This window comes from Camelus bactrianus, chromosome 27 (assembly GCF_048773025.1).
Source record: "Camelus bactrianus isolate YW-2024 breed Bactrian camel chromosome 27, ASM4877302v1, whole genome shotgun sequence".
Lineage (NCBI taxonomy): Eukaryota > Metazoa > Chordata > Mammalia > Artiodactyla > Camelidae > Camelus > Camelus bactrianus.
The window spans coordinates 16,578,677-16,867,034 of NC_133565.1; the positions used below are offsets into that span (position 1 = coordinate 16,578,677).

Below are 288,358 nucleotides of genomic sequence, written 5' to 3' on the forward strand. Positions count from 1 at the left end.
CTTAATACATTGCAAAACTTTATATCTACATATGTGTGTTAGGACCCCTCTGACGCCTCTACTGGAGTCTAACTTGGCTGCCATCTCACGCACCACCCCCCAAGGCCCCCAATCCCAACCCCAACCAACACACACACTGCTGCTCAATACTACTGAGCCCATAGGGTTTGCTGAAATTCGTTAAAAACATGGAGGAAAACCTCTGAGGGAAATAATTCTCCGGGGAAAGAATGAGAAAGGAGAAGGTTACAAGTATCATTGAAGGTTCGTGTGTTCAAAAGTTAATTTGGTTGTATCACCAAATTATAGTTCTTCAGGGAACTGAAACCTGTTCTAAATTAGACTTGGGGACGCGCATCAGTCCGCGTGTATAAATCCGCGTAAATACTCTGCGTATGAGACACACTCACATAAAAAGAAAAACACAGAAGACAGACGGTCTTCAATTTGGGGAAGGATATATTCCAACTTGGGGGGAGGGTGAAGGCATTTCAGCTGTGAAGCTCTGTCAGGACATTTCCAGAGCTCTGCAGTCCCCGAGTCTGACAGGACAGGCTGTAGGGAGGGGCCAGTTGGGCCTGGCTGGACTGTCCCCTCTCTCTGCTGCACAAATGGTGTGCGACGTGCAGGCGACTTCGGTGTCAAGCTGGCCACACTCCTGAGGCTCTTGAGTGTTTATCAGCTCAGTAGGTCAAAAGTCTGCAGACACTGGGTGGAGCAGCAGTAAGCCACAAAACTCACAGTCGTCCTCCTGGAAGGGGAAAAAGGGAGACAAGGACACTGTGAGTTCAAGTTAAAGTCTCAGGATTCTTTCCATCAGAGACAGTCTTTTTCTTTGTTAAAATATGAGATGAGGAACGGTCAATGAAGTGCACAACAGAAATGTAAATTCCTTTTAAAATTGAGCACTGGAATCAGTGAGGCATGTGCATGCTTACTTTACTAGACGTTTTCAAATGACATAACATCCCTGTGTTAGCAGTGAAGGAAAAATAAGCTTTTTGCATCTTATGGTTTGAATTGTGCTTAGTAGAACCAATAGTGCAATGAAAGAATTTGAAATACATTATAAAAATCATCTAACAGAAAATGTCACCAATTTAGCTAGAAAACTTACATATACCAAAGAACTTAAACAACATAATTTTCAGGAATGTATCCTACAAATGCATTCCCACAGATTGCTTATAGAGGTAATTTCAGAATCTGAATAGTGGGGTTTGAGGGTCTTTTCCCACAAAGCAGAGAAATTCCATCTTAAACTCCTGTTCGGCACCTTCCTGCAGTGAGTCATGAGCCCTCTGACGCACCCTGGGTGGCTCCCGCTGTTAGACGCCTTGTTTTCCTACCAGAAGTGCTATCCTTTGGTAAGGAGAGAACAATCCACTGGCATTTTCATGGGACGCCCCTGGGCCGACTGTCTTCTATTTTCCCCACCCTAGTTTTTACCTTTCTCTGTAGTCCAAGGAGGTGACCTCGACAGACCCTACCACCAAAACTGCCTGACTGCTGGTTTCTAGCAGAATTAGGCCAGCGGGAGGCATAGCAGGGAAGCTGAAGGGCAGGAAGAGAGAAAAGCTGAATATTTCTTTTCTTCTTCTTTTTTTTTTTTAATAGACTTTCTTCTTTTAGGGCAGTTTTCGGTTCACAGCAGAATTGAGCAGATTTCTTCTTTTCTTTTTTTCAAAGTCTAGTTAGTTGAGGTATAGTTACATACAAGCATACAATAAAATTCACCCATTTTAAGTGTACAGTTGAATGGGCTTTGAGATATATACTATTATTGAACTAATACCACAGTCAAGTAATAAAACATTTCTTGTATCCCCACAAATTCTACTTGTAGCCCCACGCCCCAGCCCCAACTCCCTGCCAAGTCTCCAGCAACCATTTGATCAATTTATTTCTCTTTGGCATTATTTCCCCTGGGCACCAAATCCTCCAAAAGAAGCTTTGTCATTATTCCATCTTGGATAATAAAAACCCTCGAGGTGAGAGCTAGACCTGCTTCTACAGGTTCTCTTGTCTTAGATTTTTGGACTAATCTTGGATTCCCTTTCCAACTGGTTCCAGCTGTTTGGCTGATGTGAGGATAAAGCTTCCCTGGATGGACCCTCCTGCCTGGCTCCAGTTCTCACTTGGCTTCGGTAACACTTTTCAACACGCAACCAGACAGTGGACAGCTCTGCCTTAGCCTTCACGTCCTGCTCACCCAGAGTCTCAATATCAACCAGAGGTGGGAGCTCAGGGCCTTCTTGGGTTTCTTCTGAGCATGCTCACATCCTTATGCATGCACACAGCCTTACATACTCCCAGGAGGACGTTAGCGCTTTCCAAGCCCCAATGGAGACCTCATTCCCCCAATTTTCCTCTTTAGCTTTATGGTTAGCCTACTGTTTGCCCAGCAGTTATCCACTGCCTCAGGCATCTGTGAAGTTAACCAATTGCCTGTAATTGTTTTGACAATTTTTTTTTTCCAGACTATACAAACAGTTCATACAACTCACCACCACCACCACCAACAAACAACAAGTAACCCATTCAAAAAATGGGCAGAAGACCTAAACAGACATTTGTCCAATGAAGACATACAGATGGTCAACAGGCACATGGAAAGATGCTCAACATCGCTAATTATCAGAGAAATGCAAATCACAACTACAATGAGGTTATCACCTCAGACCAGTCAGAGTGGCCATCATTAAAAAGTCCAAGATTCCTTTTAACATTGTTTAACTTAATGGCAATATTTATAGTTTAATAGAATAAAACACAATTTCAGTTATTAGATTTGGGGGGGGGTTGTTTGCTTTCAGTTACACACGAGCAAAACTGTTGACTCTCAATATTTTGATACCCTCAGAGAAGAGGCTTTTTGCACTGGTAAGGTCTAACTGAAGTCAAATAAAGACAGACTGCAGGTGGGGTTTTTCAAGGAATCACCAAACAGTGACGGTGCTCTGGCAATGGGCCTTTGAAGACACTCCCTCTCCCCTCTACCCCTTTCCACTTGCTGCTGGGCTGCTGGTTTTTACTGTGATTGCAGAGTCTTGGTTTTCAAGGTTAAGACTAGAAAATGGGACTGTAAGTTAAAATATCACAAAGCTCTCTATTCTTACTGAGATGCAGCCACTTTTCTTGAATAAAGGCGCTCTGGGTTACTGTAAGCCTTTTGTTAATTTCCAGAGTTCTGAAAAATTCTATTCTCACCATTTTTTTTGCCAGTTTTCTCATTGCTTTTATGGAAAGGTTGACTATTTCTACCCCGGCCCATCTCTACCCTTCTGACCAGAACTCCTATTAAGCAGGTCCTCTCTGATGGCTCTAGTTCTCAACAGCCTCCAGATCTCCCTTTGTCCTTCATGCCTAAAGATTAAGAATGGTAAAGCTTCCCACTGCTGTAAGTTCTCAGGTACTTCATCACCCTTGTGGGTGCTCTGAACCCTGCCTGTACTTCTGTAAATCATCCCTCTCCATTAATTTCACTTCAAAATCCCAGCTTATGTGTGTTTTCCAGCCAGTACCCTGACTGATTTAGTATACGTTAAAGGAAGTGGTCTAAAGAAACAGTCCATTAAAGTGGGATTCTGGGATTGGGTTGGTAAACGCATGAATGGTCTCCTTTCTAGGGGAAAATGGGACACTGCTAATCTTTAGTCAGTTACAGCATCACGATTACTCGAAGCATCACTGAGATTGCCAGTGAGGGTAAGGCACTGGGAGATAGCGTGGCTCTGGCATTTGATAGCTGTGGCATCATGTTGAATTCAAAGATTGGGAGGGTGATGGCTTCTTTTGACTGCTGAAGATACTCCCCCAAATCCCAAACCCCTCCAAAAAAAAAACCAAAAAAAAAAAAACCAAAAAAAAAACCCAAAAAACAAAATTCTCACCTCAAGGCATAGGTAGAGAGAGAATCAGAAAGTTTCTACGGTGGCCTTAAAGGAATTCTTATTTTATGAAGCTGTGGGAGGAACATGCCTGAGGCCTGAATGTACAGGCTGCAGAATCACATGTCAGCTAAAGGTGTGTTTATGCTCAGTCTCTTACGCTAAGGCAAAGAAGATGGTTGGGAAGGGGTGGAGACTTGAGATGGAAACCTTTGTTTGTCCAGACACAAATCTAAGAACCCAGAGCGTCTAATATCTCTAAACGTTTCCTCACATCAGAATCAATCCTTCTTACCTTCGAAGAAAATAAGCATTTGTTTGAATAAAAATATATCACTGGCTTCATCTGGGGGTGGTTATATGAAAAAAGAAACACCTACTCTCTTCAGGACCCACACCAACAATACTTACTGCCTCTAGACCCACAGAGAGTAAAATCTCAGCATGATTCAGAGAGTTAATTGCAAGGCCTGCTCCTGGGAGAGATTATGTACATGAAGGAGTTGTAGAATCTTGCCAAGTTTTATTAGCAGGAATCTGGAAAGCAAGCATGGAAATGGATTCTAAGTATATTAGCCAGTAAGAATAATTCTAAGATTGGATTAAGCCAAGAAGGGTGCTTCACAGAGGCCTTAGGATTCAACGTGTTAGCTTGAGTACCTGTAATGGTTAATAGAAGTCTGGACTCAGTACAGGCTTACAGTCAAGGAAACAGAGATGCTGGAACTCCCACTGCACAGTCTAGAGGGAGGAGATCAAAGGCTTAGCGAAATGTTGAAATGGATCCAGTGTGGCGTAACTTGCTCAGTCACCTCCTGGAAACTTCTGGGAGGGTCAGGAAGACAGTCCCTTCACTAAGACATTAAGATATGTCTTGGTGAGGGGAATACAAACTGGAAGTAGCAAGCGCACTTAATACTTATTACAACACATGCCTACTAGAGGCGAAAGAGAAAGCTTGCAAAAGTTCAGGCATCTGCTACATTGGTAAAGTTTCAAACGAGAAAGAAGAATTGCATCCAGAACTGCCCACTATGAAGAAACAGATCCACACTTGTGGGTGGGTCCCTTTGGATTCTGGAAGCAAAATACATTTTGGTGGGAACTACTGGTTCTCCCAAGATGGAGTAGCCCCAGTCCTCCAAGATCTTTTCTCTTACAACTAAAACACCATGGTCAGAACATAATAAACAAGCACTGGAAGATTCTGAAAGATAGAATGAAGGTAGACAGCCTAGGACCCTGGGATTTGAGAATAAACACAGTAATGGTGAATGCCCTAGGTTTCCTTATTATCTCTCATATATTCAGATAGGATGCTGTAGACACTTACAACCCGAACCACCAGCAAGCAGAGACCAAGAGAAAAAAAAAAAAGCCAAGAAAAGTCTGTTCTCCCTATCCAAAGAATGGGGACAAAGAAATCTACCAAATTCTATGGAAAGTAAATAAGCAGTTGCTTGGGCTGGGTGTGGGGGAACAGAGAAGCAATAGCTGAAGAGTCCAAGGTTTCTTTTAGGGCGAGAAACATGTTCTAGACTTGTGGTGCTGGTTGCACCTATCTGTGAATATAGTAAAAACTAATGAACTGTATACTTTAAATGGGTGAATTGTCATGTAAATTATCTCAATAAAGCTGTTAAAAAACAACAGCACTGAAAGGAGAAGTAGGTAAGTTCACGGTTAGAGTGGGGACTTCAACATCTTCCTCTCAGCAGCTGACAGACCCACTAGACAGAAATCAGCACAGGTATAGAAGCAAAGAACTCAATGAGCCAGAGAATCAAACTGATATATACAAAACGCTCCACTCAACAGCAGCAAATTACACTTTTTTCCCCAAAATGCCCTTGGAACATTCACCAAGATAGACTATATTCTGTGCCATAAAACAAATCTCATAAATTTGAAAGAACTGAAATACAGAGAACATGTCTGGTTTCATTTTTCACATATGAAGAGCCTAGAAGTCCTCACTCTTGTTCTTACAAGAACAAGCTGAATAAATTGAAAATCAGTAACTCCTTCCACTCTAACTAGAGAATTGAGGTTGTAGGGCAAACTGCAACCTCAAACTTTAGTGAGACAAGTGAATCCAGGGAGTCATGGCTAAGAACTGCTTATGTGGACAGAAGATGCTAGAATTGCTGTGGGCTGAGTGTGGACAAGCCTGAGAGTGAGATACTCCTGGGACTGCAAAATTATGGTGACCTGCCCATATTCTTGGGAATTTTCCTGTAGGAACACTATAGGCTGTCATGGTGAAAAGTCAAAAAAGACCTCCTTGCTGCTCAGTCAGGAGGAAGAAAAGAGTAGACACTGTGTAACATGCCCAGAGCACCCTCCACAACAAAGGGCTGCTCCCAGAGGAAGAGAGTTCACCAGAGCCTGATCCCAGCTGGGGAAGGGCACTCTTCCCACTGCGGCCCCCTCTGTGAAGGTCACAGCCCAGAAACACAGGCCCATTAAAATACTGAGACATAATCATAAAATCTCAGAATACTTCCCTCCCTCACTTACCACCAGAGTAAATGGGCTCCAGCATAAGGACAGTGGCTTGCAGATAAAACAGCTGTAAGATGCAGGCTCTCTGAGGAGGAGTATATGTGGAAGCCCAAAGTCAAGCGAAGAGAATTAAAGGACATTAAAAGAATCTGAATTTGAATTCTAAGCTTCTAGTACTTACTATAGCAAACATTAAACACAGCTCATCTCCTAGAGAGATTAAGGTACAATTTCACACTAAATGCCAATTTATTTCAGTTCTTATTACCCAGTAAAATATGTCTGACTTTCAACAAAAAATTACAAGAGATGTCAAAGGGCACAAAAAAGTACATGCTGAAGAGTCAAGGAAAACCTCAGAACCAGACTCAGATGTGACAGAGATGTTAGAATTCTTACAGGGAATTAAAAAAAAAATAGAACAGAAAATCTAGACCTGTGAGACAACTTTTAAAGGTACAACATATACATAATTAGAATGCTAGAAAGAGAAGGAGAGAAAAAGAACAGAAGAAATATTTGAAGTATTAGTGGTTAAGAACTTTACAAAATTAATGACAAATCCAGAAGCTTAACAGTACCAAGCAGGATAAAAATAAAAAACAAAAACAACCCCCCAAAAATTACACATAAGCATATCATATTTAAACTGGAGAAAACCAAAGAAAAGGGAAATCTTAAAAAAAAAAAAAGCCAGAGAGAAAAACCCCTTTATCTATAGAGGAACAATCATAAGAATTACAGTAGACCTCTTATTAGAATCATGCAAGCGAGAAGAGAATGGAGTGAAACACTCGCTGTGCTCAAAGAAAAGAAATCACTAACTCAGAATTCTATAATGCAGTGAAATTATCCTTCAAAAGTACAGGAGTATAAAGAATTTTTCAGAGAAACTGAGAACTGAGGAAGTTCACTGCCACCAGACTTGCCTTCTGAGACAGGTTGAAAGGAGTTCTTCAGGGAGAGGAAAAAGGATAGAGGCCAGAAATTCAGATCTACATAAAAACAGGGATAGGGATGACCCTAAGGTGTCCACCAAAAACTATTAGAACTAATAAATTAATTCAGTAAAGTTAAAAGATGCAAGATTAATATACAGAAGTATATTACTTTTCTACAGTAATAATGAACTATCAGAAGGAGAATTCAACAAAACAATACTTCTTATTATTGCATCAAAAAGAATAAAATACCTGGAAGTAAATTTAACCAAGGAGGTGAAAAACCTGTACTCTGAAAACTGTAAGACACTGACAAAGGAAACTGAACACAATACAAATATATGGAAAGATGTTCAAGGATTGGAAGAATTTATATCATTAAAATGTCCATATTATCTAAGTCTACAGATTTATGTGATCCCTAAGGATCATATTTAACAAGTAATCCTAAAATTTATATGGAACTAAAAGACCCTGAGTTGCCAAAGCAGTCTTGAGAAAAAAGAACAAAGCTGGAAGGATCATGCTCCCTGATGTCAAACTGTACTACAAAGCTACAGTCGTCAAAACAGCATGGTACCGGCACAAAAACAGACATACAGATCAATGGAATAGAATATAGAGCCCAGAAATAAACCATGAAGTTACGGTCAATTAATCTACGCCAAGGGAGGCAAGAATATACAATAGAGAAAAGATGGTCTCTTCAGTAAGTGGTGCTGGGAAAACAGGGCAGCTACCTGTAAAAGAATGAAATTAGAACATTTTCTCACACCACATACAGAAATATACTAAAAACAGATTAAAGACCTAAATGTAAGACTGGAAACCATAAAACTCCTAGAAGTAAACATAGGCAGAACATTTTCTGACGTAAATCACAGCAATATTGTTTTTTGATCTGTCTCCTAAGGCAAAGAAACAAAAGCAAAAATAAACAACTTAAAAACTTCTGCACAGAAAAGGAAACCATCAACATAACAAAAAGACAACCTACTGAATGGGAGAAAATATTTGCAAATGATGTGACTGATAAGGGATTAATATCCAAAATATATAAAAATAGCTCATATAATTCAGTATCAAAAAACACACAACCCAATAAAAAAGTGGGCAGAAATCACAAATAGATATTTTTCCAAAGAAGACATACAGATAGATGTCCAACAAGCATATGAAAAGATGTTCAACAGTGCTATCATCAGAGAAATGCAAATGAAAACCACAATGAGAAGTCACCTCACTGTCAGAATGGCTATCATAAAAAAACCTACAAATAAGAAATGTTGGTAAGGATATGGAGAAAAGGGAACTCTAGCACACGGTTGGTGGGAATGTAAATTGGTGTAGCCACTATGGAAAACAGTATAGAGGTTCCTAAAAAAACAAAAATAGAACTACCATATGATCTAGCAATTCCACTTCTGGATATATATCTGAAGAAAACAAAACACTAATTCAAAAAGATACATACACCCCAATGTTCACAGCAGGCTTATTTACAATGGCCAAGATATGAAGTAACCTAAGTGTACATCAACAGAAGAATGGATGCAGAAGACGTGGCATATATATACACACAATGGAATATTAAACCTGAAAGTAATATGATATTGTAAGTCAACTACACTTCAATAAAAATTTTTAAAATAAAAACATTTTCAGAATAAATAAGTTAATTAAATCAAATAGAAAGGTTGTTGGAGAAGGAATAAAGGTAAATAAAATACTTCATTTTTGTAATTTTCAGTTGATCTAAAAATTACCTTGTTTGAAATAATAAGAGTAACAATGTATTGTATGATTACAGCAGATGAATAGTGAAATGAAAGACAGCAATGTTATAACAATTGGGAGGGAGAAGTTAGGAATACTAGGTACCTGTACTACATGTGGAGAAGTATAGTGTGCCATTTGAAGATGGAGTTAGATTACTTAAAATGTATACTGTAAACTCTAAGGAAACCACTACAAATTTTTAGAAAAGAAGTTTAATTGATATGGTATGAAAGGAGATAAAATGGAATTACATAAAATGCTCAGTTAAAAATCAGAGAAGACAAAAAAGGGGGAAGGGAGAAAGAACAGAGATAAAAAATAGAAAATAGTTAAAATCAGTAGTTATTAATCCAGCTAAATCAATAATCACTTTAAATGTGAATGTCTAAACAGCAAGGAAAAGACAGAGATTGTCTGAATGGATGAAAAACAAGACCTAATTATATATTGTGTACAAGAAACCCACTTTAAACATATAAATGCAGATTGGTTAAAAGTAAAGGGATGGTGAAAGATATACTGTATTAATGCTAAACAAAACAAAGATGGAATAGTTGTTTTGTTACAGATACAGCAGACTTCAGGACAAGCAAAATTATCATAAAGAGGAGCATTACATAGTAATAAAGGGGTCAATTCTCCAAGAAGGCATAACAAGGTGAAAGGTGAACGAACCTAATAACAGAGCATCAAAACACGTGATGCAAAAACTGATAGACCTTCAAGGAGAAAAGACAAACCCGCTATGAGAGTTGGCGATTCCAACACCCTCTTTTGAGTAATTGATAGATCTAGAAAGCAGAACATCAGAGAGAATATAGTTGAACTCAACAACATGATTAATCAACTGATGTTTACAGACATTCTATCCAACAACAGAAAAATACACACTCTTCTCAAATTCCAGAGAAATTTAAATATTTTGGACTGAATGAAAATGAAATACAACTGATCAAAAAATTCTTGGATGCAGCAGCAGAAGTACTAAAGGGGAATTTATAGCACTAAAAACAAATATTAGAAAAGAAGAAATCTCAAAAATCAATAACCTAAGCTTCCACCAGGAAGTCAGAGAAACTAAAGCAATTTAAGTCTAAAGCAGGTAAAAACTATAAGGCATGTTCTATGTCCATTACATTGTCCATTATGGAATCAAACTAGATACCAACAACAGAACAGGAAAATCTCCAAATGTGGAAATCTTCCCCATGGATTAAAGAGATAGTCTCAAAGGATATAAACACTTTCATGAACTTAATGAAAATAAAAATAAACATACACAAATTTGAAAGGTCTCAAATCAATAATCTAAGCTTCTACCCTAAAAAATCTAAAAAAACCAAACCAAACCAAAAAAAAAAAAAGAGAGAGTGAGAGAAATAAACCCAAAGCTAACAGAAAAAAGGAAATAATAAAGAAGAGAAATAAATGAAGTTGAAAACTTTGCTAGGATTAAGGATGTCAATAAAACTTATAAATCTTTAGCATGATTTACACAAACAAAGAAAACACAAACTAATACAAGAAATGAAAGAGGTGACCTTAGTACATATCCTGCAGCCATTAAAAGATATAAGGGAATACTGTAAACAGCTACACACTTATAAATTTGCAAACTGAGAAGAAATAAATGAACTCCTTGGAAACTACAAACTAACAAAACTCAACCAAGAAATAGCCAACCTGAATAGTCCTGTAACTATTAAAGAAATTGAATCTGTAATTAAAAAAAAGAAAGAAAGAAAAGAAATTTCCAGGCCCAGATGGTTTCACTGGAGAATTCTATCAAGCACTTAAAAAAGAACTAAGAAGAATTTTTACATGATCTTTTTCAGAAAAATAGAAGAGGAGGAAAACTTCCCAGCTCATTTTATGTGACTCTAAAGTCAGAAAAAGAGTTCAAAACCAGAAAACTGCAGACCAATATTTCTCATGAACACAGACACAAAAATCCTCAACAGAGTATTAGCAAATCAAATACAGAAATGTATAAAAAGAACTATACACCATAATCAATTGGGAGTTATTTGGGGTATGTAAGACTAGCTGGTTCCATATTTGAAAATCAGTGTCAACCAATGTATATCAATAGGTTAGCAAAGAAAAATTTGCCTATCAATGGATTCAAGAAGTATTTGACAAAATACAACATCCATTCATAATAAAAACTCTCAGCAAACCAGGAATAGAGGATCGTTCTCAATTTGATAAAGATTTGTTAAAACCTGCTGCTATTTTATATTTTACAGTGATGTCCATTTTTACCACCTTAGTCATGACAGTACATACTGGAAGTAATAAACTGCAATAAAGCAAGAAAAAGAAATAAAAGGCATACATATTGGAAAGGAAGAAATAAAAACTATTCCTACTTTCAGATGACATGTCTACGTAGAATATGCCAAGGAATCTGCAAAATCACTCCTACACTCCTAAGAAAGTTCACCATGGTTGCAAGCACATAAAATCAAAATAGACAAATCAATCATACTCCTGTATACTAACAATAAACACATGGAAATTGAAATTTTAAAATATATTATTTATAAACACACAAAGGAAGTGAAATACTTGGGTATAAACTTAAAATATTTAAGGACCTGCATGCTGAAAATTATTAAATGATGATGAAAGAAATAAAAGAATATCCAAATGAATGGAGAGATACACTGTGTTCATACATTGGAAAACTCAGAATAGTACAGATGTCAATACTCTCCAAACTGATCTACAGATTAAATGCAATTCTGATCAAAATCCAGCACAAAGTTTTTTTGGAACCAAGAAAAGCTTATTCTAAATCTTATCTTATATGGAAAAGCAGAGGTCTTAGAATAGTTAAAACAAGCCTGAAAGAAAAGAATAAAATGAAAGCACCACAATACCAGATAGTAGGGCTTACCGTGTAACTATAGTAATCAACATAGTTTGACAGCTGAGAGAGACACAGATCAATGAAATGGAAGAAAACACAGGAAAACAGCTTCATAACCTTGGGAGTAGGTAAAGATTTCTTAGGACATGAACTATAAAATTAAAATGGATAAATTTGACTTGATCAAAATTTAAACCTTCTGCTTTGCAAATCACACTCATAAGAAAATTAAAAGATCTCTTTTGAGATTTTCTTAACTCAGGAAGTTATGTAAATTTTAAGTTATTAGGTACTTTGTATTGCCTTAATTTAAAAAAATAAGTAAAGTTAGTTAGAACCCTAGTTCAGATAATTTGCTACATCAGAATGTACATATTTGTATAAGTAACAACTGGAATGAAACTCAGATACAAAACGATCTTAAATGCCCAAGTGCATTTTTGAGGATCAGCTAACTGAACTCAGTTCTTCCTTTAAAAAAAAAAAAAGATAATTATGTTAAGTGAAAATCACGCATAGACGTGATACACTTCATACCACAACCAACTAATTTTTAAAATAAAGGTTCTAAGCAAAAGAACTCAATTTCATAAAGATATGGGATTGTTATTCACTGAGGCATAATGCCCACTGGACCAACATTAACCCCTTATGATGCTCAGGAGGGTACAGTGGGTAACCTGGAGGTGTCATATTTGTGGTGCAAAGAAATCTCAACTCTGTGTACATATTTATTTTCAAGAGACATTTAACAACATATTGTATCTCACTGTTGCATGAATGATTTAAGTTGTTACAAGTACACCAACAGCCTAAGCCTTAATGGATTTGTGTTGGTTAAGACCTTTACAATTACAGAACTGTAGCACCAGAGACATGATAGGTTTAGAGAGAAACTTTTAGCTAAGCAATAAACTCTATAATTAGGAAGAAGATGCTGATAAATTCTACAAAGAACATCAGACATGACATTTGTTGCTTTAGAATCTCTGAGCATATTTATAGGCAAGGCAGAAGACAGAGCATCTCAGTTTAGTTTTAAGATACAAAATACCACTATTCTTAAGAAAAAAATCACAATGTTGTTGCACATATTGGAGCCCACAAAAATCATAAGAAATGTGGTGTTTTCTTCGCAAACCTGTTTCCCGATTAGAAACAAAAACATATTGTTGACTCATACAGAAATTCAAGCCAGAAGAAAAATAGTATTAGACAGAGTTGATCAGATGAAATCCCAAGTCTGTGTACTTATTACTTACGGGAGAATCATCTAATAACATACTGTGTCTGCTTGTTACATTTATGTTAATAGTGATTATCTCTCATGGGAAAAAGATTCTGTGTGTATAACCGGAGACTTAAATATTTACTTGCTTCTCTCCTAGATCAGTCCATGCCCTAGAACTTTAGGAGTGAGATATGTATGGGAAAAGTAGTATCCGGTGATTTGGTTAGATCTGAACTCCTAGCACCTAGTACAGAGTCTGGCACACAGCAGATGGTCAGCACATAATTGCCGAGTGATACAATGAGGAAGAAACAGTTGAGAACAATTTATTTAAATTTGTTGAAGAATATTTTACCTGTGCAAAATTTCTTCCTAAGTCACCTTAAGAGTGTGCCAACAAGATTAACAGATACAAACACTATACACAAAACAGATAAACAACAAAGTACTACTGTATAGCACAGGGAACTATATTCAATAGCTTGCAATGACCTATAATGAAAAAGAATATAAAAAAGACTATATATATATATATATATATATATATATATATATACACACACACACACACACACATATATATATGAATCCCTATGCTGTATACCAGAAACTAACACAGCATTGTAAATTAACCCAGAGATATGGGAAGAACCATTGGGATTCTAGGCCATTTGCAGTTTTGGTCTCAAAATGCCCTGGTGATTTAAGAGAGACCTTCTGAATGTCTGTGATAGTTAATTTTTTGTGTCAACTTGACTAGACTATGGTACCCAGTTGTCTGGTTAAGTACCAGTCTAGATGTTGCTGTGAAGGTGTTTTTAAGATGTGATTAACATTTAAATCAGTAGGCTCTGAGTAAAGCAGATTATTCGCCATAATGTAGGTGGGCCTCACCCAATCAGCTGAAGGCCTCAAGAGCAAAGAAGTAGAAGGATTTTGCTTAAGACAGCCACATAGAAACCCTACCTGAGTGTCCAGCCTGCTGCCCTGTGAAAGTCAGACCCACAATTATAATGCAACATCAATTCTTTTCTGAATTTCTAGCCTTCCAGTCTGCTCTGTGGTTTTGGACTTCCCAGCTCCCAAACTGTGTGAGCCAATTCCTTAAAATCAATCAATCTCTCTCTTTCTATACTTACTATTTACAGATATAGGTACAGATATATGTTCTGTTTCTCTGGAGATCCATAACTAATACAGATTCAGCTACTGGTCAGTGAGATGCTGCTGTAACAAGTATTAAAAAAAAAACTTACAAGTGGCTTTGAAATTGAGCAGTGGAGGCTGGAAGAGTCCTGCCTTGAGGAGACTGCTGGTAGAAGAAGGATCTAGTGAGGGCTTTCAAAGGAAAGAGGAGAGCTATGGAAAAAGCTTCTATGGCCTTAGAGAATACAGACACTGTCATGAAGAGAATGCTGCTGGAAATACGAGCGTTAAAGGTGTTTCCTGTGAGATCTCAGACAAAAATGAGGACTGTGTTATTGGAAAAGGAAAGAAAGATGATCTTTGTTATAAAGCACAGAGGAGTCGACTGAACTGTGTTCTGTTGGGTGGAAAACAGAAATTGCAACTGGTGAACTTGGATGTAGGCATACCTCGGATAGTGTGGGTTCAGTTCCAGACCGCTGCAATAAAGCAAACATGGCAATAAAGCGAGTCACACAAAGTTTTTGGTTTCCCAGTGCATATAAAAGTTATGTTTACACTATATTATAGCCTTTTAAGTGTGCAATAGCATTATGTCTAGAAAAAAGTACACACCTTAATTAAAAATATTTTATTGCTGAAAAATGTATCACCTGAGCCTTCAGTTAGTCATAGTAGAAACATCAAAGATCACTGATGATGGATCACCATAACAAGTACAATAATAATGAAGAAGTCTGAAATACTGTGAGAATTACCAAAACGTGACAGAGACATGAAGTGAGCCAATGCTGCTGGAAAAGACGGCACCAGACTTGCTTGACGCAGGGTTGCCACAAACCTTCAATTTGTAAAGAAAATGCAATATCTGCAAAGTGCAATTTAAAGTGAAGCACAGTAAGATGAGGTTTTGCCTGGATGTAGCTGGGGCGATGTCTAAGCAAAGCACTGAAGGCATGGCCTGGCTTCTCTTTGCTGCTTACAGTCAAGTGTGAGAGGAGAGAGATCAACTGAGGGAATTGTTTGGCAAAAAGAAACCAGAACTTGAGGATTTGGAAAATTTTCAACCCATTTATGTTGTAAAAAAATGAGAAAGCATGCTCTGGAGAGAACTCCCAGGGTGTGGCTGGATAACCATTTGTGAAGAGATGAGGCATGTTGCTTGTGGAGCCCATTAACCATTTCCACAGAAAGGCTGACAGCCTGCACAGAGATGGGACAGGGTGGAGAAAGGCTGTCAGGCTTCTGGGATTCTACAGGCAGGGAACAGGCAATAGGGCTCTCAGGTAGAGAGTAACAACCCCTGGGATGGGGCCACTTCTTCAATTCCAGAGGGTGGGGCAACTTCCTTGGTGTTAGAGGGCAGGGCCCCACCCAGGGCTGAGGGGGTGGGGTCACCACCCCAGTGGGCCTAAAGGACACAGCATCTGGCCAGAGGATTAATCTCAAGCATTAAAATCTAATTCTAACAGAATTTGCCCTTTTGTAAAGGGAATGCCTATCTTATGCCTGTCCCAGCATTAATACTGAAAACAGAAAACTCATCCAGTTTTACAGGTTCACAGATGGAGAGGAGTTTTGTCCCAGGATGAGTTATACCTGAGTTTTATCCATACCTGACTTAGATATTTAAGATGAGATTTTGAGCTTAAGACTTGATACTGGAATGGGTTAGGATTTTGGGAGTGTTGAGATGGGGTGAATTTATTTTGCATGTGAGAAGGACATGAATTTTTGGAGTCAGAGGACAGACTGTTACGGGTTGAACTGTATCCCCTCCTCCAAATTCATATGTTGACATTCTAATCCCCATTACCCCAGGATGGGACTGTTATGGACTGAACTGTGTCCACACTAATTTATATGTTTAAGTCTGAACCTTCAATGTGATAGTTTCTGGAGATGAGGCCTCTCAGATATACCAGGTTTAGATGAAATCATGAGGGTGGGGTCTTCATCATGGGATTTGTGCCCTTATAAGAAGAGACACCAGTCAGCTTGTGCACAGGTGTGCTCACGTTCTCTCTGCCAAGTGAGGCAGCAAGAAAGCAGCCATCTTCAAACCAGCAAGAGAGCCCTCAGTGCAGCCTGCCCTAGCGCACCCTGATCTTGGATTTCCAGCTTCTAGAACTGTGAGAGATCAAGTTTCTGTTGTTTAAGTCACCCAGCCTATGGTATTTTGTTTTGGTGGCCCTAGTGAAGTAATACAATAATCTTATTTGGAAACAGGATCATTGCAGGTGTAATTAGTGAAGTTAGGATGAGGTCTTAGGGTGTGTCCTAAGGGCAATGTCTCTGGTGTCCTTATTAAAAAGGGAGATTCGGACACTGAGACAGACACACACACACAGATGATATGAAGAGATGAAGGGAGAAGATGGCCATCTACCAGGCAAGGAGAGGGGCTGGAACAGATCCTTCTACCACAGCCCTCTGAAGGAACCAATCCTGCCAGCATCTCGATTTCAGATTTCTAGCCTTCAGAGCTTTGGGACAATAGATTTCTATTGTTTAAACCACCCAGTTTTGTGGCATTTTGCTGCAGCATCCCTAGGAAACTAATAAAACACCCCTGAAAAATCTTGGGAAGCCTGATTTCCTGTTGGGAAATACAGAACTTGTGAGACTCATACCTGCGTGGGAAAAACCAGATGTGTTGCTATACTAATAAATACCCTCGAAGCTGATATTCTCCATTTTAATAAATGAACAGTTATGTTGGAGAATGAACATTTGCTATGCCTATAACTATCAAAAGTCATGAACATTCTAGCCACTCTGCTGTAGATAGTTGAAGGTTTGGGTATTTATTGTTTATGCAAAATACTGTAATTTCTTTTTACCTTACTCTGTATTAAATTCAGGTTGGAACTAACACTTGTATGGGACTTGGTGTTTTAGAAGAATATTCAATATGTTTTTCTAGAATAATGCCACATGTCCACATTAATTTAACTATTGGCTGATACAATGTACTATTTTATGACAAGCAATGTAAACTGAATACCCACCCACACGCAGGGGGAGGTGATTAGGTTTATTTTTTTTAATAAAGGTACTGAGCACTGAACCCAGGACCTAGTGCATGCTGGGCACGTGCTCTACCACTGAGCTATACCTTCCCCCCTAAACTCAATGTATTAGAAAATTTAAAAGTAATATTATTAAGACCTTTTAGAGTTTTTGATTTTAAAATATTGATTTTATTTTCAGCAATAAACTACTGATTCAAGTATTTGGTTTTCAGTTACAAAAGAAAGTACTTTAAAGACTATGGTAGAAACTAAAGTCAAAGCTTATAATGCAGTCTCCACAGCAACACGGGAAGGAGCAGAGCCTGGTGGACCAGATGAAAGCCACAAACTCTCAGTTTCAGACCTTAGCATTAACTCACCACAGAAGGCCGTGTTTACATCTTGGCTTTTCATTTTTGCTATAAACACAGGCACTTCTGGCTTTGCACAACAAAAGGGTGTTGCCTAAGTCCTATGTATCTAATACACTCATTTTATTAAACTAATACTATTATATCAATGTTCTAAAACAATGTAAGATATTCACACTGATTTCTGGGTTGAAGCAGGGGAATAAGTAACGGTAAAGAGAGTATGTAAACAATAAGTTCCTCAAATCTCATTTACCGATAACACAAAAGTGACTTCATTTGAAGGATCTACTTTATTTTCACAAGTTAATAATCACGATAAAAAGAAACTTTATCTTTTTAAACAGGTATTTAGAATTTTATCAGCTACTGGCAGAGCCATGCTGACCATACTGAATTGTTTTCATTTTCGTATTTTCAGTAAGGAAAAGTCTTCTGTAGGAAATTGTGCAACAACAATGCATAAGGATTTTACTATAGTTTGATGAATTAGTTAAGATTTTACTATGACGATATCTTACTAATAAGAAGATTATTTGCTAAAGACACACACATGAAAGGAAGTTTTAAAAGACTCTGAGCTATAAAAATAGATAGTAGTTAACATTTACTTAACCATCCTGGGCTCTTTATGAATGAGCTCACTTAATCCTCACAATGACCTTATTAAATAGATTTTATTACTATGTTCATTTTATTCACAAAAAGATGAAGCTCAGAGATGTGAAGTAATTTGCCCAAGATCTCTCAGGGGAGGAGTCAGGATCAGGGGCTGTGCACTTGATCTCTACTCACTACTGCATCTCATTGGTGTGTCTATTTCATTTGTCACTTTTACTCATGCAGTAACACACTCAAATTCTGATTCAGTCCTTTTAACTCTAATTTAAATGGAATTTCACTAAACTTGGTGATCTGATCACCTATGATCGGAAGTAGCAAATTAGAAAGGTTTGGAGGAGGGCTTCTGTAGGCAGGCATGGTAAAGCAGGAACGTTAAAAAAAAATACATAAAGTTGAAACAGGGAACTGAAAGTATAGCAAAATAGGATTATTCAGGGCAAGAAGAGATAAATGCAGTTTGGGGGGGAATGGGTAGAGAGATGGAAAAGGTAACTACCATTTACTGAACACCCATTATGTGCCAGGCGTTTGCCTTCATCATCTGCTAATCCTCAGATGGCCCTGCCCAGCAGGCTGTTCTATCCCCATTTTCGGGCTCAGAGAGGTTCTGCACCCTGCCCACGCTCGCTCTCATTCTAAAAAAATGATTACAAAGGAAACGCTTCTTGGCAATGAATAGGGGTAACAAGTTATCTGGAAAATGTACTAACCCAAAATACCACATTTGATGGATAAGTGAGGTATAATAGTACTTTTTTTTTCAACTTTGAAAAATGTGAACTTAGAAGATCCTAAATTTAGAAAATCTATAAGCTGAGGTTGTGCTAATAGGAGATTTTTCATTTCATGTCCTATTTTTAATTGTCTGGTATTCTTTTTTTAAACTACCAGTATGGGGGTTTTTACTTAGTGAACATTCTTAGCAAATTCAAGGCACTGTGCCAAGAAACAGAGAGCGGCAAGAGAATGCCATTTGGAAGGGTTAGAAACTCAGAACAGAAACACACGCTTGCGCGCACGCGCACACACACACATGCAATGTTCAGCCACACAGCTTCAGCCAGCAGTGTGAACTAAATGGAAGGGCTGGGCTGGACCTGTTATATAACAAATACTTCGCTCTTACATTCCTTATTGCCTAAAGACTATTGTGAATAGGGGAATAGCAGGAAAATACTCCTAAAAGAGTGAGCTACTCTAAATAATACATACAGTAAAACCGTTCTGTGTGTGACCAAAAATGGAACAAAGGGAAATCCAGCTTTCCTGTGATGCTGAAAATGCATTTGTTTCACTTAGCTGTGCCGCAGGAAGCACTCCATGCCCCTTTGAAACTACTGACCTAATGACACTTCTGTGCGTGTCCTCCACCCCTCCCCACGGCCCCGCCCCTCACCCAGATGTAAGCTGTGGTGCCCACTTAGGCATGATTACCCCTGGTGCAGCCCTGCCATTGGCGTCTCTCTCAGGGGAAAGAGCTTAGGGTAGACGATGGTGAACATGGGCTCACTACACCGGTGACAGTGCCCCAGGGGGCAGTGCAGCAGCTCCAGGAGACTTCTGGGTAATGAGACTGGAGACAGAAAGTTCAAATCTGGAACACAAGAGAAAATCACGCACAAATAAAAAATGAGATTTCCTTGAACTAGGCTTCTTAAAATATTTCTCTTTGTTACCAAGCAAGTCCAGTTAGTTAAAAGTACTGTATGCTGAAGATTCTGTGATCTGACAGGCACTGAATAAAAACATAACATTATTTGGAAATGAAAGAATTTTTTTTAACATTTTTGATACTAAAAGAAAACCTACTTCTACTCTTTGAAGAGCAACCAGAAGCTGTCCTGATGTAGATGCAAGTAAAGAATAAGACCAAATATTCTTTAAGAACAAAGGCTGAAAAGGCATTGTTTACCTCAAGAGGGTCTGTAACCTTCTATAAGAGACAGAGAATAAAAAAAAAAGGACTGGGAATGAAGACTAAAACTGACTTTCATTAAGTTCTTCCTAAATCTACCTGGCATTCAGAATCTATCAAGCTAAATTATATTTACTGAAAAGAATGCAAAAGGGAAACAAAAAAATCAAAGAAAATGAAAAATAATGAAACCAAGCTTTTCCTCATCTCACTCCGATGAGCTGTCATTAATTAAAAACAAAAACAGCGTGCTTCTTTTCAGTTTAGTCTGAGCTGCAAAAAAGAAATGTTTCAAGCAAAACATCCCAGTGGCCCAAGCAATCTTGAGCACAAATGAACACTGAGTTGCTCTGATAGCTAATATCCAGTAGAGAGAGAAATGGTTATAATGAGGTAAAACCTAAAAATCACTGAATCATCTTTGGGAAGGAAATACAAATGATTTTATCATCTTTTATATCTGTCAAGACTTGTCAATAACCATTGAGAAAAATGTGGTTTGCTCATAGGTGAATAATTTCAGTTTTGTGTTCGGTTTTAAAAAAACAACTTAATTTTGTACTGGACATTCCTGGAAGGTTAACGTTAGATGTTTATGTATGGACCTATTTTTTTAAGCAAAACAAAACATTTAGCAGTTTTAAAAACACGTGAAATGTATTTTCTTATTAGTATTGCCTAGTGCTATCTTAAAGCAGCTCAGAGATCCACTCCACCACCTACGACATCTACATACTGCCAAATCCTTCCCAAACCAAGAGCCGGAATGCTGTGGTAATACTGCCTAAGGCTCCTGATTATTCTCCCCTAAGGTAGATAAATTTCTCAGATGTGAGGAGGCTACAAGGCAAAAGCCTGCTCTGTTAGAAGAAGTACCCAACTTTGTTTTAAGGATAAGATCTTTGCAGATTTTTTTCTACTAAAGAAAGTGCTCCTGCCAGCCTTCTCACTTCCACAAATATATGTTCCCAAACACCAATTTCTTTCATTTAAACCACACAGTTTAACGTTTAACCTCTGTCCTTTGTCACTGAAGACCATATTTAGTGAATGCTTCTCTGTCTGTAGGGGATGCTGAAGAGATCAGTGTTGATAAAGTATTAAAAGTTTGCTCTTTTAAAAAAAAGTCCCATTGCACCACAACATTCATGTACTTAACGCCACTGAACTAACTGAATACTTAAAAATGGTTAAAATGGCCAATTTTATGTCAAGTATATTTTTACCACAATTTTAAAAAACGAACACCAGAATAGCATAAAACATCATTTCTGAGCTCACTGAATAAAAGGCAGGAAAAACAAAAAAAGAAAAAAATGAAAAAAGAAAAGAAAGGTCCCCTGTACCTTTCAGAAAGCTGTGGTAGGTGTGATGCAGACTCCGCATGGCCAGCTCTTGCAGAGGCAGGACATGATCGTTCTCCGTCCCGATGGCCTTCACTTCAGCAGGGAGGAAAACGGTGAGTTGCCCTGATGAAAAGGAAAGCAGCTTCACCTCGGAAACTTGAATGGGAGCACCGCAGCTACAGAAACACACATGTTCACAGTAGTATTAGCCAAGAGGAAACAATATGCGTGCCAATAAAAATGTGCTAATCAAAATATACATTTAAAATTTTAAGGCACTGCTGACTTACCAGAATTCTTTTCAAAGTGAACAGATGCTATCCTGGGTTCCTTAATAAAACCTGGCACAGAAATTTAAACTCATCATTTGGAGCTCACCTAAATCATTGCTGAGGTCCAGGCACTTCCAGGAAGGACAAACTTGGAAGGAACTTCCCTTCACAGGAGCTACACAATTTGCTTTGTAAGCTGTATTTATCTTCATTTTCTTAACCTTTCCAAGTTTATGTTATTGAAATTTTCAAAATTAAGAGGAAAAAAGAGTACTCTGTTAAGTTATAGTAACTTGGTTTAATAGAATTTTTGTGTGGGAAAAAAGCCCTGCAAAGCAAATAGATTTTTAATCTTAGCAGATAACTTTACTGGGTCCTTCCATAAACTTGTGGAGAAAATATTCTTGGCAAAGTCTACTGAATAAGCCAAGTCACGTCATATTCCCTGTAGCCACTCTTAACCAGAAGGCAGAGAGGTTCTTGTTACTTTAGCTACAGGGTTATCAAAACTCAGGTGTCCGACCTCATTCTACCTCCTGTCTGACACCACGAAGTTATCTAGGAGTCTCAACACTTTTCTTCTCTAAAGATAAACAGGTGCCAACAAACCTTGGCTCTCCAGACACAACATGAGATAATCTCTCTACCCGCAACTGGAAACAGGACTAGAAGGCAGAAGTCCTTGGCTTACTTGTTTATCAGATGTTCCTTCATTTGCTCACTCCTTTCATCAGAAAATGTTTCTAGAGCAACTACTATACACCAGTCAGTTAAAATACTTAAGTTAAAAAAAAGATGATCCCTTTGAAAAATGTAAAAATTACAATATAATTTTTCTAATATTGGATCAGAAAAAATAGAGGAACTGACTCTGTCCAGGGAACTAGGGAAGATTTTACAGAGAAGACAGTATCTGACCTAGAACTCAATTAATTCTACTCAATCAATTTCTCCACTGGGCTCAAGAAAAAGAACTTCATACGGCCATGCTGGGTCCCCCGAACCTAGGCAAAACCTATATCCCAAAGGGAATCAGTTTTTCCAAGTTCTAACATTAGAGTTTGGTTTGCCTTCTTCAACAGCATGAAGTATTCTGTGTCTGGCTCCTTTCGTTAACATTATATTTCTATGGTGCATCCACGCTGCTGTGTGTTACTGTAGTTTATTCATTTTCATCGCTGTGCAGTAATTGACAAGTGTATGGGCTGTTTCCGGTGTGGGGCTATTATGAACAGTTTTGTATATATTATTGGATACATATGAGCATAAAATTCTGTTAGGTACACACTTAAGATCAGAATCGAGCTTATTATAGTGAGGAAAGACGGACAATTAAAAGATAAATATATGCTAATAGAGTGAGAGGGGAGTGAGAGCTGTATCACCTTAGACAACATAATCAAAGAAAGCCTTTCTGAGAAGGTGACATTTCAGCAGAGACTTAATGGAAGAGAAGAGTGCACTCAGGGAAGCGGAGCTCAGTCACAGCCTGGCAGGCACCTTAAACTGAGGACAAGGAACTAAGAGTTCAGGGAGTCCAAAGCAGCAATTCACAGGACAGAGAACCTCAGAGGAGGGAGATGCAGAGAGAGAGAACTCAGGAGATCTGCACAAGGTCCCCCTTGAGTATTCAGATGAGTACTGATCAGCACAAGCACATGAGGAAACTACCTGAGGCTGGAGAAAGGATGAGCTCAAAGGATTAAAGGTAACAGTGCCCAGCGGTCACACAGGGTAGGAAACAGTGCCTGTTCTTAACAGTCAGACATGAACCTCATAATTAAAGGGACACTGAGTAGAGTGCACAGAAGGGGTCTTATCTCAGTAGTGGTGAATAATGAGCACTAGACTGAACACCATTCCATTCTCACCTAACAAATCTAAAAGCCATATCTGAAAAGATTCAATTATTTCCAATTAACTTAGTTGTGTCTCAAAACATATATCAAGAATAGCTATATGAATATAAAAATATCCAGCACTCAACATCGTAAAATTCACACTGTCTGGCATACAACCCCAAATTACTGGGCTTTCCAATAAGCAAGAAAATATGACCTGTAATAAAGAAAAAAAAAATCATGCAACTGAAACCGACCAGGAACTGACAGGTGTTAAAACTGGCAGAAAAGGTCATTACAACAATGATTATAATTACTGCATAGAAGAAGGTCATGTTACATACATAGCTCTCACCTGAAGACACCAGAAATAAGAGAGTGAATTAAACCCTAAGTAAGTAAAATAAAAGAAATAATAAAGAGATTCAAGAAAATCAATGACACAGAAAACAGGATAGAGAAAAATCAATTAAAATATCAGCTGGATATTTGAGAAGATCAATAAAATTGGTAAGTCTCTAACCAGATTAATCAGAGAGAAGACACAAATTACCAATATCAGAAATGCCCCGTTTCTGCAGATAATAGAAAGGTAAGAAGTAATGTTACGCTAATACAAAGTCCTTGAAGGACAAAAAGCACCAAAGCTCACTCAAGATACAGAGAAGTTCAACAGCCCTACATTTACTAATGAAGTTGAAATTGTAGTTAAAAGGTTGGAATACTTCCCAACTCATTCTATGAAGCCAGCATCATCCTGATATCAAAGCCAGATGAAGACATAACAAGAAAAGAGAGACAAAAAACAGTATCACTCATGAATGTAGATAGAAAATATCTAAACAAAACTTTAGCAAGTTGAATTCAACAATGTATAAAGTCACTATGACCAAATGAAGTTTATCTTATTAATCAAGATTGTATTAACCTTAGAAAATCAATGTAATTCACTATTTTAAAACCTAAAAAACTATATAATCATATCAAAAGATGCAGAAAAAAGGTCTAACAAAATTCAATACCTATCTCTAATTTTTAAAAACTCTCAGTAAACTAGGAATAGAAGGGAATTTATTCATCTGATAAAGGATATGTATGAAAAAACAACAGTCAATATTATACTTAATGTTGAAAGACTGTTTTCCCCATAAGTTCAGCAAAACAAACATGTCTGCTCTCACTACTTCTATTTAACATTGTACTAGAGCTTCTGACCAGTGCAATAAAGAAAGAAAAAGAAATAGAAGGTGACTAGATTTGAAAGGAAGAAGCAAAACTGTCTTTCTTCCCAAAAGATATGACTGTGTATGTAGAAAGTCCAATAAAATCTACAGAAAACCTACTGGAACTAATAAGCGAGTTTGGCAAGTTTGGAGGATACAAGATTAATATACAGAATCATCTGTACTTCTATATGGCAGCAATAATCAATTGGAAATTTTTAAAACTTTAAATACCATACACAATACCACGAAAAATATAAAATACTTAGAGACAAATCTAGCAAAAGATGTCCAAGACCTGTACACTGAACCCTACAAAAAAAAAGCCAAGTAATTAAGACATTTATTGTGATCATGGGTTGGAAGACTCAATATTGTTAAAATGTTAATTCTCCTCAAATTGATCTATAGATTCAATGCAATCAAAATCACAGTTTTTTTAAAAAATATAAATTGAAAATACAATTCTAAAACTTGTACAGAGTCTGATTATAAAATTTATATAGAAATGGAAAACAGCAAGAATAGTCAAAAGTTTTTGAAAAAAATTTAATACTTATTGTAAAATTATGATAATTAAGATATTGTCAAAATAGACAGATCAATGGAACAGATGGAGTATCTAAAAACAGACCCTCATATATATGGACAACTATTTTCAACTAAGGTACAAAGGCAATACAGTGGAGAAAGGATATTATTTTTTAACAAATTGTGCTTGAACAATTGTATATCCATATGCAAAAAAAGGAACTTCAATCATACCTTGTACCATATACAAAAATAAACTCAAAATGAATCATAGATTTAAATGTAAACCTAAACCCTTAAAAATTCTAGAAGAGAACATAGGAGAAAACCTTTGTGATTTGGAACAAATTGATAGACTGGACTTTATCAGAATAAAAAAATGTCTGCTCGTCAAAAGGCCCTGTTAAAAGAGAATGAAATGGTAAGCCATGGTCTAGGAGAAGATATTTGCAAAGAATATACAGGATAAAGGACTTGTATCCAGATCTACAGAGAACTTTCAAAACTCAATAATAAGAACACAAGCAACCAAGGGAAAAATGGGAGAAAGACACTATATCAAAGCAGATATATGGATGGCAAATAAGAAATAAAAAGAGACACACCCTTATTTACAAGAGAAATGAAATTTAAAAACTTAATGGAAATATACACTACATACTTGGGATAAAATTTAAAAGACTGATCATCCCAAGTGTTCACAAAAATATGTAAGAACCAAAAATCTCTCATATTGCAGGTGGGGATGTAAAATGGTACACTGACTATAAGGTATGCACGGATTTTAGACTGAGTGGGAAGTCTGCCCCAAACCCCTGTGCTGTTCAAGGGTCAACTGTATATGGATGGCAAATAAGCACATGAAAAGCTGTTCAACATCAACAGTCATTAGAGAAATGCAAATTAAAACCAAGAGGTATTACCAACTTATTAGAATTTCTGAAAGGGAAAAAAAAAACCTGACAAGAACATTCATGAAATACTAAATAGCACAGCCATGTTGGAAAAGTTTGACAGTTTTTCATAAAGTTAAATACACACTTACCACACAATCCAACAAATGCATTCTTATTTACCCAAGTGAAATAAAATTATGTTCACGTAAAACTCCATACATGAACATTTGCAGCAGCCCATATCGTCTTATTTATATGACACTCTGGAAAAGGTAAATTATAGGGGTACAAAACGGACCACTGTTTCCACGGAGCGAGGGTGTCTCCTGGAGAGGAAAGATTCATTTCAAAGGGAGATGGGGACGTTTTGGGGGTGAATGACCATTCTAAACCATGATTACAATGGTGGCTATATGACTGTATGCATTTGTCAATATTAATGGTGCTAAAGCACAGTCCTGGAGCCCTCTGCCCTTTGAGTTGCTGGGTTATGGGGAGATCTTAAGGGAAAAGCAGACACAGTAGTGGGGGATCTCAGGGGCTTTTAGTTCAACAGCTATCCACTAACTTGTGTAGAAATACTTCAAAACTGCCAATAATTTAACAGCTAGTATGGGTACACTCGGGCAAACCAGCTGCACACTGGCCTATCAACTGGTGCCAAAATTTATACGAAAACTTTCTCAGTATTTTTCTTTGATCTGCTACTTTGCCTTTCTCCCTCTTACTTTCGAAACCTTTCTTGACCCTAAGGAATCACATAAATGTGAGAGTCTGTAGCAGTACGGTTGTGACTTTGAGTATTTCTGTGGGTTAGAAAGGTACCATCCTTGAACCATTTTGTGAAGATGAGGAAATAAATTTAAATTTTACTTTATAATTATTATTTGATTCTTAATATGGAGAAAATTAGGATGAGGGGATCATATCCAAAATGCTATTATGCAGTACGTCCACTAAGTCTGGAAACACCAGCAAACACACAACACATGATTCTTTTGAATGATATACTACAGTATGTGGTGTGATGATTAAATTTTTGTATCAACTTGGCTATGGCACCCAGATATTTGGTCAAACACCAGTCCAGATGTTTCTGTGAAGGTATTTTTAAAGATGAGATTAACATTTAAATCAGTACATTCTGAATAAAGCTGATTACCTTCTACAATGCTGATTGGGCCTTATCCAAGGAGTTGAAGGCCTTTAAGAGAAAAAGACTGAGGTCCCCCAAGGAGAAGCTCTGCTTGCAGACTGCCTTCAGACTCATGCTGCCACATCAGCTCTTCCCTGGGTCTCCAGACTGCTCTGCAGATTTCAGACTTGCCAGCCCCCACAAACATATGAGTCAATTCCTTAAAATAAATCAATCTCCCTCTCCCTCTCAGTGCCCCCCGGCCCCCTACCTACACACACACACACACACGCACCCTGTTGGTTCTGTTGCTATGGAGAAGCCTGATTAATACATGTGGTAAAACAATATTATTTGTTTCCAAATGTTATAGCTATACTTTAGTATGAGAATTCCTGAGCAAAACCATGAAACAATAAAAATACGAGGTAAAAAGCAAGCAAGTCATTCATGAATATTTACTTTATACCGTTACTGCCTTAACAGCTGCTGCTTCTTAACCTTACAATTGTTGATGAACTCTACAAGGACACTGTCCAAAGAAGTTAACAATATTGGGTAATAAATAAAGGTTCAGAAAACTGAAAGTCAGACTTTTCCTAATGCCTTCCTCATCTCCAATAATTAAAAGGATATGTTTATGAGAGAAACCACGGAAAAGACTCACATTAACAAGTAAGTGGATCCTCATTTTATGTAAGGCCTCATTTCCCTTTGATAATTCTTTTAGCAGAAGTTCCACTCTTTTCTACTGGCTATAAACAGCTAATTAAATTCATTTTATGATACTTCTATTAAATGCCTCCTCTACTTAACCCTGGAGAAGAGCTGCAGCTATGCAGAATGCAGGTTGCAAGGGAGGAATTCACACGAGTTAGGAACCTTTCTGCTGGCCATGGCCAACCTTCCTTAACCTTCTCAGAGACTACATATCCACCCCACTATGTGAAATGATGCAGGAGCGAGAAAGGTATTTTCCATCCCTGTTCTCAAGAAGCTAGTAGAGGGGCTCAAACATACAGAGGTGATTCTAGACCAAGGAGAAGAGGGAGGCAGTGTATGCAGTGCAGAGGTTAGCAGTATGGACAATGAAGCAGATAATAACTCTACCCCCACCAAGCTTTGTGACCTGGGACACTTCACTTAATCTCTCTGAGCTTCAATTTCTTCACTTCTAAGACAGAGATATCACAAGGGTTGCTGGGAGGATTATGTGCATTTGCAGATAAGTCAATGAGTACATTGCCTGGCACCACAGTAAAGGTTAAGCAATGTTCACAGCTGTGCTCTCTTTTTATCATTATAATAATTTTTTTTTTGGATAATACACTACAATACATGATGTGATAGTTAAATATTTGTATTAACTTGGCTAGGCCATGGTACCCAGATATTTGCTCAAACACCAGTCTAGATGTTGCTATGAAGGTATCTACTGTTCAAAACTTAAGATTAGCATGATGATATTCCAGGGAAAGGGAACAGGGATTCAATTCTGTGAATGCACGGGGCAGATGGGATTAAACAAACAGTTCCCACTGGCCAGAGTCTCAGTTCATGGAAGAGAATAGCAAATGGGCAAGAAGGCTGGAAAGGTCCGTCTCTTGAAAGCTAGAGTCACTCATCTCAGTAAGACATCATCGTGAAATGAACTGTCAGTAAAGAGAGACGGAAGCTCCATGATATGTTCAGTATGCAATAAAATGAAATGCTTATTAGTTGGCAATTTAAATTTTTAAAAAAATTTTTTTTTTTTATTGAAGTATAGTCAGTCTACATCGTGTCAATTTCTGGTGTACAGCATAATGTTTCAGTCATACATATATATACATATATTCCACTTCGTATTCTTTTTCATTGTAGGTTACTAAAAGATATTGAATATAGTTCCCTGTGCTATACAGTAGAAACTTATTGTTTATCTAGTTGACAATTATTAAGCCTTAGTATCTTTGATTTCTAACTCAATAGTTTTTATTATTTTAGAATAAATGGTGAAATGGTTACAGAAATGATTAAACATTCCAACTCTTAAATGGGTTATTAAAATGAGTTGAAATTTGTTACAAATGTCAGGACCGTCAGCTTAGGTATGCAGATACTTCATAACAATTATCACACAATTCCCTCTCAACTCAACGTTTTCAGAGCTGCCATTCAACATTTAATACTAATCAAACTAAATGTACAGTGACATCATTTTGCCACCGAGATTATGCTCCAAAACATGTATGTGATTTAGCAAATTAATTCTTATGCATTTTCAAACTTACCATTCCACCTACCAAAGTGTTAAAAGTCAAGAATGTTTAAATTCCCTTACCAAAAGAACCCAAATTAATCTCTTTTAAACTTCAGATAATAAACTGTCATCCACATGCTCACTACTGTGGAAACTGCTACCAGATTAACCCTCCTTTTCAGAAAGAAAAAAAAATATTTTTTTTTCAGCTTAAAATAGGAGGAAAAGGAAAGTGGTTCTGGAGAAGGAAAGAAGTTATGCCATGCAGATAGAATAAGCCTTGGTTTAGACAAAGGGTCTTACTGTCATCTTGGCAGGGCCTCCTTTAAGGCTTAGTTTTGTTCCATCTGAGAATGCATTTATTCTATTTTCATTCTTGAAAGGTATTTTTGCTGGTTGCTAGGGTTACTGTTTTCTTCTTTGGCACTTTAAAAATAGAGTTCCACTGTTTTCTGGCCTTCAGAATTTCTGATGAGAAGGCAACGGTCTTTTGAATCATTCCTTTGCATGTAGTTTGTCATTTTTCTCTGGTTGCTTTCAAGATTTTCTATTTATCTTTGGTTTTCAGCAGCTTTCCCTGTGTATGGTTTTCTTTGTAATCTATACTGCTCAGGGTTCACTGAGTTTCTTGAAAATGTAAATTTATGTCTTTTACCATATTTGGGAAATTTTTGGACATTATTTCTTCAAGCAATTTTGTTGTTGCCCCATCTTTTAGTATTCCCGTTTGGGGATGCCAATTATACACACGTCAGGCTTCTTTGTACTGTCTGGCAGGTCCATGATGCTGACGGTTATTCTTGTTTTTGATCTTTTTTTTCCTCTATGTTCTTCAGACTGAATCATTTCTTTTGATCTACCTCCAAGTTCACTGACTTTTCTCTGTTACACCATTCTGTTGTTAAGCCCATTGAGTAAAGTTTTTATTTAGATACTGTATTTTTCAACTTTAGAATTTTCATTTGTTTCTTTTATAGAGTTCCTATTTTTCCAGTCTATTCATTCACTGAAAACTTACTTTTCTTTACTTCATTGAGAGTAGGTGCTTTAAAACCCTTGTCTGTCAATTCTAACATTTTGGGTCATCTCAGGTTGGTCTCTGCTGATTATCTTTTTCCTTGATACTAGGTCATATTTTCTTTATTCTTCAAATGTTATATTATTTGGAGTTGTATCTTGGACATTTTGAAAGGTATATTGTAAACACTCTGGATTCTGTTATATTCCTCTAAAACTTAAAAGGAGTATTAATATTTTTGTTTTAATAAGCAATTAATTACTGCATTGGAATCAAACTACAGACTGTCTCTTGAGTGACAGCTCAAATCACACTTTAGTATTATTTTTTTTTAATCTGTAGCTAGGCTGCTTTATGCTTGCCCCATGGTGGTGATTCAGGTATCCAGTATTGCTTGTTTGAGGTGTGCGGGCAGCCCACACACACAAATGGACTATGATTCAAAGGATATTTTTTGGTATATTTATCTAACTCAGAACTTGGAATGCATTTCTCATTTGTTACCTTGAATGGTTATCTTAACAAACCATTTAACCAGTTTGTACCCAAATCCAGCTATAATTGCTGATTTACATAAGAAAAAGCAAAGCAGTGGCTTGGTTTTCTTTTTCTCATATAATCAGACAACTGAGAAAATAACTCTGCTACAGGACCACTTTTACTACTAAGTTCTCCTGGGTAAGCAAATGTGCCAATTACCACCCTTCAAAATTCTAACATGGGAGGGACTTCTTTATCTGGGTAAAATATAGAAGAACTGAAGACATTTACTCCCATAGTAACAATAAGAAAAATCCAGACAAAACAAAAACCATACTTTTCCAAGAAGTCAGCAAAGAGCATGGATGCAAGGAAACAGTAGCCATCCTCCAAGATGGCTCCCACGATCCTCCCCTCCTGGTATTCACTCCCTTATGCAGTCTCCTCCCACAATGAATAGGGTTAACCTGTGTAATCAATAGGATATAATACAAATGGCAGTGTGTGCCTTCAAGGCCAGGTCATAAAAAGATAATCCCATGCTGTAAATTTTCATTACTCTACTTTTCTCTTAGAGTATTTATTTTTTGTATTACAGTTATTTTTATACATTAGAATAAACATCTAAATTATCTTTTCCACAATTCTTAGCACAGTGCTGACTTGCTAGTTAATGCTCAATAATTATTTGACAAATAAATGAACATATAATAAGGAGGAGCTAACTTCACATTTCTATGAATATCAAAGATAATTTTGTGAGACTTCTGAGATTTTTTGAAACTGCAACATTTGTTATTTGCTATTTTTATATCCATTTATATGTTGTATACCCGATTCTCTATTTTCCTTCTGAGATATGAATCATACACATATCAGACTTTTTAATACTGTGCCACAGGTCCCTAAAGCTGTATTCATTTTGCTCTAATTCTCTTAGGCTTAATCAGAAAAGGGTAATATAAGTGTTTCAGATAGTACAGTATGGCAGAAGCTAGTGTGTTCCTATGATCCAGGCCTACCTCTGGGCTAGAAGGAACCTGTGATGGCAGTGGAGAGCCAAATGTGCTGATCCTTTGGTTCTCAGCTTAATATCATCTCCTTAGAGAGAATTAGCAGCAAGTTTGTTTAATTACTGACTGGATCCCTGGCTAGATTATGAGGCCCATGAAAGCAGGTACTGAACTGGAATTTTGAATACATTTTTGCCATAGAAATATTGTATAAGTAACCATAATTTTGGGGGTGTAAAATGGGTTAAATAACCTTTTAATGAGCTGGCTAGGAGTATAACCACCAGGACTGCATCCATAAGAAAGGCATTCTGAGTTAAACCAACAGATGAAAAATACCTTCGTATCATAGTTCATTTGTATGTGGGATGGCCTATACTCCAAAAACTACTAATATTAGAAAACTGATTGTTTGATAACTGTCCTTTTAATAATTTTATTTATCTTCTTACTACAATTACCAAAGGAAGATGCTAATAATAATAAAAAGTGTACACTATCTGCTAATAATTTGCACATTTTGCCTTACTATTTATTTTCTCAAAGATTCGCAGCTCTCATAAGTCTCACAACTTCTGCTACCAGATACCAAGTCTACGATGAAAATATATCTGTCCCTCTGCCCTGCACAAATAGAACTTTCTGACAGTCAGTAACATCCACATCTAAACATCTAAAGTAGAAGGCTCTTTATCTCAAGTAAAAGCTATTTCTTAGTTGTGGTAGAGACTTAAATCACATTTCAACGCAGCCTCTCAAGGCTCTGGCGTGGGGAGAGGCTGCCTTCAGCCTTGGAGCCTGCTTGCATCATTCCATGTATCTTGGTGATTGAGTGCATTTTACTTACCACTTGGAAAAATGAGGCTATATTATAGATGCTTTAAGAACTCATTAGGATTAATGAGTGAGTAGTATCACAGCTGTCACATAATCAGCCGCAGAAAAGTCACTGAGCTAAAAACTCCACCACATACTCTATTATCTATGCTTCACAGAAGGTTCTGGAATACATCTCTGGGCTTGTATTTCATCAGCCCATACAGGCACTGAATTCATCCAGGGCTCTTCCAAGATAACAACTGCATAATTTTTCCTAGGGGATGGCCACAACTCCTAGGATTACCCTCTCCGGAGCAATCACCGCTCAGTGCCCGTCCCCTGGCACCAGGCCAACAGGGGAATGGCTGCATCTACGTACAAGCTTGCTGTCATCCCTTTTCTTGCCAGAACTACATCTAGTATGAGCCAGGTTGTGTAGGATGTTTGAAATTACAAGGAGAGAGTCAACATGCTGGCTAAGCAGCGTCAAAGGTGTTACAAGTATCCTTTGGCTGCTTAAGTGAGGAAAGTCAGGCCCGTCAAAAGCAGGTTCTGGCAGCTGAGTTGTCCTGTATGAAGCTCACACCACTCTGGGAACCTCTTTCAGGTGGTCCTGTCTCACTGCTGTGGAAGGAGATGCTGAGGCCATCTTTCTAAAAGCCTGACTGAGTCGGAAAGATTATCGCTGCTCTGAAAATAATAGCCTAACATTTCCTATTAACTGAAACATCTGTTTTGGTGGCTAGAATCATGATCTGTATTGAGGGATTATTTCAAATGTTGAGTTCTAAATATTTCCATTGAAGTCCTAGATACTAGGGCTGACAGTGTAGTAAAATTGTCACTGCAATGGAGCACAGAGAAAGAAAAGCTTTGAAATTAATGCTGATTCCTCCAGTTTCTGTGAGTGATACTACTGAGTTTATAACAGTATGCATGGATTAATTTTTCTTTTGACTGGAAAATAATAAACAACTTACTGACTGAACGCACAGCTTACTCACTGAACTCAAGTACGATACTCTCAATTGCTTGCTCAACATTCTTGGCTTCTAAGGGTATTTGGTTTAGCACATTAAGACGAAAGGCAAAGTTGAACAGGATTATTAAAAGTAGTGTATATGAGTTTTACCAGGATCAATAATGGAGCAGAAACAAAACCAGCAAAAGCACTGAGTGATAGATAGTGTGAAATGTGAAAGCAGCCTTACCCACTGCACCCGATGACTTTGTTGTACAGATAGGACGGCAAGCCTTTCAGGTGAATGTTGTTATCCACGTACACATACTGTAGTTCTCGAGATCGACCTAAATCTGGATTAGAAAGAAAAGCGCTGTAACTCCTATAATGCACCAATATAATGTGAAATGTAAACATTAACACACAATATTAGAATAATTCAAAATTTCTGCTCTGGAAGCAAAAAACGTTGTAGATTTAACGCTAGGTGTGAAATTATGTCAGTTGCAATATGAGATTCTACATCAGAAAACATGAGTGCTGCAGAATTACTCAACCCAACTGAACCTTGATTATTTAAACTATAAAATGAACATTGGGAATATTATTAAATTTCCTCACCACATAAATATTCTATGACTTTTAATAAACAATTTTTATTTAAGAATAAAGTTTGTTATAGGTCATTTAGTTTCATATTTTTCCAGGAAAAAGTGTTACACAAACTAAGTTGGCAGCTCAGTCTACAAAAGCCTAGTTCTGCTCTTATATCGAGATTCACTGTGTCTCACCTCCCCTGGGCAGAAAGATGGGAGGAGAGGTGAGGGAGGCCTGGGGATCAGGCCATGGTTAGGCTGGGACCTCAGCAGCCAGGTGGATGTGGGAATGGATGGAACTGCCCATGGCTGCAGTAGGAGGAAGAAGCAAAGGGAACCCCGAGTCCCAGTCCCCAGTGAGGTATGAAGGTACAAGTGGATGGATAAGACCTATAGGACAGGGAGTAGGGCTGGAATGGGTTTGTACTAGGAATGGGAAGAGGTGAGAAAGGGGGACCAAAATGAAGAGTCTGCAAGAGGAGCAAGCTGCTAGCAAGAGGTAGAATCTAGATGTTTCCCAGAACTAACTGGGCAAGTGGTGAGGTGGAGCAAAGACCGGAGGAGGATTCAATAAGGAAACAATGGCACAAAGTACTGGAGGTGATGTCTGACCGACACAGGCAGCAGAGACACTTCCAACTGTCAAGGTCATCCCCTCCCGTCCACTGCGTGCTGCCCAGGATATGTTTGACCAGCTTTCCTTTCCAGTCCTGTCATTCACAGGGTAGGACTATTTGTCTTCATTGTCACGGAGGTGCACAACAGAGTCCTCAGTAGCCCTGCCAACTCTCTGCCCCCTGAAGCAAGAACATAATTTTTGAACAGTTTTCTATAGTTCTGCTTGTGAAAATAGGAAATAGGCAATAGGCTGGAAGATATCTTTTCTCCCCTCCTTCTATGGTTTAGGAAAGACAAAGGCCCAGAGAACTAAATTAGGAGGTTCTGAAGCATATCTACATTTCAAAAGAAAACTCATTTACCCATTAAGAACCTTTTAGGCACTACAGTAGGCCTTGGGGATATAGATGTGAATATGATACTGAGGACAGACATGAAAAATGATAACTGTAATACAATATGATCACTGCTATTAGAGAGGCTTGTATAAAGTTGTATGGTTTCACAAATGGGTTTTTGACAATTGGTTACATTAAGAGGGAGGTGGGTAATACATAGCTGAGGTAAGGAAGGGTTCATCATAGAAGACGGTAGGGAAGGGTTAACATTACCTCCTCTTTTCCACTGCAAGTCCTATCACAATTATCTTGCCCAGGACTAGCACTGGAGCAAGTTACAAAAAGAGGAACCAAAATTGGGAGCACTGGGAACAAGCAACAGAAGGGGAAGTGGCAACTCTTAGGGAGAAAAAAAATTACTGGGCTACTGGCTAGAGATACCCTTTCCTAGTGTGGTGGTTTTAAGGTATCTAATAAGAAACAGAATAGGCAGGAATGCTGTTAGGATTTCAAACAGTAAGTCACACAAGGCATTGTGGCTTCCTCTTTGCTCTCTCCCTTGATTACTCTTTCCAAAGACAACACCTTTGTAATGAGGGCCCTCCAGCAGCTTTACTGGAGGGGAAATGAGGCCTCCAGCCAACAGCCATGTGAAACATTTTGGAAGCAGCTCCTCCAAGCCCCAAGTGAAGTCTTCAGATCCCTACTGGCCCAAGACTGTTCCTCCCGTTAATTTTAGCATGCACCAATGCATCGTTTGCAACAACTATTACATGGTATTTATTCGTTCTGCCTACACTTATTAACTGAAATTGTTACCAGAGAGTGGGTTCTTGTCTCATCACAGAAAAAATTCAGAGACGAGATGCTAAGTGAGAATTTATTATGTGATAGTACACTCTCAAGGGGAGAGCAGGCAGACTCAGATGAGTAGCTGCCCTGAGTTTCTTTGGCATGCTGGTTATATGGGGTATAAAAATGAATGGGCAGAATATTCACTGGGGAGTGAGGGGTTTGGGGTCCTATTTCCTGATTTTTATCCCAGCTCCACCTTCCCCAGGGGAGGAGGGAGTTTTGTCCTTATTTAGTCTGGATCAGAAGTGTCAATGACGTCAGTGCACAATGGGTACTTCTTATCTGCAAAGCTAATTTTATTGTAATGAAGGCATAATGAGCAAAAGATTTTATTTTGGACACGAGAGATTTCCACCTTTTCCTACTTTTGTCTGCCTCCAGGACCCTTATTTATCACCCTAAAATGTGCAGTTTCCTATCAGTTTGGAGGTTCCTGCTTTTTTTCATCTGCCCAAAGCCCCCCACTGTTTATAAGATGTATGGTTTCCTGCCATTTGGCCCATGCCCCTTTCTCTGCTCATATCTAGTTATCTATCTGCCTGCTCCAACAAAATTCTACTGTAAGGAAGAGCCATCCCTTCTTCCCCATTTATTTATTTGATCTTTTTATCAGTATGCATTCATGAATATTTATTTTATTTTAAAGACTAAAACCCAATACCATTATTGTTTACTGTGTTGGTTAAAATCTCCCAGTTCTGGCAATTAGGAGCACTTAAGGTTGGCCCTTATGTTCTTTCAACAAGTTTTTATCCTTTTTAAAGTATCTCTCTACTTTCTGGCACCACAAGATATTCCAAGATCAGCTTGTATTTTTCCCTGCTCTAGCCCTGAAATCAATTACTTCTACAAGGTGCCTTAATTCCTTTTAATGGGATACGGTGTTTGGAAACCAGGATCTGAGCGCTGGATGTGCTCATACTATGGGAGTCCTACTCCCTCACAACTCCTTTGATATACAGACAAATCCTTTCATCACATATAGAAATCTTCAGACTTTAAAAGCATATAGAAAAGTCTGGAATTAAAAAAAAAAAAAGGATACTACATTGATAAAGTACAAATGAGCTCTCGTCCCAGAGTCTGCTTGTCAGAGCCCACAGGGGTCTCGAGGGAAGATTTCTTTACTTGAGTTTATGCAGCAGTAAGGAGTGTAGGATACCAATTAATGGAGCAGGAATACCATCTTAGAGTAAGAAGACTTGGATTTGAATTCTTGTTCTTCTATTTACTAAATGTGTTCCTCAGTTTCCTCATGTGTATAAAGGGGGAACTAATGCTGTCCCTTAATTTTAGTGAGAACTACCTACAAAGTTTATAAATTATCAAGCACAATTCTTGGCACACAGCCTTCTCCAATATATGGCAGTTATTACTATTCTCATTACTAGTGACATTTTTGGAAGTGTGGCCTACAGTAGAAGGCCAATTAAGAGAGAATTCTTTTTGGCATGCAGCAAAAGGTACTCTTTTCTATACTTTAATTGCACAGAAAAGAGTTGGAGGCAATAGCCTCTAGAGACAATGATTCATCTCTTCGAGCCAAGGACACAAAATGGGACATGACAGAGGAAACGCCTCTCTCCTCTAATATACACAGAAGAGCTTGTGCAAAGTCAATGAGGCTACGTGCAAAGATCATAATACAAAGTTAAAGTTGGTTTAGTTTCCTTTCCTATCCGAGTTTTATAGGGAAGAAAATAAAGAGTTGATGATTTTAAAATGCTATTTGTTTTAGATCTCATCTCTGGTTTTCAATATTCCAGGGATTTCTGACTGTACCTCCTGATTACTTTGTATGGGGAATGTAATTTTCTAAAAATTTATTTATTTATTTTTTGTGGGGGGAGGGAGAGAATTAGGTTTGTTTCTTTATTTTTAGAGGAGGTATGGGGACTGAACCCAGGACCTTGTGCATGCTGAGCATGCACTCTACCACTTGAGCTATACTCTCCCCTGGGGAATGTAACTTTTTATATATGCCCATGATGGAATCGACTATTTCCTACGGACGCTGAAAAAAAACATGAATCGGCTATGCTCAAATCTATTATACATTAGCTAGTAAAATACCACACAGACATGAGTATTTAATACAGACCTTTAAACTTTGCAAATAACACAATTTCACATACAGAGTAAAAGCAGTACTGAAATTACATGATGTAGTGGGCTTTGGAGTCAGAAGTGAGTCTGAATCCTGGCTCCCTGAACTAAATGCTCCAAGCCTGTTAACTGCGTCTGTGAAATGAAGGTAACAATGCCAATGTCATAGGCTTGTTATGAAGATTTAACAATGTATATAATGCCAAGCTTGATCTGTTGTATAGTAATTGGTACTCAATACATCTTAGTCTTTTACTTCTCTCTTCTGAATATAAAGAGAAGATCACAAAAGAGAGTGTAGGATTCTAAAGAGCACCAGGAAACTCTTGCTTTAGCTGACACAGCACAACCTGCTGGCCAGGCTGACACACCTAAACACCCACAAGGTCACACACTGTACAGGCAGTGCTGTGACAGCCTCCTGAAGTGTGCTCGTGGCCAAAAAGCCATTGGCTGGGAAACCCCCAGGCACGATGGAATGGCATTTTTAATCACAATGAGGCTGAAATACAAGTACTTTCTGCATGAGAAAAGCTTTGAGATATTTCTTTTACTCTTAAAACAGAAAATCTTCACTCAATAACTAACTTTGGAAGAGACAATTCATCTACTAGCTAATGAGCTGGTTTCTTTTCTTCCTTCTATTAATTTTAACATACTGATACTTTTCAATAAATATATCATGTAGTAATATTTTTTAAAGTTCCTGTGAAAAAAATTGCTCAGTATGTGAACTTTATAAAGTAAGGAAGTTGTCCATCTGCATAGATGCTAAAGCAACAAAAAACTTTTTCATGTGGCTTTTTAAAGTGCTGTACTGTGCCTAAAATGCTTCCCTTTTTTTTTCCTTCCAGACTCCAGATCAAAGTATTGTTACTTAAAAATTAGTGAAAGCTAGCAGCCCTGCACAAACTCCAATTCTTCTTCTTTTTTTTTTTTTTAACTTCAAGGCCCTGGCATATGCAGTGCACACAGTAAGGATGGAACAAAAAGCTCCTGTGTGTCTAGGCTGTTGCTCTTTTACCATACTGTTGAAGCAAGCATAGAATGATAGCATGGGCCGGACCAGATAGGATCTGTTTACTGCACAATGACCAGCACGAAACTCATTTATTTTACCAAAAGGTGAATGATGTATATTCTCTTTAACAAAATGATAGGGCAATGGAACCCACAACATGAAAGCAGCAGACCAAAGTAGGCTGTTTGGAATGCTCTATCAATGTTATACCAATATCATAGTTCAATAAATCTGATATATTATTAATCATAATTATATTTTTAATTACTATAAAGTCTGGGTTTCTTCACACTGAAGTCAGAATAATTTACAATGTATTCCAAAATAATGTTTAAAACTAATTAAATTACTTACATGATGCACTTTATAAAGAAAACTTTTATTTTATTTACATATTTATTTTATTGAAGTATAGTCAGTTTACAATGTTGTATTAATTTCTGGTGTTCAGCATAGTGATTCAATTATGCATACACACACACACACACACACACACACACACATACATCCCTTTCCATATTCTTTTTCATTAGAGGCTATTACAAGGTATTAAATATAGTTTCCTGTGCTATATAGAAGAATCTTATTGTTTATCTATTTTATATATAGTAGTTAATATCTGCAAATCCCAAACTTCCAATTTATCCTTCTACCCCTCCCCTCCCCCGCCCCGGTAACCACAATTTTGTTTTCTATGTCTGTGAGTGTTTCTGTTTTGTAAATAAGTTCACTTGTCTCATTTTTTTTTTTTTTTAAGATTTCACATATAAATGGTACCATATGGTATTTTTCTTTTTCTTTCTGGTTTATTTCACTTAGTATGACAATCTCCAGGTCCATCCATGTTGCTGCAAATGGCATTATTTCATTCTTTTTTATTGCTGAGTAACATTGCACGGTATATATAACCACATCTTTATCCACTCATCTGTTGATGGACATTTTGGTTGCTTCTATGTTTTGGCTATTGTAAACAGTGCTGCTATGAATATTGGGGTGCACATATCTTTTCAAATTAGAGTTTCCTCTGGATATATGCCCAGAAGTGGGATTGCTGGATCATATGGTTAAGTCTATTTTTAGTTTTTTACGCAAACAAAACTTTTAGACTATTTTTTCAGAAAAATAAAATTTTTGAAGTGCTAGCTTCTCTAAATACACACATATACACATTCACACTCCATTAAATATTTTACAGCATATTCTTTCTGATCTATTCAACTTTTACCAAATAAAATTTCACAGTGAACTATAATTTATTAAGATACTTTACACAAAGGAGATCATCAGCAACTATTAAATTAAAATAAACTGATTTTAATGAATTTGAATGGCTGAAGGCTTCCTCCACAGCTGGTTTAAATATTCAAACATCAGCATCTCTATTTGTGTTGCACAATTCAGGTAACAAAGAAATTATTACAAGCAATGGGCTAGACACTGTGCCAGGTGCTTAAGGTACAAAAGTGAAGACAAACTCTGTCCCAACCCTCTTTCACAGTCCAGTGAAACAATAAAAGTAGTTTGTATTGACTGCATACTTATGTAGTATTTATGAGTGATATAAGTATTTTAAACAGCTCTTATTTAATTCTTACAATAGTGCTATGAAGTAGGTATTAATTAGTATTACCCCACTGCTGAGACTTAGGTGAATGTAACAGCCTTTCCAAGCCCAAGATCACCAGCTATTAAATGGCTGAGCTGGAATTAAAAAGCATGCCTGCCTGCTTCACCACCATCTTAGTTAGACAACCTCCCTTAACAGATCACTTCCATATAAGCAGGGCACTCCCACATAATGTAGGAAGTGATCCTACCTAGCAGGTTGCATGGGTGCAGTGGGTACCTGAGGACTGATAATGTGCCCAAACATCCAGGTGTGATGTCAGGAGATGCTGCCAAGGAGACAAACGATGAACAAAATATCCTTTTGCTTCTTTTAAAAGATCAGATAACTGGTGAGGTAGTTCTGACTTACAGATTTAGGGCAGCAATTTCAAAAAATACCAAGAAATCCTTCAGGGAAGATCCTAGAGGAGGAGGCTTCATGCTGACTGTCTGGCACAGACTTGGGGATTACGGCAGCAACCCTTCCAGCACCACAGCAGCCAGCACAATGTCTTCACTCTGCATCTTACCTTCAGCTCTTGCTCAGCTGGACTTGGACCTGTTCTCCCTTCCCCTAAATTTAAGGGCTTTTTAAAAAACTATGACTGACAGAAATTCCAGATTCTTGCTTTAAAGTCAACTGACAACATCTTCCAGACTTCCCTTGCACTGCACATTGTTGTCACATAAATAAATTAAGAAACGAAATTAACAAAAACTTTGCTGGCAAAGATTCTGCTCATGAATCTAGCCCTCACACTACTTATTTTTTTTAGGTTTCACATCTGTACCTTTTTAAGAATGAGCAGCAGTTCTTTTCTAAAATAACTGATATTTGAGGAAAACAGGGTTCACTTTCTCCTATTAATCACTCCCTACCCCTAAATCATACTCCAAAACTTAGAGAAAAATGTATTTCTCCCTTTAAAGCTCACTTTAGGTGAGCTTTTCTCTTCACACATTAGCACGGTACGGTTAATGTTTGCCCACACTGCACAGGCCATATTAAGTAACCCAGTTAACTCAGTCATAATAAATAATCCTGTTAATGCCCTAAGAAAACCTTAAGGCCTGATATGATGAAAAGATTAAAATTCAAGCAGAGGTAGTCATTAAGACAGCGGAAAAAAGTTAGATGGGTAAGCAGCACCAAGTTACAAATACTTGCAAAAAGACAGAGCTCAGAAAGCAGCTCTATTTTTCTTGAAGAAATATGCATTCCGGAGTTATAACTTTGCTCCTGAAACAGGGTCTATATGAACTTTAATAACAGAGTAATTCTCTCCCATTTCTTCCCACTACTAGCTTTTGAACCTTGTTTTCAAGCCTTTCTTTTCTCCTTTTTCATTATGTCTTTGATTAGAGATCTGCCCGACCATCCCTACAGAACACGATATTAGTGGCACATTTGGGTCCCTCCTTGAAAAGCAGTCGAGATACCTTCTGCGGAAACACAGGACTAATTCCAGCCTCTGGGACTTCTGGTCTGTACTAGAACAAACTTTTTAGCACTGAGATGTATTTAAAGCTGTAAACTTTGCAAATTATTCCCATCAAACAATGACCTCAAGGCAGTACTCCTTCCAACTGCAGATCAAACACATTCCATGGTTCAGTAAAATACAGTTTACATTCATCTCTAAGTCAGAGATTAAGGAATTATTAACTGGTTTCCATCTGGTTTTCTTACTGGAGTTGAAGTTCGAATAGTTTCACTGTGTGCACACAAATATTTTCTTAAAAAATAGTAAACAGCAATCCTTCTCCTGACTTTCTAAGCAGATACAGAGAAAGCAGGAACAAGAAGCAATAGAAAAAAAAATGCAGTTAAAGATTTGTGTCTTTTATATGCCATTTGCATCAAGAGAGGGGATTTCAGCATGGGTTTTGAAAATGCCTACTAACTAGTTTCTAAAACTGCACCAATACTTGGCATAAACTTTATTTTTCCTACACAAGGTATCAAATTCCTACTCTAAAAAACTGGAGTGATCTCCTGTTAAGTGACAAAAGGGAAAGTTTTAAATCCTTATCAAAGTTACAGCATATAACCCACAGCAATAAAGGAGCTCTCATTTCACTCACAGTACAAGTCCCTGGCACACAGAATAACTCCTCCTGAGAAAATAAATACTTTACTACTAGAATGTCCAAGGAACAACAACTCTGGGACTGATTTAGAAACAAAATAATTTCCCATTAGTAGGAAGCTATTTTCTCACTAACCCCTGGATTTACTACGTGGTAGTTTACGCACCAGGAGATTCTGTAAATCTCAAAGTCATATGCCAAGAATTCATTCACTGTTTTCTGAATGAACACTCAAAAAATCCCCCTGTTAACGTGGGGACAACTTTTGTTTTCTCATTCTCTTAAACTACAGAAGTTACTGACACTGAGTTTAGCTGACACAGCACTTCCTGGGGGCTAAAGAATGCTTTCATAGTCAACTTGTAGATGGGCAGCCTCATAGGACTTACATCTATTATTTAACATTAAATAAGTTGCAAACAGTAGTGAATAATGGCTTATTAACTAACTATGCAAGGGAAACCAGGAATACCTAGTAAAAAAGCCTTAAAGAAAAACCTTTTCTTTGTATTTTCCAAATTTTCAGAAGCCCAGAGGTGAGTCACAGCTCTATGAGCTATTCAGTCCACAGAGCTATACTGAATCGACAACAAATACTCACATTTTAAGGCCTCTATTAAATCTCACAGCACGAGGCTCAAGCGATTAATTTCCCCTCCTCCTCACTGATAGTCACTGGTGGGAACAAATTTCTGTGTGTAGACTAATCTGTCACTCAGCTGTCATGGTACAGTTGTAAAAGGAGCATCCTCCTTTCTTGATACATCTTTTCATCTTAAAAAGAACACACTTCAAGACTGTTGATGATTTAGATAGCATTACAGGTGATTTAAGTCATCCTTACTATAGCTTCTGCAGTTGATTTCTGAAGAGGCTGTAATCTGACATTCCTTTAAGGAGCCCCATTAAAAGCTGCTTCTCTCCTAAGTCAAACTTCCCTAGCAAGAAACTGAATTCAGTAAGTAGCTCCCTAAAATAAGATTCCTACCTCCCAATCACAGGGAGAGATATTAAAGCATCCATTTCATAAACTTTCAAGTTCCTACATCGTGCGGTAGAATCATGGTTAAACACAGGAACCTTCTATTTGAAAACTTCAGCTGTGTGTATGTGTATATACATCGCATCTCCTAACTGCTGTCAAGAGACATCCCTACTTGCTAAGTTTCCAAGAACAGTTCACTTCTCTGAGGAAAGGCTGTGCCAGCAGCTGCAGGCCTCACTTGACTCTGTCCGGCACAGTTCTTAGCATTAGATGGCTGTGGTGTATCAGAAAGGAGTTCAAGGAAAGGTTTCAAGTACACAAACTCCACGGAAGGAGAGCTATGGATTTAATTATTTTCTTCCTAAAGACTTAACTGAATTCCCTTTCCAAATCCACCTTCGGTGGCATCAAAATCCAAAAATCATAAACCAAAATGAGACTGGGAAGATTGTTGATATTTCTGTCAGCTTCAATTTCTTTGTCTCCACAGAAAATGCTGTCTCTGATCTCCTGAAGCCCTCTTTGGGCAACCTCACACTGCAGCCCTCTGCTTGTCTTATCCATTTCTTTACAAAGCTCAGCTAAGCCACCAGCGCTTGTCTTTGCTCCTGCTCTTCTCAAGGAATCTAGTCCGAGACCAGAGCCAAGCACTGCTTCAGGCAGCCTGTCTCCTTCTCACTGCATGATCGGCCTCGGCATCCTCTTGTTCGTGTGTCTTTCTGTAGTGAAGTAAAACCTGCCCACAGGCCTGCGTCCTGCCAGGGTTGTGAACCTTGTGAGCTGAGGTGGCACCAAGGGGTGTGTGGGAGCTGTTTCCATATCCTGGGCGGCCCATGGCCTCAGGCTTGAGAGCTGTGGTCACCTTGAATGGTGGGAGGGACCCTCCTCAGAGCCCAGCACAGGCCCTCTTGCCTCTCACACCCTTTGATAATATATTAACCAGTTCACAAAGGAAAGCCTCTCCTAACACAGAGGCAAGACTTTGTGGCTGACAAGAGACCTGGAGACAGAAACTAATCTCTAAGGCTCTCCTCACCATTGAACACTGAGTGCTTTAGAAGAGAAGCCCACCTCCCAGGCACACCAGCACTTAGCACAGTGCGCAGAGAAGACTCTCCACTGCGTAAGTGAGGGCCCAAAGAAGAGGGGCAGCCAGGCGAGGTGTGGTGGATCCACCCTCTACCCAACAGCCACTGCTACCACCAGGACCACCACTGCCACTCAGGCCATCTGCTGCTGTAATCATCAGGCGTGACACATGATGTCACTCCTGGACACCCCAAATGTGAACAGTGGTCAGGCTCCTACTGGAACGGCTACCCCTCTTCCCCCAACACTACTGCCACAACAGCACGAGCTTGGCTATGTCACTGGCGAAACAACAGGTAGGGATGAGCGGCAAATGACCAGGGGAGTGAGACGGCCCAAGACTGAAAAAAAAAAAAAGCTATCTTATTCAACTTCAAAATGACTCTAAAGTAAGCAGGATAAATGTTCTTATTTCCAGTTTACAGATAAGGAAAATGAAGCTCAGAGACGTTTTGGTGATTTACTCCAGGTAATGCTCTATAAAGTGGTGGAATCAGTCTAGAACCTGTATCTTCAGACCTGTAACCTGACGCTTGTCCACGCTGATTGTTCTACAACCTGTGGTTAATGCAGCAGGTATATTTATTTTCTAAAATCTATTTTTATTTGATCATTTCCTCACTTGAAAGAAAGCTCTGATTTCTTAGAAATGTAGCTTGCTTCTGAAATGGTTTTACTTTATTTTCTTGATTTTTTAAGTATAGAATTTAATTATATTTATAGAAAAGTAATCTTCTTAAACTGGATAATTATTTATTATTGATCAAATTGATTTTCATGCCTCCCAGGATTTTCAAGTTTTCTTGAAGAGATTTTTAACTGCAAATAATATGTGAACTGTATTATGTTGGAAAATGTTTCCTTTCAGGGACTAGTAAATTATTCACTTCATTGCCCTCAGAGATAAATTATTCATTATAAAAATGCTTTTATGAATAAAAGCATATATGCTTTTTTGGACAGTTTAGAGTTCTGTGGGGCTTCAATTTTATTTTTTTTTAATGGCAGTTTTGTTTCTTATAAGTTAACAAAATAATTCAATCTCAGTGCAAATAAATGCATTGTTTTATCACAGGCCTATGTTCTTTAACATCTTATATTAAAATGGGCCAGCTACAGAAATCTATAGTGCATAGTATGTTATTTATTGTCCAGAGTGACGTTTCTAGCTCAGGAGGCAGTTCAGCCAATTTTAAAGTCTTCAAATTTTCTACTCTGGTTATCTGGCAATACTAATCATTAGGATACCGAATAAAATTGTTCTACACGGAAGTCAACATCTAAGCAGATATGTTTGTACAGTAGCTATTCTTTCATATTGCTCAATACCCACTGTCAATTTTACAGTTATATATATGTTAATATATGCTTATATATTATATATACATATATTTTAATTCCTTTCTCTGAGTAAATCACCTCATATCGCTTATGTATCTCATGTCTCTAAACAAACTTTTAGCACAGATTTCTTTTTTAAAATATGAAATCCCTAACTGAAACAAACTTTGTTAACTGGGAATGATGCTTTGTTGACTGCAAAAATGGATTTAGAGAAGCATCAAGATAAAGAGAATGAAGGAAACTAATCCTTCCTAGTCAAGGAAAGAAAGGCTTCCCATCTTGTTCTCTAGCTGTTTTGCTTTACCATTTACACATGATTACTTACCAAGTGGCAAAAATGCAAGACGGTTTCCAGCCATGGAGAGCTCATTGAGGCTGGGCAGCTGGCAAAGATGGCGGGGCACACACCATAGACGATTTCGGTCCACGGTGAGGTACTGCAGAGAAAGGCACAGGTGAAGCCTCTCGGGTAAAGTTAGCAAACGATTGGTAGAAATGTCTAGTGTCTGCAGCTCCTTCAAATCGCCAACCTCTACAACCAAAATCAAAATTAAGATAAATTGCATCCTGATTAAATGAATTAATTAAATAAATTAAATAAAATTAATCAATACTGTAACAGTTCAACCAAATAAAAATAGTAGCTGCAGCTCTTTCCATAGACATGAATGCTGAAGTGCAAAATTCAAGTCTAATATGCAAATAATGCAATCTAGGTAGGTATCTTTAAATTAGCCTGCCTGAATTTTTTTAAAAGAAGAAAAGTGCTGGCCTGGAAAAAGGAGAAACATCAAGCAGTGACTCTGAGCTAGAGGTCTGTTATTATGGCTTCTGCTGTCTGATGAACTGAAAGTTGTTGCAAAGGTGACAGAAGAACAATTACAGTCACTTCATGGCACCTGGTTCTTGCTACTTTGGTGGTTTTACTTTCTAAGTAGATGGTAGGAGACTTGAAAATATAAATTATAGTATCAAGGTAAGCATACTTTATTCATGTGAACTAAATAGGAAATCTCTGGATGAAGAATTAGGATGTCTTTTGGAATTCTCACCATGGTAAAGATCATAATAATAAAATAAAATTATGGTAAGGTAGTATTTTTAGATGTTGTCCAGCCATGTGGTTCCTTCTTTAAAAACCCACTCAAACTGTACATATCCTGTGAAGATTTACTTTAATTCCACCCAAATGAAATCCTTCCATTTACTCCAATATTCCCCCATTGTTGATGTCCATAGTTGTAAACTGTTCCACGGTGAGTACAATTATGTCCCTGTCTCATACACCAAATCACCAAGTCTGAAGGTGGGGAAGTTCTTTATAAGGTACTCTATTCTTCTAAAGGAAAATCACCATGAAGCCTCTCAGAGCAGAGGAAGTCCTGCTAACCAGTCTCTAGAGGAGGCCATTACTCTGTCCCAGGACAGCACACTGCACTCAAGGCTCTACAGGGAGCACTCTGTAGGACAAGTCGACTTCTCTCATATCACAGACCTTCCGTGTTGAAGCCCACTGTAATGTCATCTCTCAGCCTTCTCTAACCTGACCCTACTCCACAAGCCACTCCTCTTAGATTAGGGTTTTTCATACTCCTGCCACATGAACGCACCCTGCTGGGCACATTCCAGTTTGTTCAGGCTTTGAATTAGAATGAGCATGAGCAATGTCTTCCCTACTGGAGAGAAAATCTGCCCTCTTGGATATCCAATTACACAGATTAGCTTTTCTTAAGAGCAAACGGCTTGGCAAACTATGGCTTACAGGCAAAATCTGGCTGATGGCCCACTTTTGTACTAACCACAAGCTAAGACTAGTTTTTTATTTTGAAAGGGTGGTAAAACCCAACAACAACAATTAGAGCAAAAAGATATATATGTGACAGAGACCATATGTGGCCTGCAAAGCCTAAAAATATTTAGTATCTCACAATTTACAGAAAAAGTTTGCCAGTCTTTGTTATAGACTTACTCTTAACAGAAGCATTTTTAATAACAATTTTCAATAAAAGTAATATAAGTGCAAAAATATATTAATTTTTAGTTATTTGTCTAATATTTAGAAGGGATTTGTGGTAGGAAGCTCACACTGTATTTTCTAATTTCCCCAATACTGAGCAAATATATATTTGAAGACAGTAGGCAGGATTCAGTGAACAGTATGTGACTCTGCAAAGAAGTTTTGTTCTGTGCGCGCCTAGTGATGTACATGGGAGTCGGTCTCTCTCTTGGCTCTATTAGCACAGTATTTCCTCTAGCTAAGACTGCCTGCCTATCTATTTTAGATAAAAAATTGCTTCTGATTTGGAGTGTGTCAGGGTAAGGGAGCTGAGAGAAAAACCATGTTTTAGAATTGAATAAAAAGAAACAAGAAATCTTTCTGATCTCACTCTGTAAAGTTATTATGGGAGTAAAATGGGACAGAAATGCAGCCAATCAGCTTACACACCATGGGGTCAGGTGTTGAGAGAAGAATGTGGCAAGGTCTCTGTCGTTGAGAATTACATATAAGAGACATTGAGTGATAGGAGCTTAGAAAAAGAAGAGTAAGATGAAGAGCTGGAGAAGCTTTCGCAAAATTTATTGAAGGAGATGAGAACTCAAATAGGTCAAAAGGAAAATGGATATAGCATTTCAAGCCAGGCCTGGGGATGCAGTTGAAAGCATGAGGAAAGGTATGTAAGTGAAAAAATAAATACAGCATGCACAATGGACTATTTGAGACCCAACAAGTACCAAAGATACTGATGGGAAAGAGCAGAAAATAAGTTCAATACAGAGGGTCTGGTGGAGACATGGATGTCTGGGTATGAGAACACTGGGTAGAGAAGTCTGGGATCACTACAGTGAGAGTGTAACACTTCCTGAAGATTCTCAAAGAATGAAAGGACTCTTTTTGGAAATATCAGAATGGTAAATGTGCAGAAAGCAATGAAATGGAAAGAGACTGTAGGCTGGAAAAACAAGTAGACATTTGATGAAAACAGAGCCAGTGTGAGGTGTGACAGTTTGACGGTAAATTCCAGAGATATTTTAAGAAAAAAAGAGGGTATGTTTGATTGAAAATGGAAAATGGTGAAAGAGGAAAACAATCAAAGATAACTTAAAAGTTTCTACACCCTTATACTCTAAGTATGGTGACGTCAGTGCTAAGCACGTATCTATTTGTAGAAAAAAATTTAAATTACATCAATACTTCTGAATTATAGTATCTATAAGCCACTTACTTAAAGGAATTTGAAAAATCCATCAAAATCTCATGGGAGTAAGCAAAATAAATTATTTTCATCTTTATTTCAAAAATAATTAAATGTGTAAAGAAGTGTTTTGACTTGGCTGCAAAAATTACTAATGCATTGACCACCATTTTAATTCCGTATTGCATCATTGTATTATGAAATGGGGAAATAACATGTTATGAATTTGAACTTTCTATAACTTGATGATTTACTTTTTAACAGATCGATATTCACACTGTGCTTTGACAGATACATACACATTTTCAGATATTAAAATTAATAACACTTTTGACAAAGAAAAGGAGAACACATATTGTCAGTACCAAAGGCCAAAGTACTAAGGAATGGGAAGAGGAAAGAACAGCTGACATTTCTTATTTCTTATATGTGATGAATAAAAAACCATTTTATTAAATCTGAAACATGTAGGACTGCATATATTAAATGAACAAAAGTAACAAAAGGACATTTTGCCTAAGTAGCTTAATATATAGGCCTTTTCATTTGTTAGAAAAAAATCTGAGCTAATTATTATTCTAGTTACAATACTGAATGGAATACTATATATAATATGGTTGGAAAATTAATGATTTTGTCATCCTATGAAAGTACTTGGGAAAGAGAAATAAAATTAAATAGCTTCTCAGGTGTAGTGAATTAAACATAATTTTCATGACCATTTTATAACAGGCCACAAATATAAGACTATATATGGTATCTTTATTCCAACAAAATTTAAAAATATACTTGTTAAGTTCAGCTGATGGAAAGTACATTTTTAGAAAACAATAGAGTCAAAGATTTATATAAGATCAAATGAAAACAATTGTACAATATATCAAAATTTATTTATGAGAAATAGGTAAGAAAGTATGTAATGAAAAATTTAAAGCTTTAAATATCTATATAAGAAAAGAAAGTTCTCCAATTCCTTACCTAAGCTTCCACCTTAAGAAATGAGAAAAAGTAGCAAAAATTAAATCCAAAGTAAGCACAAGAAAAGAAATAATAAAAAGTATAGTGGAGATCAATGAAACAGAAACCAGAAAAAGAACAGAAAAAAAGGAAAAACAAAACTTGGTTCTTTAAAGAGATCAAGAAAATTTATAAGACTTTGGCTAGACTGACCTAAATATGTACATATATACATACATATACACATTCATTCTTTCATTTACACACAATCAGAGAATGAAGACATAAATTACCAAAATTGGGAATAAAAAGGTGGGACATCACCATCAACTATACAGAAATTTAGAAGACTATAAGGGTGTACTATGAACAAATTTATTCCAACAAATTAGCAACTTAGATGAAATGAACATATTCTTAGAAAGACACAAAATTACCAAACCTAATTCACAGTCATTAAAAATCTGAATAAATGTATTAGAAGTAGAAAAATTTAATTAGAAATTTAAAAGCTTCCCACAAAGAAAAGCCCAGGCCCAAATGGCTTTACTGGTGAATTCCATTATATATTTAAAGAAACAATAATATACCAGTTCTTCATAAGCTCTTTTAGAAAACAGGAGGGGAAACATCCCAACTCATTCTCTGAGGCAATACTACCCTGATACTAAAGTCACACAAAAAAACATCACAATATAAAGAATTCTATAAACCAGTATTCATCATGAACATAAATGTAAAAATTCTTAAAATATTAGCAAACAAAAGGTAGTAACATATAAAAGTAATTATACAACATGAACAAGTGGGATGCATGCTTGTTATTAAGGCTTGTTTAAAATCTGAAAAATCAATGCAGTATACATGGTTGCAGAAGAAGGACGAAAACTACACGATCATCTCAACAGATCAGAAAAACCATTTCACAAAAATCCAAAAACCCACTAATGATAAAAAATTTCAATAAACTAGGAACAAAAGGTAGCTTCCTCAATCCAATAATGAGCATCTACAAAATACCTAGAGCTGAGATCATATTTAATGGTGACTGACTGACTGCTTTCCCTGTTAGATCAGGAACATGACAGGAAGGTCCACTCTCTCTACTCGAGGTTCTAGCAAATGCAGTAAGGCAAAACAAACTAACAAAAAGCATCAAGATTGGAAAAGAAGTAAAGCTTTCTTTATTCACGGATGACATATTCCTTAGTAGAAAATCCTAAGGAATTCACAACAACTGTGACTGAGTAATAAAAAGGAATAAACTATATACGCACATAACAACACAGTTTAATCTCAAATGCATTATGCTAAGTGGAAGAAGCCAGACTCAAATGTATGGTTCCATTTATATGCTATTCTGGAAAAGGCAAAACTATAGAAAGAAAATAGAATAATAGTTTCAGGGCCTGGCAGGGTGTGTACGAAGGCTGGCGTAAGGGCATAAAGGAATTGTGGGGGGTGCTGGAACTCTTCTATATTTGATTGTGATGGAGGTTACGTAACTTGAAAGGATGAACTGTCCTGTGTGTTAAAAAATAAAAGCAGTAGCACAAAAATTATTTCCAAAAAAATTCTTTCTAAAAGCTAAAAATAACATTTCTATTAAATATAACATATAAATTAAACATGTATATTTAAAACCTCCATATACTGATTATCTGAACATTGTAAATCTGAATAATTATTCTTGGTATAAATTCATATAATTTAATCAGTTCTTAATTGTTTTTAATTCTAATAATGTGTTACTTGCATTTTTGAAGTCTTTTTCAAGATGGTATTATGTTTCTTTTTAATAAAATTATTTATAATTAATTTTATTAATTAGCTTACTGACACCTTCAAAAATATTTATTGTTATGCCATCTTAAAATTAATGTAACTGATGTAAAGTTACAATGCATTCTTTTTGGAATACTAGTAGAATCCTACTCTTTTCAGCTGGTCTCTGGGTCACCACACTACTTCCCAGGGAGTAAACATCAGCTGGGATGCTTTATTTCCTTACTGTGCCTAGAATAATCCTAACTTCCAGCTGTTTGCATCGTTTACTTTTATGCTAAATATACAATACCTTAACTTTTCAGCTACTTATAGAATATCCTGAAAATGATTTCATTACTGCCACATAGCAAGTACTTAGACTAAGCATAAAAATAACAGTAGAGTGCCAATTTCAAATGAAAAAACAGTAAGTCCCCTTTAAATCATCATTCTCTGCTGATGCACACTGACCTAACCTAGAATTTAAATGGGAATGGGAAGGAAGCCACCCACTCCATGCCAAGCCAGTGACCACAGAGAGTCAATAACAAGGCTTGATATTTTCAAGTACTGGCTTTTTCCGGTACCGCTAAAAACAGCTCTAATTTGAGCTCCAAAGCACACTGGGTTAGGGAGAGCATATAGAGAAATAAAAGACACTGTTTCAATGCCAGACAAGTCCCATTCTATATACAGTAAGTGTCTCTATATTCATTCTCTTTCTCTTGATTGGGCTGTGGAAGGTACATATTCTGGTATATGTAGAAATAGGTTCAAACCATCAGCTGTGCAACTCTGGGTTATTTACTCAAATATTAAGATCGTTGGTTTGATGTTAATTAAAAAATCATCTGTAAAAAAAACAGAATAACACGTCTCAAGTGATTAAATGAAATACCTCATATCATTCAACAGTACATGGCAGAAAATCAGTAAGTATTTATTTCTAATTTTTCAGCTCATCATACTATATAATATTCTAAACATAAATTCTAAATATAAGTATCTTTTTACTTGATGTAGTTTTTATCACAAACAATTAAGAACACATTACATATATGTCTAACATAGAAAAAGGTGTTCTTACGAGACAGGTATCTTTCAGAAAATAAGGACTACCTTTCTTGGTCAAATAAAAAATTAAAACCAACTCAGATTCAACTGAATCAGTCCATTTTGAAGACGAGACCACAGCAGCACACAGATGTCTCGTACCCTTGAGTTAACTGCAATTATCAAACAATGCAACCTCTAAGGTACTACTTGTGACAACCGGGCTCAAATCCTAGCTAAACTAATAAAAAAACAGCTAAATTAATATCTCCTTAAGAAGCAGTTTATCCTGTTTATCTGATGTGAGAATTAAAATCCTGTAACACTGAATTATTTACTTGTCTTTTTCAATCCAAACTACACTCTGCAAATAAACAGCCTGCCAAGAAATGGTATGGTTTCCACATGTGGGTTGAAACACGCTCACAGAGCAGGTGAGGAAAGTTCACCCCTCAAAACCTTTAAAATAATTTTCTATTAAATTAAAAAAAGTATGTAATAAACCCTCTTATTTTATGAATGATATTTTTTGGACTGGGTAATGATCAAAGCTGACAACACCACTGTAACTTGTCATTTCCTCTACAGGTAGAGACAAACAGAGAACAAAGGCTGTTGAGTGCCCCATGACAGGCCACACTGCAAAATACGTACCAAATCTGTCTTCTCTCTCCTCCACTGTTACCACACTGAGCTAAGCACCACTATCCTCTCCTGCCTGAACTCACTCAATAGCCTCTCTAACAGGTCTTCTTACTTCCATTCTGGCCCCCTCCAGTCCATTTCCTACACACAGGCCAAAGTGATACTAAAACACAGATCGTATTCCTTTCCTGTACCAAACTCTGCACATGAATAAAATCTTAAACATCATCTTACTAGCAGACAAGGTCCCCTGATCAGCCCTGGCCTGCTGATCCACTCACTGCAATCCAGTTACTCCGTCCTCCTTTCTGGCCCAAGAAAGTGTCAAGTAACTCCTTCCTGCAGAGCCTTTGAAGCTGCTGTTGCCTCTGCCAGCAATGTTCTCTGCCTAGTTCCTCAGACTGTGCGCTCGTTCTTGTCTTCCAGAAATTCACTATCACATTTTCACAATTACCTTTTCGGACTTTCTAATTAAACAGGATCCTTCTTTCTCTATGATAGCATCTCCTTTATTTACTTCCCTGCATTTATTGCAATCTTTAATTATTTTTTAAATTTATTGACCTTTGAAGCATAGCCTGTGCCTCCCACTAGAAAATAAATGTCAATAAGAGCAGGGGCTTCAACTGTCTTCCTTACTGCTATACCCCTAGCACCGAGCAGCGTCTGACTCATGGTAGGTGCTCAGTAAATACTCTTTGAATTAATTAATTAACCCCTTAAACTCTTAAATTGTCTCACTTGTTAAGCAACCACAGACCGGACTTGCAGCTGCACAAAAGCCTCACAATTTATGACTCAAATCTGTCGTGGAACATTGAGACAACTCACAAATTGCTGAAAAAGGAAATGTGAAATCCAAGACTGCCAGAAGTTTGTTGCATACTGAAAGTAATTTAAGTTTCCCCGCATCCTTACAATTATCTCTGTAAACCTGATGAGAGTATTCTATGAGATAAAAGAGATTACTGACAGAAGACCAGCTAGTCACACACTTAATAGGCCCCTGTCTGTTACTATTTTCAAACTCTTGTGTATGATTTGCTAGAGTTGATAAAATTTCAGAGAAATATATACAATATACATAACTTACAAAGAATGACTATAAAATAATGTGCCTAAAATTTCAGCAAGAAATTCAGAAGTTAGACAAGCAAATAAATACTGTCCTTCAAGGTTGTCATCCAGCAAAGCAAATCCAGTGATATGTTTTCCTTCATATTATCTGAAATTCCTGTTTTGGAATTGCCTTAAGATCTTGATACAGAAGTACTTCATGGATACTAGAAATTATATCCACCCTAAAAAGGATAAGGATTTGCCACCACCAATTTTATTGAGAACAACATGTCTCAAACTCTGAAGGCAAGTCAAAAAGAGAAAAATTTGTAAAGGTTTAAACAAGATTGGCATCCTCAGAATAACATATGTTGAATATGTTCGATGACAGTTCAGGGGCACTCGTAAAGCAATGATGCTTTCTTGGTTTTGGGACTATTTATAAACTCTATCAGGAGATAAACCACAGAGTACTGTTGGAATAAGTATGCCTTTAAGATATGCTTATAATTTTGAAGAAATTAACAATGATTTGACTTAATGATTTTAGAATCTGGGTATATTTGTTTAGGTATTACAGCCTTTTCATATCTGGGAAGGTATAACCATGTCTATCCAGTTTGGAAAAAACAAATCCTTTCTTTAATTGGTCCAACTGATGGTTCAGAAATAGCTTGAATTTGGTTCACATCATGACACAATAAGGACTGATAATTTGTGGGGCTCAAACAGTGCCAGCATACTTCTCCCACCTTCACTCTTACCATATTCCATTGCAGTTTCATACTTACTTGCACCTGTATCCTGCTATGATAGCAGGACCATAACGTATTTCAAGGGCACCATGAATTAAATGGGTATTAGGAGACTTGCTCTGGAATTTATTCACCAATTATACTGTTTCCAAGGGATAATGGTTTGTGAATGAAACATGGACTCACAAATAAAAATTTTAATACCCTTAGTAATAAACTATGCAGAGTCTTCTAGTATAAGACAAAACTGTTCACAATCATAAGGGGGGCTTGCTATATATTCATAACTGAATGTGTGGCAGGTTATGTTTAATAACAGATAATCACAATGGAGAATAAAACTGACAATACAAGAAAACTCACTGAGAAAATCTATTTATGCATTTGTCTATCATAAGCAACATACAAAAAGAAGTTTTTAAAGAACATCAAACTAGCAATTAAGAGGTCCTCTTAATTATGAAAGATAATTAAATATTATTTGGTAACTTTAAAATAAAATGCTCCAAAACATTTGACATCAAGAAACAACAGAAACTGATTTGACTTAAATATTTATGTCTGGGTTATCAAGCTTGCCAATTGGTTCCCAACAGAGATTTTAAAATGTTAAAGACATTGCTTTAAAGAATAAAATCACATTGTTTTGACATTTTACCTGGTGCTTTGTATATGATTAAATTACGCATTAGACTCTCACCGAAAGTCCTCCAAAATAAGTTATTTACCCGGTGTTTATTACTTATCTAACCAAATAGTCAATATGACATTTGAGGTACCATACCTAGCAAAATGCCACTGAGAATATTGCAGAAAATAAGAAAAAAGTATCTAAGAAAGTATTCTTGCTAAGTGGCAGTTACAATATAACTACTGCCAGAGAGCAATGACATACATCTTGTCTTTAGATATATTCCGTCTTAGAAATGTAAAAGCCTTTATTCTAAAACTCTGTATCTTTATTATTGCTTTGTGTCAGTACATGGATTACTACTTGGAAAAGTCCTTTATCTTCCTCATTCTGTATGATTTATGGAGACAACAAACGCAGATTTTCATTTTATGTTATATTTTAGTGATTGTCTATTTCACAGATTTCCTCTAGGTGGGCTTTTTCCCTCTTTACTAAGGTAGCACAATGGATTTTTTAGCTTTAACCTGAACGAGACCACCAGGTGTCCATTGTTGGATAAAACTATTATAATCACTGCCTCAAGAAATACCATAGCCCAGAATAAAAAATTATTTTTTAAATTTTACGACTTTGCAGAGAATAGCTACAAGCAATCCATATTCACTATCTGAAAAGAATAATATCTTTATAATGATTGCTTTCACCTCACTTTCTAAACTCAAAACAAGGAGAAATTTTAAAGAGATAATTTTTAGTTACACTTTCAGTTATACATTTCAAAGTGATCCATTCTATTTTATTTCTTTGAAATTCCCATAAGAAAATTAATCATCTTGAAAAATAGAAAGTGGATGATAACAGAATGACCTCCCCTAACAGAACAGTCAGAAACCAATGGAGAAACATACCATTCTTAACATATGAACCATAGTTTTTAAAAAACTCTCCATTAATTAAAAGAATTACACATTAAATTAAAAATACAACTATAATTTATAAATATGTACTATTTAAAAGAAACTCACATTACCATTATTAACATAAGAAATTTTACATTATAGAAATTTTAATTTGTACATATTGATTCTCGATATTAATATAAAAGCAATAGGTCTCTGGATTTATTACTTGCTACTGTTTAAAGTTATAGAGTAAAACACCAGCAGAATGAAAGCAAAAAGTACTCAATAGTGATTTATAACAAGGATAGGAATCAAACAGGGGCAACTCAAAAAAAAAAAAAAACTAAAAAAAATCCCATATTTAATTTTTATATTAATTTTATCAAAAACACATGTTTGCAATAACAGCTGTGACAGAGCTTTAGAACACCACCCACCGAGGGCAGTGTTTAGTCCAACTATGTTCACAAGAACACTAGTTTGGAGCCACATTCCTATGGTCAAATATGCTTAGAAAAAAACACTACGCTATACTGATTACCATAATACACATTAGCTAGTTAAAGAACAGTTACCCAGCCAGGAAACTCATTTAATTGTGATTCCCAATCACCTGGCCATGCTATACTTTATTCACAGAGCATATAAAGTTTGGAAAATGCTAATAATCAACATTTAAGGCATGATTGCCCCTATGGACTCCATTAGAAAGGTCCAATAGTCTAAACGGTAGTAGTAAGCTTTTTTTTTTTAACTTTTGTATAGGAAAAGCAAAAAATAATTATGTTGAACTCTGCTCATGAGAAAGAAAATTAAAATGTGATACTAAATTCTGGCTTAGTACTTGTGGTCATTGTAACACGTGTATATATGACATTTGTGAGACCCTGATTACCATAAATTTAGGCTGTCAACTTAAAAAAAGCTTCCCTAAACTGGACAGCAGCATGTAAATCAATGAAGCTAGAACACTCCCTTACACCATATACAAAAATCAACTCAAAATGGATCAAAGACTTAAACATAAGACAAGATACAATAAACCTCCTAGAAGAAAATTTAGGCAAAACATTATCTCACATACATCTCAAAAATGTTCTCCTAGGGCAGTCTACCCAAGCGATAGAAATAAAAGCAAGAATAAACAAATGGGACCTAATTAACTTACAAGCTTCTGCACAGCAAAGGAAACCATAAGTAAAACAAAAAGACAACCTATGGAATGGGAGAAAATTTTTGCAAATGATGAAACCGACAAAGGCTTGATCTCCAGAATATATAAGCAGCTCATATGACATAATAAGAAAAAAACAAACAACTCAATCCAAAAATGGGCAGAAGACCTAAACAAGCAATTCTCCAAGGAAGAAATATAAATGATCAATAGGCACATGAAAAAATGCTCAATATCACTAATTATCAGAGAAATGCAAATCAAAACTACAATGAGGTATCACCTCACACCAGTCAGAATGGCTATCATTCAAAAGTCCACAAATGACAAATGCTGGAGAGGCTGTGGAGAAAAGGGAACCCTCCTACACTGCTGGTGGGAATGCAGTTTGGTGCAGTCACTGTGGAAAACAGTATGGAGATTCCTCAAAAGACTAGGAATAGACTAACCGTATGACCCAGGAATCCCGCTCCTGGGCATATGTCCAGAAGGAATCCTACTTCAAAAAGACATCTGCACCCCAGTGTTCATAGCAGCACTATTTACAATAGCCAAGACATGGAAACAGCCTAAATGTCCATCAACAGATGACTGGATAAAGAAGATGTGGTATATTTATACAATAGAATACTATTCAGCCATAAAAATGACAACATGACGCCATTTGCAGCAACATGGATGTCCCTGGAGAATGTCATTCTAAGTGAAGTAAGCCAAAAAGAGAAAGAAAAATACCATATGAGATTGCTCATATGTGGAATCTAAAAAAAAAAAAGAACATAAATACAAAACAGAAACAGAAACAAACTTGTGGTTGCCAAGGGGGCAGGGGGTGGGAAGGGGCAGACTGGGATTTCAAAATGTGTAGATACTGACAGGCATATGCAGAATAGATAAACAAGATTATACTGTGTAGCACAGGAAAATATACACAAGATCTTGTGGTAGCTCACAGCGAAAAAAAATGTGACAATGAATGTATGTATGTTCATGTGTAAATGAAAAATTGTGCTCTACACTGGAATTTGACACAACATTGTAAACTGACTATAACTCAATAAAAAAAGTTAAAACAAAAAAACAAAATGAAATGAAAAGCTTCCCTGAGGTCCAAGCTTGTATCAGCCATGGTCTTTTCAACATAATTTTGTAGATATTTTAATTTTATTCTTGCAGCCCTTCTGAAGAATGCTCAGGGAATTTTTAAATTAAATCTTGCCTGATCTATCTTTATGACCTTGTCCCATCACCTATCAACTTCACACTTTCTTTCTTCCAGGTAAACAGGCATTCAGCCCCTTAAGTCCCATGCTGCCAATTCAGCACTAGTATTTTTTAAGTTTCTTATAATATATGGAACAAGCCATATCCATAATCCCTTCAAATCCTTCCAAAAGATATGACTTTCATTATTGCCAGACAAATGGTGTCTACCATGGAAATTTTTCAGAGAAAGGTACCAAACAGAAAACTCAGAAATGATACTAAATAGGAAAAAAGGCCACTCTGGTTTGAAATGACTCAACAAAAATATGGGTACAATTACTGTTCAATTATTGATATTTCTTTGTATTCACTTTCATTAACAGACAACAACACTGTTTATGACATAAATTATATTTTATGAGTGACTAAACACAGTCACCACAAACTTTATAAAAGGCTTACAGGTTGAGCAAATATGGCATTAGAACTGATTACATTTATATGGTGTTAAAATTTGCAGAACGCATGAGCTTATTGCTTTAATGGCACAGGAAAGTTGAAAATTTGACGATGTTCTACTTAATTTTTCCAAATGAAATACTTTTTGTTACAAATTTATATTTTAAAATAAATGTTTCATGAGTGAGAGACAGGTTACTAGCAGACTAGTAACTACTTGTGTTTCTAAAACTTTATCTTAATCATGATCACTGTCATAGTTGGTACTTAGCCAAATTAGTGTCACAGAGTTTCAGAAAACTTCAAGCCTTTCTACATGGCTCCTTTCATTATCCACAAAGTAGCAATAGCTAATTTTTGTAAAACTAGGTAATGGTTGGAAAAGATTAAAAAGAAAAAAAAAACTATGATTGGGTCAAATTATATGGACACATAACTGCATGGGAATCTATAATTACCTCAAAATTAAAAGTTTAATAAACAAACACATGGACTGCCAATGGCACTGCTGGCATGTGATCCTGGAATTCTATTTCCCACTATAAAAATTTTAGGGTAGTAGCAACTTTCCACTGGAAGTTCATTTTAAGTCTATAATTAAGACAGTAAGAAAGTTATTAAGATTACTGATTCAAAACACCAAGACATCCTTGACATCACAAAAAAAATTAATACAGAAACAGTAGCACCTAAAAGAGTAAAATGAACAAATTTACTTTTCTGTTGTCAGGATATTATTGTCTGTTGATCTGCTCTTGTTCTTGATAACTCAATAATGTTTAATATTTTAAATAAATAGTCAATATTGAAATCATACTGTGCTCTTCTGAGAATTATCACATGAATTGCATACTTATTGTTTAAATCCATCTTATGATAAAATCTCAATTTTTCATTGTCTGAGGAGTTGAAAATCTATAAAAACCATTTTCTAGCTTTTGTTATTTTATTCCTTTAGAGTAAAGAAAATAAAAACATGTTAAACAATGCTTTCAGTAAATAAAATCCAAGGTCTGATTTACATATACATATTATTGCTTTCTGAGAAAACTATAATAAAAGATTTACATTTGGTTTTGATTAAAGTTTTAGAAATGAATCTGCAAGAATGGAGGTAACTCTGCTGTCCTGAATGAGCCATCTTCAGAAAAATGCTAAGGATACCAAAAAGATTTCTCAAGCTATGCTTAAAGCAAGATTAATTAGCTAACAAAAGACAAACAAAACGCTTCCAATTTCTCTGTCAAAGAAAATGATTTTCAAACATCTTAGATAGGAACTTAAAGCCCAGATTAGGTGAAATGACTAAAAAGACTTTCACACACTTTAAAGTACTTTACAAACCCAGAGAAATAGCATCCCAAGATACTGAAATAACCTAACAAGCATATTCTCAGTGCTTTTAATCAAAAACTATGGACACAGGACCTTGTCCAAAAACTTTAGAAGTGCCTGAGAACCAGGAATAGGAAAATACTGTTCAAAAAAATTATGATAAAAATAGGGATTCTGAAGCTCTATGAGTCCCTTCAACATTTTAAATAGTTAATTAAATAAATGGCTTGAGAATATTTTAAGAGTGGGGGCCTGAGGTGGTGTGAAGAGCTTGGTGAAGTTTCTCCACCAAAAGTAAGCATAACATTGGACAAAACTGAAAAAACACAACTCAGAGCTGTAGAAATCAATCAAGGGAAGACAGTAAGTTCAGAAATGTATATTCTTGAAAACCTGTTAAAGTTTCACTCACAAACAGTGGGAGTCTACAACCTTTTCTGGCTTGGGGTGGTCCCTTTTCCATCTTATCTCCAAGTTCAAACTCAAGAATGTTAAGTTTACCAAGGCAGGCGTGGCATTCAGAGAGGGCATCCTTGATTTGTGACGGGACAAAACCCCACATCTTTTTCAGCTAAAAGTGGCAAACTCTGTAGGAAAAGAATGAAAAAAATACACGGCATCTGCTTGCTAGCCTGGGACTGCAGATCCAGTTGGAATGAGAAGTTGAATAGTCAGAAAGTAACTGGGAGATTACGGGAATGAGAGAGCCAAATAAGTGCTAGATATGCTCTCCACAAATCCTCAGACAACTGGGAAACCATGTGGATGTGCAGGGGAGACCCAAGGGAGTCCATGGAAAAAGCCAAGGCAGACGTAGTAACTGACTGATGTTGAACGCACTACTCAATGCAAACACATTTCAAACAGCAGACGACAGAAGCCTTACAGGCTTGACGTGTTTGAGCAAATCTCTTTTCAAATCAATGGCTACCCAAGCTATACAGACACAGTGACAACCACTAGGAAGCCAGGTAAAAAAACAAAAATAAGAATAAAATCTGAGCAGAGCCATCAGAGGCTACACACCACAGCCAGGGAAGATTCTCCATTTTAAGCCCAGAAAAGTAACAAAAAACAAATAAAAATAATTCTCATAAAAATAAATCAAAATCCAAAGTTGCCACAATATATTACCTAAATTTACAGTTTTCAAAAATGACAAAAAACACAAGACATGCAAAGAAACAGAAAAGTGTGACCCACAGCCAGGAGAGGTGGAGCGAAAAAGCAGTCAACAGAAACTGACTCTGAATAGGTCCAGATGTTGAACTTGGCAAAGATTTCAAAGAAGCTGTCATAAATGTGTTTAAAGAAGCTAAGGAAACTATGTTAAAAAATTAAACAAAAATATGATGACAACGACTCAACAAATAGAGAATCTAAACAGAAAAATACAAGCCATAAAAAGAACCAAAGAATAATTCTAAAGCAGAGAATACAATAATTGAAATGAAATATTTATTAGATGGACTCAGGAACAGATTTGAGGTGGTAAAGAAAAGAATCAGTAAACTCAAAGACATATCAACAGAAATCATCAAATTTGAAGAGTAAAAGAAAAAAAAAAATCAAGGGAAAATGAACAGCGCCTGAGAGCACGTGGGATACCATCATATGCATAATAGGAGTACTAGAAGAGGAAAGAAAGTGGCAGGAAAAATACGAGAAAAAACAATGACCAAAGATGTCTCATATTTGATGAGAAACATTAATCTACAGATCTAAGAAGTTAAATAAATTCCAAGTAGGATAAACACAGAGATCAGCACCTAGACATACCACAGGCAAACTGCTGAAAGATATATACAAACAAAAAATCTTGAAAGCCATCAGAGAAAAATGACTCATTCACAGAGGAGAATAACAATACATTGAAAACCTAACTTCTCATCAGCAATCACAGAAGTCAGAAGACACTGAAATGACATGTTTAAAATGCTAAAAGAAAAAAAATGTTAATCAAGAATTATATGTGGGGCAAAACTACCCTTCAGAAATAAAGTCACAGTAAAGACATTCCCAGGTGAACAAGAAATGAGAAAATAAGTTGCTAGTAGACCTACCGTGTAATAAATATTAAAGGAATTTTGTAGGGCTGAAAGGAAATGATACCAGATGGTTAACTCAGATCAATAGGAAGGAAAGCTCTTTTAAATGGATTGAGACTCCTTTTATGGGACATCATATGATCTGTACTGGAGGATGATCTATGTGTGCTAGAAAAGAGTGTATATTCTGCTCTTGTTGAGTAGAGAGATAAATATATTTAGTTAGCTCAAGTTGGTCATCAGTGTTACAAGTTTTCTATATCCTTATTTCTTCTAATCAGAGGTAGAGAGGAGTACTAAAATCCTCAACTATAATTGGTGTCTATCTCCCCTTTTAATTGTTTCATTTTCCGCTTCATGTATTTTGGGCCTCAGCAATTAAGGAGATATACACTTATATGTTACATCTTCTTGATGTATTGATCTTTTTATCATTATGAATTTTCCCTCTTTAACTCCAATAACACTTTTTGTCTTAAAGTCTATTTTGTATATTCTCTAAATAGCTAATGCAGCTAATACTGTTAGCAAGATACATCTTTTTCTTTTTTATTTTCAACTTATTTGAACCTATTCAACCTCTTTCAACCTCTTTGGCTCTAAAGTGTGTCTTTTTTGACAGGATATAGTTGGATCTTACTTTTTTATCAAGTTGGAAAATTTCTGTCTTTTGATTATGCTGTTTAGACCATTCACATTTAATGCAATTATTGATAAGGTTACTTTTATATCTGTGATTTTACTATTTTTATTATGTCTCATACCTTATTTTTTTCTTTTGTTAATATCGCTGTCTTATATAAAGTTATTTTTATATACTATTTTAATTTCGTTTGTTAATTTTTTAACTGTACTTCTTGAGTTATTTTCTTAGTGGTTGTTCTACAATATATATCACTAATAACAATATATTTCAGGTTATACTTAATTTTGGTAAAATACAGCAATTTTGTTCCAATACAGCTCCATTCCCACCTTTCTCCCTGTTATGATTACTGCTTTAAGTAAACTTCATGTTTTCCTAAAGAAATTAAGAAATATACATCAAGCTTTTCATATTTCCCATGCAATTAACATGTCTATTAGGGAAGGGTTTGGAAAACCATTTTGGTAAAGGGTCAGAGAGTAAATATTTTAGGCTCTACAGATCACATACAGTCTCTGTTGCATATTCTTGTTTCTTTTTCCCCCTAGTTTCACTGAAAAATAATTGACATACATTATTGTATGCGTTTAAGGCATACACCATGATGGTTTGACTTACATATATTGTAAAATGATTACCACAGTAAGTTCAACTAACATCCATCATCTCACACAGATACAATAAAGAGAAAAGAAAGAAGAAAAAGGGGGAAATATCCCTTGTGTGATTTACTCTCTTAATAATTTTCCCATATATTGTATAGCAATGTTAGCTATAGTCATCATGTTGTACATTCCATCCTTAGTACTTATTTAACTTATAAAAAGAATTTTGTACCTTTTGGCCACCTTTCTTTATTTCCCTCTCCTACCACACTCTGCCTCTGTTAAACACAAGTCTGATCTCTGCTTCTATGAGTTTACTCTTTTTTTTCTCCTATATTCCACGTATAATTGAAATCATACAGTATTTGTCTTTCTCTGTTTGACTTAATATCACATAGCATAATGCCTCAGTTCCATCCATGTTGTTTAAAATATTACTAATTCCTCATTTTCTATGGCTGAATTTATATACATTACAACTTCTTTATCCATTCATCCATCAATGTACACTTAGGCTATTTCCACGTTTTGGCTATTGTAAATAATGCCAATATAAACATGGGGGTGCAGATATCTTTTTAAGTTACTGTTGACCTTTCCTTTGGATATATTGTCAGAAGTGAAACTGCTGGATCATACCGTAGTTCTAATTTCAATTTTTTGAGGATCTTTCATACTGCTTTCCATAGTGACTGTACCAATTTATAACTACACCAAGAGTGCAGAGGGATTCCCTTTTCTCCACATCCCTGCCAGCATTTGTTATCCCTTGTCTTTTTCATGATGGCCATTTTGACAAGTTTGAGGTATCTCACTGTGTTTTAATTTTCATTTCCCCATTTAACATCTTTTAACGTACTTGTTGACTTTTCACATTATCTTCTTTGGAGAAATGCCTATTCAGATTGTTCGCCCATTTGTAAAAATTAAGATATTTGTTTTTTGGGTTTTTTTTTTTTTTTTTTTTTTTGCTATTGAGTTATATGAGTTCTTCATGTATTTTGGATATAACCCTTTATCAGTATATGGTTTGCAAATATTTTTTCCCATTCCATAGGTTGTCTTTTCACTTTGTTAATGGTTTCTTTGACCGTGCAGAAGCTTCTTAGTTTAATGTAGTTTCACTTGGTGATTTTTTATTATGTTGCTTGTGCTTTTGTTGTTATCTTAAAAAATCATTACCAGGACCCATCTCAAAAAGTTTTATTCCTATGTTTTCATCTAGGAGTTTCACAGTTTCTGGTTTACATTTAAGGCTTTAACCCACTTCAAGTTAACATATGAGTTCAGTTTCATTCTTTTACATGTGAATATCCAATTACCCCAGCACCATTTATTGAAGAGACTATCTTCAATATCTATTGAGTGTTCTTGGCTTCCTTGTCAAATATTAGTTGACCATGTAAGCTTGAGTTTATTTCTGGGCTTGGTCTATTTCTCTGACTTTATACTGTTCTGATGGCTATAGCTTTTTAGTATAGCTTGAAATCAGGAAGGGTGGTGACCTTTGTTTTGTTGTTCCTCAGGATTACTTCAGCTGTTCAGGGTCTTCTGTGGTTTCATATAAATTTTAGGAGTGTTTTTGTTTTCTACTTCTGTAAAAGAATGCCACTGGAATCTTAACAAAGATTGCACTGAATCTATAGATGGCTTTTGGTAGTACTGACATTTTAACAATATTAAATCTCCAATCTATGAATTCAGGATACCTTTCCATTTATATGTGTCTTCTTAGATTATTTTAATCAAAGGCTTCTAGTTTTCAGTGTAGAAATCTTTCACCTCCTTAGTTTAACTTATTCTTAGGTATTTTTCTGATGCTATTGTAAATAAGATCAATTTATTTTTCTCCCAGAAATTTTGTTGTTGGTGTATATGAAGGCATCGATTTTTTATATGTTAATTTGGTATCCTGCAACATTACTGAATTCATTGATTATATCTAACAGTTTCTTAGTTGAGTGTTTAGGATTTTTCACATATAAATTCATGTCATCTGCAAATACAATTTTACTTTTCTTTTTCCAATTCTGATTTTCTTTTTCTTGCCTGGTTGCTCTAACTAGGACTTCTCATACAATGTGAATATGAGTGGTGAGAGTGAGCAACCTTGGCTTGTTCCTAATCTTAGAGGAAAAGTTTTTCAATCTTTCACCACTGGATATGATTTTAGCTGTGGGCTTGCAAAGCCCTTATTATGTTAAAATGTTTCTTTTATGCCTAATATGTTAAGAGTTGTTTTTTTTTTTTTATCATGAATGGATTTTGAATTTTCTCAAATGCTTTTTCTGTGTCTGTTGAGATGATCATACGATTTTTCTTTTCTTTCATTTTAGTAAAGTGATGTATCACATTGATTGATTTGGGTATGTTGAAACATCCTTGCATCCCAGGGATAAATCCCACTTGATCATAGTGAATGATCCTTTCAATGTGCTGCTGAACTTGGTTTGCTAGTATTTTGCTGAGAATTTTTGCATCTATATTCATCAAGGATAGTTTTCTTCTCTAATAGTGTCCTTTTCTGGTTTTGGCATCAAGGATGATGCTAGCCCCATAAAATAAGTTTGAGAGTCCTCCCACCTCTTTGATATTTTGGGAGAGTTTGAGAAGGATTGGTGTTAATTCTTCTTCACACATTTGGTAAAATTCACCAGGGAAGCCATCTAGTCCTGGGCTTTTCTTTATTGGGAGATTTTTGATTACTGATTTAGTCTCCTTACTAGTAATTGGTCCATTCACATTTTCTATTTCTTCCTGACTCAGTCTTGGAAAGTTGAATGTGTCTAAGAATTTTTCCATTTCTTCTAGGTTGCCCAGTTTGTTGGCATATGGTTCAGTTGTAGAGTATGTTATTCTGTAAATTTCATCAGGTTAACTACATTTGAAAAACAGGTTATACAGATAATTTGAGACCTAGAATAATGTTATCTTCTGCTTGAGAACATTTCTATTTGCTTCTTCCAGGCACCTGGGACATAAGCAACCTAAAACGCAATGTCAGAAATTTTCATGGTTTTGGCTGCCCACATGACTGAAAGCCTGTAATTTATGCAAGGGTGGCTTTATTTCACATTCACCTTATGAAGTATTTTACATGCCAAAATACTTCAGTATACATACCCTTACAGATAAGGACTTTTAAAACAAATCCACCATACCATTATTATACCTAATAAAATCAAGAACTTAATACTATCTAAAACCCTATCCATGTTCAATTTTCCCAGATATTCATAAAAATTGTGTTTTTATAACCAGTTTACCTGAGTTAAAATCTAAAGGTCCAACAACTACATTTGCCTGATAGGATTCTTATGTCTTTAAAAATTGTAACGGTTCCCCCTCCCTTTTTTCACATTTTCATTTATTTTAAAAAGTGGATATTTGTTGCAGAATTTCCAGCATTCTAAATTTGACTTATTGTATCTTCATGGTCATTTAAAATGTTTATTTATCCCTTGTATTCCTTATAAACTGGGTTAGAAAAGCTTAAATAGTTTCAGGTTCAATTCTCTTTGGTAAGATTATATCTTATGGGTAGGGCTTCTGATTGCATCACACTGGGAAGGATACAATGTCTGCTTGACCCACTTTTAGTAATGTTAAGATAAATCAGTGGATTCAGTGTCATCAGGCTGACCCATCCAGTGCAAAGTTCCCTATCAATTTTTTACCTAATTGTTCAAGAACCTATTAATAAACTTTGCTGCAATCCATTATTTCATTAGATACTAAAAAGTGTTGATTTTTCTAATTGCATCATTCCTTCTATATTTATTAGCTATAATAATTCCATATAGAAAAACTGCCCTTCATCCATTATTTAGTTACCCTGAAATATAACTGGTTTAGAAAAGGCATAATAATATTTTCATTATAATTTTCACAATAATTTTTTCAAAGAACAAGTTGTTACCCTATCAACCTCCAGAATTTACCAATACTTTTTTTTTAAAGAGTATCACTATGATCTCATAGAAGTTTATATATCTGATATATTTTTAATCCATCTCAATCATTATTCTTTTTGAGGGTCAAATCATCCACACTGACTCTTCTATTATTCTCACATGACCACAGTAGTCTTTGGTTTTCTGTCCTCTGGCACAAGATGCCCCAGGTGCATCTCTTACATGCTGTACCTCAACCAAGCAACTCAGATTTGTTTTAGTGGAAAATGGTGTGTAATGACTGTATTCTCTTTGGCCTGGGAATTCTTCACTACCTTGTTAGCTCACCCGTGCCTACAAAACAGATTTTTTTTTTCCCTTCAGTTTTTCTAACTGTCCTTAAGGGAATTATCCAGTCTGCCAATTTAAGCAGAAGTCCTAAATAAGTAAAGCAGAAAGCACAAGGAAACAGACTAACAGAAAAGTAGTGCAAGAGAGTACCAAAAACAGCATTTTAAAGACAGCTTCCCTCGGCTGTCTATTATAAAATGGAAGACCAGTTCAGAATAATCAACTAAATTGTGGTAGAATTCAGAAAGCTACAGGGCTGGAGATTCAGATCATGGTTCAGAGGGGTTCTGTTCCTGAACTCAGAGGTTGGTTCCAAAACTAATTCTCTTAATTCAGCAGCCAAAGAACCTGCAAAATATCACACTGGCACTAGACTAAGAGTAAAAGTAAAAGTTAAATGGAAACTAACCATTAACAGGCTTAATTATCATGTTTACCAGTGGCAGATGAGAAGCCAGATAACACCCACCAACACACAGTCTGGATATCAAGATTCTTATAGAATGGAATGAACATGTTTTTAACACTCCAAATGCTAAGCATATATATCCAAAGTTGAGGTTAAAAGGGAGAGATCCTAAAGGGAAAAAAAAGACAAGGGCACCATTCTTTAATAGAATTCTTTCCTTTGGGCAGCAAACATAGTCAAAAATTCCTTTTGTTAGATGGCCAACATACTAAAACATACTAAGTTTCATTACAGGACTTTAACTATTTTTGTCTCAAGGTCCTATTGTATAAAACAGGGAACTATATTCAATACCTTGTAATAGCCTATAATGAAAAAGAATATGAAAAGGAATATATATGTATATATGTGCTGTATACCAGAAACTAACACAACATTGTAAATCAACTATACTTCAATAACACAAAGAAAAAGATACATGCACCCCAATGTTCATAGCAGCACTATTTAAAAAACAAAAACAAAACAAAACAAAACAGAAAGATCTTGACAGTAACAATGAGTCAGGCCTCAGATGAGACCACAGCCCTGGGCCAACCCAACCCTGGCTGCAACCTTGTGCGACCCTATGCAGATGATCTAGCTAAGCTGTGCCTAGACTCCTGATCCATAGACATTGAGATATGTTTTTGAAAGCTGCTATGTTTGTGGTAATTTGTTATCCAGCAAGAGGTAATTAATAGAGAATCAAAAGCTAGTATATGATTTTAATTTCCTCAATCATATAAAATATTTGAATTAGATCTTTTTCAAAAAGACTATGTATTTCTGGTAACTGTTTAGCAAAAGCAATGGACTGAGACTCAAAAGACATGTGAAGTCATGATTCCACCTTACTAAGTAACCTTGGGTAAGGTTCATAACCTCTCAGAGCCTCAAGATTCCTTATTTATAATCAGGGACAAAACTGGCTCTGAGGATAAAAGAAGATGAGTGCAACATTGTGAGAGTTACAAAGCACTAAATAAAACAAAATCCAACTGCTTCTCATCAAGAGTTCTGCTACCACTCTAGTGTAAGCCCGCATCGGCTCTTGCCTGGGTTATTTCAGTAGATTCCTGACTCATCTCCTGGTTGTTGTCCTTGGCTCCTTCTTTCCCCTGCTGCCTGGGTGATCCATTTAAACCTAAGCCAGACTGTATCACTCTTCTGCTCAAAATGCTCCATCACATCTGGAATAAAGTCCATAATGACCAAGTCTTTAACCAGTACAGTCATGTTTTGGTTTACCGGAGGGACTGCTTCCAGGACCCCCACAGACAACAAAATCTTTGGATGCTTAAGTCCCTTATGTAAAATGGACTAGAATTGGCAGATAACCTATACATAACCTCCCACATACTTTAATAGACCGACCTCCAGATGACTTACAATACCCAATACAATGTAAATGCAATGTAAATAGTTGCCAGTGCTTCAAATTCAAGTTTTGCTTTCTGGAACTTTCTGAAATTTTTTTTTTCCCAAGTAGTTTCAACCCACGGTTAGTTGAGGAGCCCATGGATACAGAGGGCCAACTGTACAGTATAGATATCTGGTCCCCAATTTATGACAATTCAACTTACAATATTTCAACTTTACATGCTCAAAAGCAAGATTCATTTAGTAGAAACTATACCTCAAATTTTGAATTTTGATCTTTTCCGGAACAGCCTCTTGTCATGCTGGGCAGTGGCAGAGAGCTGCAGCTCTCAGTCAGCCACGCAATCTTGAGGGTAGATAACTGGTATACTTACAACCATTCTGTACCTCTACAAACATTCTGCTTCTCACTTTTAGTACAGTATTCAACACATCACGTGAGATATTCAACTCTTTCTTATAAAACAGGCTTTATGTCTGCCCAACTACAGGCCAGCATAAGTGTTCTGAGCATGTCTGACATGGGAGGCTAAGTTCTGATGTTCAGTAGGTTAGGTGTATTAAATGCATTTTCGACTTAGGATATTTTCAACTTACAATGGGTTTATTAGGGTTAACCCCATTGAGAAAAATCTGCATAATGTACCTTAGCAAAAATCTCAATTGTAGTATCTTTACTTTTAAAACTGAATGGGTGATGGAGGTTAGGATAGTGGTTACCCTTAGAAGAGGGGTGAGAGTGACGAGAAAGAAGAACAAGGAGGCTTCTAGGGTTCTGGTTACAGAGTGTATTTATTTTGTGAGAGTTCATTAAGTACTACTTTAAATCTGTGTACTTTCCTACATGTAACAACTTTTATATTTTAAAAACATGAATGAACAGGATTAAAATCTTTGATCCCCCATTTAATAGGTACATAACCCCTGGCAAGACAGTTACTCTTCCCAAGCTTTAAGTTCCTCATCTTTAAAAAAAAAAAAAGTGAAAAACAATAATACCTATTCCATCTCATTATTGTGACAATTATTAGAGGAAAAAAGAGTTAAGCATTTAGCATGCTTGGCCTACTTCAAACAATAAATGTACTAACAAAAATAATAATTATCTGGAGAGTTACCACTTTTTAGAGTAACTGTTAAGATACGATTATTATTGCTAGCAATAAAAACAGCATGAATATAATACACTTAAGAAATTAAAGTTTTAAGACACAGCAAAAATATCTAAATACTAGATTCTTCACTAATGCTCAGAATTACACAGTAACCAAGAGATGTCACTTTAAGTCTCTGATAACAGAGACCTCCCCTCTGCCCATCCCTTAGTCAGGGAAACCTTGTTAGAACAGTGCCTTCTCTCTCTCAGGATAGCAAAGGAAAGGCCAACGGCAGAGGAACTATGAGCCTGTTTCCCTTGGGTGTGAATTCTAAGAGCACAGGAAGGGAGAGGAATGAGGTAAGGAAGGGAGTCAAGAGGGAGGAATCCTGATGCTAGGAACAGGCGCCTATCAGCCTTACTCAGATGCTCATGAGTTAAGGAATATCATTTTAAAAACTGACTATTTTTACAGGTAAGTAACCTTCTGACAACTACTGGTCAAGAATTTTGGGTTTGGTATTCTTTCTTACATTTTTTTTTAAATTAAAAAAAATGTTTTTTATTGAGTTATAATCATTTTACAATGTTGTGTCAATTTCCAGTGTAGAGCACAATTTTTCAGTTATACATGAACATACATATATTCATTGCCACATTCTTTTTCACTGTGAGCTACCACAAGATCTTGTATATATTTCCCTGTGCTATACAGTATAATCTTGTTTATCTATTCTACATATGCCTGTCAGTATCTACAAATTCGAACTCCCAGTTTTGGATTGCATTTGTACAATGGGAAATCATATTAATCCTAAGGTCAATATAATTTGACTATTTAAGTTTATATTAAATCCATTTTGTTTTAATTGTGAAGTAATACTGCTCTAAGTATGATTACAACACACCTTGTATTCTCCTCTATACGGCACCTATACTAGCCAAAGTATTGGAATTAACTGTTTCCATTTGTCAAAATCTTGTAAGAAATGAGAGAATCTCATTCATTCATATTCTCTCTCAATGAAATTACACTTCAGAATATGCCTCCAGTGTTTACATACAGTCTAAAAAGCAATTAAAAAAAAAAAAAGATCACCAGGGTGGCAGCTGGCCCTCATCTGATAATGAAAAGCAGAGCCCAGAAGAAATACATATAGAATTGAAGGAGAAAAGAAGTGGACTTAATCCTTGGGCCTCAAGGCTCTTCCCCAAATTTAGAGGCGATAGATCTTAACAAGACTAAGGAGGGAGAAAAAGGAAAGAAGACCAGGAATATGCCAGACAAGAAGCAGCAACAAAAAGGAACAGCATCAGCAGACAGGAAGGCAGCCTGTGCTCAGACATTCCAGGGAAGCAACCACTGCAAACCCACGAGCCCAGTGGGTGCTGCACGATGTAGGGCACTAACAATGCTCGCGGTGGAGGAAGAGACAGTAGGACTCAACACTCCCCAGTCAGGCAGGTGCCAGAGGCAGTGTGTAAAACCAGGCTTTTTATTTTTCTTTATCTCTGTCAGAACTCTCTTTCATTTCCAAACACAGAAACACACGTTATATATGTATATTATCGACTCTTTTATGCTATTTTGAAAGGTATTACAAATGCACAAAATAATTGAATAGACTTAACAACTAATTTTGATGCATTATTTATTAAAAGAGAAAGTGCTTTTTAAAAGTTTACAAAAATATGAAATTAAATGCACAAAGATGAAGGGTAATTTTGGAAAAGGAAACAGTACATCATTTCGTGCATCTGCGTATTTAAACAAAAGTGACTTTTATTTAGGTGGCAGTGGGTTAGCCAAGTTCCTTTAAATAGTTAGGGATTTGCTAAGTGCAAAGCTCATGTAACTTAATCTGTGTTTTCTGCAAATCCCCACTGGTCCATTTACTTAAGAAACCCATGCTTCCTGGCTGCTGGCCAGCATACCAAACCTGCCCAGTCGTGCATAGTTTTATTTCTGTTACTAAATTAGGAAACCAAAACGGGCAATGTCTGGGCCAACAGCAAAGAGAAGAGGCTCAGCATCATTAGTCTGCATGTCTTCTTAAAAGCCAGCTCATTATAAGATATTAAATTTCTAATTAGAGATACTAAAGTAACTTAGCCTAATAAGGAGCAATACTAAGAAATAATTAAATGAAGACAAAGGGAGAAATACAAACATTTAACAAAAGCATTCTTCTGAATAGCCTTAATCATGATGTTGAAAATAAATTAACTACTACCACTCAAAGCTTTATGTCTCAATGACTGATACTAAAATACTGCTATCTTTTTCTAAGCAGTGAGGAAGAAATGGGAAGTTATTTATCACAATTTTTTACAAAGATTTTACTAACATACTTCATTAGAGCACTGTTTAGTGAAAAGCATTCAGAGACTTAAATGGAGAATCAAAAAGAAGGATTTGAAGAGAACAAAGCCACTGTGTTTATTTGCAAAGTAATTTTTAAATGGCATAAAAATATAAAAGGAAAAATACATAATTTTCCACTTTCCAAATCCTAATTTGCTTCTAATTGGCATATCAAAGGGGTTTAAAAAGGAGTCGTTAATTAATATTATATAAAGTATTTTAAATATACCTACTACTTTACCAAGAGCTAAAGCTTGAAACCTAAAGGTGTTGGGAGAATTTCAGTTCTAAAAACAGCTGAGCTTTTCTTCTAAACATTTTGTTAACTACTGATAAATTTCAAAGTAGTATTTATTTTGCTTTATTTCTATGAAAGAATTTTAAAATGTATTTCTTTGCTGCAAAATCTGTATTTTTATATGGATGAAAGCTATTTAAATACCACACTTTAGAAATTATAGAAAAATTAAATAACAAAGTTTGAGTGTTATGATAGGCCCAGAATGGTTTCTCAGATATGGCATTAAAAAAAAGATTTCACAATTATTTACTTCTCAACCTGTAGCAATACAGAAATTCATTCATATTTATAAAGAAGCCACAGAGAGAAGAACTCTTCTAGTAACCATCCTAATCATCTGGTGTCCTTTCATCTAATCTCTTTATATATATTTACACAATCTCTATAGGATGACAAAATGCATTTTGGTGATCAAGTGTGAGTCAAAACCCAGAGCCTTTGTCTTCTCTTGCCCAACTCCCATCACCAAGATTCGGTCATCAGTGAAGAGCAGAAGCAGGTCTACAGGGGGTGAGGGGACAAGGAGAAACAGTTTCCCTTAGTCTCAAGACTGTCTGTCCTTCAACTATCCATCCTACTGGAGTCACAATGCAGACCACATCATCTGGCCCACCTGTCTGGCCCTGTGCTGTCCCTATGCTATTAATAAGAGGCATACTGTTGTTAGAGGCACTATCAAATTAGGGAAGCAAGCTGAAAGTCACAAGTTGCATAAATAAAAATGAAAGCAAGAAATAGACTGGTGATTAGAAATTATACTGAATAGTACAATGACCCCCATAGATCACTTGGATAAAACATCCTCCAGAGCCCCATCTTTATCTTTGTATTGCTATCTGTATATACATAAAAAAATAAGTATACAGATGAAATGCCCAAAAAAGAGGAAAAATGAATTTTCTTTGGTTTAAAATAAATCATTAAAATTTAATTTTTTTGAAAGGAATTTGAAAAAGAAGAAAAAAGCTAGAGAACTTGAATGGCCTAATTTCAAAGCTTCCTATAAAGCTACAGTAATCAAGACAATGTGGCATTGCCATAAGGACAAACATAAAGAAGAACAGAACTGAGTCTCCAGAAATAAACCCATAATTCTATGGTCAATTGATTTTTAACAAAGATACCAAGGTAACTTCAACAAAGAAAGGATAGTCTTTTCAACAAATTGTGCTCAAACAAGTGAGTATCTCACATGTAAAAATATCTCAACCCTTACCTCACATCATACACAATAATTACCTTGAATTAGACATACACATAAATGTAACAGAAAATTTTGTATACAATTTATACAAGAAAGTATAACCCTAGGTTTGGAAAAATAGTTCTTAAATATGACATTGACAGCACAATCCATAAAATATAAAACTGATTAATTGGGCTTCATCAAAATGTAAAACTTTTGCTCCTCAAGAGATAACTTTAAGAAATGAAAAGACAAGTTACAGACTAGGGGAACATATTTATAAATAACATATCTGATAAAGAACTTGTATCCAGGCAAGAGCAGGGGTCAGCAACCTTGCTGTAAAAGGTCATTTAGTAAATAGGTCTTGCAAGCCATACAGTCTCTGTCACAACTACTCAGCTCTGCCACTGTGGCACAAAAGCAGCCACAGGCAATCTGTAAATGAACGGGGTGGCTGTCTTCCAATAAAACTTTATTTATAAAATCAGGTGGAGGGCCAGATTTGACCCACAGGTCAGTTTGCTGAGTCCTGCTGGTGATCTGATTCTCACCTATGAGAGCTATTTCACAACTCTGTAAGTTCCAGATTACAATCTGATAGCAGTGTAAAATAATCATTATTTACAAATACATATTTCTACTTCTAAGTCAGAAACACATGTTAAGTTATGATATATAAATGGTAAAACAAGGAACAGAACTTTGATTTCCTAATCGCCAGGGCATTATCTATAACAGATTTACAAAGTGTGATGTATACGTAATTTGTTTCCCTCCGTATCACTTTTTAAAGTCTTCTAAACAATATCTTTTGAAACTTTATGACAGTGTCAGTAATTTTGTTCCTGGCAGGCATGAGTTAATAATTTATTTTAACTACTTTCCACTGATTTTTTAAAAAATAGCTTTATTGAGGTACAATTTACATAGCATAAAATTTATTATTTTACATGTACAGTTTGATGAATTTTATTAAATGTACACAGTAGAGGAACTCTTATTACAATCTAGTGTTAGAATATGTCCATCATCCTAGAAAATTCTCTAGTGTCTGCTTGTTGCCAGCCCGTTCTCACCCTCATCCAACCATTAATCTTGTTTCTATTTCTATAACTAGTTTTCCCTTTTCTAGAAGTTTCATATAAATGGAATCATGTACTATGCAGCCTTTTCTGACTGGCTTATTTTATACTGAGCATTTTTTTTTGCATGTATGTTGTTTTATGTTTTAGTAAGTTGTTTCTTTTTATTGTTGAGTAATATTTTATAGTATGGGTATGCCATATTTTGTCTATTCACTAGTTAATTGGCCATTTAGATTGTTTTGTAACAGCTTGGGCTATTATGAATAATATTGCTATGGTTTGCATACAAGCTTTTTGTGGGCTTATGTTTTCCTTTCTCTTAGGTAAATAACTACAAGTAGAATTGCTGGACTGCATGGTAACTATATTTTTAACTTTGAGAGAAACTGCTAAACTGTTTTCCAAAGTGGCTGAACCGTTTATGTTACCACTGGCAATGTATGAGAGTTCCAGTTCCTCCATGTCCTTGCCAACACTTGGTATACTCACTCTTTTTATTGTGGCTTCTCTAGACAGCTCATTGTGGTTTTATTTTGATTTTCCCTCATATCTAAAGATTAAGCATCTGTTTGTTTCCTAACAAAATTCGTATATTAAAATCCTGACTCCCAAAGTGATGGTATTAGGATAGGAAATAAACAGACTTAGTATATAAATCCTTATACCCTATTATGCTGTGTCTTTTAGCAGTAGGAACAAATTTTCAAGACTGTCATTCTACATCTTTTATAAAATCAAACCTGTCAGAGTCAGTGTAAATTAAGAATGTTGGGTGTTAGTGAGAGAAGGAATATCAGAACCCATCAAGTTAAAACCTATCTACTAAATTGGATAAGAAAATGGAGAAATAGGGATCAAATAACATTAACTTTACAGGCTTTTGTTTTATTGAAAGTCATAGTTCTTAAAGTTCCATAGAATTCTAGGTGTGGAAGACTTAAATAGCTTCATCTATTAAGTTCAAAAGCAATTTCACAGGATACCACAGGCAAAACAAGAACATTCAAATAAAATATATACAGTGATTGGCACTTTAGAAAAAAATTATTAAAAAGTACAGAATAGGTAAATTTATTACTAATTGCTGATTTATGGATCTATCTGATTTGATCTACTGTATTAAGAATCTCAAAAGACAAACAGATTAAAACTTTCATTTTTCTATTTAAAATTAACAGTATTCTATAGCCTATATTTAATATATCACTCAATAAATAAAAAAATAAATTATTTGTTTCTTAAATTGCTAAATAATTTAGGGATTTGATATGTGTGAAATATACATTCAATTATGCCACTGGATCAGTTCACTTTAAGTGAATAAGTCATGGAAATTTATCTCTGTAGACCCTTCTTGTGGATAATATAAAGACTGCTAGACAGCACTCCATGAACACAAGCTAATGTTAATGATTACTCCTTCATTGGTTATTCACTGGTACAGAAAAATTGTCCCGCATTTTCAAGTGTATGCAGCCTCCTAGTGACATTAGGTAACAGAAGAACTGTACCACAAAAATCACAATTTGGGTTTGGGATATATACAACATGCATGATTGTGCGTATTTTTAAAAATGTTTTTCAGTATCTATTTGCTTTGCTTTAGATATTTGAAAAATATCTTTTTCAAAGCATATGAAGAGAAATTTTTAAGATTATTTCTTTGGTTACTTGACTAAAGATTTAATAGTTAGAATTTTAATCTTATTTTTCTTACGAGTAATAAATTTATATTTTCCTTCATAAAAATGTTTATTTATATTTCAAAAAGACAAAAATGGACAAAGAAAAGAAAAATTCTGAGATCTATTACTCTAAACATCTACATATCTTTCAGCTATTTTTCCCAACAAACTTTTGATAGTGACTATAAAACTACAGTAAAAGCTAACTCATTTAAGGAAAATGGATTTGTGTTAAGACCTACATGTATAAGTAAATAATATGACTTCTACAAAACCTGCTGCTATTCCTAAAAAAAATCAATAAGACACTAACATTTGTACTTGGTGTAAGTTCACACTAAAGTGATGAATACCAAACTTTAAAAATTAAAAAGAAACAAATCATCAAAACAGACGTGCCAAACTTTGTCAGGAGCAGGAATGTCAGCAGAACCAGCCAAGAAGTAGAGGAGACACACAACCAACTAATGACATAGGTTATAAGCATATAAGGACATTCATTTTTCTCAACCCTTCATCACTTCCACAGCCATATTTTTACTTCAAGTTTTCTCAACACCTTATAAATAAATACCCAATGAAAACTAAAAGGAACTGCTTAAAAATATCAATGTATGTGCTCAAAATGTTGATTTTTTTTAAAAAAAGAAACAGTAAAAAGGATTAAACAAAGAACTGTGATGCCAATTGTGGAAGGGCAGGGGGAGTCTGGCAACAAACTAAATTTCATTCAATTACGTCTCATTACACCAAATCTTGGCAAATCATAAAGCTTTTCATTCATTAAAACAATCATTAACTTATAATCTGATTTAATCAAAATCTTTAACAAGATAAAACATAATTTACAGATGAAGTAAGCAATAAGCATGTTCAAATAATACATGAAAAAATAAAACAAAATATTTAACATATTGAAGACATTACTGTTTAAGAAGTACCTATTTCAGCAGATCACTTATATTCTGCCAGTAAATTTCCTCCACAATTACACTGACATGAAACAATTTTCTGATTATGTCACAAAATAATATACTTAAATCAAGGTAGAAAAATCAACTAAAGCCATAAAATAACTATGAAAATATAATTTTTGTTTCTGTATCTATTTAATACTTGCCTTTCCTAAAGACTGCTTAATAAATGCAATATACCAGATCATTCTATTAATACAAGGAAAAAATGCTTAATACTTGAAAGCTCTTTAGTAAAAATGAACTATGAGCCCAATTTTGCCAAGATATCAAAAAGTATAATAGAAATTACTCCATGCCACCTTAAAAGTACTGCAAGTTGATATAAATTTTAAAAAATAACAATTAAGTCTCTGAATTCCCATTAATACTTTGTATCTAAGAAAATACATTTTATAAGTTCTAAAGAAAGTTTATTCCAAAAGATTAAGAAGACTTCTATATTCATATTTTTTTCTTTTAATATTCTTAATTCCTGGTATTCATAATAAACAAATGATTATGAATCCAACATGGGATTCTATCCCGGCAACCACACACTTTTGACAAATTATTTCAATAAAAGATTTTAATTGGGGAAGTAGCTTATTTTATTTATTTTATTTTATTTCATTTCAGAAAGATAATCCTGGAAGCAGTGTGTATGGTAGACTATGAGACAGACACATTTCAAAGATAAAATAATGGAAAATATCCAACTCCAAATCATTTGCTCCTGCACACCACTTAAATATCAGCTCAGTCCCTCACATCATGCATTACTTCTCTAAATTCTCTTCACTGACCTGAGTACCATCTTCAAGGTTCCCACACAGCACCAAGCTTGTAAAAGACTATGGTGTACAAAATTATGTACAAAAAGGGAAGAGAAGCAACATTACATGTGAAGAGAACTTTGAAGTATGCCTCTTAAGATTTCAAGTTAGATGACTGCTGTTATGATGTTAGCTGCTTTGAAATCTTTTCACAAAGAAATAGTCCATGGAGAGGAATTCAACATGCCGTAGCCAGTAATATGATTGATGGGAGAGACTTCCCAAGTCTGAGGGACCACCTTTTCTCCTTTTGCTTTTTTTAAAAATTATAATCACAATGAACTGTTGTTTTTCAGATATTTAGCCAGTTTTCCACCAGTTTCCCTCACATCTTTCCTAAAAAGGAGAATCTTCTGTATTTATTTGCACTGAGAAGGATGCATAGCCCAGAAAACAAATTTTTTTCCTTTAGAAGAATTTTAATGGTCTTTCTTATTCTAAGGCTTTTGCCCAATTTTCAAAACTTGTAGAAGTTTTTAAGTACAATTTTAAAGTTTTAGCTCTATTTGTAACCAGATTTTACAATATGTAATAGTACTGACAGAAAAGTTTTTTCTGAGAAATGTTTTATCTAATCTAGCATACCAAGATAATTTTATATAGAAATACGACTTAAAAATCTGTTACTATAAAATTACTAATATGTTTTTAACTATATAATGTAAAGTTACTTTAAAAATGAAGTACTAAATGTGCTACAAAGAGACTAAAAAAGTGGCTTTTAGGTCTATGAGAGACACTGAAAGGACAGGTTCTGTGCATTAGTTTAGGATTCTGGTCAGCAGTTTATTCACTTATTCAGTGGTCACCTAGCAAGCTGAGGGCAGGCGGACTGTCAGATTTTATATTTCTATCCATTAGTTGTCAACTGACTATCTTAACCACTTGGCACTATACCAAGATAATGACTAAGACACCCAATTCTCCTTTCTCTCTTCTCTGCCTAGTCTCTTCTTTGGAAGTTCACAGTTTAAACTATTAGACAATAAAATATCAGAAGCTCCTTTGAAGCCTGGATTTAGATTTTGTTCACCATCATTGTCCCTACTTTCTCTAGTACATAGCATGGTATTTTGAACCAACAAACACTTTTTTGTTAAGCAAATGAAATACTAAGTGGCCCGGGTCATGTAGATAACCCCCCAAAATAAAGAAAGTCTATCTACGTATATTGTTGACTATACATACATAGCCTGGTGACACCAGAGGGGACTCTGGCAGAAATTACTTATATTTTTTAGTGAGAAAAGAGCTAGCTAGCTATTTTACCAGTACTGACGTGGAATCAGTGAAAAGCTGTCCCCCTAGGAGGGTAAATCACCTGAATTACTATGGTATCCACCCAAGGAAGGTACTACGGGGATGAACAGCCTTGATTATTTGGTGGCAGGTGGCACAGTAAGACCCACTGTGCTTTGAGGATTCAAAAGGAGAGCTGCTGTAGCCTCCCTTTGAGTTGATCACTAGGAAGGAAGGGATAACACAGGCACAGTAGAAGAGAGAACAATGAAGCCAGGGCTGACCCAGTGTTGCTGGGGCCACTTACCATCCTAGAAACTGAAACCCACAAAATGCAAATGTGGAGCACTTCATACCAGGCTTGAACCTACAGGAGCAGGGTCAGCACCTCTGAAGAGTCACAGCAGCTTCCAATACTGTCAGATTACGCCAATGACGTCTCAACAGATGGGACAGTAAGCAACAGCAGAAGCTCCAGAGTGATCAGGCCCCAGAGGAAGCCCGTCCTCTGTAGACAGAGCGCTGACCTGCACCTCCCTACCTCCACATTAGACCCATGAGCACAGAGATTTCAGAATAATTCAGAGGGCAAAAGGACAGCTCGAAGGAGAGATATTAGATTTCATTTCAATAAAGCAACAGAGGCTCAAACGGAAGAAAAATAAATTTTAAGAAAAAAACAATAGACTTGGCCATACTTGAAGCTTGAGTTTTAGAAACAGTTCATGCTAGTTACATACATATGTATTTCTATTTTGGTTTGTGCATGCTTTTATCCATTAAAGTACAACATGGAGTGCTTTAATGCTGTCAGTTTGGGCTAAAAACCTTTCCTTTTTTGGTACGCAAAACAACTTTTTAAGGATAAAAGCATTTCCAAAAAACAGGCTGATTTATATGCCAGATGTAAGCAACACTGCTTCTCTCCTAGTTACATTTTGTTGTTTGTTACCATAAACCTTCTCTCATTGGAGTTCATAGAGAGTTTATAGTGAATCACAAAAGTATCAGGATTCTAAACTATCAGGGTTAGCTGGTTTTTCTGATTGTTCTAATATCCATTGGTGCTTTTGGTCTTCACTAAGGGTGAATCACAAAGTGTTTGGCAAGTAGCTCTGTGCTGAGGGAAATCTTTCTTCAGTAATCCTTTATTTGTACGTGCCTGGCATTTCTCACCATAATAGATCACGTAATACTACTTAATCAAGTTAGAAAAAGCCTTTGGAAGAAAATGAGTTTAAATTTATTCTGTAACAAATAATGCTATAGTTTTGATACTGGACACAGAAGGCAACATACAAATGTTTAAGCGGTATGTAAGTTATGTATATAAAAGAATGCAGGTAAGCAATCAGATGATAAATCAAAGCACTTTCAGTTATGACAGGCTTACTGACACCAGACTTGCCTCCCACCAAAATACAGCAATAAAACTAGTTAAAAATGTATGAGGCAACTGTTTTCAAGCAATGGACAGGAAACAAAGAACTTTTATCACTGAAATAAGGGAAACACCCATTGTATCCCGAGTTGGACAAAGCTTTCTGGGCCACAGCACAGGGAAGTGGAACCTAAGCAGAACCCTGCAGTCTCACAGTGCTGAAGAGCCAGTGATCACAGTGTGGGTGGCTGAAACAGCTGGAAAATGCAGGACAAGGTACCAAAGAGGAAAAAGCTGAGAGTTGTAAAGAGCGGCTAAATAAACAACATACTGGAGAGCACACAGGAGTACAAAAGCTGTTACTGGAGCAGAAGACAGATGGATATCATTCAAGCTTCAGATGAGGAGGAAATAAAGATTTAAAAAAAAAAAAAGAACAAAGCCTCAGTGATCTGCGAAACTTTATCAAATGATCTAATGTGTGTAACCAGAGTGGAAAAATATATAAAGAAATAATGGCAGAAAACTTCCCAATTTGGGAATCAGGAAAAGCCCACACAGGATAAACATAAAAATCTGACACTGTGGCACATCATAGACAAATGCTAACACCCAAGACAAAGAGACCACTTTTAATGTATCCACTTCACAGACATACTGCTGATCACACTGTTGCTTACCCCAGACTTCTTACTATTAATAAGAGCTTTTGCAATTTCAAAGAGTAACAGTTAAATAGATAGGAGATTCAATATAAATTAATCCTGTACCCTAGACAGCTGTTTTAAGCCTTTGGAGCAGCTATGTTACATGGATATCTTTCAGTGACAGTTCGTAGAAGCCAACTAGAGCTGGCTTAAGCAGAGTCTAAGGGCCTTCGGAACAGAATCAGTGATTGGGAAATGACAGAAAACTTAGAAAGTCTCTGCTTCCATCTTCTTTCTATGTATCTGCTTCACCTTTTTCTCTTTGTTTCCCAGTCCATATGGTTACTACCAGACCTCACAAGATTACATAGTACTGTGCAGAAGCCTCGAGAGAAAGAGAGCCTGATTTTGTGTTTCGGCCTCCTCTGCTCTCTCTCCTTCTCCCCTACCAGCGTCCTTCAAAATTCCCAGGAAGAGGACTGGTCCTGCTTGGGTCAGGTACCAACACTTGGACCAATCAATGGAGAGAGAAAGAAAAAGCAATGTCACAAGGTAGGAAGATGGCAGTACTCCGCAACCCAACAGAATGAGGGAAGGGACATTCCCAAACAATGGGTATTGACAAACAACCCAAGAGAATCAACCATGAGTCATGGATCTGTTTAAGAAATGGACAAAAACACTGGACCTTCTTCACAGCCATATGTACATACTCACAAACAACAGACTGTTGGTACAATTTGAGGGTGTTCAGGAAACCCCTGAAATCCATTCTTAGATCCTAATTTTTAAACTCTCTATTATCCATCTAGGTATTTTAAGTGCTTCAAAATTTTCAAATATTGCTCTTAAATTTTCAAATTTTAAATATTGAATGTGAAATTACATTCAAAGGTTTTTAATGCACATAAAATGTTACATCTTTCACAGGAATATAACACGTAAGAAGTCTATACTGATAGCATCGACTACTTAGAAGATGCTAACAGTCAGATATCAGCTGGTGTCCACAGTCATCAAATGGAGACAAAATGACAGTCCTTCACATTTTTTACTACAGTTAGAATATTTTTCCATAGTATGTCCCCAAACACAGTCAAACATTTGGGGGATGTGTAGCTAGCCCTCTCCCATTCAAATCATAACACTTGAAATAACCTCAAAAAGAGAGATATAAAGTAAATCAAAAAATTAATAAGATCTATTCATTGCTACTCATGATGGCCTAGAAAAAAAATCAATACTCAGCTTAATCAAAAGTTTCTACTTAAAATATATAATCACTATTACTGTATGTAATTTTACTCAAAACAAGTAAAACCAAACACAGACAACAGAAACAAGCTAGGGGAATAAAATCGGATGTAAATGCCTCAAATCTATTATGAAACAGGTGATAAATAAATTAAAAATTATATGAAAGTAGTCAGGAAACCTGTGCCCTTCACTGGTTATTCAGAAGCAGTCAATGACATTAGTAGTACATCCCTTAAACATTCGAGAGTATTTAATGGAAGGAAATGGCCACATTTTACCACAAAATATTCTTACATTACAGGCAAAGACAGAATAACAGAACACAAAGAACAATGTTTTAATAGAAAGTTGTATTACTCATATGTTTTTTAACTGTATAGATAAAGGGGCTTATGAATACAGTATTATAGCCAAGCATTTTGATTCTACAATATCTCATGTATAAGTTTCATATATGCAAATACTATGGAACTGTAAAGTATTATGTTTGCTGATACATTTTTAGACAATCTCTGAAAGAGAATCTAATTTCCTGAGTATGTAAATATATAAACTTGATGAAAGCTAGGATGATAAAATACCATTGAGCCTGATTACATCCAATAAAATTTAAAAGAAAGATCATGTTCCTAGCCATATTGAAAATTTTTGTATTAAGAATAGTCAGAAAAAGTAATACACTTATTATATGAGACTGAAAAATATTTTTAAGCTGAGCCAACTGCTATACTAGTACCATTTTTGTAAATAATATTGAACCTATATGTTAAAGTTAGCACATAAAGTCTAAAAATTAACCAGCTACTATGCTTCATTTAGAAATTTCTGTACTTGAAAAACTTTGGAGAAAGTTTTTTTTAAAGCATAAATTCATTCATGGATTTAACATGAATAGTTTTTTAACATTTTCATGTGACTCTGAAGTTCTAGGACAGGTAGTAATTTGTAATTTTGGTTGAGTCACATATTTCACTTAGATACACTGAAAGACTAGTTGGTTTTCCTGAGTTACTAGGTAGAAATAACCCAACCAATGTGAGTGACATTTTTTCCTGCTCATTTTTGAATGCAGAGTAACTTTTATGGAATACGTGAAGCACAAGTTGTTGTGCTTTTTAAAAATCATTCTCCACTTTTTTTTTTAATATGGGAAATGACACAGGGCAGTGGAATCTGTAATCTGCAAATGTGTGGGTCACAAAGGAACATCTCTGAATAACCCTGGTAAGAAAGTCAAAGGGTTTGATGCCAGCTCAGGAGAATGCAGGGTTTTGGTACTGTCTATAGGTACATTATAATCTAATAGGATCATCAGTAGGCAAAACTGACAATTCTAGGACTCAAACTTAAATTCTGCTACTAAATTCTAGTATGATTTCACATTAAATCAAAGTTAATGTACATCAGTTACCTTACTAAAGAATGAGAGAAAACACTGTATGTATCTGCTTTTTGGATACTAAAATGATTACATCATGCAAAGTTCATATAAATTTTCTTATGTGAAATTCAGAACAGAAGTAGATTTTTGTACAAATATTTCACCAGAGCAGTGATTTGAAGGGGCACTGACTGCAAAGCACAACTGCAGTAATTGTAGCTCAAAAACATAAATGCCACCTTCTTATGTTTGCATCAGGGAAAAGACTCTTCTTAGTCATGTTTTATCCACATTCCTTAGTGTCATCTTCAAACAAATAGACAAAAACTTAGAAATGTATCCAAAGCCCACTGCCTAGACACAAAGTGAAAATATTAATAAAAGCAGATTTGCAGTAGACTAGAAACTTGTGTGCTACAGACTTTGATTACCTGGAGGTAGGAATTGCAGTTGGTTATTAGCTAATCGAAGATGACGTAAAGCTCTCAGACGACCGATTTCTGGGCAAACAATTTCTAAGGCATTGTCACTAAGATCCAAACACTGCAGTTTTACAAGGGACCCAATGGCTTCAAAGAGAAAAGAAGGATGAAGGCAAAATTAATTCGATGCAAGTGTTAAGACAAATCTTTAATTTAAGTATTCAAAGTTTAAATATTTTAATACTTAATATCCCTATTAAGTGCTCACACAATAGTAAAAACATATACCAAACTAAATTTTGTAAAGTGATAACACTTCTACTTCGATATAATATATAGCAACTCTAAAAGAGCACAAATAAAAATGTTAAAACAATGTAAAAAAATTTGCTTGAATAAATAATTCATGAAATGATACACAAGGTCTTTTTTATCTAACCAAAATGCTTAACTGAACTTATGAAACTTAAGTTGTTATCATTATTTACCTAATGACAATTTATCTGATAATAATTTATCAGGTAAGTATTATAACCATTTTAGACTTATTATTTAATCGTAATTGTTAACTGAATTTACTAATTAGAGGGGAAAAAGCTTTGAAACTAATAAAGATGCTTTATAATTAAAATTCGCTAATACACCAAACAAAAAAAGGTTTAAAGAGACAATTTGTCCTACTATTATTAAACTATAGCAACTCCTAACTAAAAACTGGAAGTACACTTACCTTCTGGAACAACAACTATGTTATTTGAGTGAAGATACCTAGAGGAAAAGAAGGGAAAAAATAGCTATTTTCATTCAATACTTCTGCTACATAATCACTTTGTAAAATGCTTACTTAGTGATTGATCAAATATACGGGGACCAGAATTTCTTTCATACCCTACTCTTAATGCATAACACAAAATATATGGTCGTCACAGATAATTAATAATACTTTGAGAATAATACTGTGTGATGGAATTGCAAATACTAAAACTATTTGCGGATTTAGTTGCCATTTTAAAATAAAAGCATGTACAGTAAATAAATTATTAGATATTTTTTCAACCTTGTAAAACAAATTACTAGTTTCTCTAGTTAATTTTTAGTTATTTTGGGTTTTCCAAAAAATAAATATTGTGTAAAGGAAAGTGTAACTTTTCGTTTCTAAAGGATAACTTTAAAAAATAATCAAATCGAAGATATTTCAAGCCAGCATGGAGAACCAAGAATGGAGAGATTAAATACTCATCATTTATAGAATTTGTAGAAATACTCAACTGTCAAGGAACAGAATTTATTTCACAGGAAAAGGAATTCTGTAAATAAAAAAACAAATTCTTTCGGGGTTGGGGGAAGGGGAAGTCTACCCGGCTGACAAGTCCAGGCAAGCCTAAGTAAATAACACTTTTTCCACTGAAGCGTCTTTAGCACTCTCTGGTGGAGACTTCATGCAATCAGCAGCAACTCTTTCAGAGTAAAATTGCGACCAATGAAAATCATATAGTAAAAAGTTTAAAAATTAAATTTGTATCATTTATTTTGAGACCAAAGAACTAGATTTTGATAAACTATTTTCAAACCTATTGTCTTATTTACTATATCTTATAATCAATATAGTACTTTTTAAATAGAATTTGTCCTTCTATATTTCTAAGCCTAATGTCAAGTGTTAAAATAACAATGACATAGAATAAAAAAGGTACAAAGTTAATAAATTTAAGATTTTCCTATGCTGGATTAAATCAATTTGGTGTAGGTATTAACGCTGGGCCTGATGAAATTTAAATAATCATACCATTCTATGATATATTTTATTCCTTGCTTTGTGTACATGAAATGGTTCCATATTTTAAAATCAATATTCTTTAAACATTACTTTTAGGAAGGAATGCCTACTTTACCAAATTCTTTATGTCAAACACTATACACAAATATATATATATATATATATATATACACACACACACACACACACACATAAATAAGTATACACACATAGACATAGACATATGCACACATTTGCACCTGTTAAACAAAAGGCAGTGTCTAGATACCAAAATAAAGATAACTGATTTTTCAGTAATCCACAAAATAATTGCCTCAACTCAAATTCTACCCATAAAAAAGGATCTTAAAATGTCCAAGTCAAAATACAAACTAAAGTACTCATTAAAATTATCATTAAAATCAAAAGGTATATTTCAACACATTAAATGTATCTACACTATAGTAAAGAAGCAGTAATAGACAGTAGTATACAATGTTCTCAATCCTGACTAAACGTTAGAATCACCAGTTGTCTTCAAAATGTAGGTGTCCACAGCCATCCCACACCAAGTGAAACATCAACTCAAGTTATTCTGACACGCGGCTGATGGAGAATCATCACTGCTAGAGCATATCAGAAAGCGTGCTCTGGAGCCAGGCCGCCTGTACTTTAACAGCCACGTGACTCAGGGAAAATGACTAAACTTCTCACTTTCTTATTCTACAGAAGTGGAGGATAACAGCACCAACAACACAGGGATGTTGTGAGGATTAAGTGAATCAGTAAGTGTAAAGCCCTTTGAACAGTCAGAGCTCCGTGAATGCCACTGTTATTGTTATAACCATTACTGTTATCATGAGTCATTTGTAATCAAAGGCTCAGCAATTTTAAGCCACTTCTCTTTACTTAATTTTTATAATATCAGAGTAGTTACAATGTTGGTGTTCAGTGTAACTGGTTTTCGTCACGTTGTACTTCTACTCAAAGAATGCAGGAATTCTCATTCATTGCTGGTGGGAACACAAGGTAGTACATTCACTTTGGAAAATAGTTTGGCAGTTTATCATCAAAATGAAATATAGAATTTACTTAAAAGTAATGTGCCCATGTCATTTCCTCTGTATCACATCCTATGCAAAAATTAACTCAGAATGGATCAAAGACCTAAATGTAAGAGGTAAAACTATACAACTCAAATAAGAAAACGGGTAAATCTTCATGACATTGGATTAGAAACAGTTTCTCAGATATGATAATGAAACACAAGCAACCAAAGAAAAAATTATCAAGAAAGTGAAAGATAAATCACAGAATGGGGGAAACTATCTGCAAATCACCTATATGATAAGGGTCTATTACCCCAAATATAGAAAACACTCTTAGAACTAAACAATAAAAGACAAATAATTTTAAAATGGACAACAGATTTGAACAGACATTTCTCCAAAGAATATAAACAAATGACCAATAAGCAAATGAAAAGACATCATTAGTCATTAAAAAAATACAAAAGAAAACTACACAAGATACCAATTCACATCTACTAGGATAGCTATAACCGAAAGGACAGAAAACAACAAGTGCTGATGACAATGTGGAGAAATCTGAATCCTCCCACATTGTTGGTGGAATTGTAAAGTGGTGCAGCCTCTGTGGAAAACAGGTTGGCAGTTCATCAAAAGGTTAAACATAGGGTTACCACTGCAATATTCCATTCCTGGGTATAAACTCCAGAGAACTGAGAACATATGTTCATACACAAACTCCTACATAAACATTAACAGTTGCATTATTCAGCATAGCCAAAATGTGGAAATAACCCAAATGTCCATCGACTGAAGAATGGATAAACAAAATGTGGTGTATATACACGGTGGAGTATTATTCAGTCATAAAAAGGAGTGAATTTGGAAACATTCTACAACATAGATGTCACATGCTGTGTTAAAGCAGCCAGGCATAAATGTTCACATATTGTAGGATTCCATTTATATCAAATGTCCAGAATAGGTACATTCATAGAAATAGAAAGTAGATTGTTGGTCACCAGGGAGTTACTAGGGATTGGGGAAGGGGGAATGACTGCTAATGGGTTTCTTTTGGAGTGTTGAAAATGTTCTGGATTAGACAGCAGTAATGGTTGTTCCACCTTATGAATATTTCAAAATCATTGAATCATACACTTTAAAAGGGTGAATTTTATGGTAGGTAAGTTATATCTCAATTTAAAAAATGAAACATGCAATTACCATATGACTCAGCAATTGCACTCTTAGGCATTTATCTCAGAAAAATGAAAACTTATTCACATACACAAAAACCCAACAAAACCATGTACACGAATGTTCATAGCAGCTTTATTCATAATAGCTAAAAATTGGAAATAACCAATATGTCCTTCAACGGTTGAATGGACAAACAAACTCTATTACATCCATATCATGAAATATAACTCAGCAACAAAAAGGAACTATTGGTACATGCAACAACTTAAATAGATTTCAAGGGATTTATGCTGAATGAAGAAAAAGCCAGTCCTGAAAGGTTACATACTATATGATTTATATAACACAAGTTAAAACAACAAAATTACAGAGATGGAGAACAGAGTAGTAGTTGCCAGGATTTGGGAGACAAGGGGACTGTGATTGTAAAAGGGGGAGTGTGATTATAAAAGGGTAGACTATGATGAAAACTGAGTAAGATCAATGGATCGTAGCAACATCAATTTCCTGGTGGTGATCTTATACTATAGTTAAGCAAGACATGAACACTGATGGACTCTCGAAGAGTACACAGGGATGCTTCTGTATTATTCCTTACAATTACATGTGAATCTACCATTATCTCAAGTAAAAAGCTTAATCTTTAAAAAACGAGAAATAAAGACTTTATTCAGGGAAATCTGAGAGAATAATAGAGGAACTAATATAAAAGACATTTTCTAGCCTTTAAATTAACAATTTAAATGCAAAATTGTAATAGTGCATTTTGCCAGTTATCAATTTTGTCTCTCAGCTCCAAACCTACCAGCTATGCCATACTGGAAATGGACCCTATGAAAACTTCTCCTTTGCCAACTGTTCTAATGTTAGGCCTAATGTTATCAAAAGAGGGTACTGGAGTGACTGTGCAAGATGATAGTAGGAGGACGGCACTCCCCTTCTGCATCCAGTCCCCTTTCAAATCTTTATTCAGCAAAGAGCCAAAGTCCAGTGGCACTCATCTCAGCAGCCCTTTTGAACAACCTTAAGCCACATGCTTAAAACTATGAACTCCCCGCGCAGAAGGCACTTTTGAAGCAGCTCTGTCTGCTACCCTCAGGCCACACTCTACCCATCCAACAATGTACTTCTATAAACAACTTCAACTGACCTCAAGCAACTGTCTTCCCACCCTGTGGCCATAGGTCTGCCTACATGAACAGCATGATCATGATAATAAAAAATAATTAACACATTAAAATTATATTTCCTATTATTTCAAATAACTTAAAATTATCTCATTCTTGTTTAAAAAAAATGAATAAACAGACTCACAGTTCCACAAGGTTTGGGAGCTTCTGAGCAAGGTTTTCTGGCTGAAAATTAAAAACTCAGAATTAAATTTTATTTTTGAAAAATGTATAAACATTTCTAAATAGCTTAAACACAAAAAAAAACTACCTTTTTGAAGGGTGTAAAGTTTGGGAAAATACGAAAATACTATGTGAGAAAATGTGAAAATACTATGTCAGTAGGTCTGGGTTAATGTTTACACAGACCATACTACAATTTAAATTTATGTATTTGAACACTTAAAATCTATGTCCCTTGGAGAAACCAGACCTCATATTCCACGGTGACAGAAGAAATGAAACTGTTTCTAACAGACAGAGGGAATAACACCGTGTGATGCCAGAGCCAGAGATTGGAGTCATGCAATTGCAGAGCCAAAAAATACCACTGGCAACCCACAGAAGCTCAGGGAAAGGGACAGCTTCTTCTTCAGAGCCACGAGAAGGAACCAGCCCTGCCAACACGCTGATTTTGAGCATCTTGCCTTCAGAACTGTGAGAGAATAAACTTCTGTTGTCTTAAGGCCACCTAGCCCATGTAATTTATTACAGCAGCCCTAGGAAACTAATACCTACCCCCTACCTCACCAAAATCCCAAACTGTGCTCCTCAGAAGAAAGTAGTGGAAAACCTGAGGGGCCAGAAACCAAGACCTCACCTAGCTCAGGACAAACAGATTAGGCTGGAGCTCAGGTGGTCTAAGGGGGTGGGTGTCACATCAGGCCCAGGTTCCAAGTTCACAGGAGGGGTGCAGTGCGGCAGGGACAGGAAACTGGCTATTGGGAGGAGAGGAAGCTCCCTTACGGATCTAAGTCCCTTGCAGAGTCACAGCCCTGAAAGACTTGGCTATTCCATGAGAAGAATCCTAGAAAAATTCCATTCACAGATTGAAAGCAGACTGCTTTCTGCTGGAGGCACTGGGTAGGAGGAAAAGCCGGTTAATAACTGAAAGCCAGCCTGCATAGCTCACACAGACATATGCACACACACACACACACACACACAGGGTTCAAATTTATACAAACACAAAGACAGGAGTTGTTAAAACTGAAGAAGCACACTGAATCAGGAGTAATTTTTTTTTTTATTCTACATTAAAAACATACTGCAGAGTAGGCTAGGTATCAGTTACAAAGAATCAAGAATGGCTTTTTAAAAGAAGTTAGGTTTGACTTGAGTCCTGAAAGACAAATATAAACTAGCAGAGGTTGCCATGGAGCGGGGAGGAGGACATCCCTGGTTAGCTTTCTAGGCACAAGAAGCAACATGTGAAAACGCAAAAGAGAAACAGGGATGCTTGGGAAACTGCAAATAGAACCTGTTCTGCTCTAACTCCCCAACAGTACTCATGATGAAATGTTGTAGTTTCAAAAATCCGTTATAAAAACAATTGTGTAAGTAGAAAAAAGTTTGGGGGAGTATAAAGTTTTGGGTTTGTAATAAGTAATTTTTTACACAGAAACTTAGAAACAGCGATTATCATTAAGAAAAGGACTAATGTTGTGATTTGCCATCAACAGTTGTATCATTTGAATTTTTAACAATGAGCATGTTATGTCCTCTATAATTAAAAAAAAATTAAGTTTTAAAATGTAATATACAATGCACAGGATAAATTGCTACATAATTGAGTAATCAATTACATGCAATTGGGGTTCTAAACGCTGAATAAGAAAAATGCCATTAGTTTGGTATTCCTGAGCCATAGGATATGAAAGTACATGATTTTGCAGAGAGTAGCAAGGAACAGATCACTGAGGGCTTATATAATATGCTAAGGAAAAACTTTTTTAAAAAATCTTGAACACAATGGAAATCCACTGGTTTATTTCAAACAAGGAAATGAAATTTTATTGGCATATTGATGTATTTAAATACTTAGCAACAGTATCCAAAGCTACTGACATATATAATATCCTTGCCCTTTTATAATAACCAACTAGCATTGAATATGAATATTGTTACAAAGTCACTGAAGCATTTATTGAGATGCCACTTTTGATAAAACCATTTTTAGTTTTCAAATGCTGAAAGCTGTGATTCCTTTTCCTCCATGTTTTCACATCAGTATCTGCAATGAGGTCCTTCATGACAAGTCTTTCCTCAAATATTGCTCTTGTATCTGTCCAAATCCCCAAAATGTTTCTTTTAGTAGCAGTATCTTCCTGAGTAAGAGGAATAAACACTCCCACTTACGGGCATACTTACAAAGCATCCCAGGCAAACTAAAGCACTCTGGTGGGGTGGGGGGAGGAGAGGTAAGAGGCTTAATAGCTTTTCTTCTAAAAAAGGAAAGACTTGTCCAGAAAAGAAATGATTTTAGACTCTCTTTAGTTTTATCTGTTACAGTATCAATATATCTGGCCAGCTAAAGGTCCCATGGTCACTCTTTCCAGATGCCCACTTGGCTCTCTCAGAAAGTATTATAATTTTTCCATGACAAACTAGTTAGCTCTTTTGAGCTATTTAGCTATACACACTATTAAGCACTAAATAATGTTTCGGCTGCCAATAGTGTGCCAATACTTCCTTATTAATGAGTAAGTACACTGTGTTTTAATTTAAAAATAAGCACACCAACCTTGAGAAGATTGCAGTTCATTTCAACACTGGGTTTTTTTTAAAAAACACACGCTTGTTGGCACCTGCCCCCAAAGCCTGGCAAATCATCAGCTTGCTGCACAGGCTGTGGCTGACACCTACTGGTGTTCTATAGTATCACGCTCTGCTTTCCGGCATCATATTTTAGCAATGTAACTAAATAATGTAAGAGAAACTTCATACATTTTAATTTTTTTACTTCCATAGTTTATGTGAAGTGAGTACAAGACTGGACAACGATATGTTAACACCAACATTTTTGTTATTCTGTGCGTAACTAAGCCCTAATGCGGGATTACAGATGCCACACAAACTAGTTTATCTTGATCCACAGAATTTAGTCCACTAAGTTTTCAAATGTTTTTAAATTTTAAAATCCTGATAGATGAAAGCAATAATATTAAAATGCCTTGCAAAACTGCTCTTTTTATTTCCTTCTTTTTCACAACTTTGACTTACAAAAATTTTAGTAAACAACCTGTACCTAAACTCCTTGAGTATGAATACTTCCTAGTAAACTACTTGAAAATTGTTTTATGAATTAAGCCAAAATTCTCTTCATTAAATTTCACACTATCACTTAAACAATTTTTCTTTACAAATAATGTAAAAGTAAACTTAAGCAAGCACAGTTAGTATAAAACTTGCCTCAAATCTTGAATCAATCATGGTCTCCTGTATCCTTTTACAGAAACTTTCAATTCCCTTAAATGGGGATATTTTAGAATTATGTATCTTGAAAGAAATATTTCAAATACTTTGCAAACAAATGTTCAATTGTGTTCTCTTGTAGTCACTCTGCACCACTTACTTTCTTTCCTTCTCCTCTGGGCACCTGGTAGGATTACATTTCTCTCTTCAAGCTGGACATAGCTATGCAACTTGCTTTGGCCAGTGGAAATATGTCAAAGTGGAGGCCTTAGAGAAACTGAGCACAAGAGGTCCGCAGTGACCTTTGTCAGTCTTTATCCCTGAGTAAAGATACTATGAACTGAAGTCCCCAAGAGATCTAACAGAGTAGTGCAGTGTGAGCTAGAAATCATTGTACTGTTACAAACCACTAGGATGCAGGGTTCAGCAAACCCTGCTGCATCCTACCTCTAACAACACATTTCAAAGAAGTCACAAATTAAATGCAGAGTTCTTATAGCAATTATAAAAAGCAGAATGAAGTCAGACCTCTACCTCACACCATATACAAAAGTTAACTAAAAATTAACTAAAAATGGATCAATGACTTATACCTAAGAGCTAAAACCATAAAATTCATAGAAGAAAACATATGGGTAAATCTTCATGATCATAGATTTGGCAATGGATTCATAGATATGAAACCAAAAGCAGGAGCAACAATAGAAAAAAAATGGTAAATTAGACTCCTTCAAAATTAAAATTTTTTATGCATAAAAGGATATTTCAACAAAGACACTCAACTTCACTAGCATTAGGGAAATGTAAATCAAAAGCATAATGAGATACCACTTCAAAACCACCAGGATGGCCATAGTTTTTGCAAAATGTAAAGTAACAAGTGTTGACCAGGATGTGGAGAAATTGGAACCCTTGTACAATGAGAGTGAAGAGAGAAATATGCAGAGAAATATGTACAGGATGATTCTCTTCTGTTGTTTAAAAAGGGAAAAAATATACAGTATATAATTACATAAATACAGCAAAGGAATGAAAAAGGACACAACCAAACTGCTAACACTGTTATTCCAAAGTACAGAACTGAATAAACAGAAATGAGACTCCTATTTTCCATATATTCTTCTATGTTGTTTGATATAAGGGCATCATTCTTGTATGTATCATTTTTACACGTATATATCATTGTAAAATTTTATATCACTTTTGTATGTAAAATATGAAAAGTTTATTCCTATTAGTATTTAAAAAAGGTTTTTCCCTCTGCTTTAGTTTTGATACGGGCTTTCCCCAAGTTCTGAGCATCTGACATACAATCATCCTACAAATACAAACCACCGTGCAACACCAAGCAACTTGAAAGGAAAAAGGAAGGACAGAGGTCAGGCATTAGTGACTTCTCTTCTCGCCAAGAGGCTTCATATGATGAGGGGCAGGAAAGAAAGAAGAGGAATGTTAAGAGAGGGCATTTAAACAAATAAAACAATGTTAATAAGAAATAATTAAACAATGTGGAAATGGAAATGGTTGGCAGGTTCCCAAGCTTCTTTTCGAAAAAAAAAAAAAAAAGGTCAATTAACCTATAATATGTTTGAGTTTGAGGTACTATATGCTTCCAATAATGTATTTTTTCCCTTTGGACAGTATTGCAGTTTCTTAAAATACAAACTTCACATACTAAATCTCTATATTGCTATAGGAAATGTACTTTATCAGTAACACCAGCAACATTTAAAAGCCTGAAGTCACTGGTTTACAGCACTCTAGGGCAAGTACTACTTCATCTGCTTTCAAAACCTGTGCAGTAAGCCATTCCCTGAATATACTCATTAAAAGTAAGCTGTCTTATACTCGGTATAGTCAGAGAATGGGATGACTGCTACCATTCCCACCATCCCAATATCTGTATGGCATTTTACAGTTTATAAAGCTCCTTGATACACATGCATCAAATGTTCCAGCTAAAAGAAAGCATTAAAATAAAATACATACACCTATCATTATAAACATATGCAACAATTTAATCTTCAGTGAAAAAGATGGCAAACTATGAACTTAAAAAGTATACCATTATAGCAGTTAAAATTGTGTAGTAGATACTTAAATATTTTCATAAAGAGAAAACTGCAGCTGAGAAACTGCCACAAAACCAAAAGTTTATTATAACTTTTAAAAGCAAAGGTCAATTTCTCTGAGCAAAGTCTACACAGTGGACTATGACTGATAGTTAAGAAGTAATTCATTCACAGCTTTTTCTTTGTATGTCAAAAACAAGCACGAGAAAACCTGGGCAATAGTCCTAGATAAATTATTTCTTACACCACTTCTTCTCCAAAGGTGGGGAAAACACTAGATAAATACGGTTTCACCTCATGCAATGATGATTTTGCAAAAAGATTAATATAACTGTATACAGACTATTAAAGTTTGAAAAGTGAAAAATCTAATTTAAAAATCTAACTAGGCTTGCAAAATAACATATATACCAATATGCCAAACAGTAAAAATGAAAGATATACTTCCGCTTACTTTCAGACACAGCAAAGATAAACAAATTTTATAATGCCTTCTACCGATTGCAGGTATTTTACACAGATTAAATAAAATTTTCCAGGAAAATACTCCATATATAAAATGAAGCCAGAAAGGTATATATTCAGATATTTAGCAAGTCCATTATAGAGAAGGGAGAGAAGAATGGGTCCATTCACAAAGAAACAAGATATTATAAATCATCTAAATGAGTAAAAACTAGAATTCAGTGTAAGACTCAAATGAAACTAAGTGATAACCAAAAAAGGCCACATAAAGCAAATCCATTTAAAACAGAGACCAAATTTCACAGTAAATAGTGGGAATAAAAAGTTTTATAGGGACAGTCTCTTGAAAAATATTTGTTTTTTTAATCTATATGTAATAAAATTTAGGTTACAATGGTAACTATGTGCTTATTCTTAGAATATTAAAAAGTGAATCAAATGTTGGCTTTTTTTGGCAAAAACTTTTCCAACAAATTGGATGACAGCTCAATTCAAAGTCATTTGATTTTCAAAGTACAACTATAAAGAAGGTTTTCTGGTTTTTGGTTTGGGGTTTTTTTCAAAACACTCAAAAGCTACATCAAGCATCCTAATGCCTGTCTTAATATTTTAATCTTTAAATCATCCTCTTTTTAAATACCTCTAAATCATCCTTATTGGTCTTTCTCTTCTTTACTTTTTAACTGGTTTACTGGGTATTGTTAACATCCATAAACCATCTAGGAATCCAACATACAAAGAAAGCACAGGCCCAGACAGATGCACAGGCTAAGTGAAGAGAGGTTTCTGAATGGGAACAAATTTTGTAAGTGGCACACTACTGAGTATTTTGCTTTCCTACACAACTCCTGCAAGCTCATAACTGCAGGAACTTGGGTAGTGAATTCTCACCTAATGAGAATGCCCTTTATGTGTATTTTTATTACCTGTTTACACACAACAAGAGGTAATATATATCTTGATCTGAATACCTTAGCATATGTAAAATGTATCTTGGTCAGGATCACATTATAAATGGCTTTTTAAAAAAATGCAATATAATACTGTACCAAGGTTGTAAGGGAGTTCCTTTTCATATAGAGTCTCTCCAAGTACTGTAGTCCCTCATCTTTCAGTAACTCCAATGGGAAATGCTGCAGATTCCTATAATTTAAGAACAAATTCTTGTGCTTTTCCAGCCTTGCCACAGAGATCGTCTTACAAAGTTCGGATGCCATGACTGAAAATATCCCATCAGGCAAGCTGCGGCACTACATCTTCTTAAAATCCACTTGATTAATTTCTAAACAAAACAAAAGAACTTAAAATTATAATATTGCTAACAAATGCTGCCAAAGAAACCAGTTAGCATATACAGCTATCTGCAGACATTCGAAAGAGAGAGTTATACATCAATTTCTGTATTTTTCTCTCATAACAACTATATTTTCACACATATTGAGGAGATTAAAATGAGTAATTATTTAATAAAAATACTCTCGCTATTTAAGCAATATTTACTACTTAGTAGGAATAGTCCTATTTGAAAAAACAGTTCTTGAACTTGAGATATGAATTCCTATCTAAGAGAAGAGACCAGTTTCATAACATGCAACCAAAGGAAGAGCTTAAAAATCAGACACAATAAACCCATTTCCTTCTTGAACTACTTCATCTTGTCTTTCGCTTAAGATATTTCAAAAATATTTAAATATACATAAAATATAACTAGATCACTTACAACTTCATTTCCTTCACTTCTTACTTTCTAAATATTGTCCTATATTCTAATATTTTCTTTCTTTCTCCTTAGCTCTGCAGATGATCAGAAGTAGCAATGAAACAGGCCTGGGAACATACAGTTTTACTTTATTCTTTCAGAGAAATACTATACCAGGAAATTAGAATCCTGTTCTTTTCTACTACAATCTCCCTTGGCCTTAGTTGCCTAACATACAAAATGGAGACAGAAGGGCCAGAACCCAGAACAGATTAACTTCCCTTCTAGCTCTGAATTGACAAGGATATGAAGAGAAATAACGCTGGTCATCTTATCCACTAGGCACAGAGCAGAAACTAACTTCACAATCACTTGCTGTAAGAAGAAACAAACCCTGAGCTTCCATAATTTGTCCAAGGTCAAACAGCTCAAAAGGGAACAAGGATTTTTTTCTTGGGCTGGGGAAGGGTGCCCAGTGGATTTCAAAGCCTGAAGTCTTTACATACAGTCTCACAAGGTCCCACAGGATACTAAGGAAATGCTGAAACACTAAAAAGAAGTTGAGCTTTGTTTAAAGATTCTACTCTGTTTTTCCTGGGCACCCTTTCTCAAACTCTCCAAAGGAACGTACCTTTCAAAGAAAACTGTTTTTCTTAAGAAAAACTATTTTCCCTGGCAATTAACACCAACTTAGTGCAAAATGTAGCAACATAAGCTTTCAATAACCAGTTTTGTAACTTTTTGGTTATTTTCTGTTATTTCCAAACTCTAATTCCTAATAAGAAAGCACCTGCCATTTTATACAAAAGGGCAGAGAGTATGGAATATTCAATAATATTCCAATGCATCATGAGTCCAATACCTCCCCATATTTATTCTACCTACTTACCTATTTTTATGAGACATTATTATGTGGCTCTGAACAAGATATTCAATCTTTCCACAACTTAATTCTCTCTCTGTAAAGCAAGGTGAACTAGACTAGAAATATTGATGATGCTATGTGGAAAGGGAGGCTTTCTGGGTAATTTGATTATTCACTTAAGTGGTAAACTGGAAGCAGTTTAGATGTCTCACAAGTATCTCAAACTTCACACATTCAAAAGAGAGCTTTTGATTTTCATTACCAATTCAAATCTTCCGCACCCTTTCCAGCCACCCAGAAAGCCGGAAGTCATGAATTATTCCATCCAGTCATTCATCCACCCCTCTAACAATCTATCACAAGGACTATGGTTGCCGTCTCCAAAATATACCTCAAATCTATCCATATCTCTCCATCTGCCAAGACGAAAGCCACTGTCATCTCCTGCCTGGCCATCTGTATTACTGCTCTCCCTATGTCATTCTAGTCACTTTGCAATACATTAATCACTTAGCGGGGAATCTTTATAAAAAGTGAATCCAATTATGTCTCCCCCTCTTTCTCAGGTAAACTGGCTCCCTAGTCACATGCATTCCAAATAAACCCCTCAAAACTTTATTTAGAAAAGCAGACCTACAAGTCTTGAAGGCTCTGGTCCCATCCACCTCTCCAGCCTGGCAGCACCATCTCTGGCTTCTCATCAAACTCCTGGACTTTTCGAGTGCTTGAAAGTACCAAAATCTTCACACCCCTTGCTGCTCTTGTCTTAGCCTTAAAAGCACTGTCCCAACACTCTTCAGGTTTCAATGGAAAAAATCTCTTCCTTGTCCCAAACTAAAGTATTATCTCTTACTCTTTCTTCGTAGGACTCTCTCAATTTGTAATCTACATATTTATTGGTGTATGTGTTTATTGTCAATCTGGCCAAGAGACTGCACTGTAAGCTCCTGAGGGCAGAGAGCTTTGCTGTTTTCTTCACTGTTGTATACCTGTCTCTAGATCAGTATCTAGCACAAAGCAGGCCCTCAAATAGCTGATGAAAGGGTGAAAGTAGGGCATGTCAGTAATATTGTAAGGTATTTTTTTTTATTCTCTGATCTAAGGTTGACTTGTAGATACTATATGCTGAGTGCTTGCTATGTGCCACAAAGATTTCTAATCCTTAAAACTCTGCATTGCAACAGACATTATTTAGTCCATTTTATAGATGAGGAAGCTGAGTTTCTCAGGGGATAACTTGCCAGAATTCCAACCCAGGTGGACTGGCTCCAAAGCCTGTACACTGCTCTACAATGTGGCCTTTCTTGAACGTCAATTTCCTATTAAGTGGTAGGCAAAGCTTATATAAATCTAAGACTACAAAGCAAAACCCACACTCACTGATGGAAGATCCAATAAGAAAATACAGTGTAACCTGGTAAGTTTCCTTCTAATCCCGCTGAATCCTGATGTGTGGGACTGGCTGCCTTTAAAACGTCATTACACCCTGTTAAAATGCATCTTGCTAGGAAGGCAGTTCGGGAGATAAAACCTACACAAATGAAAACTAAAAGCTGCCAATAATAAATAATGGCAATGGTTTTCTAATATGCATTCTTAAGCAACACACAGCCTTTACCAGGATCATCTTCTTACATATATTCCCTTCACTGCCTCTTAACTGTAGTTAAGAGCAAATAGGACACTTAATATTAGCTGTATACAACTGCACCTCCACAATAGTTTTCTCACAGGTAAACACCAACCCACTTTATTATTATTTAAAGCAAATAAACCTTTCCATCTTAAGAAAATTCCACACATTTTTAAGCAGATGTGTTTTAAAGGAAAGGAGTCCCTTAGGTTGACTTCCGTACTTAATTCAGTAGAATACCCACTCCAATTTCCTAATATTGGCGATTAGGGAATTAAAAACTGTACATTAAAAGCGTTTGTAAAGATTATTTTCTCAGTACTAAAAAGGTTGGCAGCAGTCTTAGGCAAAACACAGCCCGAGTTAACCAAACACTAAGGTCGTTAGAGTCTGGAAGCAGCGAGCCCAATGGCAAGGATTTCACAGACCCCGTATTGGGATTCTCCGGGCGAGGAGGGCGAGGAGGGGGAGGAGGGCGAGGAGGGCGAGGTGGTCCCTGCCGCTGTGGCGACCCGAGGCCCGGACGGGCCCGCTCGGGCCGGGGTCCACTCGCCGCAGGCCGGACGCTTTTGCCAGATCCGGTCTGGGGCCCGGGCCCGGGCCCGGGCCCGGGCCAGAGCGCCCTGCTAAGTGAGCCACCCGACGAGGCGAAGTGCCACACTCACCTCGGCGCCGGCAGAGCCAGCGCTCCCGAGTGCAGGGGCGCTGGACGGCAAGCCGAGGCTCGGCGAATGGGGCGGGGCGCCGGGCGGGGGACGGGGAGGGGCGCGGGCGACGCGGGGCGGAGCGGGGCGGAACCCTCACTTGAGGGAGTTGGGGGAGGACGAAGCCGAGGAGAGGAAGATCGAACCTCGCGATAATGTGCCTCTGTTCTCGCGGTTATACGATAGGTCGGATGAGATGCTCGTTTTCCAAGCGACGTGCCTATTGGCCGAGAATGAGGCTTCGCCGCGACTGGCCCCGCCTTATGCTCAGCTCTTGCTTCCGGCTCCGACTTCGGAGTTTGTTGTCCAGAGTGGCTTTTTGCTTAAGAGTTTTGAGGCGGAAATTTAGCAGGCTCCAGCCTCAGAGACCTCCAGTAATTGATCTGTTCTTTCATTCATATGTTCGCCGTTGCACTCGTCCGCTCATTCAGTGCATACGCTGAGGAGTTACAACAATAGCACCCAGCCACTTACTGTGTACCATGCAGCGTTCTAAGAGCTGTGCATAGATTATCTCGCTTAACCCTCACAGAAATCCTATGACACAGGTACTACTACTATTATACTCGTTTGACGGATGAAAAACTGAGGTCCGGTGGGTTTATATAGTATGCCAAGGTTAGTTATCTGGTAGGTTAGTTATTAAGCACGATGTAAAAGCGGTCGCTGTGCGCTGGCAGGTTAGGTCCAAACGTAAGGCGGTACCCTCGTCTGTTCTTGACATTCGGGAAGGTCTGCTGTGAGAAACGAGCGTTAAAAGGACAATAACAACTTAATAAATTAAATATTCTGTCAGTTCCTGGCATGACTGAGTAAGCCGTCAATAAATCTTTCTTCAAGACCAAAATTCCTACGTCAGCAGAAAGAGTCATCAAAGAAAAACATCTTTATGTTAAAAAAAAAAGCCAAGTATTGCTAGGGAACAGCATAAATAATACATAATACATATATAATGCTTTGTTAATGTGACAACTTTTCTTCTGAAGTGAAGTTTAAAAAAAATTCCTCGTGAAACTAATGTTTATTGCTCTTTGAAAAACTTGATGTTGATTAATCCAGGGGTTCATTGTCACGCAACCTTTATAGATCTATGTTGGTTATTTAATTACTGTTAGAGATAAATAACCTAGAAAGCAGAGTTACATTAAATAAAAATAATACCCCAAAACAAGGTATGAATTGTAATAGAATACTTACCAATTATCCAGTAAACCTGGTCTTCAGAAGTTACTGAAGTATATGGCATGATGTATGTCATGTACTTCTAAGACCTTTTATACAGGTTTCTAAATACTTAAAATTTTGTGGTACTCAGAACTTTTTTGCTAGACTTAAAACGAGGAAACCTACAGTTTGTGTAAAAACAAAAATCACTACGGTATTATAGATCAACCCAAACAATACGATTCGCTCCTAATGTTGAATAGTCACACAAAAAAAGAATTAACTATAGACAGGACAATTTCTTAAAAAGTAATCAACGTTAGCCTCTTAGTTTTCATTTCTTAAAAAAGGAAATACTTTAATGTATTAATTTAACGTCCGATATTTGATCATGAAAAATAAATCATCTTAAAATAACTTCTGCCTTCTAAAATTGACACAAAAGTAGCCATGTGATTCTTTGTATTAGTGTATTATCTTACGACCACTCTTCTCTCAATTTGTCTAGCATCACTTTCAGATTTTTCCTCACTCGGAGCAAAGGGGGAAAGTCCTCTGGTTTAAATTAGCGATTGGCAATCTTTGGCAAACTTTAACATCAACAGTCAGCGATACCACTTTAAGAAAATTCCAAGGAAAGGACAACCCCATTTTAAAATTCCCGCCTCTGGCTCCCAAGGATTGGGTTGCAAACTTCGACAAAATCCTCTTCTCCACTCCTTATTGGTGCATGCTCTATCATTCTTTCTCCCTGGAATTCTGTGAGGTACCAGGTTGCTTTACGGGAAAAGGCTGATCCAATTTAGTCTGGAACTGCTCCGCTTTCGACTTTTTCATGGTCATCAGTCGGTACAAAGAATCACCAAACCGATACAGCGTGGACCAAACTGGCAAATCAGGCTGCGGAGACAACTGTGTAATTCGATGGAAAAAGAAACGGACCACCTCTCAAGCACGCAGGGTAACTGACAAAAAGATTTTACGACACAGTGAGAGATGTGAGAGTTAGACTTTTCTGATTTTTTTTGCTAGTTTTAAAGGAGTAAGTGTCAAAGGAAAAGCAGACAAAATTCAAGCATAACATAAGAGTGGCAGAAAGAGAGATTTTCAGAGGGTGTTTTTCTCTTTAGGAAGAACATTATTCCCAGATTAGCAGTGGATTTTTGAATGGTAAAGAGAGCACACTTACAAGATTAATTATAGATTATTTTATACTCCAAGAAGCTGTGGTTTGTTGTTGCTTTAATATGGTTTTAAAGGAACACTTACTATGTTATTGTAATTATCAAGTGAAAAGGATTTTTTATGTGTATTATCATACCTAGCATAATTGACAAGCCATCTATTAAAAGATATAATGGAAAATTATTATCACCTTTAGCCCCATGTTTTGTGTGTATCTATAAATTTGGAGATCCAGGGACAGATCTGCTAATGACCAAGGGCAACATAATATTGGTATATGAAACAATCAGTAAGTAATGAATGTAAGGATAAATTCTCAAAAAATGAATTCCAGCATTTATATTTTCAAAAATGATATTTTCACTAAAACTAAAATATAAGTTTAGGAAAATACTGACAAATGAGAATAATGTATTTTAAAACTTATATTTGAAATAGCAACATTGATTAAGGATCAAAGTCCAATATGTAATTCCAAAATATAGCATCTTAAAGATTCTTCAAATGTTAATTCAACTAATAAATATAATACTTAATGGCACGTCTGTACCTCTACAAGGCCTAAGAGTAGGTATGCAATAAATATTTCTTGAGGATTCTCTGTTGATCCATATATGGGGATATAAAAAAATAAAACAGTCTCTGAAGAAGTTCATACTCTAGCTAGAAGAATGAGACTCAAAAGATTTAAATGAAAACCTCTGGATGGTTTTTGGTGAATAGATGACTGTTAATAGACCATAGGTGCTTCAGATACTCAGATCAGTATGGCAGGAACATTCAAGGAGAGTTTCATAAGGTTAAGATCCATTCTGGGCTTGAGCAATGGGCAGAATTTCTGCAGGTGGAAAATAAGGAAACCGCATCCCAGGGTAGTGGGTGAGTTGTTAGCAAATATGTGCGACTAAAGAATAATTAGCTCTCACATAGCAAAGGTTCATTTGGTGACCTTGGTTTAAAAAAAAAAAAAGCATGAAAAGTTAGAGAAGAGTCAGAATTCCCAGAATTATGGAGTTTGTTCCTAGGTTTTAAAAGTAATATTTGAAAAGGATAAAGCTGACATTGCAACTTAAGATAACTCCAAGGAAAAGACTGGAAGCTAAGGGTCTAAATACTGTAAGTAATGGAGTGCATGTTGGTAGCAGCCTCTTAAGACATTTTATCCAAATACCTTCACATGGTTGAATAGCATAAATCTTGATGCATTTCTTTCTATTCTTCTAAAGCATTGAGCTTATTTTTTTTGTGCAGCACTACAGATATAAATTTTATTAGATGTGACAATAGTGCAATAAAATAGTAAAAGTGATTGTTGTTTACATTGCATCGGTTCTTGCTTCTTTTCCCTCAGAATTTAAGTGTGTTTCTTAGTTGTATTTAACTGAACTGAAGAAATTTCAACAACAACAACAAAAAAGCTGTGACTGAAGAACACCATGGGGGGAAAGGGTATAGCTCAGTGGTTGAGCACATGCTTAGCACATGTGAGGTCCTGGGTTCAATCCTCAGTACCTCCATTTTAAAAAATATAAATATAAATCAACCTAATTACCTCCCCCCGAAAAATTTTAAAAAATGAAAGAACAGCATGTGGAGACGAGAGATATTCTTTCTGAGACTATAGGCTTTCATCTGACTTGTTTATCTCAAACAAAACTCAATTCCATACACTCAGTGATCTGCTACCATGTATCAGGTACTATCCTCAGTATTGGGCAAACAGAGCTGAATCAAGAACCATCTCTTCCCAAAAAAGCAAGTGTTTCAGGGATACAAGCAGAGTGTTTGTTTGCCCTGCTTCAAAACTTGCTTCAAAGAATCTGAAGGTCATCTATCCTAAATTCTTGTTAAGTGATTTTTAATCAGATAGATGGAGAAGGAGGCTATCTCTAGCTGTGGAAAAGAATCCAGAGACCAGGGCCCCTGATGACAAACATGGCAGCCTGCAGCGCTCACCAGATATTCCATTTACTGCCCTGGATACCCAGCTAATTTTGCAGTTAGGGAGCAGATGAAATGTTAGCGGACGTGAGGTGTGTCACCCATGGGCGGTGTTAGTGAAAAGTCCATCCACAGTTGTTCAGTCTCTGTTAGTCAACTGTGACTCCTGTTGATGTACAGTTAAACCTTGGTCCACCTGAGTCTCTGAAAGACTGTGAATCAGACATTCCCACTCCCCACCCCCATCTCCAGCCCCTACTCCTAAACCAGGTGGGCGTAAAGCATCTAAGAGTTAGTTTTTTACCTCATCATAGCCTATCTGATCCCAACTATCTCATCTGTTAACTGCTTTTCTCCTGGGGATATTGGCATTTCATTTAAGTTTTTTTAATTTAAAAAAAATGCCCTAATCAACTGAGTTTCATATATCAGGTAGATGAGATATTTGGGGGGAAATCACACTATGAAGATGGTTTAGTTGTTCAACCAGTAACATTTATTGAGGCCTATTAGTGCCGGACACTAATGACATGTGACCTATCTATTTGTAGGGCCAGAATATTAACTTAAGATTGGTTTTCAAAATTTTGGGGGCCTCTGCCACATTGTTCTTGGGAATCAGAGCTGTCTTATCTTATAAAAGTCCTGTAGTTATAAGATGTATAAAAGCCAGAATTACATATCAAACTGCATTGTGGTTTCATAGCTATTTTTCGACAGCTTTAGAGAGGTATAATTTATATGCTATAAAATTCACTCATTTTAAGCATACAACTCATTGATTTTTTAAGAAAGTGTACAGAGTTGTATAACTGTCACCACATTCCAATTTTAGAAAATGTCCATCACTGTAAAAGGATACCATGTGCCATTTATAAGCACTCTCAGCCTGGGAAATAAATAATAAATTTTCTGTCTCTGTAGATTTGCCTTTTCTGGACATTTAATATAAGTGGAAACATACAATGTATGGTATTTTGCATCTGGCTTTCACTTAGCATAATGTTTTTCAGGTTTATCCATGTTATAGTGTGTGTTAGTACTTCATTCCTCTTTTTTGAAGTACAGTTGATTTAGAATATTATTAATTTCAGGCATACAACATAATGATTCAATATTTTGATAAATTGTTCTACACTTAAAGTTATTATAAAGTAATAGCTATATTTCTCTGTGCTTATTTTATACATAGTAGTTTGTATCTCTTAATTTCCTACCCCTATCTCACCCCTCCCCACTTCCCCCTCTCCACTGGTAACCACTAGTTTGTTTTCCATATCTGTGAGTCTGTTTCCGTTTTGTTATAGTCATTTGATTCTTTTAATTTTTAGATTCCACGTGTAAGTGATGACATACAGTATTTGTCTTTCTCTGTCTGACTTATTACACTAAGCATAGTACCCTCTAGGTCCATCCATGTTGTTGCAAATGGCAGAATTTCATTATTTTTTATGGCCGAGTAATACTCCACTGTGTATATATACCACATATTCTTCATCTGTTCATCTGCTGATGGTTGCTTCTAAATCTTGGCTATTGTAAATATTGCTGCTATGAACAACAGGTGCATATATCTTTTGCTTTATTTTCTTTCAATATGTAAGAGTGGGATTGCTAGATCATATGGTAGTTATATTTTTAGTGTTTTAATTAGAGGATCTCCATACCATTCTTCATAATTGCTGCACAAATTTATATTCTCACCAACATTGTGCAAGGGTTCCTTTTTCTCTGCATCCTTGCCAACATTTATTATTTGTGGTCTTTTTTGATGATAGCCATTCTGACATGTGAGGTAATATCTCATTGTGGATTTGATTTGCATTTCTCTGATAACCAATTACCAATAACATTTTATTACCAATAACATTACCAATGTTGAGCATCTTTTCTTGTGTCTGTTGGCCATCTGGTATCTTCTTTGGAAAAATATCTATTCAGGTCTTCTGCCTATTTCTTAGTTCAGTTGTTTGGGGTTTTTTGATACTGAGTATGAGCTAATTATATATTTTGGGTATTAACCAGTTATTGATCATATAATTTGCAAATATTTTCTCCCATTCGGTAGGTTGTTTTCATTTTGTCAGTGGTTTTCTTTGCTGTACAAAAGCTTTTAAGTTTAATCAGGCCCCATTTATTTATTTTTATTTTTATTTTTATTTCTTTTACCTGGGGAGACAGATCCAAAAAATATTGCTATGATTTATGTCAAAGAGTGTTCTGCCTATGTTCTCTTTTAGGAGTTATATGGTTTCTGGTCTTATATTTAGGTCTTCAATCCATTATAAGTTTAGTTTTGTATATGGTGTGAGGAAATGTTCTAATCTCATTTGTTTACATGTAACTGTCCAGTTTTCCCAGTACCACTTATTGAAGAGACTGTCTTTTCTCCACTGTATATTCTTGTCTCCTTTGTTGTAGATTAATTGACCATAAGAGTGTGGGTTTATTTCTGGGCTCCCTATTTTATTCTGTTAATCTATGTCTCTGTTTTTGTGCCAGTGCCGTGCTATTTTGATTACTGTAGTTTTGTAGTAGTCTGAAGTGTGATACCTCCACCTTCATTCTTCTTTTTTCTCAAGATTGCTTTGACAGTTCAGGGTATTTTGTGGTTCCATGTGAAGTTTAAGTTTATTTGTTCTAGTTCTGTGAAAAATTTCATGGCTATTTTGTTAGGGATTACATTAAATATGGAGATTGGTTTGGGTAGTATGGACATTTTAACAATATTAATCCTTGGAATCCAGGAGCACAAGATATCTTTCCATTTCATTGTATCATGTTTAAATTCTTTCATCAATGTTTTATAGTTTTCAGGATTTAAATTTTTCACCTCTTTGGTTAAGTTTATTCCTAGGTATTTTGTTCTTTTTGATGTGACTGTAAATGGGATTTTTTTTTTTTTGCTTTCTCTTTCTGATATTTCATTATTAGCATATAGTAAAGCAACATATTTCATTTATTAATTATGTATCTGCAACTCTGCTGAATTCCTTTATTAGTTCTAAAAGTTTTTTGGTGGAGACTTTAGAGTTTTCTGTATATAGTATCATATCATCTGCAAATAGTGACAGTTTTACTTCTTCCCTTCCAAGTTAGAGGCCTTTTATTTCTTTTTCCTCTCTGACTACTGTGCCTAGGACTTCCAATACTATGTTAAGTAGAAGAGGTATGAGTGGGCATCTTTGTCTTGTTCCTGATTTTAGAGGAAAGGCTTTTAGCTCTTCACCAGTGAGTACAATGTTAGCTATGAGTTTGTCATATATATGACCTTTATTTTGTTGAGATCATGTTCCCCCATAACAGCCTTTTTTTTTTTCCGGTGGTGGGGGGAGGTTATTTATCTTTAGAGGAGGTACTGGGGATTGAACCCAGGACTTCCTGCATGCTAAGCATGCGCTCTTCCACTTGAGCTACACCCTCCCCTTTGCTGTAACAACCTTGATGAGAGTTTTTACCATGAATGGATATTGAATTTTCACATGCTTTTTTCTATGTCTGTTGAGATGATTGTGTGATTTTTATCCTTTCTTTTATTAATGTGGTGTATCAGACTGATTGATATGTAAATACTGAACCATCCTTATGCCCCTGGAATAAATCCCACATGATCATGGTGTATGATCCTTTTTATGTGCTGTTGGATTCTATTTGCTAATATTCTGGTAAGGATTTTTGCATCTATGTTCATCAGTGATATTGGTCTGTAATTCTCTTTTTTGGTAGTATCTTTGCCTGGTTTTGGTATCAGGGTGATGGTGGCTTCATAGAATGAGTTTGAGAGTATTCCCTCCTTTTCAATCTTCTGGAAGAGTTTGAGAAGGACTGGTATGAGTTCTTCTTTGTATGTTTGGTAGAATTCCCTGGTGAAGCCACCCGGTCCTGGACTTTCATTTTTAGGGAGGTTTTTTTTTTTTTAATTGTTAATTTGATTTCATTTCTGAAGTGAGTCTCTTGTGAGCAGTGTATAGGTGGATCTTATTTTATTATCCAGTCAGCCACCCTATGTATTTTGATTGGAGCATTTAGTCCATTGACATTTTAAAGTAATCATTGTACTTATTCCCCTTTTATTACTTGTTTTCCAGTTGCTTTTGTAGTTCTTCTCTGTTCATTTCTTCTTCTTTTTTGTTTCTTTCCTTGTGGTGTGATGATTTTCCTTAAAGGTATGCTTGTGTTCCTTTCTCTCTAGTTTTTGTGTATCTATCATAGGTTTTTAATTTGTGGTTACCATGGTGTTCATATATGTTGTCCTATAACTATGTCTACTTGTTTTAAATAGTTAGTCCTCGAAGTTCAAATTCATTCTACAAGATTTACATTTTTTACTTCACCCCCCCCCAAATTTGGGGGTTTTGGTGTCATATTTTACATCTTTATTTTTATCCCTTTACTGATTATTGTAGTTATAATTGATTTTATAATTTTTTTTGTTTTTGATCTTCAAAACTAACTTATTTAAGTGATTTCAGATTTTCTATTTCCTTTTTGTTCAGTTTTGGTGTTTTGTGTCTTTCTAGGATGTTTTTCCATTTCACAGCTTTTTGATGCCTCAGCTTACCGATGGGCAAAGTTGGTTTTTAACTAGTACACTCTCATACAGTCATAATGGTTGTGATTTCCTAGGATCCAGTATTCTGAGGGTTCCTGCCCCTCCTCAAGCCTCACTACAGCTCCCCACACGTCAGCACCCAAAAGCTAACACCTGGAACAGCAGGGGACCTTCAGAATCCAACCCCAGCATAGTTGCCATCCATACAGATTGGTTGACCCTCCTGCTATACCAGTTATTACATTTTTGAACATCAACTCTTGAATATGGAAGACTGAGACCCCACTTCAAACCTCAACTTCCTCCCGCTTTAATCTGGTGCTGATCATGTGCTTCAGCATTCTACTGGGCAGGTCTGGCAGAAGGAATAGCATCAATTGATTGGTATGTCTGACTGGCAGTTGTGGGCACTGACTGAGAGGCTGGGAAGCTGAAACCAAGAGGATAGTGTGTAGGGCCTGGGCTGATTCCAGCTATGGCTATTACAAAGAAAAATAAAGTGTCTGATGACAAGCATGTAGCTCAAAGTAAGTGAACTGAAGAATGTGTCTTTGTGCTGAAGGTATTACTATATGGTGCCACACACATTGAAACAGGCACATATTTAAAGCAAGGTCACTGATTCAAATGCTTCCAAAGGTCAGGCAAGTAACAGTCCTCATTTCATTGATTCAGAGATACACATTTCTTTTGGCATTTAAACATCTCTGAAATTGAAATGCATGTTACAACCGATGATAAGTAATTGTTTAATGGCAGTGTTGTGTCTTAGTGGTTGTCTTATAATCAGATGTTTTAGATTAATTTAAATTCAGGAAATGAGTGGCAAGTGGCATGGGCCAGGAAAATCACATCCTTTTATGTCAGCCTTGCACTTTGTGATATTAGCTGGAACACAAACTCTTTAAATATTAGCACATATGTTTTTATTTTAATGTGTATTAGGAGACAATATAACATCAAACTTATGCTGTCATTTATTGTTTATTAGGATGAAGCTGAAGTAAGTAAGTAGGTTTTTAAAAAGTGTGTGGATTTAAAGACAAAGTTAACAATATTGCAGGCAGAATACAGGTGTGATAAAAGTCAAGATGGTACTAGAATACCTGAAGTTTGAAAATCACTTTGTCTCATGTGGTTTCCGTTATAATAATATTTGTCTACTAATTACAGATCATCTCATAGGAGCATTTTCATTTTCTTTTTCCCTAATGAAAACCTTCAGGGACTCACCACTACCTGCCAAATAGTCAATCAGACTCTTAGCCTGAAATCAATGTCTTCTTCTCAATGTAGCTTCAGCCTTCGACTTTTTCTCTACCTCAAAGGTCTCCCAAGCGATACTCAAAAATGTAGTCACATAAGATTTAATAGATGCTCAAGAGAAAGAGGATTTCATGGTCATAAAGTTTGGGAGACTATTGCATACCATGTCCCTCTGTGGTATATTCTCAAGGAATTATACCACGTTAAAGCCTTTGAGAAAATGTAAAGAAATCTGGTCATGGTTATCTGTTTACTTGATCCTAGAATCCTCCTTTTGTGGAACCAGTATTTGTGTTTCCCAGTTTATTTGATCATCTTTGTCAGTAACCTTCCCTCACAGATTATGCACTAATGTGTTGTGACTCTAGTGAACCACAGAGGTTGGTTTGGAAAAACACTCTTCTACGTCCATGTCCTCTAAGCCCCGAACATACCAGCCAAACTGAACCACCAGCAGTGAGTCGTATACCCATTCACGTAACACTTCTGAGCCTTCACTAATTATTCACTCTACTTGGTATGCTTTCCCTTCTCTGTCCTTGCTCTCTGAAATCTTTTCAATCAAACAGGCTCAGTTGCCACAACAGAAAAGGTTCATGTTTCTGGAGTCTTACCACTTCCCACTTTCCCAGCATTTGTACCACCCAGTACTGTGGTAATTGCATACTTGATCTTTTCTCCTGCTAGCTTTTCTGTTTCTTGGAGTAACTGTTTTCCTCATAGCAGTCTCATGCGTTGCTTAGAATAGGAGTGCAATAGATAATTTGTTGAATGAATAAATAAATGAATGACAACAGGGTGAAATGTAAAATAAGTTGTCTATAGTAAATAATAGAATTGGAGTTTGAAAGATCCATATGGGGAGTGGAATGGATGGAGAGGGATCTCTGAAAGCCTGATACATATACATTTTTTTTTAAAAAACATCTTTATTAATTGACATACAAGTGTACAATCTGATAAACACGCATGAATTTATACTGACATGAAACTACTGCCACAGTCAAGATAATGAAACATACCCATCACCCCCCAAAATATCCTCATGTACCTTGGTAATCTCTTCACCCCACCCCTCCCACATCTCCTCCTTGGCCCACAGCTCCCCCATCCCACCCCCTCCAGGTTGAGACAACCACTGATCTGGTCACTAAGTATTGATTTTCATTTCCTAGAATTTATATAAATAGACTCATACAGTGTGTACTCTTTTTGAACTGGCTTCTTGCAATTAGCATAACTATTTTGAGATACTTTCATGTTGTAGCATATCCATTCCTTTGTATTGCTAAGTAGTATTTCATTATATAGCTGTACCACAGTTTGTTTATCCACTTAACTATATTGATGGGAATTTGGGATGTTTCCAGTTTTGGGCTATTAGAATAAATTTCCTATGAACATTTGTACACATGTCTTTGTATGGATATATGCTTGCTTCTTTTGTGTAAATTCCTAGGAGTGAAATTGGCAGATCATATGTTAGGTGTATGTTTAACTTATAAAGAAACTGCCAAGCTGTTTACCAAAGTGGTTGTACCATTTTATATTCCTACCAACAGTGTCCAGTTGCTCCACCTTCACATCAATACTTAGTATAGTCAGTCTTTTACATTTTAGTTATTCTAATTGTTATGAGTGACATCTCATTGGGGTTCTAACTAGCATTTCCCTAGTGACTAATGATGTTGAGCATTTTTTCATGTGCCTATTTGTCATCGATATAGCTTCTTTGATATGTCTGTTAAAATATTTTGCCTATTTTTATAGTGAGCTGTTTGCTTTCGTATTGTTGAGTTTTGAGAATTCTTTATATATTCAAGGTACAAGTTCTGTATTAGATACATATTTTGCAAGTATTTTCTCCTAACATGTGGCTTGTCTTTTCATACTCTTCACTATTTCTTATGAAGAGCAGACATTTTTAATTTTGATGAAGTCCAATTTGTCATTTTATTCTTTCTATGAATCTTTTTTTATGCCATAGCTATGAAATAATTTCCTAATCCAAGGTCACAAAGTTATTCTTATAGAGGTCTATGTTCCATTTTGAGTTAGTTCTTGTACATGCTGTGAGGTATGGATCAAAGATTTTTATTTTGTTTTGGTTTGGTTTTACATGTAGAACATCCAGTTGTTATAGTACCATTCATTGAACAGATTATTCTTTCTCCAATGAATTGCCTTTGCAGCTTTGTCAACAATCAGTTGTTTTTACATGTCAGTGTCCATTTCTGGGCTCTCCATTCTGTTGCATTCATCCATTTGTCTATCTTGACAGCAATACCAAATTGCCGTGGTTACTGTAGCTTTATAATAAATCTTGATTAAAAAGTTGGGTTTGTCCTGTTTTTCTTTTACAAAGTTGTTTTGGATGTTCTAGGTCCTTTGCATCTTTATATGAACACTAAAAACAGTTTGTTGATTCCTATTTAAAAAGAAAAACATGCAAGGATTTGAATTGGTAAGGCTTTGACTCTATAAATCAATTTGTGGAGAATTATCTTAACAATGTTGAGTCTTCCAACTTATGAACAAGGTGAATGTTTAGGTCTTCTTTAATTTCTGTCATCTATGTTTTGCTGTTTTAATTAGATAAGTCATGTTCATCTTGAAATAAATAATGCAGATTTATTCTTTATTTCATATTTTGATGCTACTGAACATAATATTGTATTTTAATTTCAATTTGATTGTCGGCTAATGTATAGAAGTATAATTTTTGTATGGTGCTTTTATATTCTACAACCATGTTCAACTCACTTATTCTAGGAGATTTTCCTGCATGTTGCATCAGATTTTCAGCATAGATGATGCTAGAGATATACTTCCTGTGACTAAAGGCAGTTTTACTTCTTCCTTTCTGATCTGATTGCCTTTTATTTCTTTTTCTTAGTTGATTGCACTGACTAGAACCTCCAGTACAATGTTAAATAGAAATTGAGAGTAAACCTCTTTTGTCTTGTCTCTGATCTTAGAGGAAGAGCATTCAGTCTTTTACTAATTTGGCTGTGAGTTTTTCCTAGATGCCCTTTCAGACTGAGGAAGTACAATTCTATTCCTACTTTGTTAAGATTTTTAAAAGTCAGAAATTATATTAGATTTTGGCAAATTCTTCTTGTATATTGATCAAGATGATCGTACAGCTTTTCTTTTTTAATTTATTGATGTTATGAATTATATTCACTGCTTTGTGAATGTTAAACCAGTCTTGCATTCCTCAGGTAAACTCTACTTGGTCATGATATGGTTTCCCTTTTATGGATTACTGTATTTAATTTGCTAAAATTCTGTTTTAAATTTTTGCATCTATGTTCCTGAGGCGTATTGATCTGAAATTTTCTTTTCTTATAATGTATTTATCTTGTTTTGGTATCAAGATCTCATTGAATGAGTTTAAGAAATGTTCTCTTTTTGAATTTTTTGGATGAAGTGGTATTATATCTTCTTTAAATATGTGGTAGAATTCATTATTGAAGCCATCTAGGCCTGGAGGTTTTGTTTGTTTGCTTGCTTGTTTGGGGGTTTTCTTGGTAAGGTTTTAAAAATACAAATTCAGTTTCTTTCATAGGTATAGGGCTATTCAGGTATCTTTCTTCTTGAGTGAATTTTTCCATTTATCTAAGTTTTCAAATTTATTGGCACAGGTGTTCATAACATTCTCATACTTATCTTTTAGTATTTGTAAAATCTATAGTGATGTCATCTCTCTCATTGCTGATACCGGTGATTTGTGTCTTCTCTCCTTTTTTACTGATTAGTCAAGTTAGAGGTTATTGGTCTCAAAGAACCAAATTTTAACTTCATTGATTTCTCTCTACTGTTTTTCTATTTTTATTTAATTGATTTGTGAATTTAGCTTTATTATTTATTTTATTAATTATTTTCTTCTGCTTACTTTGAGTTTAATTTGCCCTTCCTTTTCTAGTTGCTGAAGGTAAAGGTTAACCATGATTTTGAGACCTTTTTACTTTTCTGATACAGGCATTTAATGCCGTGTATTTCCCCATAAGGACTGCTTTAGTGACATTCTCAGTTTCTTGTATGTTACGTTTTTATATTCACTCAGTTAAAACTACTTTCAAATATCCTTTTTGATTTCTGTTTTGACCTGTGGTTTGTTGTTTTATGGGTTTTTTTGTTTTGTTTTGTTTTGTTTTGTTTTGTTTTGTTTTGTTTTAGAAATATGTTATTTAGTTTCCAAATATTTGGACATTTTCCATTTTCTTTCTGTTGTTGATTTATAACTTAATCCCTTTGTGATCAGAGAATATACTTTGTATGACTTGAATCCTTATAAATTTATTGAAACTTGTTTTATAACCCAGGATAGACTCTGTCTTAATGTATACGTGCACTTGAAAAGAATGAATATTCTGTGCTTTTTGGGTAGAGTGTCCTGGTATATGCCAAATCAAGTTGGTTGATGATTTAATTCAAGTCTTCTACATCCTTTACCGATTTTCTGCCTACTTGGTGTATCAATTATTGACAACAAGATATTTAAATCTCTGACTATATATAATTGAGGATCTGTTTATTTCTCCTTGATATTTCATCAGTTTGGGTTCTTATATTTGAACCTGTTATTAGATATATAAACACTAAGATGGTTATGTCTTCTTGAATAGTTGATCCTTTATCATTATGAAATGACATTCCTTATGTTAATATTCTTTGCTGTACAATCTACTTTGATACTAATATGGATATTCCATGTTTGTTTTTGACTAATTTTAGGATATTATTTTCCATCTTTTCACTTTTGATCTGATTGCCTTTGAATTTCTTATAGGCAACATATGATTGGGTTTTGCACTTTCACCTAGTCTGAATATCTGTCTCTTACCTGGGGTGTTGAGATCATTTACATTTAATGTTATTATTGATATAGTTATATTTAAGTTTATCACCTTGTTATTTATTTCCTATTTGTCCCAGCTGTTCTTTGTTCCCTTTTCCCTCTTTTTTTCTGTTGGATTATTTTTATCTCCTTTATTGGCTTGTTTCCTGTAACACTTTATTTGTTTTTTTTTTTTTTCATTTTAATAGTTGCTGTAGGGTTTATACTATACATTTTTAACTTATCTCAGTCTACCCTCGAGTAATATATTATACCGCTCCCCCTACAGTATAAGAACTTCACAATTCCATTCTCACCTCCTAGTCTTTATGCAACTATTGCCATATATTTTACTTACACATATGTTATAACCCTCACAGTCCATTATTTTTTGTTAATGGTTTATTATCTTTGAAAGAGATTCAGATAATATAAAAATAGTTCCCCGTGTATCATTTCCATTGCTCTTACTTCCTTTGTGTGGATCTAGATTTCCATTTGTTATTTTTTTTTTCCTTTTGAAAGATTTCCCTTAATCGTTCTTTGAGGTCGCTGGAATGCAAATCTGTTGGTGATGAATTCTTTCAGATTTTGTTTTTGAAAGATAATTTCCACTGGTACAGGATTTTATCTTGACCACTTTTTCTTTCCATACTTTAAATATGTTGCTTCACTCTCTTCTCATGTGCTTTTTTCCCTTCCATATTAATACGCATGGGTATTATTCTGAGTGTTTTTATGTGTTTTCTGAACTCATCACCTCTATAAAGATCACTCCCATGAGAAGAGAGTCAGTCTGCCACCCCCACCACTGCTTGTATTTGTCAGAGATTCCAATCCAAGGCAGGCAGAGGAGGGGGAGAGCTTTCTATGGCTATGTCTGCAAGTTCATTCATCTTTTTATCTGTAATATCTAATCTGCCATTAATCCCATCCAGTGTATTTTTCATCTCACACATAATTTTCATATCTAGAAGTTCAACTTGGGTCTTTTTCTATTCCATGTCTTTGCTTAACTTTTTAAACACATGGAATACAATTAAAATAACTTTAAATATTATTCTCTGCTATTTTAATATTTGGGTCAGTTCTGGATCAGTTTTGATTGATTATTTTTCTCTTTATGGGCCATGTTTTCTTGCCCATTTGCATGCCTGGTGATCTTCGATTGGATGTCAAACTTTGTGAATTTCACCCTGTTGGGTGCTGGCTATTTTTGTATTCCTATGAATATCCTTGAGTTTTACAATTTACTTGGAAACAGTTTTAACATTTTAGGTCTTACTTTTATGATTTATTAAGTGGAGCTGAGCAGTGCTCACTCTGGAGCTAATTATTCCCAACTCCTGAGACAAAACTCTTCTGAGTACTTCACCCTGTGCCTCATGAATTGTGAGTTTTTCCAGTCTGGTCAGTGGGAACAGGCACTGCCAGCTTTGGTGAGCACTAGACACGGTTCCTTTCAGTCTTATTAGAGGAGTCTTTCTCCAGACTCAAGTGGTTTTCTTATGCATATACTGATCAGTGTTCTCTCCCCATGCTTGAGGGGTGCTAATCTCTGGGGTCCTGTCTGCAGCTCCATCCTCTCTAGTAATCTGTCCTGTGAACTCCAGGCACCTTGGTCTCCCCAAGCCCTCAATTCTGTATCCTCAGCTCAGATAGTCCACAGGGTAACTTCTAGGTGCCCCCTCCCTTCATGTTCTGCATGTTCTAGGAACTTTCTCAAAGCAGTAAGCTGAGACAATCGGGGATCTTGCTTTGTATCTTTTTTCCATCTCTCAAGTCTGAAGTCCTGTCTCTGAAAACCTTTTTTGCCTGTGAGGCTTTCTTGTTTGTTTCTTTTGTTGATTTGTTGGTTATTTCAGGCAAGAGGGTAAATCTCATCCCTATTTACTCCATCTTGACTGGAAGTGAAAGTTTAACATGTCATTTTTTTCTTGCTTGAAGGTCATTTGGGGGTACATGTGACCTAATCTGGGCTTTTTGAGAGTCGTTTGGGCTTAACTGATTTCTTCTGATATATACGTATATATGTTATATATATCATATATAAAATGTGTCAGTGTGTGTATGTGTGTATGTGTGTGTATATACACACACACATACACACATATATATATTAAATAAAGAATGTCTGATTTGCTTAAAACTCGAAATCAGCCTGAAAGAGGTCAGTACTAGCCACTAGAATCTTTTTGGATAGAATGTAACTCATTTCAAAGAAGTCATAGGGAGTGTTGAAATTTTCTTAGTGTCTAGCTTCAATTTCTAGGAAAAATGTGTATTTCTAAAAGTAACTATGGAAATTGTCACTTAATGCCTTTGTTTTCTTATTTAAAAATTAGAGGATAATATATATAAGAATATGCAAGAATCACAGGAAACCCACATACCCAACCACCTGGATGAGATTGTTGCTGCTGTCAGCGTGACACCTGGAAAGAAGATCCAAAACAAGCTGCCTCAGACAGCGCTCTTCCAGCCTCCTCGAGAGAAACTGCACCTCTGCGAAGAGAAAGCAAGGTCCTATTCCAGCAGTCACGAGGTAAGGAACCTTTCTTTTTATACATGTGCTCTGGCAATTGAGAAGTAGGCTATTTTAGGTTACGTTCCTACTCTCAGAAGCTTGGTACAAGAGAGTATATAAGAGAGTGCCTTTATCATAGCATGAGTGGGTGTAGTGCCTCAGGGGTCCAAGCCCAGTGCTGGGCACGGTCAGCATTGTGCTTGCTGAGTGAATGCACAAAGGAACAGACAGGCCTGCCCTGACCTCTGACAAGTGTGTACTAGACTGACTGGTTGTTGCTTTGACCTACTACAGTCACTTTCCATCAATCAGTGACTATTTACCGAGCTCCTCCTCGTGCCAGGTCTGGGCCCTGGGATACAACACAAAGCAGATGGAGCTCTCAGGGAGCTTACATGTCTTAGGTTCTTAATCTTCTTGTTCTCCGTGTACTTCTTTCCCATCTCTCTTCAAACTTTTATATATTACTCATTCATTCCTTATGCATTTCTCTACCACCTCCTATGTGTCAGGCCCCATTTGTCTATTTATTTCACAAAGATTTCCTGGACACCTAGTAGTGCCAGGTGCCTGTGCAGGAGCTGGGAAAGCTCCAGCCTCAGCCTCAGAGGGACTCAGGGTCAGGCTGGGAGGACAGACAGGGGGACAAAGAATGGTAGCCAGCATAATAAGTTCCATGACAGACACACGCTCCGGGGATATAGATGCAAAACGTAGAGAGTGAGGGGAGCCTGGAGCTGGTGTAGCGACAGCAATTAAGGCCTGCTTCTTGGGTGGGAGTTCCTTGGACGCCACTGATAACAGTGCTTAGGAGTTTGCGGGGTGAGAGAGAGGACAGCGGTGTTCCGGGACGGCTTAGCAGTTGGGCAAGAGCTGAGGGTCTGAGGGCATGAAGCCGATTTGGGGAACTATGGCGAGCTATCTGGGATGTAGGCTTTAGTTACTGCCAACTAAAAATTGACACTTGCCGCCTGCCTCTACAAGGGTTGAATCACGTTGGCACTTGCCATCTAATTCTGCTTGGATTAAATCACGAGCCGCTGTAGCCACTGACTTCCAACCCTCCCTGATAGGAGTTCAGGGTGGAGATCAGGAATGAGGCGCTCTGTGTCCTGGGAAAACTGGCAGAACAGGCCTCCAGATAGTTAGATGTTTTCAGAGGAAGATTTTATGACCCAAATTCTTGTGTCTCCTCACATCTAAAGAAGCACTGAAATCATTAATGGTGACATCTGCTCCTCATGACTCGCAGCAGCCTCTGCCTAAATGTGTGCTTGACTGCATGTCCCCCCCACTTTGCTAAAATCATATATAATACTGAGTTTCCCCTGCCTTTTTGGAGCAGTTCCTCAGAGCTTTCTGGGATGCTGTCTCCTGGGCTATAGTCCTCATTTTGCCCCCAAATAAAACCTAAACTACAACTCTCACGTTGTGTGATTTTATTTCAGTCATTACATAGGGCAGGAATTGAGACTGGTTTATGGACAGGAGCTGGGGCCCAGAGGGGGTTCAACACCCAGGAAAAGTTTAGATTTTCTCCGTAGGGTGCTGGTGATTATCATAGGATTATAAGCAGGAGAGTGCCATGAGCATGTCTGAGTTTCTGGAATCATCACTCAGACGTCACATAGCTGGTAGAGGAGGAAAAGAAGGGAGGGGAACTGGAGGAGGGGGCCCAGTTCAGAAGATATTTGCAATAATCCTGGTGAGAGATTATGAGAGCCTGCATTATGACGGAGTCAGTAGAAATGCTGAGATCTTTTGATAAGAATTTGGATATATAAGTCAGTGAAACCTGGTAACTGAGAGGGCTCGGGGGATGGAGAGGCACAAGTGAACTACCAGGGGGTGTGGAACAGTGATTATTAGGCCACTAGGGCTGACGTGGCAGAATGCCTCAGACTGAGTGGCTTAAACAACAGAAGTTTATTTTCTCACGGTTCTGTAGCCCAGAAGTCTAAGGTCAAGTGGTGCTGGCCTTGAGAGGCCTCTCTCCCTGGCTTGCAGATGCCTGCCCTCTTGCGATGCCCTCACAAGGTGTTTCTCTGTGTGTGCCCACTCCCAGTGTCCCTTCCTCTTCCTATAAGAACATCAGTCTTGTTCAATTAGGGCCCCATTCTGACAGCCTCATTTTAACTTATTCATCTCTTTAAAGACCGTCTCTCCAAACACAGTTTTACTCCGAGGTACTCAGGACTTCAACTTATGAATGTGGGGGTGGGGGACAATTCATCCCATAACAAGTTCAGAGAGTGAGTACCTAAGAAGAGACAGAAAGTGGAAGCGGCTCATTCTTTAAGACCTGGGCCCGAAAAATGGCACTGCATCACTTCCTCCGTATTCTTTTGGCCAAACAGTTACAAAACCCAGATTCAAAGAGAAGGACCCATAGACCCCCATCTCTGGTTGGAAGGAGTGTCAAAGAATTGTGGAGCTGTGTTTTAAAACTACCAGCCTCGCTTTGAGTGTATTGCTGCTCCAAGCTGTCCTGGAGCTGGAACCCACAGTTCGCTTTTCTCTTTGTCTTGGCATTGAATGAAAATGTGTTTCTTAGTCTTTTAATGAAATCTATGTGTAAATGCTGCCCTCACTTGTTATGCTAGTATCCTAGGCTGCTGACGAAGGTGTTTGAACTGAGAACTAGAGAGTGTTGTTTGAAAACTACCACCACTTGCCCTGGACTATGTCGTAGCTGTTTATTGATGGGCAACCTCTTTATTCTATGACATTTTCCACGACATACTATAAATTTCAATGTGCTATCACTGTTACTTGTTTGTTTTTTTTTTTTATGTATATTGTCCATCTCACCCTACCAGATGAATACCCTGCCACCCAAAACAGATCTTTGTTTTGTTCTCTGATACATCACAAGTGCTTAAGACCATGCCTGGCACATAGTAGGCACTCAATAAATATATATTGACTGGGTAAAAGTGCAAGTTGATTTTGTCCTTTGTGACTTGAAGTTTTCCGTTGCCTACCTGTTAAGCCCATTTCCCCTTCCTCCAGTATAAGCAGGCGATCCATGAGCTTGTGCGCTGTGTGGCCCTGACAAGGATCTGCTACGGTGACTCACACTGGAAACTAGCCGAGGCACACGTTAACCTGGCTCAGGGCTACCTCCAGCTGAAGGGTGAGTTCATCTCAGAATGAGGAGCACCGGTCGGGCGGTCCCTGCTCTTTCCCCCTAAATCTGACTCAACTTAACTAGAAGGAGTGAGTTTCCTTGGGTATTGTCCTCTCCACACATTGAAAGCCATTTCCTTTCACAAAGAGTCAATAAGATTTTTTATATAATACATAGAAAAGAGAAGGAAGATTTTTAGCCCTTTCAGAGCCTTGTCTTTATGATCTTAAAAGAAGGATTCTTAGGAGATAATTAGTTAGCTTTGAAGGAAGGCATCGTAGAAGCAGCCCATAGAGTAGGGGCCTAAAAGAGGATCCATTCACATTTGTTTTAATGGAAAGTCTCTTGCCTGTAAAGTGACACCCCCACTCCCAAAAAATAAATCGAAGGCTAAATCAAGCTGACAATAAATAAGAGGTAATTTATCTGCTCATACTATTTAAAAATCCAAGGGTAAAACTTACTGTAGGCTTAGCCAGATCCACGTGTTCAAACAACATGATCAGATTTCCATTCCTCTCTTCTCCCACCTCTTGGCTCTGTTTTTCTCTGTATTGGCTCCATTCTTAGCCAAACATCGCACACATGGTGGCAGCAAGGTTGCCAGCAGCATTAAGTTTGCCTCCTCAGCATTCCCAGGAAAAGAAGAATGTCCCTATATCAAAATCTCAGGACTTGGGGATTCTTACTGGGCTGACTTGGGTTGTGTGCCAAAGACAAGAAATAGTCTGACTAGACCTGCCTTCTGGCTCCAGTGGATGCTGGGGGAGAGGCTGGCCTTGGCTAAATCACATGGACTGGGTGTGCAGTGGCCCTGTGTCCTCAAGAAAACAAACACACACCCAAAAACAAACAAACAATAAAGAACAGAGAAAGGGAGAATGGATGCAGAGAAGGCAAAAACATGGACTGGTAACCCAGGACAAGATGTACAAGAACAGCACATCTCTGTACTCTGTTTCTTCAACTGAATAATGATGATGATGATAGTTCTGACTTCCCAGGATTGGTCCAGTGGAATAAATGCATAGAAGTGGAAAACACCACATGCTAGGTGTGTAATAGCTACCCAATAAATTTAGCCAAATCTGGTTGCAGACTGGCCCTGCCTGTTAGATTGCAGACTGTTAGAGCCAGAGGGGCCTTGGAGGTCATCTAGTTCAAACCCTCACCCCTGCAACCCCCCATTTTCTGGATTCAGAGGAAACAACTAGTTTGAGTTGAAACAGCTTGCCCCAGGTAACACAGTTAATAGATTGCTGATCTGAGACTAAGACCCAGGATTTTGGATGCCAGTACCAGGGTCCTGGCATCTGGGATTTCAAATGATGCTTTGCTTCCACAGTCTACCTTGCTACCTTTCTGCATGACAGTCTTTCTCAATTTAAAGTAAAAGCAACACCTACTATTTATTAAAGCCTTATTGAGTGCCAGGCACCATGCTGTTTTTCCATGAATAATTTCATTCAGTCTTCAGTATAATACTAGGAGGTGCATAATGTCATTACCCCTATTTACAGTGGAGGAAGCTGAAGCTAACATTTCAGGGTAAGTGGTGGTGCACAGAATTCATTCTGGGCAGCCTGATTTCAGAGCTGGTGTTCGTGAACCTCAACCCATGCTGCCTCCAGTAGATTGTGTTCAGGCTCCTTGAGGAAATGGGCCAGCGTTCATCATGCCTTTTATAATATTGCATACATTGTTGGCACTAACAAATTTCTAGTAGGTCGATTGTATGCTTTAAAAAAATAAGACAGGATTCTGTAAGGGTTCCTAAAAGAATAGCTTACCTTGGATTTTCTCCATCAGAAAATATATTCTTTCTGTCTTAATAGACAGAGGAACAGAATGAATTTTGTATTTTGACAGCTTTTTTTTTTTTTAGAGATTTGAGATACAATTCCACATAATGAACAACATAAGACCAGGAGTCTATGGATATGTGTGGAAGAGGGGTGTCATTCTGGGGAAATGAAAAGCCCTGAGGCCTGAATAGTGATCCCCAGTTGCACCCTTACCACAAATGAACACACCACTGGAAGAACACCGGAATGCACTGGGAATTAGTTCCTGGTAGTAACTTTTCTTTTAGCTCCATTTGTTTCATATTCATCTATTACCACGTAGAAATAAGAGATTATAGCACACTAGCTCCTTACCTCTTTGGAATTGTGATTGTCAGCTTTTGTAGATACCATCATATTTGTATTATGTTAAAATAACCCTTTAGAGTTATGACTACGGGTGGTTGAGCACAAGATTCAGAATTTTTAGTATTTCATTAAGATTGCTGTCACAAAGCCAGGATTACAATTCATGAATATTTCATTTCCTGCCCAGAATGCTATAGTCCTTGTATTCCATTTGTATTTCATAATTATTTATAACATGTTTTACGTCTGATATTGGTGAGATTTCAAAGCTGTTCAATTCCTGCTCATTCTGTGTATTTTATCCCTAAAAAGACCATTTGGGGATAAAATTTATCTTGAGTACTAGGTGCAAAACACTTCTTTGTTTCTTACAGTCATGACAGTATCTCACACTGCCCCACTGTATCTCCCTGTGCCACTTAACAATAGACGAAGGAGACCTCAGATCTCCTGGCCATAGATAACTATATTCTTGTCCAGCTGAAATGAAAGAGAAACTGAGGCTCCTTTTTCCTCGTCCACAGGACTGTCACTGCAAGCAAAACAACATGCAGAAAAAGCCAAAGAAATCCTCACCAGCTCCATCGTGCTCCCTTACAATGACAACACAGACGTTTTCAAGTGTTCGGTGGAGCTGTTCCACACCATGGGGAGAGCCTTACTCTCCCTTCAAAAGTATCCTTTTGCCTCTAATCTTTACAAATAGAAATACGATTCATAATACTTATATTTAATTTTCAAGGCCAAATCGAAAGCCGAAAGGTGACTCCCAAGCCAAGGGTGGGGGGAAGTATGACAGCCAAGGCTGTCCAGGAACTGGAGCCCCAGAATGTAGCACCAAGTGTCAAGTTTCCTGAATGCAACTCAGATTTAAGGAAGCATCAGAGAACCTGACAAAAGCAGAGAGGCTCTCAAAGGAGCTGCTGCAATGTGGAAGGATTATAAAGGAAGAATGGATGGAAATTCAATCGCGGATCAAATTGTCATTTGCACAGTAAGTTTCCAGTTTAGGACTTTTTGTGTATGTGATGGCTGGAGGTTCTTTCCTACAAGAATCTGTCTTTGGGCAGGAAGAACTTCTCCATGATGCTGCGTCCAGGGCTTCTCCATGGCCATTGTCCCAAAGGAAAAGAGGGAGGATCGTGGTCATGTCAGAGCAGCCACAACCGAGACACGTACATCAGTGACACTTCGCTAAATGTGTAGCGGGCTCATGTCCACCCCTGGGCCCTAGAGTTCTGATGACATTCTCTTGGCTTTCTATCCCTTGTCTGCTCTCTCTGCCCCATTCCTCCTGCCTCTGTTCCCTTCCCTTCCTGGCTCTCTTCCTCCTCTGCACCAACCCCTAAATGCTCTAGTCTGTAATATTTCAATACATTGCTCTCATGAGTGGGTCCTCAAAGGAGAAAGATCTTAAAGATACCTGAATCCACCATGTGAAGTTCTTAGTAAGTTCATAACTTAGTTTGTAAATTACTCTTTAATCCATAGATTATTCAGGTGATACATGTTCTAGTTCACACACGTAGGGATTTTTTTCAATGTATTCTGATGTTATTGATTTCTAATTTTGCTGCATTATGGGCTGAAACATATTTATATAGTATCAACTCTTTGGGATTGACTGAAGCTCCCTTCGTGACTTAGTCCATGGTCAGTTTTTTGTGAGTGTTCCAAGTATGCTCCAAAAGGAAATTGTGTTCTTTACTTGTTGTGCTTAAGGTTCTAATAAATCTGTATTAGGGTGACTTTATTGTGTTATTCAACTTTATATATATATATACTTTTTTGCCAATTTGATATATTAATTTTTTAAATGAGTGTGCTTAAACTTTAAACTACAATTATTGATCCATCTATAGCCTCCCATTGTTCTGCCAGTCATTGTTTCATACATTCTGGTGAGTCCTGTTGGGTCAAAGGAGAGTTAAACAGTGTATCTTTTTGCTGTCTAATTCTCCTTGTCAGTATATATTGTTCTTTGTCCCCTGCATCTATTTTACCTGATATTTAAATTGATGCTTTAGCTCTCTTGGTATCAATTTTCCTATAATATGTTTTTATGTCTCTTGAATTTCAATCTTTTTTTTTGGTATTAATTACTGGTATATTTGAGTTTAAATTTCCTCTTATTCTACCAGTTTTATGTTCTTTTCTTTCTCCTTTCTTGCCTTCCTTTAGTCAGATATTTTAATCACTCCATTTTCTCATCTATTAACTGGTAAGTTATGCGTTATTTTATTTTTCTTCTGGTGATTACCATAGAGTTTGTCACTCATATCTCTGACTTATTATGCTCTAGTGTAACTAGTCAGTTAATCACTTCCCAGACGATGAAAGGACCTTTGAGTATGTTGATTCTCTTTATCCCCTTCTGCTTGGTGCTATGTTGTTCTGTATTTAAATCACCATATGTTTCATGCCACAGACAAGCGAAGAGGAGAGGAAGATATTTATAATATATATAGCTGACAAAGGGTTCATGTCTAGAATCTGTAAAGAACCTTTAATGAAAAAAAATGAAAACGAATATATGAATGTATATGCATAAATCGGTCTTTGTGCTGCACACCAGAAATTGACACATTGTAACTGACTGCACATCAGTAAAAAAATTTTTTCTAATAAATAAATAGAATCTGTAAAGAACTCCTATATATCAACAAAACAAATACAAACAACTGAATAGAAAAGTGGGTAAGAGACTTTTCACAAAAAAGGAGACCCACATAGCTAATAAACATATCAAATGGTGTTCCACTCGTCAGTCATCAGGGAAATGAAAATTAAAATCGTGAGATACTACTGAATTTCCACTAATATTGCTAAAAGGTTTTAAAAGACTGATAATATCAAGTTGGCAAGGATATAGTACTCTCGTATGTGGTTGTTTAGAATATATTTGGTATAACTACTTTAGAAAATTGTTTGGCTTAATTACTAAGTTTGAATGTTTGAGTACTCTGTGACCTAGCAGTATGGCTCCCAAATATACACTCAACAGAAATGCATACATATATTCACCAAAAGACACAGCCAAGAGTGTCTAAAGCTACATTATTTCTGATAGCCAAGGAATGGAAACAATCCAACTGTTCAGAGGTAGAGTAGATAAAATTGTGATCTGTTCACACAAACAAAATGATCAGACTACTCCTATGCTTAACATGGTGGATGACTCCTACAAATATAATGTTTGTGAAAGAAGCCAGGCTGAAAAGAATTCATACTGTATAATCCCATTTATGTAACAGAGGAGGAAGAGAGTAGTGACTGGCAGGGCCTACCAAGTCCAGAATTTCTTCCTGCCCAGAAGTAGGTATTCTATCTTATATTGTAAAACAGAAAATATACAAAGATGAAGTCCAGGATCTAATATTTGTTGCATATGTTGAGACCTGACTAATGTTACTAGTTCTTAATGTTGAGCACTTGCTGCAAAATTGAGTAAATTATCCTCTGCCAAAATCCAGCACCTCCTCTGAGTGCTTTCCAAATTAGCAGTACCAAGCCTTGCCAGCAGATGGCGGGCCTTGTACACGTATGCGCTGACTATCTAAGAAGCCTTTAAGTTAAATGTTCCAAGCTGTCCTACAAAGTTACTTTTGTGTTTAAGGGAGTTGCTTTAAACTTTACTGCTTCTTTCCATCCTGATTCTTCACTGTCACATAGTCATTGGAACGTTCATGTTTAAACTGCATGGTTTTCATTCGGTCACTTTGTTTCCTCGTTGAAGTGTGACTGTGTTGCCCAAACCAACCTGCTTTAGAAAGCAACAAGGCTCTGGTTTTGTACCTTTCTTCAGTTATGCTCACAACCACAAGGGCTTTTTCTTTTGCCAAGTCTTGGAAGTGGAAGGCCAGAATAATTTCTCAGGCAGCTCTCGCGGGGCTTATGTTTCTCTTAAAAGGGTATCTTTCACTGCATCCTCTTCCTCCTCCTGCCTCGCCTTTTATGGTGCCCATCAGGCCAGGCCAGTTCTTTTCTCCTTCGGCTGCAGGGTGACTCATGCTCTGTGCCTTCCATCCCTGACTGTGGCCTGAAGTTTCATTCCTTCTACCTGCCCTTCTTTGTTCCAGCACTACTTCATTCAGTAATTATTTATTAACTTTGGAGAGTGAGTCCAAATCATGTGTTCCTATGTGCGCAGTTGTTTTTTTTTAATAATGTAGCCAAGAAAGTCACTGTGAATTTTTTCTAGTATTAAGGATTATTTTCTAGCTTGGTTACTAATAGATTACCAGAGCCAGGTGGTGTCTTTTTCCTTATATGCAGGTGTACACCATTGTATACATACACACACACACACACACACACGTGAACACACACATTTTAAAAAATAATCTTTCTATGGGGCATGTGATGTTGGCTTATGGAGACTGCAGCTTTGGAACATGTGACCGGGCCCCTGCTTTCTCTGTAACTGCTTGATTTGTCATCTTTGGAGTCCTCCACAGCTTGTCCAGAGAGCTCTTTGCCTGGCCTTACTTGCTCTGCTGAACTAACTCTAGAGTGCACCTGTGACATGGAAAATCTCCTCGGAGCAGCAACAGGACACCTTTCAGGTATCTCTAAGGAATATGACAATATGGCCTTAGAGTTAGGTAGCCCCGGGTTCACGTCAGCAGCCAGTCTTCCCAGCTGCAGGACCTGGGGCCTGGCCCACACTCTCCTCTCCTGTTAAGGTCGGGACAGTCAGCCCCCAGAGGGCTATTGTGATGATGCAGTGGACCCTACATTAAAGCATCTGGGTACGTGGTAGGCCTATAAAAAAGTGACTGTTAGTACTGTTACTATCTAATTGAGCATTTTCCTTTCTGCCATTTCATGCTGGAAATGGTTTGATTTTTCAAGCATGTAATACCTACATCACAGATTAAGATTCTCTACTTCAAGGCTGTCCCTGGCTTGCAATATTCTTTCCTATCCTTTTTTTTCCTATGACCTGAGAAGGCTGTTTTGTTTTGTCTTGTTTTCTGTCTTTGCTCTTATGAGCCACCTAAGCTAAAAATCAGATATATGTGTATCTGTATGTAGATATGTGTGTATCCCTATCTGCATGTGAATATATGTGTATATGAATACATATACATGTATGTTTTAAACTTGAGTTTGTTTCTTTGTCTTGCTTTCTCTAGATTCATTATACTCACAAGACTTGGAAAGTGATTCTAATGCAAGATTTCTAAAGAGGAAAGAACACGGGGGAGGTTTGTCTCTTAGCCCATATTTCGTGGATGAGGCTAGAGACAGTGGAGAAAGCTGTGGCAAGTGGGACAGTGTCTGTATCCATCTGCCATCCCCACATCAGGGTGGTGGAATTCTACGTAGTTGGTATGCTCCCCCATACAGCATTCCCAGTGGCTTTTACTATGAATTTCTGATACTTCAGTAATAGCCTTTGCTTTTACCCCAGTTCTTCCTAAATTGGTCCAGTCGGTAATCTATAAATCTAACTTTTGCTTGCCCTACTCAGATTTTATTTGTCTAGTTCATGCCATCACCTGGAGGTCCTTGGTGTCTTAGTCGCACCTCTGTGGACGTGTTTCTTTAAAGAATCCCTTTCTCTGCCTTTCTTCTTTGGGTGTAAAGGCTCTGACAGATGCTCCTGTGCTCAAAGCCCAGCTTCTTCCTTTCCTGTTCCCAGGAAAGGCCCCCCTGCTCTCCAGAGGAGATGTCAGCTCCTCCCATGGGGTGCCTGCAGGGCTTTATGCTTATTAAAAGAAGAAGGAGATCATGTGGTTTCTTCCTGACACTCTTCCTCATCTCAGCCTCCTGTGATTGAAGAGCTTCCCTTAACTTATACAAAGTTGGATTTTTTAAATCATTTTTTTTAATGCAGGGAAGCAGAAAACCACATGGCACAGATAACTTCCATATACTTTGCTTTCTATTGCTTGAATCCTCTAAAGCTTTACTATTTTTGTTTTATTTTTATTGAAATATAGTTGATTTACAACATTATATTAGTTTCAAGTGTACAATGTAGTGATTCAATATTTTTGTAGATTGTACTCCATTTAAAGTTATTGCAAAATAATGGCTATCTTTCCCTGTGCTGTACAATATGTCTTTGTTGCTTATTTATTTTATACACATGTAGCTCTTAATCCCATACCCCTATCTTTCTCCTCCCCACTTCCCTCTCTCCACTGGTAATCACTAGTCTGATCTCTGTATCTGTGACTCTTTTCTGTTTTATTATAGTCATTCGATTATTTTATTTTTTTAGATTCCACATGTAAGTGATAACACAGAGCATTCGTCTTGCTCTGTCTGACTTATTTCACTAAGTGCAATAATCTCTAGGTACATCCACGTTCTTACAAATGGCAGAATTTCATTCTTTTTATGGCTGAGTAATATCCCATCATATACGTACACCACATCTTCTTTATCCGTTTATCTGTTCATGGGCCCTTAGGTTGTTTCCATGTCTTGGCTGTTGTAAATAGTGCTGCTAAGAACGTTGGGGTGCATGTGTCATTCTGAATTAGTGTTTTCATTTTCTTCATAGAGATTTACTATTTTAGAACACTGCGTTTTTGTCTTTCCCTTTTTTAGCGCTCTATCCTTATAATACACATTTCCCTTGAACAGCTGTCCATAATAATAGTGATTTTAAACAACCGCACTAGCTAGCAATCCTTGACCCCTTCTGTGTCAGGCTCTTGCTACGTGTTTTTCAGACCTCATCTCACCATTTAATCTGCAGTCCTCCCTGTGAGGTGGGGAGGACTTTGTATTCCCGTTTTCAAACAAAGCAACTGAGGCTGAGAGAAGTGAGGTCGTTTCCCAGGGTCGCACAGCTGGGAAGTGACAGAGCAGAGCCAGGTCTGTCACCCTCTGGTGCCCACGCTCCTCAGCGTGGCACGGATCGCACTGGCTAGGGCGGAATCGAGCGCTCACTCTGCAGAGCGCAGCCTTTACCTGTCTGTGCTGCGTGGTGGAGACACGCCCAGATGTAAACCTTTTCTCACTTTGACTCTAGACAATCCTACTTGTCACCTTTTAGGTTTTGATGTCTCACCAGCAACATTCCCACAAAGCCTCTGCTTTTTTTTACTGGTTCTCAATATTCATGCCAAATTCTAGAGCTTTCAAAAGGAAGCCCTCTACTGCCTTAGTGATGCCGGGGGAGACTGCATTTGTTTGTTGCAGGTTAGAATGAGTCTCCATCCCTGCGGGATCTTCTGAAGCTCATCTGAAATGAGATAGTTTCTTGTCTTGTGCTCTGTAGAATTACTGTGGATGTATTTTCATTCAATAAAATATGCTGTGGTTTAAGCTGTGGACCTGCCAAATCAACGTACTGCCACATTGTGTTGTTCAAAATTCTCTTATCTTTTCATCTGTCTAGTGTGTTTCCTAGAGCTACGCGAACACATTATGGGCACACTAGATAATCAATCCTCAGAGCGTCCCCGGCAGGTGGGTGGGAGGGGAACAGAGAAAACGCTGCTCTCCCACATATTACTTACGAGCAAATGGAGACAGACAAGATTGCCTGAAATTGAGTGATGCTCGAAATGAGTTGGAAATGGAGGTAAGGCTGTAATTGAGTTATTTCCTGATGTAGTTCTCCCTCGGTTCCCTTTTTATTAAATATATTGTGAAGCTAAAGTAATCGTATTTTCTGTTTTGGCTCTTCTTTTATGTGAACCGTGTACCCTCATTGAGCTCTGGGAGTCTCACTGTAGATTGTGTTAGCTTCACCGTCTCCATTTCTGGCTGGTTAGTGCCAGGACCCTGGAATAGCACGCAACAGCAGCTTCAAAGGATGAGGGGGGAAGCTCCCCATTCTCTGCCCACACTAAACAATAGGGTGGTGTGTTTGTTCATCTCTTTAACCAACTATCTCACATGAAACTGTAGATACTGTTATGCAGACACACTACCAGGCTTCAAAACAGAGCATTTCAGACCAATGGAAGCCTGTTAATGCATTCTTCCCAATCCTGTTTTCTTCTCCGCATGTTACAAGCAATTGTTGTCTTGAGTTTAACGGTTTTCATTCCTCTGAATGTATACATATGTAGCCGTTTAAAAATACACAGTATTATTTTTCATTTTTTAATTCCATATGTATGTTTCCTTAGCTTGCTTTTTCCCCCATTGCCTTTCTATTTTTGAGATGTATCCACGTCAGCTGATACATGTAGCTCTAGTCTCTGCATTTTAAACCTCCAAATTATGTTTAATCTGCCTGACTTTAATTTTATTTAATTATATTCTCATGAGGGTGAACTTGTAAATCGCTTCCAATTTTTCACTATTATAAACACTGCATGATCATTTTGGTACTGTCTCTTCAGGCACATGTGCAAGATTATCTCTGAGGCATATGCCCAGGAGCGGAATTGCTTGATTGACAAGTATCCACATCGTCAGCTTTACTGGGCTGGCCAAATGCTTTCCACCAGTTTATACTCTCACCAGCAGGATATGTAAATTCCCATTACTCCACTCCCTTGTCAATACCCAATGTTGTCAAATTTTTTATCTTTGCCAATCGTATAGTTTCTATAATTGCATTTCCTTGATACTGAAGTTTGACATCTTTTCATCCATCTGCTGGACATTCGGAAATCCTGTTCTGTGAAATGTCTATTCATATCTTTTACTTATTTTTTAACTGGGCTGTTTGTATTTCTCTTACTAACTTATAGACATTTTTGGTATTTCTGGCAACAGGTTATGTCTGGTTACATATATCATATGTATCCCCAATGTGTAGTTTGCCTTTTCACTTTCTTTATGATGAATTTTGATGCACAGGAGTTTTTATTTCTAATGTGACCCAAATTAACCTGCCTCTTTCATTCTGATTTGTACTTTTTATATCTTATTTAAGAAGTTCCTCCCTATCCCAACAGTTATTTTTCCTTACATTTTCTCTCAAACATATCAAAGTTTTGCTTTTTAAATTTAGGTCTCTGAGTCACTTGCAAATTTTGTGTACAGAGTGTAAGAGATCTAATTTTTTTTTTCCTTTGGATAACTTAAATGAAGAAGTAAATAGTTTCAGCCACAGGGGAAAGACTCAGTCTGAAGAATTCAGTAGGGTTTGAAAGGTGAGGCCAATAATAGGCTGACAAAAATTTTTTAAATTTAGAGAGTTCAGAACGGTACCAGGTCACCATCATGTATGGATGCTTTCCGTGTGACTGCCTCCCTTCGGGGCTGGGCTTCCTGCCGACAGCTTGTTGGGTATCACTGGTTTCATGAGGTCTATGCCCTCAAGCAGCCATTTTTGTAGCAAGGGCAAAACTATGGTCCGTGAAAGCCACGTGTTTGTTCCTGCTAAACTTGTCTGCTTCCAGGGCTCCGTCTTAGCAGATACTCCAATTAAATTTCCAGGCAGGGAAGTAATGGACAGCTACCAAGTGTGATTTAAAAAAGAAAAATCGGTGCTTCCATATCTGAATAGCTGTCCTGGGTGAATACAGCCAGTGTTCCTCTGGTAGGGTGCTGATGGATGGAAAATCTCTGAGCCCAGAGTCAGCGAGCAGGAGTTGTGCCCTAGTTTTTTAGGGCTGCCCTAACAAAGTACTACCAATTGGGCAGCTTAAACAACAGAGTTATTCTCTCACAGTTCTGGAGGCTGGATGTCTGAGGTGAATGTGCAGGCGGTGTTGGTCCCTTCTGGGGGCAATGAGGGGACAATGTCCCACAGCCTCTCTCCTAGCTTCCGGTGGTGTACTGGCAACCTTGGGTGTTCCTTGTCCTATAGCTGCATCACCCCAACCTCTGCCTTGATGTTCATGTGACATTCTCCCCATGTGTGTCTCTGTGTCCAAATTTCTCCTAAGGATACCAGTCATATTGTCCAGTATGACATTTTCTTAATATTACTAATTACATCTGTAATGCTATTTCCAAATAAAGTCACTTGTTGAGGTACTGAGTGGGAGGACTTATGAATTTGGGATGGGGGGTGGACACAATTCAACCTCTAAAAGATTCTAACAAGGTTTCTTTTATTCCACCTTTTATAAAATTTCAATAATTTCTCCAACCCTTAGAGCAGTAGTCTGTAATTTCTTTGCTACCAAATCAATGTGAAAATATGTTCCTCTCTTAAAGAATTTCTTTCCCTAAAATTTATTCTGGAATCTATGAAAATTAAGGTATAAACCATAGCTTCAAAGTCTTAAGGCCGATGGATCTGCAGGTCGTCCCTTCCTTCCTCCCTCCTCACCTCCCCCACCTCCCTCCTTCCATAAGACACCAAGCTCCCACTATGTGTCGGACACTGCACGGCGCTGGAGATGCCACAGTGAATGCAGTAGCCTTGGACCCTGCCTTCCCTGAGCCCCATACTGGAGGGATTGTTGCCAAGTCCCCAGACAGTTATAGTCAATATGAGAGATGCTTCCTGAGCAGGGAGGTTCACAGTTCTGTGGGAGCATAGTCAGGTGTTCATCCCAGCCTGGGATGTCAGGGAACAGAGCCAGCATTAGGATGAAGACACCAGGTGCCCAGGCCACCCCATTTAAGGAGGTGCTTCCTCTTGGGTGCCAACCCTGCACTTGCCTGAGAGTGAGTGCCTCCTTAAATGGTGTGTCCTGGATGTCTCACTGGTCCCACTCTAGTCCCAGCCCTCTTAGGGAAGGCTCCATAAAGGAGGAGCTGGCTAAGTTAAAACTAGAAGAGGAATGCTAGAACGATAAATGGCAGTTTGCCAGGCAGAGATGGAAGAGAGAAAGAACATTCCTGATCGAAGGACCAGAGGAAAGGTAGACGTGACACAATTGGGCTGAAGGGGAATTGGTATCAGAGGAGCCAAATGGGAAGGTTTCCATCTGAAATCATCAAGTCCAGGGAAACTAGGGTCCCAGCAGGGCCACTGCCACCTCTCACCTTGCACACAGCTGGGTGAGTGGACGGATCCTTTGTGAGAATTAGAAAGATGGCTCCCTTCCTCCAGGTGGACACAGCCTTGTATCCAGTCAGAGTTCGATCAGCAGAGCATGGGCTGGACTGAAACTTCCACTTGCCCCTTGGGCAGGTGTCCACCAGGATTTAGGCACCGAGGAAGGAGCAGACGTCTGGTACAGAGTCAGGTCCTGCAGGCAAGAGTTTGAGGTGTTTAGTGTTGGACCAGGACTCCGAAACCATCCCCCAGATGGCCTCGTGTGTGTCACTCAGCTCTGGGCTGGAGGGTTGGCCCTTCTGTTCCAGCCCCTCTTTGTCACACTGTTAATTCTGTCAGTCTGGGTAAAATTGGGAACTGCACTGAATTTACCTTTCTTCTGTAACTCACTAGTCCTCGGGCTAATTTCCTTAACCACAGTTTATTGACTTGAATTAATCAGCTGAAGGGAAAAGACTGGGTTTATTGCCCATTTCTAGGTGCTTCCACATCTGTGTTCTCCAGGGGTCATGATACGAGATATATCAACATTTAAATTTATAGTGTAGATGATTTGCCTGAATATTCCATTGAAAGTATCTTTGGATGGCTTTTCGCGCTATGAATTTCCTGCTTTCTCATTCAGATTACACTTTTCATAGACCTAGGCATTCCCTGGGAGAGTTGCAGGCCTCAGAGCTCATCAGGAGACATCCCCACAGCTCTGGGAGGTGAGAGACCAGTGGCTCAGTGTCCCAGCCTGATTTATGACACCCTGTTGGGAATGCCCACTGTGTTGAGTGTCAGATGCAGGAGGACCCACAACGTTTTCTGCTCTCCTAAGCTCCTTCCCTAAAACAGATGAGTGGGATCATCCAATGATGCAGGACCAATTTAGAGCCAAAGCACACGTCTTTTTCTGACCTGCTTTAAATGAGTAAGTTAGGAAGTATAATTGGCTCGCAGATGATATTGACATTAAAAATATTTTGATTTTTGTTTAATAATTATTATTGCAGTTATGTGTTTAAACAAAAACGATTAAGTTAATGGCTATTACTTAGTCTCATCTATATTTACTTTTGCTTCTAAATGTTTACAGAGTTAAATATATATATATAAAAGTCTGTAAATATGTATATATTTGTATATATATATAAATAACAGATTTATTTAGGTATATAATTCACATACCATACGGTTCACCCATTAAATTATACAGTTTGATGGGTTTTAGTATGCAACTATCACCACAATAGATTTTACACCATTTTCATTCCATTAACAATCTCTCCCCACTCTCAAGTTCTCCCAGCCCCTAACAACTACTAGTCTACTTTCTGTCTGTGTGGATTTGCCTGTTAGAGACACTTCGTGTAAATGGAACCATAGAATGTGTGGTTTTTTGTGGCTGGCCTCTTTCACTTAACATACCTTTTTCAAGATTCATCCATGTTGCAACATTTATCAATCCTTCCTTCTTTTTTATGACTGAATAGCATTGTATTGTGCGGGTATACCACATTTTATTCGTTCACTTTTCGGTTGGTGGACATTTGGATTCTTTCCACTTTTTGGCTCTTATGAATAGTGCTGTTATGAACATGCACAAGGCTTTATGTGGATGTACGTTGTCATTTCTTTCAGGTATACACCTAAGAGTGGAATTGCTAGGTCACTTAGTAATTCTATGTTTAAAATTCTGAGAAACTGACACTGTTTTCCAAAGTAGCTGCAACATTTTACATTCCCACCAGCAGTGTATAAGGGTTCCAGTTTCTCCACATCCTTGCCAACCCTTTCATTATCTTTTTAAAAATCATTATTGTTTTAGCCACCATCCTAGTGGCTGTGAAGTAGTATCTCACTGCAGTTTTGATTTGCGTTTCCTCGATGACTAAGCTGATGAATGTCTCTACGTCCTTATCAACCACTTGTGCGTCCTCTTCAGAGAAATGACTGATCAGATCCTTTGCTCATTTTTAAATTGTGTTATTTATCTTTTTATTATTGTTGTAGTTCTTTATGTATTCTGGATACAAGTCCCTCATCAGAAATGGTTTGTCAAAATTTTCCACAAACCATTTTTTATGCATCCTAAATAATATTTTTGAAGACGAGTGGTCAATCAAACCTTATATGACACCACTCAGTCACTAAAAGTGATATTATAGCATTCACTGCCACATTTGAACATATGATTAACTGGAAGTAGCAGGTTCTAAAACATTATTTAAAAAAAAAAACAACATTATGATCATTTTAAAACCTGCACAGAAAATCATCTGGAAGGGTACATATCAAGGTGTATAGCAGTCATCTTTGGATATTGTAATTATATATTTTAACTTTTTTATATCTATCTTTTCTTACTTTTAATGATGAATATGTATTGATCTTATAATAAATTATTCTCAGTTCTTTAAAAAGCCCAGTAGTATAAGAAAATGCCTACCTCAACTGCACATGAGTTTGACTGATTCTGCCTATTATTTGGATTTGCCAAAATCTTATGTGGGTGGGTGGGAAGAAGCTGAAACCACAGCTGAGCCCATTTCAACATGAGAACAGCCTGAAACGGTGCTGCTCAGTTCCAGAGAGACTACAGGCTGGGAGGGGAAGGAGTAAAAGTTATGACTGTATAGGCATTTAACATCAATCTGTGTGGCTCACTTCAGTTTGCAAAGCACTTTCAGACATCTTACTTGGTTCTCACAGCAACCCTATTGGACACCAGTTTTCAGATGAGGAAACCAAGGTTCAGAGACATTTTGTTCTTGCCCAAGGTTGTGTGGCCTAATAAGTAAGGATGCTCAAGCCACAGTTTGGGTTTTCTACTTCTGTTGTAGTTCTTGTAACTGAGTGCCTTGCCTCTCATACTGTCGTCTTTCCTATAAAATTTTCTCTGAGAGTCAGGTATTTGAAGGATGACTTTTTGACACCTAAAAAGATGCTGTGGTCTTAGCTTGGAGAGAGATGCTGTGCTTCTGGCTAAGATGGTTGGTAGATGGTTACAGGTTAGCCCTCGTATCCATCATCACAACCCACCCCCCACCCCCAAATTCTTTCCTTTAGTGTCCTGTCTCAGGAAAGGAAGCACTGTTGATAGATGAATTCACTTATGCCTGTTGTTGTTTACTTTTCTATTTTTTCTCATTTATGAACTTGATTACTAAGCTTTGAATATTGCTTTCTTTTAAAGTTATTGCCCAAATGAAATCATCTTGGCATTTGTATTGGCTTTATTACTCTTCTATGACTTTTTCAAGCAGCCTGGGAAACAAAGGACCTTTTCTTTAGCTTCCTTGGCACACTCTTCATCATTATGAACATGAGAAAGGAAGAAGATGAATTCTTTTTTCCTTTGCTCAAATGTCTATGGTACTATCTGTGTTCTCTAGGCTAAATTAGGTAGAAAAAAATCTGAAGTCATTTTGAAAGTATGTGACTGCCTCTAGATCCTAGACAAGACGTTGGTTTACAAACTTTTTCTGTAAACATCCAGACAGTAAATATTTCAGGCTCTGTAGGATCTGTTGCAGGTCTGCCATTGTAGTGCAAAAGCAGCCAGAGACAATGTGTAAACAAGTGGCCCTGCCTGGGTCAATAAAACTTTATTTACAAAAACAGACAGTGAGTAGATTTGGCCCACAGGCCATAGGCCTTTGTTCAATTATGTAATCTTTGTCTACCAGGAATCTAATTCTTTGTCAAAGTGATTTGCTACTAACCAGACGTTTCAAACCTTCTTTCTATCACTAAAGATGCTAGTGGGTTTTCTCTTCAAAAAAAACATATTATCATACAAAGCTGACCATTGCCCACTGCATTCTAAGTTCATTAAGAGTTAGAAGGCAAGTTTGGTATTACTAGGTCACCTAATAATTCTCTTCCTTTCTAAGATTAGAGTTGCTGTAAGTTACAGCCTGGATCCTGCTTGATCCAGGAACATATCCCTGACCTCTTCTTGTGTTTTTAAACCTCTTTACAATTATAGAAGATGTCCCAGTTCATAACCTATTCATCTAAGTGAGCATTTTATTTCATTATGACCATCTGAACCACAGTTCTGAAAAGTATGTCTACTTCTATCAGTCAATTCCTTTGAAATTTATTAGAGAGCAAAGATGGTTGTGAAAAATATCCAATGATTATGTTGACCTAAAACAAATAGGCTGCCAGTTATTTCTCCAGACGAGTAAATAAATAGGTTCATTTCAGGTCAGCAGAAAATTTCAGCTTGGGGTCTGCAACCAAGGTGAGCCACGTGCAAGTGCCCACACAGCAAGGGAAAGAGAATGCTTTTATAGAGGGGAAAAGGATTTGGGAGAGCAATAGTACACAGAGTCCCTGGCTTTTCATTGGCTGAGTTCTTGACAGGAAAGAAGAGGAGTCTTTCTTCTTCCTGTTGGGCTCTGTTGTCATCGCAGGGCAGGAGAGTGCCCCCTTCTGGTCTTCCGACTCTACCTAATTGAAGTGTCTGCTTATTCGTTTTTTACAATTGAGTTGAAAACAAGACCTATTTTTGTGGTGTCCCAGTTATTGGGTAATTTGTGTCTCAGCTTTTGGGTAATTTGGGGATTGTAAGGGCTTTTTGTAGTAAAGATTCTGAGGTGGAGGGCAACTTAGGAAGGGTTGATATCTTCCATCATGAATTTTGTACATAAAAATTTTCCATGCAAAAAAAGTTTCTAATAGTCTTCACAAGTATTTTGGAGAAAATTGTTTTTACATGTCTGCTTTGTGTTTGCTGAATAATATATAGAGATACTTTTTTTATATGAGAGAGTCTTATTCCAAGAAGATACAAGAATATTTTCCCATGGCCACCTTCACTTATAATTTTTAAATTAACATTTTTCTAAGGTAAAAGTAGTATATTTTTATAGAAGAAAGTTTGGGCAATTTATAAAGCATGAACAAGAAGAGTAAAATCATTCAGAACCAACTCCTTAACTATTGCTGTTGTTAACTATTGCTAACATTTTAGTGACATTTAGATATCTCAGTATGCATATGTGTACATATAGATTAGGTTATAAAATTTTCATATACATAAGATTATACAAAGTATTTTTGTAGTCTGCCTTTTTTTGCTGAAGAAAATATAGTGGATATGCTTCTATGTTGATAAATACAAATCAACATTCACCTTAATGGCTACACGGCCTTCCACAAGTGTAGACATACTTACTGTAACCGGCTTGGATGATCACATATTGGTGCTTTATATTCTCCACTAATACAAAGCATGCTAAGGTAAACATTCTTATATATATATTTTATCTTATTTCCTTGCCAGAGTATTTCTTCAAGATAAACTACTAAAATTACAATTAGCAGAAATATGTGTGTACATATATACATATAATTTTGATATAGAAAAGTTTGTGCCCAAATTATACTTTTCCCAACAGTTAAGGAGAGTGCGTCACACCCTCACCAAACTGGGAAATTTCTATAATTTCTCAACAGATCAGTTATCAGCATCTTGGCCTCTTTTCTTATTACTGTTGTTTCAGTATTTTATATTTTTTGAACCAACACCTATGCAGCACTTACTATGAATCAGAGACGGTTCTAGGTGCTTTTTATGAATATTAACGAATTTAAATCTTTATAATAACCCAGTGAACTAGGCACTGTTATTACTTTTAACTTACAAGTGGAAAAGCTGTCAAGCGACTTGAAGATCATACATCTAGTAAGTGGTGGAGCCAGGATTTGAACCTTCTTGATTATCCCAAAATCTATCCTCTTGACCACTGTGCCCTGCTGCTCCTTGGAGGAAAGAAAGGCTTAGCTGACTAGGAAACGAAACTGCACAACTGGCCTAACTACCAGACCATCTATATTTTGAGTATTTTCTATTTTAATTATTTTTAAAATAATCCCCTTGGTTTTTTTAGGGTATATCAAGGTCAGAAGAAATCCAAAGAAGCTCTGCCCCACTACCAAGAAGCTTTAGAATATACTGAGATCAGTAAAGGCAAAAAAAGTCTTGAGTGTGTACCAGTATTGAGGGAACTGGCAGGCGTAGAACAAGCCCTGGGATTTCACGAAGCAGCCATCAACCACTTTGTACAGGTAAGCTGGCAACGTACTGGCCACCAAAGCTGTTGTGAGCCACTGCTTTTCACAGATACAAGTGGAATAGCAGCTCTGAGAATACCTGGCTTTGTTATTTGCTTTAGGTAAGTGGGACCCTTGGCCTGGAGTAGAAGGTCAGCAGATATCTCCATATAGCTGGCCAAGGTGGGTGAGTGCGGGATACTGGTCCCTGTTACTGGTGCATGTTCCACAGACAGCTAAGATTCCCTGAGGGTAGCTTTTCTCATAGGAGGTTCATAATTTAAGTCTTGTTTCCCAGACAATATTTCTTTATTCTTTAATGTTTATCTGTTTAGAGTTTATGTTATCAAATTGATTAGGGTTCTTTTCTATCACACTCGACAATCTTTTTTTTAAAACTAGTTTTTGGTTTTGTTTTATTGTTTTTTTAAAACTGGAGTATAGTTGACTTACAACATTCTGTTAGTTTTAAGTGTACAGCAAAGTGTTTCAATTATACATATACATATATATAAATATTCTTTTTCAGATTCTTTTCCATTATAGGTTATTACAAGATATTGAAAATAGTTCCCTGTTCTATACAGTTAGGTCCTTGTTGTTTATCTATTTTATATATAATAGTGTGTATATGTTAATCCCAAACTCCTCTAATTTATCCCTCCCCCCTCTTTCCCTCTGCTAACTATAGGTTTGTTTTCTATGTCTGTGAGTCTATTTCTGTTTGCAAATAAGTTCATTTGTATCATTTTTTGAGATCCCACATATAAATGATATCATATGATATATGTCTTTCTCTGTCTGACTTACTTCACTTCATATGATGACCTCTAAGCACATCCATGTTGCTGCAAATGCCATTATTTCATTCTTCTTTATAGTTGAGTAATATTCCATTGGGTATATATACCATATCTTATTTATCCATTCATCTTTTGATGGACATTTAGGTTGCTTCCATGTCTTGGCTATTGTAAATTGGCTGCTATGAACATTGGGGTTCATGTATCTTTTCAACTTATAGTTGTATGGATATATACCAGAAGTGGGATTGTTGGATCATAGGGTAACTCTATTTTTAGTTTTTTTAAAGAACCTCCCTACTGTTCTCCATAGTGGCTGCACCAATTTACACTCCCACAAACAGTGTAGAAGGGTTCCCTTTTCTCCATACCCTCTCCAGCATTTGTTATTTGTAGACTTTTTAATGATGGCCATTCTGACTGGTGTGAGGTGATACCTCATTGTAGTTTTGATTTGCATTTCTCTAATAACTAGCAATGCTGAGCATCTTTCAACGTGCCAGTTGGCTATCTGTGTCTTCTTTGGAGAAATGAAATTTTAGGTCTTCTTCCCATTTTTAAATTGTTTGTTTGTTTGTTTAAATTGAGCTATATGAACTGTTTATATATTTTGGAAATTAATCCCTTGTTGGTCTTTTCATTTGCAAATATTTTCTCCCATCCTGTAGGTTGTCTTTTCATTTTGTTTATGGTTTCCTTTTCTGTGCAAAAGCTTTAAAAGTCTAATCAGGTCCCATTTGCTTATTTTTGCTTTTATTTCCTTTACTCTAGGAGATGGAGCCAAAAAATATTGCTGTGATTCATGTCAAAGAGTGTTCTGCCTATGTTTTCCTCTAGGAATTTTATAATATCTGGTCTTATATTTAGGTCTTTAATCCATTTTAAGTTTATTTTTGTATATGGTTAGAGAATGTTCTAATTTCATTCTTTTACATGTAACTGTCTAGTTTTTCTAGCACCACTTATTGCAGCAACTATCTTTTCTCCATTATATAGCTTTACTGTCTTTGTTGTAGATTAATTGACCTTAAGTGCATGGGTTTATTTCTGGGCTTTCAATCCTGTCCCAATGATCTGTGTGTCTCTTTTTGTGCCAGTACCATACTGTTTTGATTACTGTAGCTTTGTGGTATAATCTGAAGTCAGGGAGCATGATTGCTCCAGCTTCGTTATTCTTTCTCCAGATTGTTTTGGCTATTCAGGGTCTTTTGCGTTTCCACACAGATTAAAAGGTTTTTTTGTTCCTGTTCTGTGAAAAATGCCATTGGTAACTTGATAAGAATTGCATAGAATCTGTATATTGCCTCGGATAGTATGGCCATTTTAATGATACTAATTTGTCCAGTTCAGGAACATAATATATCTTTCCGTCTATTTATGTCATCTTCAATTTCTTTCATCAGTGTCTTGTAGTTTTTGGAGTACAGGTCTTTTGCCTCCCTAGGTAGATTTGTTCCTAGGAACTTTATTCTCTCTGATGCGATGGTAAATGGGATTGTTTCCTTAATTTCTCTTTATGATATTTCTTTGTTAGTGAATAGAAATGTAAGATTTCTGTATATTAATATTGTATCTTACAACTTTACCAATTCATCGATGAGCTCTAGTAGTTTTCTGGTGGCGTCCTTAGGATTTTCTATGTATAGTATCATATCATCTGCAAATAGTGACACTTTTAGTTCTTCGTTTCCAGTTTGGATTCCTTTTATTTCTTTTTCTTCTCTGATTGCTGTGGCTAGGACTTCTGAAACTATGTTGAATAAAAGTGGCATTTTTGTCTCCTTCCTGATCTTGGAGGAGATGCTTTCAGCTTTTCACCATTGCACACTCTACCGTCTTTACCTGAAGTCACCTAGAGTTGGCATCCATTAGCTGCTGTTCTACTTTATCATTAAAAGATTCCTCTGTGAATGTGTCAGTCAGTGTTCTCCAGAGAAGCAGAAACAATAGGATATATACATACGTAGAAAGAGATCAACTGGCTCACACAATTGTGGGGCCTGACAAATCCAAAATCCATTGGGTAAGCAGGCCAGCTAAAAACAGGTAAGATCTCTATTTTCCAGTCTTGAAACAGAACTCCTTCTCCAGAAACCTCAGGCATTTGCTCTTTTGACCTTCAGCTGATTAATGAATTTGGTTTCAAGTGTTCAGTCTTTTATTATACTTACATTTTATGTCTAGGGAGGATTTCTCTATATCCAGGTTATGGAGGAATTCACTCATTTTTGTAATACTCCCGAAGTTTGATAAGTGACTTTTATTGTTATGTACTTGACGTTAATAAAGATTAGACAGTGTTTAAATAAATATTCAACTAAGATTATTAAAGAGAAAGCTTTGTAACATCAAAATAGCATTGGATTTGAAATCAGAAGACCTGAGTTAGAGTCCAGACTGGTCTGATTACCAGTTGTTTGATTATACAGGTCATTTAACTTCTCAAAAAAAAAAAAGAAGGAAGGAAGGAAGGAAGGAAGGAAGGAAGGAAGGAAGGAAGGAAGGAAAGAAAGAAAGAAAGAAAGAAAGAAAGAAAGAAAGAAAGAAAGAAAGAAAGAAAGAAAGAAAGAAAGGAAGGAAGGAAGGAAGGAAGGAAGGAAGGAAGGAAGGAAGGAAGGAAGAAAGGAAGGAAGAAAGGGAGAAAGAAAGGGAGAAAGAAAGAGAGAAAGAAAGGAAAAGAAACACAACTACAAAAGCCCTTATCCACTTCACAGAACTTCTCAAAGATTCAAAATGGAAAATGCTTTGTTGAACTATTTGGCATGTTGCCAGTATAAGCTACTTTTATTTATTAACAGTAGTTGAATAAATAAAACAGTTAAACATTTATCAAGGCTCCCCTTTTCTTTAGCAACTTTACCTAAAATACAGAAAGGTACCTTGTGGCCACAGCTCTCCAAGGGAGACCATGTCTAAAAGCCATTTATTAATTACACACAAAGAAAAGGGATTTTGTTATTTCCCCTTTTGTGTTTTCACTCTTCATTCCTTTGGAGTGAGAGAAACACCCAGGGAGAAAGACCCTTTATTTTCTGTAGAATGTAGAGAAGTTCCAACGTGCTTTAGGAACAAACCCATTAAAATGGAGAAAAATAGAGCAAGCCTCACGGAGCCACCACCCAGGGAAGGCAGCAGTCCCAGGGACGGCCCCGTGGCTCCTCTGCAGCGGGGTTCTGGGGGAAAACCACGAAAACGTGGTTGTTTCTGAAATTCCTCGTGGCAGATTTTGGCAGTAGAACCCTATTTTCCTTTCCAGAAGAAAAATCACAGGATTTCATTTATGTGAGCAAGAGAGTGTTTGGTGGGTGTGTGTTTTCCAGATGTATAAATTAACACGGCCCAGCAAGACTGGGACATTGTTCTATATGCCAGAATTGACACATTGTAACTGACTGTACTTCAGTCATAATTAATTAATTAATTACAGACCTTTCAGTTCCAAAAAAAAATTAACACGGCCCTGGCTTGAATTGCTTTTTCACATCGCCTGACCCTTGAACTGCATCTGTCTCTTCAGTTTGCAAGGCAGCTCTGCCGCTCATAGTCCCCATGTTTAGAGAAGTTGGGTTTTCAAAGTAGAATGAAAAAATTTATCGGTTACTCTACCAAAGACTTTGAGATCAGAAAATCTGGGTCCGGGGTCCTGCTCTGGGCCCGTTATTGGCCTCAGTCTGGCCTGGGTGATGTCTGGTAGGAACTCACACGTGGCTCCTGGCAGGTGCAGACTTCTCAGCAAATGGCAGGGCTTCTTACAGGCTCTTGTTACTTGCTTCGTATTTGCTATGAAGTGCAATTCATTTATTATAAACAGTCAGACGAGGGCTATTTTTCATTTTAAAAACCTCTGACAACACTAGCCTATTTTGTTTAAAATCAGAAAAGATGTGCAGAATTTAATTATAATTTTATACATTATAAATCTTTTCTAAGAATGACATAAATCCAGGTACCATACTGCTTCTTTTTAAATAAGAACTGTTTTTTATAAAAACGATAATGCTTTTTATTTTTTAAAAAAATCCGGCCATACAGAAAAATACAGAGGAATGGGCTACAAGTTATCCCACCCACTCCCCAAAAAAGTACCCAGTGTTGATACTTGCTGAGTGTTTTTTCCTCTGTATATACATAGATAGGTGAGTGTAGCTTGAGAAACAGAGGGACAAGGGGAAAAAAGAGAAGGAAAGATTGATAAACTTAACAGCATAAAGATGAAAAACCTCTCTGTGACAACATATCATAAAGTCAAGAAATAAGGAAGGGACAGTATAGAAAGAGTTCTTATAAAATCTAGATGAAAAAGACAACTGAACAGACATGTAGACAAAAGACAGGAACAAAGCAGTTACAAAAGAGGGAATACCAATGGCCAATAACCATCCAAAAATAATCCCCAGCCTCACCTATTATTTTTAAGATGCAGTTTAACCAAGAAGATGCCAAAAAAGTTCGGTGACAGTCCCCGTTGGCAAGGGTGCAGGGAGGCAGGCACCCTCGTGCACTGCCAGTTGGAGTGGGAATTGGCACCACGTTTGGGGAAAGCAACTGGCCTTCCCTCTTTTTATAACATACGACCCTTTGACCCAGAAATTTCACTTCTAGACACTTACCTAACAGATTGATGTGCACCAGTGTGCAAAGAAACAATGTTGTTGGCAATAGAAAAAATTTAGAAATATCCTTAGAAATCTGTTAGTAGGGGACTATGGTATAGATCTATGATCATAAAGCTGTGATCTATCCATGTGATAGAGTGTTGTAGAGCCGCTAAAGAGAATGAGATGGATTTATAAGTTCTGACATGAAGGGTGTCCAAAGTGTAATAAAAAGCCAGCAAGTTCTTTCAGTCAGTGACTAATTAAATGTGATGATGGAGGGTTCAGATGCCAAAGGTCCTCAAGCTGCATCCTAACAAGTGAGGTAGTCCTCAGGGAAGAATCACACAGTTGAATGTGAAACTACATTAGGCGCAGGAGAAGCTGAGCTGAGACCGGGGCAGGGCCAGGCTATGATCTCGTGTGTGTATCTGTGTGTGTGTGTGTGTGTGTGTGTGTGTGTGTGTGTGTACGTGCTGTGTGTTTAAGAACATGTGCCTAAGTGTGTATGTATAGCATATCAGTGTTTCTGAGACGATACACAGGAAACTGTTGATTGTGGTAATCATAAGAATTCAGCCTGGAAATTGGGGAAAGAGGGCTTATAGACACAAAGGAGGGGGCGTTAACATTTTTAATTGTTTAATCTTTCCTACCACTTAGGATTTTTGAAAAATTGTATGCAAGTACTGCTCTTATAATCTAAAAATCTAATTAAGCTTTAAGAAAACACACACAGCCAAAAGACAAAAATATACCCTGACACGTCTATTTTGGTACTAACTCTTACAGAGAGCAGGGCCTTCTCCCCCCAGCCCTTTGGAGGAGCTAAAATTGACAACTGGAAAGCTGCCACTGAGACTTTCTCTGACTATTTAAAGAAACTGGCTTAGTCTGGGGCCCTCAGAACTCATTTTTTGCATGCCCTCCGCCCTCAGTTACTTCCCTACCATCTACTCTCCCCAGGGATTCCCAGCTCCATCTTTTTCTTAGCCACAGCCCTCCGGCCGCCCCAGTCCCCTGTGGTGTGCGTGGCCATGGGAGACTTCCCTACCGGGCAGAGATGGAAGTGGAAAGGAAGTGGCAGCCTTGGGCTGCAACATGAGACCCTGTTTGGCACAGGGATGTTTGCTCAAAACTGCAGGGTGGAATGGCCAGCTCTGGCAGAGCTGGGAGAGAAAGCCATGCAGCTTCACAGCTGGTCAGTTATAAAAGGAACCCAGCAAGCCCAGCAAACTCGCACCTCCCAGTGACAAGTGGACTTGAGCTGCTGTGGAATTAAGGCACAACGTTGAATCAAAGCGAAACAGAGACCCTGGGTAGAAGGCACTTCAGTGTTGGCTCCATCCACCGTCCGCTGCCTGACCCCCTCTGTGGTGTCCCTCGACAGTTAGTTCTCGGGATTCCTTATACTGGCAGCTCACTCTTCCCCTGGCCAATCTATGCAGTCTGGGCTGAGTTTACCACTTAGCAACTGCTTCTCTGACTCTTAAATAGTTCTCCATTCCATTGACTTGAAAATCACCTCTCTGTCACTTCTACCCTCTTGATAACTAGGTGTTAGACGAGAAAAGCATGCGATTTAGAATCACAGGCTTTAGTTGGAATCCCTGTTCTACCATGTGACCTTCAGACAGTCCCCTAATCTCAAGGCTCATCTCCCCATATGTAAATTAGGCAGTTAACATCGCCCTCACTGGTCATTTTGAGAGTAAGCAAGCTGATACATATCACTGTTAGCACCCTCATTCCCTCGGTCCCTCCCCGTCCTAGCCCTCGGCTTCACAAAGAGATCCCAGCAATCGCTATTGCCTTCTCTGTGAGTGTTCTCATCTCCAGGGTAAATAGATCCAGTTTAAGTCCACAAATGTACCTTGATGCACTTGCGTACTCTTCACTTTGCTATGGGAGCAGTTGCCGTCTGAGTCAGTGATCCCCCTAAATCATTACCAAACGGGGAAAAAAACTCTCTCTCCCTTCCCCTCCAGGAGCTGGGTTCCACACTCAAAACTCACCCCCTGGTTTTAAGTTGAATGATCATAGGATGAGGTCTGCCTGCATAAATAGAAACATCCTTTTTACTAGTCATCAAGTTTTCTCTTCAGGAACTATTACACATTTTACAAATCCAAGGGGACAGGCTCAGTTAGATAAGAGTCTGCCAGCCCTGGCTCTGACCTTGTCTACTGACAGCTGGATTGGCGCTGAGGAATCCGTGGTTTCCCTCAGAAACACACACGAGGACCAGACTGCAGCAGCTGCTCTGTGCCTTGCCAGGGCTTGAGGTGATTGGTCTTATGAATGAGTTTTTGCAATTAATGCCCTTGCTCAATGTGGGATATTAAAGGTGTTTCTGTTTTTGTTTTAAATCCAGTGCAGCATGCTAGCAGCTGAAGAGATTTAGGAATACTGAACGTTCCTCCTCAGCTTCAAGATGACAGTTGATAAACATGTAACCATGAAATAGGAAACACATCAAAGGGTGGGAGGAGAAATGCAAGCCCTGGGGAGATGAATAAATAAGGAGGAGTGAGTGCAGTCAAGCCATGAATCCCCAGCAGGGCCCATTACTTGGGGTTGCTGCCTGAAACCAAAGAGGCCAGCTCGACTCCTGTAACTCTCTTAACTCTAACGAGCCCTTAAATGCTCTCAGATGTATGCAACAGGGATATTTATATTATCTTAGCAAACAAAGTGTTGTTCCAGAATTATGAACGGTGGTTTCGTTTGGAAAGATTGGGCAATCTCATCGCTGGCTTTGCCAACTTCCTTTGTACTCAGTCCCTAAGGAGGCCTCCTGCACAGTGTGGTGCTGTGGTTATCACACCATGTCACTCTGAACACTCATGTTCCGAGGAGGGTCTTTTGAGGGGCAGCTGGGTGGGCTTCCAGGCCCTCTCCACCTGCTTCAGTGAGAGCAGCTCCACTCTTACATGCTTTGTATAGGAGAGAACCAGAGAAGATTCTGTTTGGAATAAAAGGGCTTCTGTTGACTTAAAAATAGAAGCTCTAAAATCATGATGTTCGCATCCTTTTGTAAGTTGCTTTTCCACTCAGCGATATGTGTTTGAAATGTAACTATGATAATGTACATAGATAGTGTTCAATCCTTGTTTGAATAAACCACAATATATCCATTCCCCTGCTACTGGGTGTTTAGATGGTTCCCCATTTTTCATCATCTCAAATAATGCTTCAGAGGGGTTCAGGTCATTTTTGATATAGACACTGATGGACAGTGCCATCTAAGCTGGACAAGAAGGGAAGGGACATCAGGAGGGGTGGATGGAGGGTGAGATGTGGAGAGTGGACAGAGGACTGGAAGCTGCATGGACATTAAAGAGCCAGGACACCCGACCAGCCAAACAGGGTCTGAGAGCTGCAGGATCCAGAGGTGGCACAGACAAGCCATGATAAAGCCCAGAACGTGATGGGGACTGGGTAGCTGAAGGTGGGGAGGAACATGAGCCTGTCCAAACCCGAGAGCCCAAGGGGCTGGGCCATTTGCTAGATATTTTTGTTTGTTCTTTCAACTCCACTCTGCATCCCTCTCTGATTGGCTTAAGTACAATGTCAGTGGGCCGCCTTGCCCTCTGGCTGGCAGGCACACAGCCTTGTCCTTGGAAAGAGAGAGAGGACAGCTTATTTATCCCCTCTGCACTTCCCTGCAGGGTCACCGCAGGGCGTCTGCATCCCTCTACTGAAAGCCACAGCTTCCTCCCCTATAATTCATCTTTCCAATTCCAGCGAGTACTGCCACTCTCACTCTGCCTCTGATGGTAAAGCACCCTGTTTGGGGGTCCTGCACGCTCCTCCTTGGGTTTCCTCCATGCAAAGGATCATTTTTATTGACTTCTTTTCCTCTATTATTCTGTTAAACTGTGCCATCTCTTTCTTGCCCACGAGGTGTAGACCAATCCTAGGGATACTGAAATCACTGAAAATGGACAGGAGGTGGAGTGGAGAGGAACGTGGTGAGCAGGGGTGCTAAAACCCAGTGACAGGCAGTGTCTGTGAGCTTAGATAGAGTCAGACTACCCCACATTTTTGTAGTTCGTCTGTGAGCTCCTTTAAAAACAAAAGCCCTGCCTAATTTTGCTGTGCATTCCTAGTGTTTTAATAATATCTGGCATGCAGAAAGCATTTAAAAATTAAGATAAATTGAATAGGACTGAATTAAATTATACTGAATTGAATTTTTCTGAATAAATGAGATGCTAATCTTGCACATTTTAAACATCCTAGGTTCCCTTCTCCACCACCCTCACCACTACCCCTCCTCCAGCGTATGGCTTTTAGAAGCTTCATGAACATCAAATAACAAATTAGATCAGAGACTGAGTTTCTGAAGTGAATAATGAATAATAAATGTTTGCTTCTGGTAGCATCTTACACAGAAAAATGTTGAGGTTATGAAGATTTTGTGATAAATTCAGATTCCCTTAAGATTTCAGGATCCACTTTCCTGATATTGTGAGCATTTCTGCTCATGGAAAACTTTGCTTCCTGTCTCCAAGACAAGAGGCAACTTAAAGAACTCTCAGAACACGTAATTATTCATTTGAAAGTAATTTTGGTAGACATGTAGCTTTTTACATTGCCTTGAATTACATTGCCTTTATTGAGGGGAACCAAATATGAAATCTTTTTCAATTTGAATTTGAGTTTTAATCAATCTAAATTAATACTGCATGTAAAAAAATCTTTGTAACAATATGAGTTAAATCTCTTCTGGCATCAGAGGGTGCTCACCTCAATAGTGCATTGTGGAGACAATTAACCCCGGGGAGCTGGGGGCGGGGGGGGGGGGGAAGGGGGCACAAAGCAAACATGATTCATTTGCACTTGGGGTGGGGCAGGCCTTTTCCCTTCTCTCTTTTCTCTTTCCCCAAGCACTGATCCACTCTGTCCCGGTGGCTCCTTGTTGAAAAGCATTTCAAGCCAGAACTTCAGGCCAAATTGAGGATAATGACTCACTTGGGGGTTGCCAAAATCACTTACCCCATTTATGTATATCCTGTAATAAGAAAAATAGTTTTAAAACAAAGGAAATTGTTAGCATTTACAAATATGAAATCCCGATTGTTCTGACAACAGCAATCAAAATTATTACCAGCAGTCTTGATTTGGAATAGCCCCTATCATGAAAAGTCTAGAGCTAGTAATTCAGTGGATTTTAACATATGACAAATGAGGCGATGGTCTAGAGTCTACCCTGATTATCATCTCAGAAACACATTTAGCTGGTCATCAAGAGGAGCAAGCCTCTGTCCTTGCCGTCTCTCTGCTTGGGCTGGACTAGAGGGTTCTAGTGGTATGGATTTATCTAGGCCAGTTCCCGTGGATTAGTCATAGCTCCTGGAGGCTGAATGCATCAGGGTGCTCTGGGCAGTGTGCGGGCATCAATTAGTGATGTCTGCCGCCGCCACAGGCCAGGGCGTGAGGAGGGTCAGCATTCAGGACAGGGTAGAAGCAGCAAATTTGAAGACAGAGCATCGAGCTCAGAGGCCTATCTCCACCCCTATTAGCTGTGAGAGATCTCAGGCAAATCACCTATTCAAGCAACCTCAGTTTTCCCATCTGTAAAATGAGGGTAATGAAACTTGTCCAAAAATATTAAGACTGGTGTCACAAATGAAGAAGAATTAAAATGCAGCTTAAATCTTAGGAGTGTTTTGTTTTGGTTTGGTTTTTTGGCCTATATCCCAACCTAGTGCTTCTCTCCTTGAAACTCCCCATATTTTAGTATTTTTGTCACTCTTCTGGCAATTAATTGCAAGCTACCTACCACCTCACATCATTGCATTGTGTGACTTCCTGTTGCTTTCTGTGCTGCCCACACCTTCCAGCCCATGCCCCTCCAGTAGTAGGTGCTGTGACAGTACCTGTTAATTGGGCGACTGTAAACATAATACTAAAGCAGTTTTAAATTCCAAATGGTGACAGGCGGCTGAGTCGTAACTTTATCTTTTTATTTATTTATTTACTTGTTTGTTTGTTTAATATCTTTTTATTTGAAGGTATGTATTTTGTATTTTATTTGAAAGGATTATTATTATTTTATTTTCATAGGGTCATGGTGGGTGTTTGTTTTTTTCCCTTAAGGAATTTTTAAAATTTTCAAGGCTATATTTTCAAGAAACTGAGCTGTTATCGTGCTCAGGCAGCTCTCAGGGGTCAGTTCGCTGAGGATGTAGGCAGATGGGCTTGGTGGACCAGGCATGGGGGAGGGGTCTGGGTTTCTGTGGGTGAGGCTGTGACACTGGGGGGTGGGTCCCCTTCTCTGGGCTGACTGGTGGGGAGGGGGTTGTGCTTGTCCACTTGCCCGGCACAGCACTGGCACTTTTAACCCATCTCCTGCCTTCTGGAAACCCTCCTCGCCTCTTCCACTGACACTGCACTCATGGGAGTGGAGGCTTTTAAATGATTCACTTAGCGATAGGCCCTGGCCACAGCATCAGGCCATCTGGACTCAACGTCCGGTGCTTGGTGCTCTCTCTCCACTACACAATGCTTTTAAAATCCAGCCCTCCCAAGAGTTGATTTGCTTCTGCATAAATCATATTGTCCAGCTTGCTAGAAATTTCCTTGGCTTTCTGCTTATTGCTGCAAGAACAGTTAGTTCTCCATGGCCGCTGCCAAGCATGTAAACAAACGTGTTTCTTCTTTCCATGGTGACAGGCGCATCTCATCATCCTGAGCAGAAACCCCTCTCAAGAGGAGGCAGCCGTCTCTGCACACTTTGTCGCCCGCGCTGCCGTGGCTTCCGGGAAGCCAGAGCACCATGGTGAGAGCGAGCCTTCCATGGGGGACAGGCCCTGCCTGCTCCCTGCCTGTCCCATACGCATCCGGGTCTGTGGGCTGACTGCCTCTGGAATGGGGAACAGGTGGACGGAGCCTTCTCTGTTAGTTTCACCAGAGTCCTTTGGTTTCTATCCCTGTTCAGCCTTCCTCTAATCTTCTCCTTTCAAATACAGCAAAACTTCGTCCAAACATAGCTATAAGAGTGCCAGAGAACTCGTGCTGGGCTTACAGGGAAATCTGTTCTGCTTTCAAAGGCGATCTATTTTTAAAGAATGTTGTGGAGCTACTGTGGCAACAGATCTGACCTGCTGGAACTCCAGCCTCCAGACTCTCACAGCACTGAGCTTTCAATCAGGATGAACTTACACGGCGTCAGGATTCCAAAAGGAAGTTGCCATTTATGAGTCAGATAGTTTTTCTTAGCCCCACGTAATAGGTAGAGCAGTGAGCTTGGGAGTTCTGTAATCCTCCATCTGGGGCTCAGAGCATACAGAGCTGCCTCTGTTGATGGAGAACATACATCCTCATGACTTTTTTGTTGCTGTTGTTGGTCAGAATATTAGAAACAGAGCATAACTCAGAAAGAAGACCTAGAGGTATACTGCAAGCTGTCAGGTAAAAATAGTTATGCATTATAGTAAAATAAGGACCAAGGTGCCATCAAGCTGAAAATCAATGTCTGGAAGGTGTGGGGTCAGTGTTCAGGGAGCAGGAGTTGGGCTAAGATGAGGAGGCCAGTGGCGGAGAAGAGGAAGGGGATATGCCAGTGAGCAGCCTGGTCTGCAGAGGTCCCTGGGCCAGGCAGGGGCTCCAGTCTAGGGAGGAGCTGGGGAACGAGATACCAGTGTTTATCCATCTGTCCATCCCATCTTGCGGATCCTTCATTCTGCTTTACTGTAGCTTTGAGCACCTTTCCAGAACTGGAGGAGAGAGAAGACAGGCGACCTTTCTTACCCTCACTCCCTAGAACACTCCATACACAATAGTCCACTTCAAAACCTTCAGAGAGCCAACATTTTAACCAACTTATCGGTGGCTAAAATTCCCTTGGTAGGGGAAAAGAACTTTTATGCCGCAGCTATTAATAGGATACTTAAAATGCAAATATGACGGAAACCCCTAACTGGCAGGAGTCACAAATCTGAATGTCTATAGGAACCAAGTAAGCAATGTGAGTAAAGCGGGTGGTCATTGGGAAACTGCCACAGCAGGAGGCGTGGATGCATGTGTTGGCTGTGATACGAGAGGTACAACATGGGGCGGTGCGCACGGGCAAACTGGAGGAGACCATCCCCCGGCGGAAGTGACCAGTGTTCCTCCACTCCAGCCCATGACTGCCACGTCAAAGCAGGCTTACACTGGCAGAACTGCCTTTTCAAGAGAAGGCGGAAATGTAGATTTTTATGTGAAATCAATGTATAATTGCTGGTAACTCAGTCAGATATGTTTCAGGCTCTGAGTGAGGCAAAACAAGTTGGGGGCCAGACCCCTAACTTCTGAGCTGGGGAGCAGGAGAAGAACGAGTGGTTGTCAGCTCCTTCCTGTTTTTCTCAGGGGCTCTTGGGTTGAGAACTGGAGGGTTCTGAGCATTTAAACTGGTGGGATGTCAGGGAGGGGGTCTGTTCCCCAGAGAAGACCAAACAGCTAGAGGAGGCCAAGGCCAAAGACCGTCTTTGCCTAGAGGGGTTCCGGCTTGTCACCACCTCAGCTAATGTTCAGTGTTCACACCTAATGGATTAGATGGGGACCAACAGAAATCGTGTCCTACATGAGGTTTTTCCTGTCGCTGCCAAGTTAGGCCACTCTGATTCATGTAATTATCAACTCAGAAACAATCCAGTTACATATTTATGTAAATTTTTTTTCTAAGTTTTCCAGTCTAAATATGGTGTTGGTATAGCCTCCCCTGAAAATTGAGGATGTCACTGAGACCTACTTGTTACAGATAATGTGGTCTGTGAGAATTTAATGACCTCACACAGTAATAGCTAATTCTCACACAGTGTAAACTGGCATGGTTCTAACTGCGTTACGTTTGTTAACTCACTTAATCCTCACAGCAGATCTGTGAGGCTGGTTCAAGTATTCTCAGTTTCCAGATAGAGACACTGAGGCCCAGAGGGATAGGAAATTTCACCAAGAGCCCAGAGCCAGGGAGTGGTACATTTGAATCTAGGCTCGTGGCCTCCATGCTATCCTGTAAGGCCTGGTGCTGCACAAGCCCTTTTCCCTTCCTTGCTTACGTCTCCCTGCTTACGTCTGCCAAAGAGTCTGTGGCTTTTGGGAGAGAAAGGGACATGAATAAGAGCCAAGGCAGCCCAAGGAAGCCGCTTTCACATGCCAGTGGGGAGGGGCCAGCCCAGGAGTGCGCCCAGGCTCTCAGCCCACCCTCTGCCCCATGTCTCATGGCGGCCCAGGCTGTTCGGTGACCTACACCCAAAAAGCTGGCTTGCCAGAAGCATCTGAAATACAGGAGGAGTGTGAAGAGGGAAGGATAAGAAGAAAGCTTCCCCCGAGCAGGGAGTTGGGCAGCTGCAACTGGCTTTGCTAATAGGCTAGGAAGGGGGTCCCTTCTGCCTGAGGCCTGCAGGCTCGGTTGCTTGAAACATCAGAACTGTGGACTCAGGAACTGGGAGCCAGCGGGCATCACAGTCACAGTACCATGAACAACAGTGACAGCAGCAGCAGGGCAGGCACGCCTGTCGTGTGTGTGCAGGTGCCAGCACCTTCACAAACGTGCCCGTTTACTCCTAACACGCCTTGGAGGCAGGACCCGACCTCCCATCTGTCGTGTGCGCTAGCACCGCCAGCTCTCCGTACCACAAGTACTACCAGTCTGTGTCCTCTCTACTCAGTGCTCTACCCAGGACAAAGCCCTGGTCCGTCTAGGATGCTCCCTTCCCAGACTCAACTTCTCCTAGTCAGAAGACACTTGAAATGTTTATCGCCCTGATGCCGATGACGCCGATAAGAAGAGTTTACTGAAGGCTTGAAGGCGAGTGGACCCAAAGGGAGGAGGCCGGGCAGAGATGCTGTAGGATCAGTGCCTGTCCAGCCGCAGCACGAAGCCCTGGAGCACAATCAAACCGTCGAAGAAACGAATGAAGAGCAAAGAGAAACCGCAGACTGTTCTACTGTGTTATCTGGCTTGAAAATGCTGCCATGGGAACCTTTGTTCCCTTGGTGGCAAACATGGGAAAGGCTGTGGATGACAAGCTGGCCGGCTGGTGTTTTGAGGCTGAGTTTGTTCTGCTCTTACCCGCAAGTGCCTAAGAGTGGTGTGGTCCAAGGGGGTGGAATCAGCTTCCCCCCAAAGCACAAATGAGCCAGTCCTGTAGCCAGAGCTGCAGTGGCAGCTGGCAGGCGCGTCCCCACCATCTTTGAGGGATCCTGGTTTTCACGTCTCTGCTAACCCCTCAAGCATGGCCCATGCGGGAACAAAAGAATCTCGCCCAGGGCTGAGGGTTCTCCAGACCTCTGCTACCTCCATCAAGGGGAAAGGAAAGGGGGGTAATCTGGAATTTGTCTTTGTCTGATAACTAAGGAGGGACTGGCATTCCCACAGCTCTCACCCAGGCAGGACTCTATAGCCTGGACTTTGATCACTTCTGGTTCAGGAGCCCCAGCCAGATCCCCTGGGAGCAAATCTGTATGTTCCACTGCGCGCCAAGAAAATCCACATGCATGGGAATCTCTGCTCTCCTGTGCTTAAACCTGTCTGTGCCAAGTACAGTTAGTTGTTTTGTTTGTTTGTTTGTTCGTTTTAAAGAATCGTTAATGAGAAAAATTTCTCATTAGGGGATTCTCCATAGCCTGCCTGCTGGATGCCCATTGAAGGCATTGCCCTCTGACAAACACAACGCTACTGGCCAAGAAGCCAGTATGTTTCAGGCTCCACACTCAAGCTAATCCCTTCGCTCTGTGCCTTCCTGCATTCCTTATGCAGACAAAACTGCCCTAGAAGTCACGAAGGATTGTGATTGCATAAGGACTCCCGATTCAGGCTTGCGGAATGTCACTAACCTGAGCCTGGCCAGCTTCCCAGAGCAGCCATAGACAAACTTGGTATTAACAGCTCTCCCAACCCCGCTAAGTGTCAGGACACTGGCCTTGTGTTTATAACTCTTCTCCTAAAGGATATGAAAATGCAATGGGCTGAAGCCAAGTACATTTCAGTGTAAACCTTTGAGAGGCAGAGCCCACTGAGCATGGGCGGCCTTGTTTGGAAGTGGCCCCGTGTGGCCTGGGCTCCATTAGGCCAGGGAGCCCTGCAGCTCTGGAGACAGCAGGAGAAAACAGGCCTTCACCTTGAGGGCAGGGGGTGGGATCCCTGGCTCTACAGACAGACTCACAGGCGAGGGACGTACTCCTAAGATATAATCCCCTCTGCACAAATGTTTGTCTCTAAGGCCCCCACTTGTCCCGGCCTCTTCCCCATGTTTTACGCAGTAGATATGAGATTCGTGAGTTTCTGAACGTAGGCACTGTATCTGGATGCAGCCTCCTCTTCACCCTACACATCATCCCTCTCCTCGACTCTCCCTCCTGTGGCCTGCTTCTCAGCTTGCCCCCGTGCTGAGCCCTGCCCCACCCCACCCAGCCCAGTCCCCACTCATGGGGTTACTGTTGCTCCTTGGGCCCTGTGTGTCCCAGGGAGACCGGAAATCAGACAGCCTCTGGCGCACACCCGCACCCGACTCCTGTGGGCCCCTGACAGGTAACGTGGCCGCCGGGGTGGCTGTCACCTTCCCCAGGGCCCTCCTTGGCAGCCCCTGCTGCCTCCCTCGCCCCACCTCCAACCTGAGACCTCCAGGTGGGGCCTGTGTGTGGTGCAGGCCTGCAGTGGAAATGAGGGTGAGCACTGCTGGCCACATCCACTGCCTCTCTCCCTTCCCTGTCACTCCTCCCTCTCCATCTTCCTTCCTCCTCAGCCTTCCCACCCTGCTAAGCCCTGAGAGACCCTTCCTCAGCCAGCCTGGGCCTGGTGCCTCTGAGCTCCCCCCGGAGAGGTTGGCATCCATGCCTGCTCTGTGCCCACAGGCCAGATAGGAAAGGGGAAGCTGCGGAGAGTGAGCGGAGGGTGAGGCCAGAGGAGAAAAGGGCAGCCTCTTACCCTGTTTCCCACCATTGTTAGTTAGTGGGACCCTGCCTCAGAAACCTCTGGAAGGCACCTTAGGGCATATCCCACCTAGAGGACTGGGTTCCAAGGTGTGTCCAGGGTCACTCTGCCCATTAGAGGCAAAGCAAGGCCTTAGACAGAAGCCAGGCGCTGCCCACTTGCCACATTCCAGAACCGGAGAGTGGGTGGCACTGTGGGTGCCCTGCCCCCAGAGTTCCAGGGAGCCCGGAAGCCCTGAAGGAGGGGGCAGCTCGGAGCTGCAGGCTTGGCAGCTCTCGGGCCCCGCAGAGGAGTAGAAGGGGCGGACTTTCCCTCCACGAGTCTGTGCTGTGGGTCCCTCTTCACAGAGGGACAACCTGGGGCAGAGCTGAAACCTTGTGGAGCTGTGTTCACAAAGGCCTTTCATCTTTGTGTCTGAGAACAGTCTGTATCTTCATTCCTCTCCTGGAGGGGTGACGGGCATGCGCTCTGTGGTAACCACGTTTATGAGGCTCTGGTTTTTCACTTTTGTGCTGACTAATAACTTATATTCAGAACTTCTCAGAAAAGCCTATGTTATTTATACCCTGACTTGGCTTCAAAACATATTTTTAGGGCAGCTTATGGAAATCATATACACTTCACCAAGACAACCAACTGTGGCAGCAGGCCCGAGGCCGCTGGACGCCTGACCACTACTGGGGGACTCTGAGTGATGGGGGGTGGGGTGGGCCCTGGCCAGCTTCCCAGTAGGGAGGACCTATGAGCAAGTTGTTCCCCATGGAGACAGACCTGCCCGGGCCTGTGAGCGCCAGGCACTGAGCAGGCACTTCTTGTGTGCTTTCCCCGTGAGCCTCACCGGGCCTGCCACCATCTTGTTCACCTCACCCTACTGATCCAAAGCTACCCACGAGACATGGCCGTGGACTTCTGGGGGACCACACAGCTAGTGAACAGCAGGTCTGCTGCTCCTGGAAGCCTTGCCCGGACCCTGTGAAAGCATTCCTCTTGAAGGTGGTCCACACCACTGAGGCGAGGAGACAGCCTGTCCTGGGCTTCATCTGTCCTTAAACTACCCTGTTCCCCATCCCAACCAGCCCCTCTCCCCAAGGCTGGCAGGTGGCCTCAGGGCAGCTGCCCATGCAGAGCCTCAGGGAGCTCCCAGCAGGGCCTAAATAGGTTCAATCTATTTGTCTGCTGGGTGATAGCATGCCTCTGGGTTAATGTGAGGCTGGGATTTGAGACTTCCCATTTTCAAATTCCCTGGGGTCCTTAATGTGTTTGCACTTAGTACAGAGTACAGTTTCCCAAGACTGTTACAAAGGATAATTGTCACATTGTACATGCAGGCCTCCCTCATAATGGAAGCTGTCCTCACTGTTGCAACTCTGGCTTGAGCACAGCCTCAAGAAAATGAGCCCAGGGTTACTGGAATTTATTTTAATGAAAAGCTTCCTGACCTCCAGGGTAGCAAATCATAACCCCAGATTCCTCTTGCTCTTTGAGTGGGGTGCTGTTTTCTTTTGCCTGTATATGAACATACAGATGGAAAAGAGTTTGAAGGGGCCTCGCAGAGACGTTAAGCTGCCCTGCCCCCGGGGCTACGCTCCCCGGTCACCCTGGCTTGCAGACAGCCCCAATATTCTGCGGGAGTGGAGATTCATGGCCTTGGGACACCTGTGCCACTGGGGCTCAGACGTACAAGCTCAATCATGCTCTTGTGCTTTAGTAAATGACCTCATCTTTTGCCAAGGCCACCAGCATCAGGTTGCTGAGGATTCTAGAAGAGATTTTTTAAGTTAGTAATCGCCACTGGTAAGACCCCTGAAACTGGTGGCTCTGGGTGAGCTCACACACAGCTTCAGGCACAAGGTCTGTGCCAAGAAGTGGCATCACACCTCAGGGGTTGTGACCTCCTGTCCTTCTGGAAATCCTGTTGTCACTTGTCCCAGAGAATCTGCTTACTAGTGGGTCGCTTCTCAGCTGTGGTGTTAGAACAAATTCGCTCTCCCCTCAAAGGCTCAGCATGTGGTTCACAGTTCAGAACGCTAATTTAGGGGGTTGAAGAGACGGGGGGAAATAAGTCAGGGTCTTGGAATAAAGGAGTATTCCTATATCCCCAGTTAAAATCAAAGTGGTTTCAAATTCATAGAGAAGGTGTCCATAGTGGACGCCCTAGACTGCCTGCTGTTTCCAAGCTCTAGGTCCTCACCCACAAGGGTCCTGACATGATACCTGACTTCTGGTCAACTTGCCCATGACGACGGCTGTCAGAGAGCCCTCCCCTACCTGGCCTTGCCTCACACTGACTACAGACCTCCCAGGAACAGAAATGTGAGAAACCAGGCCCTTTTGAGAAGCTGAGGATGCTGAAATGGGAGAAGGGAAGCAGCATCTTTAGGAGATGCTGACCCCAGAGGGCAAATTCCCAGGCAAGGCTCGTCTCTGATGTCTCACCACAAAGCCTAACTTTCTTCCAGGTCAGTAGCCATGCAGCCTTAGTTTGAGTAACAAATTCCTTCCTCCTCCACTCTCTTCCTTCCTCCCTCACTTCCATTTGTGCTAACAAGCATCCTCTTGGGAAAATGTGAATAGGCCTCCCTGAGATAGAGGTTGTGAGTCATTTACACACTAGTATGAATTAGGCCAAGTAGCTTGCTTTCTCCCAGCACCCTGTGAGATCAGCCATACTAAGGAAAGGAGCATGGGGCACTCAGGTCTAGGGGACCAGCCTAAATGGGATGACTGGGGTGGGGGGCAGTTGGTCAGCATGGAACTGCCAGGGAAAAGAATACTAAGAGATGGCAGAACTTTACAAGAAAGGGGCTTGAAAGATACGAAGCACCTCTGTGTCCACCTGTGTCTGGGAGACCAGCTCCTTATCCAGGAAGGAAGGGAAATGCTCCCCATCCCTTTTGACCTCCTCCTTTTTCTGAGCATGGCACCACTTCTTCTGCCAAAGCCCAGGGTCAGAAACTCAGGCCCTGCCTTCTTGTCCCCAACACCCTTCCTAGGCAGCTGTTACATCTGCTGTCTTTAATTTTAATTTAAAAAAAATTTTTTTTAGTTGAAGTATATTCAGTTTATAATGTTGTATCAATTTCTGATGTGCAGCATAATGTTTCAGTCATACATGTACTTACATCTATTCCTTTTCATATTCTTTTTCATTATAGGTTACTACAACAGACTGAATATAGTTCCCTGTGCTGTACAGTAGGATTTTGTTGTTTATCTATTTTATATATAGTAGTTAGTACCTGAAAATCTGGAATTCCCAATTTATCCCTTACCACCCCTTTTCTCCCCTGGTAACCATAGGTTTGTTTTTTATGTCTGTGAGTCTGTTTTGTAAATAAGTTCATTTATGTCTTTTTTTTTTTTAGATTCCACGTTAAAGTGATATCATATGGTATTTTTCTTTCTCTTTCTGGCTTACTACACTTAGAATGATGATTTCAGGGTCCATCCATGTTGCTGCAAATGGCATTATTTTACTATTTTTTTTTTACAGCCGAGTAGTATTCCATTGTATATATATACCACATCTTCTTTATCCAATCATCTGTCGATGGACATTTAAGTTGCTTCCATGTCTTACATCCACCGGTCTATAAAGTCAGGGCTCATCTCCAAGGGAACAGGGCTGAGACTTGGAAAGATTTCTACTCTTCAAGAAGGGCTCAGTTACATTCTTTGGTTAATCCTCAATTTGACAGCTGATTAAACTATCAACAGTACTCCATTCCTGAATATCCTCGTTAATTTTTAGAGATGGAACGTGCATCTCTGTAATGCTTTTAGAGTCAACAAAATAAATGCCACATCATCCCCACATTTGCTGTTATCAGATTATCAAAGTAGCCAAAGTTAATGCTTAGTTTGAACATTTAATCTGTAATGTTTTCTCCTAGCTATGGTTAAAGAGATGTAACACTTTCCATGTGGTAGAATTTTCTCCTACCAAGAGAAAAATTTGAGTAATACTCTAGAAATCCATCTGCTGGTCTGGCAGTAGACAGACCCCCATTGAAAGAGAGGAACAGGGACTCCAGTTCAATAGACTTCTGTCTAGCTACAAGCTCTGGGGCCAGCCAGTGCCAAGACCTTCCAGTTGAATTCTTGCTTCCTTCTGACAACTGCCTAGATCCTAAGCAAAGTAAATGTTGCAAATAAATGAAACTTACTTATTTTCAGACCTGAGTTTTCTTTAGGTTGGCTAGGTCTGACAGACATGTTTCTCCAGTGTTTCCTGCTCTCCTTCCTAAAACAGATCACATGGGATGCACTTGAGTCAATTCTAGAGACCCATCCTTCTCATTGTGAATTTCAGGAGTGTTCTCAGAGCTTTTGAGGCATGTGGAGCTGTTTACCTGCACGTAATCCCAGACTTCTGTACCTTTTGACCACTCTGTCTGTTTCCATAGTGTTTCTGTCCTCTCTGTGTCCATCCCTGCTTCCGGTGAGCCTGCTCCAGGGTCTAGAATGGATGACGGAGGCCCAGGACCACACTGATCAAAACTAAAACTAAAACGTTTCATGTGTACTGAGCACTGACAAGGTGTCAGGCACGTCATCGATATTTGTGTGCGTTAACCCGTTTACTCCTTACTACGACCCTGTAGTGGAGGAGCTGGTATGATGGTCCCCCTTTCAGATGAGGAAACCGAGCCCAATGATGGGAGGCACACAGCTGGAAGCCGAGCCCAGGCAGCCGCTGACCTCTGGAGCCTGCCCTCCTGACCACTCACTCTTCTGCCTCCAGGGACACCCCACCTCCCTTGCCGCACAGGCTGGCCCCGTTCTTGCTTTTCCCTGAATTCTGGAGCACTGGGTTCATGGAGGCCTCTTTGGAAACACCAGGCATTCGCATCACAGTATTAGAAAAATTAACTCTAGGGCCCACTCTTTGGAAAAATACTGAAATAGATAAGACTCTGTTCTGCCCAATCAAGAAAATGGGGAGAAAACCCAGACACAAGATTAGAAGGGATGCAGGGGAAGTAACCAAATGCAGAGGATGTCCAAAGAAGCAAAAGATAACACTGTATCTTTTTGCTTATATGTATTTGGGCTACATAGGACATGTGAGATGTCCAAGTGGAAATGCAGGGAGACCATACATGGGTCCTAATCTTCCCCAGCAGACTTTATGTGCTTGAGGTGTGTCACCATGAGGTGGTCTCCAGCAGGCGCTACTGTAGGAGTCCCACATCTCTGGGGGAGGAAGACATCACATCTTCCTCTGCTACAGCAGGGTCAACAAACTTACGACCCTCGCGCCAAACCCAGTTCCTCGACCCATTTCTGGAAATAGTTTTCTCAGCACACAGTCAGGCTCCTTCATTCACACATCATCTCTGGCTACTTTCGTGCTTCAACAGAGACCATTTGGCCCCCAAAGCCAAAAATACTTACCATCTAGTCTTTCACAGAATAAGTTTGTGACCCCTATGCTGGAACCCTATAATTTCTCCAGTGTCAGACTAGTTTCCACGTTAATTAATTGGTCCAAAATTTCCAAGCTAAGTAGGTGGTGCAAATTCAGACCTCACTCATGCATATGCCCCATGTATGGTGTCCCAGTTTCTTTCAGATGCTCTTTTTCTAGCCACGGCCTGTGGAGGGACAACCTTGAGGCCTCTCCTTGGACCAGGGCAGTTGCTCTTACCTCAGTTTGAGAAATTCCTGGATATGTGGGTTTTCTTTTGCAGCTTAACAAATGATGGTTGTTTAAACACCCAGTTTACATTCACAGTGCTGTTGGTCAGAAGTCCAGCATAGTAAGGCTGGCTTCTCTGCTTAGGCTACAATCAGGTTGTCAGCCAACTTGACATTCTCATCTGGAGCATGCGATCCTTTTCTAAGCTCATTCCTGTTATTAGCAGATTTCAGTTCTTTGAGGTTATAGGACTAAAGTCCCCAATTTTTTTGCTGGCTACTGGCCAGGGACCTCTCTCAGCTCCTATGGGCCGCTCTTAGGTCCTTATACCAGGGTCCTCACATCCCAGCAATGGAGAGCCTCCTTTTCAAATCGCTCTTGTGCTTTGAATCTCTCACCTTTCTTTTTCTGCCACCAACTGAAGAAAACTCTGCTTTTAAAGGGCTCATGTCATTAGGTTAGGATCAAATGATAATCTCACTTTCTCACAGTCTACGGTGCCGTATTACGTAGCCTTATCATGGGAGGAGTATCTCAGCGTATTTACGAGTTACACCCACCAGCAGAGAGAAGAGCATTATACAAGGATGAGGTCCTTTGGGGTCATCCTGGAAATCAGCCCATCACCCCAGATTTTTGTAGGGAGCCCCATTCCAGCTTCCTACCACACACGGGCCTCAGGCCTCATCTCCTGTCCTGCTCAGGCTTATAAAACCCCATGCCTTGTGGAATACCCCTTTTTTCTTATCCCCTCGTGGGCCATTCGGCTTCAGCTTGCTGCTCCACTTCCTGCTCTGGCTTTTAGTTCCTTCCTCATTTTCCATACCGGAGATTTTCCTTTTCTTGCTTCCAAGATGGGCAAACATTTAAAAATAATTTTGTTATGTTATAACAGTATGTTTAAGTGTTTGCAATGTGGTTTTTTTTTTTTTTTCCCTCAGTAGCACGTCAGCCGTATTTTCCAGAGTTTCAGTATTAACACTCTACGTTCCAAGATTACTGAGTCCATTAAAGTCAGTGGACCCTCAGAGTCCTAACCCCAGTGAGGAACAACCAGAATTTTACAAAGAATTAATGGTTAATCAGCCTGAAACTTGCTGATGTGTCGTGTCTGGGCAGCAGATTCCCTGTTTGTGTTATCTTTGCTGACCGTATCACCGCAAGAGCTGAGTTGTGTGAAAACCAAGGAAAATAAATTGCCATATCTTTCTGAGAACTAAATCTTTTCTGATAAAACAGTAAGATCGATGAACAAAAGAGAGTTTCCTTCACTGGGTTCTCTTGTCCAAATACTTCTTATTTGCAAGTCATTCACCATCACTAAAGGCATAGTTATTCTGTTTCCATTTTAAATCTGCGATATTTTTCTTTTACGATGTTGTTACGATGCTTTTCTTCAGATGTGGCTGAGCAGTATTTTCAGGAGAGCATGGCTAATCTTAAGGATGCCGAAGGAATGGAAAAAGCCAAATTTCTTTCAATTCAAGATGATTATTGCCATTTTTTACAAGTCACTGGACAGCAAGAGGTGAGTTTAGACCACGGTTGACCAGTTATTTACATGAGCTACCTGGTTAATATCCATGGGGTTACCCCTTCACTCTGCAAGCATCCTTTAAGCATCTACTCTGTGCAAGGCATGTGCCAGGCTCCACAGGGAAAGGGGTAATTAAGGCCAGGTGGCACACTTGGGCAGCTCCCAGATACTCCCTCTTGGGAAATGAAAAAGCTTATGAGAACTTAGATGCCATGTCCACCAGCAAAGGATCCTGAAGAACTAGAACCTTGAGAACCCAGTGGACAGACCCTGCTTATCTCAGTCTGTGGTTCTGGCTGGCCTAGAGGGTGGCAGTTAGTGTGTCTAATTCTCTCTTCTTATTTTGGGTAATGGATGGAATTTACATACATAATAAGAACTGCACTTTGCAGAAGTTACAGCTCACTCAGTGCCTGTGGAATCCTACAGGCTTGTTTTCCGTGGCTTGTAAACATGGAACAAGACCCAGAGTTTACATTCATTGGTAGTTAAACCCTTGGGAACATGATCCATACAAAGCCTAACAGCTACCAGAAAGTCACACGCTGTGGCTCGATTTGTACAGATGTACGCTTCCCCCCGACCCCCGTTCTCACCTATCAAAGCGAATCTTTGAGATGAAAAACTTCATCTTCTCTGATGTTGTGTAGACCTTCTCCCTGATCGCTCTCTCCTAGCCCTTAATCCTTCACCCTTCACTCAACTGATGGAGCTTAAGGAACAAATTTTTTCATCTAGATGCACCCATGTTCCTCAAGCCAAAGTAGGGCTGTCATAACCGTAACAAATGGAGTTTCCCTATTTTCCTGGATCACCCAACCAAGTAGAGAGAGGCCTTCCAGGGACCTTAGATTCTGGAACATCTCCAGGCGTTCTATGGGGAGGTCAGTAGTCTGAGCAGAAGCCTGCCCTCATCACACCTCGGTGCTTGCAGCTCATCAGTCACTTTTACCTCCAAAATGCACCTTGAATCCATCCACTGGTTGCCAGCTCCACCTCTGCCATCGTCATCTCTGGCCTGGACCACTCCAGCACACTCTGGTCCTCCAGCTGCTCTTCCACCCTCGCCCTTTTCTAATCCATCCTGAATAAGGAAGCCCTGGTCATCTTTTCAAAAAGTTGATCCGATCAGTGGACTTCCATTTGTAAAATATTCCTCTAGCTCCTCAATGCCCTTAAGATAAACTAGAATCCCATATGGCCCCCAGTATCTTGCACGATCTGGATTCTGCTGACATTTTCAGTCTCATTTTTGCCCCCCTCTCCTATTCTGGCCACACTGGCCTTTTCTAATCTCCACTTCTGGGCAGTGCTAGCTTTTGTTTTCTGCTCTTGGAAGGTTCTTCTTCACTGATCTCCTGGCTGGTGCAGAGCCATCCTTCAGGACTCACCAGCGTGCCTGCCTCCTCTCTCCCAGTCTTCATTACATTCTCCCCAGGATTCTTCATCATAGAACCCTGCTTGATATAATAATACAGCATAGTAATGTAGTACAGTAATGCATTGGAAGTATATATGTGGACGTTTGCTGTCTCTCCCCAAACTAGACCAAATTCCGTCTAGAGCAGGGACCCTCTTACTCGTGGCAGGGGAGCGATGAGCAGATGGGTAGATGGATGCTTGGCGATGGGCCGTCTGACTGCTCAGGCTGCCACAGGGCATCCGCCCTCTCCCCATTCCTGTCCAACTTCCTGCCCTGGTGTCTGTGGTCACCGATGCTACACCTCACTGCCCTTGCCGGGTCACCCAAACCAGTGGCATGGATCTAAAGATGCACCTCACTCCCTGCAGACTCCTTTGAGATTTTAGCAAACTGGCTCTTTTCATTCTACAGCCCCTGCCAGCCCTTCTGGTGCCCCTGTAAGAACAGGCAAAGCTGCCTCTACCTCAGGTGGATGCAGCCCGTGCAGGGCCCTCCTCGTCCTCCTGCCAGGCCTCCTTGTGTGTGACACAACCTGTCCAGCCAGACGTGGCAGCCTTGCTCTATGCTCGCCCTTGGTTGCAGACCTCTCCCTGTGGGTTCTAGCTGGAGTCGGCCGGCAGGGCTGGGCCCACGGACAGTCCCAGGCACGAGTCGGCCGGCAGGGCTGGGCTCAGACCACCCAGATGTGGTCACAGCCTACATGTGGCTCGACCCCTTTGCCAACGGGAAGGTGACCTTTGGGGGATGAAAATGACTTTTACAGTAAAATGTAAATGAAGGTCACTGTCCCACAGGTTAAGGTGCTCTGTGTAAAGATACTTTTCTAGTTGTGCTACTCTGCTGCTCGAGAACCTTCTCTGACTTTCTTATTTCCCCATAAGACAATCCAAACTCCTCAGCCTCCTCCTTGAAGGCCTTCCACCCCCTGCTGAGCTGTGCCTCCTGTCCCATCTCCCTCTGCCCCCTTCCTACTTTCTCTGCTGCTGTCAAATGAGTCCCCTCCCTGGCCCCACACCTGCCATGTGCTTCTCCCATCTCACACTTGTGCTCCCAGGTCCCCGGGCCCTCTTCTCAGCCCACCGAAATCCTCTTTATTCTTCACTCCTCTCCATTAAGCTTTTGCAACTTCAGAGACTGATGGTCTCTGTCTCCTGTAAACCCCGTCCATCTCTTCCGTAACCATCTCGACGTACCATTCAAGTTCATGCACATCTATGTCCAGTTTCCCCAGTCAGGCTGTAAATGGCATCGAGAGCTTCATTTAGGAAAAGGAATCTGGCTGTTTTTCCCATCACTGGCTCCTCCAAGCCCAACAACCAGTGTTCTTGGAAAAGCTGCCAAAACCCGACACTTGCATCACAGATGCTGGAAGGGGACATGGTACCAGGGACATGACAGGCTTTAGCATCAGGCAGGTCCCTCATGTAGCGAGCTGGACCACATGCTTCACAATGTACACAGTTCCTCTTCCCTGCAGTGATTTATCTTTCGACCTCAGAAATCGTTTCTTGCCTTATCAGTGCCTTTACTGTGGTTCACTGGTCCCACCCCCAGCACCTAATTCATCTTCCTGCCAATCAAATGAGTGAAGGCCTTGCTAGTGCCTCTGTCTGGGCAGTGCTAGCAGGACGGCTTCACGGCTCTGTGGTGGGCAAGGTTCCTTCACTGACTCCTGCTTTATTGGGCTCTTAAATTTGGCACTTGTGTTCTCTAACTGTAATCATGCTTTCATGGAGAAGACCGTGGAAGAATTTCAGGAGAAATGTGGGAGACCGAAAAACAGGATTTTCCCCTCTGTGTGTCTTGGTGTCTGACTGAAGAGATTAATACGAGAAGATAGTGGTTTCTGACCAGCTCATGCTTTTTATTCCATAAATCAATCAGATAAACCAAACAACATGTCAAATCTATTTAATATTTTCACCATGTTGGAATTTTTGCTTTTGGTTTCCTGGACTGTTTCTTGTGAGAAAGAGAAAACCCTGGAACATGTTCTGGATGTTCTGTAACTAGATCCACTGCCAGGAAACTCTGTAGTTTTTCACTTACATAAGAACATCCCTGCACAGAGGGAGGAGGGCCTGCAACTGGAAAGGATTAAAATTACCGGCCAAACTCAGATCCTAAGTCTGCGGTTGATGAGCTGTTTGGCTCTGAGCAAATTTCTTGACTGCTCTGTGCCTCAGTTTCCTCCTCTGTCAAACAAGGATTGAAATTGTACTTGCCTGAAGGAGGCAGTGTGAATTAAATGAGCTCACACACGTAAGCTCTTAGCACAGTTTTTGACGCGTGAAGGACACAGTACAGTACGCGTTAGCTTTTGTTCCTACTACCCAACTGCAAGGGATTCCTGCAGCATCCCAGGTGGCCCTTTTCTCCAGGGGTCCTTTATGCCTTCTCTCTTCACAGTTCGCACCATTCCCTCCCCCCACCCCGTGTAGGTTATTTCCTGACTCCTTTTTATGGGGAAAGTAGGCTTAGTTCATGAGACACTCCAGCCAAACTCATCCCCCTAAAAAGTGAAAATACACATCAGTTACATCACTTTCTCAGGAGGCGCTGATCCCAATCTGCCTTTGAACTTTTTAACCAGACAGATTTTTGTTCCTTTCACAGAGAGCAGCCTCCCTCCTGAGAGAGTCCCTGGAAGCCAAAGTGGGAGTGTTTGGAGATCTCAGTCCCGAGGTGGCCGAGACATACCGGCTCCTGGGCAGGGCCGACCTGGCACAGGGGAACCAGAGCGGTGCCCACAAGAAACTGAAGAAGGTATGAAAGCGGAGAAAAACCCGCCCTGCCTTCCCCGCAGGTGGCTTTCTCTCCCTCCACCACACTCTTCAAATGAGACTTTACGGGTGGCTTGTTAAGGGAAGATGATGTCACTTTCGCAGTTGATCTCAGCTAACACTTTTTGGTTAAAAGATATAGTAATCCTTTTATGCACAAAGATTTTTAAGTGAATTTTCAAGTTTTTTTTTACTATGCAAATCATTTAAAATTTGTACCTAGTGTAATTGATCAATCTTATTTTATTACACTCTTTCTGTAATGCCCAGTTTATAGAGTAAGTCTCCTATGTGTTCTGGCACTTCTGTGTCTATTTCTTTTTAAATTTGGAGTTTGTGTGGATGGTGTGAGGTATGGATCTAATTTTATCTTCTTCCCAAATGACAGCTCAGTTGTCCAGCACCATTTTATTAAACAGCCCGTCTCTACTCCAGTGAGTTGAACTAACACCTCCATCATATACTACATTTCCATATGTACTTGAGTCTATTTCTGGATTTCTTTCTATTCCACTTTCCTCATTGTTTATTTGAATTCTAGGACCTCATTGCCTTAATTAAAGAGATTTCATAGCATGATATAACACTTGGTAGGGTTAGACTTCCCTTGTGATTTTTTGCGGTTTTTTGTTTTTTAATCCTCCTCAAATATCAGGTGTTCTAGATATCCTTGCAAGTTAATTTTTCCACATGAATTTTGGTATCAGCTTGTCTAGCTCCATAAAAAGTTTGGTGGTATTTGTTGGAGAATTTGGAGAATTACGTTATTTGTAAATGAACTTTGGGAGAACTGACATCTTTATGCTGCTTAATCATTCTACCAAAGAACAAGGGATGTCTTTATGTGGGTTCATGTCTACTTTGTATCATTTGGGCACATTTTAAAGTGTTCCTTACATAGGTTTTGTACATTTCTTACTAAGGTGATTCCTAAGCATTTTTTGTCATTACTGCTGTTAGAAATGGAGTTTTATCCACTATTATACCTTTTGACAAGTTATTTTTGTGCATACAAAGACTATAGTTTCCTCTATGTTAATTTTATCTTCTTCTTTTCTTGCCTGAGTTAATTTGAGCATTGGTTCGCTCAAGTTTTCCAGGTACACTATTACATCATCCGCAAATAGTTTTACTTTTTGTTTTCCATTTTTTATGCATCCAGTTGATTTATTTTGTCTAATTGTATTGGCTCATACTTCCAGTACAATCGTAAATAATGGTCAAGATAATTGGCATCCTTGCCTTGCTCCTGATCTTAGTGGAAATGCCTCTAGTGATTCCTCATTTAATATATGCTGCCTTTGTACTAAGGTTTATATATTTTATCATGATAAGGAAGTATCCATCAGTCTCTATTTTCATATTTTTTAAGTAGAAATAATTGCTAGATTTCATCAAAGGCTTTGTCAGCATCAATGGAGATGATCATGATTCTTCTTAGATCATTTAATATGGTATATTTTATTATAATATTGAACCAACTTTGCATTCCTGGAATAAATTGCCTTAGTCATGAGGAATTATTTTCTCAATATGATTTGATTCTGTTTGCTAATATTTATTTTAGGCTTTTTGCAACAATATTTGTAAGTGATATTTGTTTAAGTATCAATGTTATTTTCCTTCCTAAAAATAATTTGGAATTTTACCTTTATTTTCTAAGCACTGAAGGATTTTGTGCCACATTAAAACTATCTAATCTTTGAAAGTTTGTACCATCTGTGAAACTCCTTAGACATGGAGCTTCTAGGGGGGAAATTTTCTTGACAATTTTCTCTATTTCTTCCATCTCTAATGGGGTCATTTTGGTAAACTATTTTTTCTAGGTAATTTATCTATTTTACTTACATTTTCAGATGGATTTGCACAGAGATTTACCAAGTAGTCTCATGAATTTTAAAATTTCTACTTTTTTAATAGTTATTTTCTCATTGTAATTCTTAGTTTTGTATTTGGATTTTCTTACTTTTTTCTTGACTGAATTAGTGGTTTGTCCATTTTGTTAATTTTTCTAAGAAACAGGATTTGAATTCCATAGGTCACTTGCCTTCCTACTCTCTATTTCATTAATTTCTGATTTTATCTTTATTCTTTCTTTCCTTGTGATTTGTTTTACCCTGTTGGAGTTTTTCCTTTCTTTTTAAATTGGCAATTTGATTCATTTGGGTTTTCATTTTTATTGATGTAAGTGTTTTAGGCTATGAATTTTCCTCATTATTGCTTTAAATGCATCTCATAAGTTCTGTCATGTTATGTTTACATTATATTAATTCATTTTAAAATGGTGAAAACCTGGGAACCTTTAAGTATCATAACTGCCCAAACCAAAAGAATTAACTTTAGTTCTGAGTGGGCAGTTCTATAAGTCAAGCCTTTTCTCTTTTTGTGACTTCTGATTCTGCTACACAAGGCACCAGACTTGGTAACATGTGTGGTGCCCATTTTTTTAATGAGATAACACATGTATCTATTATCAACTAGTCAGCTTAGTCATTGGATACCTTCTATGGGCCAGTGACTGTGCTAGGCAGACCTGGGGAAAGACCATGAATAACCAAGACAAATACGCTTCTTGTCCTTGTGAGACTTTCTAGTCTCGGCAGGAAGATACATTAAACAAATCATTTCAGAGAATTTAAAAATTACGCATATGCCAAAGACGTTATGGTGAGGGAAGAGGTGAGAAGGGAAGCTGAGGGTGGCAGTTGCTCTAGGTTTTAAGCTCCATCCTCCACTTTTAAGCTCATGCTTAGTGAGTGATTGTGCCCCTGGCACTGCACTAAATGATTGAGATCTATTACCTTAAGCCCTTAGAGCAACCCTAAGAGTTGGAGGCCTCCACTCTCAGTTTTTACAAAGAAGGACACAGGCTGAAAGCATGTCTCAGCCTTGGTTGCAAAGCGAGGGGTTGTCAGAGTGGGGGTTCAACACCAGGCGGTCTCTTCTACGCCGTCATCTACTTCACAGCTTGGGCTTCCAAGTAAGGTTTTGTTTGAACAAGGTCTTCTTATACTTTAAAAAAAAAAAAAAAGTTTGGAAACCAGTGGCACAGTGGGGAGCATGCCAAAATAAGGATAAGTAGGAGCCTTTGGGTTGCCACTGACAGAATACAACTCAACTAGCTCAGGTATAAAGAACGACTGTTGTCTTGTGGTTTCCCAGGAAGCGCTGACAGGCGCATGATTCGCGGGGCAGGGACACCTCGGAGCCTCAGGAGATAGTGACAAGGCCAGATTCTCCGGCCACCAGGGCTCTCCCTCCCTAGGAGTCCTGCCTGCTTCTCTCTGCACATCCTCCTCCTCTCTCACGGCAGCTTCTTCCCTCAAGATGGAGATCAGGGCTGCCAGCCCACCAGAGTTTTGCTTCCTTTCGCCAGGGATGTTTCTCAGGCACAGCTTGGAGGATCTCAGGGCCAAGTCTGAGAGGCCTGGCTTGAATCCAGCGCCCACCCCAAATCAGCCACCAGCGGCGTGGTGGGGTGGAAGGACATGGTGCCCGCGGTGGAGGTGGTGCAGGAAACACAATCCCATAGTCAGCAGACCTGGGACAGGGTCACTAGGGCCGCTCCCTCCTTGGGGGTGTGTGCATTGAGTATAATAGGCGTGCCACAGCCCCTTCCCTTAAGAGCGTCCCAGGCCGGCGAGGGACTTACAGACTGTAAGCCCCTAACTCTGACATTATGTGTTTAGTTCTGCTACAGGTCCATCCTGTGATCAGTGTGAGGAAGGAGTTTAGGGAAGGCGTCCAAATAAGTAGTCCTGAAAAAGAGCACAGCCTAGCAGAGACAGGGATTACCAAGTGGGAGATGGGGTGGGAGAGGAGGCCCAGGGGCGAGAGAGTGGAGCCTGTTTAAGAAGCAAAAAGCCGTCGGGTAACTGCCGAGGAGCAGCTGGGAAAGACCTTGCTGTCTTGTTTGCAGGTGAAGGGGCTGAGACTTGGTCCTTTAAACAAGGATCCCAAATGTTGGCTTGCAGGTCGAATCCAGCTCACTACCTGTTTCTGTGTGGCCCCTAAGTTAAAAATAGTTTTTACAGGTGATTATAAAACCTGCAGTCATTTTACAGGTGATCGTCAATTGACTTGATGGTATAGAAGACTGACTTTGAACCCCAGCTGAGTGAAATGTTATCCCCCAAAAAGGAAACCCATTCTTTTCATTAGTACAACTAGATTACATTATTATTGTATTTTAAATTTCATTGGCAAAAGTTTGTGGCAATTTGTTTCCTCCCTTCCTCCCTAAATACCTACACAATAGGTACGATTTTTATCTCTTGGCGCACAAGGTCTAGATAATATTTACCACCTGCCCTTTGCAGGAAAAGCTTTCTGAACCTGGCTCTAAGTGGCTGGGAGCCATTGAGGGAGTTCGAAGCAGGGCACAATAGGATTTGTTCTTTGGATTTTTTTTTAATCACAGTGAGGACAGTGTAGAGAATGGAATGGAGTGGCCCAAGAATTGAGGCAAGAGGCCTCAGTTTTCTCATCTGAAAAGTGGGGATAACAGCAGCCCTGAGCCCTCCTCCCCTCCCGATTTGTTCTCAGGCTGGGATACTGCGAGGCTTGGAGGCTTCCGGGGGCTGCCCGGGTGCAGAGCCCCGGGGGCAGGGTGGGGGGCTGGCCTGACTGAGTGCCACCCACCCTCGAGAATCTCCCGCCTCCTCTCTCCCCTGAGGAGGGGAGCTGCAATGTGGAAAAACTCCTCTCAAGGCTCTGCCCACACACTTCACTGCAGGCAGGGGAGGGAGCCAGGAATAGCAGAGGACGGCGAATGCTAGCAGCTGCGCGAGCCATCTGACTCGGGCCACACAAACCTTCCTGCGGCCCTGCTGGCTCCAGTGGGGACCAGTTCACTCCACTGCTGCCAGCTCGCCGGGCGGGCTGGTGTTGGGGTGGCTCCTGCGAGTTCCTAAGCCTCACGGCAACGCTCCAGGTCCGACCTCAGCAGCTCTGATTTGCAGACAAGGGGCCTGAAGCTCCTAGAAGTTAAGTCAATTGTCTGTGGGCAATTTACTGTTAAGTAAAGCCCAGACTTTCCTTAATGCCAGTGGTTCGCCAAGTATGGGTCTTAAACCTTCTGCATCACGGTCACCTTCTGAACCAGAGTCTCGGGCAGGGGCCCAGGGGCCCAGGCACCTGCATTTTAGCTTCTGCAGGAAGCCTGAGAATCACTGCGCTGGGCCCCAGACCCACCAGCAGGACTGAAAGTCAGCTCAGCTTCAGGAAACTCTCAGGTTTCATCCCTCCCAGCGCCTGCAGTACAGGTTGGTGACTTTTTCCCCCTTAGTTTGGCCTCATTAACCGTCAGCCCTGAAAACAATGACTTTGACATTTTAAAGCTATCTGGCCACTTGCCAGAGTCAGAGAGGAAAGGGTTGAAATGTGTATCTCTGAGGGCTGTGCCCGCCATGGTACACGCGGTCCTCATGCCCACTTGTCCCCTTGTCCCCACCTGAGGACAGGGGCTGGCCGCTCCCGGAACCCCAGGGCACCCACAGGCCTTTAAACGTGCCTGTCGCATCTGCTGCTGAGCTGGGCTTTCTCAAATGCCATATTTAGCCCTGGGCTCGGCAGAGCCAGCAGCAGCTCTCTGAAGCTCCTGGCCCAGGGTTTCTCTTGTTTTTATCACAGCAACAGCTGCATTCCTCCACGTTTTCAACTCTGGAGCAGGAATCCATTGAATACTGGCCTTTCCAGATGTGCCCTCCTGGGCTGAATGGCCCAGGCAGGGTCCTGTGGGCATGGAAAACAGGAAGCATGAGAAACAAAGCAGGATTAAATCACTGAAAAGAAAACCACACTACTGATCTGCCTTTCAACGCATCTGCCTGCAGGGGAAAATTGGAGAACTCTGTTGGCTCCAAATGGAAATTTCCACAGCAAAAATTGACGTTTTTGCAACATGGAGACCTGGATTTTCATCCACGTGAAAGGCTACAAAAAAGAATTCACAGACTGTTTCCTGGGTCAGAAGTATCTCAGGACTAACCCTGGGCCCACTGATTACAGTGTGAAGTCGAGGTTGGGTACCACCTTAATCTGGCCTCCCTCTTAGGTGCTGTCCTCATCAGGGTTCATTCCACGGCCTGATTACTTTACAGCCATGAACATTAAACATCTCCACAAAAGAACAACAACTGTATGTGACCTCTTGCTCCAAGAAGTTCAAAGCCCACTGTAATGAGCCATTTGAAAAAAGACGAAGGAAAATGGTTTTCATTCATAGGTTGTATGTGACAAAGCCAGCCCTGGAAGGGTCCTACGTGGTCCTGGGTCAAGACTCTTGAACAAGCCGTCAGGTCCTGTCTATTCCAGCCATTCCTTCCACCAGCCAAACACACAGGGCCTTCTTGTGGACGGCCATGTTTCATACACCGTTCACGTCCCATCATTCCATCAGTGGCCCACTTAGTTTTACTTTCCCTTTCACATAGGTGGTGTTTTCCTTGTCGCCCTGGACACCGGGAAGCCCAGAGGCAAGTTTGGAGTCCCTACGGAGCCCCGTGTTAGCCCACACTGTTCGCATGGGTAGAGTCTCATTCGTCCTTGATTCTTATTTTTCTAATCGTCTTTGACTTAACCCACTGTTGGACCACAGCCCTCCCCCTCAAATCCTTTTTGAAAGAGAGAAAGGTCATAATGACACTGATTTTATGTATGAAATCCTGTTCTTGGTTTGAGAGGCATGCTGAGAGACACTTCAGGCACTCATTAGTTCCTGAGAGATGTTTGTAAACTGGTTGATACGGTATGAGAATGGGAGCTGATGGTTGAGGGGGGTCAAGGTCATCCATTCCTCACCTTCGGTGGGGAAAGTGTGGAGCCTCCCTTGCTGGCTGCGGGCTGGATGGAAATCAGAATTCCAGGTCTCTTGGCCACAGGCCGCCCTGGCATTGTCTGCTGCCAGGAAGAGGTGCTCTCCTCCGGGTCAGGCCCCCTCACCATAGCAGTCCAGGCACAGTGCCCCCTACCTTTGCTGCCCTCCTTGGAGAACACACATGGGCACTGTACAGGGACTGACCATGATAAGCTGCATTTGCTGCGGAAAGCTCTTCCAGTATCAGAACTCTTACCGTGGCTTGGTGAGTGCACGATGTCTTAGAAGCTCCAAAATTAGCATCAGTATGTGGAGGGTGCAGAACTGTGGCTCCGGGCAGACCATCCTGGCCTGAGACTGTCTGGTGACTTGTCAAAACCTCACTGGATGCAGGAGAACCGTGAGTTTATGGGTGGATGGCCAGGGATGGAGGGAAAGGCAAAACCTCCTCCTCCATAATTTCAGTGTGACCTTAAACACGTGGAAAGAGTGATGCCAGCAAGGCTGGTGCTGCTGCACTGACTCAGGAAAGCTGGGCAAGCGAAATGGGCCAGGGAAAGGTAGCTCGAAAGGCTTAGTTTTAAGAAGGTCTGGATTTCTTGTCTGTCTGGCTCAGAAATAGGCAAGCTGTCCACTTTAAAAAGAAAAGCTACGTTCCTCTGTGGGCACACGGCGGGCGTCCCCTGGAGCAAGTCCTGCTGCTGCATTTGTTTTCTAAATATTTGTGTTGCAGTTGTCCTGGAGAGAAATGACAGTAGCTTGCTCCAAGACAGGGGCCAGGGGATGGAGGAAAGCCGTGGGGGAGTTGAGGGATGTCGATGAGGACAGAGACCCCACGGCACTTGAGGTGAGGCGTCAGGGAGACAGCGAGGGTGACGTCCACACCTCCAAGACTGGCACTCAGACACTCAGGGAGAGCTTTTCAGACGGGCCGCTCTGAGCAGCCGTGTGAGGGGCAGTGCCTGGGCCCCCTCCGTTCTGTTCTCCTCTCCTGTTTCCCTTGTCCTAGGGCCCCGGGTCCCACCCTACCTGCATTTCTCGTGGGAGGCTTCCTACCCACCTGTGCAGTAATCATCGGGTCTCAGAATTAGTGGCCCTCCAGGTAAGGAAGCTGCTGGCGTGTGTGTGTGTGTGTGTGTGTGTGTGTGTGTGTGTGTGTGTGTGTGTGTGTGAGAGAGAGAGAGAGAGAGAAGAGAGAAACAGGGTATGCTCCCTCAAACACTTCCCGCTTCTGCCTGGGACCCCACCCCCACCCCTACCTGGTGCTCTTCACGTGCTTGAGTCCCCATCCTGCAGGTCTCAACTCCGAGGTCACCTCAGAGAGGCCTTCACTGACCCAAGAACCGTCTACCACCACTGAAACCCCTCCTTTGTGTGTGGGGGTGCTAGTTAATTAGGGTTATTTACTTAATTTTTTTAACAAAGGTTCTGGGGAATTGAACCCAGGACCTCGTGCACACTAAGCACACACTCTACCACTTGAACTAAACCTGCCCCCTCTCCTCCTTTATTCTTTCACAGCCTACATTCTCTTTTCTTTTCCACAGCTCTCATCAGGAGCTGTGATGACGTGTTTGTTTACATATTTTTAAATACCTGGTTCCCCCACTCCAGAAAAGCCCCCACCCCTTGCTCCATCACTGAGGTGGACACAGGGTTGGCCTATGGCGGGTGCTTGGCAAACACCTGCAGAAAGGCGTGGTGGCGGCAGTGGAAGACGCAGGCCCAGCGCACAAGGCTGGCGCTGACGGGCTCGGGGAAACCAAGCCCCACACGTGTGACCCGTTTTTAGAGGAAGATGCTGTCTGGTGAATTGTGTCTTGCTTCGTCCTTTCAATTCCCCCGAGTTCATCATCTAAGTAATCATTTCTGCTTGCCTGGTAAAGATAGGTAAATGAAAGCATATTTGTGTTTTTCTAAACTTTTAAGATATTTCACACTTCCATGTATTTTGGTTTCTGGTGTCTTAAGAGTAGCCTTGAGAATTGACATGAAAATAGAAGCACAGCTCGTGAGGTCCTGGGTAATTTCTCCTCCCAGAAGAAATACTCTAGCATCAGACAAGATGTGTAAAGAAAGAGGAGTGATTTCAGCTCCTGAGCATTAGAGTTGCTTAAAAACCTTTTCCTTTCTCTGGCTTTGTTTTTCATTTCATGTAAAGACAAAATACACACACTAGCATGACAGGCTTGGCGCCGACCCTTACCAGGCATGAAAACGTGTCTGTCTCCATTTTCCATCATGGAGTCGCATAGCCTTGCAAGTGAAATGGCTCTTTGCTTGCAGCCCTGGCTTCTGTTAATAAATAGGACGTGTCCTGGCAGCACCTTCATTGTGTGAAATTTCCCAATAGAAATGACGATGTGGTTTCAGGACTTAAGGCTGGAGGTTGAGGCAGAAGAGGAGGGCTCAGGGCCCCCAACCCACTTCTGCAGAGGCGCTGCTGTGAAAATAAACGGCCCTGCGTACCAACTGCTGATATTCAGAGATCCCCTCACATCAGAAAATATGCTTCCTCATGACTTGAGTCTTTAACTGTTGTGGTTCTCCAAAGCCAGAGTAGAGTCAGCTAACCTCCAGCCAGAGCTGCCCCTGAACCACCTGACTGTCCCCGCGGGGAAGGTGAGAGCTGGGGCACAGAGGAGGCCGGAGCTAGGACAGCAAATGGATGCCTCCTATCCCAGCTTGCTTGGCTCCTGGGAGCCTTAGAAACCTAACTTTCAAAACCCAAAGTCGTATCACGTATAATTTTTAAGATTCTCATCAAATGCTTAAGGATGTGTCAGTTCCCCAGGCTTCATGCGTTACTCCTGGGAAAAAACAGCCTGGTGGTCGGCGCTCTTTCTTATTGGACTTGCCTGGATTATGGTGGAGGCTGGGAACCCTGACCCACAACAGGGCTTCCTTACCAGGGGTTTCAGTGGCTGATGTATCACAGGAGCCCTGTGGTCCAGTCATGTCTTAAGGCTGCATATAAGAATTTGGTCGATCAGTTGATCTTTTGCTTCACTTATTTAGTTATTCATTCATTTAGCAAATGCTGCATCTACTTATGTGCCGGGGACACAAAGGTGAGCAAAACAAACATGGCCCCTTTGGGGACAGCTCGCAGGCTGGTGTAAAAGCTCCCTTTTGTCTTCCTGCAGGGGGAGGAAAGCTCCTTGTTTGGTATTTAAGGAATAATAAAAACAGAAATGACTCCTCCCAACCCCTGCAGATAAAATCAAAAAGAACACACGCAGTGTAACAACTTCCTAAAATTCACCTGGATACTCGAAATTTCAGTTTTTTTGCTCACTTCAAAGAAAAGTGAGAAACACCCTTTGGAGGCCGATTTCAGACCGGAGTGCAGTGGCCTCCTTGGAAGAACCTGGAGAGCACAAAATGCCTTAATTTCTGGTGGAGAATGTTGTCCTGTCGAGGTCTGGGGAGCTCTTTACCTAGTTCAGTGAGATGTTTACAAAGCCTGGTTCCCAGTAGGTTCAATTAACATTCATTGACTTTGTCTCTGTCAACGCCTCTGTTTTTAGCAAAAGAATTGAAATATCTACTTCACACAAAAAAAATGCTTAAGCGAATTTAGCTAAGAGCCACGGAACGTTGAAAAATTCAATTTATGTTTCTTAGATAAGCATACAGCTACGTAAAGCATTTCCTAGTAAGAGTCAGTAGTGGATTATTTCGCTGTTTGAGTGAAGGCCATTTCAGTTCCTGGATGAACCGTTTTTTTCCGTCTCGGTGCCCGGCGTGGCCTCCCTGGGCACTGTCAGCAGAAAGGGGGTTGGGTAGGGGCTGAAGACCTGTTCCCCCCTCCTAGTCAACATCCCTTTACATCTCTTGTCACTTCAGCTCTAGTTTTGGGCAAGTTTCCTGAGTGAGAATTAAGTAGCCTTAACAAAACCTGTGACAGCAGGAAGAGAAGAGCCTTGACTGCTGGGGTCAAGTGGGTAGGATGCGAGTGGGCTCACCTCTCTCTGGGGCTGGTTACTGAAAAGGGTCGCTTTACCCAACCACGACCCTCTCTCCTAACTACTGTCTCTACTAACATCACACGCCCTGTGAAAGCCATCAACACCCCAGGTCTGGGCTGGAGGTGGTTAGCCGAGAACCAGTGAGAATCCGCCTAAGTACTGTCAGTTGCCGCGTCATTCTTCCCAGAAATCTGTTGCATATTCAGTTAATAATATCTCTTTCCCTAGAGGATGAGCCCAGGAGAAGGAGCTTCAGTAACCAAAGGGGCAGGATGGAAATTCCTCCTGAGTTTTAGATTTTGGAGGCCACCTCCTAAGGCAGAGTGAACTGAGACCTCAGGGTGCCTCTAATAATCATTGCAATGTCGGTCAAATTCTGAATCCTCAGTGAGTGAATCAACACCAAGGCATGTTGACATCAACTCCTCTCAAAATGAGCTGCACGGGAGGCACGCGTACATACGTCAGTGGGAAGTTTGGGTGGGCTTACAATTAGACCTGATCTTTCACACTGAGTGAAGGTATTCCTGGCCGAGCTGGAGAAAATGCAGTCTGTTCTGGCAAGATGTGCGAGCCCTGGAGAGAGGCCGCCCCCTGACAAACACAAGTGAAGGGAGAGCTCTCTTGCTTCCTGCTTGCTGTCCCGGTCTGAGCCCTCCTCTGCCGGGCCCTGTGCGGCCAGCAACCGGGCTTCCTGCGGCTGTGAGCCAGACCAGGCGGAGCGCAGGAAGAGGTTACATCACGTGTCACGGGTGTCTGTCCCCTTCTACGTCCCCTCAAAGCAGCACAGAACTTCCTCGAGGTTCCTACACTTCCAAGGTCACAACAATCTCTCTGGATTAAAGCAACACTAGCTCAAACCCAGGGAACCAGCAGCCAGGCCAGGGCCCCAGTGCAGATTCAGAACGCCTGGGACTCGCCTGGTGGAGGTGGCTGGGACCCCTGCCTTTACAGAACTTGGGTTGTACATTAACTAGAATAGCAGAAAAGGTCTCCTATTTCTTTGTGTTATATCATTCAGCTAAGAAACAGTGAATATTTTCTGTTATTTAAAAAAAAAATCCTGCCATCCTCCTGTCTAATACTATTTCTTTCCTCCAAAAGGCAACCACATTCTCAGATTCCAGAACCACATTCTCAATTCCTCCAACTGAACCAGACATTCAGATGGTTTTGATATTTTCCACAGCTTACATTTTGGCTGCCTGCTGTTTAATTTTCCCAAAGACCTAAAAATGGTTGGCGGATCGGAATGAATACATAGACTTCAGTAGGAAGTCCCCAAACCCTCTTGCCTTTATTTTCTAGACATACAAGTTTTAAACATAGTCTTGCATACAGGTAGTCACAGAGAGTTCTATAAAATAGTGCTAGAACTGTCCATTTGTTTCCTGGATCCCCCAGCGTCTCTAAGTTGAAGGTCAGACCGCCCCTAGGAGAGACCCTGAGAATGCACTAATTCCGTCATGACTCGCATGGGTCTATGAATGAAGCATTCCTTCTCTTGTTCGGGGGAGACTTGATTTTCCTGCAAAATGCTCTTGGTGACATTTCCATAACCTCATGATTACTACTTGGTTTTCTGCAGTGTCTTCAGATTCAGACCCTCCTGTATGGACCGCAGGACAAGAGGACTCTGGCCACCCAGCAGACCATCGACGTCCTGTCCAGGTGAGTTGGCCTCCCCTCACGCTGCCCTTTGACGTCAGAATCTCAGAGGGAGCCGGTTCTCTAAGGGTCTGTGGCACTTCCCACGGAGAGTTTCACTAACTGATTTCCCCTAACTCATACACTAGGCCAGACCAGTTCCTTTGAAAACCCAGCTGGAAAATATCTCCTTGCCAGATACTAGGAAGAAATTAGCTCTTGAATAATGTCCGAAACACACGCTGGGATTCATTCTCCTGCAGGTCATCTCACCTGCTGGAGGGCGAGGGCACAGAGCCCAGCTCGGCCTGCTGGGGCCTGGCCTCAGTCCTCCCATGCCTCCCAGGCGGAGATTGCGAGCCCCCTGACTTCACCGTGAAGGCGGGCCTACGGCTGTCTCAGCCCCGGAGCAGAGGCCCGCCTCGCCGGGCCTGTGGGCTGACGGCCGAGTCCTCGCTGGGGAAGGCCCGCGGGCGGGTGCGGTGGCAGGGCCACCATCTCGGAGCCTGCCCTGTGGGCCCCAGCTCTTTAGCAGCTGAGGGTTGATGTGTCAGCTCAGCGAGAATGGTCCCCGAGAAATCAGAAAGTGGGAGAGAAAGCCTCGAGTTTTGTGCTCCTGTACCACGATTCCCCTCCCATTTACATCCCTCCTGAGGCACCTTCATGAACGTACCTTGGCAACTGCTAGGCTCGTCTTCCCAGCAGCCGAGGTCCGAGGGGCGCCCACTCACCCCACCCTCTGCTTGTTTGCAGGGCCCCCGAGGTGGCCGTGAAGCCCAGGCAGGCCCCAAAAGCCAAGCCGGCCTTCTGCACCAGTGGGCCGCAGCCCACCATGCTGGGGAAGGCCAGGCCCGGCGCAGCCGACTGAGACCCCCCCCGACTCGCCCCCAGAAAGCTGGGCAGGCCTGGGTGCCGGGGTTTCGGGTGCTGTATCAGTCTGTCCAACTAGAGGATGGAACAGCCACCGCACAGATTTTCAAGGCTGACTCTGCTCCAAACGCAACAGCGAGACCGTGCCCCTCCCGTGGACCCCATTCTGGCCATGGGTGCCCTTCAGGGTGACCTGGTGCTTCTATCAGACATTTTTCTTTTTACCACTTTCGTGGTTTTTCCTGACAGTAAGAATTTTCACCCATCAGCACTATTGTGGCCGAAAAGCTTCTCTTCAAAAGTTCAAAACTTCCTGTGCAGGAGGCTAGACCCAACACCTGGTATTATATATTTATTTCTATATATTATGTAGCCCCTCAGGCAGGTCTGGAGTTAGATTTGGAGCAATAAAGTCCTGGAAAAAGCTCCTTCTTCTAGGAAGTTAACAGGGATTGAGAAGAAAATGCTAATAAAGGGAAACCGCTGGGAGTGCTGGGGTCAGTATGTGCTTTTAAAATGAAGCCTGTGTCAGAGCCCCGCAGAGCCCCACAGAGCCCCGCAGAGCCCCGCAGAGCCCCACAAGGGGCACAGAGGATCCCCCTCACTCGTGTCACTCACTCACTGAATCTGGTGGAGCACCCAGGATGTACCGGGCATGTGCTAAGAACTGGGGACACAACAATAAACAAGGCACAGTATCCCCATCCTCTGAGAACTTGCTGTTGAATGCAGACGCTAGTCACTAAACACATGATGGTGGAGCTGGTGGAGACAACAGAGGGAAAGAACCAGGTACGATGGGGCAGGTGATGAACAGACCTGACTTTGCCTAGAGGTCAGAGGAGGCCGGTGCAGGGAGTGGCGAGAGATGAGCAGGAGGAAGGCTGACTCCCTGCTGCTGCCTCCTGTGGCCTCCACTCCAGGCAGAAACATGGCTGCTGCTCTGAAGCTTTTTTTTTTTTTTTTTTTGAATTGGCACAGCCCTTGGCCCCCTGCTCTCCCAGCTGTGTTCTGGGTTCAGCATGTAGCGGGGAGGGTGGGGTGGAGTGAGCGCTCATGTCCACAGTGGTCTTCAGTCCCCTGGGGGAGAGGCCATCAGCATTCAAGTACAGAAGACCAGAGTGGCATGTCTGAGCACCTGTGCCCATGCAGTCAGCGATGAGATCCAGGACTGGAAGGAGGGGGGTGAGCACACACAGGGTGGGGTGGGGGTGGGAGCAGTTTCTTCTCCCCACCTCATCCCATGGCCTGTGGCCCAGGAGGGCTGCAGGCTGGTGTGAAGATGGCTCCTTTCCGCTCCAACACCCAGTAGGAACACCAAAACCACTCTGGCTCCATTTGTGCTGGGCGCCACCTTGACAACTGATGGAAATAAACCAAAAAGTTTCGTGACAGGGTGGGGAAGGGCTGGGTCCCTAGTCCTCCTTAACAGTGTGACAGCTGACCACACAGGCCACTCCTGCTGGTACTCAAACATCCCAGACAGGTCTGTGGGATGAAGGCAGCATTCAAAGGTGTCAGACCGGGTCACTACTCACCAAGTGACTATCTGGTTGAAGACACGGGTTTTGACGTGGGTGGTAGAATAAATGTTTTAAATACATACCACACTCGAGCCTGCCAGGGGCTTTCTATGTACCTTCAAAGTTCCTATGCTGAAGCCCTAAACCGCAAGTGTTTAAGGTGGGGCCTCTGGGAGGTAATTAGTACATGAGGGTGAAGTCCCACGAACGGGATTAGTGCCCGTATAAGAAGAGACACAAGAGAAACAATCTCTTTCCACCATGTGCGGGCACAGCACGAAGGCAGCCGTCTGCAAGCCAGGGAGCGTGCCCCCACCAGGAACGAACCCACCAACACCTTGATCTTGGACTTCCAGCCTCCAGAACTGCAAGAAATAAACGTCCACTGTTTAAGCGTCCCAGCCCATGGCATTCTGTTGTAGCAGCCTGCGCAGACCAAGAGAGTCCATGCTGGGTTTTTGAAAAAAAACAAAATGTGATTTGTGATGTTACTTCTCCCTTTTCTGTATCTTGTAGGATAACACCTTGACAGCACAGAAACTAGAACACTTTTTAAAAAAAATTTAGCCCCTACCCTGGGAAAGAATGGATTTAGGAATGTCCCACCGAAAGTCTCCCATCTATTAAATGTGTTAACTTCAAAATGAAAGGAAGACTCAAGCTGTTCACGTTTTTTTGTTGTTGTTTTTGTTTTTGGTAAAAGGCTACAAACAGGTAAGGGTATTGACTCCTTTGTCTCAAACTAGTGCAATTTTTTCAAGCTCCTAAGGAACAGCCATGATGAACCATTCCATCCAGTCTGCACCGAAGGTTAGTAGTGAACCATCTTGGTGTGCTCAGGACTGTTCTGGTTTTAGCAATGGGAAGTCCCATGTCTCAGGAGACCCCTCCACTCAAGGCAAAACAGGATGGTTGGTCACCCCATTGCCACCAGCCTTCCAGACTGTCGTGATGACATTCTTACCACAAACCGTGCAGTCTGAATTTGAATACAAGCCAGTTGGGTTTACACTCTGCCCTGCTTTCTAGTTCTGTGCTAATAATATCAAGTCCTGATTCAAATGAGGAATCAAAGAACTTGAACTTTTCACTTCTATGCCCCCCAGTGATTCTGTGCCATAATAAAAATGTGCACGTACACACACAGATGCTTTCATTAGGATTTAAATAGAAACCACAAAAACATCTACTGGAAAACATTCATTCTCTTTAGGAACAAGTGGAGTGTTTTTTTTTTTTTTCTTAGAGTTTTATTTTTACACATTCATATGACATTTCCCTTTGTAGGGAACAGGAGGTTAGCAAGATCAGCTCTTTAGATGATTCCATTCTAAATATACATTTTAAAACAAACAATATCAAAACAACCAGCGGGAAGGTGAAAAACAGTCCATTAGTACCATCTCGTCTACACAGCAATAAACGTGAGAAGACTGGCTGTGTCCTCACCCTGTCCCACCAAGCTGACTATGTTGTCTCCGGAGTGACTGGTTTTAAAGGAACCGGAGCCATGGGGTGACTGTCACAGGGCACCCTGCTCTGGGGGATCCAGGGACTGAGTAACATGGCAGCTCATGACTCGGTACTGGTACTCCTGGCAGGATGCTTCTGAAGATACGAGTTCCAACACAGACATAAAAGTTAAGATCTAAGATATTTATTTTCCAAAGGAGGTGAGCCGTGAAATAAACAACCTATTCACATTAGCACTCGTTAAGTGACATTAAATGAAGCCCACTTAGACACACATAACGGACTCCTCTCCGTCATCAGTCTTGTCATCAAAACAGTAGGCTGTCACCTTGACCAAATTCTCACCAATAAATCACTTATACAAATACCATTCACCACCTACCACTAACATAAAATCAGCTCACCTTTCTATTAGAAACGAGAAGTCTTTGTTGGCAAAGCCGTCACCTCTGTACCAACTTGTCACAATCACCAGCGAGTTCATTTGGCAGGTAACAAAGGTTCCCGCTCGCAGTTCAGATCAACTTTCTTTCTCTACCCTGCTTCACGGTGTTTTTAAAATAGATCATCCTGAAAGCTGTGCTGCATTTAACCTCCACGTTCGATTAGGAAAACGCACTCTCCCTAAACTACCCGCTGTCACCACTCCTGGCCGCTGAGGAGATACGCATCTTGGGGGAGGCGTGAGGGCCATCGTGTGAAACGCAGAGGGAAGACCCTCAAATTCCATACCTCCCCCCGACCCGCCGCGCCGCCCAGCATCATAACCTACCTGAGGACAGCACCCCTCGATCGTTACCCCTCAGTGCCCTAGCCAGGCAGTTCTACAACACTGTGTTAGAGGAAGTATGGTTTAGACAACATGTGAAAGGAACTCGTCTGGGTTAGAATAACACTGTGCTGCTATAAGTACTATTTTTATGTGATGCTACACCTTTAAAGATGGAAGCTTTAAAAACAATACCCTTGTGTCCAACAGAGCCACTCATTGTCCTATCATAGACTCAGTGGTGCGTGTCTGCAGGTCCACACTCTGCAGCCCAGGAGAGGAGGTCCTCTGCCCTCCCCCGGGGCCCTCCCTGGGGGCTTCAGGGCTGGGGGGCAGGAGGGGCACCCAGTTCCCTCCCCAAAACATCTTATTCTATTTAACGTATTATTTGTGTTCCTGGACAAAACACCCCAACTCTAATGACTTCTGTCAAAAGTGTAAAAACCTTCGTGATGCTGGTTGCCTTGTTTCATCTCTTGACTCTTCAAGCTCAGAAAGGCCTCCATCCCATCTTCCTGGGCTTCCAACCTGACTGTGCGTGAGCGTCCCTCGAGTCCAGCCGTGGTCTGAGCATCAACGTCCTTCTTACTGTCTTCAGGGTCTGCCTCCCATCAGTACAACTGCCTGTTTCGATGCTAAGGGCTAAGGTGCAGGAAAGCTCAAATATACTCTGACGAGAGCTGGCTACTCTAAAGGTTATAATGAAGAAAACTATTTATTTAGACTGTGCACTACTTAATGACCTAGTTCCATAAAAAACTGGTACTGTAAGCGATTCTCCATAATGACCACCTCCTGGCCCCTTCCGGACCCACTATAGGTTTCCAAGAGCCCGTGTAAACACAGCAAGTGTGCTGACTGGAAACCCTGTGCTAGGCTGGAGCTATCCTCTCCATAAATAAAATACTATATGTACTTTTTAAAGTTCTGCACGTAGAAAGCAATTCACTCAAGTCTTAAAATGAATTTAACTCTGTGACAAGTAACTTTTTCCTAAAGATGAAATCACTTAGATTTTTTTTCTTTAATCTGCTTATTTCCTATAATTTCTTTTTGAAGACTTCAGACAGAGAAAAATGTGTTCATTTTTCCCTTAAGATGTTAGTTAACTATTTCATATTGGCACATGCAAAAAAAATTTACTCTTATATATTTAATGTATATTTTACTTTAATCTCGTTAGTTACCATGTAGGCATCTTACCTAGATAGTTAAATATAGTTTCAAACAGAATGCGAGGCATTTCTGTGACCAGGTGCAAAAGGGGTAGAAATCGTCTCTAGGAGTAGAAAGAAGACTCCAGAGAAAGGAACTTTTAAGACTAAAAAGATTAAAAAAAATTTTTTTTGTCAAAGTCCCAACTCAATAAAATTCCAACACCTTTTAAGGCATGAATTAGTTTGAAAACTTTACAGATTATAAAGCAAATTGACATTGCCTGGAGCACTCTTTGAAGAAAGTAAAAACGGGGAGGTTTTAATAAAGAGTGAACCTCCTTCCCTCAAAAGAAGTAAAGGCCTTTGTGTGTTGGTTGCTACCAAGTAAGACAGCATGTAAAACACAGCATCTGTTCATCAGAACCAGTGTCCCTCATTCTCCTCGTCCTGACTGTCTAGATACAGGAGGGCAACCTTCTTTTCATCCGAAATCACAGACCTCTGGTCTACCATCCTCTGTAGCTGCACCGTCTTATCAAACTCAGCCTGCTCCTTGCCCTTTTCCCCAGGGGCCTGGTGTCTGTCCCCAGCAGAGCCCTGAAAGCTCGCGCCGGCTGCCAGGTCATTCCTACTGCCAGCATCTCTCCAAGTACCACGGTCAGACTCGCTATGAGCTTCTGCTTCCGTCCCTTGGGGGAAGAGGACCGTGGCCTCTTGTGTCCAGCGGGGGGTCGCCTCTACATTACTCACGTCCATCTGAAAGGTAAATGAGGTTTCTTTGGGCCCCAGTGCAACGTGCCTTACTGTTCTGCTGCCATCTGCCACCTCGCCTAGCTCAGGGGAGTCTCCCGAGCCAGCAAGGGCAAATGCTGTGGAGACGGGTCCGTGGAAGACAATGTGCTCAGAGGTTTGGGTTTCTGTGGGGCCCAGCTGAATGTGCCTAAAGGACCTGCTCATGCCCGATGTCACTTCCACCCCAGACGTGTCTCCCACGCTGGTCTCCTGAGGAGACCCAGCCCCTTGGAAGGTGCTCCTTTCAGTCATCAGGATTTTCCTCCCCACGGTGTAACTGCGGGTGGCCTGGCTCACATCCGCCCCGCCCTCGCTGTGGGCACTGCTTTCTGAGTCACTAAATTCCCAGGGCGGGGGAACTATCTGCTCGGTGGTTTGGTGCCTCTGAGACCCGACTCTGACATGCATGGTGGATGTGCCACTCCCTGTCCACGCTTCAGTGTCCACAGAAGCTTCTCTGACCTCCAACTCCACCTGCTCTGAAAGGGGGGCTGTGAGCTGGATTTGCTCACTGAACCCCTCTCTAGGGCCTAACTGAAGGTGCGTTACAGAGGTCTGGGTACCCGCTGACTCTTCTGTTTGAAAATGATCACCAGCCTTCCCTGTCCCAGAAATGGGGGCCTGAAAAATTATCTCCCTCTTAGCATGAAACTGTTTGGAGTTAAATGAGCTGTGCCTCCCCGATCTGTCGGCGTCAGTGGAAAGCTCTGACGGGCCAGGCTCTTCTGCATCCTCTGCCTCGGGACAGGCAGGGACAGGCCCCTGGAAGACGACTTCTGTGGACACTTGACTTTGATCGGGACCCAAAGGAAAGTGCCTCGCAGACCAGCTGGCTCCCGCCGAGCTCGCTGCCCGACTCAGGTCGCTTTCCCCACTTACCTCCACCACTTGTGCAGTGGGTCCTTCGGGTGAGACTTGCTCAGTCCTCCAAATTCCAGGGGGCGCTATTTTAACGTGCCTTACAGACTGAGTGACGTCCTCTAGCACCTGTGACTGGGCAAAGCCCCTTGGGCTGGTGACTTCCACGGTGGCCGACACCGGGCCCTGGGAAGCGACCTGCTCTGGGCCAGGAGAGGCGGGGCCGGCGTGGGCATCCTCACCAGAGGGGCTGTACAGCTCCCGGGTGGCCCAGCGCTTGAAGCGGAAGCCGGCAGCCGGGGCCTCCGCTCCGGCCTCCTCGTCTGGGCTCCCAGGTGCCGGGCTGTGCCGCTTGGCCAAGCTGTCCCGTACCACCGCCTCCACCGCCTTCTCTATCTCACCCGCCTCATCCTTGCTCAGCTCCTCCAGGTCTAACTGGTCGGCATCGACAGTCTGCAAGAGGTTGACTTCGGCAACTAAGGTCACAGACCCACCACCTGCGGTCTGGACTTTCTTTACGTCCACTGAAACGCCCTCGGGCCCGCCCTGGTCCTCTCTGGTCAGGGCAGACAGCTCCTCCTTCATGCGCTCCGGGAGGCTTTCTTCCAGCTGCTCGATGACCTCCACCAGCTGGTGTCTGGGCTCCTTGAAGCCTTCCTTAATGGATGTGTGGAATTCCTGTGGTATCTTAATTTCCTTTTCAATGACTATGGGTTCGGTATGAAATTCACCACTCCTAGTCTGCTCTTTCCAGTGAGTAGAACCCAGGTCCCCCTCCAGAAATGGTTCTGGAACATCCGGTGGCTTCACAACCTTCTCTCCCAGCGCTTCGTCCTTATTGCCTCTTCTCCAAGACCCCGGTACAATTTCATCCTGCCAGGAGTACCTGATGGTGGATTCCTCTTCAATGTGGATCTGCCCATACACGGAGCCTTCGTCTCCATCGCGCCCCGCGGGCTGTTCATCCGGGGTCGACACGAAATAACTCTGCTCTCCCTCTGAGTCACCTGCCTCCATCACTTCTTCAACGTGAGTTATGTCCTCTTGGGGCGGCCGAGCCTTTTTATGTCGACTCCCTGAGAACGTGACATCTGCTTCTTCATAACCTTCCTCCTCCTCAACAAGCCCCTTGGAGCCCGGAGACGCATCTTCCACCTCCTCCACCTGGAATGGGGTAGAAAACTCAGCCGCCTTCTCGCCCCCGACATAGCTCATGGGCTCTTCAATGATCTCCACGTTGACGACCTTCGCCCTCCCCTCTCTCCCTTTCAGCCCGAGATTGATTATATCTCCGATCACCCGCTCAGCTGACTTCCCTTTCAGCCCCACCTCCTTAGTACCCTGGTTTAAGAGGTAGTCCAGGCCCGTTTCATCCAAAACATCAACCTCCTCAGTCAGTTTCGACTCCACGACTATCTCAGTCTTTGTTTTTCCGTCTCCGGGGAGCTCTTGCCGGTCCACGTAAGTGACTTTTGTGTCTGGAAAAGCACTGGCTGATGCTTCTGTCTCGGGGGAGTGGGTGAACTGCTTCAGGATACTGGACACGATGTTTTCGGCTATGGTCTCGGTCATGGAGTCGCCTTTCAGAGAGCCTGTGGTGTCGCTGGTGCTCAGCCTGAACCCAGCCTCCCTTGTTTCCACCCGTCTACCTGTCCCTTCACCAGCGTCCTTCTGCAGGGGCACCTGGGGACCTTGCGGGGCCACCTCCGGGCTGCCGCCCGGGGAGGCTTCCAGACTGATCGGTATCTCTCCCTCCCTCACACTTTTCTCCTTCAGTGACTCCTTCTCTTTGGCCCTTTCCCTCATTTGCTGGCTTTCTCGCTTTCTGGCTTCTTTATCTAACTTTGTCAGTTCTTCCCACCTTAGGTTTCTTTCCTCTGAAGCCTTCTCTTTGGAATCAAACATTTTCTCTTCTCGCTTTGTTTGGATGGTTCCCGGTCTGCCTCTCTCCTGCCCCCTCGTGGCTTCAGCTTCTGTTTCCTTTCCCAAAAAGACGGTCCTCTCATTCGACCAAGTGCTTTTGGAAGCCCCTGCCGTCACGTGGTCCCAGCGCTCCTGGTAGGGCTTTCGGGCAAGAGGGGACTCTCTGGCTGAGCTGGCGGGGGCATCCTTTGTCCCTTCGGTTCTCACTTGAGCTTCAGTATTTCTTAAAAGATCAGGGGTTGGAGAGAAAGTTCTGAGGTTGCTTTGACGGCTGGCAGTTTTTTCATAGGCGTTTTCCAGGCGAGTGGTTGTAAAGGAGGCGGCTCCGGAGCTCAGGAGGCCTCTTCTGGAAGCGCTTCCCACGGCCTTCGGAGATCCCGGCCGAGCCAGCAGGTCAGAACGCGGTGCCACACTGTGATGGAAGGTCGTGGAGGGTGCCTTCTGCCTTGGAAACAGATTTCTCTCGTTTTCCCTCTGTAACACTGAGGTGCTGTATTGATAGGGAGTTTTTCTGAATTCTGTAGAAATTGAACAGTTCATTAGAACGATACTTATCATTACCTGTTTTCATCTTAAAAGCATCACCACAGGTCCAGTCCCGTCCCATCATGATAAATACCTACTATGACCACAGAAGGGTCATCATGAGATTGTTTCAACCTCTGAATTATTTTTTTCCAATAGTTAAAAAAAAAATCCCATGACAAATTAAAGCAGGACAAAGCTTCCACACAACACTTTCCTCCAGTTACTGATCTTAAAATATCCATCTTAAATATATCAAACATGTGGCTGTAAAGCACAGCGCATGTGCCAGAGAGGTTAGGGGTGCTAGTTTTTGTGGCAGAAATTTCAAAACATGATGATCATTTGGAGTCATTCATTTCCACTCTGCTGCGGTAACTTTATTCTACTTATTCCAGCAGAGAAGAGCTTCGTAATTACTACAAAGGACATAATTACTAAACACTAAATGGCATTACCCTTCCACCCTTTACAATGCTCTTATTCGTCCTTGATTTCCATGGTGAGCCAACAAATATTGAAGAACGTAACTTTTTAAACTTTCTGATTTCTTCTATTTCTATACTTTTTTTAAAAAAAAAACCCAAACTTCTCATTTGAGAAGTTGCCAACACAGGAAGACAATCACCAACACTACAATTTGTTTTAATGTCATGGTCCACGGGGCTTCCTGCTTTGCTCTGGACCATGCACAGAGAGAGCTACCCGTGGGAGTGTCCAAAACCTCCTGGGTACCAGCTCTTAGGGGTGGCAGCTCGTGGAAGGAATGCAGCCAGGAGCACCAGCTGCCCTCTTCCCCAGCGACACCCGTCCTGCTGAGCTGGGCAGAGCCTTCTCACCCCTGGGTCTCCCCTCGTGGCAGCCAACCACGTGTTCCCAACACACCACGATTTTGAATACAGCAACCCCCACGGAGCCTGCGACTATGCGGAGGAGGGTGTACAAGGAACACACCACGTGCAGTGTGACCTGCCCTGGCTCGGCCAGAAAGCCCTATGGAAGTTATTTTTGTTTTTGTTTTTTTAAGTTATCTTACAGGTTCTTTGGGACTTTCTAATGACCACTCTAATGTCAGTTCTGCAGCCACAGAAGTACGAGTTTGTTCTGCAGCTTTTGGCCTGAATGGAGGCCGACCCTGAGCTGCCCCCGCCAACCTAGGGTGGTGAGAACTGTGTGATCCTTCCCACCTGTGCCCTGGTGGGGTCTCGAGTTCCAGGCTGCTGACTGCCTGCCACACAGAGTAATACCTCCCCAGGCTTGTGTTAAGACTGTAGGTCTTTGGTCTGTAAAGGGTGTTTCCTCCAAAGGGTGTGACGAACAAGTCCCTGTCCACCTTCTCACCCTTCACACCCCCCAGGTCTCGTCCCATCAGCCCTTCCCTTCCTCATCACGTGGGACAGGACGCACCCCCCAAACACTGGCTAGATGAACAAATGAGCTTATCAAGCCCTTTCCCACAATCTCATTTGCAGTATTATTTAAACTATGGCCAATTAAATAAAATCTATTTGGTACTTAAGAGAGGGATGAACGATGGTTATCTAAAAATTCATATCTACCAAGACTATTCCAGATAAACGATGCTTTACTCTTTGTCCATGGAATGAACCCGTCCAGACGGACAGCATCTTAATGTGAAACAAAGAGCTTTCCTCATATTTACCTTGCGGCACGTTTTCAATGCGCTCAGTCAAGATCAAGATCTCCGGGTTACTTTCTCCTTCCAGTAAGGCTCTGTAAAAATAGTTATTTTTAAAAGTCATTAAGAAGTAAAAGACGAGGAGTGCCTCTGTAGGCCATGTGTCTGGTCAACGGCCACACTGTCAGTGTCACGCGTCTGAAGAGGCCACACCACAGTGAGGCCAGCCTGCCCAGCAGACCTGGCTGGGGAGAGCATCGATCAGCCGAATGAACAGAATGAGGGCGCCAGGGCTTCAGAAGGACTGGAGAGCCAAGGCCTTCTAGAAAGCCCTTCCAAACCCAGGGCAAGGAGAAGGAGGAGACAGAAGGATGTGGGCCCAGGAAGGGCGGTCAGGGGTCTGGCTTCCCTGAAGCGGGGAGAGGCCCATGCCTGGCAGGCCACCCTGGGCGAGAGCCCCAGGACAATTAGTATTAACCCCTCCGGAGTCTTTCTGGAGTCATAGGTCAGGGGGTGACTAGGGGCAGAGCAAGGACTGACATTTGATTGTAAATAAGGCAGGCAGATGGTGGTTTTCAAATTGGGTTCCATGGAGACACCTTAAGAGATGAAAAACAGTCGTGCTGGCAGGCAGACAGGGTGCAGACCGCCACTCCACCACCACGCCCCCAGAGCCTCACTTCTCTAAGAAAGCAGCACAATGCACTCAACGAGGTGGTCTCTCCGGCCCTGTCTACCTGCCATGTGTATGACTGTGGATCTCCATTAAGTTGTTATTCACGCCCCTGGCTCAGACCCCTGAGGAGAGAGCACACAAGTCGGGCCCACGGCCCGCACGCTGCACCAGGTCAGCACCATGTGTCCGCCACTCGGAGACCCTGGGACGCGGGCACAACAGTTGTTCGGTTGCTAGAGCGACAGGTGAAGTCACCAACTTCAGTTCCAAGAAACACACTGTAAATGGCAAAGGGCAACCAGAAGCCGGGCCCACTTGGAAATGCTGACACGGCCGCCGAGAGCTGGGCAGGAAAACAGGGGGGACGCCAGGCCCACGGGGGGACTTGCGGGCCAGGCAGACCAGCGCCAAGTCCTATGTCCACTCATTCAAAGGTGGTGATTCCCTCAAAAGCTCTCGGAGGGACGTTTTGAAGGCCTAGCCTTGTACCACTTTAAGAACAGGGTCGAGCGCACTCTGGTTATTTTGAGAGCGTTGGAGGAAAGCTGCCTCTGAGCCACGGTGCCCGGTGAGAAATGCCAACCTCCTGAATCACGGGCTATTAGCAATGCTTCACACAGCCCCATGGGCTGCGGCCTCTCTCAGGAGGCAGGAAAACAAGCAAACAAGTGCGGGAAAACCAGGCCCCAGCCTCATTAAGGCAGCCAGACAAACCCAGAGGGCAGAAGGAAGCGCTAATGTGGCCTCTGGCCGGGCTCCAGGCCCTGATAGACCCCACAGGCCTCACCAGGCAGCAGACTCCCAGCTGGGCCAGATCATCCTGATGCACTCTCAGGGCACAGCCCCTGCCACCCCGCACCACGGGCACGAGGCCGCCACCCTGCACGCCCACCAGAAGTGTGGACCAGCGTCAGGGATGGTGGAGAGCCAGAGGATGTTTCCAGAAGCAGCGCCAGCGGGGAAGCCTGCCTGGTCCTGGGTTGAGGGAGGGTTTATGTGGTGCTTCCTGGCAAAACACAGGTAGGGGGCTGTGGGAGGAAAAAGGGAAGGGGCTAGGAGAAGGTGGGGGAACACCTGTCACTCTAGACTGGAGGGGGAAGGGAGGAGAGATGGGTAGAATTTTATTCACAGGACCAGCGTCACCACTGGAACTAGAAAGGGTCTGTCCCAACCACTGGCCCATGAGAGACAATAAGGAGATGCGGGTGCCATGAGGCTCCGGTCACTCCCTCTGTGCTCAGATGCAACCACCTACAGAAAGCCCAATGGTCAATTCCAGAGACTGAAAAAAAAAAAAAAAACCCATTGACAGAAAGAACAACATTGCTGATAAAGCAGAGAGAGGAAGCACAGGGAGTGGTTAACAGAGAAACCTCCAGAATCAGGTGGTCTGGATTCAAATCCTGGACCTGCTACTTCCTAGTCCTACGACCCTGGGTGAGCTGCTCAAGCCCTCTGTGGCTCAGTTTCCCCATTTCTGAAACAGGGAGCACCCACAGGTTGGCAGTGGGAATGGATAAAGTGACTGGGAAGTTCTGGCAACAAAGGCTGCTGAGAACATGTGCTCAGTAAATGTCAGTCATCATCTTCATCACCATCTTCATCCTCATCGTCGACATCACCTCCTACTGACCTCAGAAGAAAGCTGATTTTCCATTAACTAGAGGAGTTCATGAAAGGAAGAGATTCTGGATTAACTAAAAGCATGGTTAACTGAGGGTTAATTCCTTTATGTAGTCATATGGAGAAGGCTAGCAACCAAGGGTATCCGTTGATCCTAATTACCTATCCTTAAAACTACAAGATTTTATTAACTTCAAATATTTCACCCAATAACCAGATAAGTCTCAGCGTTAACACATTTTATAAGTTTTCCAAAAAGTAGGACTCAAGAAAAACAAAGTGTTGTTTCTCCAAGACCTTGAGAATTTCCCAAGAAATGCTTTCCTTTGAACAGACACATTAAAAGGCACCGGTGGTCTAAAAACTAATGGAGCAACCAGAAATATCACTAAAATGATGAAATTACCAACGTCGGGAGTTATCTGTGTTGCTTCATAAGCAGTCTAAACCCAGAGACTGAATGTTCTCAGTTAAAACCCACTGCCATCAGAAAGAGGAAACAGGTGCCCTGCATGTCCCCCGCCCGCACAGACATGCAGAGTCTCACCTTTTAAAAGGGCTTGCCTTACGGTCCCCAGGTGGGAAGTTTCTGCAGTACACTTTCATATTCAGCCAAGCAAGACTACACTTTCAGGTTTTTTTGTTTTTATTTTTTGAGAGATCCTTCGAGGCTGCTTTTCATTTTGCCAGGCGAAACTGAGAACAAATGTTAACAGCCTCCACCCGCCCAACCCCCCAAAAAACGTAACAAAGCCGCTTTTAAACTCTTAATGGAGACCATCCGTCCCCCAGACCAGAAATCCAAAGTGGGCTTCTCTTTACCGTCAGTTTTGTGGTTTCTGGACTCAGTTTATTCCTCCATATTTTTGCATTTTTTTGTTTCAATTGTGAATATCTTTTTTTCCTATTATATTTTCTAACAGCTTACTCTCCTGATGACTGGGTTCTGTTCTTTTTTTTGGGAGGGGGCAGGGGGCTATTTATTTTCTAACCATGCTTTTTACAAGTTCTCAGTCAACAGCTTTGGGCCAGATCTTTATGTCAGCAGTGGAGGGGTTCGGGACACTGCCAGTCGCCGTCTTCAGGTCACCAATTAAGTCTGAAAAAGCACCTGCCTTGTGGAGAGGGCTCAGTGTAGGGTGGTCCAGTCTGCAAGCTCCAGTGCCGGGCAGGACCCATCTCCCAGAGCCGTCCTGCTTCCAGCCCCTCCCTCCCTCCCTGCCCACACTCAGGTCCTCACCACCCAAATCTCCAGCGACTGCAGGAGCCTCCCTGCCCCACTCGCCCCAAACACACATACCGCTCCCACTCCAGGCTCAGACCCTCTACACTCCACCGGCCAGCGGCCGCCTCCCCGCCCCCTGGTGCCGGCCCTGGGACAGCCCCCTGCGGCCTCTGCCTCCTGGCAATCTGGGCCCGCAGTCTGCCTCCTTCCCGGGCCCTGCTCACTCACCCTGCACTTTCCTTTCCCCACTTATTTTTTAATCCTGCCTTGTGCACCTGGAGCTCCTTCCCGACACCTTTCTGCTGGTCCAGTTCCTACCCACCCCCCAACTTTCCCCGCCCTTCCAAGGCCCAACTGAAATCCCACATCCCTTGAAAATCTCTCCTAATCACCTCTGCCTGGAAGCTCTCGGTTCCTTCTCAGAACCATCTTCAGCTGATCCTGTCAGCTGACAGTAAACCACGTATTTTCCTGGAACACGCGTTCTATTATTTTAACATCTTGCTTGACTTTTCACCTAAGCACACTGTGTCCCTCCCTCCGCCCACGATACCCTCTACTTCTCCCTCCCCTTCTCCTACATCTGTTCCAATCTCTGCCATCCTTCAAGATCCAGATCAATCTCACCTCCCTCTAGAAGCCTCCCCTGATTCTCACAACTCTTCTGATTTCAGAAACCTTGCACTTGTGTGTCTTTTGGGACGGGACTTGTTCCCTGCATAGGGGGCTCCCTAGGTCCACGCAGCCTTATCCACGGCATGTGGTCCTCAGCACGTGGTCACACCTCTAAGTCCCTCTGAGCCGGCATCACCGCTGCATGCCAAGTATTGTGGAGCAGCCTGAGAGCACAGCCCTCAGCTCACAAAACATGGCTTCACGGGTGTGGCTCTTACCCATCCATCACACGTGGCCTCCATCACAGGCCCCCAAAACCCAGCTGCCCAGGGACACCCAAAAGCTCGGCACCGCCACAGATGCCGTGCTAGCTCGGTTGGCAAGTCCTCACCCAGGCTGCCCTCTCTGCCTGGGAAAACCTTCCCACATGGTCTCCTCCTGGACTCCCTTCCTGCAAGACTCAACACTGCCTCCTTCAGGAAGCCTGCACAGCACACTCCCTCCACTCCCCCATAGCACCCAGCACCTCACTGAGCCTGCCCATCCTTTGCAAGGCTGCTGTGAGACAGGGTTAGAGCTTTCTGGATGCCCAGGCTGCTCTGCAAAGTAGCAGTTAGCACACAAACCACCTGGGATCTTGTGACGAGGCAACTCTGATCAGGAGGTTTGGGGTGGGCCCGAGATTTCTCAAGCTTGACATGCCTTGTAATGTTGACACTATGGTCTACGGGTCCCTCATAAGCAAGGCCCTGGACCAGTGCTTCTCTGCCCTGGATACACCTGACAATCATCCTCAGAGCTCTAACTCCACAACTGGGCCCACCCTGCGCTAATCAAGTCCAGGTATCTAGGACTGCGCCCAGGGGCTGATGCTTCATCAGGTTCTCCGGATGATGCTCACATGCAGGTGTGGCTGGGAACCACGCCCCATCCTGTTTCTGAGCCTCTCTCCTCATCACCCAGTGCCTCAAGTAACAAACACCTGCACCCCAGGAAAAACCTCGCAGTTACGAATCAGGCAGATAAGCCTCTCCAGCCCCACGTGACTCCACTGGTGATAGGCAGACGCCTTCTCCCACACTCTCCCTTCCTCTTGGCATCCTCGGCTGCAGCCCAGCCCCATGGCTCCTGCCAACCATCACCTGCAACATGGCAGGAAAGGGCTCGTGGTCACATTCACCTGCCAGGCCAGGCACCAGGGCCTTCCAGCTGCCAACTAGGTTTGGTGAAATTCTCCAGTCTTAGACTCTGCATTTGCTTTTTTAAAATTTTATTATTTTACTAAATTATATATTTACTTATCCACTATATACCTGTATCTATAAATTATGAGTTATGCTCTGTTATTATTACTTTAATATTTCTTCTTCACCAGGAAGGTTACCAGAAAGGGCCAGATATCTGGGTTTGGAAGTGGTGACGACACTTGAGGTCTGGCCTCAGCACAACCGACAAAGTCTTGCTATACTGGAAAGTGCTTTCAACCTTCAGGAACCACGGCCCTTCTCCCATGTGTGAGAGTGCGGTCAGGAGTTGGCTGTCAGCTAAGCATGCCAGGGGCTCGGCGGCTGCAGGGCAAACCTGGGGCTGAGCCACGTGATCCCGGCCATGAGGGGGGAGCCATGCCCACCATGGTGGCAGCCACCGCAGCCCTGGAACAGCGTCCCCACCAGGCTGACTGTCCCTGCCGCCCTTGGAGAGACAGGGTGTGGGAGGAAGGTCAACATCACAGAGATGATGGGTCGAGGTCAATAAGATCACATGGGCACATGTGAAGAGGAATTTTCATCCCTGGCCTCGGAATTTGGGCAGCAGCACCAAGTACTGAAAGAGTCACGGAGGACCATAGGGCTTATCTTCGGGACACTAATCAGTGATAAAAATGCTAGGCTTTTGGCTTGTCCAAAGAAATGGGTTATTTCAACCACCTGTATGTCTTGTAGGCCTATGGGCACCTCTCAGACCAAATCCTGAGCACTGGGGGGTGGGAGGGGAGGGGTGTCCGGCCGCAGCTCTGACCACGGAGGCTGGGATCTGTGGCTGGCAGGGCCGAGCTCCACTCTTCCCTACACAAACCTGGACTTCAGGAAGACGTGCAGTGACGTCAATCCCACTGCCCCAAAAGCACTGACGCCTCCTAAATTCCGAGGAGATGGCCGAGCCAGTCCCTAATTGGGTTAGAGAAATGCCCAGCCGCAGACAGGAGCAAACTGTCCTTGCTGACAGTCACTCCACTGACATGAGCGAGAAAGGCTCACAACCAGGGGCCTAGAGGGAAGCAAGCTGCCCGGGCTGTGAGCACCTACCAGAGAGGTAAGGCCCCAGCCCCTTGGGCAGGATGCCCACCTGTGCCCTCTGACTTTTCATGACACAGAACTGGGGGCAGGACAAAGCGAGGAAGGAAAGGGCTCAAAACCCCAGAAAGGCAAGGCAGAAAATCAAAGTCCCCTGATTCCAGCCCAGAGAGAGAACTTTTACAAAAAGGAGACAGAAGATACAAATGTCTGGAGGGAAAAAGACTCACCAGGTGTCACCTAACATGGCGCAGGTGTGGGTTTTCTGGGCTCTAGAATGGTGCCTGGTTTGGGGTGCCTCCCACCCCAGTCTCAGCCCCTGTAACCCATGGGAGGCCGAACCTTCCAATTTCTAGAGCACTCTGTCCCCTGGCCAAGGACAGCACATGACCCAACAGAGCCAGAGGCGGTAGAGAGGGGGGCTGAGTTCTGCTGGGATGGTGGGAAAGAGCCCCCTCCTCTGACCAGGGGAGTGGGGCTGCAAGGGCCAAAGCCTGTGGCTGCTTGGGGTCCCTCCTGCCACAGCAAGGGCAGAGCCAGGAATGAAGGGACCAGAGGTGGCAGGGACAGACCGCCCGCCTATAACCTCATCCAGGTACAAGGACCTACTGTGCCTGAAACTAAGGACTTTTATAGAGATACGAGTAATAAATGCCTTTTTTTTTTAACTTAAGCCAGTGTAAGAGAGCTTCTGTCACTTGCAAATGAGAAAAAAAATCCTAATTAATGCTTCCTTCCCCCAAATAAAACCCAACTATTTTGAAGTTTTCCTTATTAGTCAAGTTTAGCTCATCTCACTCAGCATTTGTTTGAATACCCTACCAATTTAATTTTGCAGTTGTTTACCCCATGAGATTTCTAAGGAGAAAGCTCTAAGCCTGCATCCCTAAAATGCTGTCCTCACCAGTCACAAAAGCTGCAGGAGATGAGGGGCCACCCAACCAGAGACCCTGTACCCCCAGGGGCAGGAAGGGGGCACTGAGGGCCCCCACTTCGGCACTGCTCTGCGACCCATGAGCCACTCCAAGGACATGTCCTCTGCCCCTTTGAGTGCTCTGTGACTCTCTCATCTAGGTTGGTCACCCTGAATTCAAGTCAACATCTTGATACACAAAGCCAGTCACCTGGGGCGCCATGCTGACCTTTGGGCAGAGAGACAGTTCTTCAAGGCCAAACCCCTGGAGATGGAGTCAGGACAACAGATGTCTGAGCAGAGGGACTCGGACTTCCCAGGTTCGAGTCCCGGTTCTCCCCTTTCTAGCTCTGTAACTTCTCTGAGTAAAGTCCGTTCATGTGTGAACAGGGTACCTAATCCCTCCGATCTGGTGCGTTGCCACAGCGTCCTTACCGGTAGGTGGCCACCTCCAGGCTGAGGCTAGTCTTCACCTGTAGGAGCTCCTGGTAGTCTCGCAGCCGGTCAGCCATGGCCAAGGTGAGGGCTGCCTTCTCATCCTCCATGCTGGCAATCACTCTCTAAAGAGAACAGAGGGTTTGGGGATCAGAGAACTAGAGCTTCGCTGAGTCAAACTTAAGATATCAACAGTTCGGGACACAAAAAGAGATAAAGTCAAGGTTGATTAAAAATGAAGTCATTGCAAGGATGATTTTAAATACTGCATTTTTCCCACTTGCGAGATTTCTTTCACTGCATATGGAAGATGTGGGTGGGACTCTGGCTCCTCTGTTCCTACTCCCTAATCATAATGAGTGCTTGTAAACAGACATCAGTCTGCAGTTCAGACATCAGTCAGCTTACGAGAGTCAATACATCCCACTGGTCAAGTAAGACGCTACTGAAAATAAGCCAAGATTATAAAGCAGGGGTTTTTAATATTTAAAACAGAAGTCACTCAAATCTGAAATAGAATTTCCCCCATAGTCACAATTTCTCCAATTATAAGCAAGTAAGCAGAGTTCTCTGTTTCACCTAGAAAAGATACTTCAAAATCATCTGGGGAGAAAAGCTATGCTGATGAGACAGGAATGCATTCCAGGCATAAATGTCAAAATTCAGACCTGGATAAGTCTTTTTTGATTGTACTTGTAGGATGTAGTTAGTACCCTGGGCTCACACCGCTCCCATCGCCAGCGTGAGCAGTTCCACTCCCGCCTGGTCAATGACCCCTGTCCCTGTTGCTCCCTGGCTGGGAGACACTGCAGGGCACGGCCGGCCGCCTCATGTATCCCCCGTCTCTAGAAAAATCCCCCTTACAGACAAATCACACAGCACACATTTGGCGAACTGGACTTAAGATGAAATGATCAAGGGGCAAGGATACAGCTCAAGCGGTAGAGTGCATGCTTAGCAAGCACAAGGTCCTGGGTTCAATCCCTGGTACCTCCTCTAAAAATAAATAAATAAACCTAATTACCTCCCCCCACCAAAAAAATAAGTTAGTTTTTTAAAAATGAAATGATCAAGATAATATTACCATCCTCAAAATGTACCATTTAAAATTGACAATATATTTCAACGTTAATAAACACAACAGCTTCATTTGTACCATTTTACAGTTTTGCACTACTCTGTGTCAGTTTCATGTAATTTTTTATAGTTACACTGGGAAATAATTGAGAAAATATTTAAACATTGAGTAAGTTCATATACTTTAACTTATGGTTTGAATGGAAAAACAGCATTTTTTCTGAACACAATTAACTAAACAGGCTACATTTTTAGACATTTATCTGTATGGAATTTAGAACTTGGAAGACAGTCAGATAAAGGAATGTTTTCATTCCTGGTGTAATCCCTCCACCAAAGGCACCTGACAGAATGCTGATGGCCCACAATTAACATGTAATGTCTGTGAAACCAAGGAATGAACTTAACTAAGATCTCACTGTGGATTTACTATCTAAAAAGATGCGTGATCAGCGTGTAAATTATTCTGCTCCCAATAACTGTTCTACATATTTAAGCGAATTGTAGTGAGGTTCTTTTTGTATATATAAAGTATGCTAGGTACAAAGACTGAAACCACTTAGCTTTTAAAGCAAAGGAATAAATTTAAGAATTGCGAGCCAGTATCCCAGTGGGGACGTGTTAACCCCCTCCAAAACTGGTACTGTGAGTAGATAAAGAGGCTCACTAAAGCAGACCATTGGTCGGTCCTGATTTAAGTAACTGAGTTGCCAGAATTTAGTCACGACATGCTCACATTCTACAGTTAAGTAGCATTTTAAAGGGAGTATAAACACAGGTACAAGGTTATAGACATGTTCTATCAACATAAATATATTGATTCCTTCCTACTATACGAAATTTGACCTAAATATTAAAATTTGAAAATTTGTAGTCATGTCTTCTTCACAAAGAAGTTCAGTTATTATTAAAATGCTCAGAAAAAATGATCAGACACATTCAACTCTCCAACCACAAACCACCTGAACAGGTCAAGACCTCCTCGCCATACCAAAGAGGCAGCACGAAGATTCTCTCTCCTCCCAGGGGACAAAGAACATTTCTGTGCCCCACAATATGGGAAGAGAAAAATCTAACTGTACTTGAGTTAAAATAAGAACAGTTCAACCACATTTCCATGTGCGTCAACTCTTCCTAAGCTGTCAAAGGAAAATTAGTTGACTTTTGGAAGCAGGAACGTAAGACTGATGGGCTCCCAACAGTCTCCACAGAAACTGTAACCGATCCTGCTGCTTGAATATAAAGCTTCAGGCTTGGCCTCCACTTCTCCCGAAGTTTTCAAACCGTGGGCCAGGCCGAGGCACTGAGGCGTGAGACCCAGCAGCTAATTCTAATCCGGGCAGAAGCAGTTTCGCCTGACGTTATAAAAGCCGGGGAGAGAGAGGTCACCTTTCTCAGATGCTATTTAGAGAAACTCTGGGCAGCATCACAACCCGTGATGATGAAACGTGGGCCTACACCAGGGAAAGCACACTGCCGTCAGTATCCAAGGAATTCACTTTCTCTTGACCGAATATGAGCAGCTCCTTGCTGCGCGAGGCAGCCAGACACAACGGGAAGCGCTTGCAGATGTCACGGCCACGGCACTCAGAATCTCGAACATTAAGAGTTTGAGGGAATTTAAATGCTGTGATAACCTTATTTAGACACAAAAACCAAATGTGTAAATAATAACAAGTAATGATTAGATGCTAACTACGTGTTTATAGCTCTAGCCCGGACAACACCCTGAACTCCAGGCTCACCATTTTATGTTACAACATCAGGTGGATATTTCAGAGGCATTTCAAACTGAACTCTGATCTCCTGGACTCAAGCCTACCCTCTTGCAACAACCCCCTTCCTCCAGTTCTCAGCCCCCAGCCCTGGAGTTGAATTGACCTCTCTCTCTCTCTCTCCATATATATATGGATTATATATATTCCATATATATGGGATTAACAGATACACACTGCCACATATAAAATATATAGATAAACAACAAGGACCTACTATATAGCACAGGGAACTATATTCAATATCTTGTAATAACATAATGGAAAAGAATCTGAAAAAGAATACATACATATGTATAACTGAATCACTATGTTGTACACCTGAAACTAACACAACACTGTAAATCAGCTATACTTCAACAACAACAAACAAAGGAAGGAAGGGAGGGAGGGAAGGAGGGAGGGAAAGAAAGAGAAACGTGTTCCTATTCAATCAGGTCTTGGGGGCATAGAAGCTACCCAAAAATAGCCAGCCTCCAGGCTAAAAGCTCAGTTTCACAAGCCAAAATCTCCATGTTTACGGGGTAAGGCCGGTATAAATCACAAATGTCTTACAGCTTTGGCTCAAAGCCCCTTCCTGCAGCCTGGGCAACAGGGTGTATCAGTCAGGCTTCAAGTGGTCTAAAATACATATAGAATGCTGGGGCCTTGGACATCAGCTCAGCAAATTTCCTCTGGCAAATCTGAGGCAAGGGGCCTCACAGAGAGACCTAAGGCACGTACGCCATCTGGGAAGGACCGTTTTTCCCAGAGCCCTAGCCAGCATCCTTCCCCCTTGAGCTGCAGAGGGGGAGCCAGGGAAACGCTGGGTACTGGGTGGGGTTTCCTGCCTCCAGATGGGGGTGGGGAGGTCCCATTAAACCATATGGAACACAGGAAAAACTAAATGAAAAACAACACTGAAACCATTCTGACAACAGCCAGCAAGCAGGCAGGGTCTGAAAGCACTTAAGGATTTTAAGATTAATGGGCACCTCTGTGCTCATCCTTAGAAAGAACACTGGTCATTATTCTAAGAAAGCAAAGTGAATACTGGTTAAAAGTTAATCTTTAATAAAATGGAAGACAGGGAATATGGCCCAGTGGTTAGCTGTTCAGGCAATGTGTAAGTAGCTAACCCAGGCTTAGCTACTTACTAAGTGACCCATGAGCCTCAGTTTCGTCATCTGTAAAATGGGGTAAATATTAGCACCCACCTCTTAAGACTGGAGTGAGGACTGAGAGTGAATACACATGTGAAGGACTGGGTACCTGTGGTACCTGGCACATGAGAAGTTCTTATTAAAGGCTAACTCTGTGTAATGAAACTTTTATTCCAGTGTATCAGTTAAATCAGGTTTTATGACAGTTTCAGTCTCCTCAAAGTTAGCGTCTATAGAATTTGAAAACGCCACGGGCTTGGGGTTAAATAACCAATACTTACTCTTTAACAAAATTTTAGCATTTTTATACTTCTTTAAAAAATACTAATGCTTGGTGTTGAGTCTTTTGGAATGCAATCTGAAATATGGTTATTTTAAGCGCAATGGGGAAAGATTCAGGATCTGGATGAGGAAATTATTAGTACAAAGAAATCTCCACAAATTGGAGCTGAAAAAAAAAATCCAAGTCCTTAATGACATTTTCCTTACTCTTTACTTTTAGGAGAGAGAAGCAAATTCCAACAGGAGAGGTATCACTGGACAGGAAGTTGAGGGCAGGGTCCTGGTTTCAGGTCAGGTGTGATACCAGGTAAGGGTCCTGTGGTCCCTGTGCCAAAGGTTTCTAACCACACTGCTCAAGTTCCCACCTCTCCTCCAAACAGAGGAAGTCTACTTTTATCGGTTTCGTATCTAGGTAGGGGGGTGAGGATGGGGGTGAGGGGAGAGGGTTCTGCTGCTAAAAATGAACACTGAAACCAGAGCTTCCAGGTCTGAAATGAGCCAAGTGAGCTATGACTGCACATGAATGGTGAGGACTTAGCCCACAAAACACACCTCAAAGAAGCCTTTTCCAAACCTGTTTGCATAGCAGGGACCCTTGGGGTGGCAGCAGGGGTTCCCTACAAAGGGGTTCAGTGGGCAGTGAGTTGGCAGGCAGTTCTTTTTGGTTAAAAGCTCTGTGAAAGCCTACATTAAAGACACTTTTTAACTTTCACTCAACAAGAGCGTGGGGCCCCGTGGAACTAGTGTCCCTGGCTACCATCACTGCAAAGGGAAGCACTCAAGTCCAGAGTAAACTATAGCCATCGGCACACACTTTGACGGTCCCTGTCCTTGCCCACCTACAAGCCTGGCAGAGCACTTTTGAAAATTATGAGGCAGTCTCAACAAAACCCATGATCCAAAAGATTAGATTCCAAATAATTTAGTACTGTATTCTTTCTATGATTTCCCACCCAGACTCCAGCTCTTAGAAGAGTGAAACCCCAGGGTAGTGCTAAGGACCAGGTGTGGTTAACAGATAATCTGCTGATTACTGTGGCTGCCTGTCACATCCCCACAGTCTTCTCGACCACAACGGCCATGTTCTCTTTACTTCTAATTTTTAAAAGACACAAAATTACTCTAACACAAAATTTAACTCAAAGGTGCAAACTGTTCCCTTTAAAATGTTCTTGAATTTGTTGTTTTAAAATGTCATCCTGACAACTATTGAGAGTAGGGTTGGGAATATTTCCAATTCTAGCCTAGACCACGCAGGACCGAGGCCAACCTAGGCCTGGACGGGGTGTACAGACAAGAAATCAGCAACGGGTGTCAGCCTGTCAGTGTCGGAGGTTTGAGCTTTGCTTCTCTGAAACAGGAACTGTTCATATCATCTGCACGTATAGAAACACCCTTCCACAGGGACCTGTGTTCCCACAACTTTTACAATACCCAGAGATCTGACATCAGCTTGTCCTGTGAGAAAAACATCTCTGATCAAACTCTTTTCTGCATTAAGGCCGCTGCCCCTCCCAAGAATAAACAAGGCAGTGACCCACGGAGCCACAACCAGCTGCCTCTAACTGAGAAGTCATCCCGGCAAAATAAAAACCGCTTTGGAAAACAATTTAAGTTTTCCCCAGGGGAGCCCTCGTGCCAATGGGGCTGCCATTTTGAAGGGCTAGGCTCCCGCTAAGGGCTTGGCATTGCCTAGGAACCGCCCACACAGGGACCTGAGGAGGAGGGAGCTGTCAACTCTGCAAGTCACTTCTGGGGCTTCTTGTCTGACTTTTATGTGAACTCGGTCTTCGAAGCACAGGAAATGGAAAGAGAACCTAGAACTGAGGGGGTCATTTGTCGGGATGCTCCCAGTCATGTCAAGGTCTAAAAAAGATGACAACCTAACAAGAGGACAGGGGCCATTCACCGGGACCTGCCACTTGGCACTTGCCCGCTGAGCTGATGGACCCACGCTCTTCTTCCAGGGTTGGCGAGATGCCGGGCCCCTGAGGCCCCGCCGCGGGACGGGGCGGGTCCTGCCCGCCTGCGACGCCGCGCCGCGGGTGAGCGCGGGGCGGTCGGGGAAGCCCCACTACTCCCCCACGGCCGCCTGGGCGGGGTGGGGCCGTCCCCAAGCACGGACCTGCCCCTCCTCGGCCTGCAGCTCGTACTCCTCGCGCATCCGCAGCAGCTCGTCCTCCAGCAGCGCCTGCAGCTGCTCCAGCTCCAGCGCCTCTCGCCGCAGCCCCTCGGCCTCCTGCGCGCACAGCCGCGTCTCCTCCTCGGCCTCGCGCTGGCTCTCCTGGCCGCGCCGCAGCACCTCCTCCAGCTCGCGCACCTCGTCCTCGTACAGCTGCACGGTCTCCCGCCACGACTCGGCCACCAGCAGCGCGTAGCCGTCGTGCACCTCCCGCAGGCGCAGCGGAGGCGCGGCGGGGCCGGCGGCGCGGGCTCGGTAGTGCAGGGTCGGGCCGGCGGCGCGCGCGCGCAGCTCCCGCACGTCGCGTTCGTGGGCCGCGTCGAGGCCTGAGCGCTCCGCCTGCAGCCGGCCCAGCAGTGCCTCGAGGGCGGCGCGCGCACCCAGCTCCTCCTGCAGCGCCCGCCGCTGCGCGTCCAGCTCGGCGTCCAGGCGGCCGCGGGCGGCGCGCGCGTCCTCGCCCAGCAGCCGCAGCTCACTCAGCTCGCGCCGCAGCGCCTCGCGCTCGCCCTCGGCCAGTGCCGTGGCCCAGCTCAGCTCGTCCAACTGCTGCCGCAAGCCGCGCGCCTCCTCGGCGAAGCGGGCCTGCGCCTCGGCCCACAGGCCCTCGTGCCCGCGCCGGCTGCGCAGCTCCTCCTCAAGGAGCAGGTTTTCGCGCTCCAGGTCCCGCACCCGGCACACATAGTCGTAGAGACGGGCGTTGAGCTCCTGCAGCTCGGCCTTCTCGGAGCCCGTGTGCAGCCGCCAGGACAGCATCTTGATAGTGTGCGGAGCTCTGCTAGCCGGCTGGTTCCCTCCTGCCCTGGTCTTGTCCCCTCCGCTGCGCCGGCCCGGCCCCACCGCCGCTCCGGAGGCCCGCAGACTGGGGCGGGAGCTGGCGAGCTGCAGCACTTAGCGGACGGGGCGGGCGGGAGTTGGCGCGGGTTGCGTCCTCCAGCCAATCAGAGCGCGGCCCAGCGCGGCCTCTGCGGCCGGACAGCGCCCCCTGCCGGCATGACCGCGGCTCCGAGCGGCTGTCCCTCCAAGGGCCCGGGCGGTCGCGAGTCCTGGTGGCCGGCTGTCGGATAACGGGCGGGTGGCTAGCTCGCTGGACAGGGTTCGCAGAAGGGATGCCGAGGAAGTCTCTCCGTTATTGTCCGCCCTTCTCCCATTCACCTAGGTGCACATCGCCACCTGGCCCTTGCTTGTCAGGACACATAGCTGCTGTGATGTCAGCTCCCAGATCTGTCTGGAAGTCCGATCAGTACCAGCGTCTCTCCTGGGCCACACCGGGGCACCGGGGCACTGTGGGGCGGGTTGCCACGGTTACTTGGACTCAGCCTGCAGCCATTTGTTTTCAATTCTTCAACTCCTCCCTCTACCAGGGGCTCTGCTGTCCCACCGCGTTCTGGCGTGGTAGGGCAGGAGGGCTTTCTCAGGGATGAGTGGGTCTCCCAGCAGGATGCTTTGCTCTGACTCATTAGGTTTCCTTTGCCCTCGTGTCCTTCAAGAATTTTGAAACTCAAAACTTTCCTCCTACTTGTGCTTTAAATCCTATTCCTGAGAAACATCTGCTACAGAGTATAGTTGCTCAGTTTGGGAAAGAGTTATAAAGCACCAGCAAATAGCAGGAGGAAAATACTCAAGTACAACTCTGGTTAATCTTTCAAAAATCATACCCTGCTGCATCACACTTAATCCCCACAAAACTGTAGCTCAGTGAAGTTGAGCAACTTGCCTAAGGACACACAGTTCCTAATCTGGGAGAAATATCAGAGGTTGTGACCGCTGTGGGGAAGGGTAATAGCTCAGTGGTAGAGCACATGTTTAGCATGCATGAGGTCCTGGGTTCAGTCCCCAGTACCTCCAAATAAACAAACAAACCTAATAACCCCCCCCAACATGCAAAAAAAGCAAAACAAAACAAAACAAAACAAAATTTTTTAAAAGAAGTTGTGACTGCAGGAACAGTCTTGAGCAGACAGGGTCCAGTCAGGAAACACACATTCAAAAGGAAGGGAATGATTAGTGGGATGTAATGAGACTATTTATAAAGGAGTAGGTGAGATGGGGAAGCATCAGGAGAGGGAGAAACCAAGAAGCCAATAGCCCTCTAGGGGCAGAAGAAGGGAGCAGTGTTGGCTGAGTCTGGAGGAGCAGGAGCTGCAGAATGCATCCCAGAAGGCAGCAGAAGGAAAACCCAACTGTTTCCTCTCCTCCTCTCCCATCTCCCAGTGTCTGTCACTGTGGAACCCAGAAGTCACTGGAGACTAGCAATGGTGTGCTGGGGCCTACTGGCTTGTGAGAGCCAATTGTTAAATTTTCAGGAGTTCTGTGAGCCAATTGTTTAAAAACTATTATTAAAAATAATAATAGCCAGCTATTATTAAAAATTAAATTATGGAAGTTTACCATTAATTATATAAAACAAAGGAAATAAATATTTAAATATATATCACTTCCTAATTATTTTACTGCATTTTTGCTATTATCTGTTCTTGAAGTTATGGATTTCTAGTATCCCTATAGGATGGAAATGCTATATTATCCATGCTACTGAGCATCTCTATCCAACTTTGTATTTACCGACACCGTATTGGTAGCTTGAGTATTCATACTGGTGAAATCAGTAAATGATTTGTTAATTGTTGACTTGATTTATTATTCTGTTGATCGTCCAGACTTAAAGAAGTGATGGAGAACATGTTTTTGTTTTTGTTTTTGTTTTTTGGCATCCCCGGGTGGGCATGGGAAAACATGTTAATAATATAGCTGAAACAGTGTGTTGTGTCTGTAGCTACTGCATTTTGAATAGCACAGAAATTTTGGAAATATTTTTCCAGTGTTTCAAAACTATTATCTGAATTTAGCAAAGAAGTTGCTTCACGTTGAGAATGAATATTTCCTAGTTATTTCACCTCCGTCTTTCTCGTTAAGGCAAACCAAAACATCAACCAACCTTCATGTCATGCTACACTCGTATGTCAGCTACAACCACAGATGGTCTAGGGACACCAGAGTTCTGCAAAAATCAGTGAAAGCATTCTGCAAGAATCAATTTGCTATATGGAATTTATGATAAGAAGTATTGTACTGTTTGCAATAAAAATGTAAAACTGCCCCGATGTTGCTACCATATTAACAAATACACTTTTCTATTAATATCTTAAGGCAAAAAGTCCTACAGTCCCCATTTTATTATTGACATTCTTCTATTCAATATAGTAGATCTCTAAGCTGCGTGAATGAATGTACACATATACAAACATATACACACACATTCTCCCATAGGATTAAATACAATCAGCTTTACTTTGAATTTTAAAAATTACCTGTAAATATTTTTTCTAGAATTGGCCCAACACGGCAGAAATTGCTCCCCTCTGCGGTAAAACAATGGTCTAGATTTTCTTTTTAACCACAGCCCCCCTTTTGGTAGGCTAAACACTTCCAGGACTTTCTATCTCACCTGTTAGCAATTTCCAATGAAAACAGAACTCAGGGATATCAAAGAATTGGAGAGAAAACGTTACATTTTAGCTTCACTTACTGATTTCAGTAGATTAATAGTAAGATGCTTGTCATCAGGTGCATACACGTAGGGCCGTGGATGCAGAATGCCTGTTTCTGTCCGCAGCTCGGAGCCTGAAGCCCTAAGGGAGAGCAAGAATTTTCCAGACCTCTCGGCAGGGGGCGTTCCCTGAGGATGGAGGTCCAAGAAAGGTATTCAGGGTCGCTTCAGCCAAGGGTCCCCTCCTCCACCCTGTGCAAGAGACACTGCGGCTGGGGCGCAGAGCTGGTCCTGGCAGAGTTTCACCTGAAGCCGCAAAAACAGGAGGGCTGCACGGGGCTGGAGGGGCCCGCCTTTTTCATCAACCCCTGCGCTGGGCTGGGGAAGTGGGAATAGTTGGTCTTTTCTCTACTTGGAGAACCTGGAGCAGAGTGGCCGGTGGTCAACTGGCCAGCGGGCCCAAGTGTGGTGGAACAGTTAGGGGTGGGGAGGGAAGAATTAACGGATTTCCTCCAATAGTTCATACCCCTACTTCCCAACCTGCACCTATTACGTAAGGGGAAGCAGGCAGAAAGCCAAACCAGAAAGGTATTCCTGACTTTGATGTTAAAAATGCAAGTTTTAAAGGCTTGGAGAGGACTTTCAGCTAGACAAAATGTTGGGGAGGGATGGCAGTGCAGTGGGCTGAGGAGAGCTGGGGTTCCCAGGAGACAAGAAAAGATTCCCTTAAAAACGATGCCAGTAGACTTGCTTAATGCCAAGTTGCCACAAACCTTCGATTTGTAAAAAACACAATTTCTGCAAAACACAGTAATGCTAAGTACAAGAAAACAAAGAGAAAAGAAAAGAAAAGGAAAGATCCCCTTAGATAAGGGATGGGGGAGGCAGTGATGAAAGCACAGTAGGTCCTGGGGAGATTCTAGAGAGGCGAGCCTGTTCCTCTTCCTGGATGGAGCCCCAAGGAGACAGAAAAAGCCCAGCTACACCGTGGGCTCCAGGAGCAGGTGACTTGTGCCGGCTTCCCCGGTGCACCCCTGGGGAGTACCCGGGCCTGAGGGAAGTGGCTGCAGCGTAGGCCAGGAGAGACTTTCTGAGGCGCCCACATCCAGCATGAGGGAGACCAGGAGCCCAAGCACCTCTCAGAAGTGGCAGAGGACCTGAGGGAGCCATTCAAACAAGGATGAGGGGGCTCCAGCAGGGCCATAGCCCCTCTCAGATGCCTCTGTGCAATTAGAATAAGGTAGATGAAGGAGCCCATAAGTACATGGCCTCCTCAGTGGGTGGTTCCTAGGTAAAAAGGAAAAAGTGTCCCTTCCTCAGGTGGAAGCAGTCTTGCACCTACAGCCACAACTTAGCAAATACAGCACAGACTGGGTTTCAATCCCACTCATCCTCTCTTTCAGGTACATTTGTGCAGTGGACAACCCACTCCACTGTGCATGGGGGCCCACTGTCACAGCCTCTGCCTATGTGGATGAAGACCACATCTGTGGGGCAGAGTGGAAGGCTAATGGATGCCAACACAGACAGATGACATAAGGACCAGGTGGCCTTGGCTCTGTGTGCATCCTTACCAATTCTAGTGCAGCCCCAAGGAAGGAGGTTAGACTCTTCAACTGATACTGAGCTTCCATCAGCCTGGTGGAATTTGGGGCCCTAAATAGAAATTGGGTCGAGATTTAGAAAAGGCAGATCTGCCATGATTTCCTGCACATCCAAGCTTGTGATCTGGGAGGCACGCCTGCCACCCTGAAGGTTTGGCCAGGTAGCAAATGAAGCAGGTGGAGGAAGGGGAATGTAGAGGGCTGGCTGGAGGCTCTGAGCTGGGCACAGTGGTGCCAGGCGGATAGAGCTGCTTTATGTCTGGCTCCTACTCCCAGGATGGCCTTGGGCACAGCAGCCTCTCTGAGCCACTTCCTTATCCACGTAACAGTGAGGACAAAATCGCACACAGAGAGCCCCCACCAGAGCTGGTCCTTACAGAGCCCTTACCATGTGCCGGGCAATGTTCTGAGCTCCCTACGTGGATTAACTCACATCATCAGCGCAACCACCCATGAAGTAGGTGCTAGCAGCTCTATTTTAGTGATGAGGCAAATGATCCACAGTGCGGTCAGCTTGGCCAAGGCCACGCAAGTCCAAAGTGGCAAGGTTTGGGCCCTGGTCTCACCCACACAGCCACATGCCTGGTATACTGTGCAAAGCTCGCCACACAGCGCCTGGTGTCCTCACCCAGGAAATGTCGGTCGTCCTCATGGGTGAAGTCCCGAAGCCCAGGAATCACATGGAGGCTCAGGAAGGCCAGGAGGAGATGCTCAGGACCCAGGGGACAAATGCAGACGACAGGCAGTTCAGTGGGGTTGACAGGGGAGCAGGGGAATGGGCCTGAATAGTTCTGGAACCTTCCATACCAGTTTTCTCCTTTGTAAAGTGAGGGTAGCCCCTCCCTCACTGGGTCATTACAAGAACTAAATAAGAAGAGGCCATAAGGTACTCAGGGCACAGCGTCCTTATGCCCTACCTCACTCCAAAGACTGTTTGCATCCAGCCACTCTTGCTTGGAGCCCAGAGCATTCCCCGCTTTGTCACGGCTCTTCTGGCTATTTTGAGAGGGCTGATCATTTGTTTATTGCTGTTTCATGGGAGCACAACAGGTGTTTGTTGGGATATAGGCTGCCTTTTTTAAAGGTGCAAAAATAGCATTTGTTGTATGAAAAAAAATGTGCAGTAACTTAACCTGCACACCCTCCCTCTCTTAATTTGGAAAGTCATGTCATATACATTACAAATGAACTTGGGAAGGGCCCCAGGTGGCAAAGAAACATCCCCTGGTTCATCTTCCCCACAGGAACAAGACTCACATTTCATCTTAAGAACTAAAAGAAGAGTCTGCCATCAAAGATGAACAGTATGTTGGCTGCTCCTGCCCTGAACGCACTTTTCCATTTTCCATGGAGTTCATTAGCGGCGGTCATGGTCGGATAATTCAAAACTAGTTATTGAGTCCCTCCTCTGTGCCAGGGACTTGGCTGGGCTCTGGGGACATGGAGCAGAAGGAGACACAGCCCCTTTCCTCATGGACTCGGAGTCTGGGGCATACAGGAGGCTTTGAGGAGGATGCTGTCTTTCCCCAGTGCTGCTTCAAATGTGTGTTTCCTCTCCTCTTTGCCAACCACCAGTCACTTAGCAAGACACCTCTGTCTTGGCTGCACCAATCCAATCTCGTTGCTTTAAATGCCAACAGTATACCAACGACCCTCAAATGTGTAACTCGGTCCCAGGTCGCTCTTCTGAACCCACTGTGTCTTGGGCCAGGGCTCTGTTTATGACATGACCTTGACATGTCCCTACTCTTACAGGACAGCCAGGAGGATGCTTTGCATCCCTGAGTATCAGCATTAATTTGAACCTGGTCATGGGTACCCAACCGCACTGGAAAGAAATGGGTGTTTCCCTCACCCCCGTGTAAATGGCTGTCATCTCTTTGGGGAAGGGTTGGGAGACCACATCTGTACTTACTTACCGTGGAGGTTGCCAGGTCCTGCCTTCTGTCATTGGCATCCGGGTCTGAGAACTGACTCAGGCCTGGAAATCAGGCAGTGACATACCATTGGGGTGTTCTGGATTCTGTGTTTATTCACAGTGTTTTTGTCCACAGCCTCATGTGTCTTTCCCCAAGAACACCAAGTTCTGTGAGTCATCTCTGTAGATCCCTTAGGTCAGCTCTCCTGCCCCAGGCTACCATTCCAAGGTGGCTGCTCATCACAGTAATGAGACTCATCCTGCTTCTGACAGTTACAGGCTGCCACCTGCCCTCGGCTCAGCCCGTTCCCAGTGTTCTCACCTCTGTATCAGAGGTGCTCGGACTAGCATCAGCTGCACAGCCTGGGAACTTTTTAGAAATGTGCTTTTCCAGCTCCAAACCCAAGCCTAACAAATCAAAACCCCTGTGTTTCAACAAGCCCTCTGGTTGAGTTTAACGCCCACTAAAGTTTGAGAACCACTGTGTTATCACCCCGCCACCACCACCGCCACCACCACCGCCACCACCACAGAGAGGCCAGCTCTGGAACAGCCTCTTCTACCATCAGTCCCTCCTTCTGCAGAAGAAGTCACTGCGGAGCTTCTCAAGGATGTCTTGTCCCCTCACCTGCGTGTGCCTCAGCGCTTTGGTAGATGGAGTGTCCACACGGCCTCCCAAGGAACATGGCCAGCCTGGTGGGTTTCTGTCTTAAGCTCGCTTCTCGTATCTCTTATTCCCTTCCTCCACAGTTTGCCACAGCAGTTCTGGCATCTCTACTTCATTTAATGTGGGCCAGCCCAGCAGCATACTATTGCGGTCACCCAGGGCCCTTGTCACAGGAGGGTGCCTCCACACCAACAGACTCTCTGAGCCAGCCCCCTCAGGACCCACCCCGGCCTCCTGCTCCAGCCCCTGCCGTGGTCGAGCTCGCAGCACCTTTGATATGTAACCCCTGTCCTTTCTGTGAAGATCCGTCATTTCCCCAGGTGGGTTTGCTGAGTTTTCAACCTAGATAAAGGTCTGAAGGCCACAAAGGAGATGGTAGCCAACCCCTAAAGGCAAACAGCGTCCTGGAAGACATCTGCCCCATGTGGCCTCTGCATAGTCTTCTTGCAGGAGGCAGAAGGGGGCTCTATATTCCAGTAGGGGGAGGCGGTCACTTCTGCAGGCCCAGGGGCATCTGGAGGTCCAACGTTCTCACCTGCAGTACCCAGATGCCCCTGTCCCTAGTCTCTGAGTTCCAGTCCTTCTGCATCACGGCCTTGATTTCAACACAGGAGACTTGCCTGGTATGAAAACTCAGCCTTCTCAGAAGTACTGCCTCTCTTACCCTTAGGAAGTACCATACCTCTCTGCCTTCTGCCTGCGGGAGAACAACCAGTTAGCTGCTGTCACTCTCATACTTGGCTGTAAATTGCTGAGCCGTGGGCCCGAAACCATTTCCTCTCTTAATGAATCGGTGACACTTAGCAAAAGTCATTTGATTCCACAGTCCTTCTACTTGCTATTTCCTCCAGAAAAAGTCCACAATATTGCACCAATAATGCCTCCCTTTCTGCCGGTATCCAGTCCTAATCCATCAAGGGGGAAATTTGTAGCAATCACACCTTGACAGCACACCAGGGACCATCAGTACTCGTCCTACCCAATCCAAAAATGAAATTAAGAAAACAACTCCATTTACAATGGCATCAAAAAGAATAAAATACTTAGGAATAAAATTAACGAAAGAAGTGCGAAACTTGCACTCTGAAAACTACAAAACATTGTTGAAACAGGTTAAAGAAGTCCTCAGTTAATGACAAGACATCCCATGTTCATGGATTGGAAGATTTAATATTAAGATGGCAAACACACACATATACACGTATGTTCCGTGTGTACACACATATTTATATCTGTTTTTCTATCAGTCTTTCCACAAACATGAGTACATACTTATGCCTCTGAATCCAGTCCACAAAGTTCATTCTAGCCTTCCTTTTTCCTTTGCTTATTTGTAACTTCTTTCTCTGACATTGAGAAGCCTGGCTCTCATTCTCTACAGTATAACTTATTTGTTCAACCCTAGTGGAGATGTAAGGTAGTTTCTCTGTAGTCTTTTTAAAGCCTAAGTCAGATCACTCCTTTGCTCAAAACCCTCCCACACCTTCCCATTTCACTCAGAGTAAACCTCAGGTCCTTGATCTCCTGTGGTCTCCATGGCCCTACCAGACATACATCTCTAAGACATATCAATCTCCAATCCCTTCCACTTCTGCTCCGGATACCTTGGCTTCCTGGCTGCACCCCAGAGGATGGGGTAATGGGAGGGGGTTAGGCTGAAAACAGGGAAATAAGGGAACTTCTTTAGGGTAGGAGAACTATTCCATATCTTGACTTTAGGGGTCGTAACATGACTGTATACATTCATCAAAATTCCCTGAACCTCACGCTTAAAATTTGTGAATCTTATATAGAATGTCAAGTACCTCTCAAAAAAGTTGTTCTATTTTAAGAAAGACACTTACACTAAGCAAGAAAATCTGTGATATCACCCATTTGATTTCAAATTAGTCATATGTTTCTAAAATGTTTTTCAATAAAAATGTTCCTAAATGTGATGGATAATGGGGTCAGATATGAACACGTTCTGTAATCGAACGCCACTGATCATTCCTCTGCCCCACCTTCCTGAAGGTTCCTTGGCCCATGTTGGGGAAGGGCAGCCCTCAACCCTAGTCCACCCTGTTTGACCTTTTACCACCTTATCAATAGTTAATCTTCGAGATCAACTCATGGGCAGGTGAATCTGTGGGGAAGGATGAACTCCAAACCAAGTGGACATCAACTAGCAACTGTATTTAAAGCTTTTTTCTACTGATCTGGGGATTGTTTTGATGGCATAGATAGCCATGGTCAAGAACTTGCTTTAATTTCTTGGTTGTAAAGTATCAGCTCCACCAAAAAACAGCAGTGGGAGCTAAGGTAAGAGGAGCTCTCAGAAAAACTGCCAGAGTCCTCCTTCCAGACAGCCCCCAATTTTGGTCATCAGTAGCCAAGAAAGTGATTCAGAGGGTGAGACTTTGACTCATGCTGTTGTGTTTGAACCTCAAAGAGTTAGACTTGGAGATATCAGGGTCAAATCATGTTCATCGTGTTGGCAAAAATCTACTTCAGGGCCCAACTCAAATGTCTCTGTATTCACAAAGTCTTCTAATGGTGCCTGTGGGAATCAGGCCCTCTTTTGAACTCTCAATGGTCATCAGTTGTAATTCTCTGAGCAAATGTGCTCCATTCTCCTGGGAAGTTTCAGTGTACCCCACTCCTCACCGCTCCTGTGAACTTCTGGACAGGGACCACGGTGGTATTCTTCACCCTGAAATCTCCATGCTGCCCAGCCCAGTCTCGCTTTTGGTAAGCACCAAAAGTAAAATCAGTAGCTGCTAAATTGAGATGTCCTAAAATATGGAAAGCCCAGGGTCAATCCTGGTTTGGGCATTAACCAGTGGTAGGATCTTGGCCAACTCACTTCACCTCTCTGGGTTGCAGCTTCCTTGGCCATAACTGAGGGAATCGGACTGTGTGTGTATCTAGAAACTTCTGTGGTAGCCAACCTCCTAGATGGCCCCAGTGTTCCAGCCTCCTGTCACTCCCTCCCTGGTTGTACCTGGGAGAGTCCACATGGTACTTGAGTTTGTGTTATAAAAGACGCTGTGGCTTTCTTCTGCTAACTAAATATTGGCACTTGCCACCTGCCTCTACAAGGACTGGATCAGGTTGGCACTTGCATCCAACTCTGCTTGGATTAAATCACCAGCCACTGCAGCTGCGGACTTCCAACCCTCCCTGAGAGGAGTTCAGGGTGGAGATCAGGAACGAGGTGCTCTGTGCTCTGGGAAAATTGGCAGAACAGGCCTCCAGATAGTTACATATTTTCAGGAGAAGTTTTTATGACACCAATTCTTGCATCTCATCATATCTAGAAAAGCACTAAAGTCATTAACGGTGACATCTGCTTCTTGTGACTAGCAGCAGCCTCTGCCTAAATGTGTGTTTGACATCACATAACCCGCGTCCACTGAAATCATATATAATACTGAGTTTTCCCTCTGCGTCTTTGGAACAGTTTCTCAGAGCTATCTGGGATGCTGTCTCCCCGGCTATAGTCATCATTTTTGCCCCAAATAAAACTTAATCCACAACTCTCACGTTGTGTGATTTTATTTCAGTTGACACTTCTTTGTCACCCTTTTTTTCTTTTGGATCAGCCACCCTGGGGGAGGTCAGACGCCAGTCATGTGCAGTCCTTTGGAGAAGCTAGCAGTGAGGAACTCCAGTCTCCGGCCAAAAGCCCTCAAGAAACAGCCGCGTAGGTGAGCTTGGAAGTGGCTGTGCCAGTCTCAGCCAGTCCTTGAGATCACTGTAGCCTGGCCAACAGCTCGATGGCCACCCTATGAGCAACCCTGAGCCAGAATCATCCTGCCCAGCCGCTCCCAGTTCCCGACCCAGAAACCCTGAGATAATAAATATTTGTTGATTTGAGAGCCTCTGTTATGCAGACATAGATAACTAATACAGACCAGTTCTGGCTCAAAAATCCTCTCAGCCTACAGTCCCTGCAATGTATTTGTCACATTCAGGAAAAACCTGATTTATAACAATTGTTGATCTTCCCCCTCCCACCTCCAGTCAGAATCCATAGACAGAGAATACAGAATGTGTCAAAATATATTTTGGAGTAACACTATTTACTTTATTTGTGTTTGTAAGTGTTCCCAAAGCTTTGTTGATTTTGCTTCACTGAACCCTTTATTTCACAAATGAAGGTGGAAATACAGATAAATTAGGTGATTGGAATAATGCAAATGTTCTGCACTTTCACAACATTTGCATTTCTTCAGTGGTGAATAAGAATGAGATACAGGCTTGCTTTGTTTCGCTCCAGCTTCATCTTGAGAAATTTGTCGCGAGCCCTGGTAGCACTCGCATGTATATTCCCAGGCGGCTAAGAGCCCAGAGAAATCCCAGGGGAGGGGAGTACCTAAGACAAGGCAGACAGTGACAAGAAGGGACAGTGCAGCCTGCTAAGTCACCTCTGGAAAAGTAGCTGGGGAGAGACAGCTGGGCAGTGGGGCTGCCACGTCAGCCTGGAGTAAGAGAAGACTTGACAGGATGGTAAGTGACAAGAAGCGATTTTCTGTTAAAATGAGAACAGTCCTATGACAAACAGGGGAATGGGAAGAAAATTAAGAGTGTGGAAGGTATGCAAAGGAGGCCTGTGTCTCCTCTGGCTGTGGGCATGAGCCCAGTTAGCTCCCCAAACAAAAACAAACAGCTGATGACTTCAGGAATCTGGGTCTATAACCAGTGCAGTAATGAGTTTGGGAAGATTGTAAAAAGTGGCCAAGAGGGAAGGAGAATGCCTGAAACTGATGAAGCACATGGAGAGGTCTGTTTTACTCACTAATGTAGCCCTAGATTTGGTGCCTCCCGGAGGAGATCATCAAAATATTTTACTGAAAGGTTTACGGAAAGGACATAAGAGAATGGGAAAACGAAATTAGGAAAAGAGGTGTAGATGGGCAGGAGATGACCCTGGGAGGTTGAAAGTGTGTTCCTCCGAAAGCATCTGCTTCATCAAGTGGGATGTTATTGCAATATTTTCTTATTTAAGTAATATTGACAGAGAACCCCCATCTTGAACTTGTTGATTCGACCACATAATTATTTGATCAAAAAGATCGAAATGGTCTTAATTGGATGGGAATTTTTGGAACTTTTGGGGTTGCTACCAGATAAAGAAGAAGGTTGGACCAAATATAAGAGGTCAGAAGCCAGAGGGAGGAGCTGATGGGATCCCTAGCCAGCTGGTCAAGTCTTTCAGGGCACCCAAGACCCAAGGGTGCTTTGGCTTGGCTGCTGCAAACCTACTACAGATTCAAGCAAGTCTGGCTGCTTCACCAAGATCACCCAAGTGGATTCTTAGCTCCTCTCAACAGATCCCTTTCAAATTCAAATCCATAGACCACACACAGCTGAACACATTTTGCTTTTCTATATGAGTTTTTCCCTTGTTAATGGAATAAAGAAATGCTTGGGGAATAAATAACAGAAAAGCAAATCAAAATGGAAATACTAGGGAATGAAATTCTGGGAGATAAAGGAACTTGTGCATTTTTTAGTGTATTAAAGAGCAATTTCTCCCCCTTATATTTACACACAACATGAAGATTAATTTTTCTGAAAATGTCAAATCCCAGAAGTGAGAGGGAATGAAAAACTGAGATGTGGAGACCTAAAGCAAAAGGTCCAGCTATTCAGACACGTGGGGAGTTTTCTAGAAGGGGAAGAGAGAGCTAACGTTGCTAAACTTAGGGGTCTGTCCATCCCAGGTGCTTGGTGATTGGACATTAGGTGGTCCAAGGTGGCTTCCAATTCCTGAGGTCGGCACTGCTAGCCTGACAGAATGTACGAGAGTCCTCTACTTGGTGTCATGATGGGGGTGGGGAGGGAGCCACTCCCTACATAGGTGGTCAGGGATCTCTACAGACAGAAGTGGGGAAGATGAGCTGGTGAGGAGAGATGCAAGGTGGCTTTGAGCAGCTGGAGTCATTTGGGGATTAAAAATATTGTAGGATAATTTTTTAAATGTACACTCTCACTAGAGATAAGTGAGCTTTGGTTGTATTATGAAATATCAATTTTTTAAACTGAACTATAGTTGATTTACAATATTGTGTTAGTTTCAGGTGTTCAACAAAGTGATTCAGATTTATATATTTTTTTCTTTTTTTAGATTCTTTTCCATTATAAGTTTTTACAAGATATTGAATATAGTTCCCTGTGCTATACAGTAGGACCTTGTTGTTTGTCTATTTTATATATAGTGATGTGTATCTGTTAATCTCAAACTCCTCATTTATCCCTCCCCCTCCTCCCTTTCCCCTTTGGTAACCATAAGTGTATTTTCTGTGTCTGTGAGTCTTTTTCTGTTTTGTAAATAATTTCATTTGTGTCATTTTTTTTAGATTCCACTTATAAAAGATAAGTGATATTTGTCTTTCTCTGTCTGATTTGCTTCACTTAGTATGATAATCTCCAGGTCCATCCATGTTGCTGCAGATGTCAATATTTCATTCTTTTTTACGGCTGAGTAGTATCCCATTGTGTATATATATATATATATATATATATATATATATATACCACATCTTTATCCATTCATCTGCTGATGGACACTTAGGTTGCTTCCATGTCTTGACTATTGTAACTAGTGCTGTTATAAACATTGAGATGCATGTATCTTTTCTAATTAGAGTTTTTGTCTTATGAAATACCAATCTAACTGATATTTTAAATATCAACTAAATACCCATTTCCAGGCAGTAATCTTCTCTTCTGAAAGGCATTGAATTTAGAAACACACTTATAAAACAATGAGATAAAAATCAGATACATTCTAAATAATGAAAATACGTGATCTGTAAGTAATACTCCAGGAAGCCAAATAAAGATGCGGCTAGAGGAAAGTCCATGTATAAAAACATTAGCTCTTCTGAGATGCTCCACCAGTACCATTCTTCAGGGATGATTGAAAAAAATATTGGCATGTGCCTTTCCATTCTGATTAATCTAGGAATTTACCTTAGAACAGATATCTTTATGTCATATAATAGAATTGGAAGCAATTAAAAAATACTTTCCTTATAATCTTTTCACCCAATTATCCATCACTGCTAATAATTTACTTACAGTAAAGGAAGTCCAGAAAAGAATGATTGCATTCTACTGTCATTCATACTATCAACCCCTAGTACTTGTAGTTTAGGGTGGAAAAGCCACCACCACCAACTTTGAGGATGTGGTGAAGATCCAAAGAAGTACTGTACACAGCTGGTGAAACAAGAAAATATAGGATGTCCAGGAACTAAACCAAAAGGCATGGCAGCCTAGCAGGAAAACTCAAGCCTATAAATACCCAAGACTGGGGCTGGCCTCATTCTGGGGTTGTTCCAGCTTCCCTGTCTTCATAAAGTGGCTTTAGTAGCTTATGGATAGCAAAAGATAGATATAGCTCAATTTGGTCCTAAGTAAGTTTTGAGTTTCTGAAGTAGGTTTTGATTGAAGTGTGGAAGAGCACAAATCTTCCCATTATCACAAAGTAAACACACCTGGTTCCAGTATCAAGCTCATGGAATAAAAGCTAGCCAGTAGCCAGAGCCTCCCTCATCCCGCTCTCAGGCACTACCCCTCCCATTAAAGCCGTAGACTGGTGTAGCCATTATAATAGAATCACATGGTACCGTACGCATTCTTATGTATCTGACTCCTTTTATTCAACACAACAGCCAAGAACTGGAAACAACCCAAATGCTTAGCAACAGAAATAATGAGTAAGTAAATTGTGCTCTATTCATACAATGTTCTACAACACAGCAACCAAAATGAATGACCTGTTGCTACCTGCAGCAGCATGGATTAATTTCACAAACATATGTTGAGTGAAAGAAGCCAGACTCAAAAGAAAATACAATCAGAAGCAAACAAAACTAAGCTGTGGGATTAGAAGTCAGAGCTGTGGTTCCCTTTGGGGATGATGGAAAAGGTAATGTCCCAGGAGTTTTTTTCAGTATTTTAAACTGTAGCCACTATAATGAGTTAGGGTTTAGGGTTAGGATTGAGAGTAGTGTTAGGATGTTACATTGTCCTGATTACTGATGAGGTTGAGCATTTTTTCATATTAGCTACTCTTTGGGGGCATGTCTGTTCACATCTTCTGCCCATTTTTCTGTAGGGTTGTGTGTCTTTTGCTCACCGATTTGTTTCTTACATGTTCCAGATACAAGTCCTCTCTTGTATCTGTGGTTATACCTCTCTGGTTATATGTACTGCAAATCTCTTCTCCTGCTCTGAGCCTTGCCTTTTCTTTTTCTTAAATGGTGTCTTTTCAAAATTGAGATATAATTCACCATCTCATACCATACATAAACTACACCTACTTAAAGTGTACATCTCAGTGGTTGTCAGCATACTGACAAGTTTGTACATCCATCACCACTATCTAATTCCAGAACATTTTCATCAGCCCAAAAAAGAAACCCCACTCCCACTAGCTTTCACTTTGCCTTCTCTCCTCCTGTGCTTGCCAACCACTACTCTACTTTTTATCTCTATAGATTTGCTTATTCTGAACACTTTGCAGAGAAAGAATCATACAATATGTGTTCTTTTGTGTCTGGCTTCTGTCACTTAGCGTAACATTTTCAAGGTTCTTCCATGTTGTAGCACGTGTCAATATTCCATTCCTTTCTATGGCTAAATACTATTCCACTGTATGGATATAACAAATTTTGCTTGATCAGCTGATGGACAATTTGAGTTGTTTCCACTTTTTGCGTGTTATGAATACTGCTGCTATGAACATTCATATACAAGTTTTTGTGTGAACAAATGTTTTCATTTCTCTGGAATTTAAAAATAGGAGTGGAATTGCTGAGTTTATATGATAACTCTATGCTTAACTTTTGGAGGAATGGCCAAACTTCTCAAAAACAGTGTAACCGTTTTACATTTCCATTAGCACAGTACAGGGGGTTCCAATTTCTCCACATCCTTGCCAACACTTGCTTATTGTATGTCTTTTTGGCTATGCCCTCTTAGAGGATGTGAAGGTAGCATTACTTTGTGGTTTTGATTTGCATATTCCTAATGACTTATGATGTTTATCATCTTTTCATGTGCTTGTTGGCCATTTGCATACCTCCTTAGAGAAATGTTAATTCAAATCCTTTGCCCATTTTTATTTTTCATTGTTGAGTTGTAAGAGTTATTTTTGTATTCTGGACACAAGTCTGTTATCACATGTATGATTTGCAGACATTTTCTCCCATTCTGCGGGTTGTCTTTTCACTTTTTTGATAGCATCCTTTGAAGCACAGTTTTTTACAATTTTAATGAAGCTTAATTTTTCTATTTTTTTCTTTAGTTGCTTGTGTTTTGATGTCATATCTAGGAAAACACTGCCTAATCCAGCATCATAAAAATGTGGACCTATATTTCCTGCTAAGAGTTTTGTCATTTTAGCTTTAGTCTACAATCCATTTTGAGTGAATTTTGGGGTACAGTGTACAGTAGGGGACCAATTTCATTCCTTTGCATGTGCATACACAGTTGTCCCAGCACTATTTGTTGAAAAGACTATTCTTTCTCCCATTGAATTATTTTGGCATCCTTGTCAAAATAATTGACCAAAAATATAAGGATTTATTTCTGGACTCTTTCTATTCCATTGATCTAAATGGCCATCCTTATGGAATACCACAGTGTCTTGATTGCTGTAGCCTTGTAGTTAGTTTTGAAATTAAGAAATGTTCATCTTCCAACTTTGTTCTTCCTTTCTAAGATTGTTCAGGCTATTCTGGGTCCCTTGCATTTCTATATGAATTTTTGATCAGCTTATCAATTGCTGCAAAAAAATAGCTAAGATTTTGGTAAAGACTGTGTTGAATTTGTCAATCAATTTGAGGAGTATTCCCATCCTAACAACATTAAGTATTCCAATCCATGAACATGGGATGTCTTTCCATTTATTTAGGTCTTCTTTAGTCTCTTTCAATGACATTTTGTAGTTTTCAGTGTACAAACCTTGCATCTCTTTTGTTAAATTTAGTCCCAAGCATGTTACTCCCTGTGGTGCTATTGTAAATGGAATTGTTTTCTTAATTTCATTTCTAGATTATTCATTGCTAGCATATAGAAATACACTGGATTTTTTACATTGATCTTATATCCTGCAACCTTGCTGGACTCATTTATTATCTCTAGGAGGTTTCTTTGGTATGGATTTCTTAAGATTTTCTATGTACTAGATCATGTCATCTGCAAAAGAGATAGTTTTACTTCTTCCTTTCCAGTCTGGGTGACTTTTATTTCGTATCTTGCCTAATTGCCCTGGCTAGAACCTCCAGAACAACGTTAAATAGAAGTGGTGAGAGTAGGCATCCTTAGTTTGTTCCTGATCTTAACAGAATCTTAGTTCTTTCACCATTTTACCAGTGGGTCTTTCTACTAATGTAGAAAGCATAGTGTTAGCTGTGAGGTTTTCATAGATGTCCTTTATCAGATTGAGGAAGTCCCCCTCCCTTTATTTTTTTCTAGTTTATTTAGTGTTTTTATCATAAAAGTTTCTGAACTTTTTCAAATTTTTTCCTGCATCTATTGAGATGATCATGTTGTTTTATTTTTAATTTTATTAATATTATATTATTTGAGTTTCTTATTTTGAACCAACAGTGTCCTTTGATGAACAGAAGTTCTTATTCTTAATATAAGCCAATTTATCAATCTTTTACTTTAGGTTTTATGTTTTTGTATCCTGTATAAGAAATCTTTGCTTATCCCAAGATCATGAAGGTACTCTCCTATTAATCTTTCTTATGTTTTGTTGTTTTACCTTTCACATTTAGATCTACAACTCATCTTGAATTGATTTTTTTGTTTTGTGTTTATAGAGATCAACATAAATTTTGCCCATATTGATTTCCAACTGACCCAGCACTATTTATTGAAAAGATCATCCTTTCCCATTGCTTGGATGACCAAAGCGTCGCCCTTGTCACAAATTGAGCATGTGTGTGTACTTCAAGACTCTGTATTCTGTTTCATTGGTCATTTGTCTGATCCCCCCCAATGCCACACTCTCTTAATGACTGAGCTTTATAACAAGTCTTGATGATGCTGCAGTGCAGGTGCTCTTATTTTCTTTTTCTTCAAGATTATCTTGGTTATTTTTGGCAGGTTATATCACTGTGTAAATTTTACAATCAACTTGTGAATTTACACACACACACACTCTGGAATTTATACTGAGATTACATTGAGTCTACAGGTCAATTTTGGAGAAAACTGACATTTTTAGAGAGGCTGAGGATCCATATGAGTTCCTAAGTAAGGAATTTAAAGCCTTGTCTTTTCTATAATTTTATTTATATATTTATTTATTTTAATATTTATTTATTTATATTATATTGTTTAAATTTTTTTTTTATTTTGGCAGGATATTGGGGGAGGTAATTAGGTTTATTTATTTTTAGAGGAGGTACTAAGGACTGAACCCAGGACCTCATGCATGCTAAGCATGTGCTCTACCACTTGAACTATACCATCCCCCTATAATTTTGTTTAATAAGAATAAAGATAATAATAAAAATAACAGCAACAATAGCTGACATTTTAAATAATTCCTATATGCTGGAGTTTGGGCTAAATGCTTTATGGGTTTTACCTTATTTCATTATAAAAATTTGCCAAAAAATTATGAGACCTCCCTGAAGAAAGCCATAACATTTTGTTAAAGGCATAAAAACAATAGTTGAACAAATGATGAGGCACAGCATGTCCTTGGGTGGGAAGAATTAATCATCATTAAAGTGTCAATGGTTTTCAAATAGATATTCACCTTCAATTAATTCTAATCAGAATATCAATGGTGTTTTCCTAGAGCTGTACAAAAGCATTTTAGCATTTATATTAAAGAAGTTCTAAATGTTTTAGAATTGACAACAAAAATCTTTAATTTCAAAAAAAGAATATTAAGATAGAATTACCTTAACAGATACTACTTTGCAAAATACAAATGTAACAATTTTTTCAAAACTGTATAGTTTTTTATTTGTTTGGCTCACAAATAAGCTTACAGATCAGAAATCCAGAAAGTTGAAAAAATCTAAGTATATTCAAATTTACTCCAAAATAAAGAGCATTTTTGTTTCATGGAGAGAAGATAGTTTATTTAATTAATGCTTTTGGCCTAATTGGTTATTGATCTGCAAAGAAAATGCCTCCAACCATGAATAAAATCATTATGAATGGATTAAAACTTGAAACAAACAAACATAAAACAAAAAATAATGGGATAAATTTAGGAGAAAATTTGCATAGCTTCAAGACAGAGGAGAGGAGAGATACTTATGCAATACAGGGATTCTAGAATCCATGAGGGAAAAGATAAACAAGTTTGACTATAAAAAATTAAAATGCAAAAACAAATTGGGAAAAGTATTTGCAACTTTTTTGACTGATGAGTTAATGTCCTTAATACATAAGGAGCTATTGCAACTGATTTAAAAAAAAAAAAACAAACTCAACCCAATAGAAACATGAGCAAAGGGTATGACTGGCAATACATGGAAGAGAAAATAAAAATGACAAACAAACCTTTCAAAAGCTCTCCAGACTCTCTACTAGACGAGGGACTACAACTAATATCAATGTGATAGTAGTTTTTTTTTTACCAATCATATTGGCAAGAATTTAAAGTCTTCAAAAGCTCATTCAGTGCTTATGAAGGTTTAGAGGAAACAGACCATCTTATACAATGCTAGTGGAAGGGTAAAAGAACCTGGTTGGTAGCATCAGTTAAAAAAAAATATATGTATACACACACACACAAACATACACACATACCTTTAACCCAGCAAATGCATTTGGTGGATGTAAAACTTCAGAGGACATATGTTCACAGATGGCCTTTTGCAGTTATTGAAGAATAAGTTAGATCTGTTGTGTGGAGTGTTTGGGATGTCCAGACCATATTTAAGTTGAAAAAGCAAGTTGTAATGTTATAGACCCTTTTTTAATTGAAGTATAGTCAGTTTACAATGTTGTGTCAATTTCTGGTGTATAGCATAATGTTTCAGTTATACATATACATACACACATTCGTTTTATATTCTTTTTCTTTATAGGTTACTACAAGATACTGAATACAGTTTCCTATGCTATACAGAAGAAACTTGTATGTCTATTTTATATGTAGTAGTTAATCTCTGCAAATCTCAAATGAACTCCCAATTTATCCCTTCCCACCCCTTTTCCCCTTGGTAACCATAAGTTTTTTTCCTATGTCTGTGAGTCTGTTTCTGTTTTGTAAACACATTCATTTGTGTCTTTTTTTTATTTTTTAAGATTCCACATATGAGTGGTATCATATGGTGTTTTTCTTTCTCTTTCTGGCTTACGTCACTTAGAATGACAATCTCCAGGTCCATCCATGTTGCTGCAAATAGACTCTTAATACTATACATTTAAAGAACATTTATTGTGCAGTAGGGTCAGTTCTAAGTGATTCACAGGTATTTATTTACTCATGAAAACATCAGGACCAATGAGGCTGTGCTCCCATCAATCCTGGTTTATTGATGTGGCACCAAAAGTTCACACAGCGGGTGTGTGCTGAAGCTGGGATTGGAACCCAAGCCTCTGTTTCATGTTTGTGTTTTTAACCTTTCTGGAGTTCCACATGTTGATCCCATTTTAAAACATGGTCCAATTTTAAAGAAAAAGAAGGAAAAAAGAAGCCTCTATAGATGAAGTATTTTTAATGAGATGTGTGATATGAAATAACTGCAGGCAGTTTTCCTACCTTTTAATGCATTCTTTCTGTTGTAAGGATCACTGGTTCTCATTGGAATCATCTGGGAAATTTAAAAAAATGCTGACGCCTGGGCCCCATTCCCTGAGATTCCGATTTCATTGATGTGGAGTGTAGCCTGTGCATCAGATTTTTACAAGCTCCCGGGGTGATTTTTAATGTGTAGCAAAGTCTGGGAACCACTGGTATCGATAACTTAGGTCTGAAGCCCTGTTTCGGAAAAGTCTGGCACGGGATCTGTGAAGCTATTTTTGCAATTGTCCTGTTAACCGCTAGATGGAGTCTTGTCCACATGACACTAATTCAGTGACCAGGTTTCTGCAGGACTCTTTGGGAGGCAAAGTAGGAGGCATCCAGGAAGCATGGAGAGATTGCAGGGACCAGATCTCTGACCAGGTATTCTGCCAGGCTTTGGCCTCACACTGTATTATGCAGTTAATGTACATCTTTGCAAAGTTCTGGGAAGAAATTCTCATCGCCTTTCAAGCCTGACTTTCCCTCAAGTCAGAGAGACACACTCCTTAGTTTCTTCTTGTTTCTGTGTCTTTTCTTGGACATGAATTACAGAAAGTCGTTCTTTGTGGAAAGGCCACACTCTCTGTTGCTTGGCCGCAAGGGTAAAATTGATCGACGCTCTTTGGAAACTCCTAATGAAAAGTACATAATTGACTGTGTTGTAAGTAGCCAGGAGGGCAATATTTAAACCTTGCTTCTAGATTTAGACTGGTGGTGGAAGTAAATTGGACAGTCAGAAGAAAGTTGTTCAATTAAGATGATTCCCATCCCCCTAACACACATGAGTCTGATTTTTCCAGAAAACAGGTATTTCTGAGCTGAATTTTTTTCCTTTGATCTCAAAATAAACACCAACCTGCACACTTCTTGGTCCTGCACTGTTGATTCATTAAAGAGCCATATGCTGATTTCCTGTTAAGAGCTTAACTCATCATGATTATGGGCAAAGTCAAGAAACAATTTAAGGAAAAAAGTTGCAAGAAAATTAGGCTCAAAACTAAGTGTAATTACAGTATCAGTGTTTCCACTATTTGGACTTTTTCCCATTGGAATTTATAAATAATGTTCTTTGTAAATGCACAATTTTACATGTTTCCTAGAACAAAGAACTCCAACTCAACAAGGAGTGAGATGGAAACTATATCCCAGAGCAAGGAATTAATGTGAAGGCCTTGAGATTTCTTCCATTGCTATTCACTCACAAAGCAGTTTATAAACTGTGAGGCCCTGTAGACCATCCTACCAAAAATCTGTACCAAAATCTATGCTAGTCCGGGTTATCCAGAGAAAACAGAACCAACAGGGTATCATATACATATGATTTATTTTTAAAAATTGGCAATTCCTTATAATAAATTTCTCCACACTGTAGAAGCTGAGAAGTCCCAAGATCTGTGGTCAGCCACCTGGAGGCCCAGGAGAACTGATGGTGTATATTCCAATCCAAGTCCAAGTCCAAGTCCAAAGGTAGGAGAAGATCAATGCCTCAGCTTGAAGACCATGAGACCAAGAGAGTGAATTTCCCCTTTCTCAGCCTTTTTTCTATCCAGGCCTTCAATGAATTGGATGGAAATCCAATAGCTTTCTCAGAGTGTGTTCTATGGACTTCTAGTTCCTTGGGACGGAAATTAGAAACTGTTAGTACAGGCAATTTGGTATCAAAGAGTCCCAAGGTCAAATAAGTTTGTAAAATCCTAGGTAACATAGCTAAACAGATTTCTTTTCTGCAGTCCTTCTCAAAGTCTTTAATATGTTAATGGGCTTTGCCATTATCTAAGAAGAGGCGATACTTTGTAAAGCTTTCCAAACCTATTTAACATACTATCTTGTTTGGTATTAGCACCTCTCCAATTGCTGAAATAGTGCTTTGTAAAGTACCTCAGAGCAGAAGCAGTGTTTTATCTGATTTTGTACCCCAGGGCCTAACTCAGGGCCTGCCAAGCAGAAGAGACCCAATAAACATTTGAGGGTCTATTAAATGAAATGATGAATGATGAAGTAGTGATACGGCCAAGCCATAAACAAATTTTGCACGGGACTATCCTGAAACTATGGCAAGGACGTCCAAGCCCACTCCCAGAGGCCAGGAAATCTGAAACAGGTTTTGAGGACCCTGGAGTCAGAGCTTAAGCTGTCGTCATCAGGGAAGATGCCATGAAGGTGAAATTGCTCGTTCTTAGTGAAGTGGATGCTGCCTGTGACTTGCCCATATCCCCTGTTTTTCCGAACTGCTGGCACCTGCATTTCTGTCTGAGGTTTTTGGGTTTTTTTTTTTTTTTTTTTTTTTTTTTTTTTTTTTTTTTGCTGCAAGAGCCAGTTTGCTGTCCACTCAGCAGGCCCTGGGAGCAACTCTCATCAATGATCAACTGGGTGGGGTTGGTGTATAGATACCCCAGCTCCCCACCCCTGGTTGGGATATCTCCATATTGCATGTTTCACCTCTCCCAGAGAGGTCCAGGGGACTGTGCTTAAATGGCACACAGAGGCAACTTGATAACCCACCGTCTCCTCCCATCCTTGCTTCACTTCCCTACTCCCCTCCTAGGTTCCCCTGGGATCACCTCTCCCGTGCCCTACTTGCTTCTGATCTTTGGCTCACACTGTGCTTCTGGGGAACCCCTAAGACAGTGCTTACCTCTCTGTGTACTCTTTCCTGTCTTGACTCCGCCTCAACTACTGGAACCCCTGGAAATCCTCCCTCAATTATTTCTTAGAGTCCTCAAAGGGAAGCCTCACATTGACCCACAGTCCCATGTACCAACTGTAGTCATCACAGTGCATGTCCCAGTCACATGCGTTCAGTGGGTATTAAAGAGACTCGGCAGTGAACTTGGTCCTGTGCCAGGCACTGGGGGTACAAAGGTAAAAGAGGCTTGGAGCCAGCCCTCATGAAGCTTCCAGGCTTCTAGGGAAGACAAGCACAAGTCACATTATCACACAAATCAACACACAACGATAACCTTTAATAAAGGCTGACAAGTCAAACCCTGAGGTGCCATGAAGGAGAAGGACAGAAGGGTCTCATCCAGTCACGGGTATGAGGATGGCTTCTCAGAGGAATTGAGCATATTGTTGAGACACGAAGGATGAATAGGAACTGGGTAGGTTTGAAGGGGGGTATGGTGGGAAGACAGATCCAGGCAGAGGGAATAGCATATGCAAAGGCCCTGAGTAGAGGAGTATGCTTCTGTCTATGCCAATATTCCTGATAGGTGGGCTTCCCAAGGTTCCTGAATCCATCAGTCCCGCCTAGGGAACAGGAGCAGAATGGTGGGGGAAAGGCCCCCTTCTTAACTCTGTGCCACCCTTTGTCCTGTGGGACCCCAAACAACTCCGCTTGCTCCCTGAGGCTCATGAATGTCTCTCCTGCAGACTGGCTCCATCCCCTGTTGTGTAGACTGCTCACCAGTTCCTCTCTCTGCACGAGGATTGCCCTCCCCAGGTCCCTAGGAGATGGGCTTGCTTTGACCAATGAGATGTGAGCAGAAGTGATAAAGTCCACTTCCTAGAGGAAGCCTTTGCGAGCTGGGGCACAGCTGCTTCACTCTTTCCCCTCTCATCGCCCTGGCAACTGGCGATGTTCCAGACAGGAACAGCTCTGTCTGTCTGGGATGACTGTGAGACATCAGCTGACCCTCAGTAATCATGTAACATAAGCAAGAAAGAAACCTTTGTTGTTTTAAGCTACTGAGATTTGAGGGTTCCTATCAGAACAGGGTCTAGCCAACCCTGGCAGATAAACCTGTGAAAACTGCCCCAGGGAAGACCCACCCAGCACACACAGGCCGGCTACACAGTTGTGGTCTCTGGGGCCTGCTGCGTTGCGTTTGAATTCTGGCCCTGCTGCCCCCTGGCTCCGAGACATGGGGCAAGTTGTTCAAGCTCTTTCTGCCTCTGCTTCTCTGTCTATAAAATAGTGAGACTCGTATTTACTGCATATTCTTGAGAGGGTTATATAAGTTAATTCATGTAAAGAGCTTGGGAAATCGCCAGGCACAGAGTAAGTGCTCAATAAATATTAGCTTTAATATTAATATTTCTTAAAAAAACAAGCAACAGTTGGACGCCGCAGGTGGCCCAGATCCCTCCTTAGGAAAAATATTATCCAAAGGAAACCTCACTGGCATCTGGCCTCCAGGAGGGGCAATCCTCTGTATCAAGGGAGGCAAACTCAAATGTCTCCAAGGAGCCAGCGAGTGGCATCAGTGTGTTTAGCTCTTTTTATTATTATTATTATTTTTCATGTTGGTGGGGCCTGGGTACCAAGAAAAACTCAAGTCCACTATAACAAAACCAATGGTGCAAACGAAGTGACAAGTGACAGCTGGTGCTCAGCTCCCAAGCTGAGGGGCTGTGGCTAATGTAGGTGAGGAGTAGGGAAGAGGCCGTGCCCCATCCAAAGGGGCAGCTGGGGCCATCCACATGCGGGTGCAGTGATCTAGATTTTCAGAGTTCTCTTTCTCTTTTTTATTTAAGGCTCATTATTAGTTTTTTTTTTTTTTTTAAAAACACAAGATTTTTATTTAAACAAGTCTGGATTCAAATCTTTTTTTTTTTTTTTAATGGAGGTACTGGGGATGGAACCCAGGACCTCATGCACGCTAAGCACACACTCTACCACTGAGCCACACCCCCTACCCCCATTCCCCAGGGCTGTCTTTTTATGTAGGAGATTCAGATTTTTAAAATGTGAACGCATTTCTTTTTAAAATGCTTTTTTGGGGCAAATACATCATGTTAAAAAGTTAGATGCAGTTAGTGATTTGCATCTGCTGTTTGCAAGACCCCCCTCTTGCATGGGTCAAACATTCGCATCACTAAATGTTTAAAGCGCTTTTTAAAATGGCTTTTGCGGAATCTAGGCAGCACTTTCCCAAAGATGTGCCTCCACCTCCCGCAAACATAAAATCACTCCCATTTTTTTGAAATGGCAATGTTTTCAGGATCCACCAATGTCTCAAAGTTACGCAGACTTTGGTCCCCGTCTCAGTCTGAGCTCAAACCAATGTGAACATGGTCAATGAAGAGTCAGCAGCCTTTGGGAGGAGCAGCTTGTCTGGGCTCCTGGCCTCTGCATGGGGGCTGAGCGGAGATGGGGCGGCATGAACCTGCCCTGTATCCCCACCAGTACCATACCCTGCTCAGGGCCACTATTTGGAAGATGAAGGGTTTTGAGACAACTTTGAGGGGGTGACCCCCCACTGCAGCCCTAAAGCCATGCTGCCTGCTGTCCATTTGTCCATTTGGAATCTGTCTGTGCCCCCCTCCCCAGCCCCATCAGTGTTCAGCCGACAGCAGGTGTGTGCAGTTCCCGGGCTGCGGGCTCCCCAACTCCCTTTCTGCTCTCCCACACGATGGAGAAATTCCAAGAGTTTAGGAAGTCACCCTGCCCCATCCCTTGTCTGTCACCCTTGGCCTGACGTGACCGTGATTTCACATCAGGCGCAGTAAAGCAACGGCATCCTTCAAAACCATTACCAGTGACTTCTAAGTTGACACCAGGCAGATCACTGAACATTTTTTTTTTTTTTTGATGATTCACTCTCTTATCTGTAATGTAGGTGTAATAATAGCACCTTCAGAAAGTCATGTGTCACATAAGTCATTAGCATTTCCAGAACCCGGTGAGCTTCTCAGGGGGAGAGATGGTTTACCCCCGCTGCCCTCCACCCTGTGATCCTGTACGTGAAGGTCTCCCTTTTCTGGTAGCAGAATGAGGGAAATGATTTTGAGAAACGTGATTTAAAACACTTCACGGTGATGCATGAATACTTCACATGACTGTCAGTGTTGCTCACTGCAATTTATCGTTCCATGTGGGTTTCTCCAAACAGAGCTGGCAGATATTTTTTTTCCCTTCCCAATCCGACCTCAATTCCAATTCCAACCTTTGTCTAATTTTTTGCTTGTGGTCTAAACACATAGCCACACACAAACATGGGAACAAATTGGTTTTTAATCATACAGAAGATGGGAAACGGGGTGGGGGGGTGCTTTACTGGGTAATGAAGTGCGGAGAGCCTAACGTTCCGAAAGAACAAAAAACCCTTTCTAGAGACATTTTTTTCCCCCAGAATCATCCTCATTAATATTAAAAGACATTTGCTGCCACTTTAAGAGATGAAGCTTTGTAACATGTCTGTAACTAGTGCAGAACAAATTAATTTATTTCAGGTGGGCTCCCGGCAGCGGCTGGGGGAAGCTCTTGCTTATACCTCCATCCTCCCAGCAGGTGCACTGGGATGGACTCTTTCTTCTGTGGGAACTTTGGTCCTGGCAAGGGCTTGTTACCCCCAAGGAGAGAGGGTCAAGGTATTCTAGCATCTCTTCCAGGCTCACACTAGAGCAAAAGACTTGGGCTTTAAGCACAAGATGAGGATCTGGTTATTTCTATATTTTTTTGTTACTCTCCAAATATCCTTGGCCCTGCACTTACAAGAGTGGGTGCATCGGAAGGCCAGGGGCATGGGAGTTAGGGGTGGGGCCCGTCCACACATGCTTGCCATCCCCTGGTGACCAAGAGCACAGAGATGGGCCTGGGCCAGCAGGGGTCAAGAGGCCAGCCAACTCTGGGCAACCATCCTTCATTAGATCATGGTGCTCCAGCTACCAGAGCTCTCTAAACATCCACTTATGAAAACAGCAATGCCCTGGCCAGCACCCTGGCCAATCCAGTTCTGATCAGTCAGATGATGTCCCCTCTGACTGGCTGGTGCCTGTGCCTCCTGGATTATTCAATATTTTGAACGTTACCCCTGCCCATGGGCATGGAAGAAGTAACGGTTCCCAGGCATCCGTGTGCATGAGCTCATTAAACCACATGGAGTTTTACTCTGTAGAAACTGCTATGCTCGGTTTCACAGGTGAGGAAACTGAGACTCCAGTTAAGTCGTTTGAGATCACTTAGTCAACCAGTGGGAGAGTCAGGACTCTCCTCTGTGAGGCAAGACTCCAGGCTGGCTCGCTCATCCTGGTGTTCCCAGATCTGGCACAGTGTTAACGCTCAGTAAATATCTATTGAATGAATGAACTGAAGAGTAAATAGCTGAGTGATCATCCACAGGCCCACACTTTTCCATTTCCTGGTGCTGCATCCTTGGGGAAGAAAGACACTTCTGATTTCTCGTATTTTTGCCTCCTCCTCTAGCCCTTGATATCTGAGAACCCAGCTCAGAGCAAAGCAGGCTGGCAGAAGCAGCACCTTGCCCTTTGCTAAGAAAGATGTGCTTCGTTCCCACCATGGCTCCCTTTCGAGCTCCGTTCACCTCTGAGGCCACAGCAGCTCCAGCAGCCCTGCCACAGATGGGAGTGGCCAAGCTCTGTATCTGTGGTTATGTCTCTAAGTCTCAGTTTCCTCATCTGTAAAATAGGAAAATAACATAGCTTACTGTGAAGATTGGGCGAGACCAGATTTCTGCAGGATTTAACCTGGTGGCCCTGTTATACTCACAGTGCAGGTGCAGAAAAGGTTTTTCAGAATGTGTGTAGGGGGATTCTCTGCCCTAGTCTTTCTACTTTTAAATATTTGGAAATGTGATATTTTTAAGTAAAGGGACCCATACAGGCATCTCAGTGATGCATTAGGACTTGTTTCTAAGGGAAAGGCAGGTAGAAGCCCTTCTAGGGCTCAGGGCAGGTCTGGAAGGGAGACCTGTAGGAGCAGGCAGGACAGGGAGCGGTACAGAAAAGCCAATTATTTCCTCCCTGCACTCAGGAGGTTTATCAAGTTCTCAGCACACAGAAGCCTGCCCTGAGGTTCCAAGCTGAATCCACTAAACCGACAATGAAAGCCCCATTGTTGGGAATCCAGAGAATTAAGAGTCTGATAATGAGAATGTCCTCATTCATCTCTTATCTGTCTTGGATTCACGTTCATTCTTCCATTCCCACCCACTTCCTCAAGCCATTTCTCTTAAACCTCTCCTCTGATCTACTCTCACGGCTCCCTGCCATCACCATCTTACAGGAATAACTTCATCCTTGGCCCTTCCTTTTTGACCCAAAACATTTCTGGGCTCCATCCCATCCCTGCTTGCCCCAGTGGCTATCCTCCGAATGTATCTGACAGGGCTCGGAGAAGGGCTCTGGGGCAGTGCTTCAGGCTGTCCATGAAGTACTTCCCGGTCTTTTTCTGGGCAATGATGGAATTGGAGTTGGCCGTGTAACTTGCCCTGTGACACGAAGTTAGCTATGTGACTTGTTTTGGCCAATAAAATGTGAGTGAAAATGACATGTGTCACTTCCAGGCAGGAGATTTAAGAGCCAGCAAAGCTCCATTTGCCAAGCTTTTTCCCTCTGCCGTGCAGCTGGCAACATTCTGGCTAATGATTTCTCTGCCAACCTGGAATGAGGTTGATTCAGGGCAGAGACCCCAGTCTCCCAACAATGGGCATGGAGCATGATTGAGAAATAAATCCTCTTTGTTTTATGCCACTGAGATGTGGAACTGTTTGTTACCACAGCAGGACCTATCCCAAACTGACTGATGCAGATCAGATTTCAAGAGAGGAAAGGCTGTTAGAAGACGTGCACCAGGTCGTGGCTAATGGTTGATGACTGGCCTTCCCCTCCAGGGTCCTCTGATATGGAAGCAGAGGTGGGGGGTGGGGGGTGGAGCACAGCCTCAATGAGGGGGCCTCTATAACAGTTGTTACTGCACTGATGGAAAGACTTTAAGGGGTCAGTGTGGAAGACGTGACTGAACATGGCTAGGCTGTGAGACAGGATAAGACGGGGTCAAAGGGTGGCTTTGTTTTGTCTTACCTCCACAAGCCAATGTCACAGTTCCCTGCCCTTGGGGTCTACTCCCAAACTCACACCAGCACCCATCACCCCCCAACCCATACTCCCCACCCCCTACCAGGCTAGAATTTGGCTAATCCCTTTAGATCCCAGACCATGATTGAAATTAGGATGGACATTTCATGCACCATTTTTCCAAGAGTCAACCAACTTCCCTTTCTACCAGTGCCTTCCACCTCTCATGTGGTAGTAAATATATAAGGTTTCTAACATTTTGGGTCTTTATTTTTATAAACTCACATAGAGTAAGATGCTGAAATCCTAAGTGTACAATTTAGCAAATTCTCATGAGGCCAAGACCCCTGTAATCATCACTCAGTTGGTAAATTCTTGCAGGATGCTAACTTGGAACTTCCAGCAGAGGCACGGAGGCCCATAGAGGCTGCATTCCAAAGTGGCGAGCAAAGAACCAGTTCCATGACTCTCAAAACCAAGGCCCCCTGGAGAGTTTAGAAGGATCGAGTTGTTGGATATTAGAGAAGATTTGTAAAGAGCATCTCTTTGGAGAAGACTGAGCTATTGTACTGACAACCCCACCCAAGAGAGGAAGAGCGGAGCTGCCTCCTCCCTTCCTCAGCCAGGAGGGAGGGGTCTGAGGGACCACATGGAGTGCTGGACATGTGTCCCTTGCCATAAAGGGGACTCAGTGGACTGACTGCTTAGGAAGTCTTGAGGACAAGGGATCAAAGTCCAGTGGGATTGTTTATCAGTGATCCATCCATAGAAAAACTACCTTGACAAGGGACTGAGTTCAGCACAGTGCCTCTGGGTCCACCAACAGTAGCCTTTATTGTAACTATTCTTGCCCTTGGATTTGAGGCCTGGTAAAGGGGTATATCCCTCCTGGGGAAGGTTTCACTGCTTCATGGCCATTTATTGGCTAATTCAGAGCTGGGTCTTTGTTCTTGGAGAGCTGTCATTCCAAGCACAGCAGGGGCACCAGCTGAGATCTGAAGGGAACAGATCTAAACATCTCTCCCACCACCCATCTCTGCCTCCAAACAAACCCCCCCACCCCAATCTTCTTACATTCCATCATTCACCCTCCTTTGGGTATTACTCTCAAAGCTGCTGGTGACTACCCTATGGATTGGTTAGGGCCTTGGATTGCTCTGAAATATGGAATCTGATGTTTTTCTTCTGGACTGCCTAGCATCCCACTGCCTTCCTTTCCAGGGTGTTCCCCACCATGGGAACCTCAGTCAATGGGAAACATGCAGGGAGGTGCTGGAGTGAGATTCACCAGCCCATTGGAGCCAAGATTCTTAAGTCCTCAGGAAACTTTTGAGCTGGGTGTTAAATGGTTGTCAGATAAAAATCCGTCATGGTGGGAATGTTTACACCATAGAAGTCATCAAATTGCCACAGATCAGAGCTTTTCCCACTGGAGAGCAGATTGTTAACAATTTGCCAGCCCACTGCTGGGCATATCAGTTGGGCTAAACCAACTGATCCCCTCTGAGGCTCTGAACCTTGGATAATTGATCCAAGATAAGGAACAAGACGGAATCCACTTAGGCAGTGGCCTCTGGCCATAGCAGGGGGCAGTGCCCGGGGAACCCCGACATGACCTTGGACTCTTCCTTCTGCCTGACTTCTTTTGTTCCTGCCCAGTTTCCAAGACTCCTTCTCCTACCTGCCCATCAATTCCAAGAGCTACCCGTTCTTGCTAAGTCAACCAGAACCTGCCCCGCCCGAGGATTCTGCCTGATATAGACCAGTGATCACCTGGAGGCCCCCAAAGAGGGAGAAGCAGCTTTCATGTTGATTTCCCAAAGGGAAGTGGTGCTTGGAGCAAAGCAGCCCTGGGCCCAGCAAACATTTAGGGAGCACCTACTCTGTGCCAAGAGGCAGATATCTAACAACTAATTATGCCATTAACTCTTCTGTGGTTTGCCGCATCATCATGAGTTCATACCAATCTATTGATAAATATTCAAACTCTGCAGTGGATAAATTGCTGGGCAAGATACTAAGGGACGTACTGAAAAATGTCAACAATCTGCACCTCCCTCCCTGACTTTTCAGTTTAGCTGGTGACATAGGTATGTGCTCACGCAGCTGAGTATCTGACTGCACACAAGTGCTCACTCGTAAGAAGGGTGAGGAGCTGCAACTTCCAACATGAGGGCTCAGGGAAGGCTTTCTGGAGAAAGTGGGATTTGAGAAACAGCCTTGACAGTGGTCTCGCGTGTGTATGTATCAAGAAATGTTATTTCCTTTATCCACTTTTTAAAATGGCATTGTTATTGGAAAATAACATCCATTCATTTCCAGAAAGGGTTCAGCAACACCCAGAAAACATACCTGTGAAATTAGCCACCTGCAATCCCACCACCCATGGGTGACCACAGCCAGCACGGCCCCGCGCCCTCCTGCACAGCTGCGCGATCCTGTAATGCACGCTGTTGTGCAACCAGCTGTTTTCACTCAACAATACGTCATGGACACTTTTTTCCATGCCAATTATTCCCGATCTACATCACTATTTAAGTGGCTGGAGAGTATTCCATTCTACGGATGTGCTCTAAATTCATCAAATCCCCATTGATAAACATTTAGTGTTGCGGTCAAGGGCACAGACTCAGGAGCCCCACAGTCCAAGCATAAATCCTGGCTCTACCAGCTGGGTGATCTTGAGTGGAAACCTATCCTCTGACTGCAGGTTCCTCCTCTATTAAACAGGGGCATTTATAATACCTGCTGCAGAGGGATGTTGTGAGTAGTTATTTGTAAAACGTACATAACAGTTTACAGCACACAGTAAATGCTCAATTAAGGCCAACTGTCGTTCCCCATTACCTACTTAGGATAAAACTTACAACTGGAATGAAATAGTTAAACGTTAAATATAAAGTCCTAATCAACACCGTCCAATTGCCCTCCAGAAATGTCCCCTTCACTGCTGGGCAGGAGGACCTGTGGTTGGTAGGAGGCCGAGAGGGGGACAGTCACTGCACTGGAGACCCTCCCAAGTCACCGGCAAACCAGCCAGTGAGGTCTCACTTGCCCAGCCTTCTGGGTGGCATTGTGGAGTACAAAGCGGGAGGAAAGTAAGAGCAAGTCAGGTCAGACTCTCTCCCTTTGATTTCTAGAAGGAAAACTAGAGTTGAGGCCATATTCAAAAATATAGGTCAAATCTTGGTTTCTGTGGTTACCAAACACTGTCAACCACCCTCCCTCCCTCCCTCGGGGGTGATGCCAGGGTTCCGAGGCCTGGCAGCCGGGCCTGGCTCCCCTCGGTCTGCGCCCCCCGCCCCGCCGGGGTCCAGGGACCCGCCGCTCTGCTGCCCCGGGGGCCCCCAGAGAGTCTTCAGGGAGCGCGGCAAGGGGGCGGGGCCCGCGGGTACCCTGCCCTCCACTTCTCGGGGGGCAGGGGGCTTGGCGTGCTGCCGATGGGGCTCGGGGTCCCCCGCACGGCCGCCCTGCCCACCCGCCCGCCCGGCTCCCCGTGCCCGCTGCGGCGGGGAGCGCCCCGCCTGGGCATGGGCCGTGCCCGCCCGGAGGAGGGAGGAGGCCGGCCGCCACGGGAACAATGTGGTCGGTTGTTTTGCGGACTGTCAGCCTCGTTCCCGGATCCTCCTTTCCACGCCCCTTGGCCTAACCGCCACAGGCCCGGCACGCAGAGGGAAGAGCCCCCTTATTTGGTCTTGGAAAGAAAGGGGAAAGGTTATCCTCAGATGCCTGCGGCGTTGGGTCATCGGCCGGCAGTTTTTGGCCGGCACCCGGGAGCAGTGCCGACGCCCGCCGGTAGGTGGCGGCACCGGGCAGCGCCTCGCGGAGCTGCCCGAAGTGGTAAACAAGCCCGCAGGTTCCGGTACCTCGATCTCGGGGTCCTCTTTTGTGTGCGCGCTGGAGGGGAGGTGGGGGGGTGACCGGGAGGGGAAAGGGGGAGGGGGCGCCAGAGGAAAGAGGAAGAGCGGGAAAAGAAGAAAAGAAAGCCTTTTTTTATGCGACAGTCAAGCTTTCAAAATCGGAAAATCGGCTTCAGTTTGAGGGTGTGACTTTGCCGTGTGGATTTCACGTGAACCCTTTTGCGAGTGCACGAGGGGATGCGCTTCAGGTTTACGGTCAGCGGGGCGGCCGGGATGCAAATTCCTTTAGGGACCTTAATAAGGTACTAGGTGAGGATTATTTAGGACCAGTTTGGAGGGTTCCTTTCCCCTCCTCCCCTCCCCCAGCCCTCCCGCACTCCCTCCCTCCTCCCTCCCTCTGCCAGCCTCTCAGGTGAGCTGCGGAGGTGGAGCGAGCCACTTGCCTTCTAGTGGCCTGAGCGGGATGGAGGCGGAGGTTCCTAAGCGCTAAGCACGCGCTGACCCTCCCACCCTACTCGCAAGCTAGGACTCGTCCTCGCCATTTTACGCGGAGGTCACGCAGACAGCAAGTGGCAAAGCTGGGATTCGAACCCTTGTCCTTCACACTTAAAAGCCAAGCCTTGTCCCACGATGATGGACACCTTACCTCTCCAGGGCCTCCTCCAAATAAAGCTCATGTAATATGTATCATTCTCCAAAAAGTTCTCTTAGAAGAACCAAAGCAATGTGATTTGAGTTTCTTCAGCAGAACAAAGCAAAAGCCACTACCGTGCGGAGGGGACGCTGGTGGGTGAACCTGCTCTCCCAGGTGGGAAGGAGACCCGAGGTCAGGGCGGGGTGGGGTGGGGGGCCGGAGCTTCTGCCGAGAGTCTCTGGGGGCAGCATCCTGCTGAGGTACCTGTTGCTCCACAGAAGGCTCCAGAGAGGGGCCTGCTGGGAGGGAAGCTGTGTTAACTTTTATTTTCTATTTTAGGCAAGTTACAGGCAGCCCTTTTGTTTGGCTGAGCGTCCCACAGGCTCCCCCGCCCCTGCCCATCGTTCCATCTGCCTCCTGGGGGGCGGGGGCGGGGGCCGGGGGGGAGGGAGGCGGAGGCGGCAATAATTTTCACTTAGAAGACCTGTTCTTCATCTGGAAAGAAATTAATTTTCCAAGCCACACAATTATAGGCGACTTTTAAAACAGTTCCTGGAGTGACAGTTTCATGCTGAGCTTAAACGGTGCCAGTTTTTCCTAAAAAAAAAAAAAAAAAAAAAAAAGTTTGTGTGAACAAAGTGAAATCCAAGAAATGTGGTTTTTGTCTATCTCTCTCTTTTTCATGAAATAGTAAAAAAAAAAAAAAAAATTTAAGAGCTGCTTCTACCCGTTTTGGGGGGTTTCCAGGTTTCCAAGAATTTACTTAGCTTGCTACATCGTATATTTCTGTGGAAAAATTACAGCAAGAATCTCTCTCAGATCATTGCTTTCCAGTCATTGTTTTATTGGTTCCCAGATTCCACAAGAACCAGCACTGTCTGGGTTTGCCCTGACATTCCGGAGCCCGCGTCCCCATACCAGGAACCAGAGGAATGAGGCAGCCGTGGCTGTGGCCTTGTCCTGCCCAGATGTGCTGGCAAACCCGAGTGTGGGGTCCTCTGAAGCCCTCAGTCTGCACCTCACTCTGCACTTCATTCTGCCCAACGTAAAGCTGTCCCCACATCTTGATTTGGGTCCATTCAGTTGCCTGGATTCTGTTCTCTGATTAAACCTTGAGGCAGGCAGAGCCCTGCTGCACCGTCATCTAGGGGACCGCCCTTTTTGGAGGGGCAGTGACACCCAGCCACCCAGAACGGACTTGGGGAGCAGAGCTATGCAGCCTTGACCATGCTCCTTAACCCCTGTGCTCTAGCTCTTGTGAGAATTTGATGATTTCTTCATATGTGAAAAGCTTGGGGCACAGAGTAGGGCACACCTCCCAGAGTTGTTGGGAGAGTCAACTGGAATGATGCCTGTAAAACCCTTAGCCTGGGGCCTGGCACCCAGAAAAGGCCCAGTAGATGTTTGGTGAGTGGTATAATTAAATCCTCCTGTTTGAGGGTCAGCTGTATGCTACAGATTATTTAAGGCTCTCTGCACATGCACTTGAATCCTATGGAAAACCTAGGATGCAGATAAAATTATTGCATGAGAGGTGGGTTTAGTGTATGACCCAAAGTCACACAGCTGATATGGGGTAGGGCCAGGATCTGTCTGACTCCAAAGTGCGTGCCCTTTTGATTATGGGCAGCCTAGGAGGAAAGAAGAAACTATAAACAGTCGTATGTGGTAAGCTGAAAGATCTTCATGAGAAGGGGTTACAGCTGACTCCTCAGTATGAATAACTTGCTATTATCCTTGAATCTCTGGGGTGGCTGTGGAAGATAGTGACATATGCTAATTACTTGTATAAATATAAGTACTAGTGGACAGTAGCCACCTTTGGCTCTCCTGATTGTCCTCTGCCTAAATTCCCAAAGCCTCATGGGGCCCTTCTAAGCCCAGGCTAGAGATGGGCCTATGTACTGGCTCTATGTACTGCAAAAGATAGAAACCCAACCCAAACTGGTTTAAGCAAAAAAGAGATATAATTATCTTACAAAACTGATAACAGAAGGGTGCAGCTTCAGGCATAGCTTGATCCAGGAGTTCAACAATATTATCCAGATTTGGTCTTATCCATATCTCAGGTCTGCTTTCCTCCATGTTGGCTTCTTTTTTAGGTTGGCTTTCTCACTGACTCTTTTTGGCCCTCCAGGCCCAAGAAAACTTGGGTCCCTAAAAGAAAAATCATGGTTCTCTTTATTAAAAGAGGCTAGGGGTACTGACAGGCAAGAACAATAGATGCCCCCCCCATCCTGCTTGTGTAACACCATTGGTCAGAAAGATGACAGAGAAAAAACTTTAATAGTGGACATTTCTGCCATAATGGATACTCACAGACAGGCAGGGGAGGGTAACCAGAACTGTCTTCAGTTACACAGAGGACCCAGGAGGACCCAGGCTCCTCCTGTTTTGAGTCAGGCCAGCTGATTCTAAATGATGGAATAAAACCTTAATGTGTTTGAAGGTCTCTAGAAATCTTTAGTGTCCTACTGTAGCAAAATGCCTTAGCAATATAACATATAAAAATATAGATATATTACATAATGAAATGCTATTCCAATATAAATATATACAAATATATGTAAAAGTATATATGTACATATATACTATTATAATATAATGATGTATAAATTAATGTAAAAAATGCAGTAAAGTCCTACTGAACTAACGATCCCTGTAGATTCTTAATGAGAGTCACCAGGCACACAACTATAAATCAAACATTACAATCCACAGGGTGGATGCCGGGCTGTTGACCAGGTTGGTCACAAGCTGCATGAAGATTTGTTCCTTGCACCAGTCTGATGTAATTCACACTGGTGCCTGAGTGAACTGGCAAATTATTAGATGTCATGGAGCTTTGGTCTATTCTCAGTCGAGCTTGAGAATGTTCACTGGATAAATCCAACGTGCTGCTTTCCTGCTCTTCAGTGTGTCCCGAAGCAAGGGTGAGGCCACTGAAGCACGTCCCACGTTCAGGACCAAGGATGCACCCAGGGATGGGATTGGAAAGGGGGCAGGCTTCCCACCTTCTGCCTGGGGTGGGTCTCCCAGCCCCCACGCTCCCCCTCTGGACCTTGTGCCCACTCCCCATCCTGCGCTGTCCCCGTCACTGGCGTGGAGACTCTGGACCCCCTTCAGAGAAGTGAAATTGCCCTTGATGTCAGTCAAGGTGTCAGTTTGTCCAAGAACACGTCAATGTCACATCCCACCACAAGAACAAGGAGCAGGTACAAACCAGCCTGAACAGGTGTTCTTATCTCCAGAAAGCATCCCCCATTTGTTTCTCCTGATTCTTCTGGCTGTGAACGTTATTGGCTTCATTTTACACAAAGGGAATCGGAGCTTCAAGAGGTCCTGTCGTCACTTGCTCCAAATCACACAGAGAGGAAGCACATGAGACCAGATTTAGTCCTGGCCCAAATAATCCATGTGTTCCCTTATCAAGTAGTTACTGGGCAGTGACTAGGGTCCAGGCAGGATGCTGGGGACCGTGAATTCCATGAGGAGCAAAGCAGACTGACTCAGTGAGTTTAGAATCCATGGGGAGACAGATTTCGTAGAGCCATCATAAAGTGTATTATGTATCAAATTACGCTTCACCCTGGGAAGGTGAGATGCCCAGAGCTATGATGCATGGCACGGGGAGATCTGTCTTCACCTGGGCTCCCCTACAAGCTGACCCCAAGACAGGGTTTGGGAGCAAGTAGTTCATCTGGGAGGTGAACCTAGAGAAGGAGTAAGACAGGGAAGGAAGCCAATAAAAGGTATGTCAGTGGGACACTGATGGCTGTGGGAAGCTGAGCTCGGTGTGGCTGGGATGCTCTGAGAGATCGTGTAGAACACCAGTGCCCTGCAACCGAGGGAGGCAGCTGGGTGTTCGTCACCAGCTTCTGCGCCTCATTGATGAAAGGGTGTTTGTAAGGGATTTTGGCTCCCCAGCACTGCCAACCTGCCCGCGGAGCCGGCTGAATCATAAAGCCGCCAGAGGGGACCCTCAGGCAGACAGGGTGGGCGCTGGAGGCAGGGAGCTCTCAGCTCATCGGGACCCTTTCTGCAAAGCCCCAGGACTCGGTGGGCACTGACAGCCTCTGCTGCCCTAACCTGACACCTGAGTTAAGGGCAAAGAGGGTGGGTCAGAGGGGATAGAACATGCAAAGGTGCAGAGGCTAGAGGAAGCAGGGGGTCTCAGAACCAGCAGGAGGTAAGGGTGCTGACCTGCTGGTGTGCGGGCTGTGGGAGGAAGGAGGAGGCAGGAGGCTGATACCGGGAGCTGGAAGCCCAGGAAAGCTCTCAGGAGGTGGGTGTTGTGGCGGGCTCCCATTTTAGGAGAGCCTGTCTGGCTGCAGTGTGGAGCGTGAGTCGGACAGGGTCAGAGTTATAGGACAAGAGTGGGTAGGAGGTTCTCTCCGAGGGCCAGGTGAGAGATGAGCTGGGCCGAGGGAAGCGGTATTTGAGTTGGAGGGATTAAAGTCAGCAGGACTTCTGCTCTCTGCCTCCGCCACCCTGCATCCTCCCACATCTCTGTCCAAGGGCAGGGCGTGGTGACCCTCGCTGGGCTCACTCCTGTTGACCTCCTTTCTCAAGAGCAGGATGAGCAGCATGAAGAACACCTGAAAGAAACAAGGTGTGTGAGTGGAGGGTGCAGAAAGGAACTCAAGCTTCAGCAAGAAGGACGTTACTGGGATGCTCTCAGAGCTCCGACAACCTGTGCAGGCTGAGGGACGAGGCTTGAGAAATAGACGGGGACCAAGGGGGCTCCAGGCAGCAGGAATCCCCCGTTCTTTCATCCCCCACACACTGACTGAGTGCCTACTACGTGCCAAGCATCGTGCAGGTGCTGTGGATAGAGCTGCGAGCGAGGGCCTGATGTTCTTATGGGTAAAAGTGAACCAAGCCTTGACAAGTGAGGGGGGCTCATGAGGAGGAGTAACGGGGGCTTGGGGATGTGGAGAGCAGGGGCTCTATTTTAGAGAAGGGGACAGGGAAGTCCTTTCCAGGGAAGTCATCAGAGGAGCACCCTGAGTGTAGACAGGGAGGACCCAGGCAAATCTAGGGGGAAGAGAGCCCCCAGCAGAGGGCGGAGGCTAATGGAGGAGGCCATGGTTAGGGCTGTGGATTTTGAGTGAAATGGCGACGCCACTGATGTGGTCCAGTTTGCGTGCTAGAAGGATCACTGTGACTTCTGTGTGGAGAATGGACTGCAGAGGCCCAGGGAAGAAGCCCAGTCAAGAGGCTACCACGGGGGGTAGGGCAACAGATGGTGGGGGTGAGGGAGCTCTTATGGTAGGAAGTAAGCAGTGGGCAGACTCAAGACTTTCTCTGCAGGTGGCGCTGACAGTACTGATGGTTTAGAGTTCGAAGGGAAAGAGAAAGGGTCAAGAATAACACGTCAGTTTTTGGCCAAGTGAGATGCCATTTAGTGAGATGGGGGCTGGCTTGGGACAGCTGGGGAATTGCGAGATGTGTTTGTACGTGTTGGTGTCATGATAGGACACACAAGACCTTCAGAAGGATCCCTGGGGTGAGAGATATGTTCCGACTGTCCCACATCTTTGTATCCCTTCCTCAAGATTCAAAGTTCTAGAACCTCAGATGCATGCTTCCTAGCTGATCCAGGCTGGCAGAGAGGCTCCGCCCCATGGCATTGGCCACCATCGTCTGGAGAAAGGCCACCCAGGGAATCCCCCGGAAGTGAGTGGGTGCTGTTAGAAATGAGGTGGAATGTTGGACAGTCTAAAATGAGTGAGAATCCCCTCTAAGAAGACAAGTCTGAAGATAAGGGCTTGGTCGGCAAGCCTGTTAAAGGGAAGTCTGGTCAAGCAGGAGCAGCACGTGCTGCGGGCTCTAAGGTCAGGGGCTACGACCCATGAGCAGAAGCCCCAGAGATGTAGGTTTTGATTTGGGATAAGACAGAAATTTCCAACACTTTCCAAGATTGCCTGGACCACTGGGATGAAGCCGTTCCCTGGCACTTGACTCATTTAAGCAACAGCTGGCCAAGCTCTTGGAAGAATGTGGAAAAGGAAAGCTAAGTATAGTGGGTGACAACCAGGTGAGAAGCTGAAAGTGTTTGAACCGAGCACACCCATCGGGGACATATTTTGAGGATGCGTCTCCAATAGCTACATGCCTGTTTTTGCTCATTCCAATCTATATCATGTTCTTTTGTAATAAGAATAACTATGTCTACAATAAACCATCATAAAATAGACTTCTAAAAGGACGAGCAATAGACAAAATAAGCCTGTTTTAAGTTAATTTTCATTTTATTAACAAAACTATAAAACAATAAATATTAAATTTATTATTTAAAACAATAACAAAACAATAAAATTTAGATTAATTATTAATACTTCAGAATAATATAAAACTATTTCATCATTTGTTTTATTGGTTTCCCGCTCTGTAATGTGAAACCCTGGTTCTAATTTTAGTTTACTTGAAAACTTGGTTTTAATAACGGTTGAGCTTTACAAGATAATTTTAAAAGATGCCTCATTCCAAATAGCAGACAGACAGCATTGGTCATAGTTAATGAATCATGATTTCCATTTGTCAGTCCCAACTATCAATTATTTTTTATTTTTATATTTTCCGTAGAGGTATTGGGCATTGAATTAAACCTGGGACCTCATCACGCATGCTAAGCACACATTCTGTCACTGAGCTATACACACCCCCACCACCTATTAATTAATTTAAAATTTTTGAATGAAATGTGGTTAGCAATTCTTTATCTCCTTCGATGTTAGTTATTCTGAAAACAGAATTAGAAGGCATTGCACTTTTATATTGTTTTAATTGTGATAAAGTACATAAAATCTAAAATTCACTATCTTAACTATTTTTAAGTGTACAGTTCAGTAGCATTAAGTACATTTACATGTTTTCCAACCAATCTTCAGAACTTTGCCATCTTGCAAAACTGGAACTCTATACCCATTAAACTATAATGCAGTTTTATATTTTTAATAATTGGGCACAAAACCCAATTAACTATTTCGTTCGAAAAATAAACATTTTGTTTCTAGATTTTAAAATAGGTGTCCAGAGGAGTTTACTCTGCCCACATGTATAATTTTTTTGGTAACAAAATCAAAACCACAACTTGGAAACATTTTAAAATGTCTGTAGTATGTTTCTTTCACAAAGCAGTTAATTTCTAATTCATTGTTCCAAATAGCACCTTTCCTTGCAGTTACAGATGAAATCCATTTCTTTCTTCAATTTTACCTGCTAGGTACCTATATTATTGAAAGCCGCTTGTCATCCCAGAAAAGGTCAGAAAATCTGGAGTATTTTTTTTTAATTAAAAAAAAAAGACACCTGTTTCTTAAGGTCACCACCTGGCATTATAACTTTGTATAAAGACTATATTTTAAACTCCTTTTCATAAAATTAACCATACGGATGACACCTTGAGTAACTTTGTGTTCTTTTGCCTTTCAATTCTCTCATGCGATGCTTTGCCTGTGGGTGATGCAGTGAATGGTCTTCATTTGTGGTGCTCGCTCTGAAACCCGAGCCTGGAACTTTTATTTAAAAACTGCAATCAATGCAGCCAACCCTGCTGTGGTTACATCTACACCGTTTTCCCACAAAACATAATCTTTAATAAAGTCATATGCTATTGAGAATATGTCTTCACTGTTACATCTTCCCTTTAATAGCTTCCAAACAACTAAATTCTTTATGTTTTCATCACTGAAACAAAATTTAGCAAATACCATAAACTGACGCACGTATAAAAACAAAGTGGTACTTTCATCCAACTGTACAGCAAATGTCCCTGTTGCGTATTTTTCAAATTCTTGTATTTTCAAATATTTAGCAATATGTTCTGTGTCTTTCAAGAGTATTTGCTGACAAATGAATGTTTTTTTAGTTTGTCTTTATTTTTCAATGTATTTCTGTTATTTTTATGTGACAAGGAGAACAAAAATACATAAACGGCATGTGAGTTTTGGTCTTTTGCACCAAAAAACTTTGGAAGAGGCTTCTAAACATTTATTATTACGCCTAATGAAATATTTTAAAGTTTGGATAGATTATCTTATAAAAGATTGCTAGAAAAGATGTAGTTTATTTTCATTTTCTAGATGTTTGTTTATAGTCACTGAAACACACAAGTCTTAAATACACAGCACAATGAATTTTTACCTACATATCCATCCATGTAACCATGACCCAGATTAAGGTACAAAACATTTCCTGAGCCTTAGAGAGCTCCATTTTCCCCCTTTCCAGTCAAAAACCTGCAGCGGTAACCACTATTCTGACCCTTACTACCATGGATTAATTTTTCCTATTCTTAAACCCTGTATAAATAGAATCATACATCTTCTGTGTCTACCTTCTTTTGCTCAGTGCTTTTGAGATAAATCCAGGCTGTTGCATGTATCAATACTTCATTCTTTGTCATTGCTGTGTAATAGTATCCCAATATACAAATGTATAAATAAATCACTATTTGTTTATCCATTTTTCTATGGGTGAACATTTGGTTTCCTGTTTGGGGAAATTATAAATAAGGTTGCTATAAATGTTCCTGTATAAATACTTGTTCACATACTTTGCCCATTAAAAAAATTGGTTATCTTTTTCTTATTGACTTGTAGGAGTTCTTTATATATTATGGATCTGTTCTTTGTTAGAATGTACTGCAAATATTTTACCCCACTCTATGGTTTGCCTTTTCATTTTCTTAATGGTACCTTTTGATAGACAATTTTAACTTTTGATGAAATTGGATTTATCAATGATTTTATTTCTTTTGTCTCCTATTTAAGACATCTGTCCCATTTCTAGGTCATGAAGATAGTTACTTATGTTTTATAGTTTCACACTTTCCAGGTTTAGCTTTTACATTGAAGTCTAGGAACCCTCTGACATTAATTTTTTGAGGTCGAATTCAGGGTTCTTTCCCCTCGCCCCAGTGTGGATGTTCAGTTGTTCTAGCACCATCTCCTGAAAAGTGGGTGTAACTTTTCAAATGTCAAATAAATCACAGTGACTTCATATTACCATTAGCACGTAAGGTGATGTTCATCTTTAAGAATAGTGGATATAAGCCCTTGTTTAAAAGACTAGTCTTGGAAATTATAACATTGTTTGCACATATTTTCTGACCTCATTATCTCATCATTATTTTTAACCTGCATTGTGACTAAGAGCTCATACTAGGGGTAGGAGAAAGATGAGTTCTACAAATTTCTTTGATTTGCTTGTACTTGTGTTATTATAGTACATGCTAAATATAGTGCATAGTATAACCTTTTAATATATTCCAGGAATCTTTTTAACCTGCTTATTCATTTTGTTAAAAATTCCCTACACTGATTGAGGGTTTTGTCTCTTTCTGTATAAAATGTGTCAGTTTTTACCATATATATTTTGAGGATATAATACTATGTGCATATACATTTTAAATTATTGTATCTTTTGGGTGAATTCAGTCTTTTATCACTAAGTGATCATCATATCTCTGGTAAGATTCATGCCCTTAGAGGGGAGAGTGTAGCTCAGTGGTAGAGTACATGCTTAGCATGCACAAGGTCCTGGGTTAAATCCCCAGTATTTCCATTAAAATAAATAAATAAAACCAAATTACCTACAAAAAAATTTTTTTAAAAAAGACTCCTGCCCTTAAGGCATATCTGCTGTTAATATGGCCACATCAGTTTCCCTTTGTCATTATTCCGACCTTTCAATTTCAATTTTTGTGACCTTTTGTTTTCAATGCTTTTCATAAAAGTAGCCTATAGTTGAAACAGGGTGCGGGAGGGGGAAATCAGTCTCTCTTTGTCAGTTAACTGAAGCATTTAACCCAGAAGAGCTGATGGTATAAATTCCAGTCTGGGTCCAAATCCAAATGAAGAAGACCGATGTCCCAGCTCAGACAAGTAAAGAGAAAGAATTCTTTCCTACCCAGCTTTTTGTTCTGTTCAGACCTTCAATGGATTGGATGAATCCCACCCACATTGGATAAGGCAATCTGCTCTACTTGGACTACCAATTTGAATGTTAATCTCACCCAGAAACACCCTCCCAAATACTCAGAACAATGTTTGACCAAATATCTGGGCATCCCGTGGCCCAGTCAAGTTGACATAAAATGAATGATCACACTGCCGTAATGAAATATCACAAACTGGGTGGCTTAAAACAACAGAAATATATTCTCTTAAGAGTTCTGGAGGCCAGAAGTCCAAGATCAAGGTGTTGGCAGGATCATGGTCCCTCTGAGGGAGACCAGTTCCTTTTTTCCTTCAATATTGTTATGAACTCATTAATTTAAACATTATTTTTCACTGCAGCTCAAATGGTCCCAGTGGGAGCCTTGTCAGGTTGGTTCCTGAGTCCTTTTGACCTGAGACTTGGAGTCTTTAAAAGCTACCTTGTTACCTAATATGATAAGATGTTCCAGGTTGACCTTGCATATTTCCTGCACCAGACCTGGATTCAGGCACTTCTGTAAGAACTCTTGCTTCCTTTTAGTGAGAAATAGTACTTCAAGACCACAATCTCAGCACAGGGAATACTCGTTGCTCTCGGTTGGTCATTGTTTTCTTTTCAGTGGAGTTAAACACACACACTCCTGCATTTCTCTAGTTCTGGTGTGTATCATTCCTTTCATGTCCTGTACACGGATGTACAAATACATATTTAAAGATAATATACCAATAAGTCAATATTGATATTTCTAATCTAATTCAAAACCCAAATTTTTTTCATTTTTTTTAAAAAATTAAAGTACTATCAGTTATAATGTGTCAATTTCTGGTGTACAACACAATGTCCCAGTCATATATATACAAACATTTATTCATTTTCATACTTTTTCATTAAAGTTTATTACAAGATATTGAACATATTTCCCTGTGCTGTATAGAAGAAATGTTTTTAAAATCTGTTTTTATATATAGTGGCTAACATTTATAAATCTCAAAAGGGGGTGGGAAGGGATAAATTTGGGAGTTTGAGATTTACAAAACCAAGATTTTATTTAACTTCTCTATTACACCCCTACCTCCTCTCCTCCACACCATGAATCCTGGTTCTCAAGAATCCAAAGGATGATATATTTAGAGTTTCCCATAGTTGGGAATTTATCTTATCCTATATTACACACACAATAGGCTTGAAATTAAAATACTAATAAAAAACTAAAATACTAATGTACAACTAATATGATTATTTAAAACATTAAAAATACATCCTTTTGTGTATGTCCTTTCCATCTTCTCTCCAATTTTTTTTAGTAGTTAGACTGTGTTGTCAGAGCCCGTGACAGCCTGTACCACCCCCTTTAAGCCATCACTCAATCTTGGTTCTATAGGTTACTATTAATTTAATCCTCACCATCTGCCGTCACATCAGTGAGGGTTATTTTGGTTGTCTGAAGCTTACTTTCTAGTAAGTTTCGCACAAAATCCTCGTGGGAACAGTATTCGCTGATATCTTGCATGTCGATAACAGTTTGTTTTTATATTTGAAATTCAGTTTTGCTGGATATCAAATCCTGGGTGCACATTTTCATAAATACATGACATTTCTTTTTTTCCAGAATGAAGTACTACTGTCAAGAAGTCTGGTAATAATTTAATATTCTTTTCTTAAAAATCCCATTCTCTCCTTACCGATGCTCAAATAATTTTTAACCTTTTCTTCAACATCCAGGAATTATAGTAGAATATTTCTAGGTGTTAGTAAAATTTAGTTGATATTCATAGGTACATGTAGTTTTAAAATTTTTTTTCTAGCATTAGGTAAGTTTTCTTGGCTTATGGTCTCTAGTATTTGTTTTGTTCCCTTGCGTGGTTTGCTTTTTCAGTTTTCTGTTATCCATACGTTTAGTCCTCTTTGTTATCTTTAACATTAGCCACTTTCTCCCAGATTCTTTTTATCCCTTTCTTCATTTCTTTTTTTATTTGAAAACCTTTTCTTTTTTCAACTTCTCTTTCTCTTAAGGCATGATTCGTTGTTTATTCTTTATTGTGCCACTTCCTTCCAATTTAGTCTTCATCTCTGAAATGATTTTTTTCTTTTATTTCTAATTATTTTTAAACTACTTCTGTCACTTCATTTCTCAGTTTTTTTTTTTAATCATTCTGGTGTATTTTCGTGTCTTTTAGCATTTTCTTAATTTTTAAGCTTCATGTGAAATAGGAAATTACATTTTTATCTATTTTGTGGGCATGCCATTTTGTGTGTTTTTAATATCTTTGTTTCTTCTTTTTTTATTTTTAAATTCTAACCTTGTACACAATTTTATCATAATTTTTTAATTGCTAATTTTGGGGCAAAATTCATTTTCCTGAATTTTAGAGTAAAGTAGGGTGTTACGGATTGACTGTTTTTGTCCCTCCAAAATTTATGTGTTGAAATCCTAATCCCCAATGTGATGGAATTAGGAGGTGTGGTCTCTGGTAGATGATTAGGTCACAAGGGCTCAGCCCCATGAATGGGATTAGTGCTCTTATAAAAGAGACTCTCCCTCATCCTTCTGCCACATGAGGGAACAGCAAGCGGTCTGCAACATGGAGGAGGGTCCTGAGCAGAACTCAACCATGCTGGCACCCTGATCTCAGACTTCCAGCCTTCAGAACAATGAGAAATAAATTTCTATTCTTTCTAAGCCACCCAGTTTATGGTATTTTATTTAGCAACCGAAGCTAAGACATGGGGTTCAGGAATTATTTCTAACAACATAAAACTCCTTTTTGTGTTCCTTTTGTGTGGTGTGAAAAATCAGATGCCTTGCTTTCTGAGATAGCCTGTCTCTGGTCCCCTCTCTCTTTTCAGTCTAGGCTTTCTCTTTTCAGTCTAGGCTTTCTCTTTTCTTCATCTATATTGTCTTTATCTGGCTCCATCTGAATTCTACTCCCAGCACTTTCCCCCCAGTATAGAGCCATGTCCTAGAAGGAAGTCCTAGAGAATCAGCTGTTAGGGTTCACGACACTTGTACTCACCCAGTGCTGGCCCTTCTCAGTCTCAACTGCTGCTCTCAGTTGGATTTCCAGGCTTTTCTGTAAATTCCAGTTAGGATTCTACCATTGTTAGGTATATCAAATGCTTCTCTGATGTGCTCTTTTTCTTCTTCCCACACAGACTCCAATATCATGAAGATCTTGAGATTACTGGTGGTTTTTCCACAATCTCCTCTATTTCAGGGTTTTGGGGGATATCTTATCACCCAAAATATAGTTTTGCTATAAATGTCCATTGTTATGTAGAGATTTAGAGCGAGTAAAGAGCTGCTACCACAGCAATGCTTCCTCAATCTCTCTTTTTTAAACTTCCTAAGACACTATTATTATTTTATACAATGTTTGCTTAGAACTAGCCATACACTTTCTACTTTCTTGGTCTTCATTTCATTCTTTATCTTCATTCTGGGATCAATTTCTTTCTGCCTATAGAATTTCTTTTAATGAGTCCCCTGGTGGTAAAGTCACTGTGTGTGTTTGTTTGTCTGTCTGTTTGTTTGTTTCTGAAAGTATATTTATTTTGCCCTTGAAAGATGTTGTCTCTGAGTATGGAATCCTATGCTGGCAGCCATTTTTGTTCATCCCGTTGAAGACATTCAACTGTCTTATGACTTCCATTGTTACAGTTGATAAGTCAGTTGTAAGTCTGTCACTCTTTTAAAGGTAGTATATCTTATTTCTCTGGCTTCTTTTATAATTTTCTACTTTTTTTCATGTGCCGCTGTTTCATTGTGATATATCTATATTTGCATCTCTTTTCATTTATACTACTTGAAATTCATTATTGAGTTCACTATGGAACGACTCAATATGAAATTCTAATCCATTGTCTCTTCAAATACTTCCTCAGATCATTCTCTCTGTTCTTTCCTTCAGGGACTCTGCTGAAATGGATCTGAGACCTTCTCAGTTTATCTTCCATGTCTTGTAACCTCTCTTCTCTGTTTTCCATTTTTCTGTCTCTTTGTACAGAGTTCTGGAAAATGTCCTCTAACATATCTTCCATTTTATTACTGTCTCCTTGGCCATGTCCAGTCTGTTTTTCTGTGCATCCACTGAGTTCTTCATTTCAATTCTTGAACTTCTCATTTGTAGAAATCTAATCTGGTTTTTTCCCGAATCATCTAGGTTGCATTTTACAGTTTCTCGTTCCCTGTGTGTGTGTATATATATACATATATATTTTTAGATTATTTTTAATCTTTAAATACAGTAAGTGTATTTGTTTTATAATCAGTGTTTGACAGTTCCAGTATATAAAGTCTTGAATGCTCCTATTTTATATTGTTTCTCATTCACAGTGCTTATTTTCCTATGTGCTCAATTATTTTTAGTTGTGTGCTGCTTTTTGTGACTAAAAATTATGTATAGGAATAATCTGAAATCTAGAAGGAAGGAACATTTTTTTACAGGAGGATTTGCATTTATTTCTGCTGAGTATACCTCAAAGCTTTACAGTCTGAGAGTCTTTCAAATGAAATTCATAGCAGTGTTTTGATCTTCCCAAATGATACTTCAAACTGCAACTCCATGCAAAGAAAGTTTGGTTCACTTCCAAATCACCTGTAACTTGTGGAATTATCCTTCTGGAGTCCCAGTTTATTTGAGGGAGGGTTTATTATGGTTTGATTTCTGTTCCTCTTGCCTAAAGAGGTTGTAAAATCTAATGCTTGTGTGTGCCTAGATCAGTAAACTCCTTAAGAACAAGGGTTTTGGGGGTTCCACTTTTCCAACAATGTTCAATTACCTTGTAATTCCTAACTATGTTGCCAATTCCTTGATATTTCAAGAAGATTTTTTAAAAGTCTATTCTATCTAGCATTTTTAGATGTGAAGATAAAAGTAGGAGCATTAGTTCATATGGCTCATCATGAAGACATCCAAAAGTTCCAATTGTCCATTTTCTTAGAGCTCATTTACTTAAAATTAGGTACTATAATATGTGAACCCACTTATCTGGTACTCAGACTGCGATGTGTTAGGATGAGACTGCCCTCTCATCTCCCAGGATTCCTGGTATCTTACTGGGGGTGTTCGACCGAAGGAGAGCAGTAATGTCATCCACATATCAGATACTCCTTAAAGCTAATTTCTTCCTTCGTTTTTAGATTTTAAAAAAAGCAAAAGTCTAATATTTCCTTTCTATGTTCCAAAAGACCATCTTGTATATTCCTTGTGTAATTCGAGTTCTGCCAACCCTGGGGTCCTACGGTTGTATCAAAACCCACTCCAGTAAACTAATCTGTTGTCAGTGATGTCCAGTCCTCCCAGCTCCAGCTTTCACCTTTGCTACAGGAGATCTTGAGCAGTACCTTTAAACTTGCTTCCCAGTGTGTCTGCAATGCTACAATTTAAATTTATTGCAGGCAAGCGTGTCACTTCCATGTGCACAGAAAGCCCCATTTTAGGTGTGAAATGAAACAATGTTTTTTTCCTAAATTTTGGGCATCTGAAAACAAGTGTGGGATTTGAGTGTGTTCTTATGGAGGTTCTGGGGTGGAGATTTCCCAATATCCTTCTGATGACTCCACTGGACAGTTCTTTCCCAGGCAAATGAGAAGCTAGCCTCCTATGCTTCCACTGTTAAGCCATCTCCCCTTCTCACAGTGCTGAGTACATTTCTGAAAGTTTCTAATATGCCAGTCTGTGGTCCTAGGTTCCCATTTATTGGGCTTTTCAGTGAACCTATGGGTAGTTTTCTTATTTTGTGTTAGGATGAGTAAGCAGGTCTGCTCTGAAGCAGGAAGTCTGGGTTCTCCCCACCTGTCTGTTAGCAACCCCCTAGTAACTGTCAGTAAATTGTTCATCCTGCCCAGATGGAGCTTCCTCTTCTGTAAAGTGAAGGGAGTAATTTGGCTTGATGCTCTTTAAGATTCTAGTCCTGAAACAATGATACGTTCCTCATTCTAGGATTTTCTCCCATTCCTATAAGAGTTTCCATAATGCCTTAAACGTGTCGGAACTGAAAAATCAAAGCAACTCTGCTAGATTAGTTTAATTTCTAGTAAGTTTTATGCTGTCAGCCATAAAATGGAAAGGCTGAAAGATGAGTATGCTACCAGGACAAACATAACATAGATATTATGTCTCAAGTTAAGTAAAAGGGGAAAGAATTTGGCATAGTGTTTTGGATTAGATCCAGCAAGCATTGCCCATTTATTTTTTAAAAATCTGAAATCATTTGGAGTAACGTCATGTGTATGTACCTTACCAAGGTATTACTTTGTGTTAAAGCTGCTCTTTCCTCTCGCCCCAAAAGATAGTCTTTGCTTACATTTCTTTTTCTTATCCTATCGAGGAAAGAGCAGAAAATGTTCCTTTCTTGCCCTTCGGCGCTGAAGTCTGGATACACGTTTGCAGAGTGCTGTACTCTCTCAAGAAAAAACGTAGGTGCCGCACCGCATTGCTTTTCCTTTTCTTCTCTTCACATTTTCTATGATCTAGTTTTCACAACTTAAGCTTCCATTTAGAACCTGGAAGAAATTCTGTTATTTTTAAGGCAAGCATAAAAATTTGGAAGGATTCACTCGAACTCGTCTTTGGAATCTTTGGGGGAAGGAGTGTCCCCCATGAGCAGGCTTGGTCAGGATGCTGCTGGATCTCAGCCTCCTGGCTGCAACATGTCCCACCTGGGAAAGAGCCGGCACCCAGCCCTGCCCCCAAACTCCTGGCTGGTGGTGGGGCTGGCTCCTCCTTATCACGCCACGCAGGATGGTCTTCTCTTGGGCTCATCCCACTCCAGTCATTTTCTCTCTACACCACATCTTTGGATCCTCCCCACCCCTCCCCCCCCTTTTTTTTCATACCTCAGTGGATAGACTGGTTGGGTTTCCAGGATTCCTGAGAAAGGTGTCAGCCACCATCTGTTCAACTGCTTTCTGACTCGGGAACATGAGACGTTAGCTTGACATCGGTGTGAGATTGTGGTGGGACTCAGGCTCCGAGAAGGATGTTCACATCCTCTCTAGGCTCTGATTTCAAAAGCAGCAAAATACCAAGGCAAGGCCTAATTGCTTTGTCTTGGGGCTCCTTTTGGGGAAATCGAAACTGCAAAGGGATCCCAGAAAATAATGAAAACCAGAGCTCCCAAGTTCATCGTTTGCTTCAAATCTGTCCTACCCTCTCCCGTCTCTTTCTCTCCTCCCCAGGGAATCCTCAGCCTAGAGGAAGGAACTGAGGGGACCTGCTCCTCCCTCTGTTCCTGTGCATGCACCCACTACCCCAGCCCCAAGGTGGGTCACCCAAAGAGCAGGGACAGAGATCAGAGCAAGAGGGTGTGGGCCTGAGATGTACATGTACCAGATGCTGTCTGGGCCCTTGGACCCAGTTACTTGGACCATGTTTTTCAACAAGAGCAATCGTGCCCCCAACTGGGACCAGAAAATCGGTACAGGGCGAGGAGTGGGGAAGGTGGTGCACATGGTTCATTTTGTTTCAGTCTGACAGGGCCAGCAGGTGTCCAGACCCATCCGTGGTCAAGCATTATTCTGGGTGTGTGCGTGAGGATTTCTCTGGGTGAGATTAACACTTACGCTGGTAGACCAAGTAAAGCAGATTGCCTTCCCTAATGTGGGGGTGGGAGCACCATCCGGTCAGGGGAAGGCCCGACCAGAACACAAGGCTGAACTTCCCTTCTGCCAGGCTACCTTGAGTTGGGACATTGGTCCTTGCCTTCATTGGGATTTGAACCACAACATCAGTTTCCTTTGAATCTCAAGCCTGCTGGCTTCAGGACAGGAACTCCACCAACTTCCCTGGGTCTCCATTTGCCAACTGCAGATCTAGGTACATGTCACCCTCCATGATCACAGGAGCCACTTCCTCATTGAATAAATATATATTTTTTATATATTCTAGTGAAGTCTCACACACACACATCCTGTTGGTTCTGTTCCTCTGGAGAACACTGACTAATACAGGGAGCAAAAAAAAAAAAAAAAAAACAAAAACAAAAACTGCATATTTGAAAGGTTTGTGACCTCCCCCAAGGGCAACAGTACATAAACAGATATACAATATATCTGTGGTATTAAAATCTTATGTGGGGAGGGGCAAGTAGGAAAAACTGCTTTAAAGGGCTCCTTAGAGGGGTAATAATTTTAAAAAGATTGAGAAACACCACTTTGGACTCTGCTTTTTCATGTGCCCCAGATAACTTCCAACCACCAAGATGTGTATGTCTGTCCTCAAAGGCTCCCCCCCACCAACTCCTCAGCATCTGTCAATCAACTGGCTGGGGTTGGTGTGTAAATGCCCCCACTCCCCCGCCCCTCAGTGCACAGGGGTATTCTGAGCGATGTGTTTGCCGGTTTGCCCACAGTGGGGATACCCACTGCCCTTTGTGGCTGCTGCTTAGGCACATGCGCCCTGTCTGCTGCCTCTCTTTCCTGTCTCACTCCCCATGCTCCTGCTGACTTCCCTGCACCTTCCCAAATAAACCACCTGCACTCACATCCCCTCAGGGTCTGCTTCCGTGGGAGCCCAGACTAACGCTATAATATACATGTTTAGTGATTTGTAACTTCATTCATTAAATAAGCAAAAGAGGGTCTATGCATGAGACACTGTGTCATACAAAGATTGTAATTCAGCCAATTCCACGTACCTGAGGTTTTTTTTTTTGAGATATAGTCATTTAAAGTGTGTTAATTTCTGGTGTACAGCAAAATATACCAGTTATGCATATATATACATACATTCATTTTCATATTGTTTTTCATTAAAGATTATTACAAAATATTGAATAAGTTCCCTGTGCTATATAGAAGAAATTTGGTTTTTAAATTTAGTTTTATATATAGTGGTTATTATTTGCAAATCTTAAACTCCCAAATTCGTCCTTTCCCACCCCCTTACCCTGATAACCATAAGAATGTTTACTATGTGAGTCTATTTCTGTTTTGTAGATGAGTTCATTAATGTCCTCTTTTTCCTTTTTTTTTTTTTTTATATTCCGCATATGAGTGATATCGTATGATATTTTTCTTCCTCTTTCTGGCTTAATTCACTTAGAATGATGATCTCTAGTTTCATCCATGTTGCAGCAAATGGCATTATTTTATTCTTTTTTATCACTGAATTGTATTCCATTATATAAATATACCACAACTTCTTTATCCACCTGAGGTCATTTTAAACTTTTTTTTTTTTTTAAAGCTTGGACTTTGGAGCCAGACTGCCTGGCTCCACCACTTTCCTGCTGTGTGACCATGGGCAAGTTACTTAACCTTTCTGTGCCTCAGCTTCCTCATCTATAAAATGAGGATGATAGTAGTACCTCCTCACAGGGCTGTTGTGTGTATTAAAGAAGCTGGTCTGTGAAAGCTTTCAGGGCCCTGCATGGACAAGGTTTCGCTACTATTTCTGTTGTTGTATTGTTCTGGCCGAGCACGTGGTTCTGTTACTGCCAGACTGTGTGCACAGGTTTTCTCTTTCTCACCAAGAGAACAGGAAAGGAAAGCAGCAGTAAAACTTTTACTAGGACTTTCTGAACCAGAAGTCACCTTTTGTCTAAGAAAGCCCAGACGTTGGGCTGTCTGGACGAACGCGTTTTTACTGTGTTAATAGTCACATTATTCAGAGTCTACCCAGAGCAATCGCACACCCCCACCTTTGGGATTCAAAGATCCTCATCTCCAGTAAAAGCCACAGCCAGTACCTGCTTTATGACCCACTGGGCTTCTGAGTCCAAACAGAATTATTAAACAGGTAGGCACTGGCCTAATATAATGAGCCCTATTGGGCAAGAGGTCCCTCCGGCAGGAGAAGAACGCTCCAGGTTTCTCTCCTCTCAGTTTGCAGCAACAAAATACGCGATGGCCTTCATACAAAGTCCTAACATGAGAAAATCTAACTGCTTCCAATACCTGCGCCCATCAGCCAGAGGAAGTTAGGACCCTTCGCTCCCATTTTGGAGCTTCCAATGAGCTGTTTCGCTTTACAGTAGTTCTGACATCGACGTGTTGTATTTGTAAGCCAGAGATCCCATACCTTGATAAAATGTGTAATACCTCTATAAAAAACCTACTTGGTAATTTCTCTTTGTACCCAAGCAGCTCCCTGTAGATTTACACTCTGCATAAATTGCTGATTTAAAAATGGAATCACAACCCACAGGCCCCTCTCCTCTCCCTGTTCACACTGGAACCCAGATTCTAACCGAAGGCCCCGGTTTCCCTGCACATACTCGTTCTGTTTCTTTCTTCCCATCACTTGGGTATATGTGACTTTTTCTGTCCCCACTCCCTCTGGCCATCACCTCACCAAACAGCCAGTGGACCTTCTCTGAAATAACCATTTCCAAAAGGACAGGACCAGTGACCTCTTTCTACCAAAGGCCAAATTACAAATATTTTAGGCTTTTGTGGTCTCTGTAACTACTTAACTCTGCTGTTGTATCAGGAAAGGAGCCACAGATGACACATAAACAAATGAATATAGCTTTTTTCCCAAAAAAAATTTATTTATAAAAACAGGCAAGGGGCCAGACTTGGCTGGCGAGCAGTAGTCTGTAGATCTCTGCTATAGAACAATAAGAGCAAATAAAATTAATCACCCACAAGATCCACTCAACAAGGTATCCAAAAAATGCCTGGCTTCTTAAAATGATTTTTTATGTAACACCATGTCCACCAGAATTTCTATTTTTACTTCTAAAGCTGCTTTGAGACACAGCCAGAGTTGTGCTGCAACATTCTCCAAACTCACCCTACTTTGTCAATTGAAAGCAATAATTAGTGTCCTCGTATTCAGGCATCCATTTCATAAAAAAACCACACACTGGCCACTAGGGTTACAGCCGTCGGTACCTTCATCAATGTTTCTTGTTTCACTTTTCTTCTGCTGCACACAGTATAATTTTGTTTACCACATTAGGCATAGTAACAAGGTTTTCCTCCACCACGGACACACAATCAAGAGAAAAAGAGAATCCTGACTGTACTAACTTTGGCCCAAGACATCTGTATGGCAACCGTGGGACAGAAATACAATTTCTCTGGCTATTTGCTCCACTCTCCTGAGTTCGTCTGTGCACAAATGACTCGTCATTGTGGTGACACAAATAAGACTTCATTACCATCCCCATTCTGATCTCAGTAAACAAGTTTATTTACACACCAGCACTGCTGAAGAATGAAGTCATAGAGGAAGGTTCACGGTAGGTGGCCCTGCCTTGTTCACGGCCGCGGGCTCTGACAAAATCCCCAGCACCTCGGCTGGACAAGCTGCTATTCAGCCGCCCGGGTTTCATGAAAGTGCGGGTGTGGGCTTGTTCAAAGAGGACCACAGTGCCTGTAATCAAGGCTGGTCACATCTGTGTTTAGTGATATGTGTCGTGGCTGTTTCTAGTGGTTTGTTTGTTTTTTTTCCTTTCCCCTAACTCCTTGCTGTTCTGCTCGCCCAGTGCCTATGAAAAGGAGAAATTAGGTCTCCTGGGTGACATTTGATGGCTGGGTTAGCTATTGGTTATGTCGGGCTGTTGACTTATAATGAGCTATCAAGTAGTTCTCAAAGTGACAAAACCTGAGAAGATATGACTCCAGGTGCTTATCTGAGATAGTGAGAAGGGACATGCTTAATCGTCACACTGGAAAAACAAGGTGGGGAGCTGGCCGTGTCTCCTTCTTGGAAAGCAGAACGCAAGTAACGGGAAAACCCATCTATGTGTCTGGGCTCCTAACACGGCTCTGGCTGGTGCTCACGCAAGGAAGTGAGGAGGGAACTCTCGGCTCCTGATGCTGTACGCGCTGGGAAAATCAGCAGTGGTGGATGCAAATGTGGATGTAGACCCCCGTGGTGGCCTCGCCTGCACAGAGGAAACCCCAAGCAGGGCAGAAGGAGTGCATCACTCCTCTCCAGCCTTCTGGTTCAGCCCTGGGCACATCCCCTGGGACAGCCATGCCTCGTCATGCTCATGGCGTCCCACCACTCTGGGGGACAGGGAGGAGCACCTGCCTGTGACAGTTCAGAGCCAGACACCAGAGGGGTCTTTCCTGGGAGTCAGCTGGGTGAGGGCAGGCTCCAGGCCAGGGGAGGGGACAGGACAGGGAGGACACTTAACACTCCCAGAGTGCCAGCCACGCTCTGGGTGTGGCGGTGAGTGCCTTACGTCACGGGGTGGCATGCCACCCAGATTGCCTGCGACCCTGATGGCGGCGGTATTCACACTGCGGGCAGGAGGGCTTCCTCCCTGTATCCCTGTCCTGGGAGGCTGGCTTCGGCTTGAAGAGCTTGCGTTACACCAAAGCCAAAGGACTCGTGTGTCCAGAAGGGGTTTCCTGTTCTCAGTCAGCTGAAGCCACCTCCCATCAACTTCTGCAGGAGGAAAACTAATGGACCCAATTGGCCTCAAACTGGGAAATTTTTGTGAGAGAGGGATGGTGCAGTGTCAGGGTTAACAGAGAGGGAGTGGGGAGAGAGCATTAGAGGAGGGAAATGAGGGAGAGCGACCAGAGAGGATGGACCCCTGGATGCACATCTGAAGCAAACTCTGGATTAGGACAGAACTCAACAAGAAACGTTTAAAAATAGATCCTGCACCATCCTGCAGACTGGCAGTAAGACTTCTTTCTAATAATGGACTGGACCAATGCTAAAGGGCTCCGTCCACTTAAGAAATGGGACCTGAGGCTCAGAGGCTGAGTGTGTGGCCAAAGGTTCACTAGCCCAGGGACCGGTCACACCCTGCCCTTTCCCAGCCAATGAATCCACAGAGAGGGGCTGAGCATCCCATGGACTGGGTTTATTAGCAAGTGGGAGTTTGTAACAGGTAAACAGACCAGGTTTTAAGACCCAAGAAGCCTTCAGTCCAAAAGGGGAGACACGATGAGCTGGCAAGTAATCCCCTCCTATGAGAATAAGAATTTACCAGATACTTTCAACCCTGTTCTGCATGCTTCACATACTTTAACTCACTCAGTTCTCACAACAGTGCTATGGGGTTGGAACTGTTACTATCCCCATCTTAAAGACGATGGAACAGTGCAAAAAGGTTAAATTATTTGAGAAAGTTACATACTTTGTTACATGGCAAGGCTGAGATTCTGAGACCCAGGGCTCCAGAGGGAGAGTGAGAACGAAGGAGACTGAAGCACCCTGCCCCCTAACAGCATCAAGACAGGCAGAGCTCTGCAAGGCAAGAGAGCATCCATCACTCCCAAAAGTACATTCACAGAGAGTTTACATTCAATACATCCAGTCCTCAGAAGATAGGAAGATGCCCCATTTCGCAAGTGAGAAAACTGAGTGTTGGAGGAATAACACAACTTGGAAAAACTCACAAATCTTCTAGTTCAAACTCGGATCTGTCAGATTCGTAACTTGCTCTTTTCCCATCTCTTCACTATTGGCTGACCTGGAGGATGAAAGGACACCCTCAACCTTTCCAGGGTTCCATGATGTCTTGTTCCTGGGAGATTTCTAAAGCTACAAGCATTTATTCCCGCATGTGGGCCAAACAAGGGTTCTCAAGAGTTGAGGTCTAATCATGGTGGCCGTCCAGAGGCTGGGAGATGGTTAACAGCTGTTTCTGTGGAATTAGGTGATAATGGGAGATCAAAACATCCCTGCAGAGCTCAGTCCAAGCTGCTAGCTCCAAGGCCTGGATGTGAGCGATACCCTGGTTCATACCAAGTGCCCCAGTCACACTATCACTAGCAAGACCACATCTCAGCCATGTGGAATGTTGAAGACTTCATGAAAGAATCATTCTACGGTTAGTTCATTTGTTTTTTTTCAGTCCAAATGTGCCAAGTGGAGTTTGAAGACATTGTAGAGATCAAGTTTTTGAATTGTCTACTGGGAAGATCCCAAGAGGAAAGTCTGCCATAGTAGATGCTGAATGTAAGTCATCACTCTCTTGCTAATTGAGTCATCTGTCAGGTTAGTGTGGATTTTTGCAAGTCAGGGTGCCCAGGCCCTCTAAGCAGCCAGCCTAGTTACCTGAAGTAACCTGGGCTGGAGGCACCAAAGTGCACCCTTGGAGAGAATGGCATTGTGGAAGCTCTGAGAGTCAAAGCTGGCAAAACTTAAAATTGTCAGAAACCCCAATGGTCAAAGTCAGAGAAACAAAACAGGGGCCAAAAACAAAGGTAGGCAGCCAGCGTGAGGGCCAGGCAATTGTCATGCTTTCTTGTAAGATTAGATTCACATGCTTTTAGCAGAAAATCCCAATTAACAGATCTGAACTTTGGAAGTTACAGAAATCACAGAAAGTGCACAAAGCACGGTTTGTTTCTTTCTCATAGAGAAGCTCTGTTGTGGGCTGGTTAGGGTTAGTATGGACAATCTAGTCCACAATGGTCCTGAGGATTTACTTAGCTGGGGTCAGTTCTAGCCGCAGTGACAGGCAAGTCCCCGAATGTTAATGTCTTAACACAATAAAAGCTGTTTCCCCTGGTTATTTAACAATCCAATCTAAGTGTTCCTGAATTGCAGACATCTTTCCTCCACGTGGGTCCAGCATGTTGCAGGCTCTAGTAAGTATTTATTAATGAAACCTATTTAAGAAATGTATTCAAGGAATCAGGGACACAGTTTCCTTCCACTTTGTGGCTCTGCTATTCCTCAAAACGTCAGAATCCTCTGCATGTATCCAGGTGATGGAGAAAGAGTGCACATGATAGGGTTGTGAAAAACAAAGAGGCCGTTTATGAAAAATGTAAAAGGGTGCCTGGCTCATACTAAATGTTCAATAGTAGAGAGTTATGGGAAGAGACTGGAGAAGGAAAAAAAGTTTCCTTGAAGCAGAAGGTTCCCCGAAGCAGAAATTTCCCAGGAGTTTCTGCTTGTTTCCCATTGGTCAAAAATTAGGCACATGGTGACATAGCTGCAAGGGATGCTGGGAAATGCAGTTTTTATTCCAGAGACTCAGATGGCTGATGGCTAAAAATCAGAGCTTTATTACTATGGAAGAAAAGGAGAATGGATATTGGGGGACAACTAAGTTTCTGGCACATGCGATAGCAGCCTGGACAAGGTTCATTTCACATGGCTGCTAAGTTCCTGGGGAGTAGACAGAACCCCTTTGTTTAAAAGACACAATGGTGACCTGAGACAAAGTCCTTAGGCAGGGCTGTGGAGGGACAGGCAGCTTGTAATCTGTCTTACTACCAGGTACACTGGCCTCACCACTGTCCCCATGAGTGTATCATCAGAGGAATTTGGGTGGGTGACCTGACGAGGCTGGTGCTGGCTGCCGTGCACCCCCCCTTGTGGGACCTGAACCACCTCCAGGACTGAGCCAACTCACCCAGAGTGACCCCTGTCTTCATCTATCCAAACACTCCCTCTTGTCCCCTTGATCTCTCAGTCCCTGAGGTTTCTTACTGCTGCCTGGGATCCCCACCCCAGGCCCCACTCATGCTCAGATGCCCAAGTTCCATCCAGCCCCTTGCCTCACCCTCTGTACCTCATGTTACAAGTTGAATCGCATTTTCTCCAAATTCATATGGTGACATCCTAACCCCAGTACCCGTGAATGTGACTTTATCTGGAAATAGAGTCATTGCAGACACACTTAAGAGGTCGTATTGGAGTAGGATGGGCTCCTAAATTATACTTATAAGAAGAGGAAATTCGGACACAGACATGCACACAGGGAAAGCACCCTGTGAAGATGAAGGCAGAGACCGGGGTGATAGGTCTACCAGCCAAGGAACAACAAGGAGTGCCAAGGACTGCCAGCGAACTACCAGAAGCCGGGGAAAGACATGGACACACCCGCCCTCTTAGCCCTCGGACGGAACCAACCCTGCCAACACCTTGATCTTGGTCTTCCAGCCTCCAGAGCCATGAAACAATAATCGTCCATTGCCTAAACCTGCCAGTCTGTGGTGCTGTGTCATGGTAGCCCAGGCAAATGAAAACACCCGCGCTGGCTCCAGCTCGCTGTCAAGTTTTGAGCCAAGCCTTGCTCCATCTATCCAGACAAGGCCTCCTCAGCTGGTCCCAGCCCTCGGCTTTCCCCATTCCAGCCCCACCCCACCAAACCCCAGTCTGCCCATCTGCTCTCCCCTGCTGCCCCAGGTCTCTGCCCCTGAAACCCTTCAGGCACAGCTGATAACACACCTGGTGCTGATCGCAGTATTCAAGGGCCACACGTTCACTTTAAGAATCCTTCTCTCACAAAGCTCTCTGCAGCCAGTGAGTAACCTCTCACCTCCCCTTAGGCTTTATTTGTGCAACAAAATGAATCAGAGTTGAGTATCTTCCGGATGATCTGATTAATGTTGACAGTCACACTGAATAATTAGGCAGATCACTTTTTGAGGGGGAAGGGTGTTCGCCAGAAACAGATTAGAGTTCCTAGTACTCCTCCTGGAATTCGTGGATGTGGCTTTTTGTGTCTGTGCCACCCAGTTAACCCAGAACTTCCAAAATAGCTTCAAAGCAAGAAGTCTCAATTGCTATGTACAAAGTAATTTCTGATAACAGACATTAGTGAGTTTCCTGAGGGAGACCCTTAGGGAACAAGGGGAATGGAAAGGCACATAGCTAGCCAGTCCATCTCCAAAAAGGAAGTCTTGTCACTGGGAAGCTCCCAGGCCACCCAAGCGGAGAGACAATCACCACTTGCCCAGCTTCCCTGGGCAACCCAGACTTCAAAGATCCTCTTCCCTGAACACTGACACCTATGTGTTTTGACTTGGGGTTCAGAAAATACGGCCATCATAGAGCCAGGATGCATGGAGTAAGCCCCCTGCTTACCAGAGGTCACAGTGAAAGGTGGGGTGCAAAGGGGTGCCCCCAAAGACCTGGGGAAGGGTTCCAGCCTGATGGAACAGCCAGGCCTGGAGAGGGTGCCCATCCCAAAGGCCCACCTGTGCAAATGCAGTCAAGAGTCTCCTCCCCCAAGCCATTAGTCAAGTGCCATCTGGTTAAGATGAGCATCAAAGGCAGCCCTGAAATGGAAGGGAAGTCCCAAATGGATAAACCAAGAGAGGGCGTCCAGAGAACAGTCGTCAGTCCCGACTGCCCTCACCCCATGCTAATAAGTGTGTGTGCAGGGGATAGCATCCCGGTCTCCGGTGTGCTCTCGGCATTGGTCTCCAGGGAGACGGAGGGGCACAGGCAGTGCGGGAGGACGACTCAGGAGCTGTAAACTGGCGATGGAACTAGGGGTACATCCAGACTTTCCTTCTGGCCTGGCCCTGCTTTGGGGAGCCATGAGGGGCTTTCTCTGCTAACACCTGCACCTCCCCGGTGTGCCCTGCCCCGAACCCCCAAGCTCTGAAGGTCCAGGGTTCCTGGCAACATGTGGGCCTTGGTGCCTGGGTGCCACACTGGGTTCTCCAGCTCTGTTCCCATGAGAGGATGAACGGACATGTTCCCCTCGGCAGGGGCCACAGTAAAAAACCAGGACCCCAGTGTCATTTCAGAGGAAGGGGCGACAAGGATCAAAGGGCCAGGGTGGGAGTGGTGTTCCAGCCTGTGTTGGATCAAAGTTATGTTTTGGTTTTTGTTTTTAATTTTCAGATGAATAATTCAGTGGCTATGCCAAGGTTGAAATATTTTTCTGTTTTCAGTAAGATGTGAGAAAAGGAAATGAATTTTAATGAAATGTTTTGGTTTACTTTATCGGAGGCTTCCAGTATCGTGGGATTCCCACGCCCTAAACAGATGTCAGCTGTTCTATCCTCTCGCCTGCAAAAGGCAGAAGAGAGCTGTGTGGCTGCCCTGCTCAGCCCTCTGACATCCCCATTTCCCGGATGGGAAGGGCTACTTGCAAATACGAAGCCGGTAGAACTTTGAAGCCACGTGAACTTCAGAAAACGAAAATTACAAGTGATGATTATCATGTCTTCACTGACATACCCAACAAGTCTCCATAGAGGAGAGCCAGGCACCTGTCTCACGTTCCTGGGGCCTGTGCACCCCTGTCCCGGCAGGTGGGGCAGGCTTGGGAAGACGGCCCAAGCTCTCTGAGTTGACTGCTCCCAGGAAGGACTTAAGCATCAGACATTTTTGAGAACAGGGTTTAAGGGGAAGTGGAGAGAAGTGGCAAGTTCTCTATGGAGAAGGCAGAGCCGTCAGGTGGAGGTGATGTCACAGACAGTGGAGAATATGCCAGAGCATGAGCTAATATATAGCTGAGGGCTTAGGGCATGTTTGTAGTAGAAGTTTGTAAACTAAGTCAGCAACTAACAGACCACGTGGACTCTCTGAAATGGGATTATTGATGAGATTCCTCCTAATTCAAGAGAATGCCTGCCTAAAATGAGTGTCATCTTTAGATCAATCAAAGGAAGGATGTGCTGAACACTGTGCTGGTTGGGGCGGGGGGAAGGAGAGGTAAGGTACCCAGATCCTGGTTGCAAGGGCTTGTGAAAATAAGCTTGTCCAGGCAACGACTATGCATGACAAAGCAAAGAAAACCCTAAGAAAGTCTGTGATTAAGCTCCCCTTGCCTGGATTCTCAGCTGCCGCTATCCCTGGGGTGTCACTTTGTCTAGGGACCCAAGTAGACATCTAAAAACAGAAAAAGAAGAGTGGTTGTTGAAAGAACACGGCCATAAAAGATTTCTGTCATCGTAGGAATCTTCTAATAATTCTCTTTCCACTACTTCTCCATTTAAGGTTTTCCAAACACATTTGAATCGTGTATCATCATCGCTCTGGTAAAAAAAGAGGGAGCATCTTTGTCGTGGTCTTACTGGTGATTTAAAGGGGGCACTGGGATTCACAATGCATGCTCTCCAGGAGCAGCTGTGTTTTGTTCTCCTGATTCATGTGGGGGTGGGTCTAGCAGGCAGAAAACTTGTGAAGTACGTGACATCTAGTGAAAACCACGCGGGACACTCCCCTTTCTCATTTTCTTTCCCAAGGTCCGACTCCCTAAGACAGGACATTTCCCAAGCTTTCCTAGTGGAGGCTACTGTGTTACCTACTTTCCCTGAAGTGGCTGTGGGGAGCGGCAGGTGCTGCTGATGAACTGGCTACTTCCTCTCTGCCTGGGGTCTCAGGTCCAACAGCCTTCGGATGCTGTCTCTAAGCTGTTAGTCCTTAGACCACACTGCCCAGGCTGTCCACCGTCTACTAAGCTCAGTGTAACAACCCATACTACAGAGTGGCAAAGCAGAGGCCATCATCCTCTGTCCAGGCTAGGAGGGTGATTCTGGGAGCACAGCAGAAACAATGTCTAGGTCCCCAGGCTTTACAGATATCCCGTATCCTTGAATATGATAAATTGGTGAGGGGAGGGGGTGAGGAGAACCTGGGTAGACATGGCTCAGGGAGTGGATTTCGTCAGGAGAAAAGCATCACCAAATCAGGTGGAGAGCCCCGGCAGGTAGACAGCTGCAATGAAGGGAGTGAATGAATCAATAAGAACCAGGAGGAATTTAATATAAGCCTGGGGAAGATACCTACTCTTTTATCCTGCCATTAGACAAGCTGATTCTAACATTTATGTGGGAAAAACAAGCTAGCAAGACTGGACAGGAAAACTGCCAAAAAGAAGTGCAATGAGAGAGAACAAGTCCTCCAGATAAAACACTGCAGAGCCTCAATAACTAGACCAGCATAGAGATGACCACATAGCCAGACGTACCAGCGGAAGCACAGAACTTGACACAGAGACGTATGGGCATTTCATTTCTGATAACAGGGGCACCTCGTTTCAGTGGAGGTAAATGGTAACATTTTAATAAATGGTGTTAGGACAAATGGATAAACATCCCTATAAGATATAGCTGGATCCACACGTCACATTGTACATGAGGATAAACTCCAAATGAATCAAAATTTAAATGAGAAAAGGAAATTATAAAAGCACAAGAAGGAAACATAAATAAATTTCTTTGGAAACTTGGAGTAGAAAAGGTTGTAAAGAAACAAAGCCATTTAAAAACATTATGATATAAAAATTAAAAGACTTTAGAGACAAAAAAATAGCATAGCAAAGAAGAAAGACAAATATCAAATGCAAAAAAAATATTTGCAACTCTTATCTCCCTAATATATAGAGAGGTCTTAGAAACTGAAAATACAAAGAAAACACAATAATCTAATGGAAAATGGGCAAAGGATTTGAATAGAGAGTTCACCAAAACAAATAAAAATGGTTCGTTCTTAAATGGATGAAAGATATTTAATGAAGGAAATGCAAATTAAAACTACACTGATACCACTTTTCACCCATCAGTTTGGAAAATACTGTTAAAAATTACAGTTTGGAAGAATTCCCAAAAGTTTGAGAATGTACTTTACTGGTGAGGCTGTGGGCAAACAAAGCTGATGGAAATGCAAAAATGGTTCAGCTCTCCTGGAGGGCTATCAGGTACTTCAAAGTTTCTCAAAATGACAAATGCATTATCTCTGCCCAGCAAACCTACCTCTGGGACTTGCACCACAGCTGCACATGCACAAAATTATGCATGAACGAGAGTCACCACTGTAACCTCATTTGCAAGGGGGAAAAATTGGAACTATCTCAGGTGTCCATCAATAGGAGAGTGGCATGGACTATCATGCAGCTGTTGTTTATTTGTTTGTTTGTTTGTTTGTTTTTAAACTTAGGAGCGCTTTCTATTCTAAAATGGGAAATCCCCCATGCCACAGTAAATGGGGAAAGCAAGTTTTAGAATACTATGCTACCTTTACTGAAAGAAGGGGGAGGAAATAAGATTGCGTACTCATATTAGCATGTATTTGCATAAACAATATTGGAAGATTACCCAGGAAGCAAATAAAAGTGCCTATGGGGGACATGGAGTAGAACAGAGAAGGAAGAAAGACTGAAACTTTCAGTCCAGGTCTGGGGCTCCCAAAGGAGTGGTGTCCAAAACCTTCCCAGGGGAACCAACGAGCTGCATTACATTTGAAATAAAAACAAATTTTTAGGTAATAGGAAGAAATTCAAGTGAGAAAGAACTTGCTGTGAATCTCCACCTCGCCCAAATCCATCCTCCCTTCTGTCAAACCTCAGTAAGAAATTCCAGCAAGTCTGGAGTTAGCGTTCCCTGAGAAGATAAGTTGCAGCTGATTTCCAAGTTTAGTTCAGCTATTTGCTTAGTATAAAAGCCTAAACCAGATTTCAGCTACACAAACAGTAAGATTACACCATGACTGTGTGAGTACACATTTATGTCTCTTGTGTATCTGCCTTTATGTTATAAATATTTAAAATAGAGCAATTCTTTATGATGTCTTAGAAGGGTATAAGAGGTCTATTGCTTGTCAATACAATATTTTTCTGTTGTAGCATTTCTTGTGGTGCATGTACTTGGTGCAAGGTTCTGCATTAGACCCACAGGTCCCTTGGTACTAGGAGAAGAAGCCACGTCCTTGGGGTGGGCTGCATGACTGGAACGCAGATTCTGCCTCCAGTCACTGACCTTCATATCCTGTGCTCTGACAACACACATCCCTCATTAATGCCTTGTCTGCACTGTCCCTCCGCTGGATGCTGTCCCTACTGTTGTATGCTGGAAATCCTCTCCCCTGAACTGCTTGACAAGCTGTCTTCTACTCACCCATCAGGTCTCAGCTCAAGAGCTGATCACACAAAGCAGATGACTGGTTGCGGGGGGCTGAGGGAGTGGGGAACAGAGAGTGACAGCTCATGGCTATGGAGTTTCTTTTAGGGTTGATGAAAATGTTCTGAAATTAGATAGAGGTGATGGTTATAAAACTCTGTGATAATACTAAACCACCGAATTGAAAACTGTAAAGGGTGAATTTTATGGTATGTGAATGATATTCAGTAATTAGAAAAAAAAAAGATCCTTCTTCAAGGAAGTCTTCCTGGATACAGTCAGACGCCCACTACCTCAGAGGACCTGATGATACCTGTTGACAGGTATCACAATTACCAAGAGTAACTGTGTCACTGCTTATTAAATGCAGTGGTATACTGACGTCAAGGTGGTGGGAAGGGTACTTTGTAGAGAACTGAAAAGCAACTAAAAGTTGATCTCTTTACTATGCCATGCCCTTGCAGTTCTAAATAACGTCAATGATAAAATACACCCCCCATCCAAAATAATTTTTTTTGTTGTTCTAAGTTCTAAACAATCAGGGATAACTGTTGATTTTAAGCGATATATGTGTAAGCTTCAAATTAACACATTCTTATTACTGATCCTTTAATAAACATTGTAATCTATGTGGAAGTTAATTCAGAGAATTGCCAATTACAGCCAGTCTCCCACAGGTGAACTCAGCTTCCTTTTGAGATAAATTTGTCACTGTAACAGTTTGAAGTGGCTCAGCTGGTGTTTCCAGCCCTGTGCTACTACAAATATCTGCCTTTAAACTGTAGATTCAAAGTAAACACAGAACACTGATTATAAAGACAGAAACGGAACTCGCAGTACTTGAAGTTTTTATTTGTGTTTTAAAATTTAAAACAGTGAAACAAAGTGGAAGTGCATGGTGTAATATTTTCATTTGGTAAGTGCACATTTTAGAGCATACATGAATTTGACATTGAAATGTATTCTTTTCTAATTGTTGTTTGTTTCAAATGAAAGAACAAATCAAGAAAATTAAATTGTTACAACAGTGCTATCCTATGGTATTTGCCTGCGTCACACCTTTTACAGACATCATGGTTTAATAAAATTCACTTATTAGTTACAGAACAATTATTTACATAAAATAATATATGAGACTGCAACCAAAGGATCAAAGTACAACCTTAAATAGATATAAAAATTCATGAATAATCAGATTTTTCCCTATCTTGCACAACTTACTTTATTTTTATCCTTTTTTACTGGCAAGATTGTGTAAACAAATGATTCAATACAAGGAAATTTTCAATGTTTGCATTTCATTTCTGGTCATTTTTTAATTCATTTGATCTTGTGATTATTACTGAAAGTAGTTTACTCATATAGAGGACAGGATTATTTTCTAATATTCCTCTCTCTATTCGATTAAATTAGATAGTAATATTCATGAAGGATTATATTAATGGACTACATATTTTCTTAACTATATCCTTAAATATTTTGAATGTCTGTCAAACATATAATAAGGATATATATTTTTAAAGAATAGCCATATTCATTTAAAATATTCAGGAGATATACTTCAATGTAAGCTTGTGGTAAGTTGCTGACTTAGTGAATTAACTCTCTGGTGACTGAGCCACTCAGGGAGTTGTCTTCACTGTTATGAGATGGACAGTGTCCCCTCCATTTATCTCTGTGGGAAAACTGGGCTGTAGAGAATGTGAAAGAATTTGTCCGCAGTCAGAACACCAGTAAGAGGAGCTGGGATCTGACCCAGAACCTTCTAATGGGAGAGCCCAGTCTCTCAGCCATGACATTATATTGCTTCTTCACACACTTAACTACTAAAAATAAAGTTGCCCGGAAAATACCATCCAACTGTACCCTCACCAGAAATGCTGCCTAGGGGGAGGGTAGAGCTCAGTGGTAGAGTGTGTGCTTAGCATGCACAAGGTCCTGGGTTCAATCCCCAGTACCTTCATTAATAAGCAAATAAATAAACCTAATTACCTCCCCTCAACCAAAAAGAAAGAATTCTAAAAAAAAAAAAAAAAATCATTCACAAAACAATTAATGGAGGGAAGATATAGCTCAAGCACTAGAGCACATGTTTAGCTTGCACAAGGTCCTGGGTTCAATCCCCAGTACCTCCTCTAAAAATAAATAAATAAACCTAACTACCCCCCACCCAAAAAAGAAAAAGAAATGCTGCCTAGGTGAAGATGAATAGCCAGATGGGGGTACAGAACCTAGATCTACATGCCTGTGCATCAAACTCACACTTCTCCCAGACCACTGGGGATTAGGGATCATAAGTGGGCAACACCTCAAATGCTGAGGACCTGCTTCCAGGGCAGTTCATTGGGTTCATCCCCCGGGCTTGGTCCTGGACCATGCGATGTCATTCCTGCTTCACGGTCTTTGCACCCAGTGTTCTTTGCTTGGCTCCCCCAGCGCCACAACCCTTCTCTGCTCTTGAAATAACATTCTCCTGTTACTTCCTCAAAGAAGCCCTCCCTGACCATCATACCTAAAGCTACTCTTTCCAATTTTCATTTATTTTATAAGCACTGATTTTGCTCACTGTCTACATCTATTTACCTAACCACTTTTCCTTTTTTCTCCTGCCTTCCTTCCTTCTTTCCTTCCTTCCATCCCCCCTCCCACTTTCTTTTTTCTTCCTTCCTTCCTTCCTCTTCCTTCCTTCCTTCCTTCCTTCCTTCCTTCCTTCCTTCCTTCCTTCCTTCCTTTCCTTCTTCTCTCCCTCTCTTCCTTCCTTCCTCCCTTCCTTCTTTCTTGGAAAACTGCCTGGCATATAATAGGTTCCTAATAAGAATTATCCATTCATGGAAAGAATGACCACCTGAAAGGATTAGTAATACTGTGCTAAGAAAGATTCTGAGGTCACATCCAGGCTCCATGGGACAGAGTACTGTGGGAGATGAGCCATGCCTACTATGACCAGCATGTGGGGTGAGGAGGCACACCTATATGTGCCAACCCTAGACAGCCACGTAACCGAAAACAGAAGGATGGGCTAGGGCTCTCCATTTATCAGCACCCATCAGCACACTAGCACAGGCTCACTCACTGGTGGGGTTCCTCAGCTCTCTCTCTGGAGATGGAGAACTTGGCTTTCAGGGGTGCACACCAGAGCTAGTTCTTGAGGAGGCAAAGTGGGTGCTACTGAAGCAGGGTACTGCTCAGATCCAACAAGCCAAATCAAGAGGGTGAAGACTTTGGTTTCACCAGGATTCCCAACTTCATGCAGGGACAGGAGATAAAAGGTTACTCAACGGGGTTCAAAGTTTATAACCCAAGACTCTCAGCTTCCCAAAGCCTGAGTCTGAAAGGAAGGAGTTCATGAAAATGAGGCAGGAGAATTAAAAAAAAAAAAAAAAAAAAAAAAAACCAGTCCCAGCTGTATCTGATTCTCTCCTTCCCCTCCCAAGTCATTAACAAAGACTGACACTGTAGTCTTTATCAAAAAATCTTGTTCCCTAAGTGGTGATACAGAATAATTATCTCAGCATGCAATCAGCGCAGCGATCTTCTTTAAAGCAATTTGTGGCAAGGATATGCATTTTTAAAATAGATTAAATTTTCAAGAGCTTGCCTCTTAAACCTGGTCAGAATGTATTTACAATTCACCTGGTGAGATGGTGCATGTCTCCAAGCTGGAATTCTCTTTCATTAGGCCTTGCTTAATTGAATCAAGCAAAGTCATTTTGGGATTGTCCCAAAAGAAAAACCTTTTATCTCCAGGCAAATATGTCTTAACAAGGCCCCACAGGTAAATAAAGCCAAGTTTCCACTCATCCGAACCCTCTGCTCTTCCTTTCCAAAGCCTACCATCCGACTTCATTTGTTTTTCTTGTAAGTGAGGAAATTGCCTATGGAGTTAACTGTTGCCAGTGAAAGCAACAAGTTGGCTTTTTTTTTCTTTCTTTTAACTATTAAGAAACCTTGTCTCCTTTCTTTTCTTCCTTTTCTCCTTCCTTTCTCACAAATAAGTTGTGCATAAGCTGGAGTGCGCTTGTAATCAAGGACAAGGTCACTATATAACCAGGAGTGTCAGATTCGGTCCTGTTTGATTCCCACTGGGTTGGCTCTCCAAGTTAGGGTTTTTGGTTTTGCTTTTTCCTTCATCAACAGAAGCTTATTGTCTCACAGTCCGGGATAGAATTTAGGCATTTGATACATCTTTATTGTGAAACTAAAGGTCAAAGACCACGACTCTGCAACCCCCAAACAGGGAGCCTGGAGGAGCCCAGGACTCCACGGCGGCCCCAAGGACACCTAAATTCTCCGCAGTCACGTGCTCTTCCCGCCCCTACACTGGCTTATCTTTCATACTCAGATTCGGGTTCTGGAAGCCTGGATGGGGGCGGGGCTGGGCCCTGGGCTACCCGCTGGACTGGAGAAGCTGTGAGGGATAACTGATATGAAAGTCGTATCCTTTAAACCCGGAGGGGCTTCTCAACCTCTAAATCCACTGCATAAACCTGAAGCAGGGCTGGAATGGTCTGCTGCCTGCCAGCCACCCTAGGGACAATTTCTCCCGGACTCTCTGCTCCTTGTCTAGAAGAATCTAAGAATCTTTGTCTAGAAGAGTGACTTGTCTCCCCTGGCACTTTCCTTGACTCAGCATAAACTCCTCCAGTTCCAAGAAAACTCAGAGGCGGCGAGCAGCCTTGACGCCCCTCCATCGCCATCCACGCTGCCATGTCCTAGTACTGAGCTGCTGCTCATATCAAATGTCACTCGGGGATGACTAACAGTGGATGCTGATTAGAAGACTTCAGCCTTACGGTAAATGAGCCCGTGCCGACTCAGAACGAGTCATCTGACGGGTCACGTGGGCGGGGAGAGGCCGGCCCGCCCCGCTCGCCCGCATCCTCCGTGACTCAGTGTATCACACGGTCCTCCGTGAAGGGCAGGCGTTACATAAACGCCAGCGAGTTCGCACCGCCCCACGGGGACGCCGAGTGAACGCAGCGACCCAGACACCTCCTCTTTTAGCTCCGGCCTCAGCTGGGGGCGGGCCCCGACTCCCCGCCCTCCCTGGATTCCCAGAAAGGTCTGCGGGGCGCCCGGTGTTTCCAGGGCACAAAAGCGGGACCCAAGAAGTTTCTCATGCAAGGGAGCTGGTCCCGCGTTGTCGACCCAGAAAAGACACCCTCCATCCCAGGTCGATGCTGCATTTTAGAAAAAGCGATTCCTCCCCGATCCCAAGGCCGGCGGGGGCGGGGCGGGGCGGGGCGGAGCCGGGGAGGCGGGAGAGACTTATTCTATTATATAAACTTGTAATTGGCTCTGGCTCCTGCGGCTCGGGGCACTGCGCGATGTTTCCAACCAGATGGATTGTGAGGCCCGGCCGCTTCCCCTCCTCCCGCTGTCCCCTCGCTGCGCAAGCCCCACCCTCTGCCTTCCCAAGTCTACCAGAATTTCCCTTTCTTTCCAGTCCTCTCCTGCAGAACGGATGGCACCTAGAAAGGCACTATTATTTGAAGATGGTATTAGACTATTAAACTGACGTATGCCCAGCCTGCTAGCCCTGCCTCTAATCCAATATTTCGAAACACCTCACTAACTCAGGTGGAAAATCAGTAATCCTAGATGAGTGGTCCTCAAACTATTTTGTGTGTGTTGTCAGAAGACCCGGGGCGGGGGGTGGGGGGACGGGCAGGGGCGGCGTCGTTAAAGTCCGAGGGCTAATCCCCACCCTCAGAGTTCTACTCGGTAGGTCTGGAGGGGGCCCCAGGAATGTGCAATTCTACAACTTACCAAGTGATGCCCATGGTATGGAGCCATTATAGACAGGGGCAGGGCTGCAGGTTATGTTTTTCCTTCATTAAAGAAGGTTTGCCAAACAAATTAGTAGTGTGAACAGGATGTCAGGAAGACCAGCCTCCTCCTCTCAAGAATGCTCTGGCATCTTAGAAGCACGCATTTACAAACAACAAACCTGTTCATTACAAATCATAACATCCATCCCTATGCTTGATCAGACAGCCCTCCATGCACACCTCACATTAGTAACCAAAGCTGCCTCATTCCAGGGGTTTGGAAGTCAAGCAGAAGGGGGCCTCAGAGACAGGCCAAAACCTCACCTAACAGGTGAAAAAACGTAGCTCAGCAAGGTCGATAGCTCTGTGGGGAGAGCTGGGAAGGCCAGCATTCCTGGAAGCAGGTGTAACTAATGTCCAAAGCCCTGCTCCATCCCTGGTTAGCTGTGTGATCTTAATTTCCTCCCAGTTTCCTAATCTGTGAAATGGAACCGAAGTCTACTTTGCTGCAGTATTGTGAAAATTTTATATAATGTATGAAAATCACCTAATTCAGATCGGACTTACCCTATGTCATATTATTACTATTATTGTCAGTGGTCAAGGCCACCATGCTATTTAGCAGGTGAGCTAGGATTCAAATTCAAGACCCTGGACTTTGAATGCAGAACAACTTTTTTTTTTTTTTCACAGCCCTAGTGTGCAGGGCATGTTTCTTTTAAAAATATGTGCATTTACACCTCAAGCGTTTTCTCTGATTCAAAAGCATTTTCTCCTAATTACTCCAAATAGGGGAAGTGTGTTGGGCTTCCTGGTTGGTTATAAGCCTTGCTGAAGTAACAGTCACAGCCCAAGAACTGGGAGGATTCAAGATGCCACTTTGGAGCCTTTGTGAAATACGTTCCCTGAATTGGCTTGCCCAGTCTCTCCTGCTTTTTAAAACTGATGTTTTTAATTGTCCAGGACAGGGGCAAGTGTTTGGGTAAATTACTCCTACCACTGCTCTCTGCCCAGGGCAGATATCCTGAGAAGGAGTGGATCTTTTAAACTTCAATCTGAGGCTAAACATTGCCCCTTCTGAGTCCCTGAGTGGGTGATGTTTGTGCCTAAAGTGCTCCCTCTGTATTTTCAGCAAATAGGGCTGCTATTCACACCTTTGCACCTGCTTTTACCAAGCCCTCTGAGAGACTCCCTGCTGCTTGGAGGGTCACAGAAGGGGAGAAGATGAGACGGTTGGGAGGCAGTCAAATCATGATTGGAAATAGAGAATCCAACGTGGCACAGAGCAGCTTCATGGGTACGTGAGCGCATGGCAGTCACATTCCCACATGAAATGAGATGCTAAATTGCTAATAGCCTCCCTGGGGTTTGGTTCCCTACTGTGTTGTCTTCCAGGATGTTCACTGGGTGTAGGCGCATTAAAATGTCACAGCGTATGCTCACACGTGAGGCATCCACTCATACTCTTGATGTTGATGCTGAAATTCTGCAGGAAAGAAAAACTTCTTTCTCATGAAATCCAACACCGAGCCAGTATCACAGGCACTTTCAAATGAGATCACTGCTCCTGTAAGCAGCACTGTGACGTCTGAGGCTTCTAAATTGCTGTAGTGATAAACAGGGTGAGTTCTGAGCTGGTGATTTTAATTCCCAGAACTTGTTTCTTTTTTTCCCCCTCTCCCACCAGACTCTGATTCTAACTTCAGTGTTTTTGTTTGTTTGTTTAATTGAAGTATCGTCAGTTTACAAGGTTGTGTTCATTTCTGATGTACAGCGTATTGTTTCAGTCATACATATGCATATACATACACATATACATATATTTATGTTCATATTCTTTTTCATTATAGGTCACTACAAGATATTGAAGATAGATCCCTGTGCCATAAACTTATTGTTTGTCTATCTTATATATACTAGTTAGTATCTGCAAATCTCAAACTCCCGTTTCAATTTCCGAATTGCTCTTATTTGGAAATTCTTCCCCCACCCCCATTTTAGATTCAGTTGGCCTTTAAGATCTTTAATTTCTACTTTGGTCCCCAAAGCTAGCTGGATTATGAAACCACAAGTCTGGTATTAAAATCCAGTCAGGCTTACTGAGATCTGTGTGCCTAACACATCTTTGCAAGGTGCCATCTGTAACTAGATAGGAATCTACTTTAAATCAGTATGGTAGTCTGAATATTTATTATGGGTTTTCTCGATTTATTGTCAGAGAATGGTCCCTTATTTTCTCTTTTCATCTTGATATTTTCCTCCTGAGTTAGTAACTTTTTTCAGCATGTCCTTAGGTATTGTCAATAGAAAGATTTTGATTTATCTAATCTTTTACAAATTCAAGAGCACAGCTCATGTTTCTTCATATTGCAAGTGAAGTTTTGATTGTTTTTGTGACAATTATTGATGTGTGTAATATATCCAGACCCATCATTTACAGATACACACCCCGAGAGGTGGAGCTGATATAAAACTGAAATACTCTTCACTTGGCTCCCTTTCAAAGCTGCAGCATGATTGTTCCTCATGAGTTAATCATTTGAGTGTTAAGTGTTTTCTCATCCAGCAAGCATGCTGAGAACCTACTGTGCCAGACCCAGTGTTCCTTCAGGAATCTGGTGATGGTGGCAAAATGTGGACAGATTTGATCTCTAATGGTGCCATGATGGGGAGCAGTGCCGGGGGCTATAGAAGCCTGAGGACAGGCATCTGAGCTGCCTTTGGGAGGTTGGGATGGGCTCCTGGAGTAGATGGCACCTCCGCTGAGTGTTAGACGAAAAAAAAAGAGGTTGATGGACAGAAAAGTGGGTCAATCATTTAAGATGTGCTTAAAAGCATTCTTTATATAAGTAAAGTCTCGTTTGTCCACAAACAACAGAGATTTTAAAAATAGTGGCTGAAATAAGGTGGAAGTTAATTTCTCTCACACACAAAGTCCACAGGTGATATGGAGGCTCTATGGTGTCCTTAACCCAAGGTCTTTCTATTTTGTTGCATTGCCATGCATGATCTCTTGGCACAAAGTGGCTGTAGGAGCTCCAGCCATGACAGCTTCATTCCAGGCAGCATAAAGGTGGAAGGCCTTCTCCTTTTAAGGAGGCTTCTTGATATGCCATACTTTCCTCATTGATCAAAATTTATCACATTGTTCCACATAGCTGCAAGGGAAGCTAGGGAATACGGTCTTTAACCGTATGGCAGTATGGCCAGGTAAACTCAGGGTTTTAAGTAAGGAGGGGAGCTATTGTGAGACAACCAGCCATCTCTGCCAGAGTGGTAATTGTAGGTGGAGAGAAGGCTGTGTGAGCAAAGGGGAGAAGAAAAGCTTATCTTGTTTCTTGGAATAGATAAAGATAAGTAGGTCAATTTGGTTTAGAGTTTGGTTCACCAAGAGATAAGGCTAGAGAAATAAACAGATGCTAGGTTGTGGGAGGCCTTGTAAACTGTGCCCTGCTGAGAAACTGGAGTGTCATCCTGATGCCCTGGGGAGTGGCTGGGGGAATTTCATCCCTGAAGGATAGGGGGAAACTGCACTGAGAGGTGAGGGCAGGACGTCATTAAGAGGTGAGGACAGCTTTTGAGGAGAAACTATGACAGCCTGAATTAGGCAGTGACATCAGGGAGGAGAAGTGAACAGATTCATAAGATATAGAGAGGTAGAACAGGTCAGATGTAGGTGGTAAGAGAGAAGTGGCTAAAGGTGGCAGACACCCAGGAACCTGGGTGGGTGTGACACCAGTCCTTGAGATGACAGGAGATGCTGGAGAAGTTGGATGGAGAAGGTGAGCTGGGTTTGGACTCATTGTCCCAAACATTATACCTACACACATAGTTTGGGTTGATCCATTTTTTTCTAGCAGCTTTGTTGAGGTATAATTTATGTACCATAAAACTCACCCATGTTAAGTGTACAGTTGGATGATTTTTAGTAAATTTATATACTCGTGTAACCACTGTTGAATTTTGGAAGACTTCCATTGCACCAGAAATTTCCCCCATGCCCGGTTACAGTCAATTCTGTCCACTCCTAACTCCAGGAAATCACTGATTTGCTTTCCGTCAGGTCTACTTTTTAAAGCATAAATTTGATAAAATGCTGAATGAAATGATTCCCTGGTGAGGCACCAAGGGGTGACGAGGAGGGAGGCCCAGACCCCCCAGGAGCGTATACAAGAATTATCAGCTTTTTCAGTCTGCATCCCCTTAAAGGTTACTCTCCCTTTTACCTCCAGCCCTCCCCGATAGTGGACCATTGCTAACATCAGAGATAAAGGGTATTCTTCAGGTATTTTAGGGCAGAAATTATAGGAAGCCCCTGAGCTTGTTGGGTTTTTCATATTTAGCTTAATAGATATTGTACTTTTATTGTTTTCAACCAGACGTTTTGGCAGTTGCCTAGCTAGAACTCAGATTTTGGTTATGTCCCAAATACTGGATGAGATGGCACTTGAAAGCACACCTTATATAACATACCACCATTCAGGACCATCCCCTGGTTTTCCCAAAATGTCTCAACAGTACTGAGGTACTAACCCCAATCATCGCTCTCTGGACAGTTTCTCAAGTGCAGTTCAGCAATTTACAGACCCAGGGGGTGCCCCAGCCTCCCTTGGTGCTATAACCATATTCTTTTGGCTGTGAATAATTCCACATGTGAAAGCAGATAGATGATTGTTTCTCAGGGACAATGCGACCCTGTTGAATGGTTTGAGGACATATCAGTTTGAATGTCCCCCAGTTTTCTTCAGGGAGATTGTTCGATCAGGAGCACTTTTTCTTAGTACTTGACTTTAAGCTTGTTATAGACATCCAGTCTCTCAGACTCCATTTCAATTATATCTATATCGAGTGGTGTCAAGATTTCTTAACGAGTCACCAACACCATCAACGCTATGAAGCCTAAGACTGCTGATTTAGAAATGAAAATTATGCAGGCACTTTTTGCTCCCTTGATTGTCTCAAAGCAGTAAGGATTCAAAGTGCCTTTTGGATGGGACTGTGGCTCTAACATGTTTCCATCCTTCAAAGATGCTTCTCCACAGTTTTAACCTCCCCTGATCTCTCTGTCACTTGCAATGATAGGAAAAGTGATATATCAAGCTTTAAAACCCATCATATCAAATAGTCTTCAAATCCAACGTTCCTTCTAGCAAGCAGCCCTGGGATGGCAGCTCATTGAAATCAGTGCACAACCTATCCGGAAAAGTGGCCAAAAAAATGATATCCTGTGTTCCTTTATCCCACAAATATTTTTTTGAGAACCTACTTTGTGCCAGACTCTCGCTAGGCTCAAGAGATTCATCAATGAACAGGGAAGATCTCTGCTTTCTGGGGCTGACCTTCCATTAGGGCAAGAAAAAGACAATTAACAGGATAATTTCAAAGTAGTAGGCGAAGTAAATAAAACAGGGTGATGTGCTGGTGAGTGACCTGGGGAGGGTCTTTGTAGAAGGACATCAGGGAAGCCTTTTGGAGGAGGTGAATTTACATGGAGCCCCAGATGAAGAGAAGGTGGCAGCTGAGGCCAGAAGGAGGACAATTCCAGAGAGAGGGCCCAAGAGACGACACAGCTTGGCATGCTGAAGGCACTTCGAGGAGGCTGCAGGAGTGTGATCCTGGGGAGAGTGGTAAGTGCTGGGGGTACTGTGGGGCAGGGTCCAGGTCAGCGCACCTGTAGCCCACAGCCAGATGTTTGGGTTCTATGATAAGAGCCACAGAAAGTCCCTGGGGGGTGGGGATTGAAGCAGGCGAGTGGCATAATGCCCTTTGCTTTGCAGGAAAATCACTCTGGCTGCAGTGTGAAGGCGGGAGACTGGGGCGGGGCAGAGAGGAGGCAGGGAGACAGGTTAGGAGAGTGTGGCATAATGGAGGTGGAAGAAGGTGGTGGCTCTAAATTGGATGGCGGTGAGGCAGGTATTAGGAAGAAGCAGGATTGGGGATGTATTATGGAGTGGGAGCCCTGGGATGCAGTGGTGGGGGGGATGGTGGGGTGATGAAAGAGAGGGATCAACCATGACACCAAGGTTCTTGACCTGGACACTTGGACAACTGGATAGATGAGTGTGCTGTGTACTGGGGTGGGGAGGAGGGCTGGAGGAGCAGGTGTACGGTATCAAGAGTTCTGTTCGAAACATGTTAAATCTGAGATATCTATTCACTCATTCACTCATTCATTCATTCTTCATTCATTCACTCATTCACTGGACTCTCCTAGAATGCATCCTCTGTTCCAGACACCAAGCATTTTCACTGGGGTCATCAAGACAGACAAGCCAGAGTCCCTGCTGTCTAGGCATTCCTAGTCTAGCAGAGGAGGCAGACATGAAGGAAAAGGGTCACGATATGAATGAGAAGTGACATGATGGAGATATGTCGATGGACCAGCTATGCCCCACCAAAGGGGCGACCAACTCTCTTGGGAGGGGAAGGATAGTGACGCTTAGGAGAGGGGAGCTCTTTGAGCTGGGTCTTGAGGGAATGGCAGCAGGTGCTGAGTTCACCAGTAAGGGGGATCTGCCCTGGACACTGGAGATGGTAGCCATGGGGGTCAGTAATCCAGCCTCAGGAGGATTATTAACCCCCAAGAGAAGCCATAGAACTATAGTGCCTGGCATCTCTTTTGAACCTGGACCAAATCAATTGAGATAGAGACATGTACTGGGTAGCACAGATTTTTAAAAATTATTTTATGAAGAAACATACCATATTATACTGAATCCAAGTAGGACTTCTGTTAAGGAAACTATTTTCAATTATATTTCTGAAACTGTC

At 41.3% G+C, this 288,358-nt stretch overlaps 3 protein-coding genes and 1 long non-coding RNA gene across 8 annotated transcripts; 1 reads left to right on the forward strand and 3 right to left on the reverse strand.

Moving 5' to 3' along the window:
• Positions 1–441: 441 nt before the first annotated feature.
• Positions 442–103,193, reverse strand: LRRC28 (leucine rich repeat containing 28). Of its 2 annotated transcripts, XM_074354206.1 has the most exons (10): positions 103,040–103,193; positions 99,227–99,459; positions 92,372–92,412; positions 87,804–87,841; positions 87,083–87,220; positions 47,048–47,254; positions 34,319–34,421; positions 21,638–21,813; positions 19,811–19,970; positions 442–751 (listed from the first exon to the last, which is right to left on the reverse strand). In XM_074354206.1, the coding sequence occupies exons 2-10, from the start codon at positions 99,392–99,394 to the stop codon at positions 679–681; spliced, it is 1,104 nt and encodes a 367-aa protein (XP_074210307.1). In that variant the 5' UTR covers positions 99,395–99,459; positions 103,040–103,193; the 3' UTR covers positions 442–678. The 2 variants fall into 2 exon arrangements, with proteins under 2 accessions (XP_074210307.1, XP_074210308.1); XM_074354207.1 differs by lacking the exon at positions 47,048–47,254.
• A 1,677-nt stretch (positions 103,194–104,870) lies between these two features.
• TTC23 (tetratricopeptide repeat domain 23) lies at positions 104,871–186,948 on the forward strand. 2 transcript variants are annotated; one of them, XM_010962912.3, is made up of 11 exons: positions 104,871–105,240; positions 120,375–120,574; positions 123,569–123,692; positions 126,364–126,514; positions 126,708–126,833; positions 142,604–142,781; positions 154,846–154,951; positions 167,129–167,256; positions 171,305–171,454; positions 183,848–183,930; positions 184,660–186,948. In XM_010962912.3, the coding sequence occupies exons 2-11, from the start codon at positions 120,395–120,397 to the stop codon at positions 184,772–184,774; spliced, it is 1,341 nt and encodes a 446-aa protein (XP_010961214.2). In that variant the 5' UTR covers positions 104,871–105,240; positions 120,375–120,394; the 3' UTR covers positions 184,775–186,948. The 2 variants fall into 2 exon arrangements, with proteins under 2 accessions (XP_010961214.2, XP_010961213.2); XM_010962911.3 differs by having other exon boundaries at positions 104,892–105,203.
• On the reverse strand, positions 175,639–210,549 carry SYNM (synemin). Of its 3 annotated transcripts, none has more exons than XM_074354205.1 (5): positions 209,618–210,549; positions 203,217–203,341; positions 195,460–195,530; positions 191,370–193,789; positions 175,639–177,204 (listed from the first exon to the last, which is right to left on the reverse strand). In XM_074354205.1, the coding sequence occupies exons 1-5, from the start codon at positions 210,425–210,427 to the stop codon at positions 177,127–177,129; spliced, it is 3,504 nt and encodes a 1,167-aa protein (XP_074210306.1). In that variant the 5' UTR covers positions 210,428–210,549; the 3' UTR covers positions 175,639–177,126. The 3 variants fall into 3 exon arrangements, with proteins under 3 accessions (XP_074210306.1, XP_074210305.1, XP_074210304.1); XM_074354204.1 differs by lacking the exon at positions 175,639–177,204 and adding an exon at positions 187,527–190,454; XM_074354203.1 differs by lacking the exon at positions 175,639–177,204 and having other exon boundaries at positions 187,527–193,789.
• A 21,868-nt stretch (positions 210,550–232,417) lies between these two features.
• LOC123619084 (uncharacterized) lies at positions 232,418–245,771 on the reverse strand. Its single transcript, XR_006727620.2, has 2 exons — positions 244,376–245,771; positions 232,418–232,727 (listed from the first exon to the last, which is right to left on the reverse strand). It is a non-coding gene; the product is annotated as an uncharacterized LOC123619084 (long non-coding RNA).
• Between the last annotated feature and the right edge of the window lie 42,587 nt (positions 245,772–288,358).

Bases quoted from the DNA above. Each gene is read 5' to 3' on its own strand.
- LRRC28 (XM_074354206.1), bottom strand. From the start codon at position 99,394: ATGGCATCCGAACTTTGTAAGACGATCTCTGTGGCAAGGCTGGAAAAG. The intron at 87,842-92,371 runs GTGAGTCTGTTT...CTTTTCCTCTAG, and splicing joins CTCCCAAACCTTGTGGAACT to GTATCTTCACTCAAATAACA. The intron at 47,255-87,082 runs GTAATCAAAGTC...TTTTGGTTGTAG, and splicing joins ACTGCAATTCCTACCTCCAG to AGGTTGGCGATTTGAAGGAG.
- TTC23 (XM_010962911.3), top strand. From the start codon at position 105,167: ATGGAAAAAGAAACGGACCACCTCTCAAGCACGCAGG. The intron at 171,455-183,847 runs GTATGAAAGCGG...GGTTTTCTGCAG, and splicing joins CCCACAAGAAACTGAAGAAG to TGTCTTCAGATTCAGACCCT. The intron at 183,931-184,659 runs GTGAGTTGGCCT...GCTTGTTTGCAG, and splicing joins ACCATCGACGTCCTGTCCAG to GGCCCCCGAGGTGGCCGTGA.
- SYNM (XM_074354203.1), bottom strand. From the start codon at position 210,427: ATGCTGTCCTGGCGGCTGCACACGGGCTCCGAGAAGGCCGAGCTGCAG. The intron at 203,342-209,617 runs GTCCGTGCTTGG...TGTTCTCTTTAG, and splicing joins TGCAGGCCGAGGAGGGGCAG to AGAGTGATTGCCAGCATGGA. The intron at 193,790-195,459 runs GTAAATATGAGG...CAATTTCTACAG, and splicing joins CATTGAAAACGTGCCGCAAG to AATTCAGAAAAACTCCCTAT.